Raw genomic sequence first — 288358 nt, 5'->3', positions numbered from 1 at the left:
GGATTGCTATTGCATTCTTGGGCAAAGTGGAGCAGCTCAATGAACAAGACCAGTTTGATTCCTGCCTCCTCTGTTAGGGTGGTGAATCAGTATTGCCAGGCTACAGTAGTCTTGTGTCTGTTGCTGTGATTCCATGGGAAACCATGTAGGAACTGGATGAGATTGAGAACTGGATTATAAATGTAATGAATACTCCTTAGTTAAAAACAAACCCACAAAAATATATTTCCCTTTCAACAACAAACCCTTCATACAGAGTATAGAAAACTGTAACTTTAATCTGCAATACTTCAAAATGACTACTAAAAAGGAAACAATATGTTCTGGAGACATGTCAAGCCAGGCTGGACAGGGCTTTGAGCAACCTGATCTGGGTGAAGATGTCCCTGCTCATGGCAGGGGTTGGACTGGATGAGCTTTGAAGGTCCTTCCAACCCAAACCATTCTATGATTAAGGTATGTTTTCTTGAAGCAAATTTCATATTAAAGATCTGATCAGTAAAGTTGAAAAAATACTCTGTCTTTGGTAATCTGAGAGTAGACAGGGAGCACATGATACACGAATCTCACCTTTGGCAATGGTTTTCCTGGTGAGCCTCATCATGGAGGAAAGTTGAGTCTTCCTACTCTTTTACAAAAGGAACAGTCTGCTTTTCTCCCTCAGAGACTGGTAGAGCACTAGGACAATTTCAGTGCTTAGAAACAATTCTAGTTTACTTCCCAAATATCATATAAGCCATTAACTGTTACTAAAAGAGTAAATTCATAAATACATGAAAATGCCTCGGAATAATAATACAAGTAGGTTGAGAAGCAACTGTTTCATCCTGCCCTTTCGTTTAAACCTCTTCATCAGGTTGTCTTTGTTTTAGAGATGTGAAATGTTAACAGGAAGAATTCAAGTTTTTCATACCATATGCTGTATAAAATTTATTCTTGTAATATGGATATGGTTTTCAATGAAGGGGAAATCATTGCACAGAACAGCAGATAAACAAATACAAGAGGAGATTTAAGCACTGAGAAAGACAAGGAGCAACAAGTTTGTTTGAATGCTGAAGGTTTCTCAGAACCACAAAACTCACAATGGTGCTGAGAAACTTTAGGAATAGGTCAGTGAAAGGAAGATGCCAAATCAACAGCTACAGGCTCAATTTACAATCTGAGCATTAAGTACAGTGATCCTATTTTACCGACCAGGTAGAAGACCAAGGCAGACAATTTTAGGCAGCACTTTTCAAGTCAGAGGAGTGAGCACAATGTTACTCAAGTTACAGCAGCGAGCAAAAGCAATTTTAATGTTTCAACCCAAGTCTGTATCTGCTGGAACAAGAAGTCTCCATTTGACTACAGGTGCTTCATGCAAAAATGACTGTTTCTTCTAGCAGATCCGTATTTCTCAGAATATAGATAACAATTTGAAGTTTTGCCCCATCTTATTCTTCCCACTTTAAAGTGTTTATTGGATTAATTACACCAAAGATGTGTCTGACAAAGCCACTAGTTTGGGGAATTCAGCTCCTTGTTCACAATTTGAATGTTGGAGTGCAATTTCTGATTTATTTCCTGTCTTTATGGAATATATTCTGGGGAAAAAAAATCACAACAGAACTTCAAATGTTTTGGAAGGAATTTAGAAGACTAAAGAAAAAGAAGGGTCTGGAAAGGTGGTCAGTTTGAAAACAGAACAAGTTTCCACAGACTATGAAATAAAGATGAAGACCGTGTAAGGTGGAAGTAGTCACTAATGAGCTGCACTCAGCCAAAAGAGCACTTGAAGAAATAGCAAGATTGCTATTAAAGCAAATCATTAAGGTCTCTTAAGAGACTCTTTAGATGTTATTAAATGGGTTTTGGGTGCTCTAGCTAATACAAGTCGACTCTCTGTTCATGTGATGGCAGCTTAAGGAGGTTTTAAGAGACTTCTTCACCAACCTGAAAAAATTGTTTTTGTCACAAAGAGAGATACAACATATTGCAGAAGAAAAGGACTGTTAGTAAGAAAGGAGCCACAAGAACTGCATTCTTCCTTTAAAAGGCAATCAGGAGTTGGTTTATCCAGAGTTTTAAAAAATGAACTAAGAACAATTTTAGGCCTCTAATTAAAAACAATCTTGATCTTTTATCCTAAAAATCATTCCAGTAACAGTCTTATTGCTTTCATACATTTCAATATCAGCACATTGCTGTGAAAGTAACCACATTCACTGTTTCACTACAGCTTGCTGGCTTCATTGAATATGTCATGCAGATAATGTGCTGTAATATAAATGCATTGGTTTTATTCAAATATAAATGTTAGATAAGTAGAGTAACTGTTGAGGTTACTTAAAGAATGAATTAGAACTTTCAAACTGTTGGTTGTGGCCTTTTGTTTGTAGTTTTTTTTGTTTGGTTTTGGTTTGGTTTTGTTGTTCTTTTTGTTTTAACATCAGAGCAACATGGATGTCAGGAAATATGTTCAGTAAAATCAGAACTGTGGTGATATGGGCACTAGTTTCGAGTGACCAAAAGATGAGGTTGGATTCTGTATCTGACCTTACTCTTATTTGCAATACACAGAGCAGCTCTCTCATTGCCTTTCTATTTATTTATGTTGAGACTGCAGATGTTCAACATATTGTGGACATTTTAAGCTAAAGAGAAAACAGGTTCTTTTCCTATGGAATGTGGAGAGATTAAGACTGACGAAAGGTTCATTAAATAGGTAGATCTTATGAGGGAGGGAGGGAGGGAGGGAGGGAGGGAAGGAAGGAAGGAAGGAAGGAAGGAAGGAAGGAAGGAAGGAAGGAAGAAAAGAAAGAGGAAAGAGGAAGAGGAAGGAAGAGAGAAAGAAAGGAAGAAGGAAGGAAGGAAGGAAGGAAGGAAGGAAGGAAGGAAGGAAGGAAGGGAAAGAAAGAAAGAAAGAAAGAAAGAAAGAAAGAAAGAAAGAAAGAAAGAAAAAGAAAGAAAGAAAGAAAGAAAGAAAGAAAGAAAGAAAGAAAGAAAGAAAGAAAAGAGGAAAGAGGAAGAGGAAGAGGAAGGAAGAGAGAAAGAAAGGAAGAAAGAAGGAAGGAAGGAAGGAAGGAAGGAAGGAAGGAAGGAAAGAAGGAAGGAAGGGAAAGAAAGAAAGAAAGAAAGAAAGAAAGAAAGAAAGAAAGAAAGAAAGAAAGAAAGAAAGAAAGAAAGAAAGAAAGAAAGAAAGAAAGAAAGAAAGGAAGAAAGAAAGAAAGAAAGAGAAAGAAAAAGAAAGAGGAAGGAAGGAAAGAAAGAGTGAGCAGGAGTATTAGACTATGGGCAGATTCTCATTATGACACCTATTACCTTCTTGTCCACTGGAAATGCATTTGTATTAAGTAACATGCCTTTGGCTTCTGGTGAGAGAAACCTAGGGATTACAAACTGTGTAGAATATTTTAGGATTAAGCAAGCCAACAATCTACAGTTTATAAAGTCATTTAAACAAACTTGTATCTAGATTAAACATTTCATCTCATGGAAAGTATTTACAGTGTGTTTTTCCAATGGAGTTTATATGAATTGTATTAGTAGCTTAATCTACTTTTCACAGTATGAGGAACTGACAGGAAGTAAAGTGAAGTCAAAATCAAAATAAGTGCAATTTAGAGTCAGGAGATAATTCCTGCAGTTTAATCCTATATGGAAGTACAGATCCTGGCCCTGGTGAATTAAATGGCAGAACTTCCACTGACTTCAGCAAGGACAGAACTGCTCAGAGAGACCATGCCATTCTGCCAGCGGCAGTTCATACAGATAAGGATTTGGAGACAGGGCAAAAAAAATATCAAGAAAGGAGGTTCCTTTCCCAGAAAAAAAATTGGTGAAATAGTTTTGAAAATGATTTTCTAACACTAATAAAGAAAATGTAATAGACAATTTTATGCTCCTGTCCTTAGACTGTACCTTATACCATGATCAATATAAAAGAAAATTATATTTCCTTGATTACTCATTCAAGCACAAAATGAGTTCTGTTACCTGGAAATTTAAAAGTTTCCTGAGTAATTGAATAGCCTTTGTACACCTTCAATTTTTGATGTTATTGGGTAGTTTATGGTATTTACTAAGATGTTTTAGCCTAATCATTCTTTTGACAGGATAAAATATCACTATTACAGTGGGAACATTCTCCTGACAGAGGAAACCATTTAACAAATTAGATGCTGAATGCAATTTGCTGATCAGCAATGCAGAATATACAATGCATGTGCAAGAAATAGTTTAAATATCAACCAGAAACTAACTATGTAAATTATACAAAAGCATCCTTCATTGTGCTGGCTTTCTCTTTCTTCCAAGACTGCAGAAGGCATTGGTAGAAATAATTTGAATGTCGCAAATACGTTGTATAGAAATCCGTCTACTTCAGAATTATGGGCTCTTCTTTTAGTGCTGAACACACTTGAAAACCAGCAATATACAGTCAGTTCCTCCCGGTACTTCTACAACAGTCATCGACCTGGAGGGGTGGCTGCCAAAGACAGGCTTATGTCTCCCAAAGCATCCTAGGCCAGGTCTGCTGCCTTGGCCTATGAGTCTCCTTGAGGCACGCCAGCCCTGCTGTGGATTCATGTTGGGATTTGTCATTAATGTATTACCCAGCAACAACAGCAGTTGAACAAGTGCCCCAGGAAGATCTGGTTCATGCACCTGCTGAAGTTTCAGTAGTGAACACAGAGGCAAAACAGAGATGGAATAAAGCACTCTTGTGTTTGCATCTCAGCAACTCGCTAAACGCCGTGATCCTCCAGCAGATGCTGTTTGCTTGAAACAGAAACCAGCATGGTAAAGATGCAGCAAGACATAGACTACTGTTATTTCTAGATTTTATTTGTGGTTCCAGGAGACAGGTGACTGTTGTATAGAGACACACAGATAGCTGCCCTGCTCTTGAGTTCTACACCATGAAATGTACTGCAGAGCATAGGAGAGAATAGTTTCCCTCCAGTCTCCTTCTTCTCTGTAAATCTGCTTCAGTTGTCCTAAATGTCATCGCTTTTAAAGCTTTACAGCTACTAGAAGCTCTGTTTAGCATATGCACTTCCAATAGTTAAATGACCTACTGTATTCAAGTTTAACTTCTCAAAAAACTTATGAGCGCTTATAAATATCGATCCCTGTTCAACTTTGCTAAATGGTGCCCCACCAGTGTCATCCTACGAGAGATGTGATGAGAAACTGAGGGGAAAGATCGTGAAATGCAGATCCTTCTGTGCCTTTTCTTCTTGCTGGGAAGATAAAATTTTCCTTTGCTCCCACCTCACATGGACCATCCTTGTGAGGACGGTTGAAGCTTTCATCTGCTTGGTGGTGTGCTCTCCTCCCATGGGACTGCAATTGCATGAAATCATTTTTTGTCAGTGGAATAAGGAAGTGAGGTGAGCTGAGCAGAAGCCTAAAGGTCTTTTCTAATGTAAAACAAGCTGGGATTATGTGCTAAATTCTAAATATACTTGGACAATTAATGGTTGTGGGGCTCTTTTGAGTGTGTTCAGTGCTCACTAGATTGAAATGTTGCCAGCAACCATTCAAAATCCATATATATAACTAGAGATTTTGGAACAAATTTGAAGACACTGCATGTTGGAAGGAGGGAGACAGGAGAAGTAAAGACAGTTTTGTTCTCTAGTTCATGCACCGAGTCACAAACAAATAAATAAATAAAAGCAACTTGCTGAATATCTGTGCCTTTCATCCCTATATTTCTCCTCCTAATCCATTTCTGATGTTTTTCTTTCTTCTTTGGGCAGTGAACCCTGATATTGTCTTCTTGGCAATTTTCCTGTTAGCCCTAGACTGGATCTTGTATCTTGTTTCTTTTGGCTATGTCTTTGTATATACAAACACTTCTGACTTTCTTATCTAAACTTCTTGGAAGAGATGAACTGCCAAATGTTCGCATGTTACAAAGGTTTCACCTGTATGCAATAATTGAATAGGCATTATTTTATGTGTTAAATTTGTTCAGGCATGGACCTCTATTGAGAGGCCTGTTCTGTTCTTTCCTAATTCCTACTATCACTATTACAACAATTCTTCATAATGCTGCCCAAGCAGAGATTGATAAAATAGGAAATTGATCGGTGAAATGTCTCTAATGTACATGAATTTTTTGGCTATCCAAGATAATGTAGCTTTGAGAGATAAAAATGCTGTTTGCGCTCAACTACAGCCACTGTTGCTTGTCTCTAACACCCTCTTTATTACATTCATAACTGAACACAGAAGTAAATGATTTCTGTCTCTGCTGTTCTCAGTGCTCACAATCCTGTGGATTTTGTGAATGTCCATTCCTGTCTTTCTTCCTGCCTCCTGGTTTCGTGTGAGGATCTCTCAGTGCTCTGTACTTCATCTTGTAGATGAGGAAATGGACAGAGTGAGATTAAGGTTAAAATGTCAGGTTTCTCTCAATTTTGGGTGCTGATTTTATGTGTCCAGGCCCTGACCCTTTCAAGTGCACTCTGCATTATTGGACTTCTAGATGGAAACTGCCCTTTGAAAACTTACCATTGTTGCTTCTTGCTTTTCACATCCTTCAAGGCTGGGTAAAAATCTCTGTGAAGCTGATGGGTGTGCTAGTTATTTTCTATTCTGGCTGAAAGAGGGAACAATGATATGCCGCTTGTTTAGCATTAATTGGAACATGAGAAGCTACTTCTGAGACCATTCTGAATGCAAGTACGAGCTGGGAGGTTTTGATCTGCTCGTGGGTGGGTGTGTTTAAAAGTACGCAAGGAAAGAAGCAACTAAAATGACAAATGCTTCTAGTACAAACTTGTGAGAAAAACAAAAATTGCTTGGAGCTTTTTGCGGAGAATATTTCAGGAAGAGTAAAAAGAACTTCTGATTGATGGCTCCCCCTGTTGGAGAAGCAGCAACACGACTGGTGAAGGGACTTGAACATAAGACCTATGGGGAGAGGCTGAGGGAGCTGGGCTTGTTTAGTCTGGAGAAGAGGAGGCTTAGAGGTGAGCTCATCACTCTCTGGAACTACCTGAAGGGCAGTTCTAGCCAGGTGGGGATTGGTCTCTTCTCCCAGGCAGTCAGCAATAGGACAAGGGGGCACAGGCTTAAACTCTGCCAGGGGAAATTTAGGCTGGATATTAGAAAGCAATTCTTTACAGAGAGAGTGGTCAGGCATTGGAATGGCTGCCCAGGGAGGTGGTGGACTCGCTGTCCCTGGAGGTTTTTAAAGTGAGGTTGGACATGGCACTTAGTGCCATGATCTAGTAAACAGACTAGAGTTGGACCAAGGGTTGGACTCGATGATCTCTGAGGTCTTTTCCAACCCAGTCAATTCTGTGATTCTGTGATATGTATTCTGCAAAAAAATAGTCAAAGAGCAGTGACTGCAGACCCCACATCGTATGAAAGCATGGGTTTAGAAGAGAAGTTGACCACAAACACAACAAAATAGTTTAATTAGCATTTAGATTAAAAATTTGAGGCATGTGGTAGTTTGGAAGTCCTGCAGCTGAGCTCACCATGACAATCTTCACTCAGGTGCTCTATGTTTTCTGTATTTAACTCCCTAATGCTGTACTGAGCCACACAGCCTTCTCTCTGAGCTGTGCTCTGGGGCTGAACACAGGAGGAGAGCTGAAAGATGCAGTTCCCTTGTGCATCTGGCCTCACACCTTACTGAGTTAATGGGCTGAAGCATAAGAAACAGGCTACTTCTAGAGGGAAAAAAAGGATAAGTGTTAAAACAAATTACTCCTAAGATTGGATTTTATTCTGCCAAAGTATTTTGTAGTGCTAGGCAATTCTTAAAAATGGAGCGGCCCAGTTGCTTATCTGCTACTCTTTTTCCGCATTACTATCCCCGCTCTAGTAGGGAATGTAAGTCCAGTTCTTCGAGCTTTGAGAAACCAGACAACAGACAGGGCAGAGTTCAACAGAGCAAGCGTGAAACCCCAGCGAGTCACCCAGCTGATTATCCGTGTTGATCCTCTCAACTGGATAGCCAGGCAGCTTTGAGATTATAGCTTTTATTTTTTTGAGGGTTTATTTTTTCAATAGTTCAGACTCTGCTACTTCTCTTTCCCCCACCACATTTGCTTTAGCAAGGTAATGGGTGAAAATAACACATTCTGTGCCAATAGATTGGCAGTAGATTTTCTTTAAACTTCTTTTACATTTAAAGCCTATTTGTATATGAGATGTTGCCCAAATCCCTAGTGATTCTGGATGAAGAGCACTTTTGGAACATACTAGGTCCTCCATTCGTCAAGAGTCGTCCTGGTTGAAAATCTGGAGCTGCTCTCCTGGGAGAATGCAGAAGTCATGTCCCTAGTATGTTCTGTGTCTGTATCAGGGTACCTCAGCTCTAAAGCTTCTCAGTAAAACAGCAATGTGCATAAGATGCTGCTGTTGCAAGATTCCACTGAATACTGTGTTTATATGTTACTATGTGTCTATTATGGAGAGTTGGTTTAAGTTAGAATTCTTCTATTTGTTGGTTTTGTTGAGAAAGTGGTGGCTTTTTTTGTTTATTTGGTTTGATTTTGTCCCACCATGTAAATTTTATTCTGGATTTCTTCTCTGTGCTATGAGATGATGGGAACAAAAGGGCACTTCTTGTGGGAGGGTAGGTGTAGGTCATGGATCGGATGGCTAGAAAGGTAGGAAAGTGATGTGGCCTGAGAAGTGGGAGAAGGCTGGTATAGAGTGAAATTGAAGTGAGTACAGGACCATGCTGTGGGAGAACAACCCACCAGCACAGTGTGGCAACAGGACCTTCCAACCTCCAGAGAATACCCTCATGGTGGTTTTGTGACACCTCAGGCTGTTGATGTCACCCGTCATCCTGCTTGCTTGCTGGATCTTACTTGTAGCTTTACTTTCCCGGGAGGCAGAGGAAGGTTTGCTTGGGGAGCAAGGGGAAGAGGGGTACCTGATGGTTCTCACTGAGTTTGGACGGGGCGCTGACTCCTCCGCAGTGTGGGAGGATGGGGTAAGAGTAGTGCATACAAGACGTGTGGCCTGACTTGAATCTAATTTTATCCTCTAATTTTATCTAGTCAGTGCCCCAGCTGTAACTAGAAGTCCTCCTTGCAGGAAGAAAAGAAATGATCTGGTCTAAGAATTTGCAGTCAGCCAAAGGAACAGTCTTTCCTCCCCATCCCAACTTGCGCAGCCCTGCCTTTCTCTGGGTTTCCCTGTTGTGTGGCCTTTCAAGGAGCAGATTCACCTTACTAGCCCACCAGTGAGGTAAAAAAGAAAGAAAAGAACCCAAACTCCCTCTCTCCTTTTGCTGCAATAGTTTTCTTCACATTTCGCAAGCTGAGGTGACTTCTTCTGGGTCAGGTGAGCTCCAAAGCCAGCACAAGGAGCAGGGAGGGACCACACGAAGCACTGCTGGTGATGGCAGTGAGCAGTCAGACAGAGAAGACCCAATCTGACCTCAGCCAGTAGCTGCTGTCATTGGAGACTGATTACTTTTGAAGGGGAGGCTGAACTAAACTTGCTGCAAAATGAGGTCTGATTCACAAAGCTGTGAATTGAAAAGTTATGTGGGAAGAGTCGCTGCGTTTTTTCTTTGTATCTACTTCTTTGTGGTGACATTGAAAAGAGAAACAGGAGTTTTCACCACTGTTGTGTTCATGGTGGTTTGATTTCTTTTTAAATAAGCTCCTTAAAGGGCAAGTTGTTTTTAAGTGTCTGCATAGATCAAAGAATAAAGCTCAGTTGCTTCAATTGTTGTAAATACTTTAGGAATCTTTCAGCCACTTCAGGTGTCTTTGTAACTGTCTCTCTTCTCTTGTTCTTCTGTTGGCATTATCTTCTGCATCTTGAACTTTGCTTTGCTAGTTAGATTCAGGTTGTCTGCTGAGGAAAGAAACTATATTTCAGTTTGTTTGAGTATATTAGTTCTATTGTAAGAGAGACTCTGAATTGAGTTCAGCTGCTCTTGATGTCTGTTGAAAAACTATTGAAGAGCAGAGGGTGTGACCAATTACATGTCATCTCCATACCAAAGCCACTTCATTAGCGATTGATTGGAGCTGGCAGGCCTTCTCTATCTTGCCCATCTCTTCTTCCCCCTCCCATTGCCTCCTTTCTCAGAAAATCGTAGCAAAAAAAGGAGGAAGCAATCACTTGCAAGCTTAGGTTGAGTAGAACTAATAAACAGGTGTATGATATCAGTCATGCCCTTCATAGCAGTTGTTATATTCTGTAACTGCATGGTTCATGTTTTATGTTAGCTGCCCACTGTATGTAAGGTAGGTAACCATGCTGATTCTTTGTGGCTTCATGGAAGCAGCTTTCTCTGAGGGTTCCCACACTATAATGATTGTATGTCTGGTTTTGTGGGTTTTTTTGCTGTTTGGTTTGTTTGTTTGTTTTCTGAAATTGTCTAGTAGACTAAATGAAGAGGAATTGCTAAGACCCTCCTCAAAAGAAAATTTTGAGTATAACTGTAGAGTAGATGGAAAATGAACCCATTGCCTTTAGCCTTGCATTGCATAGGGAAGAATTCCTTTAGGGAAAAAGTGGCAGATTGGGGCCCGGGAGAGCATAGGAGGTGGGTGAAAAGGAGAAGAGGGAAATAGACATTTACATTCAGGACAGCAAGAATTAAAATCCTCCCCTGTGAGCTGAGCATGGTTGTGTATTGGGAAGGAAGAGCTCAGGCTATGGAAAGGACTTTGTTTCTGTCATCTCTAGAGGACAACTTCTCTGGAAGCAGAAAGGCTTGAGAAACAAGCTCTATTTTTGAATTTTGGGGGAGCAGTCAGTAAGTTGGTAATAATTGGTATTTATAATATTTATTTATAGTAGCTTAATTGCTGCTTCAGGGCATACGAGTCCTAAAGGACATGTTCTACTATAGCAGCATATTCAAGACCAAGAGGTCCGAGGGAAGATACAAGAACATGCTGCAAAACCATGAGCTGTGGCTGAGAGCTCTATCTGGAATGACTTGAATGAGGGTAGAAGGGAGTTTGAGCTGTGGCAGTAGAGGGAATCCTTCAGACTCAGTAGACCCAATCTCCTATTTATTATAGTGATATCTTACACTGTATGTGTAATGTGGAGAATGCTTGTTTTTTTCATGTATGATTTATATAAAAGTCTTGGGTCGATGTTGAGTATCTGGAAACCCAGGTTTCCTACATTCAGAAATGAAATCAAATTCAAAATCACTTTTGTTGAACCTGTATTGGATGGGGTAATTTAGGAGAAGAAAGAATTCTCTCTTGCACAGAATCAAGAGACACAAGTTCCGCGTGCTCAGCCAGTGACTTTCAGCCTTTGACCTCAGTTGCCTGCTGCCAAGACTGCAACTAACTGAAAACAGAATGAAATATTACAGCAATCTTGAATCCTCATGTAAGTTGCAATAATTTAATACTTAACATTTAAAGAAATGGTTTTCTTTAATTCCAGCCTGCCAGACAAGAGACCTGGATAAAAATGGAAAGATAGGAACTCTTTGGAATGCAAGCAAGAATGAATCCTTAGCAGTGTGAATACCATGTGTTTATTGCTTTCTCCCTGCAATGGCAGAGCTGCTTATCACTAAAGGTGAGCTTCAAGAGGGTGGACCTGCAGGACCTGCATTTAGCATTGCATGAAATCTAAATTTGTCACAGCATTCAGATGTGTCCATGCTCAGCTTGAAACTATGAGAGTGAAGGAGAGGGTGTACTGTGGTGGCTGAAAGCTTTATCAGATTTAGAGGTGCTGTGAACCAGGTGGCTACATTTAAAGCTGGTAATTTCTCACAGAAGCTTTTCCGTGTGGAGTGGGAATAAGCCTGCCTTTGTGATACTGATGTTTCATTTTGGCAATAGCTAGGGAATAAAGTGTATGGTGCTGGAGTGGAAGCTGTGGTAACAAATTAAGGTATTCACCCACAGGATATTCACAGGTGATGAGGAGAATATGCCTTTGCCCAAGATAATACAGGGATGGGTAGTTTCCTTCAAATTCTTTCAGGTATAAAATTATTTCCCTTAAAGTTTAGTTCTTTTTATGGATATGTGGTATACTGGGATGAAATTATGTAATTTCACAGCAATTTAATAAAAGGGTTGCAAGATCATGTAACCACTGAAGAACATTGTCCAAAAAGTTTCCCTCTTCAGTTCTGTTCTGGCCCTTTTTCTTCATTCTTCTTTCAGTGTGGTCCTTTAGCTATAACACCTTTAAATTTTGTGGGAGGTGTTAAAAAGGTTATTTGTTAAGTGAATCCTCGAGTTGCTTATATAGTGTGTATCTGCTAGAAAGCCAAGTCATGACTGTGAGACCTGGGGTGTTAAATGCAGTGGGAATGCTGAGAAGAAAACTCGGTGCTTTACTCAGGGAGTATATAGAGAGTATGCACCATACAAATGGCATGGTGAATCCTGTGGTCCCAGGAGCTGCTCAGCCTTGAATAATTTTAGGTAATAATGATATAAGTAACTCTTTGTCTGTTGGACAAGACAAAATTTATCCATGCATCAGTGATGGGCTTGTCCTACTTGGGCTTTACCTACTTGTCAAGTAGGTAAACTTACTTATTTTATTCATTCCAACACTCTTGTCTAAAGGAAATGCTTTTTCAGTCTATTGACACTAATATATTCTTCTTCATGCACTTGTACACACAGGGGAGTGTACAATACTGAGCTACATCTTATCTGGATTATTTTTGTCCTGTGTATTGTCTCAAGGTTCCTTGTAGCTGTTTCCCATGTCTGTTAGACAGGTGCTGCTCCAGCTATAAACTGCTGTAGCTTGGATTCTAATCATCCTTTTCTATGCACGGAAACTCCTATCTTGATGCTCACCCCTCAAAAAAACCTATGAAGAAAATAAATTAATTAAAGGCTGCCTCATTTTATATTGTTTTAGGAAACATTACTATGTACTTTATATATATATGTGCATACACACATGTAAAAGAGAGAGAAGTGAACTTATTTTTCTTTGTCTATTGCCAACTTGTTCCTGATCATTTATCTGGTTACTGTTTATTCCATCTGGCTATCTAGCACATAAAATCTTTAATACAACCTTAATTTGCCTTGATTGAAGGTTTTTGCTTATGTTACCTAAAATACCTGTGCCTCCGAACTGAGAGAAGATATGAATGGAGAGGAAAGATACAATTCACAGGTAACCACTTACTGCTGCTCCTAATGCTTGTTTGGTATTGTCCTTGTTCCCCCTTCCACTCTTAAATCGGCATTTTGTGGACACTTCTGAGAAGGTGCACATGTATTATTCCAATCTCAGTCAGGGCAGTCTCGCAGGAGGAACATGTACATTAGTTCTCAGATATGCCTGTGGCAACACATCTTGAAGTTATTTAAGGTCAAATATCTTGAAGTTAATGAAGATGAAATGAAGAACAGTTTTCTTCTGCAGAAACCAGTGTGCTGTAATGTGACTGTTGATATGGGCTGTTGTAGTTTCTGATGAATTTACCCCCAAAATGGCAGGTGTCTCTTTTGCTAGTTGACTTCCCCCAGATTTCATAGAGAGAAGACAACCATAAGGATCTCTTGGTCCTGCTGATGTCCTCCCAAGTCTAACTTCTGCTGATGGCTATGGGTACTATCTCCTCTGTCCTTCCTGGTTTTGAAAGCTTTTGCCATCCATTTGTGGAATATAAGTGGGTTTTATTTTGCAGTAGAGTCTCTCTTGCCCCTTTAGAAAGGGGCAGGAGGACAGTTGCTAAAAATAGAGGAGCGCTTTGGCAATGGTCAGGTATTTAGAGTAAAGGTACTTTCAGGATCAAGGGCTGGTACAGATGGCTTAGGGCTATACCAGGATGTGAAGGGAAAGCAACCTTTACATATGCAAACAGCTAAGGTGCACTTCTGTAATATGTAGCAGTAAATCTTTACATTCTTATCCCACTATTATTGAGGATGGTAGGTTATGTGATCTTGCCCTTAAACAGTGTTTAAGGGTTACCACAGGCATAAATAGGATTGGATAGATGTGGGTTCAACCCCATTTAAGAACTAACTACCAAAAAGTGCTGCCAGTAGGAACTTAAATCCCCTGTAACTTGAAGAAGGCTCTGTCTGTTAAAACAAAAGGAATTTCAGCTTAAAAAGCAGTGGTGTTTGGACCTACAAAACAGTAATGAGAGGAGATGGGGAGGCTCGACGAAAAGAACATAGAAACAAGGTAGTAAAGGCAAATCTGATGCTGAGTGAAATTGCATTAGCATCAAGTAATGATAGGACTGGCCGAATGGGTGGATAGTAATAGTGCTTTGGTTTGGTCCTGGCTGTGCTTGCAGTGAAGCTTTTGGTAGCGAAGGGGGCAGGACTGCTTCAGCTGCATGGGTTGACAACAGTCATATCTCCTAATTCAGACAAGAAATTTCCAGAGAAAGTGTAGACTTGGAGGTATTTTGGGGTCTAAAATGCAAGAATGAATAACAGGAGATTTTACCCAGGCATGACAGCTTCCCTGAGTAAATTAGGTTAACGCTGTGCAACTAATCAAGCAGTTTGAAAGCAATCCGAATGTATAATTGAGGATTGGACCTTGCTGCATGTCGTCATTTTTTGAAAAATAAATATTAACTCAGTAAAATAAAGATATTACCTTAAATGGCTTCTAACTAATATGCTTTGTTTTTTAAAACATGTAGTTACGTTAAAAAAAGAAATAAAATAAAAATCCCTCCTCGTCTGTGTTTATGCATCTGATGTTTAAAAACAATGCCAAAGTAGTTTATTAATTATGTTGCCCAAAATATCTAAAATGAGTACATTGCTGGTTCAGAGCAAATGTTAATTATGTTTCAGGTTTTCCTGTGACAAAGATAGCAAAAGTTTGATTTAGCTTTTTAAAATCTCAGTATTTGCTTTCCAGAATTGCTGGTTAGTTAGTCATTCATATTTCTGTGCTAAATAGGAGAATGCTTGGCTTATAAAATGATTCAATCATGTAAGAGCTTTAACTGCAGTGAACGGCTAACTCAGAAGCTTGTTATGTCAGAAAGGAGGAGGAGGAACTTCTGTTTAGGTCTTGCCTTCACAGGGAAAGGAAACACTGATAGTATCTGTGTAATCTTGCACTGGTGAGCGGGCATCACGTTGCTTTGAAAATATTCATATTTGAGATCTGATGACTAAGTGGTGGTGGGCACAGCTGCTTTAGAATCAGAGATAAAGGAAAGAAGGAAAACAAATCCAGAATTGCTATGTGAAAACCTTGCTGACATGTAATGCTGTCAGAACGTTTATAAAGAGCAGAAACCTTATTCAGTGTCAATCAGGTACGTGCTGTATTGAATGAAATATTTATTATTTTAAATGTTGCCAGAGCTCTGCAATTGATAGTCTCCAGATTTACGAACAATGACCTCTATAACTGAAATGAGATAGTTAAATTATTGTGAGTTTTTGTTTTGGTTCCAATGCAAATTTGTTCTTAAAGTCTAACAGTTTATGGGGATGGAATGATCTTTCAACAGGTTTGTGTTTTAAAAAGTCTTTGAGGATTCAGAGAAAATTGTGGAAGTTCGCTATATTTAAGGACTTTGGCTTAAGAATCTAATTAGAACAGGATTGCTGCACTAGAAGCAGAAGGGGTGTTTTTGGACATACATTAGGGGTTTGGCTTTTTTTTAAGGTTTTTTGAAAACTGCATAAATGAATATGTTAATAAAAGGTAAAAGCCACATCCTAGCAACATAGTATTTTTTTAGGACCCGATCAAAAGCAAATTGGAGTTACTGGAAGTTTCCCCACTGACTTGACTGGACTTTGGATCTGTCTTTTCAAATTCCAGGTCTCATGCTGATAAATGTTTCGGGTTTTTGTTCTTGCAGTTGCTGTGTCTACCTAGGTAGTTTTCCCATATTCAAGTCAGTGATATAGGTTTACATTCTTTTAATGAGAACTTTAGTTTTGAAAAGGCTCTTCCTAATTAGACAAGAAGATGCAAGCCTGTTTCTTAAATTTGTGTTTGGCAATGCTAAAAGGTATATTTAACAATAACTAAAGGTTGGACAGCATATGCATAAATGTTCATCGAATGCCTCAGGACCTCTGCCTGAATGCTAGTAAAGATTTTTGGCTAGCAATGACAAGAATGATCTAGTCTTTTTATCTCAGAGGTTTTATAAGTGAGGTTTTATTAGAGAAAATAAATTTCAATCTGGAGAGAGGACAGGATAAACAGCAAATTATGCAATTTAGACCTTGGAATGGGTGGCAAATGTGCTGTTTCTTTTTGGGAAAGGGTTCAGCCTTGTCATATGGAGAATGACGCACAATTACTATTTATGTGCAGAGAAAGTTTTGATATGGTTATGAGTTGCATGAGAAACTGCTTTTGAACGTAAAGTCATTTAGGATTTGACTGTGCTGAGTGTAACCACCAATCTGTTTCCTCATCTGTATGCTTGAAATTCCTTGCTCTGTGTTGTCCCCCCAAGAGGGGCAGAAATCTAAGACCAAAGTGTAGTGCCTTTACTGAAGCTACAAATACATTTTGTATTTCTCATTTAAAGCTTTAGAACTTTCATTTGCTGTTTCGTAACTTTATCAAAATTCCTCTTCATGTTTGTGAACAAAGTTTAAGCATAGAATCACCCCTGCATCTGTCCTTGTTTTTGCTTTCCTTTCTTAACTTTCCTATATCTTTTTAAATAAGATGTAACTTAGGTTTTGCAGGCACAGTGACTGTAACACACTGGTAGGGAAAGACGGCTGTAGCGTCTCCTTTCTCAGCCTGGTGACTGTGTATGTGTGAGGGAACAGTTCAGCTTCCTCAGACTTTCAAAGGAAAAATAACAATATAAATCTTAGACCTGAAGGCATGGACTAAATCTGATGCGTCTTTACAGTTGATCTCTTAAGTGCTGTAGATTATGAGAATCAGTTAACAGAGCTTCAAGTATTACTGGAGAAAAAGGAATCACAAAGATTATTCTATTTCCCAGTGAATTTGTTTGTTGGTAACCTGATAAACATAAAATATCACAGGAAGAAAATATGCATAGTTTTAGAAATGATCTTAAAATGTTGCAATTGCAGAATTGCCTTCAGTAAGAGTCAGTCACTGTGTCTGTGATGATATCCTGATAACGAATGGATTAAAATGTATTAATTAAAACTACTACAAAGCCGTGTAAATATATGATCTCTTTAAATGCTCTTAGCTTTAGTTCTTGTTCTTGAATATTGACCTAAAGGTACAAGTAGTAAAGAACTTACAGTGAAAAGGGGTAGTGATCCAGGGGGCTGAATAGAATTTATATCCACTGCTATTGTGCTCGTCTTCAGTTATCTGCAACATGCTTTTGCTAGCAGCAAGAAATATCCACACAGATGAGTTTGCTGGTCCATTCCTCCAGAGATAGGAAATATGAAGCTCAGAGAACAGACATCCCAGAAAAATTGCTCAGATTTCACTTTAATAAGACAAGGAGGACATTCAAATTTTGTCTCGATTAATATATTAGACAAATCTCCACCTCTGTGAATCAACAACAAAAGTCTAACTCAGATGAGACAGGATTTTCCCCACAGTAAAAGGCAGGTTTCCATGATCAGGTTAATGATGAGATAAATCTAGAATGGCTTTTTTTATTTAAGGGGCTAAAACTTACACACAAACTTTTGTTACCTGTGGATGACTTTAAACATCTCTTATCTGGGATTTCATGCAGCATTATGACAGTGAAGAACAGTGTGAAAGGCAAGAATAAGCAATACCTCGCTTTCTGTGTTATTTCAGTCAATTACTGACGATAAGGGAAAAGTTACAGCATAATTACAAATTTGTCAGGCAGTTGTAAGACTCGTAACTCATCAAAATCAGGTATCAAATAACTACATTGCAAAGCCTTTTTTTATTTTTTTTATTTTTTTTTTACAGATGTTAGAATAAAATTGCAGGGGCAAAAATATTCAGTCTTGAATTTTCTGTTAATGTGGAGATGCATAGCAACATGAATAGAGGTGAAATAGTGGTTTACAAAATTCCAATAAGGAAAAAAAATTGCAGCATAGTTCTAGCTGTCGTTTCCCACATATTTGTACATAGATTTTTATTTTTTATCCGATTATAGAAAAGGTTGCTTGTTCAAGTGTTATGACTAAAACCGCAAAAATCTGCTTTGTGCAGTAAACCTAAGTCACCCATGTATTACAGAAGGCAGCTACATATTTACAAAGTGCATTGTTTGAATGGTCAGTAGAGCAAGATGTAAACTGGACACTCTTACAGCCACACAAACGAAGCCGGTCTCTGTGTCTCCCAAAGCACAGTCCAACTCTGAGGCTTTAGTGGCTGCCAGAGTGGTGGGGATGGAAAAGGCATCTTGCATATGGCGTGTTTTTCTTGGTCAGACACAATGGGCTGTCTTGAGAACGATGCTGACAAGTGCTGTTAGTTGAAGATGCTTTGGGCTCATCGCTTAATAGGACTGCTGGTGAAACAGCCTCTTTCATTTTGTAAATTAGTCCTACAACATAAATAATTTGCATAGTAAAGAGTCTGTCTGGAAAAACCACAGTAAATAAGATACTTTTATTTGGGAGAGAAGAGAGTGAAATAAGGGATATTGCACATTGGCCTGACAGGAGAAAATCTGCTGCTTTTTCTCCACTCTTCAGGTCATCTAGATCTGAAAAATATGATTCCTTGACAGTGTGTTTTCAAGGAGGATTTTCTTATGCCACAGGCAACTATGGTTATCACTGTTCCTTCTCAGCCTCATAAAGCAAGAGGTCATTTGAGGACCCTGAGGCATGGGGTGCTCAGGGGAACACACAACTAAAGCATCATGTCTGCTTAGCCAGGAGAAATTAAATTCTGCATTCACTGACATACAGGCCAAACAGAAACTCCCTCCCTGTGATTTGGAGCTATGGGCAGGTCAGCTCCGCAGGTGGTATAGCATGTGCTGCAGAAATAAATCACTTCTTGTCATTTGGGGATGTGTCCTGTTTGTCTACCCACCTGTCTAATCTTGTTGCCTGTAGGTTTCCGGGGAGTCTGGGTTTTAGGGGTAGTTATGACGTTACTGTCCATTGGCCAAGGGACTCTTGATCTCATCGCAGGTTTTTATGGCTAGTGATGGACAGCTGCTGCCAGAGAAGAATCTCTCATCTTTGCTTTCTTCAGAAAGTAAGACAGAGAGTATACCTGAGAAAACAGGAAGTTTCAGTTCCTTCCCTAGTCCTATTGCCTGATTTACCTTTTATTTTTGAAATATTGACCTTTTTCCGCTCCCTTTTCTCTCTTGAATTTCTGTCTGACATGAGTGCATTGCTGCTGGCAGTGCTCTGTGTGTGCCTGCTGTATATCCTCACAGACTTGCCTGGGGGAGCTGCTGTGGGAACAGGGAACAAATACACATAAATAAACAATGGGGTTTTCAGTCCCAAGTTTGTTTATTTCTAATACGGGAGATGCTGAATTGTTATAACACTAAACAGAACTTGACTTGAGTCAAAGAATCGCAGCCCCCTGTGCCAGCTCATGTCTACACCATGCCAGTAGCTAAGAGACAGTTATTCAGTAGCCCTCCAAGCTGTGTAAAAGTCCTACTGGGCAAAAATGAGGCTATTTATCCATTTATATTTGCCCTTTTTGATGCCAGATGATTGAGCGTGGGACTCTGTTTCTCAACGGAGTCATACAAATTGAAGATGTCCCTTAATATAGGCTCTTCTAATAACTAAAAAGTAATGGGGTGGAGGAAGGCTCCTATATGCTCATTCTAGGGCACTGTCATTAAGTGAGGAAACGGTGGCTGAAGGAATTAATTCCTCCTGGATCCAAGGAACTGGTATATTCCCTGCTGTTGGCACGGAGCTATATTCTGTTCATCAATCCAAGAATTAACTTCTCAGAATTAACTTCTTAAGAATTAGCTTAATTAATTAGCGTGTGCTCAGAGACCCAAGTGTGCTTCGGAGATGCTGGATGCAAATGCACATTCCAGCTCCATGAAAATCTGAGTCCCAGGTGTATACCAGCCTGTACCACTCTCCCCTGCTCTTCCTTGCATCAGAGGCAGATGCTTTCTTTTCATAATAAAGTTCTTATTGGACAAAAGTGATATTCCGTGTACTGGCTTCTGCCACAATACTGCTGTGGATAGAAGTGCAATTACAAAATATTCTAATAGATCCTTGTAATTGCTACTTGTGTCATAGTTTTAATAGATGTTTCTTTTCTAATGGAACATGCTGAAATTTTCACACTGAAATTCAAATGTTCTTTTTGATGGAATACGTTTTGAGTGTCCACACTGTACTTTGAAGTAATGACATGGAGGGTAAAGGAGCTGGATTCTCTGTTTGCATTTGTATTCTTGAGCAGCACAGTGGCTTTCCATTTCTCAAGTCAATGAAATATATGTAAGAAATGCAAATCATAAAAAGCTTAAATCCAGTCTGAGGTCTGGTAACACTTAAAGGCTATACAAATTGAAAGGCTAAAAAAGTACTGTAGACAATATTAACTGTACTTTGGAAAAGATTTTCAGATCTCAGTTCAATTGTCTGCATACATTACAGTGAATTAATCCTATTGAAATATATGCAAGACAGCTTTTTTTATGTGCCATGAAGTGTTTAATGCTTTGGACAAGACCCACAGCTCTTACCTTCTTGAACAAAGCTGACACGGTGTCCAGTGTCTGGGATGGTCAGTGCTCCTTTTGATATGCTTCACTCTTTCCAGCACAGGTAAAATGGAATTTCCTCTGCTATGAATGCCTCCAGTAGGGGATGAACATAGTCATTAAAAAGTTCTGGTGGGAAGGGGCATCTGGAAAGCAATTAATCCAACATCATGCTCAAGATCAGGTGAGGTTGATTAGGACCTATTTCAGTCTTCTTTTTTCATGTATCTGCAAAGATGGAGATTTCCCAGCCTTTCTGGGTATCCTGCTCCTGTGCTTAATTCTCGCTGTGGTGAATTTTTTCACGTGTCCAACTGGAATTTCCCTTGCACCGACTTATGACTGTAGTCTCTTGTCCTGGCTTGTACACTTTTTCGGAGAAGAATCTGGCTTTGTTGTCTTTGTAACTCCACGGAGTAGAAGACCACAGTTAGACCCTTCTGCAGCCTTGTGTTCCTCTGGTGGAATGAACCTGTTTCCTGTGGTGCCTCCATGAGTGTCAATATGCATTGAGCTCTGAAATATAGTTATGAATGTTTAGAACAACCTAGAAGTTGTTAGTGTCTTCAGTAGCACAAAGGCAAAGATATGCCAAAGACAGTGCTTATTTTGCTGAAGCGTTTTGAAGTATTCCTGCCTGTGTGCTTTTAATCTGAAATATTTTCTTCAGAAGAGGTTGTGATCTTGTTGAGAACAAGCTATTAATTTTGCAGGAATGAGTACAACACCCAAGATTTGGACAAATAGCTTTATTTTCATTTTGCTTCCCTATCTGTCACCTACTTGTTGCATCTAGTCCTTCTCAGGTAATAATAAACTTGTTTACTTACATGCCTTCTGTTGGAAGTATCCGGCACTGCTGTGTTTAATGGGTAATAAGTTTTTCACAAAACATGAAGCACAAGTGCCATTTGATGCATCAGGAATGACTTTCCTTTAATGATCAGTTTTTGAGAAAATGATTCAGCTCATTGTTGTGGTGAGCTGTGTAAAGTTTAACTTAGCAGAATATTAATAGAACACTTTGCGAGATGACTGAGGGGTTTAGGTTGTGGGGTAGTGGAATGCATGCTTGCTGATTCATCTCTATTAAAATGAAAGGAAGAATGATTGCACTCTAAGCCTAGCAGAGAAAAAGGTTATCTTAATTCTCTATTGCAAAAAAAACGTTGCTCAAATATATGACTTGTCTATAAAATTCTAAGCATATTGTAGTGTATGTTGATGGAATGGTGCCTGAGATCATCCATCACTCTATTGCTTTTTGCAGACTGTTGCATTTTTCCAAGAAAAGGTATTGTATTATATTTCTAAGCAGGCGCTAAAATGTGGTAGCCTGCCCTCTCTACCTAATTTTTCCTCTTTCCAAAACTAAACAAACAAAAAAATATATGTTTCATACAAGACTTAAAAAATATACTTGGTATCAATAATGTGCAATAACTGGCTTTTGAGTTTGTTCAAACAGGTCAGATGGCTTAATTATTTACCCACGTATCTGTTTGACGATGACATCTAAACCAATTTTTGTGCCTGATCTGGTGTGTCTTGCATGGTGACTCTCAGGATACATCGTGTTCAATATGTAGAGCTGCTTAAAGACCAGAAACCTTTTTTTGTTTTGTTTTGTGGAGAACGTTGATAACATCACATTTCCGTTCCTATGTCCCCATGGATGGCAGTGTCATTCTCCGTGTACTTGAGCCAATGGAACTTTTTTCTCTTATGCCAGATGTGAAACCTGCCCTTAGTGACTTACATTTGTGAATGGTAAGTGTTACTCAAGGAACTGGACAAAATGGCTATTTACTTAATAACGTCATTTCAGTTGTTGGGTAACTTGCTAAGCTTTGCTAACTTAGACGGACTGAAACATTTTCAGTCTCCTAGAAGACTGTAGGGTAAAAATAACAGATACCTGTTTTGTTTCTGTGTTTGGTACAGATCTAGCACAGTGCTGATAGATTAGATCTAGATAAGGTACTTCAATATTGAATCACGCTTTTGAAATCTTTCTTCAGAGAATGAGGAGATGTTGGAATGGGAGTTCACTTTACGTAGGAGTTTGCTGTTTAATGCATAGTGCTTAAGGTATGAGGACATTACACCAGGATGGAACAAATTAATTAGCCTGTTGCACTACTTATTGGAATCCTTGGCTTAAATATGGTCATGCTTCCTTCTGAGGTAATGGTGTTAGTAGAGTTTGTTTTCTCTAGCCTTAAATCTTAAGACCTGGTTCCCTGAATCTGCAGTCCTTCAGCTTCACAGCTCTGAGAACTTCACAGGCAGCTTTTAGGGTCTTCTGAGCAATATTGGATGATTTCAGCAGCTCTTTATTTGTGAGGCTCTGGGCTTCCCATTCAAAATTCTCTAGGTATACAAAAATGTGAACAACGTGATCTCATGTAGATCCATAGTCTACTGTGCCTAAGCTGTTTCTACGACCCAAGTTAATAATCTTAAACCACTGCTGTTATTTTTTCACTATATTGCAACCTGCTGAAGACTGTGAGTACAGTTTTCTTTAACCTTCTGGAACCCAGAGTCCCTTCTCTTGTAAATAAGTCATAAGTTGTCTGTTTTTGAGAAAGGCTGTACTGACTTTTCATGCTTCTGTGGACTCCTCCTTCTAAAACAAACTTCACTCTTGCTTCTCGTGACTTCTGTGCTTGTTTGTAAAGACTGTGTGCTGTCATTTGGAGATATGTCCTTCTGCTAAATAGACAGTTGTCCTGCATACTACTCTAGAAGATAACCTCTCCAGAAAAACCAATCCCTAACATTCTGTGATTTTTAAGCTCAGCTGAATTCAGTTCGTGAAATTGTGTATTACCAGCTCAGTGTTCTCTCTGCCTCTATAGCATACGTGCCTATATTTTCCAAACGTCTGAAGGAAACTACACAACCAGCTGCCTGCTGCAAAATAATATAGAAGTACCATACCAGAATGTCTCTAGCTGACTAGAACAGAAATATCACTGTAATGCCTTTCAGGTCCTGCTCTCAGTAGGGTTTGGGGTTACCCTGCACCATGTGCCCTTTGCAGGGAAGCAGAGGGATGCAGTTATTGCCATCAGTGCTTGCTGGACGTTCCAGGTGCTCCTACAGAGTGTTCACACACACCGTGAATACCTGCAGCCTCTGAGATGGCAAATGGTATACAGCTTTATTATATCTACCTGCACAGAAGCTTTACATGCACGTTGATTTCAGTGTACTCACCTGGCCCATTCACAGTAACCAGTGAAAACAGTGTTAAAATAATTTCTTAGTTCCATTATTTGCTGCTTAAAATTTATTTGGGATACATCATAATCTGGGACTGAAAACACCTTTGAGATTTTCAATGTTTTTTTGCAATATAAATTGAAAGATGCTGGGTTTCTCGTAGAGGAGAGCGAAGCATCTGGCTGGGGCAAATGGAGCGTGTGGTTGTGTGAGGAGTGAGGTCAGATTCTCCTGCTTTGGCTGCATCAGAGTTCCAGGACAAGAACTGCTGGACATAAACAGCTGCTGAGATAGCTCATTTTCCTGTTTCCCACAAAGGAAAAAACAGCAGCTGGGACTGAAATGCCCGAGATGATTTAAGTGAGTTCCTGGTTATTTCTACAGATATCTTCAGTTTCATCAACAGAATGCAAACTGGGAAGGAAGGACAGACCTTAAACTATCCATTTTATACAAGAAAACTATTTCTTACATTTTTTGTTAATGCTTCTACTTTCAGTCCTGGCCCTAGAGGAAAAAAATGGCTCAATGCCCCAAGATGGCATAATAGAAATGCCGTTTGGCTGAGAATTTTTGGGACAGGGAGGTTGCTGGTACTTCAGCAAACCTGTGTTTGAATCTTCCTCGTCTTGCTTTGTGGTCACGTGAGGTGAAAAAAGGTAAGAATATTAAGCATCAATACTTTGGCCACCTCTGGAACAGAAAAGCTGTGGGTGAGTTTTTAATTGTCCTGTGATTTTTCATGTGAAGGTCTTATTACAATCTCTAAAAGTACACTACGATATCCGTTCTAGGGGCTGGAACTTATTTTGGAAACAGAATTGTTTTGGATTGCAAGCTATAAGAGGGCTGTGTGTCTGTCTTCAAAGCTGGAATTAATTGCAGATGAAAGTCTCATTAAAGAATAAAAAAGAAATAGGTGTAAATGCTACTGTAGAAGTAAAGCTTCCAGCACAGAGGTTACATCTTAGGAGAATGGTTTTGGTGGGCTTTTATTTTCAGATTTTTTTTTCTCAAATAATTTGGATATACCGAAATCTAACAAAGAGCTTTTACTGTGGGCAAATTAAGCTTTCTGTTTTGATAGCTGATTCAGATAGGAGGAAGAACAAAGAATAGTTCCAATGGGATGGAGAGAGGCAGGAAATTATAAAACTTCCAGACCTTATGAAATGGATCAAGTTCTGTCGCGTCAGCTTTGCAAATACCTGCATTTTGTGACTTCTGCTTTTATAGTGGCTCTGTTCAGAGGTGCTGTATCCAGGGGCCTCTCGGTGATGAAGCTGCACTGCTACTGACATTTGTTACATCTGCTTGGTCTGGAGAGAGGGATGTGCAGTGAAGTTCTGGCTTTGGAGATACGTGTGTGTGTGTGTTCAGAATATCTGCTGGTACATGTTTGTGTTGCTAGAGGGAAGGCTGGAGTAGCACACTACAGCAGGAGCAGGAGGTGGTGAGTTTTTATAAAGAGAATTGATTTTTCAGGGCACTCATTCTGAAGTTGTGACCCATTTTGCCTCTGAGACGAAGCGGTTTTGCCCTGTTTGTAATGAGTTACTTTTGCGAGGATCCATGTTGTCACGTGCAGCTTTGTTTCAGACTTCAAGCCATTTTTTTCTTTTGTTGTTATTATTTTTGAAGGGAGTTTGAACTCAACATGTGTCTTAGCCTTTATTTTTAAGGAAGCTTTACAGAGCTTTCTTTTTCTTAAATTTGTACATTGACTTTAAGTGCATTTGGTGTGGAATCTGTTTCAACAGGATATTTTCTTTAATTTTCTGTTTAGCCAATTCATTTTTTCTTTAATAGAAAAGACTTAGTACAGAACTTTCTTTTTAATTCAACTCTATTTATACCTTACCACCTTAGGATGAATATTTGAACAACAATCTTCAGTCTTGCTTCAAAATGTCTCTGTGTGCATCTTCTCACAAGGACTTCTCTCAGTTGCTGCCACTTCAAGATATTGGATGTAATAAAACAGAAATCAAAAACTCACCTGCTAGTATTGTCTCTCCAGTTCCCAGCTGTAATCAATCCACATTGACAGCAGAACACAGTCCAGTCTATATCCCCTCCTCTTACATGGAGAACAGACATGAATATTCTGCAATGGCTTTCTGCAGCCCTACTATGATGAATTACAACATTACCAGCAATTTTGGTGATTCGGAGAGTGCATCCGTGAGGCAAACGTCGAGCCCCAGTGTGATCTGGTCTGCCCCAGGCCACCTCTCCCCTCTGACACTGCACTGTCAGTCGTCGCTTCTGTATGCCGAGCAGCCAAAGAGTCCGTGGTGTGAAGCAAGACCCATGGAGCCCGTGCTGCCTGTCACCAGGTCAGTACTACTCATTTCTTTAAAACTTTGCTGAAATTTGTTCTTCTAAGTCTTCTTCTAATTGTTCTTCTAAGTATTTTCTTTTTTTTTTTTACATTTGACTTCTATTTGTTGGTGTGTCTGAAAAAAACCAAACTAACAATAAAACCCAAAAAACAAACCTAAAAAACCTTCACCAAACCAGCTCTGGGTTTTGTATTTTTTTAAATGGAACTTCTGAAATAGGATTTTTTTTTTAATAGCTCCTTAAAGAGCTATACACCAACACAAAGCACTACAAATGCCTTCAGTGTAGGAAATGTTTACTATGTATAAATAAAAGTTCGAGGCTCCTAGGTATTACTTTGTGCAACACAAATTCATTTTGTGCTAGCTAATTAAGTCCTTTGAGTGAAAGAATTAAATGTCCATTCCTTTTTCCTTTTCATCCAATGTTGTTTGAATTCCATTTTATCTGTATTTTTTTTAACTGCATCTGATAGTTGTGAAGGCTTTTTGTGAAGTTAGAATTCAAGGGAAATATTTTCTTTGGTTTTAATATTAACAGTATACATCACGTTCAAAAGGGTCCTGCCACTGAAAAGTCTGATACGGTTTCCTGTTGCTGTTCTCAACTGACTTTACAAAGGCATTGTGAACAGCAGGTTCATGGGCTAAATTTTCAGCTTTAAAGAAACTGTATGTGCAAAAACATGTTCCCATTCTGTATGTTTACTCGTATTACAAACCAGAGTGAGTGTGTAGATTGTCAGCTGATTAAATTACTCCATTCACGGGCATGACAGCTGTTGGATGGATAAAAGCTCAGGGCATTGCAGGTGCCGTTCCTGTTTTAGCAGCTGTATGTTTATTCATAGGGCTCCTTATTTAACTTCAGCAGTCATTGTCAGTATGAGAAATAGTGTGTCCTGGCAACAGTTTTAGTTCAATTGTTAATAAAGGATTTGTGCTATTTTTGAGACTACCCACACTCCTTCTGCAATGGGTGTTGACTGTGCAGGGCTAAGGCGTGAGATCTACATCTGCTTCTGGCTTGTGGGCTGTGCAGATCTTCACCCCGCAACCTGGCCGGTCTCTATTTGGAGTTGGCAGTGAGTAGCAGGCAGTTCTGGAGCACAAATCTACTTTAAGTGTAGGAGTGTGGATTGGGAGAGGCTGTTTGGTTAGCGCTTACATACAGAATTCGCCAAGCAGGTCTAATGTGAATAGAGCTAACATCCAAACTCTTCCCGCTTTGGTTAATGTTTCAAGACTTTGACAGCCCTGATGTACGCTGAAGGCTGCTGGAGGTCAGTGTTGGAAGCTCTCCAGGTGATAGGACAGCAGCTGGAATAACCCAAGAGCAGGAGCACCCCATAGAATCATTTTGGTTGGAAGAGACTGTCAAGATCATCAAGTCCAACCATAACCTAACTCTGGCACTAAATCATGTCCCTAAGAACTTCATCTATATGTCTTTTAAACACCTTCAGGGATGGTGACTTAACCACTTCCCTGGGCAGCCTGTTCCAGTGCTTGATAATCCTTTCCATGAAGAAAATTTTCCTAATATCCAATGTAAGCCTCCCCTTCTCCCCTCCATCGGATACTCTGCGATGGACTCTCTACATAGAGAGAAGGGAAGCCAAACCTGCGATACTGGAGTTCAAGTAAATGAGTCTTCTGCCGTTTGTATAGATTCATACAGACTATTGCTCTTGTAGTTGATTACAACCTAACTTAAAGAGGAGAAATGAAATCTGGAGTGTAAATTTATGGATGATCTTTATTGTTCAGCAATGAGTAGCTACTGGGTTGCTTGGTAGCTGGACCTTCTCACTGTTTCATTTGTCTCAGCGTGATGCATTGCAACCCCTCCTTTGTGTGCACAAGCTGTAAAAAAGAAAAAAAATAATAATTTGATATGGAAACACAAAAGGAAAGAGCTGTAATTTCCTTATTGTGGATATCAGTCCTGAAATAAAGCTGTAAAGAAAAAAAACCCCCTTGTTTCCTTTTGCTTTATCCTTTGGTGAGGTCTTGAATTAATGTCAAGAACATTATATTTATTGCCATGGGAACAATGCCTGTGACACTACAGCTTCACAGATTATACCTTGAAGGAAGAGTTCTTGGGATTTAAACTTAAAGGAATAGATCTGGGGGAAGGGAGAGACTAATGTTGTAAAGTGCAAATAATTTTAAACAGCATTGTAGTTTGAGAAAAGGGATTTTGTTTGAAAGATGAGTAAGAAAGAATTACTACGTATTTAGGCATGTTACACAGTTTATTTTACCTTTCAAAATAAAGCTACAGTCTCACAGTGAGAGTTTATTCTCCCTGGGTGTAAATTAGCTAAACTAATGTGGTCCACTTTGATAAAGCTGTAATTTGGATCTCCTTGTAGATCCGCTTAAAATAAGGAGCCTGAATTCTTGGCATTACTTTTCCTCACAAGTAGGTTCGTTAAACGAATACAGAAGAAATTTAACTTTGTTAAATTCAAATGTTATGCAGCATAGTGTTACTTTGCACCAGCAGTTCAACAAAAATTAACTGTATTCCATGTAAAAAAGATGTGAATTTTTGGAGTTCCATTTTTTTTTTGTACAAAAATGACAGTAATTTGGTGATAAAGACTCTGCTATATCTATTTGTATTATAAGTTCTGTACCTAGTGAAGACAATAGAAATAGTATCAATAAATGTTGTTGGTGCAGGTTCACTCAATTTATATTAAAATGGCATGAAGAGAAAAGGAATGTGACCATGTAATTATATTTTTAAGTAATCTGAAATAGATTTCCATCTTCATCTCCTAAATAAAAGGATTTTAATTAAAAAAAAAAAAAAACCATGAGGCTTATTTTCAAAATGAACAGATATATTACTTTTTAAAAAGTACTATGAAACTTTAATGAAGTTGCCAGAGTGATGTTTGTGGAACTTAACTTATCCTTTTTTCTATTATTTTCCATGTCCTTCTGACTAATTGCAGGTGCAACATGTACGTAAAGGTCTTTGGGTGCACAGGCTAGCAATGCTTGCTTAATTAGAAGTTATTTAGTAACATTGTCTTGTTCACTCTGCGCTAATATCATATTTATACATTGCTGAAACTCTGCTCTGAAGCCATAATTATTTGCATTATTCACCTACACTTTTTTATTGTGCTCATTCTGTAGAGCACTTTAGCATATCTTGAAATATTTTTGAGGTAATGGGTTGGCACCTCCATTTTATGATGGAATAGTTACAGAGATCAGGCAAAAATATGTCTTTAAATTTTGACATATCTGTGACATGGTTTTCAGCAGGTTATTCAATGTTTGGAGCATAGCATAACCTGTGCTTTGGCATTATAAACCTTGACAGTTGTGTGGTATTAACAGTTCCAGAAGTCATGGAAGAGAACACATTCTGGGAGAGAAGAGTTTTCTTCTTCCTACATCTTCGGCTTGTATGGGATTGAATTATCTTCAGACACTGAATGAGCCAGTGGCCTGTGGAAGGGAGGGAAGAGATATTAATATAAGAAGTTATAAAATCTGGATAGTTAATTTTCAACTTAATGGATTCTCCTCCCCAGCTCCCCCTTTTTTCTTCTCTTTCTTTTTAAAATGTACAATAGTTTAGGTTCTAAAAACATCTGTCAGACAACAAATGCCATGAGCAAATCTTGCTCGTTTCTAGGTCAAATCCTTGCCACCTGCATTTTTAATAAAAAATTGAATTTGGATTCAAGTTTTCCAGGTGTGACATATGCATCAAACACTCATTGTGGCAAAGCCAGAGGTAATTGGGAGACACGATAGGTATTGAATAACTTAAATAGTCTTGCTAATTCCTTCTCCTGTAGGATAATCATCTTGTCACTGTTGATGATTAGTAGGAAATCAGTGATTTGTTACTTTGACAAAAATCTTTGTTCTTTTTATGAGACATAATATCTCCGTGTAGAAACCATGATCATAGAAAATAGAGGAGTATTAGATGTTGTAAAGCGATAAATCTTTGTTTGTGTGGTTCCTCGGCAGCAGCCAGAGAACATCCCCCATTTTCCTGCATCCTTCAGTGTGGGAGCTTTGTGGGCACCCAGCCAGTTCTTCTGGAGCACCTGGCAGCTCATTTATCTCCCAAGCCTGCTGGAGAGCACCAGAGACCTGAGAGGTGGTTTCTAACCTCACGTGGGGCTGCCCGCTCCCGTTTGCTCTTTGCGCAGAGGCACCGTCTGCTGGTGAGGCTCTCAGGGTGAGGAACGTGCACCTTAAAGCTCTTCACTATTCCCCAGTCCTGTTGTCCTTAGAGACAACAGTATCACACTGTTTGAACCTCCTGCGGCACTACTGCAGCTATCGTAGACGAGCAGATTTGGTGCCTGTTGACCTATCTCGCAGGAGGGATTTGTTCCAGATTGTGGCTCCGTGTGCGAGTTCTCTGCCACAGCCTGCGGAATTCGGGCAGGGCGGCTGTCGTTAAACTTTTAAGCAGGGAAAGAAGAAGTGTTTTAAAAAACACATGTCATGGCCAGAAGGTAAAAAACAACACTCCTCAGCGAGATGTCACAGTGTGTGCTTTTCCTTTATTTTAGTCCATAACATCTCGGTGCTTTAACGAGGGCAATAAAATCACTCTCTACAGCAAATCAATCACTCACTGAGATACTGTCTAGATGACTTTTTTTATTCTCTTCTGACTCTTACAATTGGATCATGATTCCCAAGCAGAGATTTAAAATATACCTCTTCTACCAATGTGAAATACTAAATTAACTTTTTCTTCCAAATACAGGGAAACAGGAAGGAACACCACTTTCTCCTCCTTGTGTTAGCAGCATATTAGGTGTGTGTGATACAATCCCTTCATTCTAAGGGAGAGTTCCTCACACTGGACTTCCCAGCATGTCAGAAGGGGAATTAGTGATTCTACAATGCATTAATGGGGGTATGTGTGTAATCAAAGACCGGGCTCATTGAACATCTAAACACCCTTATGCCCTGCAATATATGAATGAATTAACTATTTTTTTTAAAGCTTATAGTAAATTAATTGTACAACAAATAGCTTAATCTTTCTGTTTTGCAATTTGCTCAAAGAACCGCCTTTTTTCCTTTCCAAATTTTCTACTAGGAAATTGAAGCACGTTCTCCCCAAATACTTAAAACTTGATGATTTCTAGTTGGCATGTGGGTGTGTTTGTCCTTACCTCCTGTCATGAGACCAGCACAAAGTCTACCTTTAATATGTTAGTTAGTACCTCTCTGACAGCAATTTCAGCATGTTTCTACTGTTCTGTTTAAACCTGCTCTCGTTCGTGAACAGGTTTCTTCTGCCCTGGCAGTGTACCCTTGTTCTTTAGAAGTCATAAGCCATGCTGCATGCTGTCTTGTCCCAACTGATATTTCTTTTCTTCCCTAATCCTTCTGGAAGGTGGAATGAGGAACATTCTACAGTTTCTAACTTCTGCCTCTGGGCTCAAGTTTATATCTATAAGCTGACTGTACAGGTTTCCTTTTGTCAAACTGCTGCTGAGAATTTGCATGTGACGCTATTTTCGCTATGCCGAGAAATGATATTGACCATGGAAAATAACACATGCTAAAACCACCAAGAAAATGAGGTCCAGAGAAAAAGTGCACAATGGATGTGCTTCCTATACCTAAAAACCACTTTACTGATAATCTAAGTTCCTTTCCTCTTGCTGTTTGTTTACAGGATCTTGGTGTCAGGAATTGGTTGTTATTTCATAGTTTTATCCTGTTGTAATTTTCATTTTAATCCAGTCACTAAGACTAGTTTCAGGAAGCTGGAACTATTTGCAGCACTTCAGAGATGTGTATATCTTACTAATTTATATGGAGGACTTTTTTAATGTACAAAAGTGTTTTATTATTTTTGTTTCTCCATTCTTCTTGCATTTAGACTTCCTTTTATTTAGCATTAGGATGATAAACGTAGATTGTCACCTTAAACAGAGAACTTTGTCTAACATTGTGAGTTGGTTATGTAGGCTGAGATTCACATCTCAAGATATTTGTCTCCAGTGTCTCATTGAATGAATAAAGCCTTGTTTAAAGGATGAAGTACTTGAGACTAGATGTGTATTGCTCCATCTGGAATTTTACCTTGCTAACACTACAAAGCAACTGCAGCTCTGTTTGTGGTGGTGTTTATCATGTCAGTCTGAGCTATCTGAGTTCACATTTTCCACGCAAAACCTCCCAAAGACAAAGTCCACTTGGTTCACAAATTCATGGACTTGTACATTTCCAATAATTCTTCAAGGTCTATCAGCATCCACATGATTTTCCCAGAGTTCGTGTAAATAACACATCAGCAGTCCGGTTTATGCCTTTGAGTAAAACTTTATAGTCTGTCATCACTGGAAGCTCTGGGATCAGACTATGTGCTTTAAGTAACCTTATCAGAAAAAAAGCTTAACAACAGTGTTTCACACTATCCTGTGTTCAGTAATAAGAAGACTCTGTAGAGAGAGAATAGAAGACAATTGAAAATAATGAAACTCTTTGCAATGTATATATATTTTTTTTTCCCGCTTTTATAACAAATGTTTTTCTTTTCTATCAGAGAAACATTAAAAAGAAAAACTCATGGCAACGACTGTTCAAGCCCCATTGCAAATAATCCTGTCTCAAAAAGGGATGCCCACTTCTGTGCAGTCTGCAGTGATTATGCTTCAGGATACCACTATGGGGTCTGGTCATGTGAAGGCTGCAAAGCGTTCTTTAAAAGGAGTATTCAAGGTAGGAGAATCAGCTTTTGATAACTCTGCTCAAATAAGTTGTTTCCTATGGTCAGTGGCTGCAGCGGTTGATCTAGCGATGAGTAGATTTAAAATCCTGGTGTATGGTGCTGTGTGCTGAAACCAGAGCAAAACATGACTGCTTTATCTTTTGGCTCTTATGTTATCAAGATCTGGAAACATTACAAAGTGAGCAATTGATTTCTTTAGAGAAGAAGTGGAATACATAGTATGACGCAATTGATTTCTTTAGAGAAGAAGTGGAATACATAGTATGGCAAAGGCCTGCAGCAAAGGCCTCGGTGGGGTGGCACTGCAACCTGCGGACCTGATTGCCATTTGTGTCCCGAAGTAGACACAGTAATTGTGAAATTGTTAGAATAAATACAGTCAGAGTAGGTAATTGTCTGGAGACTTTGCTTGCCAGGAGCTATTCTTGACAAGAGTATATTGCCTGGAGCTGTGGAGTCATTGCATATAATATCTACGCAGTCTGTATGATATAAAAACATGATTAGCAAGTATTAGGTACAAACCCGTTTATTGTTATTTCTGAGCTCTCCACCCCCCAGAGCCAATATTGCAGTATTTTTTCACTCTGCCAGGTCTCTCTGTCTCAGATTTCCACTTCAGTTTTTAAATTCTTAAATGTTTGGTATTTAGTTCAAATTTGCTGAGTGGCTACAGTAAATGTAGGTCTCCATGTTTGTTATCACAGCCTATGGGCAGTGACTTATACATCATATTGCAGCTTTGGACCACTTCATTTCTTTAACCTTGGCTCTAGTTATCATGTTTTTTGGCCTCAATTGAATCGACATTGGATACTACATGTGGGTACTAACACAGAAAATCCTGTCATCCTTCAGTCTGTAATGTTCCCTTCCTCTTCTGCACACAAAGCCTTTAGCTATATTGAGATATTTTCTTTTGGATCAATATGGCAGAGTTGGTGTCACCATTAGAATCAAATTTAATTCAAAGCTTGTTTGCCTTTTCAATTTATTTTGCAAGTTCTTCATGGGTGAGTAACAATTTCTATAAACTGGTGCAAGTTCTTTTGATTTCTAAAATAATTGAAGAGAACTTTACATTTGTCATAAATGGAGACTGAATTTGATCTCAAAGTGTTTTCTGTCAGGGAAATTATTTGTCTGTTCTGCATTGCTCACATGTGCTTTGGCCATGAACAAGTTATGCGTTGTGGGCTTTTGTACACCTCAATATACCCTGTCAGGTAACATTTCTAGTTCAAATAAACAGAAGTAAGTTCTTGGAATAAAACTTTATCAAGCACTCAGTTGCAACTGTTGTTATGAAGGATATTACTTATGAAAATAGAAAGCTAGGCCTAACATAGACCAAAATGTTGGGCTAGTATCTAATTAAAATTAAATGGTATGACTGAGCAACTGTGTGTGGTCTCCTCTGCTTGTCCAAATTTGTAGCGTGGACTATTCTTCCCACATTGCTGAACATCTGCCTGGAAGCTAAATTATCCCAAGGCCACTGCAGTTTTAAACCACTTTATACTTCTGTGTGCTTGGGTTATAGTGCAGCAGAGAGCTTCCTCCTCCTTTCCCCCCATGTTGTGTGAAGAGCGATAAACAGTAATTTGTTTTTCAGTCGTATCTGCCAGTAGGAAATGGGACAAACTGTAACCTGATCTCTTCTTTTTAAAATCATCGGTGCAAAAATTCAAGGTTAAAATTATTTTAATTTTGCGAGGAAATAGTCACAATGGTTCAGTTAAATAATTACTCTTGGGGACATGAACTCTTGGACTTGCATAAAGTATAAAAAAAACCCAACAAACCTCTAGTAACTGTATCTTTACCTGACCTATTCTGAAAGTTTGAAAAAATATCTTAAAAAACAACATGAGAGAAAAGACATTAATAAATGTAAATGAGTGAATATTTTTTGCATCCATTGGTAACTACTGCAAGAGAGATTTTGAGTGTTAAACAGGAGATTGTTTGACTGTACTTACACCAAGACCACACTCAAGTCCAGTTGATAGTAATAAACCTTTGGACCAGATTATTGATTAATGAAATGCAATTATGTAAATGGGCTTGGGTGAGGTGAAGTGGGAAAGAGAAGACAGTAGAAGAGGCTATGGTGGAAACTGATGAAAACAAGAGAACCACTTGTCCACAATATCTAAGAGTTATACCTTCTGCTTGTGCTTTTCTTTGTACTCTACAGTATGCGTTATTTTATACTAGTTTTCTTTCTCTCTCGGGCTGTTTTTTTTTATTAACTTTGGTCCAGGGTCAATCCTCCTAAGGTTTCTTCATTCCTGGAACTCACCACATCAGAGAGTTCAGTAAACAGGGATGTAATTTACTTAAAACATTTCAAGATTGTGTGTGTATTGCTGCTTCCCACTCTGCTGAGGAAAAGAAAACATCTACTATCTGCCATCTGCAGAGTCCCAATGTACAGTAAGAAGTTGGAGGTTGGGAGCAAATTTCCACAAGAGCATATGTCCCATTTTCAATAATCACTTGGTTATCTAATACTCATCAGTAAAATCTGGTCTGTGTTGTCTGGTTACATTTTGAGGCCATAGGTTCATGTTTTCCGTGTAGGATAAATATGCATTTTTGCATCAGTTAAATTAATGGAGCTTAGCTATACACATAGTAAAAAATTGAGTTGCTTAAAATAAGAAGGTCCTGATTTGGGAAATGACCAAGAGAGATTGTTGGAGATGTTAAATATTCTCTTCTTACTCTGCTGCAGGACATAATGATTACATCTGCCCAGCTACCAATCAATGCACGATAGACAAAAACAGGCGCAAAAGCTGCCAGGCATGCCGGCTACGGAAATGTTACGAAGTGGGAATGATGAAATGTGGTGAGTTTTGCAGCTCTGTGCTGTTTGCTTGGGTTTTGGTGACTTTCTTTTTCTTTACTCAATTTAGTATCGTGCTTTTTCCTACTTCCCACCCCCTGCCCCTTAATTCTAAAAAGGCACATCAAGCAATTCAGGCAAGATTTAAGCTGGTTTTATAGGAAGGAATGTACCAAATTTTAAAGCAGAAGAAACTTGTCGTTTTCAAATGAAAACCTGTGGGGAGGAGTAAAGCGTATGTTGAGCATGTGAAAACCACGGTACCTCCGCAGAGCTGCAGGAAGGCAGTTCACTCACATGCTGTGTTCTGCAGAATGGGAACCCAAGACCTGCTGCTGCAGCGAACCAAACTGAAATCCCCTCTAATACAGGGTAAATGAGCCTGTGCTGTGCTCTGCTGGTGGGATGCAATCCAAGACCAGCAGGGCCACATCAAAACAGTTAACCCAGTATCCTGCCTCCAGCAATGCCAAGAGTGAATGCCTCAGGAGGAGCCTAAGAGTGAAACTAGCACATAAATGAAACTATTCCTGACAGCTCTTAGCTTCCAAAAGTTAGCAGTTGGGGACTTCTGGTCTAGAAGAGGTTTCTTCCATTTGATAGCTCTTAATATATTAATAGAATGGCAACTTTTCCATTGTTTCTCTTTTTAATCCTGTGAAGTCTTAGCATCTACATCATCCCATAGCAAGGAGTTCTGCAGCTTGACCACCTACCATGGGAAGAACCAGCTCTCTGGCTGCCACGCTTTTTTGTGGGGCTTTGGTGGGGAAGGTGGTGGGTGGGCTGTTCTTTTATTGAACAGGCTGTTTTCAGATGATACCCTCCAGCTTTTTCATCAGAAGTAGTGAACAACCACTGTTTGTCACTTTGCCACTCAGAATTATCCAGCCTTTTCACTTATTCCTGTCTTGTATAATACCTACAGTGATGTGACTTCACTTTAGTTGTACATTTATAAATGGTATTTTAAAGGCTACTTTTAAGAAGAAAATAACTTTAAAGGTATTTTGATATCTAATGTACTTGCACAGTCAGGGTTTCTTGTTGCTTCTTATATATTCCCCAATGTACATGACAGAAACAGGCTCAGAAAACATCACAAAGGAACGTTGGAGTGGAAAGCAGGTCGCTGTGCTTGGTCCTCTGTGATTCGCAGGCGTGCACTTTGGTTCATCCCATTTAGTGCAGATACATATTTCTATTCTATTTCAAGGCTAGACAGTGTTTTCATCCTCCCACTGCTTTGATCTGAAGACTGTTTGCAGAACATAATTTCTTTCATTAGGGATATTCTTTAGAATTCCAGCCTGCATTTATTGCTGGGCAATTAATGCCCATTTGTTCTTGTGGCAACATTATCTTGTAGCTTAGAGGTTTCTTTTTATTGTTAACAGTCTGTTTGTATTTATGGACGACATCATATCCCCTCACAACCTTTGCTTTATTAGACTAAATAAACCAAGAAATCTCCTCTTGCAAAACAGGAAAGTGAATGGAATCTAGAAGCCATCAGCATAGCTTGTCCCTCCATCTGCTCCAGGTAGAAATAATCCATTTTGTACTCGTGTGACCAGAATTGTGGATGGTTGCTCCTATGAACTCTCCTCACTATAGCAGCACTAACACATTTCTCTTTCTGCTGGAGCTTTTCTCTGCATACAACCAAGGATCCGATTTGCCTCTTTTGTAGTTGCCTCACGCAGGCAGTTCATAGTCATTCCAAATCTGTTACGACTGCAGACTCCCTGTTCATTTCTAGCTGATAACTCCCAGATTAGAGCTACAATTTCAATTGTTCCTTCTATTATTTTTGTAATCCTGAAGTACATTTGGTTTCTGTTGCTCAACCCAGCTAGCTCTTTCTATATGAAGCTCCTGTCTTCTTCGGCACTACTGATACATCTCAACTTCATTAGTGTTTTCCATTAATATGGTCTTAACTACCTTCTGGCCTCTGAAGAGGAAAACCTTACACTTGCAAATGAGAATCCTTTTAAACCTTACTTTCTGAATGGTGTCACTGTCTTTTGCTCATCTTTATGACTGAGAATTTTGCTTGAAGTTTTTCCAACAGTGGTTTTTATCAAGCCCCCATTCTGGGGTTGGAGAGTTTTTGTAAAGATTAATTCCACTATGAGATTATAAAGTGGTATTCCACAATACTTAAATGAATCCTTGTGTTCTAATTGCCCAGAAAGTCCTGGTTTGTGATTAGACCACATAGGCACTATGGTATTACAAATAATAAATAATAACATGTACTTAGCCTGTGTTCCTTTTAATTTTGTCACATATTCATAAATATCTTTTTCAACAACAATGAATGTTTATAGGACATCAACAACTGTGCCAGAACAAAAATGACACTTTGAAACTATAACTGTAAAATAACAGAATTTGTTTGGGGTTTTTTTTTTAGTTTATATTTTATTAGTTTTTTAAGTAGCAACAATGAAATTCAGGACTCTTGAGAATTTAATTTCAGAACCTTAACAACTTAACTTGAGGAAAAGGAGTATGAAAATTACTCAGAATTGTCTGAGTTGAGGCACCTGTGAGTAAAGCTGATTCATGGACACATAGTGACAGACATTTAAACCAGACAGATTTTAAGACTATTCCTTGCATGAAACATAAATGCCATTTCCTGCAGACCAAAGTGATTATCTTTCAAATGTTTTCTTGTTAGAGCGATGCTTTAGTGCCAGTTTTTTTACTGTAGAAAACCATAAAAGACTAAGTTTTCGTTTTAATGTAGGGTTTTCCCCATCTCTGCTCCTTTCCCAGGTCACTTAGTGAATGCATTGGTTCACATCTGCTAAAACCTTGGATAGGATAGAATGGTTTGTAAGTGCATTTTTGCTTGTTGGAGAGTTGTTGTCCAGCAGAAGTAATAAAAAAACCTTAATTACCACTTTGTAGTTTACGAAGGCTCCTCATAAAAGCTCTGCACTGTTTGCGCCAAATTTTTAAATCCCCATTTTGTATATTATCAATTGACACCTTGAGAAAAAATACACATATATATCTGTGTGTATCTATAGCATGCATTTCTGTATGTAAATGTGTCTGGGCAGTACATACCACCTTTAAAAGAGTAGGAGGCAGTAGAAAAGTGTTGCTTTGGAGTTTCCCGGTCTGAAATCCTCTTGGATGTCATCACATTCACAAATGTTGAGAAGTCAACCCAGCAAGCACAGGTATTTCAGTGGAGACTAGCTTGGGGGTGCTTTGTATTAAGGTGACAATGGATTTTCTTACAAAATATACCATCGTTGCCAAAAGCACAATGAGAGTCTGAGACACAGTATCTGCAAATTGCTCTGCAGGAAATCTGTGGTGCCTCCTGTTCCAACCAAGAAAGCTGCTGATAAATTTTGGCACTGGAACTACCAGCAATGACAGAAAAATAATTGCAAAGCACTGTCACCAGGAACAAGGAAAACAGAAATACTGCAGTAAACTCTACCCAGAAAACTTGAATAAAACAGATCAGGATAAAAATGATCTTCTCTTGGAGCTTTGTTTAACTTGGGAGCCTGAAAGGGGCTGTGCCATTTGCCAAAGGCGGTGGAGAAGAGGGGAGTTGCTCTATCGCTCAGCTATAGCCACTGTGGGAGCAGCTATGCTCAATCTTTTCTGTTTTGCTTCCTGAGGCTCAAATAGACCTTTCCCCATAAGGAGTTTTCAGTTCCCCTGTAGGGTTAGACTTACCTTTTATTTCATCGGCTCCCTGGACTGCTCCTGTATCTTTTTCCCCGTGTGTCAGTTCTCAACATGCTGAAAATGTTCCAGAGATAAACCTCCTTTAGACCCCCTCCCAGTCCCAAATGAGAAGGCTGCGGGGCCATACTAAAAAGTGATGGAAAGATACTGCCCTTGAATACTGGCATCATTCAGCAAGTTTGCAGAAAGAAAACCAGAGTTCTCTGGAGCTGGTATGGTTCAGGGTTTGTCTCTCTTCTTCCCCCGTGCTTGGCTGCTGTGTTCAGTTTCTAGATAGCACTTTGAAATACTGTAAAATTACTTTTTGCACAGAAAGTAAGTGGGAAAAATGTTTTATGGTATTCTTTGGACACCAGATGTATTAATTGTATTTTAGCTATTATAGAAATTACTGTAATTTCAGCTCATGTTCTTGTGTGTATGGCAGACGGCAGCTTCTTTGTCAGCAGGTCTGTTCTGTGAATACAGGAGTACTCACCAGAACATTTGCGTTTACTTTCAAAGGTGACTGGAGTGCTAATGACTTACTAAGGCATACTTGAGCAAGTTTTAAGCTCCAACACTTACAAAACCTGGTTATAATATATTTAATGGTAGAATCTGCAGTTGCTGCTGAACTGGTTACTTACATAAGCAGTTGCCAGGGTCCAAAATCAATATTGAGAGCCATATGCCATATAACTGCTCACCATATCAGGCAGCAGACTCATCTGCAATTTTCAAAGAACTTACAAAGCAGGAGTTGCTTTAAAAATAAAGGGTTTCACTTCCAAGAATACCTGTTGTGGCTGGTTCATGAGTGAGGGAACAACAGGCTCATTTTAATGAGTTTTTCAATGTGTTTTATTTCTTATGTTCTTGAGATCATTTACCCGTAGGGTCCTGCCATTGGTCCAGCATTCTCAGCTGAACATAGCTATTTTCTTGTGCAAAGAATAGCTTTAAATAAGGAAAGTGCTGTATGAAAAATGAGGGATTTGATCATCTTGTGCACTTCTTCAGTTGTCCAAATTACCTTTGTATGAATGAATATTAGCTATTAAGTATAGTCAGGGAATTTGTGGTAGAGTTGGAAATAGTCCCTAACCTGGGAAGCTGTAAGTATTTTAATGCTGTACCTTTACACAGATTGATCCACATCTCTGTGTCTAGTTAAGCCAAACATCAAATTGGTCTATAATTATTTATATAGTTTTATAAGCACTTACAGATTACTGTTGGATGCTAATAGATGTGCAAGGTAAAATTTCTCAGTCCTGCCTAAAACTTTGGATTTGAATAAAAAGTACATATATTCCTTTATGTATTGAAATGTTGTTTCAGTTGGAAAGGCTGCTACTTTCTGATGTTTCAATTGACTAGAAAGCTTCAATGTTGTTTTCTTCATTGTGTAATCTTACAACGTGCTCTCTCCTTTATTATTTACATTTTTTCAATATAAACAGAATAAATTTTAGTGTAGAAATTAATGGTATCTCTTTTAATCACTGATGAGCTGTGTTTTATGCACACTGCTTAGTGAATCAGCCTTCACCTGCTTTGGCAAAATATAGTGATTAAAAAAATACAAACAATAATTCAGAATCTGTTTGGTTTGGTGTTTTGTTTGTGTGTTTTTCCTACTCTTTCTTTGTCACCAACTATATATATATATTTAGCCTAAGAATATGTCTCCTGCATCTCCCTATGGCTTTTGATTCCTCTGTGCAATTTTTCTTGTTCTGTCCTTCAAGATGCCCATGCTCAATGTGCTTCAGCTTTCTAAATAGTGGAAGTGATGCAAGATGTTTCTTCTTGCTTCAGTTCAGTTCTCTCCTGGTGCTTATGGTCTCTACCACGCACATTCAAAGGGAAATCGGAGTCATGGATCTCTCTGTGGGTAGACCACCCTGACATCTGGGCATTTCCTCACCTGTTTCCAGTTGTACTTGTGTTCCAGAGGTTCAGCACACTGTTTAGACTTTCTTCATGGCAGCTACACGAGAACAGATAACAGTGGGTCTCATCAATAACACTGACAGAGAACTAGAGAATGTTCAGAGTTGTCAGATAAACAATAGATTAATTCCAGAGATTTAAAGGACATGTTCTTCTGCATGCAGAACTCCAAACAGGGAACTTGCTCCTTCTAGTTGCAAATATCTGAATCCACTTCGAGGAAACTCCTGCTGACTAAATGGGATGCAAGGACAGAATGGGTTGCATCCCAGTAAGCCGGGAGCTGAACACCCAGCAGTGAGGCCCGAATGGGCTTTTTACTCTGTATCATGGCCCAGACTTCCAGAAGTCTTTCCTTCCCCCAGTTCACAGCTAAAACTTACAAATAGCTATCTTTATTTACATTGAAAATATCTCATTTATCTGTTTTTTATGTCAATGGGTCGTTTCCCATGGACTTCAAAAGCAAATAAACTTTTAACATTATTTTTTGTTTAGTAGAATAAACAAAAGCTTCAGTTGAAGTCAGTAGGAAAGAAGTTAATGGTGAATGCTCTAGAAATTCTGAAACTTGATGTTCAACATTAGAGCATCCAATCACAGGATCACAGAATGGTTGGGGTTGGAAGGGACCTCTGGAGATCATCCAGTCCAACCCACCTGCTGAAGCAGGTTCACCAGAGCAGATCACACAGGAATGTATCCAGGCAGGTTTTGAATGTCTCCAATATTAAAGGGTTTTTGCCCTTATCCCCAGACATTTGGATTTACATAATGCAACACTGAGAGAAAAATACTTCAATGCAATCATGTGCCTCTTGTGCCAGGCTCAAGAAGAGAACGTTGTGGATATCGGATCCTGCGTCGCCACCGTAATTCAGAAGATCAGGTGCATTGCATTGGCAAAGCTAAGAAATACATTGAGACGGCAACCCGCGTAAAAGAGATCCTGCTCAGCACAGTCAGCCCGGAGCAGTTTGTTTTAATGCTACTCGAAGCAGAGCCTCCCAACGTGTTGGTGAGTCGGCCCAGCAAACCGTTCACGGAGGCCTCCATGATGATGTCCTTGACAAAACTCGCAGACAAAGAGTTGGTTCACATGATTGGTTGGGCCAAAAAAATTCCTGGTAAGAATTTCAATCTTGGTTTGTTTTTTTTTAATTTCATTCAATGGTTTTACCATCAATGTATCGTTCTCTACATTGAAATAATAGCACAGCACAGTAAACGTGTGGTATCAACATCTTAAGCTTTTTATCCTATAAAGTAATGGACAATTTATTGCTCTCAGTAATTCACCTGGATGTATTTTGATTTAGAGAATGACCTAGCCTATAATTTGCTATCTGTCGTTACTCAAATACTTGCTCATTTTGCTAAAAAACATAGTTGGTGTTGCATGTAATTTCTGCCTCATCTACTATAAATACCCGACTAATCTGATTTAGGAGGATTAACTAGACAGCTATAAAAAGAGTTTAAGACCGAATTCTTCCCTTGAATCCTGGTGGAAGGTTTCCAATAACATTGATGAACACTGAAATGTGTCCAAGCATTGAGTGTCTGCAATTGCTTCATTTGACATAGTTACTACACAAGTGGCACGTAGTATCGACACTGGAATAATCGTGCGCTCTCCTTCAAAACAAAAATCAATAAGGGTGCTTTTGGTTGTTGGCAACACAAAGAACGTGCACTGAAGTATGACTACATACATTACTGCCTTGAATGTCTCAAGTGCAACCACAGCATTGTGCTAATGTACCTTTTCACTTCTTGAACACTAGAAACGGTGAGCATTTGCAACTCCTTCTCCATGAAGTGCCCATAATTAAGACAGTCAGAATAAAAGCCGTCAGCATGTGGATAAGATTGTTGGCAAAGTTGTGCAGAAAAACCTGCTGTCTGGTACAGTTTAAGCCTCAGACTGTGGCCTTCTAGTGAGAGCGTAAGGTGACCAACAAATACTAGTGAGCTGAAAGAAGCATTGAATCATTGATAGAAGTTTTGATAGATAGTTGTGTGAGGGAAGGTTCAGATCAGATATTAGGAAAAATTTCTTTGTGGAAAGTCTTGTGAAGCGCTGGAACAGGATGTCCAGGGAAGTGGTGGAGTCACCGTCTCTGGAGATATTTAAAAGATGTATAGATTATGTTCTTAGGGATGTGTTTTAGTGTCAGAGTTAGGTTAAGGTTGAACTTGATGATCCGAAGGGTCTCTTCCAATTGAAATGATTCTATGATTCTGTGTCTAGCAGCATGGGTCTTAATCCTTTGTCCTTCATATATCATGCTCTGCTTACCTCACATGGCTACTGCATCTGGTAGTCCTGACCCCGGGTCTATCAGGACCAAGGAACCAGCACACACGGCTCCTCTCTTGGGTTTTGTGCTGAAGGCAACCAGAGCATGGTGGTGCAGGTCCTGGTCTTGACATGCTTGTGCACTATAAATAACAATTGCTGCTGCTTGAACACACATGGAGGAAGGCAGGACTGTAATCCTTACCTCTAGAAATAAACTGTGGAGACAGTACAGGAAACAATATTGGTGGACAATATTTTGTACAACCCTTAAAGTGAGAATTTAGGCTAAGGGAAGCGTATCCTATTTCAGAACTAGATGGAGGGGCTGAAGGTGTTCCCAGCTCCATCTGCTGGACCACGTCTCCGAGTTGCAGGTTATGGTCTCCACGGCTCTGCCGCTGTGTTGGAGGGTTCAGGTGTGATGGTTTTAGGGTGTGAAAATTCCAGGTCAGCTGCTGAGCTGCTGTGGAGGAGACAATTGCACAGCATCAGCATCTCCAGCCTTGCTGGACTTTTGCAAAGTGATGGTGGTTTTGCTGTTCATGTGGAACTTTTTAACCAGAGAGCCTAAATCCTTGTTTTCGCTGATTTAAGAAACTCTGAAAATAACTGTAAAGTAAGGAACCGTAAAGGGTTAAGTGGTGTCTATTGCTATAATTTCTTGTCTAATCAGAAAAATTTGATTAAAAGGTATCATTTCAGAGGACTCCGTATAGTTATATTAATCTGGTAGGAAATGAATTATGAAGGAAAACCAGGGAAATCTTGGAAAACAACCTCATTTTAAGCAATATTTGATTGGGGTTTCTGAACCAACCCCACTGTTGACATTTATCACTTTTAGTTTACTTTTAACATACGTGAGAAATTAAGACTTTTTCTTGGCAATAAGAGAACTATATGAAGAAAACCCACTGAAGCAATCAAACCCCTTCCAAACAGTTCCTGGGAATGCTGATACTTTATCATGTATGTTTGGTTTTTGTGTTTTGTTTCTTATTTTTTCTGTTCACTTCTGCTACCCAGAACAGAAACAAACACCGTTTTAGAAGAATGCCAAAAATAGATGTGATGTTTAATATCTACCTAATTATCAGTAATATTGCCATATCACATGGCACTTAGAGCATTTACTTCAATATGGATTTATTTACTTTTTTTCCATTGAAATAACTGTGATAACTAAAGCTCAAGATATAGAATTTCAATTTGCAAGAATTCTTGCCTGAATTTTATAATGTAGATCCATGCCTGCTTTCTGGAGGTTGGGTCTTAGGAAAAAAAATACAAGGTTCTTGACCAAGTGAACAGTATCACAGAGTCACAGAATGTCAGGGATTGGAAAGGATCTTGAAAGATGATCCAGTCCAACCTCCCCGCTGGAGCAGGAACACCCAGATGAGGTTACACAGGAAGGTGTCCAGGCAGGTTTGAATGTCTGCAGAGAAGGAGACTCCACAACATCCCTGGGCAGCCTGGTCCAGGCTCTGTCACCCTCACTGAGAAGAAGTTTCTTCTCAAGTTTAAGTAGAATCTTTTGTGTTCCAGTGTGAACCCATTACCCCTTGTCCTATCATTGGTTGTCACCAAGAGCCTGGCTCCATCCTCCTGACACTCACCTTTATATATTTATAAACATTAATGAGGTCACCCCTCAGTCTCCTCTTCTCCAAGCTAAAGAGCCCCAGTAGTTTTACTTTTCGTTAAGCTGAATATTTGTGTTTGTGTGCCTGGGTTAGAAGCCCATTTTCACCTCTAAGTTATTATTGGATATTACTTTGACACTCAGCAAAAGTGAAAGAAAATATTTTTATTTTTCTTTATAGATGCTTATGTTAGCAGTAAGTTTTTGCCTAAATAGGAAAGATAAATATTTATATATTTTTTGGTAGTTAATATTTAATGACATTTTTTCATGAGTTTTACTCTGTGACTGTATTTTTGTCTATACTTTCAGCTTTATGGATTGTATTTTTCATGTTGCTCAGTAAAATAGAAGCTGACACCTGGATATTTTTCCTTCTGAATTCCAAGTATTTTAATTCTGAGTTGTCAGGCGTTAGAAAATAACTTCCATAATTGCTTTTTACTTTGTTGACCTAGTCTAAGAGAGTTCAATGTGGTTCATAGCTTAACCTGTAATGCTAATCAATAGAATGTCATAATATTGAAATTTGGATTTATTATGCAACCTAGTGTGTTGTTGGCCAGGGCTGTGTGTCTTTTGCAAGTTACTACACATCCAGGACAAGTTTTTTCTTGTCTCTCTTAGTAATTTATAATTAAATGATTAGGTATAGAGCATATGATTTGAAGGATGTGTAGTGCAGCCGTAGAAAAATAAGCAGCTTGATGTAGTCTGAACAAATGAAATGGGACTTGTGACACTGTGATGGAAGCTGTGCTGTCCTTGATTGTTAAAGCGTAAGATCGTTAGGAAAAGGAGAAGTATAGTCCTCCTAACAGCTGTGCTTAATGGCCATAAATCATATTGCACATATTGATAATGTGAGTTTAGCAGATGACATCTGGGATAAATCTGGATCTTTCAGGATCTATACATTGAACACTGGGACTTTGTCTGACATCTTGCTCAACTGAGATAGTTTTAAAACCAAATAACTGGTTGTTTATGTTAGAGAAATCAGTGCACTTCGGTGTACATGATTCTTTAAATAAACTTCTGGAATGTCTTTGGGCTGTTTTTTCCCAGGAAACTGCCATGGTCAGTTTATACTATTCACACTTTCATGATTACTTTTCTAAAAGCACTTTCAAAATTATGGGTGCGTGGTAATCTGTTGTTGGCTGTAAATTCTGTAGTAAATTCAGTGACAGAGCAATCCAGGAGGGAAGGCACCACTCCCAGGCTCCTGTTTACCCTTCTTACTAACTAAGGAGCAAAGCTATCAAATTTGAGAAGCAGCACTTTTAGCCACGATGAGAGAGAATGCGCTTTACCCAGTTTATATGAACCCAGGCTGTCACCAACTGTCTCCCAGCCTAGTAGTTTAATAAGGTTAAAATACATGCAGCATTTGTATAAATTACTGATGGAAGACTCTCTGACAGCATGAACATAGTGTGTCTATTTTAAGACCTCAGACAACTGGGAAGAGTGTAGGGAAACCTCGTTTCCCATGGCCAGGCTGCGTAATGTCCTTCCACCGTGCAGAGCAGTAGATGCCAGCCCATCTGGAAACAAAGCGCCTTTGCTAAGAGCCTGTTCTAAAGCAACTCAGCTTTGAAAACTGTGAGCTGAGCTTGGTTTTGCACACAGGTATGATTTGACCACTGAACTGGTCATCATCTGCATTTTACTCCTTGACCGAGAAGTCTGCTTTCCTACTTCTAGTTTGATAATTCACATTTGTGCTGTTTTCTTTGTTTTGTGGGGTTTGTTGATGGTTGTATGGATTTTTGTTGTTTGCTTTTTATTATTATTTGTTTGTTATCTTTTTAATTGTTGGTTTGGTTTGGTTTTTTTTGCATGCGGGTTAATTTTATTTCTTTTTTTATTTGGCTTCTAAGTGTCTGTCTTTCCCCCAGTCCTTTTTCAGGGGAAGGGAAAGGGGAGAGAATGATTCTCTCTCCCTTCTGGCTGTGTTGCAATGCTATCTGATGCCTTGCTATAACTTCTGGAGACAATTAAATGCTGGATCAGGTTTATGCATGATCACATTAATTTTGGTCTTGGTTCTAGGATGCTGTGAGTGGAGGCAATGGAGACACTAATACCTTCACTAACTACCATTGTCCTTTTTTTTCTGGTTTATCTCAGTTTTGGGGTAGGGGTTGGCAGAAAAAGGATGGGCTGGAGTCAACATGACATTTACAAAGGGAATGATGACACGGAGGTATCAAGATGTGGGTTCTTTCACAGTTACCCAACAAACCCAGAAACATGCCTGTCTTATGAGATCAAAAACCCTGCAAGCAACAACCATATGCATTCTGGGCAAAGAACAGGGTATTTTCTTAGGAATCCTTTTCAGTGAAACACAGTAGTCTCCAAGAGATGTGAATTTCCCAAGTGGTTCCCTGGTGCCTCTAAGAGGCTGTGGGACTATTATTGAGAGAGACGGCCAAGCATAAGTGCACGCACTTGAGTTTCACCAGCTGTATGGGAGTAATTGCACTTCAACATCACTCTGCTTTATTTCAAATGTTGTGTGGAAGATTTGGCAACTATAATAACAAATATTTATCTTCCTATTTGAGATGGCTGCATAGTCCTTCTGAGAGCAGTGCTCCTTTTTCTGGCTTTCTTCACAACCCATAATTATTTCTTTTTGTTTCCATGTACTCAGTCTTCTTTACCAAAACAGAGAAAAAAACAGATGGATTTATTTTGTGATATTTTCATCATTTTAGGTTTCATTGATCTCAGCCTCTATGACCAAGTGAGACTCTTGGAGAGCTGCTGGATGGAAGTTTTAATGATTGGTTTGATGTGGAGATCAATTGACCATCCCGGGAAATTAATATTTGCACCAGACCTCGTACTAGACAGGTAGGAGAAATAACCTTCCTGAGAACACTTCACATTAGTGTGTTTGGAGGTGGGTGAATGGTAAGAAGAGGAGGGTTAAGTACAGGAAATGCTATTAATAGTTTATCTAACAATATCATTTACTTGTATTTGTAACAATAATATCTTGAGGTTCCATAGGGGCTTAAGGAATGCGAAGCATAAACACTGTTGTTGAACTTGCCGGTTCCTTAATTCCTGTAGCATGTGACAGTGTGAAGTTTCTCTGTATTTTTCAGCATCTTTTGTTGGCTTTGTTCCTTTTGGTCTGTGTTTCTAGGTGCTGAAACTGTAGATACATCAACAGAATGCACTACATTGTCAATCAGTTTCTTCCAGCTGATAGATTTTTTTCTTTTCCTCTCACCACTCAAAAAAAAGCAGATATAATATCAGGTTGTATTTTAATTATTCTAAGTAGCTTTTCTACCTGTTTTTCTTCCTGCCCATAGCGCAGACTTCAGAAATAGCTATAATAAAGAATATTGTGGCACTAGTCAAAAGGCATTAAAAAAACCCTAGCTTGCTTTTTAATACTGAAAGTATTTTTTTCAAGCTACAGCAGACTGTTTGCATGATTAAAAGTTATTTCTCCATAACATCTTGTACCAGCAGGGAAGAATATGGATTAGTAATGGTCTTTTTCTACAGGACCTTAGAAACATTTGACCTGGGCTTCACATTGGTAGAAAGTCAGGGAAACAATCTATTCACTTGGGTAGGTTTAAAATGCCTCTTAACCTTCTTGACCTGGGGAAATTCAGATCTGTACCAGTTCTGTGGCTTGAGCTCAATAATGCTCATCATCGTAGATATGGAAAGCAAAATGAGTTAGTAAGAGAAATAAATTAAATTTATAAGAGTATGAAAAAAATTATTTGACCATCTAAAATTCAATGCCAGGACACACTGTGTTGTTCAGTGCAATGATAAGAAATTGCTGAAATTGTATGATACATTTAGTTCCTCAGGAGCTGATATGTGCTGGATAGAGTGAGCTTATTTGATGCCTTCATTTCTGCGAGACACGGCAGAGTGGGAGCCAGCAAGCACCCGGGCATGCTCTAATTTTATTTAAGACATGCATATATGAAACTGGTCTGCAACGTGATTGTTTTTACCTTAGCTGAACTTCAGATACATTTCCTACATAATCTTTGCAGACAAGACTTGTGTCTTTGTTTTAAAACAGACAGCTGCCTATCCTTCTCCAAAGCTTAAAATTCTGCTTTGCTATGAGGTACATGGGAAACTGGGCAATATTCAAGCAGCTGGATATTGTTAGTGTTGTCTGCCTGTGCCTGCCTTGCAGCCTGAAGGCTCAGCACCTTCCTCCTGGGATCCAGTAGAGGAGCAAAGTTCTTTAATCCTCCTGCGCTGCTCTGCTTAGGTCTGTCTCATCTTAAAAACAATGCAGAGAAAACAGTCTCATAGTACAGCTAGTATAAGAAGCATCCCTTTGGATATTGTCTCATAGAGCTTAATTGCGTTTTTAGTCCAGTACAATTAAAAAAAAACCCCAACCAACCAAAAAATAACCAACCAAGCCCCCTCCCCCCCCAACAACAAAAACAACAACAAAACCAAACTAACCAAACAAAAAAGCCCTTGATCATAACTTCAGTGGTTTGAAGTTTGCAGCTGCTTTATATTAAACCCATTGAAATGGCTTAGGATTGCTTGGGTTTTTTCTTCAGATCAGAAAATGGGACCGTTTCTAATAGTCCAGATTGATGAAGTTGCATTCAGTAAGCACTTGCAAACATAAAAAGAATCATATCACAAAACCACAACAAATTTTTTTTTACATTTAAATACCTTCAAAGAAAAAGGGTTGTGGGATTGGGGTAGAGGTGGTTTTATTCTTTAAAAATGTCTTTTTGTTCCAATAAGCTTCCTTTAGGGGGTCAATCTTATTCAACAAGTCCTCTGTCAGGTACAAATAGTGATGCTACCAGCTGTGGTATTAACTTCTTATGAAACAAATCTGGAAAATTATTCAAGGAGGTACTGTGTCCTGCAGTAGAATTTCAAAATGATTATCCAGAATTATATTGGCTGTGATGTTAAAACCTCTTACAGAAATATGATCCTACTTACCCGTGGTCAATCCTGCATGCGTTTTAAAGAGAAAATCAGTTTCATAGAGTTGCTTTTATACCAGTGTAATTTTCAATTTAGATTTCATGATTGAACCTTTTGAATTCTCCCAAAGATGAGAGGATAGGCCTTTTACGGCCTCCTTTGTGTCTTGACTTCTATCTGGCTGACTCAGAGTTCCTTAATTCTACTTTTTCGGTAACATTTTAAATGTGTTTCCATAGGGACGAGGGGAAATGCGTAGAGGGAATTTTGGAGATCTTTGATATGCTCCTGGCCATGACCTCGAGGTTCCGAGAGCTGAAGCTGCAGCACAAGGAGTATCTGTGTGTCAAGGCAATGATTCTCCTCAATTCCAGTGAGTCTGAAGTTGATTAAATTGGACTTTTTATTTCGAGGGTGGCTGGGACATCAGCCTATAAAAACGGCAGAATATCACATGAGACAATGATGTCGTTGAAACAGAAGAATAGAAAAAGACTTCTAGCTGTCAAATTGTGAGGATTTGTGCTCAAAAAAACTTCTGAGCTGTATAATTTGTTGGATTTAGGGTCTATGTCCTGTTGTAAGAACTGCATTAAAGACCCAAAGTCTGAAAGCCTCTCACAAGTTGGGGCTCATGGCCCAGGCGGTGGGTATGTCCTTTTCAGTGAGAACGTTTGCTCCTGTCTCTGTGGATCCTGGTCATGTGTCAACTTGCTGAACAGCTTTACAAACCTTAATCCTTAAATCTTAATTCTAGTAAAACTAGTTACTCTACTGCGTAATGATTGATTTGGCTTAAATGTTCCTATTTAACGGTAATTAATTGGTAGAAATTATTGAAAGTACTCAACAGCTCTGCACGATGAATTTCAGGGTAGTCTGTGGTAAAATAATTTTATTCCCCAGAACATTTTGTAATTAATGTTATAAAAGAAATCCAGCAACAAAATAAGTGAGCCATTTACATCTAGTGCCTTCAGCAAGGAGCTGTTGCATAATTCTCAGCCCAATTCTGAAGGGGAGTGTCCAGCTCTTATCCTACATGTTTATAGATGGATACAATTATTGCAACAGACAACAAAAGTTGTTGTTGTTGTTGTTGTTTTTTCTTAAAAAGGAACAACAAATGAACCAAAATACCCAACAAAAAAATATGTTCACCAGTCATATTTTCTTCAGTGCCTTGCCTCTCAAAAAATCTTTCACTTCTCCCTGCTCTCCTTTCTTATCAAAGTTAATGTTTTAATTTTCAGTGTTCTGGAGCTCTGTCCTTCCATAAGTATCTTTGGGAGGATATAATTTTTTTCCCCGTGTCTCTTCTGCTCCATCAATAATGGTATTGTGTGTTTCCAGGCCTTCCTAGTGGTGATTTCTTCTCTTTCCTCTCCGTACTCCCAACCTCATGTTTTTTGCCTTTGCTGACCTTTAAGGTTTCTCAGTGTAGGCAAGTGCTGTATAATGGCACCTTTAGTGAGCTGCAAGGAGACCATGGAAGGCTGGGACTGCCAGTAGTGGTGTCTCTCACCATGTTCTCCTCCCTCCATACAGAACCACAGAATCAACTGGGTTGTAAAAGGCCTCAGAGATTATCAAGTCCAACCCTTGGTCAAACCCCAGTCCATTTACTAGATCATGGCACTAAGGGCCATGTCCAATCTCAGTTTAAAAACCTCCAGGGACGGCGAGTCCACCACCTCCCTGGGCAGCCATTCCAATGCCTGACCACTCTCTCCATAAAGAATTTCTTTCTAATATCCAGCCTAAATTTCCCCTGGCAGAGTTGAAGCCCGTGCCCCCTTGTCCTATTGCTGACTGCCTGGGAGAAGAGACCAATCCCCACCTGGCTAGAACTGCCCTTCAGGTAGTTCTAGAGAGTGATGAGCTCACCTCTAAGCCTCCTCTTCCCCAGACTAAACAACCCCAGCTCCCTCAGCCTCTCCCCATAGGTCTTGTGTTCAAGTCCCTTCACCAGTCTTGTTGCTCTTCTCTGGACCCGCTCCAGCACTTCAATCTCTTTACTGAACTGAGGGGCCCAGAACTGAACACAGTACTCCAGGTGTGGCCTCACCAATGCAGAGTACGAGGGAAGGATCACTGCCCTTGTCCCGCTGACCATGCTATTTTTGATACAGGACAGGATCCCATTGGCCTTCTTGGCCACCTGGGCACACTGATGGCTCATGTTGAGCTTCCTGTACATTAGTACCCCCAGGTCCCTTTCTGTCTGACTGCTCTCCAGCCACTCTGTGCCCAATATGATATACTCAGAGCGAAAAAAAGGTTTTTTCAGCAAGAAGGGATTAGAGCAAGCATAATGCTATAATTCATAATAGTCACTAAACTGCAAGGTAGAGAGTTATTCAAAGGAAAAAAAACACCTGGACAATGGAGAGCATGTCCATTCTCTGGACTGAAGTGTACAGTGTGTTGCCTTGAGAGAATCTGGGAGAATTACTCAATTCGCAAATGATGTGGTCATCAAATTTTGACAAAGGAATGTAAGTTGAAGCTTGGTGTGGCACATTTGTACCATCTCGGGGTGTGGGCATCTTCTCTAATCCTCTTGAAAATATTATGTCAGAAAAAAGTCCAGTCATTGCTTTTTTTTATCTTCCACACGAGCAGAGAGTATTTATTTCTCTTCTCTGGCCAGGCATGTTTCCCTTGTCAGCAGAAGAACCTGAAAGCAACAGGAAACTGCATCACCTGCTGAACATAGTCACCGATGCTCTGGTGTGGGTCATTGCCAAGAGCGGAATCCCCTCGCAGCAGCAGACAACTCGTCTGGCCAATTTGCTGATGCTCCTGTCTCACATCAGACACGCAAGGTAAATTTTACAGAATGTGTATAAGGTGTGAGATGTTCAGCGTTTGTTTATTATAGCAACAAAGCAAGGCTTGAACTCTGGAGCACTCCTGAGGGAATCCTGGTACTGCTTCTCATCTCTGTTCATTGTGAGGCTTTCTTGCCTAGCACAACTAAATTGGCAATGGACTCAAGTGCTTGCTGGCACTCAAAAACCTTGTGTTGACGTTAAAAAGCTGTCTGAACTGTTATTACATTAAATGTGCTCATTATGCCCAAAAAACAATGACAACAACAAAACCAACAAATCACAAGCCACCACAACTCTTCTGTCCAAAGTAAAACCTCTTCCAAAACCAGTATGGGCTTTGGTGGGGCAAATTGTACTTTGGGTTCCATGTTTGTCCCAGGACAAATTTATTGTGTGTCCCAGGAACAACTATGAGGTCTTTTATTTGGAACCACAGCATTTTTGCCAAGTGGCTTGTGCTACAGCTTCTTCTTTCCCCATGAGAAGCAGCTCCTTGGCTCCTGGACAGTTCCTGGACCAACTTGAGCTGTTCCTCTTTGCTTGCGGTACACCAGACTCAAATGCAAGGCCCTGTGAACAGGTGGTTTTATTTTCAGGTTGCTTGCAATTTAAAATTATTACCCGGAGACCAGCTATTCTTAAAGCTGTTTAATGTCTTGGCTATGGAGTATGTGTCCTGGGAAGATGGTCCTGGGACCAGGCAAAGGAAAGATGGGCACATCTCACTTTGTGTAGGGACCCTGGAAGAGGGATGGCCACCTTTGCAGTGAGTTTCTTGGGAGAGCAGGTGGCAGCAGCAGAGACCCAATTGTGCCAAAAAGCAACTTTTAACAACCAGCTTGTGAACTGGGGGCGAGTTTGAAAGCTGGCCCTATAGCACCAGCCAGAGCTGAACCCAACTCATGGCTCTGAAGCACTGCTGTCACCTGGGTTGCCCACTATGGTGTGACACCACATCACAGCATTGCAGGACACCTTGTTCTGGCATGGCATGAATAAACACTGTGATACTTGCAAATTTTTTATATTTTCTTATTAAAACAAGAGCTTTTATGCTGTGCCTGTGTCAGCCTAAGTCTGGAGGCTACTTGTGAGCTGTCTCCTTTACGTTGCTTAGCACTGGTCAGTCAATTATACTTAGTACTGGAAATAATTGATGCTCTCAGTTTTGATTACCAAATGATGCAGGACTCTCAAGAGCTGGCTGTAGGAGGGGGGACATTTCTTCTGTGCCATTAATGTATTTATAACTCTTGAATTGTAGCAGAACCTCATTTTTATGGAAGCATTGCTTCCCTTCCAGCCCAATCAAGCAGGTCATCTATGTGCTGTCTGTCTGCTGCTGTTTCCACTGTGATAAATTTGATGTTGAGCAACCACACTCGTATTTCAACCTCAAAATGTTAAATGCATCTGAAGCATGCATTTGCAACTGCAATGCAACCTGCAACTGCAGTGGCAATAGCCATCTCCTGTTAACCCAGATCACAATATAGCCATGGAGTGTTTTGCATAACAAAGAAAATCACTTTTAAAGCCTGTAGCCATCTGCAGGATCTGACACCGGACACACAGGGAGGAAACACACTGCTTGAAGTCAGCCAGGGTAGTTTGGTCTTCCCACTCCACCAGGCAGGAGAGGCAGGTGGCCACTAGCGCTGCACATTGTAAATTCCCCTTTTGTATAAAGCGTCCACCTCCTGCATTTTCAGCATAAAAAATCCCTGTTTCTCTTTTATTTCAATAGGGTCAGTACATCTGACTTATTTTCTGAAGTCAGTTTGTGTGGTGTAAAACAAACCTTGGTTCTCTAAATAGTAAAACACTCAGCTTTAAAGTATTGGGATGTTGTTACTGTTGATAGTGGTAAGTGATCTCAGGGACTACAGCAGCTAAATCGTCTTAACTCCTAATAACAAAGGATGCTCTTGAAGCCACGAGCGTGTCTTCTTTCTCTGCATTGTCAGACCCAGATCGCTGACTTGTTTTCTGTTCTTCTTTGCAGCAACAAGGGAATGGAGCATCTCCTCAGCATGAAGTGTAAAAATGTGGTCCCGGTGTATGACTTGCTGCTGGAGATGCTGAACGCCCACACTCTGCGAGGGCAAAGGAAGTCCCCGATCACACATCCCGAATTTGGCCCATTCGAACAAATGGAGACTGGAGACAGCCTGCGAGCCGGGGCAGCCCAGTAATTCTGCCGAGACCTGGAAATGTGAAACTTGTTCAAAGCTATGGGGAGAAAAATCAAAGCTACTGTGATGGGACTGCTGAGGTGTGACCGAGTGCGAGGCCTCATCCTGTCTAGATTTGCACATGGGCATCTTGGGAAAGGCCGGTGGGACACACGCCTCTGTCCGTGTTTCTGACATCACAACAGCTGCACTTTCGTAGTGCCTTTTCCAAGACTCTTCAAAAGCACCTTATGAAACTCAGCCTCAGAGCAGTACTGCGAGATGGGAATTGCTGCCTCTCCCAGTTTAGAGGCGGGTGGATTGAGAAGGAGAGATCAATGGCCTGGTTTAAGGTGACAGAGTCGTCTGTGTCAGGTCTAGGAGTGAGCACCTTGGTCTCCTTCTCCTGGACCAAGGCTTTTAAGCCCCGACTAAGCAACCTCCTCTTTCAGAGTGAGATTGTTCAAAAGGTAGAGCAGCATCATTTGGGACTGATCTGCTAACCCGTGTGTGCTGGTCCATGGGGAACACCCGCTCTGCAGCTGGTCTAGATAAAGTGCCGAGATACGTACAGTGTAAAGGAGTTTGTTCTTTTCTCAAATATGCAATGGCTGCGAGGGCCTTCATTTGGAGACCACTCAGAATAGCTTGTAGGGCCCATTCAGAACCTCTTCAGAAATGTTAAATCGAGCTTAAAGTTTGTATTTTGTGAGTCTGTTCTTAACACTCACATAATTATCTGTGTATAACTCTTCAGTGCTTTAAACAATGACCAAACTGCCTGGATATTTCAGTCAATGCTGACCTTTGAAACGTGTTTTTGTCTGTGAGATCAACGTTGTTTTATATATTTATTAACGATGTTAAATCTGTTATCATATTTAGGTACAAGAGGTTGCTCCGTGAGTATTAACTGTTTGCATTTGTATATGATCTGCTAATCAGGGCTTGTGAAATCAGCTACAAACAAACCACTTTCCCTCCTTTTTTGACTCAAGTGTAGAATTACATCCTGTCCACCCAAAACCACTTGCTGCTGTCTTGCAGGGGACAAGGACCTGAGCCTGGACCTGCTTTTCTCAGCTGCCCTCAGGTTTGCTGCTGGTTTGTTTTCGAAGCGCATGGCACCTTCTGCTGTGGTCCTCAAATCTTGTGTAGGGTCCCCCAAAAAGCAGGGTGGGTGATGGCTCCGGCACTTCCTTTGCTTTGCAAGTTGGCTGATTTGTTTGAATTTCACTGAAGATGCAGGTTTAAACCCCAATGTTGTGCTGAGCTCTGCATGTGTTTAAGCTGCAACAGAGTGAAAAAAACCACCAACAAAAAAAACCCAACAAAACCAGAGGCATCACTCTGGCGGATGACCCAGTGAGGAGCAGGATGACACCATTTGTTCTGGCAACTGCCAATGTTGCATTTTGATGTCAGCTAGAACTGCAGTTACTCTAAATAGATATGTTTAAATATGATACATGCACGTGCTGGGCATTTCAGCTACTGTGAAATTAAACTGGGATCACACCAAAAGTCTATTTTGAGCCAGTAAGTCTTTTGGATTAGGGACTTTGATTAGTGTGCCATTTACATATTTTGAATATTAGTCAAACTTTTGATCTTGATGTTTTTTTAAAGCCAAGGACAATATTTTTTATAGGAGGGACATGAAGAGTTTTCAGTGAGTTACACAAATCTATTGTCCTGTTTTGATCTTGTACTACAACAGATGCTGCTGATGGTCTAAATTTTTACTAGCTACCTTTTTATTGTTTTAAAGAAACTGTAATATAGCAGTGCCCTTTGAAATAAGTGTAATATGCACTACAAAGAAGGGAAAAATGTGAGTACAGTTTGGAATTCATTGGTACATTTATTTTGAGGGAAGTTTTGCTGTGAAACAGACGTTTTTCAGTGTTTCTTGGGCTTGATCATATTCCGGCCTCGGTGTCTGTTGTGTTGTTCTTTCTCTGACTTTTCCTTATCCTGTGTAATCTTTTTGTTTAATACGGTTTTTCAAAGAAATGGTTAAAAGTGATTTGTTTTGTTTTTGCTTCAGAAGTGATGAATGTATGTGCAATGTTGAAACAAACCTCTCCGAAAATGGGAAAGAATGGGTGTAAATCGTTAACATTAACTTATAAATGGAAATTTGCTCTGGATTGACTCTGTGAAAGGGCAATGCTGCAGATTTGTGCCACGTGTTGTGTTCCATGTATGCTGTTACTAGCACAGTGCAACTAGGAAAATGGTGTGGTTTTGACAGATACTTTTTGTCTTGTTGAACATAATTTTATTAAAAGTTATTACTGGTGTTTTAAACTGGGCAAAAGCCAATAGCTGTCGACTCTCTGGATTCGTGTAGCTGCGTTCATCTTTGGATAAAGAGAAGGTGCATGTCTAAACCAGCACAGTTTATAAACAGGGAGCTGTGAGATAAAATGAACATGAGGTGTCTTTGTCTCTTCAGAGAGATGTTGGGTTTGTCCCAGGTCGGTGTCGCACAGACTCCAATGGTGCAGACCTGGTGTGGAGCACGTCCATGTCCCTGCCAGGCTGAGCAGAGCAGCTGCTGTGGTTCAGTTGAAGTGTTTGGGGGCTTTTCTAGGTTCAGCATGAAAGAACTAAGGGCTGAGGAGCTATGAGGTGGGGAGGAGAGTGTACTGGTCATTGCTTCCCTTCACCACTCACCTGAACATCAGCATCTGCTGCCGAGCCGGGACCTGCCCAGAGGTGGCTGTTTCTGCTTGAGAAAACGGTGCTGCAGCTATGGGATATTCGCAGAGGTGAGCGAACGTGGTTCATGAAGTTGCCATGGATTTAAAACAAAAAAAAAAAGAGAAAATGAAACAAACTTTTCCTTACATGTATTGTTAAAGCATCCTCTCAAGTCTGCAACTAGAATATTGATTTTATTTTTTTCAAAGGAATGTGATGAATCTTGGAGCACTACAGGTGGGTGAAATGCTTCAGTTCCAGGAATATGCGACCTTTTCCACACCTGTGTCGTCTTGTAAATTACCTGTTTTTAGTGCTGTTGTGTTGCCAGTCAGAGAGGAGAATATTGGGAAAAGTTGTGTTGGAACATTGTCTGCTCTGATGGCTTTGGAGCCTAACTGTATGGAAAACAAGCCTGAGCTTTTCCCATTAAGCTGGACCCAAATTACTTTTCAAAGCTGGCCCAGAGAGCCTGCTTTTGTGCAGCCAAGGCTGTTCCTTTGTCCGAATAATAGAAAATAGTTGTGCCCTGATGAAATAGCTGCTCTTCACCAGGATGTGCTTTAACCCACAGGTATCACAAATGTGGTTGTGATTATGGGTCTATATCGATCTCAGACCAGTGAGCACACGGCAAAGACAGACGGCACTCACTGCTTTCCTCTTCCCCACCCAGACAAGTGTCCGGGGGAGACAGGCTGCTCTTACCTTGAGAGATGAACTTAAAGCATGGATTTGTCTGGCTTTGCCTGAGGTGTCCTGAGGTGAGCATAGCCTAAGGGCCTGTCAGAGGAATTACTGTTTTATAGGGATGAATATGTATTGAATATATATATATCAACATATTCTGTCCAGTTCTTTGGATGGCAGACTATAATCCCTGTTCCTGACTGTTATAAGCAAGGATGGTCACCACCAAGGCAGCTGCTTTTAGTCTCAGCCCAGCTGAATTCTGCACCATTTCTTACAATGGTGCACAGCCCTGTGCTCCCTCCATATACTCGGGGCTGGAAGTCATGGAAATGCCTTTGGTATCATCACCATGCATCTCAGAAAAAATTGTTTTGACAATATGTCCTGTGAGATCCACATTCAGCAAAGCAGTTAAGGATGTGGTTGTCTGTTGTGCTGACCCAGTGCCCAAACCAATACTGAAGAGTGTTGGAAACAGGAATACACAAAGCAAGTGGTTTGCTAAAATATGGAAATGTTATTTACATTCAGTTTTTCAGTGTTTAACTACTGAAGTGTGGTGAGTTAAATGGCACACTGTTTCATAGCTAGGACTTCATTTTAGTTATATGATCTGGACTTGTTTTTTAAACTCTTTCCATCTTCATACATAGGAGTCACCTGCACTCCTCATGCACTGTTGAGTGTCAGCAATTTGAATTTCAGTAAGCACATTAAGGAAAAAATATTGCTATGGCCTAAAAATGCCAACTTCTGCTGGTAGAACCTCAACAGGCAGAACCTGCATTCCTCACAATGTCCCTTACTAAGGAGCTGGCATAGTCATTAACAGTGGTTACCACACATTTCCTACATCTGTTTTCCCCAGAATATGCTGTTCTGACTCCTACTTTGTATGTGGTTTTAGTTCCTCACTGCAAGTTTGTAATGGAAATGGGTTTAGGGCTGAAGTTGGTGCCTTTTAAAGTACTTTATGTATGTTACATTAACACAAAACCTGCCCGATGCCTCCCTTGTGCTCAGCTGCTCTTCAGTTGTGTGGATTTTCAGTTTTGCTCTAGTGTTGTGCATTTCATTCAGCTGTAGATTGTTGTGGCTGAATAAACTGGTATTGTGAAAACTAAAATAAGCTTTTTCAGTTATTTCTTTCCTGTAGCTGAGCTCAGCCTGGTTTCATGAGTATTTAACGTGCATGCTCAGGGTGGCTGTGAGTGTCTCGTCCACCTCCGCAGCAACTCCACAAACGGTAAGTTGACTGACTTCATCAGGTACTTGAGTTCTTCAGACATTTTTCAGCACCAAGTGACTGCAGAAGATGCAGGTTGTGCTCTGGTGGTTCAGGGACTGGCAAATTTAAGGAGAGGAGAAGCAAGGCATGATAAACAAACCGTCCTCTGCCACCTATGCTCTTGGAATTGCTGTTGACTATATGTTGGGTGGATGCAGGCAGAGCTGAAAAGAGATTGAGGCCTCATCTCGCTGCCAAACAGATAAGACTTCAACTCAAACCTGGTTTTGGTCTAGTTCCGCTCCTACGCACAATGCACACACAAAAGCATGCACATGTGTACGTGCTTTCACTATCACTCTTACTCCTTTTTTTCCTTCACTGAATGCTAACAACCCAGAGGCTGACACTAAGAAATTGGTGAGTATATATAATGACTTGTTTAAAGCAGCCTTCAGTGTCAGCCTACAGTGCAGTGGTTATAATCAATTTGAAGTAAAACTATTTAAAATAGGGGTTTTGGGGAAAAAAAATTAAGCTATTTTCCCAGACTTTTTTTTTGTGACATTTTGAGATAATTTCATGAAAGCTCCTCATTTTTATATATTACATCAGCTCAACAATTTGATATAACTGTACATAATGCAAGGAAATTGCAGGCTATGAAATTTTCTTTAGACCTTTTAACATTGTTCAATTTTTTTTCCCCCTGCATAGGTTCTTTAATGGCAGAAGAACTGAATATCATGTCAGCAACTGACTATTAGTTCTTGGCAGAAAGGTTTGCATGGGCATTTGTGACAACTTGGCAATGAAATAATGGTTAGAGTTGGCTGACTTCTAGAGAGACAGATACTTAAATGAGCTCTATCTGAAAGTAATTGCTTTCAAAATACAAAAGGATGGCAGAGGGAGAGAGGAGAGTGTGTCTGTGTGTGGTGAGCAGGATCCATCGTTTATCTCTGGATCCAGCACTACTGGCAAAGCTGCAGCTGTACAATTGGGAGCACAAGTTTGGTTCCAGGGACAGAGGTACCTGGAGTGGTGTGCTCCAGGTTGGGAAGCAACTCACCTCATAAATCCCCCTGCCAGAAGATCATAAATCACAGAAGAGTTTGGGTTGGAAGGGACCTTCCAAGCTCATCCAGTCCAACCCCTGCCATGAGCAGGGACATCTTCACCCAGATCAGGTTGCTCAGAGCCCCATCCAGCCTGGCATGTTCTGAATGGGGTGTACACAGTCAGCAGTGCTGACAACTGTAGAAAAGGTGGGAGAACTATCACAGGCTGATCAGAAATCCCACTTTCTATAGGTAAGCATTACAGAAATTGGCTAATTCCTCAGTGATTTTCACAACACCCAAACACAAAAATTTGTAGTGTTCAACCAAACCCCTTATCACACTGAGCTCTCCCCAATGTGCACTTATCCCTCTGCAATACCACCATAATTCCTGGTCCAGAAAATCAGTTCCAGGGTAGAGAAATATTTCAGCATTTTGAACTAGTTAGTTGGTTCAACTTCGTATCCTTTCTCCAGGAAATTACAGTCAGTTGCAAAGGAAAGAAACTGATGGCCAAACTTCCAAATTTTTAATCTCTTGACCTGACAAGAGAGTGGTTACACTGCTTCTGACATTGCCCTGCTAGCACGCAACAAAGTTGACTTATAGAGGAGCAGATAGGGCTGGTTGCCCCTCACCAGACACACCAATAATCCCTGCAAACATTGGCAAAATTTTAATGACAGTACTCAAACTGTACAACAAAGAAGCAATGGCAATGCTGCCTGTACACAGTGTTTCTCCAGCCACTGCCTAAGTGGCAGATTCATTGTAAAGATGAAGCTTATAAAAATGCACAATTCTCCCCCAAGATACTGTACACTATGCAGCAGGTTAAAAACTGAAAAAAAATCTTTCATTAAAAAAGTCATTACATTACTTGTATACATCATCAGAGATCGTCTACATAATCATGTTCATCTACAAAATATGTGCATTATAAACCATTTCCATGCAATGCAACAACTTCGTATTTCAAAGGTGGTATAAAGAGACAACACAGCAGCCCTAACCACTACAACACTATGTGTGGAACAAAGCAGCAAATGTGCATCCTTTTATTGAATGTGTTAGATGAACAGAACACAATAACAAAGATTCAAGATGTAGATTCTTTTGCTGTTTCTCCCAGGTGACTACAGTACCAAAAGATACAGATAACGTGAAGTGTGTGCAGGAATAATATTAGTGCCTCTTTCAACTGCTTGTTTGTCGTGCTAACCCGAGCCAGACTGCTGTGTTTAAGATGACTGTGATATAGTTTCTGCATCTAATAACTCAGTGTTCAATCACCTTGCAAACTTAAGAGCACTGCACCTATAAAATAGTGTATCTATTGCCTCAAAGTATAAAGTGTCTTGCTTACAGTTTAAAAATCTATAGAAAAAAGTTTGTTTTCCGTACAAAAATGCTGAAGTCCTGTCAAGATATACATTTTGAGATGCGAACTTAATACATTCCCTGCGACAGGGAAAGGAGGTTATAAACGTGAGCACCGCAGAGAGTGTGTTTTGGTATAAGTGAAGATTCACGAGCTGCTTTCTAAGTTGGTGGAGGCCCCTTGGTGTATCGCAGCATGGGGTGGAAAGAACGGGCGAAGTTGTTTGCCTGGGTGCAGTTGTAGTCTTCCTCAGATAACGGAATCATGGAAGCCAGAAATAAAAGCAGTAGGAAGAACAACTGAAAAAGTAAAGCTGCTCGTAATACACGGTAAAAGAAGCAGGGAGACTGAGGAGTCGTTTGAATAGGTTGTGGATGGCAGTCACATCTGAAAAGGAGAAGAAAAAAGGAAAACAAACAGGCACTTTAGAGTTTGAATTAAACAAGTTGTTTTAACTCCCTCTCTAGTGTTCACACTACCCTTCCGAGATACAGGGCTGCGCATCTACAGGGAAACGCACTGCACATGGAAGACTTTAACTGTAACTTGAAAATGTGAAGACTGCTCTGTGCAAAGCCAGCTGTTGGCTTGGATTTACTGTCCTTATTACTGAAGAAGAAACATTTCTCTGTAACAGCTTAGTTCAGTGGTTTTTTGTTCTATTTTCAGATGCAAACTAAGTCTTCCCAGGAGACAAACAAACCATTCTAAACACATGCTGAAGTATCAAGGAAAGCCACCATTCAGACTGGTCAGGGTCTTCTCTGCCGTGGCATTACTGAGCTGTATCCTTTGAACAGACCCTAATGTATCGGGGATGAAGTTCTCCCTTTGTCCTTCTTGGTCTGTTTGTGGCTCTAAGCTGCGAGTTTCTTTGTCCAGGTATTCTGGTGGAATTAAAGGAAGCTTCAAAACTAAAATATTCCCCCCTTTGACACTAAAAGTATTTTCTCACAAGTTACGGTTGCACATCAGTGCAGAGGTCTTGGAGCAGAAGAGGGAAAGAGAACCATGGGCCAAGGTGCAGCTCTAGTTGGTGGAGGAGACACTCCAGGTTGGCAGAAATCACCTCCACCTGCACATCAACCTCTGAGGAACAGCTGCCCAGGTTTCTGCAGGCACTCAGCTCACCTCTGCCATTTTCACTATCCTTCAAGAAACCAGACTAATATGAAATAATACCTTGTGCTGCTGCCGTTTCTGCCATCTGCCGATGTCCTTCTGGTGATCTGTTGAGAGAAACAGCTTTTAGTATCCAGGTTTGACAAACTACAAGGAATTTCTCTTTCTCAGAAAAAATAAGTGCAGACTTTAAAGTCCTGATGTAAATTCGGTAATAAGGTACATGCACACAAAAGGTAAAATGATTACATGTGAGGAAATTTCAGGAACTTTCAGGCTAAATATGTCAAGATATGTTTTATGCTGATAGCAAAATATTAGAAAAATAATACTTGCCGCCTTCACAGCAGGGCTGGATTTCACTGCGCCTGGATTATAGACGCCTGAGTCCAAGACATCTGGAACCATCAGGAATGCTCTGGAACCCTAAAAGGTAACCACACCTTCCTGTTTAAGATGCACATTCAAACTCACAAGTGATGAAGTGCACAGAGCCAGCTTTCACTGCCTCTCTGTAGGGGCACAGCCCTTTGTCTCTTTAGATGTGCAGAACCACTGGTAAACAGACGCTCCAGCTCTCTGGCATAACTAAATGTTTCACTAAGCACAACACAAAGGAATTATGATGGACTGGGCATGTAGAGGCATTGACTTGAAAATCTCACTATCTGATAGCTTTCAGGATGAGCAATGTACTGCTGTGAATTACAGCTCCTATGTGCTTGTTACACACTCCCAGCCTGATACTTGGTGTAGACTGTAGGATAATTCAGGTTGGAAGGGACCTCAGGACCATCCAGTCCAACCTCCTGCTCAAAGCAAGGTCACCTATGAGACCAGACCAAAAGCCTTACTCAAGGGTTTACCCTGTCTGCTCTTCAAACCCCTCAGGGATGGAGACTGTGCAACCTCTCTGGGCAATCTGTTTCTATACTGTACAAGCCTTGTGGTGCTGAAATTTTCTTTACAGCCAGACTTAATTATTCTTCTTTCAGATTGTGAAGGTGGAAGTACTCAAGTTTTAAGTCAGTCTTCTATAAATACCTTTACTCTTAATATGTTATTACTTTTCAGTGAGAAAGACCCATGAACACGTATTTAAACTCTGACTCACCAGATTTCCTTGTATTTTTTTTAAGTCACGTGAAACTTGTTCATTAAGCTGTTTCAGTTCACTTCCAACTACATCTGCAGTTGTGTAATCACTATCTGATTTAAGCAGCAGGTAAGCAGTGAGTTCTTGAAGTGAGTTTACTTTAAGCTGTTGTTCCAGCAGCTCTTTCTCCAGTTGCTTAGAACAAACAAACAACAAAAAAATCAAACAGTGCAATAGACTGTCACTCTCAACTTTAAGGATGTTCTCAAAACAGGAAGAACTCTGGAAGGCTTTGAAGAACAACTCAACCTGCCTGAGAATCTGCAATACATAGGAATGGCTATTACAGCTACATATGAAATGAAGTTCTCTTGAAGAGACTGGTTGTACCTGCTTGAACTAATGTTTAGAAACAGTTCTAGCAGTAATCAATCCATATGGAAAACAGACTAAATCTTGGAAATTGGAAGTCTTACTCCAGCATAAAGGCTGTCCATAAGGAACTTATGATGCGTAATTATGCATAAAATGCCTCATTCAGGCATTAGTCCATTTCAGAAACCATCCACATGCCTGAATACAGCAGGTTCGAGGACAGGCTGCAGACCTCTCGAGAAGTCAACATATTGCTCTTCATTTTGTGGTGAGAACTACTGACTCACAAGAAGAGCTGAGGTGCTGTAGTGAAGACCACACTTACCATGAGCTCCTTCTGGCATGCCAGTACTGTATCGAGGTCAGCATTTGGATCTGTGATTTGTGCTTCGTTCCTTCGGCTGTCAGCATTCGCTAACCACAGGATTAGTTTTTGGCTCTCATCATGGAATTCCTAGAGAAATAAAACATTTGGACATAAGAGAGAAAAAACACTGTTGCAGTGCTTTCACCTGGCTTTGCCTATAAACAAAACAACCAGCCCAGATTAGGCAGAGCCAACAACAGATTCACAATTAGTGAGGCTACAGTAACCTACTCAAGCTATTCCACCTATGTAATAAGAGATATTATTACCCAGTGTAAGGATATTTTCACCAAACCCTTTAGACCAAACAGAGTCAATTTTAAAAGAAAATTAAGTGTGCTGGATTCTGAGCAGCGATTCCACTGATGTGCAGGAATTACCCCTCTGCCCTCTGCCCTCTCCCCTTATCTGCCCCTCAGTAGCTCCCTCAAGAGTAGTTTTAGGTGCTGGCATGTGGTGTGTACCTGGCAACGCAGCAGGGCTTCTCGTAAATCTTTCCTCCAGTGGTCCAGCATGCGAGTCACTTGCTCCCAGTGCAAGTTCACTTTCCGAAGCCTGTTCTGAAGTTCTCTGAACTCCGTGCTATCCGCTTTCTGGAATTCTTTGCTGCTCCGGTTAACAGAAAGCACCACTGCCTTATAGTTATCAAGTGCTTTAAGCATGTCCTGTAAGAAAAAGAGGATTATGAGCTTCTATGAACGATGAAAACCACGTTATTTATTTACAACAAAACTATGCCCCCAAAAGAACCACAGGTATTGGAAAAAGCTGTTTCAATCTGTTGGCTTTTCAGATACTGCTAAGGAACATACTAAGGTAGGTGGCCTTTTAAAAATTATTTTATTTCTTCTTAAAGCAAAAACCTTTACTTCAAAGAAAACAAAGCTGCTTGTGCCTGTGCTTCTCCCTAAGTCACAGGCATTACGGCTTAATCCACATCTGCCCTTCATTCCCCTGAGCTGTCTCTTTCCCTGACATTTGGACAAATGTTCCCATAGGTCATCACATGGTATTTCCCCTTGATTTATAAATGTTCTGTCACCTGAGAATTCTAGAATAATGCTGAAAGGGACATTAGGAGGTCGGCACTCCATCCTCCTGCTCCACGTAGAGCCAACTTCAAACTCAGAGCAGGCTGCTCAGGGCCTCATCCAGCCGAATTTTGAGTATCTTGCAGGACCCAGATTCCCCACCCGTTTGGGTCCCAGGTCCCACACCTGGCCACCCCATTGTGAGAAATTCTTTTTCTTCTCTCTAGTCAGAGTTCTTGTCCTCTGACTAGTTAAGGTCCCCCTGAGTGGCAGCCCTGCCTGCTTTCCTCCCCTCCCTTAAAACCACAGGGGGAAATAATATGGAATTTGCAAAGTCGTGGCTGTATCATCTAACCACCTTTATGTCAAGGCAGAGCCTGCATTTTTAAAGTTTTTTTTAAAAAAGATAAATGCCAAACAATACCTTGTACCCTCAAGAAGTTTACAGTTGGAATCAAGGGTACTCAGCCTTTTTCAAGCTGTGGGGTCTTGCAGTAGAAAAGGAAGATCTGCAGGATGAGTCCTGCAATCAGCACGGCTCAGATTGCTTTTCTTAGCACCTTTGGTAACTGAGAGTGCCAATCTATATATTCTCAAGATCTCCATCCTGCTTGTTGAAAACTGCTGGTCTAAATTACATTTTGCCCAACAAAGAACCCCGTCTCCCTCCTTCAAGCAACAAAGTTTCTTTCAGTATCAGACAATACAAATGGTCCATCACAGGTTTCTAAACACTGGCAAATCAGCTAGACTGGCTTTATCCTTATCCAGAGCAATTGTGATGTCCTGACATCTCATGAAATTCACATCTTAAGAGTGTGCTGGCTCTTTTAGACACCCCTAAAAAGCCGAGCTGTCTGAAAAGGGGATTTACAGCCAGCTGGACTCCTCTTAAGAAAATGCATAAGAGAGAAGAAGGGAAGGTCTGCTCCTTGAAGAGCTCAGACACCCAATTCCAGCCTGAGGGGAAGCATCTCCTGCCATCACCAAACCTTTCCTGGCACTTGGTGCCGAAGCCAGACTGGCTGCTGGGATCAGAGCGGTTCTTACTGGAGTCACACTGGAGTGCAGAGTCATTCTCCTTGGTCTAACGACTCCTCAAGGACATAGAATCACAGAATCATTTCAGTTGGAAGAGACCCTTAGGATCATCGAGTCCAGCCATAACCTAACTCTAGCACTAAACCATGTCCCTAAGAACCTTGTTTACATGTAGGCTTAAGCATACTCTCAACATGCCTAAGAAATCCCTCCTCTGTCCTGCGGAGTATCTTCTTCATGAGCATCATCCTGTGTGTGACGCCAAAATGACCAGAAGCCTCAGGACTTGCGTGACTCCATAGGAGGCTGTTGGCAGAAGGGTGAGCACACTGAGATTTTGTACCTGCACAAGCCTTAGGAACACTTGCTTTCTCAGAGTTCAGCTTTAGGCATTTATTTCCCCAAGTCCTAGGGACTGAGCACTTACATAAATGTAACTACTCCTACATTTATACAGTCCTAAAATTACATTTGGCCCTTTGAAGGCGACTGTGAGGCTCATGTGGCCCCCAGGGAAAATGAGTTTGACACCCTTGCTCTAACTGTTCTACTATTTGGCTGAAGTTAGCAGAAACTGAATTATTTTGTTTCCAATTTTAAACTAATACATTCTATTTGACGAGAAGTCTGCATTTGCAAAGCGAAAAAATGCAAAGGCACATTTTGAAATGATGTATCCTTCAACTATAGAACAAAGGTGCTATTTAGAGCTAAGAATTCTTGCAAATACCATATTGCTAAAAACCACAGCTTTAGAGCAGATCTTTCTCAGTCTCCCTACGACCCTGCCCCACTTTCATTAATTCAATTAAAAAAAAATCAGCTCAGACTTTGTAGCCCGTAGACCCAGCTGATTTTCAATCCCTTTCTCATTTGCATAGAGGAAAATGGCACAAAACAAGGTAAAATATGCCAGTATCACCACTCAGAACACCTGGCCCTCTAAGACGAGGTCTGACCCTCAGCATCTGAGGAGTCTTAGCCTTCATTAGTTACCTTTTTCCTATGCTTGTTTTCTAAAACAAAAGGCCTAAAAAGAGAAGTTTGGGGATGAATGCTTTGAGAGAGAACAAAGTGTCTCTGCAAGAAAGCAGAAAGGGAGAGGTTTTTGTTTGAGCCTGGCTGCCTGTTGTACCCAGGCTATCACCTGCAAATCTCTGCACAGGAAGACAGAAGCACATTGCTTCACTGCCCTCCCCTGTGCTGTACCCACACCAATATTTGTGCTGCGGACAGATCCTAGGAGCACAAAGACAACGACCAAGGGCATGAGCATCTTGAAATTCCACTTCTCAGTAGGCTACTACTTACTTTCAGTTTCTTGACCCTTTGTTCCAATGCCTGCATGCTGGTCGGATGCTTCACTTGGAGCTCATCCAGCTCTTGTTCAGTTTTATCAAGCCAAGCAGAGATGTCATTGAGATCTGAGTTCAGCTGCTGCCACTGCTGCTGTTTCTGTTTCATCAAAAGTGTATCTCTGAGGTCCTGAGCTTGGATGAGCTCCCACCTATCCGTAATGCCTACAAATGATAAAACAAACAACGTTTAAATCTTTGGTAAGGTGAAGAGCTCATAGAACAGACGCAAGGAGTTCTACAAGTCAATTATTTGCCAATTTACTCAAGGCCAAATAATTGCTACAATGTACTGCTGTTATCCAGACACGGTTTTTCCTGAGATTCTGCAGTCCTTCAGTTTCATATTACTGGTCAAGTTCTCCCCATAGTAATGCTACTCAGGGTTTTAATTACATTAATTCAACCAGAATCACAGAGCAAATCTAAGGAGACAGAATTCAGTGAGCCCAGTTGTGATTTGGTAGACACCAAAATTCACCATGGAACAAAGTATGATCCAGCAGTTTGAATTTGGGTTTATGATTCATCAGTTCGTGCTAAAGGAGATGCAGATGCGACCTGTGCAATCACTAACACTGTTTCTGGAAGCACATCTAAGCCCTTCTCAGAGCTTTTCCCATTTATCCCACGTTTGGGACTCAACTCTGGTCCATTTGTGAGACCAGAGACAAACTAAGCTGGTGCATACAGCTGCAATCTTCTTTTTATTACTCGATTCACTTAGGATTGCAGTACAGACGTGTTATTACAATCTCAAGCACCTGAAACCACAAATGGGGTCCTAAAAGGTTAAGAGGAACCAGCTTGTTGGCCTATTCGGAAGAAGGGACCACACTGAAGACAGTGAAGAACAGAATACATTACCAGCTCTGACAAAATGTTTCTGTAAATGGGAACTGTAGCATCTTGTTATATGGAGTACCAATGACTGAGAACATGGACTATAGCAATCTTATCTTAGACAAAGAGACACACTTCTTTGGTTTGAAATCTGATTAAAAGTCTTTGAAGTATTCAGTATCACACAAAAGTGAAATTGTTCCCAATCTTTCCAACCAGCAAAGAGTCTGAAGTATAATATGAGGGATAAAAGAGGGATAAAAACCTCAATTCTGGCAGAAAATGTAAAAGTTTAGAACAGGAAACTCTGGTTAGATAGTACCAGGTGAGAAGGCAGCTCAGTGAATCTTAGCAAAAATATTAATTTAGAGGATAGCAGTTTACTTCTATTTGTTCCAAAGGCAAATGTGGTGCCTTTTTGCCATCTCTGTTTTTAGAATCACAGGATCATTTGGTTGCAAAAGACCTTTAAGATCACTGAGTCAACCATTAACCAAACACTGACAAATCCACCTCTACACTATGTCCCTAAGAACCTCATCTACGCATCTTTAAAACCCTCCAGGGATTGTGACTCCACCACTTCCCTGGGCAGTCTGTTTCAATGCTTGATAACCCTTTCCATGAGGAAATTTCGTCTAAAATCCAATCTAAACCTCCCCTGGCCTAACTTACATTACACATGTATAATACCATCCATGACTCCCTTCTGTCACACATGTATGTGTACACAAAAACTTAGATTACATTTATGGCATGCTCTGCTCCTCCCCAGCTAGACATTGTTACTGCAGTAAACTTTATCCCCTTCCTCTCCAGAAATAGAAACTCTGATATGTAGCCAAATCAGTGGAATAAAACAAACCTGTGTTGTCTGCACAGGGTTCATGTGTCCATCATGCATTTATGTGCCAAGAGTGACGCCATGGAATGGAACAGTTACCATGGCTCAATTGTCAGACAGTGGAATCACAGAAGAATCATAGAATGGTTTGGGTTGGGAGTGACCTTCCAAACTCACCCATGAGCAGGGACATCTTCACCTAGATCAGGCTGCTCAGAGCCCCGTCCAGCCTGGCCAGGAATGTGTCCAGGAATGGGACATCTACCACCTCTCTGGGCAACCTGGGCCAGTGTTTCACCACTCTCATAGTGAAAAACTTCTTCCTTATAGCTCGCCTAAATTTACCCTCTTTTAGCTTAAAATTATTACCCCTTGTCCTGTCACAACAAGCCCTGCTAAAAAGTCTCTCCCCATCTTTCTTATAGGCCCTTTTTAAGTACGGAAAGGCCACAATAAGGTCTCCCCGGAACCTTCTCTTCTCCAGGCTGAACAACCCTAATTCTCTCAGCCTGTTCTCACTGGAGAGGTGCTTCATCACTCTGATCATTTCGGTGGCTCCTCTGGCACCTTTCCAACAGGTTCATGTATTTGCTGTGTTGAGGACCCCAGAGCTGGATGCAGGACTCCAGATGATTCCATAGAATCACAGAATCTCACCAGAGCAGAGTAGAGGGGAAGAATCCCCTCCCTTGACCTGCTGGCCACACTTCTTTTGATGCAGCCCAGGATATGGTTGGCTGTTTGGGCTGTAAGCGCACCTTGTCAGCTCCTGTCTACTTTGCATTCACTGGTACCCCCATGTCTTTCTCCACAGGGCTGCTCTCAATCCCTTAATAGAATTCTCCAGGCTGAACAGACCCTCAGCTTCTCCTCAGAAGAGTTGTGCCCCAGAACCTTCATCAGTTTTGTTGACCTTCTCTGAACTTGCTCTTTGTCTCCCCCAGTCACAGGACAAACACCACAGCACCAAAGCCACTCCTGATGCTCTGTACCTGATGGCTTTTCTGCAGCTGCTATATTCACAAGTTCTTGGTCATCTTGGGGTTCTTCATCACTCATGTTAGCAGACGGATTTTTATCCTTGATGCTGCTGCTGCTTGCAGAGCTGAGCTGCTTCACCTGGAATGACATTTTGGTGGGTAAGCCTTGTCAGTTAACAAGCTGTCAGAGGTCAAGCTTCGTTTGTGTTACTTAGGGGTGGCTGGGCTGCCGCTGAGTTCTTGCATGTCAGATTTAGCATTGGGCTTCTGCATATTTGCTGATGGTTTATACTGGTTCTCTGTACCTTCTTAGTTAACAAACATACACCACAGTGATGCTAATTATTACAAGACAGAACATGGCAAATTAATTGCTTCTGCACTACATGCACCAGAGAGTGTACAATTGCCGAAGCTCTTTGTTGGATTCTTGGCAATATTGACTCTGAGGCTCTAAGAGTGGATTAATGATGATAAAAGCAGCCAGATACCAGTACCATCCTGTGCCTGGAAGAGTGCTGACAACTGGTCCAGATCCACTGAGCCTGGCTGCTGCTGGCAAAGCCACAGCTGGCAACCAGCCACCAAGGCTGAGGTACCAATGAACAATAGCCATTTTTGGCATAATTTTTAGTGCCCAGAAGCAGATTAAATGGTGGGTTGCATGCTAGAAAAGGACCCTTCAAATCGGTCTGCTTGGGAAAGGGAGATATGTCAGTAAGTATGAAGGGAGGGTATTCACACTCCCTCCTTGGGGGGTTAAATTATCTGGGACTTTTCCTACGACAACAGAGGAAGTAACTTCCTCCAGACACTGGCTCTGATCAGGAACCTAACATGATTGTTCTGAATTTATTTAAAGTCGCTTTTCTAGTAAGTGGATAGAGACTCTCACTGGTTACCTGACCCACGAGAAATAATATCTAAATTTGCATAAAGTGAATATTTCTATGCAACTCGTCCTTCATGCTGGAGGCAGGAAGAGGATGGAGTTACAGGGGAACAACAAACAGACTGTGTAGTACAGGTTCAGTGCCCACAGAGCCTCCAACTCACATAGTCTGGCTTATAGGGAGTACTTGTCTCTGGACCAGACAACACATTTCCAACCATCTCTGCCTGGTTGTATCGGTGATTCCTGCAGACGGGGCTACCTGGAGAATGCCAAGGATGAGCTTCTGAAACAGACTTTCCTGAAAGAAATAAAACCATATGCCATGAGTGCAAAATCTCATCTTCACAAGAAAGCTGTTGCTTTGTATTAAGTTAGAAAGCGCTCTGAATAAAATGGCATCAAGTTATGGCATAAAAATGACAGTTTTGCAGCTTTCCTTGCAAAGCATGCACATTTGCAAAACATCAACAGTGTTTCAAAGGTAATGAGATGAGAGTCATGCAGTTATGGGACATTCTGTTTTCTTCTGGAAAATGCTTGAATACAGGTATGAGTATTCAAAAAATAAAATAAAAAGGCTGCACTGTGGTTTTTGGAAAGTTTGCATCTTAACAATACTATCACACATCTGCAACGCACTTCAGGAGGGACAAATATGTCCTGATGTTTGTTCTGGATTTAATGGACAAGACACACATGGTTGTGTCATGCACAAAACACAAAAAATACTTGTAGAGTTGGAACTGTTGCCTTCAGTAATTATGCAATCAAAATTAGAAACAACCAAAAAAGTGATACTACCCAGAGCAAACCACGTAGAAAGTACCAAAAGGCTTTGGATCAATACAATGAAATGCACATTAACCACTAACCACCTTGGCATTTACCAGGCAGAATCTAAATGGTATGCTTTTGAGTGCTTTGTAATGTAGACGTGAATACTGCAGCGTAAGAACACCATGACGGGATGAGACATGGTGTCCACACAAGGCAGGAAGTCAGACATTACGTATGAGAGAGGTTGAGGAATATAGCGTGCAGCACAGGGAGATTGCCATGTTCAGACACATGCATTAGCAGGTGCCTACCAGAAGATCCTTTCAAAGTTTTTGTGGTCATTTTAAGATATGCCTCAGGATTTTCAGTGATTTCTACATCTGAAAAAAGAATAATGTCATTTTCCTCACTATTCAATATTTGCCAACTATTAAAAACAACTGAAACAATGAGGGACAGCAAAGACAAAGAACAAAATAAGCTGTTGGTACTATTCTTATCAAACATTCTGAAAAAGGAAGGTTTCTAAAAACCTTAGGTTTCTGAAAATATCAGCTTGGTTTAGACATTACCATTCCCTTCATCAAGACATCTAAGAGATGAGATTGCTCACACCTATTAATAGCACTTGAAAGCCAACCAACAATGCCACAGGAAGATGCCAATCCCCCTCCCTTCCCACACAGGGACATCCTGTAGTCGTCCTTGTCAAAACAAACAGCTGGTGATTGGTTCTTACCTGACAGAGCACTGTAGTATGTTGCTTCTTCTTCATCTTCATGAGAGGAAGAACCTCCCACATCACCTGTGTGATCCCACTCGAGTGGGATGGAGTCAACGCTGACAGGGGTTTCACAGCCAGATCTTTCATGACCTTGAGTAGGGGGCATAAGGTGGCAAAGGGACTGTGATGAAGAGGGCCCCTCACTGATGGCCTTCTTATGCCAGGGATCATTCTGGATTTCTCTGGAGTCTTCTGGATCTGCCTCATTTTCAGAGGTATCTTTTTCATCATCCAATCCCTAAAAATAAATAACAATTATTGTATATTTATACGACTTACAATAGTTCTGCACTGCTTAATGAGCTAATGATTGAACCATACAGGATAACTGGGGACTGTTTTGTGGTCAGCTGCAGTAATCAAAGACCACGTGGCTAAAACTAAAGGGAAGCATAATTTCTGCCTCCTTCCTCTTTTGCCAAAACAATCCTCACATTAGCAGCTACCACCCTTTCTTCAAGACACTCAACCACCACCATAACATCTCTCTCTAGTTTGCAGGGAGGGATACCCAGTTCCAAATGAAGTAATGAAATGATGCTTTGTTGAGGTGAGCAGCTACTTGTAGATGTTCATGTTACTTCCTCTGCCTGGCTTTTTAATAGATGTTCTTTCTTTTTGAGCCAAAGCAAACTAAGAATCATCTAAATGTTCCCAGTGAGAAGTATAGAGGGTGCTTTTCCTCATTAAGGGGTTCTCACAAGAAAGTGGACAGATGGAGCCTCACAAACAATCCATAAAGAGATATTCTAAGCATGTTATTGAAACTAAAAAAAACAACATTATATTAAAAACACTAAAAAACCTTTTGAAGCCCTCAAACCACTACTATCTAAATATTAACCCTGTGGGCTACCTCCATGCTATTATCCAGATTCTGCAGATGGAGTCCCAACAGGAGCAGTGTGAGAAGACAAGACTGGTGACAAATATTTAGCAAAGCTGACACAACTACTGAGGAGCTCCTGACCTCTTTGAGCTCAAACCACTCAGTCAAGCTGCTAGAGATAAGCAATGAACATCGCAGTTCAAACACCAAAATCAAACCAACTGTTGCTTCTTACAGGATGCCTTGAAGTCAGCCTTTGATGGAACCGAGCAACTCGCCCAAAGACTTCCTGACAGTATCGATGAAGTTCTTCCAATTCATCTTCAATCAAGATAGCATCCAAAGGCTCACTCTTCTGAATCAACTGCTCCCCAAAAACGATTAGCTGGTCAATCTTATTGGTGTTTAGTGTTATTTCCTGCTGGAAACCCTATTTGGAAAATACAAGAAAAATAATTACTTCTGCAACATCCTCTTCTAGTCTAAGCTTTGTCCTTATTTTCCCGCTCACTGCTGTGAAAGAAAAGCAGCAATTGACATTGTTGTCTAATTTCATTTGACAAGTATCTTTTCACTCAAGAGGTCCAGAGGTTTATTTTATTAGCAACCTTATAGTTCCAAACAAAGTGGCACTTTCCACCCACGTGTACATCAATATGACTGCAGTGTCCTGAGCCTGCAGGGGATCATGATACAATAGTTCAGCTAATCAGAGGTTATTTTTCTGTTGGGTATACACAATCTTTTTCTCAGTAGCAAAGAAGTTTATTTGGCTGTTTGGGCCTCCAGCCTACACAACAGCAAATCTACATCCCAAAACAATTAGCAGTACAAGGAGAAAGGAGAAAGGAGCACATAAGCAGGTAGCAAAGACCTAGTAGGTTCTTTAGAATCATTACACATGCTTGTTATCTTATTTCTGTTTCAAAGTCCCAGATAAAAACAGTGCACTCGGAGAAGAGTTCCTACCTTAATGCCAATTCAAAAATATTCTCACCAGAAAAAAACCGCCTGAATTTAGGAACACAGTTTTTACTGTTAACCTGTGTGTGCTCCTTTCCAGGCCAGGTATCACTGTCACTGGAACTCGATATTAAGAGAAAATGGCAGGATAGAACTGAGCTTGAACACTGAATCTGAATTTAAGTACTGTATAGTTTCACCTTGATTCTGAGGATAAGTCTTAACAATTTACTGGTGTCTTAAAACAAATATAGTCCTACAGAGATCTGTTGGCTATTGTGAAGTTCCAGAAAAGCAGACGATTCTGTCAGGAGAGGGCAGCCCAACAGGATCAGCTGGGTTTATTAAACAACTGCTTTACAAGGATACGTACATTTAACTGGCGCATCTTGTCATCAAAGTTACTTTTTGAGAAGTGCTCCACATTTGTCAGCTGGAGGTCCATTTCTGTGAGCCAAACCAGGATACTTTCCCTCATCCCCTCGAACTCATCTCTCCGATTAGTGAAGTGCTGAATAGGAAGAAGGGAGCCAGTGTTATTAGACTTCAGCTACGAAAAATGATGGTCACAGGAGCCCTCAGAAAACCAGTGTTTTGCTTCAAAACTGCTCGTCACCTTAAAGGCCTTCGGGGCACAAATGGCAGCATGCCTTGTATTAAAACTGTCCCCTTCCCATAGTGATGCTGGAACAAAGTGTCCTATGTTAGTACACTATTCATATGGGAGACGGAATAAAACTTCAGCAGTGCGAGGTGCTTCTATAAAGTTACATTCTTGCTTCCACGCTGTATACGTTTTCCCAAATCATTATACCGGTATAACAGCTATTCAGACTCAGGTTTAACATCTAATCTGTTCTAAATTATAGAAGAAAGACAGACAAAGGAAGCAAGCCCTATCTCTAACTAATTAAAACTGTGACATCAAAATCAGTAGGACAATGAAGAAGTTGGATCATGGACAACCACACCAGTGTAATTGATGCATCATATGGTGTGGAAAGCAGGAGGAGTGCCCTGTGCTGCCACTTCCCACAGAAGCTGCTAACAGACCTGCAGCTCGTGGTACCTCAGTCCTCCTTGGCGCATTTAATGTTCAGGGAGGGGATCATGTAACATCCCAAACACAGCACCTCCTACCTACACAGATCAAACTCTATCAATGCACCCATAGCCTCATCCACTGACTTTTGGGATCTAATAGTTTTCCCTGCCAACTGCTTGCAGCACTGCTGTATTTAAAAATTGGGCAGTGACAAGTTTTGCCCAGCACACAGCACAAAATAGCTACCCAGAGAGCAGTTTAACTTGATAAGCAGGACACTCCCCTGAAGTGTCGCAAATACACTCTTCGACAACACTCCTCCACCAGGCAGAGAGCACAGCAGGAGCTGGTGACAGCACCACGGCTCCCCATCACATCTCCGCGTTTAAAGCCTTGTAGGTGAATCATAACTTGGCATCAGTTAGAGCTGTGTTGTAAATTCCAAATTGTATCTGCATTGAGACCCTTTTGTCTCTCTGCCTCTTATCTATGGAAAGGTGCAAATGCATGAATGCACCCACTCATGACAGAATTGGATAAGAGGAAAGCACAATAGAAGCAGTAAGGCCTGCAACACACCTTCCAAAATTTGCACCCATTCTTCCCTTATGGTTTTTAATTACCAAGAACATGTTTATGCCGTGTACTTGGTGACCTTTCCAGAGCTGCTCTCTTACACCAGGGTAACTTAAAACACAAACCAACATGAGAGAATTGCTCCAGTATGTGTTTTGCCCTTGGGTAATTCCTACAGAAACTTTCAAGTGCTTCTCACTCTCACTCCACCATGCACTTACTTTGAGTCTCCTCAGAATAGCAGCAACTCGTTTCTGGAGGTTATCCCAGCGCTGGTTGCCTTCATGGACCATCTGCTTCAACTTGCTGGCAGAGTCCGTGCGGTTCTCACGGGCAAGGCGCCTGTACTGCTTATTGATCAGCTCCAGCTGGGTGAGGCGTTCATGAATTTGCCGTTGGAATGCCTGTAAGGCAAGTGAAAGAACTCAGTTCCCTTGCTGAGATGAGAAAGTATCTGGATGATACTATTCATCAAGAGAGACGATTATGCCCTCCCTTTAAAAACAGACCTTCCAATTGCAAAATTAAATCAAGAGAAGGATGCATATGTAAATAATCTGCTCAGACTTAGCTCCTTAGGAAAAGGATGAAAGAAAAAAATCAACCCGCAAAGGTCTCCTGTCTATAAAAAGTAAATCTTTAACTTACAAGCAGGATCTTGTCAGTTCAGAGCACTGGATTCTCCACATTAAAAAGCACTCTGGAGACATATCAGCTAGGTACCTAGCAACCACATACTGGTCAAATTATTTATGTACTCTATACCACCACGGCTGAACTGATGTTTTTCAGTGATCCAGGCATTTCACACAGACAATAAGTATTTAGCAATCTGATCATCCAGCCCGCTGCTGAGCATTAAAAAATGAAGTTAAAAAATTCACCTCAAATTTCTTCAGCTCTTCCTTTGCATGGGTGTACAAAACCTCTGAAGAATTAGGCTTAGCTGCTGTCAATTCAGATGATTTCAGCCAATCTTCAAAACGAGAATAGTCATCCAAAAACCTCTGCCATAGGCGCCAGGTTTCCTCGATTCTGGGAAGGACATGCAAAAATTCAGAGGTTTCATCAGAAAATAACTATTAATTTTGGATATTTTTTTTTCTTTTTCAAAATTCAGTTTGTGGCAAAAGCCACAGCATTTCTTCAAAACATTGCCACAGGTTTCTTTAGAAGGGGTAAGAAAAAGACACTTACTTCATTCGCCTTTCCATAGACATGGCGCAAATGTTCCTCCACCGTCTGTCCAAACTCCTGGTAGTCTGCTGGATGGAGTCACACTCTGTCTCATTAGCACACGCATCCGAATCGTGTAGCAGGACTTCGCAAATATTAAACACCGATTCCACCCCTGCAGTGTGTTGCTCTATGTCTCGTTGCAGATCCTGCCATTGGCAAAAGAATAGCTTGAGTAGAAGGAAACGCACATGGCTAGACTTCAGACATAGCCTTTCAAAATGCTGCAGAGGATGGGGAAAGAGCAATTTGTGTGTTAGGAAAAGCTTATTTAGCTTTAGAAAACAGACTTGCGAGATGAGCTGTGCAGACGACAGGCTGACAGGGAAGGACAGAACCGTCACACACACAAAAGGATTGCCCAGTTTTGGTTTCGCAGGGAAAGCACCATCTTCTCACTAACAGTCTGGACAATTTTAATGCGAGTTCAAAATCCAAATTGTACACACACCATAAACACATACTTATTAATTTTGACAGTACAAGATGACGGTGTCTCATCTCAGCTTACTGCACTGTAAGCCTTGACAGAGAACTCACAGTTCAGTTCGTGTACTTTAGTGACTTTGTGATGACAGGCTGATATCACCAAACACAGAAACACAGCATACCAGTAGCTGCTGTTACACCACTCTTCTCATTTCCTCGTGGAGAGCTCCTGTTTTGACAGACTATTTTAAAGGGTTTGGCAAAGACTCTATCTAACCTACACTACAAGTTTTTTCTCCAGAGCCTGCATCTCCATCATAGTCTGGACTCTCATTCTGTACTTAAAACTACTCCTAAAGTCAAAAAGGATGTCTTAACTGGTTTTATTTTTTTAATTGAAAAGACAGCTCTGGTACCAATGGTACCAATTGTAAATATTAATGAAATTACCATGTCCACTACATTTCCATTTTTTCAACTGATTTCTGGCTTTCCTAACGAAGGATATAGAGACTTTTACTTGAATAGCACTAGAACAACAAACACAACTGAATATTTTACTGACAACAGTAAGCAGGAACTCTCATTAAATGATATCGTTGATTTTAGTAAACAGATGAAGCAGAATTGGTTTTGCTTTAGACTTATAAAACCAAACCAAAATAAAACAAACAAAACAACCCAAAACAGACACAGCGTGTAGTAAATACAGAAAGAGCTGAAGAAGATATTTCCAGAAGTCAACAAGCTGCAAGGAGTCGAGTACCACCCAGTGATACTTTTCAGTGGTGTTCCATGGTCAAAATTTGGCTTGTGGGATTTGCAGTAACGTACAGCTTTAAGGAATATAGAAGCCAAAATCTCTACATAGATGACAGAATGCCAGAAGCAGACCCAGCATAATTTTTGGCAGCTTCTTAAGGATTCACAGCTGTTTGCTGAGCAAGAGGCAGTGGTGTCTTTTTAATACAGGCTCAGGGTCTGAGAGGAGGCTCTACCCCACTACCGGTAACTGGAAAGACTCTTCTGAATTCATTAAATTACACTGGATTTACATCTGTATTAGTGAAAATGAGAATTTAGACCACTCTGCTCGCAGCATGGTAATGTTGCTAAGATGATCCCATTACTTTTGGTCATGCCTGAGTTCATGGACTAACCCTGGGCAGAATCCTTGCTGTTTTCCCAGCTGTTATTCCAAATGACCTGAATATATTAGGGTGAGACAAAAACAACAAACTGAGTAATGGGGCCAGGAGCATACACTGGGCCAAAAAGGTCCTTTTCCTTCAACTCCAAGCAGCATTGCCCAGAGAGCTTAAACAGGTTACACACTGCTAGACTTCCACATTAGCAAAACAGCTTAGAAATCTTAAAAGTAATGTTATTCACGTTTTAATCTTCATCCTTTAATTGTAGAAACACACCATAAAACATCTCTGTGGATGCACAATGCTTTTAAATGTCATTATTCAAGACTGAACAGGTAAAGCTTTTCCAGTCATGGATGTTAAATACAAGAAAGCCTCTAGGGCATATTTCTCATCATCACTCTGCTCTTGCTGAAAGAATTGTTCAAATAGAACCAGGAAAAGATCTTTTTACTTGTCACATTCAGATAGCTGAAGCCTGAATGCTCACAATAAAAATAAACTAGTTTGGAAACAAATTCCTCTGTGCCTCACGTTCTTCTCTGCCTGGCAATTTCTCACAGCCTTTGAGAATGCAAAATGTTTGGATGGGAGAAAGTATTTCCTTGTTGTTTACGTGACCATTCACAATGGAGATGAAACCATGAGAGGCGCTGGGACAAGGCTCTGGTGATTGAGCCGCCCCCATTCCTGTCACAGGGGAGCTGGCTCTTCCTGCGATGTCTGGGACACGAGTGGATGGAGAGCCACACCAACCAGCAGAGAACACAGCCCTCAGGTCTGGGACACTCAGAGATCCTTCCTTAGAAAGCAGACACCAGAGACAGAGAAGATGGGAAGGATGGGAAGAGCATCCATAGGTGTTCTTAAAGGCAGATGCCATAAAGCTTCCATGCTTGGCTGATTTATTCTTGATGCTGAGCTTTAGGGCAAACACTCGTTTAACACAAAGGCCATACAATAGCCGTGGTCATTCTCTGCCTTCCCAGGGAGGTAGTTTGAACCTGGGCAGACTCATAGCACAGCCCTGAGCAAAGGCTGACTCCATCAGCAGGTCTGTGCTTTGAAGAAGTTCTTTTTCCTTCCCTGGCTGTTGGAGAGAGAAATATACTCCAGGACTATCCGACTCATCTCACACTTCCACTTGGCTGGGACAGCTGGCACGTTTAGCTGTGCTCAATCCTCAAAAAACAGTATAAATCCCTAAGATCCCCCTGGTAAGCCACTGTCTCGGATAAATACCTGCACGCATTCAAACAGCACCCTAGGGTTCTGGGTTGGTTGACGCTTATGCCTCAGCAGATTTCACGCACCACCTCACCCAACCCTGAGGGGATCTTCAGAGCCTGCCTAATGGGTCAGGCCTCAGCCAAAGGTGTCTTTGCACAAGTCCACCTTGCAAAGCTAAAACATCCTTCTGTCATCCAAGCTTGCTGTGTGCTGTCTGCAACGAGGGGAAGCGAACTGAGCTAGAGAGGACAACACATCAAATCACAGCACTGGAAACTGTCACAGCCAGTTTGCAGGAGATCCAGCATTCACGCCTTGTCAGCCTAAGTCATCCTCATGGATTTTGCCCACTGTCATGATGCCTGCTGTATTTAACTGAGCAAGCGAACAAATGTAAAAATGCCTTTGTTTGTATTTGCATGTTTTCTTTGGGTGGAGGGGGGAAGGGTAAAAGAGGGGGTAAGTCAATACAATACTGAAATTACAGCAAGCACATAGAGATTTTTCCATGTAACACATCTTGGCAAGAACATGCCGTGAAAAGCAAACAGTTAGCAGGCCTTGCTAAAGGAAAAAAAAAAAGAGGTGATTTTTAAACCAGGACCAGTTGTAATCAGCAGCATTTTAGCTCATTTACTCTGCCTGCTGCTATATCCCACCTGCTGTTCTGCCAGTCTCTTCTGGATTTCTTGGTCATCACAGATGTCATAAACAACAGGCTTGGAAAGCTCAGACTCAATCCGGGCCAACCAGGTGCGAAGGTTACTCATATTTTTGTCCAATACTTGTATAAAACCAAATGTTTCCTTCAGCTTCTTCACCCTAAGCAAACCAGGAAGAACATTTTGTTACAAAGATCCGCAATCAGTGGAAATGATGTTAGCAGAAGGTGATAGGCACGGCTTTATGAAGCACTTACTATCGCACCAAGCTGTTGCCTGTAAATCAGAGCCATGTTTTAGTCAAAACCTACCTAAATTGGCTCAGCAGGCCTCTGCTCTACAGCTTCAGGGAAGTCTTGTGTGAGTTCTTTAATGAAACTATATGAGCAGAGGGAAGTTTTGTAGCCTCATTCACCTGCTAGTGAGGAGCTTTTCAGTCAGCTCTTGGACCTTTGTCTAAGTGGGAGTTTGTAGCGTAATATGCTGCGATTAAACTAAAATGGGTATCTACGCTGTGATTTTCCTGCTGTGAATTACATTCAGCGTCTTATTTAGCAAACAACAGGTCCACCCTAATCAGCAAGGTACAACTCCAACAACCGAGGCAGAATTTGCCCAGAGCACAGGCCCAACACCCTGGGCTGTCGCTGGATGCCAACGGGAGAAGGTGTAAACAATGGCCACTGTACAACTTAGAGCTCCACGACATTAAAAGCTCTTCTAAACAACACACTGAAATGCAAGGAGATGTGCCAGACTCTGCTGGTGGGTGAAAACATATCCAACAGCTAGAGAAAATTGTGCAGCAGACAAGCAAATGAACCATCCAGACCACTGACTTTTCTTAGAGCTGTTTGTAGCACAGCTCTCAAACTGCAGACAAACTTCTATTTCCAGCCCTTACGGCATATTCTCATGTCAAAACTTATCAGCCCCTCAAATTATCCAAGTAGCGTGTCTATACATTTTGGCAAATTTGTCCCTATGTGTTGGAGGAATAACTGTTAAACTACCTCACTGCTCTCAGTCTTTCCTTGAAATCCTCATTTATTGCAATGCCCAACAAAAATTACTAAAAAGCCCAACACCGGGGTGACATTTATATCTTCTGACTTCAGACTGATATTAGAGCTTGCCAGCTAGACCTTGGAAGTTAATGAGAAAAAGAAATTAATCTAGATCTTGATTTCTATGAGACCCATCTGAAACATTCAGATCACAAGATGAGATGTACCAAAAATCATGTACTTCTCTCCATGAACTGCAACAGTCTACCGTGCAGTACTTTATAGTACTGCAGGTGCTAAAGTCAGGCAGAATCATTCCAACTCTGTCCTAGGGAGAACCCACTTCTTAGCCAGCCCTGCTTCCCTGTGCTGTCCTCCCAGCTGCTTGAGTCCCTCTGATGTCTAGTTCTGCCCTTCTGCCTTGGGATTCATTTTTGGACCTCGCATGTGACGTTTAAAGTGCAAATTTCTGGATTAAACCCAAAGTCACTACCTGGTCTAGAAATTACCCAGATAAACTTCATTATCTAAGTCAAGTGCAGTGCTAAAAGTTAAAGTAGGCATCGTGAAAAGGCCAAAACATTTCTCTTTCATTAGCCACCATATCTGGGAACTGTCACCAGCTAAACAAAACCAGCAGCTGGGACTGGAAGAGCAGCTTGTACAAGGGGATCACTGCATGTCCCAAAATGCAGGGGACTGTTGTGGGGTCTGAGATGAACCCCAATGTACTTGGCAACACCAGTGATGTGCAAGCTAGGAGTCGGGTAGGGTTGAGGAGGGTGAAACCTCATTCTAGGGCAGGCAGGGACAGGTTACACGAATGCAAGAAGTGCCCTGACAGGGTACCTGGATGGACCTGCCCTTCCTTGCAAAAATATTAGGAGTTTCCTGGCCCACTGTCCTACCTGCTGCCAAACTACCTTAGCAAGTTTTAGATGAGAGGGATCAAAACCGCCTCTAACTCAGTGGCTTTTGCAGTTGCCTGTTGCACCATATGATACAATGACAGAAGATATGCTGGAGAGCTAATCCATAACGAATATATCACCCTGTAAGCAACAACCGATCTTATTAGCAACCTTAAAGTATTCAAAGAGGTTATGCATGCCAGTTAGGCACTTGATTTAAGGTAAAACACTTATGGAGGAAATGTGGGAATGATCCTGCTGGATTTGTTCAGTCCTGTTGGTTACTGTGAAGGTACAGAGCATGGCCAGCAGATGTGAGGTCTCATATGGATTAGCAGCACGGGTAAGCACCTTGTCCCAAAAGCACCAGGAAGTACTTTCAGTTCTTCTACAAGAAGGGTGAGAAGAGCACAGTCCTACACTGGGACTACTGGCAGGTATTTAGCAACTCTGCAAAACATAGTATTAGCCTTGACTGGTTGATGCAGCCCTGAAAAACAGCCTGAAGGATCTGGTCCAAGTCCACGGTTCACCTTGTTCCTGGCTTGCACTCACAAAGCCACCAATACTGGTGCAAAGCGGCTGCCTCTGCCCCTTTCCACTGCTGCAGCTGATAGAGAGGAAGCCAGCAGGTGACAGAAGTATTTGGCTGCTCTCACTTTCCTTAACAAGCTCTTTTCAGAGCTCTGCTCCCAAGTTCAACCCTGTATGCAGAAGGCATCTGGCTTCAAAGCAAACAGCTGCTATGTAAATCTTCCTGCTCCTGTTTCTGCTTCTGTTAAGTGGCACCCAGTGTAACTGTGCACCATCTTCTTGTGCTATGCTGGGTAGTAATTTACCTAATTCTTTCTACAGCTTATCCCCAGCTACTGTCCAAACAGTCAATTTGGATCCAGTTGGTTATAATGCTCAGCAGGGCCTGTGGCTCCCCAGGGCATGCGGTCCACTGGAGACAGGTGACTCCGGAACCCTCCTCCCTGGAGGGATAGGACAATATAGACATTGTGTGGAGCACTGAAGGAAGAACTGCTAGAAGAGCCAGGGCTGAGGAAGAGTCTGAGCCAAACATCTATGCTGTTGCATTATTAACTCTGCATAATTTCAAGCTGGTTGAGAGGAAAGCAATGCTCGATCGCTGCACTGTCCCTGAGTGTATCCAGTGGCAATTAATTCTCTGCATATTCAATGATGTTCTCCGCTGGTGCTCTGGAAATGTGCCTCTGGTGACTTGCAAGAGATGCACATGTGGGGACCATCTAATGCCACAGTTGACCTGCTGAGACCATGGCTCGCTGTGCTGCTCAGTGTCATCTCTGCTTCCCTGTACTCCCTTCTCTGTCTGTACCCCTCTGTTTCCCATCCTGAAGTTGCACTACAGAAAAATGCATGGGTTGCAAGACATCTTTCTTCAGTCTGCATATTGAATAACAGGTAGGTGAACATAGCCAAGGAAGTCCAAAGCAAAACCAAGCGATATTAGATTATAAATAAATGTCCCAATGACTGCCAGCACATTCAATAAATTTGAAATCCAACAGTTTTAGAACCCAAGTGGAGTTTTTTGCACCACAAAAACCCCAAAGAATATTATTTTGGCTTAGAAATCACTCAAGCACAGCATGAACATGGTACCGTGAGCTTGTATTTACTTTCCAGCAATTGCTGTTACAGACACACCATTGTAATTATGTAATCTGTTGCATATCCTGGATAGAATATGGCATTTGTCAATCATTTTACCACCTTTAATGCTCTAAGTCATTATCTCAAACTTGAGCTAAGTAGCCAGAGAATAAAAACTTAACAGAAGTTCACATCAGTGCAATATCTAAATAGGAAGGCAGCAGATACACAGCCCAAGGTAAAGGGTCCAGGTCTACACTGATGAAACAGGTTAAATGAAAACAAAAATTGGGGATCCTCCTTGAGCACCCTCAACTTGCACACCAGTCACAGGGTACTGCCTTTTCTCTGGCTACAGCTCAAAGGAAAACGTAAAATAGACTCATTATATCCATAAAAGTCTTACACTTGCAACAACCATTCTCTGATGCATTTCTGCATGCTGCAAGTATTTTTGGAAACTACCTGCTCTTTGCATGAAATAAACTTCATGAACTCTGTTGAGATGCATCCTGAAGGGACTATTTGGAAAGACAGGACTCCTGGGAGCTGGGTGGGGTGCACAGTGCAATCCACTGAGCCTAGGGGCAAAAGCTCCCCCACATCCAGGTGACAAATCACCCCACACACAGTGAATTAACAGGAATAGACCTTCAAGTGCAGCAGAGGAAACGAGCTCCTCCCAGTTACCCAGAGGGTGGAAGAGCCTGTCACCGCTGTTGATTGAATTCTTCCTCTACAAGTGTCACTCTCAAGTTATTTGGTCAAACAGGCAAAATTTACTATTTACTAAATAAAGGCCAACCTACCCATAGTTCACTTCTCAATGAGAACTCATCTGCCACTATTCAACATGGCCCCAGAAAACAAAAAATGGTAATAATAAAAAAAAAATAATCCAACAAATATCACAACTGATCTTAAAAATCTAAACCAAAATCAAAAATCTCTTGTGCAATGGGCCCAGCTTAAAAGACATCCTGATTTAAAAGAGTGCTTAGACACATGCATAAAATGCCTGGGATAAGCCAAACAAAGCCAGTTTCTAAATATCTTAATCTTTACACCAAAATAGAAGTGTCAGAAAAAGAACAAAACTGGTAGATTATCACTAAAATCTGGCTTCAAAAGTGAACAGCAGGACTAACTGACCTGACTTGAGATTGGATTTGGGTCTTAATACCCTCAATGAAGGTGTCAGCGCTGGGTTACAAGAGAAATGCATCAAGCTGTTTCAGGCTGAATCACTGCATAGCCCCACAAAAAGCCAGAATATTTTGTAGTATCTAGCAGCAGAAGGCACTTACAGGTAGAATGAAACGCATTCACACAAATGTAAAGAACGGCAAAACGCCTGTCAATTGTATTGCGTTAGTTGTCAAAATGCTGCGGGGAAAAGGTACAGGGAGCTCAAATAAGGTAATAAATAACATTCAAATTTTAGTGTCTGCAAGAATGAAAAACATCCTGACATATATTCCAAACTCTCCTTCACAAGCCCAAATGTCATCTGAAAAAGATAGCGCATACATTTCTTTTTAAGCGAGGAGGAGCTGAGATGGCCCTGCCAGCTGACAGGATTGTTTACAACCCGGTGAGGCAAATGAGATGCACAGCCCAGGAAACCTTTGTTCAGCCCGTTGCAGGGGGAGAGCTGAGGGACAAAAGACCCATTTGCAGAGGTGATGTCAAAGGCAAATTTTAGGCCTTCGTGTACAAAAGGCAAGGAGGTTTCTCTGAACAGCAGCCGGCCCTGGCGCAGTGATGGGCACCCCCCGAGTCAGGGCTGTGCGAGCGCCGTGCACAGGGCCGGCGGCCAGAGGAACCTTCTCTCGCGTTACCCAAGGGTCGTTGTCGCAGACCTCCACCCTCTCGGGTGCAAACCCTCCCCAAACACACAGCTGATTCTATTAAGTGAGAGGCCCCTGAGCGCTATTTGTCATCCACTTGTCTGCCTGCGGGAGCCACGGGCGCTGCCGTGCCCTTCCCCCTGCCCGAGGCCGCCCGGCTGTGCCGCCGGCTCCCACCAAACCCACCGCCACCAAACCCCGGCCGCTGACCAACATGGCACTTACGGTTCGCAAGAAAAAACCATTCCTCAGCCTGCGAATCCCAAGCTGCGAGGGGGACCCGTCTGCGCGACCACGGCAGGCATGGAAGAGGAAACCCCTCCTCCACAGATGCCCTATTTATTCGCCGATTTAGCATCCGATTTAGCATCCAGCGTGGAGGGGGGGGAGGCTCAGCCGTCCTCTTCTCCGACCCCCCGAGCTGGGGAGCCACTACAGGTCTCCCCTGTTTTAACCCCTACGTTTTGGGTCGGTATTTTACCTGGCAAACGGCCGCATCCCTCTTCAGAACAAAACCACCAGAGCTTTATTCTGACACAAGAGAATTAGCACGCGAAGGAGCACACGCCGAGCGGCTGCCTGCGGCTAGTGACAAAAAGGTTGCAGGCTGGAGGCTTCGGCACTGAAACAGGTAGATGCGGTGCTCATTTCTGGTGCGAAACAGGGAATGCAGCCCCAGCCCCGGATGATTTGCAGCAGAGTCAATTGGAAGCGAACCCGAAAAAACGAGAAAACATACATCCACGCACAGGCACCACGCACACAGATGTATCCTTACTTCCCCTGCGTTCTTCCTTCTTGCCTTTGCCATTATGTCCCAGGTATTTAAGCACGAATTAAATCTCCCACACACTTAACTTGTCCTCTCTAACCTTCCAGTGCAGGCGGAAGGCCGCCAGAGCAAGGAGGACAAAACAACCCCTAATCTTCATTTATGATATCATTCGTTTGTGGAAAAACACGCCGCCATGACTGCTGTATGTTATGAGTGTCAGAGATCACGGAGTGGGGAAAAAAGGCGGAAGTCGGAGAACCTCGGATTAAAAGTCACTCCCCACCCAGCCAATATCAGGGAAAAAAAAAAGAAGTTACGATAATCCCAGCAAAAATGCAAGGAATGTTTTTAAAATTAAAGGTTTTTCAGTATTCAGGTAATCTTCCTCAGAGCTGTATTGGCTTGCCCATTGCCCACATTCAGCACATGGCAAGATAAAAAGAAGACATTGCACATCATGGGAGAGCTTCGGACATTTGCACAGGTAAATCACGCCCAGTCACCTTGACAGTTTAACCTGATCACGGTCCAGGGAGGTTCAAAAATCCATTTGAAATCAATAAGTCTCAGAAAACGAGGAAATAACCCACCCAGCTTGACAGGCAGACACCAGGAACGGTGACAGTGCTCAGAGGACAAGGACTCCCCTTGCATCAGCGGCTCCCCCCGCTCCCGGCACACATTGCATAACCAAAATAAACCCAACCATCCCGCCTGATACGATAATGACTTCTGTCACAGCTTTTGCCCTGAAGAGAAGCATAATCCCTAAAGGAAAAGGAGCCTGGAGAATATGGAAAGCAAGCAGGCACTTTGCAAGTGAGTTTTCAACTGTCCAGATTCTTTTTTTGCACCAAGATAATGACAAGAATGAGGTCTTAGAGCGGTACTGCCACAAATCAACACTATAATTCTGCTGAACATGGCTGTATCATTTACTCAGGGGCCTCCCTGCAGCATACTTTGCTTCCCTTGCCATGCAATACTGTTCTGCAACAATTTCAAAAGACCTTTGAACTTGGGAGTGCACTCACAGTGACTGAGAGCTGCCCGGCCACAGCTGCAACATCAACACGTGGTTCCCAACTGTCTGCCCTGCCAAAGGTTAAGGGACGTGGTGGAAAATAAAATAAACAGATACCAGCTAGGGGGTGGTATGAACTCCCTTGCTCCCCACACCTACCAAGGTGGGACATGCTGCTGCTGGAGCGGCTACCAGGGCAGCCCATGGCAGTGAAGGTGCAGGGAAGAAGGGGTTCACTGGAGCTCCCCAATAAAACCTCCATATAATCCCTGCACAGCACAAGGTGGTGTCCCTGGAGAGCTTCAACACTCTCCTATTTTACTGCAACCTGAGCAGTCTCAGGCTGTTTGGTAATTTCAGGTGGGGTGTGCAGGAAATCAGCTGAAAATAGTTTGAATCACCCAAGTTTGATATGGGAAGGAAGGGGCTGGCTTTGGTTGTGGTAGCTGCAGATTCCTGGACCCTGCAATGAGGGTGGTCAGCTGGTGAACAATGGGAAAGGACCTTGTCACCAAGGATTCACATTTACAAGAATGAGAAGGCACATTTGGCCTTGCTGGCTTCCCTGTCAGTCCATGCTTCCACTCAAAGTCACAGTCATTTGAACCCATTCCTGCTATATACATCAAAAATGTGCCTTTTTCCACAAGGCTGAAAACATGGGCCAGACCCACCAAGGAAGAAAACACATCACAATGTGCCCAAAGCCAGAGCAGCTGAGAAATGGCACCCTTCTTCCACAGCTCAGTGGAAGCGGGACGCCCAGAGGTAGAGAAATAAGCATTTCTTACTGCAGAGACCAGTTTGCAGACCCAAAAACGCTGGAGGCAGCCCCTGATGAAGCTTGCAGTTTTAACGAAGGCTCAAGCATGGTCCAAACGCTTTGTACAACCCCAGGCAGGGCAGACACCCTTCTGAGACACATCAGCCACCGGCACTATGCAAACCGCCAAAGGCAAACGCTTCCCCGCTGGGCTGGGAAGCAAAGAGTTAGTATTGGTGGTGGATGGGCCAGGGACCGAGGGACGTGGCTGTGCACAACACGGTTCCTTGGCAATTCCTGACAGTTAATGCATTGCCAGGGAGTGCTGCTCCAGAACACGTGGGGATGTAGATCCCACTCCACAGGTTTTTGGCTGTGTACTCCCCGCATCTAGCCCGTGTGCACCCTCTCCTCCTGTTTCAGGCCTTCACTTGGGTGCATGTGCAAGAATGCAGTGATTTCTTCTGGCAGAGTGCTGCTATGAGGCTGGTGACAAGAGAACTGAAGCAAGAGATTTTCTGTGTCCATTTTTACAGTCAGCACAACACTCCCTTTCAGCCTGTTAGTATGTTCGTATTCCCCCTCTATCAACAGAAACTTCAGCACAAGAACCTCCCCTGGTAAGAGTATCTTCTGAGCTGAACAGAAATTCATTTGTTCTCCTTTCCAAGAATACTAATATCTTGATGGTTACTTTATCCCATGAAAATTAACATTTTGAGGCTTTTCCAGGTTTGCACCAAGCCACCCTCCGGCTGCAACACACAAAGCAAAGCTTTTGTCACCACACGAGCCAAGCACAGGCATATAATGAAAGCATTAAGTCCTGCAAGTGCAGCCATATGGCAAATCTGAGCTTGTCACCATGAACTAAGAGAATCACTTCAAGGGCTAAATGGAGAGCTCACCTAATTTGCCCATCTGTCCCAGGACGTTTATTGGTTTAAAAAGGTGAAACAAGCTATCAGGAAGAATGTTTTGTATTGATACATTGGCCTGAGACTGGTTTTGTTTCATGTTGCAATCACACAGCCATACACTGCACTACAGAAAAGATAACACATTACTCAGGTTATGGGGTCAGCTATGGAGACATAAGAAACCACAGAACTGAAATTGGCTATAAATAATCTCAATTAGACTCCTTTGTGGATACAGGTTATTTTATACTCTTTAACCACAGGATCACAAAGATTCAGCACCCAGAATGGAGGATTGACTTCAAACACACACCTATTCGATGTAGAAGCTATTCAATGTACATTTTCTCTGCCTACTCAGTATATGGCTCTGTATTCTACTTACTGTCCAATTCTTGGCTTGCCATGAAGACAGAGTGAGATCTGGTCCTTGTCCCTGTGATGCAGAGTCACTGGGGCCAGGGAAGCCGGCCTGTGACCTGTGGTGCACCCGTAAGTGCAAATAGATGGGGATGCTGGTTTTGTGTTTAACAGAAAGTGCTGAAGTTGTAACAATGTTCAAGTGGTCAGAGATTCAGCACCCAAAAACTAAGAAAATTTTCACTTCATTCAACTTGTCGCAGCTACCGATTTGAAAAGCCAAGAGCAAAACCACTTGCTCATTCCATGAAAATAAGTTCCTACAAGTAGCTTTTTCAGGAGTAAGACAAGATTGTCTTCCTACCATGGTTGAAATTAATCCTTTCCCTCCAGGCAGCATTCTCCTCTCTCCATCACCAAACCTTCCAATGCCCTCTGGCCATCCTGCCCTTGAGCTTTTCCTCCATCCTTTTTATCTTTGCCAAGAACTGAAGCAGTGCCAATACAAAGGGCTTTGTCCAGGCCATGGGCAGCAGTTGTGCAGCTCTGCAGTCTCTCCTCACAGCCCCTGGACCATGGCCTATGGGCTCCAACTCCCTGGAGCCAAACCATCCTGCCCATCGAATGGAACTGGTGACAGCAGACATTTGAGATCCTGTGAAGATGTCTGGATTGTGATGACTTCACACAACACGGCCAACACGAATTTTGCCACCACTCTATTTCATATGCTCCTTCAACCTGGCTTAAACATGCTTTTTTTCAAAAAGTTTTAGCAAAACTAAACTGAAAAGGAAGGAGACAGTCTACCAGCATGGGGCATTGCAACCCACGCTCACAGGTCATCTCAACTCCAGCCCAAGGCTCCTTGTTCTGCTCTGCTCCTCCAAAGTCCAATTTGTGTCACACCTGTGATTGGTAGAACTGCTGCCTCCTCCCCGTAGCCTGAGCTTAACAGAGCCTTCCCAAAAGCACATGAGGCACCTACTGTTGAGCACCCCGAAGCATATTTGAGTAAGGTGAAAATTTCAGTTGGCTGAAGTCTAATTTAATTTCTTCAGAATTCAAATGTCAGTGGCAAGGGAGCAGTATAGGAGTGATCTTGAAAGTTGGAAGGTTGTAAACAGGGCAAAAGAAACTCTTAGGACTACACTCAGATTCTGTTGTGAGTGTCTAGTCTGGTAGTTATCTATTAATAATATCTATCACTGAGCAGCCAAGAACAGCTGAGCTGCAATCCAAGCCCAGGCAAGGTGGATTAGGTGAGGGAGGAGATGTGATGCACTGGAGCTGCAATACACTGAACCTTTGTTAGCATCAAGTCCGAGAGGACCAGCAGAGCCCACTGGGCTGCCTGATAACCTTGGACCACCTGCTTACAACCTTGTTTTGTCAAGTCCTCCCAGTTCACTACCCTGGTCCTGAACATGAAGTCTATGGAAATGGCATGTTAACACTGGTATGTTCCAGACCTTTTGGGGTAATAACACAGGAATGGTCATAAAACATCACACCACCCACCCCGGTAGCTGCAATATCCACTTGGATATCCAGTTCTGGAAGCTACATTCATGCTCTAGGCAAATCCGCATTAACGTACCTCAAAGCACCACCACACACTTGTCTGAAGATTTAAGACATCACAGGTAGACAAACAAGTGCTGTGTTGTCACAAACTACTTGAATAAGACTGCCAGATCTCGTATCCCATCAATTCCTTGGCATATTTTCCTAAAAATTAACTAGAAATGTGCTACATTTACCATAATTTTAAAATAGTGCGTTTTAATCTGCATTTAAAAAAATGCTGCAATTCAAAACTAACACACAGCAGAACACAAATTATCATTGGAGTGTTTTAAAAGTTCTGTCTTACTGTAGGATGAGAAAAGAAAAAGTGCTGTTATAAAAGTGAAGCTTTCTTTCCTAAACCAGATCAAACACAAAGACACTGTGAGAAGAACCATTGCAGGAATACCTGCAAAGTGGCAGATCTTAAGAAGGCAGCTTCTGCTTAATCATTCACAGCTCATGTGTCACCATTAATTCAGATCTCATTCCTGATTAAGACCCAGCACAGGTAGAGTTACATTTTCGCAGCATAACCACCTGCTTTATGTGTCCCAAGTGTTAACCGAGCAAGAGAACTGCTGCAGGCCCAGAGAGAGGGGTTACAGGTGAAACAAAACCTTGGGAGAGAAGTTTAGACCAATACTAACTTGGCATTAGCCTTATTATTCCTGGATTACTAATAAACTTGGACAGGCAGTGAAAACAGCCCAGCATCCTCCTCCCAAGCTGTGGTAGAAACTCAGATAACAGTGAAATGGGATCGTCTTAGTAAGGCTAATACTAAAATGGTCATGATGTTCTTAACTCTGTCAAGTATAACAAAGGTGTTTAATCTTCTAAGAGGAAGTCATTGCCTAGACTTTGCAGGTTTTTGTTTTAATTTCAACTAATAGTATTTTCCATTTCACCATCACGCAGAAGCTCCTGAATTCAAAAAATAAACTCATGGTATGGTCTTCCAGTTGTTTTTAGGAAAGAGGCTGAGTAAAGAAATAGCACTAATAGGAAATGTAATTTCATACACTTCTGAATGTGAAAAAGGAACATTATCATTATATAAATCTGACTGTCTACAGAGAAAGGCTGGGAATCTATTCCCAAGTTCTGTGCATTCAGATACAGGGTAAAATAAAAGCTTGTCTTAAAACAGGAGGCTCTCCTAAAGAGCCCAAACACACTCCTACCATACTGCCTTAAAACTTAAGTTCTAATTCAACACATGAAACAGAAAAATCACTCTTCCTTTTACACAGCTCCCATGTTTCAAATTATATTTCATATGAACTCTTAGACCTTGCCCTCTGCCATTAGATAAATTAAGACATTTGGTGTCATAATACAGTAACAAGTCGTAACAAAAAAAGCATTAGCTTCAGTTTAATTTGACTCTCAATAATGAATTTGAACAGAACTGAAAAATCACATTAGTCTGTTTCTGACGGTCAAAGACACGAGCCTCTGACTTTTATGTCATATAAAATACTGAAAATCATTTTCTTACCGTGCTCCAATGACATCAAAGAGATGCTGCCAGCGATCATTGATTTTGTTGAGTTTATCATCTATTTCTGCAACTCTGCTCTTGTTGCTAGCCTTGATTAGCTGATCGCCCATTTGTTTCAAGTGAAGCTTATTTTCACTGAACAGGTTTATTTCTTCCATGCAATCCTGATAAATATACACAAACATTGCTTAATTCCTGAGTAAAACAAAACAAAACAACAAAACCAAAACAAAATTATCTCTTTCTTTTCCCACGTCTGTGATTGAAGTCAGGTTTGGGTTGCAATGGCTGAGGTTTCTACATTAGCATGTAGAACTCTCTCACTTGAACCAAACCAAAACAAAACAAAACCCTCAATGGAAAGGCACTCTCACAACGAAGTCACTATGAAAAAATAAGCAGCTTAAAGACCCTCAAGTGCCAGGAATAAGTACTCCTAAAACCAGCAGTTCGATGTTCTAAATTTGCCTCTGCTTTCCTGATTTAACATAATTTTTCAATCAAGCTACCTCAAAAGAATCCAAATTCATGTCTATGATGGCTTTATTTTGTTGGTTTTCTTATCCAGAGATCTGTATTAGACACCGAGACCTTTAAGCCATGAGATGGAACACTGCAGCAAAATAATGGTCCTATTTAAAATGAAGTTAATACAAAAGCATTAGAAAGCACTAACTGCATTGACTACCAAGGAGAAGGGGCAGAATTAGGTTTTATTTTTCGGTTGCGGTAACTTCTTGTTTGCCTGGCATGAGGCCCACCCATCATTTAATCTTCTCTTTGCTCTCTTACTACAGGTTCTCCAGCTGGTGATGGAGGTGGAGGTGGTGAGAGCAGCGAGTGGCTTCCAGGACACCACTGATCCCAGCGGGGAAAGTTCTGAGCAGTGCTGGATGTGCACGTGTGCCCCACAACCCCGACCCCCCTCCACCGCAACTCACACATCACACTCCATGCCTAAATGCAGCCAGGTGGCATTTCTGGTTTGCGTTATAGAATAGAATAATAGAATAATTGTGATTAGAAGAGACCCTCAAGATCATCAAGTCCAACCATAACTTGGCACTAAACCACGTCCCTAAGAAACTCCTCTCGCATCTTTTAAACACCTCCAGGGATGGTGACTCCACCATTTCCCTGGGCAGACTGTTTCAATGCTTGACAACCCTTTTGTGAAGAAATTTCTCATAATATTCAATCTAAACCTCCTCTGGTGCAAGTTGAGGCCATTTCCTTTTGTCCTATGACTTGCTACTTGAGAGAAGAGACCAAGACCCTCCATGCTCCAACCCCCTTTCAGGTAGTTGCAGACAGCAATAAGGTCTCCCCTGACCCCCGTTTCTCCAGGCTGAACAGCCCCAGTTCCCTCAACCGCTCCTCATAAAACTGGTTCTCTAGACTCCTCACCAGCTTCATTGCCTTATGCTCCAAGTCTGAACACCAAGTAGAAGAACACGAGCTGAGGCTAAAAAAGCTCATCTTCTCACAAAAGCCTGTACTTGCTGTTTTTATATCACATATCGCTTCTAAGAGGCAAGGAAGAAATGAGGAATGGCATCTCTATAACGAGCTATCAGGCTGCAATTGAAGAAAAGTGGCGTTACTACTTACCTTCTGCAATTTGTCTATCATGTCTTCAATGCTAACATCCGCAGTCTGTAACACTTTGCTTTCCATTTGGACCAGCCAGGAGCACAGCTCCTTATTCTTTTCATTGAACACAATCCAGGCGTTGAGCCTGTCCTCGATCTCCTGCTTCCGCAGAGACACCTATGGATAAGCACACACGTTAACTGCTGGCAACATCTTCCTCAGGAAGGAAACCAGCAATTATGAGCCCTTTAATTTCTAGTCTGTGTTTGATCATCTTCCATTTCACAGGAGAACTTAATAAATATCTCTAGCTCTCTTTTCAAAGCCAGCAAGCAGACTGTTACTATTTTGGATAGCAGGGCCAAAAGTTGACTAGCAAACACCAGATTCTCTCCCTCAGAAGCATTAAACTGAGAGCTTTATAAATAATGAGCTTATATAACAATTTAAATATTACTCAGTGAAAACCTGAAAATGCCAAACAAAGAAGGAATATAAAATATATAACTACTACATACTGTTCAGTACAGCCTCATATATAACACAAGAGAAATAACACATAGGTAAGTTCTTATTTTTCTGCAACTGTAAGAGAAACTTTGCAACTACTGACTGCAATTACTTTATCTCTATATCTCTTTACTTTCCATTTGTTCACCAGTTCTTGGAGAACTTCCAAAAAAAAAAATCAGTATCCAGAATCTATCCTTTTTATTGAAAACTATGGATTTTTCCCTCAAAATTACATTTGCCAGGACAGATAAACAAATTATCCAGACAAGGAAATTACAGTCTGATGCTGCCTGATCCAGCAAAGCTAATACCACTGCTCCAGCATGACATAAAGAAGCAAGGTCACTCTTCTACTAGCTAACAGTATTTATTTCTAGCCTAGGGATCATATATGTGTATTCGTATTCATTTGTCTACTTTGATGGATTTCTGTGCTAAGATATATGGGACAGAAGAAGTGAAAAAGGGTACAAGTTCTACTAAAACAAACCAAGACAAACAACTAATCCCTCAGCAATAAACGTTGTGTAAAGAAGACTGAGCACAACATTTTTCTTGCCTCTAAACATCACCCCAGGGCAGGACACATTCCCTCTTCACATCTAACATGCACCTTATATAGTATATGACTCTTCAAAATGCCATTACAGATCTTCCTAGATTAATCTCTAATACTATTTTTTACCTTAGAGTGAAGTTTAAGTGTGTAGTGCAGAAGCAAAACCAGCTCCACCTAACACCAAGATCAAAATAGGAGGCACCAAGTGATCTCCCACTATATTGCTTTTGTCCTTTAAAATTCTGATTATTTCTTTTTTGAGGAGGGAATGGGAAGGTGAAAGTGATTTCTAAATCTTTCATGCTGATCTAAGCAAAGAGATGAGGCCGAAAGCACTGTCTTGGGACACACGGAAACAATCTCTGAAGTTCTCACTGGGAAGAAGTCTTCTGGGGACCACAGGGACCTCAGAAAGCCTCCTTACGAGGGCTCTGCTCTGGGATGCTCCTTCCCACTCTCAGCCTCAGAGCTAAGAGGGCAAATCTCTCACCTTTCCTCCACCACTTGCAGCATCTCCCATGTGCAGAGGCGAGTTAACTTGGTCCATGGAAGAAGAGACTATGCACATCAGCAAAACCATTGTTAAACCCTGCAATGACCCTGACTCCCTTTTTGTGTGGTAAGCACGGGTCAAGGCAGGATTTTAGGAGCAGGAAGCAACTTTGAGCTGGCTAAGCAATACATATCAGGGGTAAAACAGGAAATGAGCCAAAAATTCCCAGACAAGCTTCTAGGAACATGAGCTCTTCAAGCCTTGCTTTGAGCATTTTCTCCTCAGCCCAGCTGCCCCAGTACCAGCTCCAGTTCTGCATCCCCAGCATGATGCAGGAGCAATCTGGCCATTCCCATGGGAGGCTGAAAATACATCAAGGCCCAGGCATCCAACCCCTTCGTTAGGACAGGACACTCACTGATGTGAATAGTTAAATGTTTGACCTACATGTACCTTGCATGGGCAGCTATATAACGCTAATCCCTTGAGCGCATCTGCTCTCTCAGTGTGTTTGTGTCCCTGCCCCGGCCGGCGCAGGCATCTGGCTGCCCCGCTCCCGTGGCCGTGACAGCTGCAGCCGCCTCTCGCTCTCAAAGGCTTTCACCTCTCCGCATTTATACAGCAGATTTCTTTTCACACAATACAGTCCTCTAATTTGCTAGCCAAAACAAAGCAGTTGTGCCAGCAGCAGAACGGATAAAATTCTGCTTTCCTACCCCGGTGCCCAGGGCTGAGCATCCCTGCGGGCTCTCCGGAGACTCATTAGGGCTGTGTAAACATTTCAGTACAGATTCCTCCCGCTACACATTTTTGTGTGCCTAACCCAGTCACATTAACGGCACCCCTTCCTTCTCCCTCAGATAAACTAACCTAAACGCTGTCCCCTCAGGAAATTAAAATAGAAATTTTGAATACAATCTTGAATACAAATTACTATGGGAAATTGCTACTTGGATAGACTGTAGTGGGGTACATGCAAAAGATAGCTTAATTTTCTGGGCTGTTCACAACAGTTCAAACAGCAGGCATCAGCAGTTCACCAGAAAAGGAAAAACAAAGTTCTCTCATTTATAGGCTTAACTACAGATTTCAATTAGGAAAATGCTTCAGGCATTCTGATTTTAAAATAATGGCCTATATTTCTCAGGAGGGGGAAGAGTGTCTCTGGAACTATTTTCAGAGTTCAGAAACAATACAGAGAAAACACTGGTTGTATATTAACTATTCAGTTTAAGGCAAATATATTAAATTCTTCTTTCATGTTGCAATGCAAAAAAAATAAACCCAAATAACTATTTCATCACACCAAAGTTTGTGAAATAAGCGTAGCTGTTCGTTACTCTGGCAATATTCCCACCAGGATTGCTTTACCTTTGCCTGAGTAAGGGTTAGGCACAAAATACTAACTCGCTTCAATACTTCTTTACAAAATGTAAAAGAAAAGCTATTGACTTGTGAGTAAGGAGAGACAAGAGTTTGGCTTGCAGGCATACAGAGCCATCCAGAGTAACTTAAGACCCCCAAGTATTTGACTTCTTCCAATCCTGTTAACAGGGCAAAGTAAACACACATTCAATCTGCATAATAACATAATGAATCAAGTTCATGTGACTTTGCTGGTAAATGTTCCCCAGCAATCTTACAGGCAGCACTAAATCAAGTGGAATATTGCAAGAAGCCACAAAGAATGCAAATGTTTCAAAGTATTTTACTGCTATGGAAAAGTCAGTTCTTAATGTGTTTAAACCCAAGAAGTCAGTAGTTAAACACATTTAAGTTTTCTTTATCAACTCTGCTGGCACGTTTTTAACATCATATTGCAAAGACCTCCCCCTTTCCTTCCCTGCTTCGTGCCCTCGGGCAATTCCCGTGTTTATCCCTCTCTCCCCCTCCTTCCCTTTGGCAGCCCAGAACAAAGCCACCTATTTTAGTAAACAGCTGCATTTTTGCTCTGTGCAGTTCAGGCACTCACTAGTTAAAAAGGTTTTGGTTGCGTGGGTTTGTTTGTGGGGGTTTTTTGCCTTTTTTTTTTTTAAATCTCATCAGTCTGTTTCCAGGAAACAAAGGACAAACTTCACCCCTGGCCAGCTGCACCAGGAGAACCCCCCACCCAAGGCTGCAAGAGTGAGCCTGCTGACCCCCTCCTCGTTTTCTGTTCCATGAACACCTCATTATAAAGCCCCAGAGGATGCGGAACACTTACCCGCAAGCAGAGCTCTTCCCACTGCCTGTGCAAATGTTCAACTTGCTCCTTGAGCACCATCACGTCCTCGCTGAGGATGCAGTGAGCCAGCTCCACCTTAATGGCCCGCAGCTCCTTCATGTTGTGGGCCCAGTCCGCCAGCGACTGCTCCAGCTCCTGCATGGAAGCGCACCCAGCACAAGCCTTGGCACTAAGCTCTGCTTTCCAAACCTGCTGCTTAATCCCCTGCCTGGGCGGTGGGGGAGGAGGGGAATGTGCAGCAGCCTGTGCAGCGCTCCCCGGCTGGACTGGATGGGGTCCCCCCTGAAATCTGGCTCAGTGCCCAACTGGGAGCCCACTGGAGCCCAGAGCTGAGCTGCTTCTCATCAACTGGGGCAGCAGGAACCTCTGAAAGGGCCGAAAGGCTGCCTGACCCCCTGCAGCTCCCCACGCTCCAGGGCAGCGTTTGGAGTTTCACATCCAGGAAGGAACATGCCCACTTCTTTTTTTTTTTTTTAATTATTATTTTGGTCAGGTTGTTTTCCACCTCCATTTGTTGCAATCTCAGGTTATTTACTTAAAAGCTAAAAAAAGAAAATTTGTTCCCCTCTCTAATGAATTATTTCACAGGCGCTTCATTAGATTTCTCAGGAACCTGGAGCTTTTAAACTGCTCATTCACATAAACACATTCTCTCCTGCTTCATGCCCTCAAACCCCCTTTTCCTTTATAACAAGGTCATGCATTTTCCCGATCAGTGTTAAAATTGTCATGTAAAAAGCAGAGACACCACTGCACACACTGGGAAACAGGATATTCCACACAAGGTACTATATGTCCCATTTTGCAAGGTGGTTGCTGGGCAGTGTCATTGGTTCTTCTAACAAAAAAAAGCACCCTCTTCCAGAGCAACCAATTTGTCTCATTTTAAAGGGAAAAAAATTGTATTTGCATCAGAAATGTGTTGAGTCTAAACCCTGCGCATTGTCACAGGTCTTTTGATCCAGTCACTTATCTAAATCATAAAAAAAAATCTGGAGGAAAAAAAACCCAAACAAACCTGAGACTAAAATTCACCTGAGCTCCAAACAAATTACGCCCCATACATGTGCACACATGCATTTATATATCCTAACAACAGTCAAATCCCTGCAATAATGTAGCTAATGACGGACCCTGACACCTCTGTGGCTGAATTTCTCTTACTGGAATAAGAGGCAGGAGCTGTGTGCTGCCATCTCACAAATAATCCAGGGCTACAGCAAGGCCGCTGTCGTGGGAAAGGCAGCCAGCACTCACAAAGAAGATTTCAGACAGCTGATAATGAGTTCAAAGCCTTGGCTTGTTAATAAGCTTATTTGTTCCCACTACATAGGTCAACAATTCACTTCATAAAGGGATGATGAAAGACTGACCAGTCCAGACAGTATGTCTCCTATCCATTGGAGCTGCTTTCCTTGCCATTTAATTTTCCTAGTGCACTATGGGCTGCAAGGGCTTTTGCCACTCCCTTACTCTTAATTTTCCTTCTCTTTAATTATTCTCAGATCCTGCAGGTGTGCACGGTGCTTTGCAGACTCATAAGGTCTCTTGCCTGAGGAGATCCCAGTCCAAAATGGACTGGAAAACAAAAAGCCATTCAGCCATTAGGACAGCAGCCAACTGAGCTGAGACCAGGGAGATTTTTCCTGCTTGTTTGAGGAACTACTTCTTTTAGAAGTTCGGACTGTGAAAAGGGAGCAGAAGCAGGAAAGAGAATCCAAAACACAAGTACTCCTTGTAATCTTCTTGGTTGGCTGGACTTTGACAACTGGCAGCAATCAGGATGGTATAAAGCAGAGAAGTTCAGTGTCACTGAAGGGCAGGTAAGTGGGAAAACTGATTTTAAAGGGATCAGGTGTTGTGCAAAGACTACATCTATTTAAATACAGTATGGCTGTTCAATACCTTAATGTGCTCCTTGGCTTTGTAGAGCTCTTCATGTTCAACTGGAAGTGGATCTTTTACTTTCTCCTTCAGCTCTTGCAGTCTGCTTTTTAATTCCTTGGTTTGCTTTTCACAGCAGTCCCAACTCTGCTCAAGGAGACGCAAGAAAGTTATAAAAGGTTAAGATACTTTATAATGACATATTGAACCATATGGATATGTTACAAAATAGCCTCTTCAACCCACAAAAAGAAATAATCAAGTGCTCTGGTTATTTGGATTTTCTTTTTGATACATAGTACCCCCCACAAGAATTCGGTGTATGGATTTATCGAAGAACCCTCTCTTGTATTTAAGGTTTGCCTTGCAGAGCATTTCTGCTCATTTTGTTTTCTCCAACATGAGAAGCTTTAAGCATAGTTTTTGTGCTGGGGATTGTATCAATGACAGTGTTGAATTTTAAGACACGCTGTCTAGCCATGAAAGCAAATTCATTCCTCTAAGGAAATAAATATAGCCTCCCCTTTTTTTTAGACGTGCAACAACAGGAGGAGCAACAAATCATGTTAACTCCTTCTAAGCTAAATTTTAGCTCCCGAAGCAGGAGAGGGGCTCCACGCCATGGGGAGCATGAGGACAATCAGAGTGGGAACATCCATTGTAGCAACAACTGGATGCCAGCCCCACTTTCCTTTGGAGAAACTGGGGACCACAGTTTGAGCTTCCCACATGCCCTGATGGCAGATGACAGGCACTTCCCTCCAAGCCCCCTGCAGCGAGCAGCAGCTCAGCATTTGCCTTGTTGGTACAGAGCTCAGCACTGGGAACGGCGGGGCAGGGAAGCTCTGTAGACCCAATGCCAGAGAAGCAGGTGCTGCTGCTCCCTGAAGGCATCATCTACCTGGACAGTGCTGCTGAGCTGCATCTTCTTCTTCTCCAGCTGGGCCTGGGTGTCCCCCCAGCTCTGCTGTAACTGGCTGAGCTCCTCCTGGAGAAAAGCGCTGGTCTTGGGATCGGAGACAGTGCGTAACTTCTCTCCGACATCAATGATTAAGGAGTACATGGTTTGCCACCTCTGAAAAATCACTGCCTTACTCTTTAAAAGAAAAAAAAAAAAAGTTTAAGTTGTTCTTAGCAAGTTTCAGAAGCACACTCTTAGCATTTCACTGGGAAAGAAGTGAAAATTCACAAAGGGAGTTACAAGGCACTAGTTTGTTCACATTTATGAAAGAGTCATGAATAGATCTATCTGCTTTTTAGATTTCAGAGAAATCTCATCTTCTGATCTATATAACTCTACAGTGGCTTTTCACAGACTGAATCCATAGAGTCAAAGTGCAGCAGTTACAAAAAGATGGAAATTCAGTTGTCTGAGTTATTCTGAATCAAAAAAAATCAAATTCTGTTAGCACCTCTAGCATCAACAACTAAGACAAATCTTGCAGAGATAACAGCTCTGTTAATTATGACATACTCCAAGTGAAGTAAGCCATCAGTAATAATTTGCCTACAACACAAACCGGTCTACAACAAAGGCAGATATGATCATTGTTTCTTTCTGTAAAACAACAGCAGGAGGGAAGGGCAACTTGGAGTAGGAGGGAGAAGACTTTCTGGCTTTTCACACTAAGGAACATCATGAGCACTAACTTAAAATCTACTGAAAATCATCTTTACACAGCAGGTAAAAATAAAGATGAAAGAAACTGGGCAAGCGTCAGATAGAATACTGATAATGTGTTAATCCATCAACATTAGGTGTGTGGGAACACAATAAATCTTGGACCATGTGAACAATGTTCAATAACGTATTTTTAAAGGTTTTAGATCGCCTTAAGCAACCTTCAAGTTCACTGTTTGCTTTTGCTTTCTTATAGAACGAAAAGGTGCATAATTAATTGGAAAACTAAGATACCTAAAATTAACAAAGGAAAATCTTTTTTTCCACTGCAGTAAAATGCAGAACTCGCTGCCCTGAAGAACTGCTGCCCAGCTCTGTGTGTCCTTGAGTGGTGGCTCCAAGGACAGACCCCCTTGCAAATGCTTTATTATCGTCTCTCCTGGCACCTTCTGCCCATCCCTGTGCATGCAGGACCCAAGTGGCCCGTCTTGCCACATCTGCGCCGGTTTCCTTCAGGCAAACTGCGAGTCCTGCATTCAGCAGCCACGGCGATACGGTGCACACAGACCCAGAGGTACCTGCTGACCAGGGCTCCTGCTGAATGTCCCTGGCACCCTGCAATTCCATGTTCACTTCAGTGGTATTTTTAAAGCATACAAGGCCACTAAATGACAATGTTGACCGGGAAGTTACCGACTATAATAAACTTTCCACAATGTCACTTGTTTTCTCATTTTCTCACCTGTGCTCAGCTTTAAGAGAAAGTGTCAGCAATTTTTTTTTCCCCCAGAAGCATGTGATTTTAAAGCTTTTGACCTTACTGGACAAAACTTGTTTCTGTCTGAGAAAAAATGAAGACTTTAGATTTATGAAAAATAAACAACAGTACCTTGAAATCATGAATTAGATTTCTAAGCTGGTAAAGGCTGTAGCAGTCCTGGCTCTTCACAGGTGCGAGGAAGCTGTTTGTATCAGCAAGAAATCTGCTAAGACTCCGCAGGGAACTCCTGAAGAGCTGCCATTGACTCACAAGTCCATCGATATCTTTCTTCCTCTGCTGAACCATCCGGATAACATTCTGCCACTGCTCTTTCAGCAATGTGAGCTTGGAAATAAACTCTGTTCTGAAGATGACAAGTGTTGAGTGTTAATATATTTTGACCTCGAGGCTATATTTTACAATAATTGTGATGGATTTCCATTTGCAATATTGTGCTTCAATTACAACACCCAACTACACAAAAAGCCCTATGCAGCTTTAAGCTCAGCCCTTCTCTCTGTATTCCATCTTTTAAGCAATCAAAAAAACACTTTTACATGACACGAGAATGGATAATGCTGCGTCTTTCTTGCTGTTGTGGTAGAGCAGCGTATATAGTACAGCAATCACAGAAACAATATGCACTAAACATTTATCTGAAGAAGAAGGTCGTCGATGCAAGTGAGACAAGATCTCAGATTCTCTGCAAAATTGATCTGTGCTTTTAACATCATTGTATACTACAGCAGTGGGACCTAACTGCAAAGTGAAAAGGCTCTGTGTTGTTATTGAACCCATTCAAGCAGTTTTTGGCCCCTCCTACGACATGGTTGGGTGATCCAGCAGATCTAGCTGGAGTGGTTACACCAACTCTGGCAGAGAGGGGTAATGTGCTTGCAGCACAAGCGCCTGAGGCAGTTGAACCTCTGCTCACAAATATTGCTGCTTCTCACTCTACATGATTAAGAGAAAAGTATAAGATGATACTGATAAAGAACAGGTTTAGCTCCCATATGTTTTGTGTGGCCAATGACTCAATGGCCTGTTGTGTGTGCCAGGGGCAACATGAACAGTCTCACACCTCTGCAGTTTAAAAAGTAGAGAGATCTAGGAAGAGAGAAAAGATTCTTCATATGCGTATTCTGTATTACCCTCTGTAAGAGGGTGGCTTCTCTGTCGCAGTTACGGTTTCCACAACTGCAGGGTAGCAGTAGACATGAAGGCCTCCTGTTCAGGAGCAATTACTTTTGTTCGGTAGAGCATCCAGTTACTATCCAAAATGCAGTCTGGCCAGAACATCTGTGTTTCTTTCTCATTGCACCTCCTCACACTTTTGCAAAATGTGCCAGAGGGTTATTTAAAGAGTGAACCCAGTCAAGAATTCAGGTTTATGTCCTCATGACAGCAAAGATTCATACCATCTCCAAATAAGGGAGCATATGCACTGAATTATCAGGATCTTAGGGAGAAAAACAAATAATTACCTTTTCTCTGCTTCTCCGGTTTCCAAGGAGAGTAGAACTTTTGCTATGATAGAATTAAATGTCTGCTGATTTATGGAAATTTCAGTTTGCAGCATCTGAAAATACCATGAGAAGAAAAGTTTTAACTATTCACTGAGCAACTTTTGCTATGAAAGCTGGTTCTGCTCCTCTCAAGTGACAGCTTTTATTTAGTTTTAAATACTGAAAGCTCTATTATTTTCAAGTGCTAGTGTCAAATACATTCTAAAAGATTCCATACTTTTTGGATACCAGGAGGAACTTGCACATATGTGATAGCAGAACCCACCAGGAGCTGTATGTTGCAGGTAATCTGAAGCCTGAAGTTTGCTGGACTCATTCATGAGAAACAAAATCTAGACAGAAACCCATTGGAAAGGTATAAAGTAGCTACACATAAGGGTGAATTTACTCTATCACAAAGAGCAGAAGTTAATTCTATAAATAATTTCATTGCAACGAATGGAGAGGTCTAACTAAATGAGAGAAAATAACTTTCTGTGGACTCTAATGAATATCACTGACGTGCAGGGACTTAACGCCCTGTGGAATTGGCAGCAATACCTCAGGTAGTGTGAAGCTCTGGTCCACTGCAGCAGCACAAAGCTCACCCTAACAGATGTTTAGCATTTACCATTTGATTTTTTTTTCTGTATTTTGGTTGGTTTTCCATCCTCCCACCACTAGGACAAAGTCTACAGAGAGACACTTTGCTTAGAATTGCATCCACATGCTACTGCTCGCATGCAACGTGCCTTCTCCTCTGAAAGGATGCTGTCATGCGTGTGTGAAGCACTGTCTCTAACAAATAGCAAGAGTTTGGAAAAATACCAGTGAAACAGATTTCCACCAAAATTTAACAACTGGTCAAAATTGAAATATGCTGTGAAAATGTTTTGTTTTAAATTCCTTTCTTTTAGAAACTGGTAAGGTTCCTGCCAGATCACCAGCAAACTGCCCAGCTAGTTGCCACATCTTCAGGCGAGTTGCCACAGGTGAGTAACCTCAGGGTTGGAGAAATCCAGAACTTCCATGACACAACACTTGAGGACGAGCTCCTAAAGGTTTGATCCCTGCAAAAAGGGATCCATCCATTTTGGAAGAGGATTTCACATTTCACAGTTTTCCTCTGAATAAGTACAAGGCTGCATTTCAAGAGTGAAATGCTCTGGAAAACTCTGCCCAGATCTACTTTCAAAAGGCATGGTATTTTCTAGAGATTTCCCTCCACCTTCATCACTCAAGAAGATGCTTCAATTTTTAGAGTTAGCTTTACCTCATATATTCTCTGTTGCTCCTGCAGTTCTTCAAACCGTCCTGGAATATTTGTTTTTAAGGCTTCCTTCATTTTTTCTAAGAATTTCATCCAGTTTTCACATTTCTGAAAGAATTTCTTTTCATCATTTTGATCTCCCTCAAGTATACTGTAAAACAAAAGAAGTCATCAGATACTGTTGTGTTGGTGCTTGTTTTTCTGGGTATGTTTGCATATGGTCTAAAGTGGTGGTTAGTAATACTAACATAACAAGGTTTTGCTTGGCACTTTGCTACCTTCTTCCCCTGTGAACATCCAGTTTTTTCTTCAAGTGACTTGGAATACAAATAGCCACTGAATAACCTGGAGTAAATTGAAAGGGCAGGAATTCAACTTGGAAACCCCCTAAGAAAGCTGAGAACAGACTGAAAGACTTCCCGTGCTCTAATTTGGTTTGGATTTTCCTCACAGAAAAGGCAATGGTTATAGTGGTATTTGGTTTGCATTGCAGACCTGCAGTGTTCCAGAGCAGCTGCTGTTTTCTGACTCCACTGCCGAGTCAGGCTCTGCATTTTCTTCAGGGTGAAGTCACTGAGTGGCAGTTTAATGCTTGCTTCATTCAAACTCTCTATGCTGGGAGAAAGTGCAGCAAGCTCCAGTGTGTGATTCTGGAAGTAAAAGAAAAAAATGCAAAAAATTTACAGCCTTTCTTTCCTTTCAAAGCAATAAAGAAGCCTCTTCTGTAGGAAGCATCTGAATGTTATACATCCAAAATGCTAACCCAAAAAACCCCAACACTTCTCTGCTAACTTCAAAGAATATAGGAAACAAAAAAGTCACAATTCCCTTACACAGGGCCTAATTTTCCAACAGTACTGAACAGATACTCAAGAGCTGGTATGTGCAGATTTACTTTGTACCTTATGTTGAGGGAAACAGGGCAGCTCCAGAGCAAAGCTGGGGAAAAAGATCTCCCATCAAGCCCAACAGGGCAGCTCCAGAGCAAAGCTGGGGAAGAAGATCTCCCATCAAGCCCAGATCTACGTGAGCTTCCTCCCCGCCCAGGCAGACATTTGGCCTGCTATGCACACCTAGAGTTTTTATGAAGTTAAATAATCGCTTTTTGTGTTTTGGATGAGATTATAGTTACTCTGGTGGAAGCGCTATAACTATGATACTTAGGACAGAAATTGTTTGAAATAGGCGAGAGCTGGTATCCTACAGACACTTAAATCCTGAGTATGTATCTTGTTGTACTTGGGAATTCAAACATACCAAGAGCAATTCCGAGTTGTCTGTTTCTCCCTCTAGACAGAGACTATCGAAGGTGTCTGTGCAATTCTTGACATGACCCTCCAGCGTTTCCAGGCACTTCTTGAAATCCTCCAGTTGTGAAAGATTGAACTAGAGTGAATATTGCATATTTACATTAATTATGATTTATTATTCAGCCATATATATGTCCAATATACAAAGAAAAAGAACAGTAAGGGGTTATCATCAGGAAAACAAACAGACAAATCCAAATTCCAATGTATCCATAACTCAGCAATTGAACTTTTTTAGTTTGTGGACTGGTTAAGGGGAGAATTTAAGCCAAAGCAGAGAACAAGAAATTTAATCTCTAAATCCTGAGAGACTCCTCTATCTGGACGGAATAGGGGCATCTGTGATACCTTTTTGTAGCCTTGGGCTGTTTGATTTATTGTGAAATTGGAAAGACAGAACTTAGTTTATCAGAGGGAAGGAACTTGTGAAAATGAGCTTCCCTTGAGCTGCACACAGGGGCTGCTCCCATGTGCCCACAGCCCAGGCTGTGCAGGTTGCATCAGCTCTGTGCAGAAAAATAACTAGGGCTGGAATTAAAATTCTTTATTCACGACATTGGTTTCTTTGGGTCAGGGAGAAGAGCAAAAATTAAACCACACATCTCTAAGAACAATGAAACAGCAAAAGAATTATAAGGAATGAATGGCAAAAATTGGTTTGGGGAGAGAGATAGTTCTGTGGTAATACTGCAGGGTTACACCAGAGAAAATGATTACCCAGAAATGAAATTCTTCACAGAGCGAGAAGTTCACAGGGAATATGAGAAAACTGTTATCTTCATAAAGATCTGGCTTCCAGCCATTGCACTGTGCTGGTAAATGGAGTCATAAGTAGAGCTGGCTGAAAATTTCTTGATGAATTTACTTTAGAACAGAACAATTCATTTAAACCAGACTTTTTTCACAGGAACAGATTTGTTTTACGTAAGTAAATGTAGAGCAGTACGTTTGCTTGGAAGTTTTCTCAGTAATACCCGCACAGAGGGGAAGTAAGTCCCACAGCACTCCTGTGAGCAGAGCACCATAGAGGGAAACCTGGATCCAGGTCCCTCCTTACTCTGTCTGAACAGGCATGTAAATCCGGTCTTCAAAATTAACATCAAATTACAACAGTTTTTGCTTGGTTTTGGGTACATTTTGTGCACTCTTATCAAAGCAAACGGAAGCCCTTAGGTTTTTTTCCAAAGCAGAGCTGTGGAAGTTTACAACTTACTTTTAAGTACATGGAATACATTTTCTAACCTGCGGTCATCTGAGGGTCCTGCACTGCCTGACTGTATTAGGTCCACTTACAAAGGCTTGTTAGAGCAACACGAAAAGGTAAGAAGAACGAAACCCTTCCTTCATCTGTCCCTCTGGCTTCATGCATTATTTTTTTTACACAGTTGATCATACTGTCAAGCTTTATTTTACTGAAATTACATTTCAATTCAAGAACGACAGGGTTCTAGTGAACAAGTTACCTCACACTGACAGCTAATTTAATATTAAAAAAAATACCTCAAGTTCATCTAACTTCCTCTGCAACATCTTTTCCAAATAGTGTGCTCTCTGGAGTGGCTGCAGCTTCTCCAACAGAACGGCTTGTGCAGCTGTCCCAGCCTGCTGTTTTATCTGATCAGCCAGCAAAGACATCTGGGCATGGCATCCTGCTATGTTTTGAAGGCCATGCTGTAAATTCTGATGAGAGAAGGGGAAAGAAAAAAAAGAAGTCAGCAAAAGAATCAGATCATCATTCATGTGCCACTTTCATTTAGTATCTTTTGTTGCTGTAACTAAGCTCTTTTTGTTGATCTCCTCCGGGAGCCTAATTCAGCTATGGTGAAAGCTTCACTCTTTTACTCAGAGGATAATGGGAATCGCATCCACTGACTCCAGTGCTGGGAAAGGCACAGTTCGAAGTTCAATGGGACACCAGTGACCTCGGGCAGTGGGGTACTACTGCTACAGAGGAGAGCAGGGAGGGAAATCAGAATATCCCTCTCTACAGAATGGATTTGCACTGGCAGATGGAGAAACTGGGCCATGCTATCAGATAAGAAATGCTATTGTGTTACACACATTCCAGTACTTTGGATCCCTTAGTGACTGAGGACTATGGTTTTGGTTTTAGTTATTCCCCTTTACTACAGAAATGATGCTATAAATTTAAACTCTAAAGGCAGTACAAGAGTAAAGGGAGTAATTTTATATTTGTTCAATGTTTTGAATTGGACAAGGAATAGCATCTTGAAATGTACCTACTTCTAGAACTGTCTATTACTTCTCGCCATGAAACCCACTGGATTTGTCACTGTATATTGTCTTTTCCGTGATTAACGAACAACGACTTGTGATTGACAGCAAAGAACAGACACGTTTCCCTAAAAAGCAAACTAGCTCTTTGTTCCTGACTCCTGTTTTTGGAATAGATCATATTGTAAACTGCCGCTTCAGTCATTTAGTAAAAAATCCAATTTGGTTTCTTACTTTCTACACAGAAATTTAATTTAATGTGGCAACAGAGTTCCATAAAACCATAATCAGGTTCTATAAAACCATAATCTTTCCTACCGGAAAAGATTAGAGTGATTAAAATACAGTTTTGTAATACACATCTATTTTCAAACACACGTAACTCAAATGCCATACCACTGATCCCCATTCTTCTAACTCACCACTTTCAGAAAACACAATAAATTCCGTGTGTCTTACCCACACATGCCAGGACAGGACCTATGGTCATGCCTTGCTTAGTAGATACAAAACACTTCCCCAAAATTTCCAGAAAATGTGTTGCCTTTTTGCTGACATATTGATGAATTAATGCCACAGCCATTAATAGATCAGAAGAAAGTGAAAATGTTTGGGTCTAAGTTTTGCTGCTGTCAGAAATATATGAGCTCTCTTTCCCATAATGTAAAGTTTCTTAATTGGCCACATGCAAAATAGAGCACTTTGGGCTCCTTCCACTGTGGCTAGAGGTTCATAAAGCATGATGAATCACTGCTCTGTCCTAAAATAAGGATTATTATATTTCTTCATTGCAGTCTGAATAAACCAAAAGTGTCGGAACCTAATGACAGCTCTGCTGTCTAGAGAGTCAAATGTACCCTTGTGGTCTCAGCATGAGATCTCATTTGCCTAAAGTCAGAAGCATTTAGAATAATCTAATAAGCTTGGAAATCTGTGAACTTATCAGACCAGACCAAAAAAAGAGTACCAAACCCAAATGAAACCAATTTGAAGACTATAGAGGACCTCAAGATAGTTCTGTGTTCTGGAAAACTGGTCTTTTTTCCCCAGCTATTGTTCTCGTAGATACTATCTCTCTCCCAAGCACTGTCCCATAAAGTAAATAATTTTTGGTTTAATGATTCCTTCCAAAACAGGCTGTGCTGGTTTAACCACAAGACAGACCTGATTCTTTGTATTGACCAGACAGGGGCAGAGATGGAATACGATTGCTCCCTTCTGGTCTCTTCTCATCCTATGCTAACTCTAGTCTGGTTTGGTCTCAGGTTCTGGTCAAAATATTTAAAGGAAATAAAAAGGTGCCTGTTAATGGCAAAATCCCACAGATTGTATGTTTTCCACTGACTGAATTTTGGGGAGGAGAGGGGAAAAAAGTGTTCTTTTGATTTGATTCTCAAAAAATAAATCCTGGTTTGTACCAGGTAACAGAAACATATTAATGTACCTTTATATCCTGTATCCTCTGCTCCAGGATTTCTATCACGTTATCCTCAGGCACTTGAGCATCCAAGAGCTGAGCGCACTGCTCTTTGTGCTGTTCTAACTTGACTGCTGCCTCAGTGCATAAAGTATCAAAGGGCTCCCAAAGCTGTAGGGTTGCTTGTGCTGCCCGCAGTTGATCTGTGATGTCTTCATTTACCGAGTTCCACCTGCCAACACATCAAAGGATAAGAGCATTTTCCTAGTGGATTCTCCTCCAGAATATGATTTGGTGTAGGATTCCTGTGGGAGTTTCTTTGCATTCATACCCATGTTATGGAAAGCCCGCTGACACAGCACCATTTTTGCTCTGTGATCCATCACAAAAAAGGTAGTATCAGCTACTCCTCACACAGGTACCCTTAGACAAGTGAGTCGTATTAATATAGATTTAAAAATCTGACAGTCATTCAAGTCCTGCCTCAGTAACTTTTTTGTGATCTTTTTTTGCACTCTTACCTAGTCTGTGCCTCTGTGCACTTCTGTTCAATAATCTCTGCAAAGGAGGGGGAGCAGTTCTTCTTCAGGTTACTGGCAGCAACCTGGAGCTTCGCCAAACTTTCTTCACTATTCTCCGATTCATCCTGAAGAGACTGCAACATGGATTATTGCAATTAGTTGTGGAGATGAATGACCTAAGTAGAGCTTCCTCTATAGATTAGTAGGAATACGGTAGGCAATAATGCCAAATGTTTGCAGCACAGATTAAAATATTTGTGAAAAATATAACACCTGATCCTAAAAATTAGGAAGGTAAAAGAGATGTGAAATGGTTCAAATTAAAAGAAAAACATTCAGAAGGCCTATTTTAAACTGGTCATTTATTTGCTCTTAAAGAAACAGTGCATTTAACAAATGCACAGCTTTGAACTGAATTAATTAATTCACACCCAAGCCACAACTTTTGGGAAGGGCAATCCTGGACAAAGGTCCAGGGCCATTTATACGCGGAAAGATGCTTTATGCAAATAGCACTTCAATGCAAAATGTGTCTGTAGAGAGGCTGGGACATAGTACCCCAAGGGGAGTGTTTAAATCACAGACTTAAAGACATGGTCCCTTCACTAATTTTCTCCCAGGTCCCCTTCATTTCTGCACCAAGTCCCAGCATTGATGCACAGGCATCTCCTCCTAGGTTATGGCACAGCCTTATGGCAAGACATTTTCCTGGGAAGCGCAAGAGAAGGGGCATATTTCCTTTTAAACAACGAGCAGAGAATCAACATCTTTCACTTGAATGGTGAGTAACCTTTAAGCAAAAACATCGGGAGATGACATTAGGTTTTCCTTTACCAGTTGTATTTTCAGCCAAACTTCCTGCTGTCCATGTGGATTAGACATGGACTGAGGAGACATTAGCATGAAGGATGGTGGTGGAGTGGACACGTCCATCTGGATTCTGTAGGGTAAGGGACCATGAGGACCTGGTGCTTCATATGAGGATGCATGTGCAAAAAACTAAAATGTCAAAGGATCTTTGCAACCTGAAATGGACGCTCTGCTAACCCACAGAAAAGCAGACATGGTTGCAGCTGTACTAATCTCTTGAACTTTGGTACCTAAATTGCACCAAAGTTGAACTTATGCACTAAATAAAGTAAAAAGTCTAAAAAGAGTCTTTAGTGCCTCCAGAGATAAAAAAAATATACATATATTCCACTGAGTTCAACAGCACTAAACTAAAGAGCAAGTTGCTTGGATACATTTTTCTGTCTTTTTTTTTCCAGTGGAGTTTGTTAAAAGGCACGGAAGGAAGGACAGAAATAAGACAACTTCAGTAGTTACCTGGAGAGTTTTGACCTGTTTTTTCAAAGCTTCCAATGACATCACAGAAGGTTTGCACTGGTCTATGCCGTACAAATATCTTGTCGTCATCACGCTGACTTCTGCATAAACTTCATCATACACTCTCCACTGCTCCAGTACTGACTGCATGGAGGTCTTTAGCTCTGAAACCTGCAAACAAACCACATTTGTTACTATTTCTTGGGTAGTCCTGATAAAAATTACCTTTAAATTGATGTAAAAATCTAAGCTCAGTGCTCACTCCGTGATAATCCACAAGAATTTCACAAGTTAGAGTATTTTCCTACTAGGTAAGGTAAGGAACTGCTTCAAACCAAGCAGTTAAACAGTATTTAGAGTAAAGTATAAGAATTTGCTGGAAATAAAAATTTAACCAGAGTTCAAGATAGCATAATTCTGTCAGCCACAACTCCAGAGCACCCAAAAACAAGAGAGTACTGAAATAACGAACTCCTTATTCCTTCCTGCCAAAAATCAACCTGAAGTGGGAGGAAGTTGATCTTCTTAGGAAGGAGATAGTTTGATCCAGAGATCAAGTTTCATTTTAAAGAAAATTGGAATGGAAATTGTTTTGTATGGAAAAGAGGCCACTACAACACTCTGGAGAGCTATCATCGCTTTTATGACATTGTGCTCTAATAATGCAGCCCCACCTGAATCACAGTCTAGGAACTTCACGCTTCTCATATGAAATTAAATCATGGATGCCCTTTTTGTTTTCTGTATCTTTTTTATTATTACAGGCATTTAACCTATATGGGGGCGAGTGTGGTTCCGTTTGCCACATACTCCTAGACATTGCAAACAAAACCCCACAGTCCTCCTTCAGTGTGATTTGTCATTTTTATCCTTGTGCATCAGTTAAGTACATAAGGCATATCCTGGGTTAGAAAAAACATTCATGTAGTTCAATATCTATTTTCAGTCACGCCAGTTCATGATGCTTTGAGAAAAGCATGAAAACTAGGCAAAGAAATAAGCATCTCTCCATGGGACCTGGCAAAACCAGATGCCAGATTCCATTTCTGACTACGCATCCACACAATGGAAGATGAAAACTTTTGTGCACCATAGTTCACCCTAGACAGACTGCATAGATCATTGTATCCTAGTTCCAGGCGCACAGGAGCTGATGGATTAATCATCCCTGTTCTCATTTGAATCATGGTATAGGTGGGAGGAATCTCTAATTGCTTTTTGTAGCCTGTAGCTAATTACTGCCCACACAAGGAAGATGGAAAGACATCGTGCTCATGAAATGTCTCTGGGCCACAGACTCACAGTCTTGAGATCAACCTACGGACAACACGATCACGGTGTCACAGCTCCTCAGACCTATATTTGAAATCCCAGCCTGGCTCTGCTGCGAGCAGTCACTCGTAGGAAGAAAGCTGTACTTGGTGTTTCATTGCACATGCAGATGATGAAGCTATAAGAACATTCTGCAGTTTGTAAGTTTGATGCTTAGAGGTCATGAAAATACTAAAATTAATATGAACCATGGTGACTGTAAGAAGAAAAAAAACATGAGGCTGTCAATCCTATAGATTTATATCCCCAGCTCCACAGTGGAAGGAAAAACTTTCATCATGTACACACACAAAAATTTCTCTGCTTTCTTGCTAAGAAACAGCCACATCATTTCTGTTGAAACTTAAACCAAGCAGCAGCAGACCCACCCTGGACTGACACCTCACGTGGAAGAGTTCAAGCAAAAGAGTTCAGGTTTCATAAGGTTTTAAGGAACAAAAGCAAGGCATTTATAACAAACAGTGTAAGGGAATCTTTACTGTAAACACAATCACTGCATCACATATAATGCTCTTCAGTATATAGTTATTATCACAAATTTAAATCCATTAACGTACTCATATTTTCTGTGCCTAACAATTACATCTACATAAAAAAGATCAGTTCCAAGTATAAAGATAACATAATTATAAATGCAAACTTCTGGGAGTCAATGTGCATGGGAAACCATTCTGCCAGACTCTTCCTGAAGCTACTGGAACCTACATGGGATGTGAACACTGCAAAAGTCATCAAGCTGTGTGGATGAAAGAGCAATTGGGAGATGGAAAAGCTGCAGTGAGAAGAGGGCAGGAGCAGCCAGCTTCCACCAGTGTCCTACAGGGAAGAATGACTATTGGAAGAGAAGCAGATCAAGAAAGAGAGCTTAAGGTTTTCATTTTCAACTTGACAGAAAAATAGTAGTGCTATTTCTTTATTTTCTTAAGCTGCAGATGGGGGGCTGTCCCTCCTCCCCTGTATTCAAACTGCTTCAAGATCAGACTTTTTTTTTCTCTCTCAATCTTGGAAATACATTAATTTACATTAAAGGAAGCCCTTAGGAAGGTTGCAATTAAAAGTTAGGACTACTTTGTCATCCCATTAAGAAGATTAATAACACCAGTGGTTAAGAATATGTAGTGAAGGAAATCTGAACACAAAGAGAGCTTTTACCTGGCTTGCAATGCTGTCCATCATTTCACAGAGCTCAGCTACCCTGACAGACAGGGCTTCTGGGGTTTGTTCCACACCACTATTCAAAGCCAAACTCTGTTTGAGCTCATCAAGAGTTTTGCATTTAGTTGTGAGTTGATTTTCTAGCTCCTAAATGAAAAAAGAAAAGAAAAAAAAGGAGGATAAATATGACCTTCTAATGAGAACATAGAAAAAACCTTCTGTGTGAGGAGCTTAGACAAACCTTCCTTCTTTAAAACCAGTTCTGTATAAGCCATGAAATACCACCACCACTGCTTTACAGGAATTCAGAATGACAGTGGCTGCGTTAGGTTGTCTCCTGCAGGTAAAACTAAAATCAACCCATTCAGTGGCAGCATGAGCACCGGACATCATGCTTGGGAAGGAAATCATCAGGAGCTAATTCCTCAGCCACCATGCAGGTCTTTTGGTACCAGATGCAAAAGCCTTTCTATTAATGCAGCTGAACTTCCTGGGCAGGTTAGCATTTGGTTTCTCCTCTGCTCCAGCAGACAAAGGTAAGATAAGAACTGGTTTTGTAATATGAGAGTCCCTGACATCCTAACAACTTCTCAAAAGTTATTTTCTGCTTGTCCTCTTAGTCAGAGGCTTTCTCCCATGGGAGAAACCCCACTGAAATCAATGAGATGCCTGGGAGAATAACTTCCCACCTAACACAATCAGCAAGATTATAAACTAGTCTTGACATGCTGGGGAAAGCTCAGCAATAATTTCTTCACAACATGAGTAAATGTCCATATACCCAATGGGCTGTAACATTTTCCTATAACACTACACTTAAAAGTCATGACCTTTTTTTCCCCCCACTGACTGTCCCTAAAACATTTGCAAATTTGGACCTTGTTTTTATTGAACAAATCAATTGTAACGAAACATTTTATCCACCTGCATCCTAGCACTGTATCTTGCTGTGAGCAGGTTAATGTTTTAGTCCAAGATACCCTGTGTCTTTCTTCCATTCTGGTCCCACAACACATTTCAGAGTGCTTCAGAGAGCCAAGCAACTCAGTGTGTAACAGAGCACTCTAGGCAATAAAAGCAGCCTACTACAGGAGACATGTAACCATGGCAATGAAAGAACAAATATTCCACATTAAAAAATAGAGAGAGAACACTGTACTGAATGAAAACAGCAGACTGTCAGAGTAATAGGAGCCAATTATTAGCTGGCTGCACCTGTACTAATTTTGAGGGAGCTGCTGCCTAGAAATACACTACAAAACCAAAGGACACCCAGATTACTGAGGCTGGTCTAGAGAGATTACATTCTACGGCAGGAGCAGAGAGAGTTGCTATTTTTCCAAATGGGACTGTGCAGTTTCCACAATGTTTGTACCACAGATCTCTTCAAACTAATGGAATTGGTAGCTCTTGCCATGGCTGTGCTGATCTGAGAACTACTTCTTTTGTAGGCATCTCAGAATAAGATTTACAGTATTGCTGCACAACACTCCAAATACCACAGAACAGCAGCAGATGCTTCTTCAGTATGAGGGAAAAAAAAACATAAAATAGTAACCCACTATTAAAAGTGGCTCTTTATCACCTGAATCTAACAGGCTTTAATTAAAATTTCATTACAGTATTCTTCTAGAAAATGGCAATTTTCTTTACATTATTTTCCTATTAAAATCTGTGCAGCTGTTTAGGCTGAATTCAGCAAATTGCTAAATGTTTTTTACAATAATATCGCACATATAATGCTTTACCTTGCAATCGTCTAACGTGTTCTGTGCAGAGATCAGACTTGCCGGAGTTTGTAAAGATCTCAGCCGATCACTCTGAGCTTCCAGCCAGTTGCGTAGAGTCTGTGCTTTGTTCTCATTTTCAGTAATATCCTCCAAAACGTTTTCCAGGTCTTGTATCTGAAAGTTACAGAACTAGTTTAGCTTACTTAAACCTAGAGGTGGGCAGAAGCAGGGCAGCCCTCCATGTCAAAATTTGAGATTACAATATTCACATTGAAAATACTAGTTAGAGAAAATATTTTTAAAGGAAAAGCTAAGAAGTTTTACTGGTTCTTTAGGATTTGCTCTTTTCCCTGGGAAGGAAACAAGGCAGGGTAGGTTCTGGGGCTGGCAGCCTGCCGACCTGGCAAGTTGGGGGACCCTGGGCTACGTGGACACACTCATACAGAGTCTGAAAACCTCATTCTCCATAAAACCCACCAACAAAGTTACTAATAAGGACCTCAAGTCTCCTATCTTCATTCTTGGCCATGAGGATCTGTTAAATCCTAGAATGCTGCCTCTTGAAAATGGTTAAAGAAACTGAAATTTCATAATGGAAAATTTCAATTGCGCATTAACTGAATTTTCCACTTGAAAATGTTTCTGGAAGACTTTAAAGTCAGAAAAATTGGGGAATTTTCTGTTTGATCATCAGTCTCTGTATCTGGATTCAGGGAGGGCAGCTTATCCCAAAGCCCTGTAAGTTCAGGAAAGAAATTGAGAAAAAAGAATGTGCTGGTAGAGGGATTTGTTCCAGCGGCCTCATGTTTGCATTTTGGTATCTGAACCTTTCCCTGGTCTTTTCCATATCACATGAATCACACCAGCTTTTCTGGGCACTGGGGCACAGAGGAGTGACAACTAATTCTGGACGCATGGATTATTTCCAGTATCACTAGAATGAAGTAATTTTGAGGCACTGTCTGAAACAGATTTTCTACAGAGAAACACAGAAGATGTGCTGGTGTAGTTAGTCTACATGTAGAATTTGCCTGTTAGCTGCTGATCTTCAAAGCACTCCATTGGGAAAGCATATTTAATTACTGCAGAAGGAGGACACGGACACAGAGAAACTCATTTCCACTGACCCAGAAGGGCTGGAGCAGGGCTGGGAACCAATCCCTGATGTGCCTTTTCCAGCAGAGTCATATGTCCCCATCTGAATACGGCTGTCAACACTACTTACTTAATAATTACTTTTTTGGCAAATCCAACTGCTACAACAGGAAAACGGGTGGTAGCTTAATATATCCCTATTCCTCATTCCCATCATATGGCATGTGGAGGGGTTACATTTTGGTGCTGTGTTTGCTGAGCGGGGCCTGGCTATTTGTACCAAGCAGTGTAGCACCTCCTCTTTCCCACAAACCATCCAGCATTTTCTCCATTAAGTTTTAAATGCCTTAACTTTCATGGCATGCAAAGCTTCAACAGATTTCATTAACAGGTTTCCCTGCAGACACTACCCTGAATTCATCCTTTTTCATAGTTTTGTCAATACAGGTCATCTCTGTTGCCATGTCACTAACTGTATTTCCTTCATATGAGGAATCTTATTATTTTCCTTCTGATACAGTCAACTAGGGTAAATCCCAGGCTGTCAACGAAGAGCAGGTTTTGTCTATTTTCCCTCCCTGCAGCTTACAGGAGAATTTAACCTCCCAGACCTTGCTGAAGCATGGATGTCTGCCCACCAACTGATGGCTGATATGCTGCAAGACCACTCCATAGGCTGCCCATGGGAAGAGCACGATGGACAGAGAGCAGAGCTCGGGGAATCCCACTGCGTTCAACAGTGTTCGCAGTCTCATGGAGAGGGACTGCTTGCAAAGTACAAAGCACAAGCATGGTCAATGAGAAAGCAAAGAGAACTCAATCAAACCTTTCTGTTCAGAGACGCCTGCAGCCTGTGCCACCGCAGGTTCATTTCTCCAAGACACTCTGCAAATTCTGTCCTTTCATACCGCTTGCTTTTCACATCACAAGTGCTCATCTGCAAGAGTGACTGGTTAACAAAATCTACAGTCGACTGTTTAAAGTTCATTTCCATCATATATTCCTGGAGGGAGAGGGAAGGAAGAAGAAAAATGTAAAAAAAAATCAGTTTGGCACTTTTAATCCAGTCAGTTCCAATGACGTTTCAAGGCAGAGTCATGGGACATTCACGGCTTTTTCTGAAACATGGCCTAAACCATTTTTCTGAGAGAGACCTGGCTGTAGGAATAATTCTCAATTTTTACCATTCTATATCTGTGTAGCTATTTCCATTCACTGAAGCTTTTGCAGAAAATCACTGTCATTACGTGGGTAGCTAAAGGTAAGGACAGGCTAGTGCCAGAGCAGGGAATATAACCTGGGGTACCAGACCCAGTACTTTATCCATTGGACAATACCATCACACAGCCATGGGCCCAGATTAGGCTGAGACTGAGGCCTTCCCACACTCCTGTGACTCACAGACAAGTGCAGGCAAGAGCTTGTGCTCCTTTACCAAAATATCTGGTATCAGAACAGAATATTAGAATATCTGGGAGGAAAAAGTGTCCTCCAGCACCACTGTCCTTGCCCACAGAGATGAGTGAGAAACTACATGCAAAGTGAGAATGACAGAATCATAAAATCATAGAATCATTGTGGCTGGAAGAAACCCTTGAGATCATCGGGTCCAACCACAACCTAAATATACCACTAAACCATGTCCCTAAGAGCCTTATCTATATGTCTTTTAAACCCCTTCAGGCTTGACAACTCCACCACATCCCTGGGCAGTCTGTCCCAATGCCTGACAACCCTTTTGTGAAGAAATTTTTCCAAATATGCAATCTAAACCTCCCCTGGCATAACTCAAGGCCATTTCTTCTCATCCTACCACTTGCTACTTGAGAGAAGAGATCAACACCCTCTATGCTACAGCCTCCTTTCAGGTAGTTGTAGACAGTGATAGGGTCTCCTCTCAGCCTCCTTTTCTCCAGGTTAAACAGCTCCAGTTCTTTCAACTGCTCCTCATCAGACCTGTGCTCCATACCCTTCACCAGCCTTGTCACCCTCCTCTGAACTCTCTCTAGCACCTCAATGTCTTTTCTGTAGTGAGGAGCCCAAAACTGAACACAGGATTCAAGGTGTTGTCTCACCAGCACTGAGTACAGGGGATGATCACTTCCCTGGTCCTTCTGGTCACACTGCTCTTGATACACACCAGGATGCTGTTGGCCTTTTTGGCCACCTGGGCACACTGCTGGCTCATGTTCAGCTGGCTGTCAACCAACAACCCCAGATCCCTCTCTGCCAGGCACTTTCCAGCCACTCTTCCCCGAGCCTGTAGCGCTGCCTGGGGTTGTTGTGACCCAAGTGCAGGACCTGGCACTTGGCCTTGTTGAACCTCATACAGCTGGCCTCAGCCCAAAGATCCAGCTGGTCCAGATCCCTTTGTAGAGCCTTCCTACCTTTGAGCAGATCAACACTCCCAACCAATTTGGTGTCATCTGCAAACTTACTGCGAGCACTTAATTCCCTCGTCCAGATGACTGACAAAGATTTAAAGAGAACTGGCCCCAATACTGAGCCCTGGATGCCTTTTTATTTCAGAAGGTCTTACGAGAAGAAGGGAGGAAAGGGCTCCTCAACGTATCTGGTAACACCCAGAAAAAGCTACCAGGAAATACCACAGCAGAGGTACTAAAGCCATGGCTGCTTCCCCATAGGAATTCCTGACCCTCATCCCAGCTTTCAGCATACACAACCCCAAATTGCTGACAAGTACACAAGGCACACCTACAAACTGACCTCTAAATACCCAAAGAGTTAAAAAGAGCACCTCACCTACATGTTCCAACTTCCAAACACAACTGATAAAGACTCAAATGTTATGTATCTGCTACACAAAGGCACTTTGAAATAAATGCTTACATTGGCATTGCCTTAGATGCAGTACCAAAGTGCCTGAGAACTGGAGCTGCAGACTGAGAACTGCTGTCCTGCCTGGGCCCGGGGCACCGCTTGGTAGCTCTGCAAGGGCAGAGCAAAGTATGGCTCTGCAGGGATTTGTGCCCTGAGGTTGGGCTCCCTGGCATCTACAGAGGTAAAAGCATGGCTTGAATCCTTCCTGTGCCTGGGGCAATCAGCCTCTGCCACTGGTGCTTTAGCATCTGAACAGAGACAAGAGTCTGCTGCAGCCTCTCCCTCGGCAGGGACGTTCATCTTGTCCCTCTTTCCCAGCATGTTAACTCTTTTGATGAAATATTATATTCAAAAGCCCTGTTCTCTAGTTAAATGGATGCTGGTTATGGAGCTCCATTATGAGGTATTCCTTGTTGAAAAGGCAGACTAAAACACAGCACAAACACAGAGTCTTTCTTCCTAAGGAAGCAAAGCTTTCCTGCTCAACGCATTTTATAATCTAAATGTAAGAGAGAGAGAACAAGCAAGACAGATGGGACAGCATGAGGAAAAGATGATAGCACAGCAGGCAGTAGCTGTATTGCAGGCAGTATTTTTTTCGGCATGGAAGCAAAAGGTTTTTATAAAGGAAGATGTTAAGACACATTTGAGACTGTTTGAGGAACCCTCCTGAGAGCAAGGGGAAGGATATGACAGTGCCTGTAGGCTGTTTTCATCCTTGTTACAGCCAGACACCTTGCAGAAGGCCTGGACTTGCCGCTTCCCATTTACCTTGTACTTCTGAAGGAGGCTTCTGACTTGGGCAGCACTGCATTGTGCATTTATTGGCTCCTCATGTCCCTGCTGTTGTTCCACATGGTCCAGCCAGGTCATTAGTTCAGCAATAGCTTCCCGTGATGAAAGTTTTTCCATCTGAAGCTGGGGGTAAAGCATATAATGAATCCTCTACACTCTGCTTGTTAGAAATATCAAGGAAGATGACAGCTGTATTTTTAGAAAGGCTCAGGCACTATAATTGCAGTTATCAGGGTATGAACTTGAAAGTGAGCCCTGTGCTCCAGGGGGCCATATGACTTAAATTAAGAGAATTTCAAGAATTCAGACATTTGAAATGAAATTCTTTCTAATTGTAACAGACTTTCAGATAAAACTGTAAAGATGAAAGATACATGTAAAACAGCCCAGGAAGAACACTGCAATAATTAAACTGCAGTACAATATTGAGGATATTCTGAAAGCAAGACAGACAGCTAATTAGGAAAGAGGTGCTTTGTGGGCTTTATATAGCAGCTGCCTGAATCCCAGCAGCAACATTTTAAAGTGATTATTTAGCTTGAACTGAGAGACGGCAGCAGAGTTTCTCCTCACCTGGTGAAGTTTTTCTTGGATGGCCGGGAGCTGTATAATCAGTTCTCCCCATTTTTGCTCAAACTTTGCCAGAGATGACCGAAGCGCTGCAGTATCGGCTTGCTTCAAGTGAAAAAGCTGGTTGGCAGTGCTCACCACAGATGACTTCAAGGAGGATTTGTCATCAACTTCCTTAGAGAATGTCTGAAGTTCACAGGAGAAATTTAAGAGAGGGTAAATATTTATGTATCTATTTAAATAAATAAGACAAACTGCATTTTCAGTCACAGGATAAAACATTCAGAAAACCTAAACTCAGCATGTTCTGGCAGCAGGTATGGCCTTTTTCTGTCCAGATTGATACAATGCTGAATATCCCATTTTGCTCCACAGGGACTGAGAATATCTCCATCCCCACTTCACACTTCAGTCCTTGAGTCTCTGGCCAGCTCACACCTACCAGTCCAACCTTCATGATGCTTTGCTTTCCAACTGCACAAGACTTCCTCTGTCATTGTGGCTGAACCTCCTGGCTAGTCACAAGAGGGGAGCACAGGACCAGGTGGGCAGGCAAAGACATGAAATGCAGTTCAGCATGCTTCTCTTCCCTGACTTTGGCTCACCATCTTCATAGCCCCATTGTCTTCACATCTGCTCCCTCCCTGAGCCCATACTCCAGATGCAGATGGTAAGTGGCCCATCAGCTTGGCTGAACTGATGTATTTCATATTTGGCAACAGGAGCACGAGAGAAACCAGGCAATTATGCTGCAGGTGCATAAAAAATCTTGGCTGGGCTGTGATGTGTTGCAGTTGGGAGCTTATTACAAGAGGATTCTATCATGATTTATGCATTCTGGTTGGCCTTGCAATCTGAAGGAACGGTTTTGGTGGCCTCCCATCCTCATGGCACCTCACCCTGAAAATGGGGCACACAGCCATTCAGTGCTATATTATGTAGGCAGCTTCTGGGTCACGGCAAATACAAAAACCATTCAAAAGGGTCATTTTCACTGGAAGTCACAATGTTTTATCTAAACCTGGCAGGAGAAATTACTTACAAACAAGCTGTTGATGTTATCCCTGATGGTGGCAAGATCTTGTGACACACTGAGAGACTGCTCCTTCCAAAAATTCATTCTCTGCTGAGCGGAATCCAGCCATTTCATTAATTCCTCTGAGTCTCTATTGTAGCTACAAGGAGAAAACAAAACACACAAAGATGTATCTCCCAGCTGAGTCTAGAATACATTTGTCACCCTTATAAGCTGTCTTGCTCCCTGTGAGGAGGCATGTGCCATTCTGGCACCTGTCCTGTCACATAACCCTGCAGAAGCACAGTTACAGCATGGATTGATGTGTGACACAGTTCTGTTGGAGGTACATACAAGACTGTTCCTATCAGCTCTTTCAGCTGGTCTGCTCTCCCTGAAAACATCCTCTTTCTGTGTTCTCCCAGCAGTTGCCAGGACAAGCTCACATGGGGGAAAAGAGCTTTGCTGGAGTGTAAAACCACCAGAGGAGACTGTGCACACTGCAGGATGTAAGTGCAGAATACACAGCAGGGGTAAATACCAACAAACACTGGCACACTCTGTCCACGCTCTGGGTCCAGCCAGCCTGAGCTCAGAGCACACAGAGCGGGTGCAGGGAGAGCTGAGTTTGCTCCATCAGCTCCTGGACTGGGCTGTAGAGCCCCAAACCATCTTCACCTGAACTGCCAGGACTGCACTGACAGTTGGCTTGGGCCACGTGAAAGCCTTTGAGCATGCTTGGGTCCTTCCCCTTTGGAGAGTTACACTCACCTGACCAACAGTTTGAGTAATGTTTGAAGTCTGTGTAGTTCATGGCCAACTTTTTTGGTTAAGGACAACCACTGCTCTTCCATCTTCCTAACCTGGCTTCTTATTTCTGGACAGCTCACAGCAGTCAGCAATTTCTTCCCTTCTTTCACCATCTGGTACAGCCTGGCATGCTTTTCGTCAACACTGCTTTTGATTTGCTATCAGAAAATCAGAAGTTTGCAAAACAATATTTGAAAAACTGAAAACACAGGTAGCAAAACATATATCATTTATTCTAACATCTTAACCTCACATTTCCTCTGTCATGTGTTTTATTTTCCAAACAAATGGAACCTGTACTTTACTACATGCAGAAGGGACACAGGTTATTATTATTTTTATTGTTTCCTCTGGATAGATCAAGACAGATATCGACATAATTCCATGCATTATCAGAATGACTCTGTTATGATTCGATGGCCTTTTTTTTGACACATAAGCCTCAGGCTATGGATGAACACTCTCTATCAGATCTGGCTTCATTGTCCAAACATATGACTTTCGCCAGCAGAAAGCTATTGCCCTCCTGTCATTAGATGGGCTTATGGCTCTGTCCTATTTTAAAAATGTTACCAGTACCTTAAAGGAAGTCATTTGGATAATTACTGAATAATGGTAGCAGGGAGGAAGAATAGTGAAGACATTAAGTGGAAGATGCAGCAGTGGTCTGTTTTGCTTAGACATGAATAAAAACAAAGCATCATTTTACCTGTGCTACACTTCACTAGAAGTTCAAAATGACAAAAGAGAAACCACAAAAAAACCACCCTAAACAAACAGGAAGTAGATCAGTCCCAAGGAGAAGGCTGAATTGGGCAATTTTGTGATGTGCAAGTATCTCACTTCTCTCTAGGTAGGAGGAGCTTGTGCAATATTTATTATTAATAGGTATATTTCTCTCACAGGAATTAAGGCCCAGAGAATTTTATTCTGCTCTGTCCTTGAATCTGTGTAGCTCCAGTGCTTGGACTCACTCCAAAAGCATCTTCTAAAGCCTTACTATTTTCTTTCTGATGTCTTTAAAGAAAAATAAAGACTTAAGAGCAAAGAGCTAGTTAAGAACTTTAAAAAACAAAGGAACACAAGCAACTTCACAATCCATGGCTATACAAATATTGCACGTCTCTTGTCATAGTGCAACAGGCATCAAAAGCAGCAGCGGGTTGCTGTAATTGTAAATATCTACTGTTGATTTTCCTCAAAAGCTTTACTGAAGCTCAGAATTTTCTGGCAACATCCAGTGATCTATTTCATGCAGTTAGCTAGATTAAATCACAGTAGTCCTTTTTGCCTTTATAGTCTACAAATCTAAATATCAAACTGGGCTCAATATAGACCTGAAGACTCATTAATTCCAAAATTTCTAATAGAGTGCATCCTCTGAAGACTGAGAAAGGGCAAATCTGTGAGGAACGCAGAGTGCTCTCTGAGGACACACCACTAGTATATTGAACACTATTTCTTCCTAATTTTATAAAACAACCACGAAAGTTTCTTTTATATCCTTATATTTGTATGTATTCAAAACATAGACAAATGTTTCCAACTGGACTTCGTGTTCTGAATAAAGGTGTAGCTCTGCCAACAGAGATGAAGCTGGGAACAAACTAGGAGCCTATTTGCCATTCGACACAAAAGGAATTTTATTCTCTTTGGCCAGATAGAAATTAGGCCATCTCATTCTGAATTCTCAGGATTTTAAAAGGCGCTAGTAAACCTGTAGAATGTTTACCTTCTACCCATTGCAATAGAAGGTAAGCAAGAAGGCTGCAACCAGGGGCTCAGATATTTGAAGGTACTGGGTTGGATTCTCCTCTTCCCCAACTTTTACACCATGGCATGAAAATCTTTGCTGAACTACATAGCAGTGGTTCTGTATTCACCCCAAGGCTCCCTGCTGTTCTTGGGATCCATGTAGCCTGTGCACCATCTTCTCCCAAGTATTTGCATTTGAAGACCAAGTTCTAAAGTAGCTGTAGTCGTTACTCCCACTTAGATCAACTTGTAACCCCTGGCTAAAATTAGCAGCCTGATGCTGTGCTACTGTTTAATGTAACATGGAGGTTTTCAGCACACATCTGCACACAGACAGGGACACAAATAAAACAGTGCTCCGCAAACTAGCTTCTCCTCACGTTCTAACTAATCTTATTGCCGGCTCTACAGATCCACAAAGAAAGGGAGACAGAGGCATAAATACCTGTAGAAGTGCAATCCTCTCCATTAATCTTTCTTCTGTTTCTTCAACCAAATTCACAGAAGGCAACATAGAGGTAAGGGTCTCTAATTCCTTATTGAAAGCTAAGCATTCATCATCAAATTCCACCCATTCCTAAAAGATATATTGCATCATTAATATCACACACATCTATCTCTGCAATTTTACTATTCCAGACTGAGCTTTTGCTTATTGAAACAGAATATGAAAATAGGTGAATAATACGGAAATATTAAAATGAGACATGATTTCACCAGAGATGAATTAACTCATTCATTCTTTAATATCTTCAAGATTTCTTATTTTAAAGTGGTATACTTCATTTTTTTTTTTATTCTCTGGGGGTGTTTAAAAATCAAAGTTTCGGTTTTATTTTAAAGTGATGCTGGTATTTTTGAGCCTTTAAGGGTTCTTCTTTCAGTCCAGGCACTCAGAAATTACCGCAAGAAGTCATAAAGTCCCACCCATGTCAGAGTAATGGGTTGCGCTGTCCATTTTCAGAGGTTTTTAAGCAAAAAGCCAGCTAACTGACACACAAAACAAGTAAGAGATTGTTGCCATCCAATGGAGATAGGAAAGGGCAACTACTAGCCAATGAATAACTCGTGAGGACGGGGTTCCCCTAGAGGCAATTCTTCTCTTATTTCCCTCCAGCTTTTACTCCGGGCTTCTTTTGACTCGTTACCTTTAACAGGGTCTCGAGGTGTATACCATACTGGCAGGCCTTCTCCTCCAGTGACTTAACTTCATCCACCAGCTCTCTCCAGAATTCCTCTTTCTTTTGAAAGACAGAGGGAGCCACTTTCTTGGAAAATGTTTGCATGAAAGCCATGTGGGTCATGAGGTTGTGGAAAAAGTCCTGAAAAAAACCCCAAACAAGTTAATGCTTGCTCTTTTAGAGAGATCACACACCCACAGCAGGAGTATGGAGAAGAGAGAAGACCACTGAGAACAGCAGCCAGTTTCAGGGTCTCTCATAGCTGGAGCCAGGAGACTTCTACCCAAATTCTGCATCACCGCGAGATGGGCAGTTACTGATCATCTTACAGTCAAGAATCAGGGATACGATAGGATATTTTCAGTTGGAAGGGACCTACAATGATCATCTAGTCCAACTGCCTGACCACATTAGGGCTGACCAAAAGTTCAAGTATCTTGTTAAGGGCATTGTCCAAATACCTCAAATACTGAGAGGCTTGGGGCATTGACCACCTCTCTAGGAAGCCCGTTCCAGCGTTTGATCACCGTCCCAGTAAAGAAATGCTTCCTAATGACCAGTCTAAACCACCCCTGGTATAAATGAGTTGCATACACTATTTTCATTTTTATGTTTCTAAACAAAAAGATCTGCATTTATACTTTGAGTTCATATGAAATACAAAGATATTGTAGGAAGATTATGCAAAGAAGAGCTAAACTGTACATAAATTCATATTTTAGCATGAGGTAGCTACCATCAGACAGCCATTATCTAGTTTGTTTCACATGGATGACAGGTGACCCCAAGCACCAAGGGTATTAGCAGTTCTAAGGCCTAAGTAGTAGGCAGAGCACAATTATCCTTTGGCATAACTATAAGGTAACAGTTTGATTTAGTTATGGCTCAGCTGACCTCTTGAGAAACATCTGAATCTCAACGGAACACTTTCCCCTACAAAAAAGCTTTGAGGGTTTAAGATCGCACTCTCCAATCAAGATGTTCTTCACTACCAACTAACATCTAGTGCAAGAATTTCACTTAAGGACTGGACCCCAGCCACAGGTTGTGTGAGCATCCTGATAATTCTTGATAACCAGCATAGGGAAAATGGCCTTTGCAGTTTTCTTTTGCTTTTGTAAATCAATATTTGCACTGGAGATACATTATATGTTTTCCTTTGGAAATAAATCCCTAACATTTTGCTTTGCTAAGACCAATTTGCGAGTGACAGACATTATTCCTATGACTCTGGAGTAGTGGTTTGCAGTGCTTGGCATCCTGAAGCAATTCTTAAGGGAGTTTGATCTACATGGAGCAGTTAAACCAAGGTGTTGACATGACAGAGACATCTTCAAGTCACTAGCATTGGCCAGGGCTTCTTGCAGGTACATTCTCAGCCATCTCCCATCAAGCACGTAACAGCTGGGTACAGGGGGATACTCGGCTGCCAAGGAGGGGATCTAAACTATCCTGTTTTCGGAAAAGGAGCTGTTATAGGTAAGTTTCCTCCACCAGATCATGATGGCACAGAATGCTGAAAGCAAAGGCTCAACTCCTGGGTGCTAGACAGCAATTTCAGGAACTTCACTATGGACTTATTACCAGTAATCAGAAGGATGTGCTTTTCTCACATACCAATGCTCTGAGGTAAGCCAAAGTAGTGTTGGACTGATAAAACTGAAATCCTGATCTTAATTTATCACCAAAACTGTAGTTGAAATAAAAATGTCTCTTCTGTATTTTTTAGTGGGTCCTACTTTGGTCTACTGAAAAGCTTTCCTTGGTTTTCTGCACTGACTCTAGCCCCTCCCCTATGCTATGAGGTAATTATTCTTCTCCAAAACACTGGAGAGAAACCAGTCACAGAAAACAGCACTCCCGCTATGCTGATCTGAACAGTGCTGTGATAAGCATCTTATACCTTGTGATTTTCCAGGTGAGACTGCAAAGCTGCTCTGCTTTTTGTTAGCTGCTTTGGATCTTGTGCAATCTTCTCTCGCCCAATAGCTACCAGCTCTGCAAATCCATGAAGTAAGTCCTCATACTGGCTTTCACTGATGGAAGGAGAGTTCAGCTCCATGTACTTTGCTTTCAGAATCCCCCACATGTCATCCAAAACATCCTACAATGTAAGCAGTTTAGTTATTCATGAAGGACAGAAATTAATCCTACAAACCCGCACGCACATCCCTAGAATGCAAAATAACCATCGGCCTTTCAATGCTAAAAATACCTTGCTTAGAAAAACCAAACCTTGCTGAGTAAGTGGAAGCTGTACTGTGCTCTTACCTCTAATTTATAGGCTTCCTGGATTAAGGTGATAGGTAATTGCAATCTTTCCCCATGGCCTCTCAGTTTTGCTACTTGGTTTTCAAAGTTTTGCAACTCCAAAGCGCATGCATCAGTTTTCTAAGTTAAAGACAAAAGAAGCTATTAGGAAGAGTTCTGTTCCATTAAACTTTAACATTAAACTAGGCTCAGAAAATACCATCTTTTCTTATGAATTAGAAAGACACAGTCAGGGCTGGATTGAGACAGGTTCTCTCTGGAGGAAGGCAAGTTATGTATTTCTGATGTTCCTTTTCTGAGAATGGTTACTTGAGAGAATATATCTAAGGCAGCAGACCCTGCAGTTCTGAGTGTAGCTTTCAGCCTGGCAGAAAGTTATGTCTGTAAACAAGGTTGTTATGAACCTGTAGCAAAAAAGTTTTGAGACACCCTTTTTGCTTCACCAACAATCATATAGATGCCAATGACCACCCTGGGGAGGATATGAAGTATATTAATTTTTAATTCTATGCTAACCCCTATGAAGGTTGAAAAAAATAGCTTAACTGATCAAATGTCATATGATAAAGTACTCATATATGCTGAATGAACTGACATAAATACTGGAGTCCTATTCCCACAAAGAAAGGCTAGCTTTGCATATAAAAAGACATAACGTGTTAAGTTCTCTTTTTCTTCCCTGCTGTTGCGTAGGCTGTATTTGCTCTGAGAGGTTGTGGAGAGACTGGTTCCTCCACTCCAGCTACTCAAAGGACTGGAATTAGGTCTGACTATGGATTAAGGTGTAGTCAAAAAAAAAAGGTAGCAAATACTGAACTCTGTCCTTCCCCTGTTCTTAAAACTTAAGTGAGACTCAAACTTTAGAAAATATGAAACTTAATAGATAGCAGAAAACTGGAAATAATAGCTAATGATGAGAGCTTTTACTCTCCTTTCCTTCAAATGAAATTACCTGAAGCTGTTCAGAAACATTATGTCCACGTATTGCATTCAAGTATTGTTGCAGAGCAGCTTTTTTCTCAGTTAACTGATCATAGAGCAGCCTGGTTTCATTCTGCAAAAGACACAAACATCAGAAGTATATCACATATCAGGAATATAGTAATGACCAGACAAAATTACAAAGCAAACAAAATGGTTATCTCTTACAGCAGAACTTTTTACCTATTTAAAAAAAAAACCAAAATAAGAGCATGTGCCTTAGAACTGGTAATTTAGAGAGAGAAATTCTGTAGTCTGTGTAGTGTAAGAAAGCAGGTTATCCTGTCACAATTATCCTTTGTGGCTGCAAAAATATGCGAAACTTATAGAGAAACAGATTCTTCTCTTCTCTTAAAATGAGAAAATGAGCCCATTACTGGTGACTGATGGAGCTCCATGGATTCTGTGTAAGTAAACATTGCAAGACTAGTCCTGCTACTGTTTGGAGACAACATCCCAATGTTCTTCAAAGGAACTCTCTTATTATTCAGCAATGAAGAGTTAGGCCGACTTGCAGATGATAAGCACACTGGAGTTTTGCTGGACATTGGAAACTGTATTTCAAAGACTAAGCTTTTCTTTTCTTTCTTCAGCCTAAATACCTGATCTGAATATTTTCCAGCAATAGTGAGTAGATTTAGACTGTCAAGAGAATCTGTAGGAAAGTTTCTTATTATCTGCTTTTCAAGAAGAAACAAACAAAAAAGCAGATTTACAAAACTATGGCTTCTGATACTGTGGCAAAAAATCTGAAGGAACAGTAAATACAAAGGGTCAAATCAACCTCCAATACATAGCTAAAAGAAGCTCAGTGCCAGACATGGCACCGAAAGGGAAGAAGCCTGCCCCTCCCTCCTGAGTCCACATAGCCGCAGAATATACAGAATACGAAATATACAAAACCCTCCTTGACTTAATCTGTACACACAGAAACTTGCTTTAGCCTGTAGCTCAATGTGCACAGGATCCCAGGTTACTTCCACCCTTTCTGCATGCAAATTTTCTACCGTGACCAAGGCCTCTAAGGTAGTCAGCACTGCAAACAGCAAAATTAATTTGCCTCTTGAGAGGCCAAGACAAGTTTGTTTAGTACCCAAAAAAAAAAAAGGAAGCCCATTACAGATGGCTCATCTGTAACCCAAATGCATTAACACTGACAAGTCTAACAGATGCTGTGAAACAAGATGTGCATTTGGCAGTGGAGTACCTGGTAATTGCTATTATGATCCAGCCCAGCTTTCATTGAGCTGCTCCTTGAAGCGGTGGCAGCTTGAGTTTGCTCCAGTCGCGCCTGCAAGTTGTTAAAGCACTCACAGAACACATCCGTGCTCCCACCAGCACAGCTAATAGACTTTAGAAGATCATCCTTTTTATCACTCAGATAAGCGTGAAGTTTTTGCAGCTCAACAGAAAGAGTCTAAAGGGTTGAAAGAAACAAAACATGAGTGAAAATGGTCTCTGTCCAAAGACTCTTGCCTGTTGAAGTCAGTAAGACTCAAGTTGATAATTGCTCTTAAAAGCCATAGGTCCAAATCCGTGCAACACCAAATAGTTTGGTGGTGCTATTCCTGAATAATACCAGCAAACCAGAGAGGAAATACCAGGCCATATATATTCTGTTATAACAGAAATCCACTGGGGTTTCTCCTTTCCTGGATGTTCTAGGACAGTTACCTCATAGAGAGCCTGCTGCACAGCTGCCTCTTCGGTGGAGAGAACTGAGGTGTTTAACATCTCCTCCATGTTATTCAAACATCTGCTGATTGCCAGAAGCAGCTCAAACAATTTTCTGTCCAAATTGGAAGAGACTTCCTCTGCCACATTATCCTGGGTAAAAGCAAATCAAAAGTTTTCAGTATTTTAATGCAAGGCACGGTTAAGATTTATTCATTCGTAGAAGGTTAGATGTTCAGTCAGCTAATAATAAAATGGAATTAAGGAAATACTGAGGGACAGACTTGGACAAGACAGGTATATGCATGCAATATTCAGAGCTGCCAAAGCTGAGACAATGACCCTTGACATATTGGGAGTGGTTGTGGTCTTACAGTTCCCTGATCTATGGAATGGGCCCAACACAATTTGTCTTGTCAGCTCCAATACTGCAGTTTCACTGAAATAATTCACAGGCTCCTCGCTTTATACAGTTCGAGGAGTTTTACCCACACTAGCAAATCTTTGGATTCAGGTAGCAGTAATAACGTAACTGAAACTTGAAATGTTTCCTCTCAAAATCCTAAGTTGATTTCTACATTATTGTCCATACCTGACACAAAAGCAACACTACAGTGAACACCATCTGCAATAATATGATTATGGGCTATACCTCCTAGTGCACAAACAGTGCCTTGTATTTTTTGCAATGCTAAGACATGCCATTTCTACCTGTGCATGCACCACGTTTGCTTCTTGGCTTAGGTCTCCCAGTTGGACAGTGTAAGTTTTCAGTTCTTCCACAGTTGGGGTTCCTGCACTAGCGAATGTGCTTCGGGGCAGCATGTTCATCTTTGTTGTAATCTAACATTTGGAAAAAGAACATTGCAATTAGTTGAACAGCTCAAATGAACACAGGGCTACGGGCAACTATATAACAGTCCTCTCAAAAAGCATTAAAGTTTCAATGAATTAATACAAAGTGCCTGGATACCAAGGTTTCATTTTTATTGGCAAAAATTAGTTGGGTAGGCTATGCCCTGATGGGAGATTGACTGAAAAAGGAGCATCTCATTGCCAGGTTTAAGGGCTACAAGTTGTGGTTTGTGTTAAGGCAGTCCTGCTGCTCACTGCAGTGTAAGTCTTGCCTGAAAAACAGCTGACATTCATTTTTTACACGACTGTTATTATTCCATGTAATGCACTAATTTCAGAGAACAGGGAATCTAGTCATTCTAACTGAATGTGAACAGAACTGGTAATAACAGAAAGTATGTGCTATTCAAGTCGCAAAATTCCGCACTCTGTTCAGAATAAATATATAGCGTTCTCTTGTTGCAGTCCAAACTCTGCATTTGACATGAGAGAACACAATGGTGAATGGCAGAACAAAATTTCAGCCAGAGATTTGGGTTGACCGTGAAATTCAGCTGGGAGCTTGCTGGCTAAATGTCTATGAAAGAATGTGAACTACAAGTACACATCTTTTTGCTCCTGCACTCTGCTTAGTAGTCACCACTTCAGATAGTTTATTTACCTCAAAATAAAATTAAAAGACAATCATGAAAACAGCATGCAGTAACTATTTCCTTGGAGATGCTTGCAGAGATTTCAGTTATCTGATGAAAAGACATGATGCAGGAAGATACACCAATTGCGATCTTTACCACAAACAACCGCCCGCAGAAAGTGTTTCACTGAACTTAAACAGACCTGAGGTTCCACAAGCTGGCAGAGAGGAGACTTCATCTTTGATGATAGCTCTTGTTGTAAAAATTGCCATTTATTACCCGTTCGGTCCTTTGGAGCTAAAGTGGGATTAGCCTGTTCGCTCTTTGGATCAGATTCTCCATCGCTGTATTGAGAAAATATTGTTAGAATGGAAAATACTGAAGCAGAATATGAATAATTACATTTGCAAGACTTCTTTTATAAGATTAGTTTCTATTGCTCCTGCCCCCAAACCAGAGTAAAACCAAGTGCAATATCTTTAATCCACGTCTGATACATTTCTTTGGGCTTTTCTTTTCCCTTAAACTCAGTTTTACAAAAATCAGTTACCAGATTCGGTGATGTATTTTGTACCTTGATTCCAATTTCTGAGTCACGCTGTCCTCAAACTGTGGCTGCATTTTTTCCACGCACGACTCAATGAAGTCAATGAGGCTTTTCTGCTCAGCTGTTTTTGCTTTCATATCCTGTGTACAGAGAATAGCGTGAACAGTAAAATCAGTTGTGTGCACTGTATTAATCTGAAATGATGATTGTGCTTTTCCAATCACATTTTATGTTATTTCATTTAGCAAAGAAATTAAGAACACATCTATCAGAATAAAATGCAGTTTATATGTAACCATGAGTTTACCAAACAAAGCATTTGTGAAAATGTATATTTTTATGGGACAGATTTTTTCCTGAGCTAAAGTTTTAAAAGCAAAGCCATCAGTCAGAAACAAATTATGCACATATGGAAATCCAAAGGCCATCAACTGCCATCCTTATACAGAGAAAAAGGCAAAGGAAAATCAGGACTTGCTCAAATATGAGGTTGAGTTCCTTTAGTTAAAAAGAGAGTGAGTTGCAAGTGAAAAGTGAGTAATTTTAGTGGCTCAGGCTGGATAATTTTCTTCAACTCTTTTCTAACAGCATGAAAAGGGCAAAAGCTAATTTTAAATTAGCAAAACAAAAGGTGTTTACAGAGCACAGACCACCAGAGGATTTTTTTTTAATTGTGTTAATGACAACCTTAAAGTCATTGTGAATTAGCCCATGGGAAAACATTCACAAAGCTTTAGCTTCAAATTCATCTTCAAAAGGAATGTCAATATACGGATTCAGATTTCATAATACATCAATGCTTCAAAGACAGGAGATTGGAGGGCTGGGTGATGCCATCTGAATCATTATGATACAAGGCAAGTGGAGGGTACCATCCAGCTTTGTAGAATTACTAGATCTTTTGGACCTGGAATTTTAGGGGTGAGGTCTTTTTCCATCATGACAAAATCCTTCAGGAGAAGGGTGTCTGAAACCTATGCTTGACAGAATGGATCCCACAGCAAAAACCGCAGCGGGTGCTAAATGCAGCTGTCCCCTACACCCACAGGGGATGCGGAGCAGCCGGGCTCCTGGGCAGTAGGAGAATTACCTGTGGGTGCTGGAAACCGTTGTGCCACACGTGCGGCTGTTCAGCAAGAGCAGCCTGGGATGTGCTGGAGCCATCTGAGTGTAGGATGTCAAAGGGCTCTGGGTTGATCCTCTCCCTGTTGTGAATCTGTAAAAGGAGAGTCATTGTGGGAAGGCTTCCAGACAAGACAAGAGGGCAGAACCCGCAGGCACAGTTTGGGTAAATGGCAAAAGTGGAGCTCTCTCAGACTTACCATACATACAATCAGCAGTGCAGGAAACACAGATGCTACTCTTGCAAAGGTTTCTGTCCAGTACAATTTACTGAAAGTCTGATGCATTCTAACCTGCTGCTGAAGTCCTCACATTTCTCTCCCTGACAGTGACAAGGCTTGTTTTGCTTTTCCTGTCAGCAGATTAATTGATGCTAAAGCTCCGTTCTTATTGTTTGACCAAATTATAGGGATGTGAAATTTATGCTAATAAATTTGGTCATGCAGCTGGATTTTCTTATCTGCCGGTGCTCATAGAGATATTTCAACAGGAGCCTTTACCAGCGCTAATCCTCTCCTGGGCCATGCAAGCTCCCTTTTACACTGTGCTTTTACAGAACTGGAGAGACTGTGGCTGCTTTTACACAAACACATCAGGTGTGCTTCTCTGGTCCCTTGTACAGCAGAGTGGGAATTAGCTTTGAAGCTGGGAGTTACTGCCTCAGCCATTGGGAAACTCAGCAAAGAGTGTGCAGCTGTGGTGCAGGAGAGCTGGCAGTCACTGCCCTTGCCATTTATGTATCCTTCAAAGAGAGATGTACTGCTTAAAGGTCTCTCTGCTGTGATACTGTCACAGAGAAATATCATGGAACTTTAAAGGTATTTAAAACAAAACAAAACTTTTTATCCTTTTCCTGTACTCTTTGCAAAATCTTGACCTCTGTCACTGAGCACTTAAAGCAGAAAAGATGTTGTTCAGAGACTCATTAAAAATCCACTACTTGACACAAACTATGAATAACTATACAGCACTATAAAGTAGAATAATAGCAAGACTGACATTTCTGATTGACTTTTCTCCCTTCCTTGCTTCACATGGTGAGCTGTAACTGTTCGTCTGCAGCTACAGCACATTAAAGCACCATGACTCCCTCATTATTGGTCTGCAGAGCATCCATATACTTTACCTGCTCTTCATTGTATGTGTCTTGGAGCATTGTCTGAACTTTTTCCAAATTGCACTTCACTTCATTCAGCTTCAAGGAAAGAGCCTCTGTCTGTTGTTGGTAGTCTGCACTATGTCCACAATCTTCCAGTAAAGAAAGGACCTTCTGTTCGATCTCTGACAACATCACCTAGAAGGGACAGCAGTCAATTATTTATTCTTAGAAGCACAACTCTCCTTTCCTGATAACATTTTGAAGCCAAGGCTCACACTTTCCTGGTCTGAAAAGAACAGAAAGATACAAGCAAAAAGAGAAACAGTTGCAAACTCCCTAGATTTTCTCCAATATAGCTGCTTTTTATTCTGAACGATTAAATAAATTTTATACAAACTTAGTCTTAAAACTGTTTCAAATAACGGCCTCTGCAAGAAATTTTATTAACTCAGATATAGAGTAACAAAAGAGGAGAGCAGAAATGATAAGACTCCATTTAGATGCAACCAAGATGACAACACACTGCAATGAGGAGCAGGCAGTGCACAGATTAACCACATCACCCTTTGGCAGAAATGATGCTGAATTACCAAAACATAGTAACGTTACCATGTGTCAGCCAGGCCATTGTAAACTGTTGGCATCTGGTTTTTGATTCAAACTGCTGTGAATCAAAGTGCATCTCTGCATTACTTTAAACTCATGTTTTTAAGGCCAGTGTGGAGACAGGTACCATGGCACAGCTGCAAAGTAATTACTGCAATAAATTAACTGCTTTACATCATATGTCCGTCTCCAGAGACTGCTTCTGCTTCACGCTGAGTGTATTTTTCTGTGTAGATCTTCGCTAGGTTAGAAAAACCTTCCCTGCCACCAAGTTCACTTCTAAACATGGAACCAAACTGCTAAAAGCCGACAGGAATTCAGCAGCGCTTACAGCTGCCTGAAGGCTGCTTGTTTTTACTGCTCGGAACTGCTCTGTCAAAGCCTGTGCTGACACAAACCCCGAATGGGATCCAGACACAGCCAGCTACTTGGGTGCAATCAGGTTCCTAATTACCAGAGTTCGGCGCCCGAGCCCTCAGCAGAATCACAGCCTAAACCCAGAGGCATTTCTTGGCACGCACTCAGTTCCTATTAAAAAAACCCACCCAACAACAACAAAAGAGCTGGAAATATCTCCTAGTATTTATTTTAAAATGGGGACATTTTGTTATTGGCTCCTTTACGATGAGTGAAGTTCGTTGCTTTAGGTAGACTCAGTGCTTGAAGAAAACTGGTCCACCAGACTGACACTGCGGGGAGCTTCAAAGCATCACGCCTGCAGGTTTTCTTTTAATCTGCATACCACAGAAAAGAGCTGCGTGCCAGGACTCCCTCCCACCCCAGCTTCTCATGCCAGCCCTGTTTTCCTCCACCCATTTTCACCAACAGGTACCACCCACTCATTTCCTTCCACTGCCATCCAGGGCTGCCCTAGAAATACGACAGGAGGTCCAAATATCATCACTGCTCACAGAGGTAAGGGGAAAAGCCCCCATCTTTCTACCTATACTGTCAGCTTATTGCAAGAATTTACAAGCTTGGAAGCTATCTTACACCAGTCTTTTAAATGACTCTGACAAAAATAGGAAGTGAAAATGGCTAAAGACAAAAACAAACAAACCAACCAACCTCAAAACCCCTTTTTTTTTCTAGCTGATCTATCATGCTCGAGACCAATGAAAAATTGCCTTTTAGTAGAGGATTCAAACTATACTGAGCCATGTTTCTCAAAATAATCCAGAGAAAAACAAAGCTTTAAAAATACTCCAGAGTTCCACCTAAATCCCCCAGATGCATAAAGTTCTCAACTCTAAAACCAGATATTTTAACTAAACCCTTGGAAAGCTGCACCTGAAACTGAGACCAAGTGGTTACCTGTTTTCTGCACAGTGTAATGAAGTCAGTTAAGCCAAGAAGCAGTAAGCACAGCTTTTCTGCAGACACACACCCCAGGGAAGGGCAATTTGTTTGGATGGCAGCAGCAAACTGACCGCTCCATCTTACCTGGTAATCAGCAAGCTGTAGTTCCACCATCTGCTGCATTTTGGGGGTCCGGTGGTCTGACCCTAGGGACACTTTAGTTTTGTCTAGCCATTGTTCCAGCTCGGCAACTTGGGCCTGGCACACCTGGAGGATCGTTTCTGGCTCAGGCCTACCGCCATCCACCGCGTCCTCTGCTTTCCCTCGAGAGCCCCAGGTGGCGTTTGGGACAGGAGGCGGCGTGTCGCTCTGAAGCAAAGCACATGAAAGAAACATGGTTATCTATCTAGTTTTCTTCTTTCTTTCTTTTCCCTCCCCTTTCCAGTGGGAAATGTTTAACTTGCACACTCACACCACTCGGCCACCGTGTTCCCAGATTGAAAATTAAAAAAAAAAAAAAGGAAAAGCGAAAAAGAAAGGGAAAGTCGGCAGGCAGGAGATCCGGGATCTGGTGTAACAGGTTTCCAGGCAGGGATGGGATCTGCCCTTGCACAGGTTTACCTGAGCGCACAGGAAGCGGGATGACTCACGGGTAACCAGTGCTCCCCTGAGGAGAGATGTTTTTCTGTGCGACTTAGATGTGAAAGCCGCGTAGTTTAAAGCTGTAAAGCAGGCTGTTGGGCAACGCTTATAAACTACCTGCATGTTTACTTCCAACAGTCAAATATGCTTTATTCAGGCTGTAGGTCACACAGAAAAAAAAACAGTGTATGTCTTGTTTGCCCTGCTTTAAGAAGCAATATCACACACTTCCGTAATAAGAAGTCTAAAGTACTTGGAAATATCAGCAGTTGTTTGGAAGGCTGTACAGGTATATATATACCTCCACACATGCAAATGCTGGTACTTAGAAAGTACATGAAGCAAAACACCATAAGAACAAAACTACCTGTAGATTCCCACGGCTCTAGAGCATATATTCAGGTATTCAAGATGGTCAGTGGCAGTGTGCAAGCACCAAGTTAAAATGAGATTCGGAAGAAAATCAGAGAGCAAAAAAGCATTATTTCAGCTATCAATGTCTTTCATTAATCATTACTGATCTTGTTTGCCTCTGAGATAGTATGGGACAGTGCCATTAAACAGAGAAAGCAAATCTTGAGTATACAGATTCCAGAACAGTCTAAATATGTCTGTTGAGGTATATGTGACTGAAGAAACAAAAAAATACAAGGTTACTTCACCTGAAATTTCCCACATGAATAATACTTCGTATGACTCCCTTTCGTCACACACGTATGTGTACACAAGCATTCAGATTACCCTTATGGCATGCTCTGCCCCTCCCCAGTTAGACATTGTTACTGCAGTAAACTTTATCCCCTTCCTCTCCAGAAATAGAAACTCTGATATGTAGCCAAATCAGTGGAATAAAACAAACCTGTGTTGTCTGCACAGGTATTCATGTGTCCATCATGCATTTGTGTGTGCCAAGAGTGATGCCATGGAATGGAACAGTTACCATGGCTCAATTGTCAGACAGTGGAATCACAGAAGAATCATAGAATGGTTTGGGTTGGGAAAGATCTTCTAAGCTCACCCAGTCCAACCCCTGCCATGAGCAGGGACATCTTCACCCAGCTCAGGTTGCTCAGAGCCCCATCCAGCCTGGCCTTGAACGTCTCCAGGAATGGGACATCTACCACCTCTCTGGGCAACCTGGGCCAGTGTTTCACCACTCACATAGTGAAAAACTTCTTCCTTATAGCTCGCCTAAATTTACCCTCTTTTAGCTTAAAACTGTTACTCCTTGTCCTGTCACAACACGCCCTGCTAAAATGTCTCTCCCCACCTTTCTTATAGGCCTTTTTTAAGTATGGAAAGGCCACAATAAGGTCTTCCCAGAACCTTCTCTTCTCCAGGCTGAACAACCCTAATTCTCTCAGCCGGTTCTTACTGGAGAGGTGCTTCATCCCTCTGATCATTTCTGTGGCTCCTCTGGCACCTTTCCAACAGGTCCATGTCTTTGCTGTGTTGAGGACCCCAGAGCTGGATACAGGACTCCAGATTATTCCATAGAATCACAGAATCTCACCAGAGCACAGAATCACAGAATGTCAGGCATTGGAACGGACCTTGAAAGATCATCTAGTCCAATACCCCTGCTGGAGCAGGAACACCCAGATGAGGTTACACAGGAAGGTGTCCAGGCAGATTTTGAATGTCTTCAGAGAAGAAGACTCCATAACCTCCCTGGGCAGCCTGTTCCAGTGTCTGTCACCCATACTGAGAAGAAGTTTCTTCTCAAATTTAAGTGGAACCTTTTGTGTTCCAGTTTGAACTCATTACCCCTTGTCCTATCATTTGTTGTCACCGATAGGAGCCTGGCTCCATCCTCCTGACACTCACCCTTTATATATCTGTAAACATTAATGAGATCACCCCTCATCTGCTCCTTCCTATGTCACTTCCTGCAACTGGAAGGACAGAAGAAAAAAATTACTTGTCCTCCAGATTCCCTAACAGTCCTAAGGCCCGGAAGTCTCCTTTGATTGCCTGTGGACTACACATTGGAGCTTCATCACCACCCACATGGAATATCAGGAATGGGTAACAGTCTGAGGGCCGTACCAGGCTGGGAAGTTTCCTGATGATGTCCTTAACCCAGCCCCCAGGGAGGCACCAGACCTGCCTAAGAGGAGGGTCTGACCAGCATATTGGGCTCTGTTTCCCTCAGAAGGGAGTTACCTACAACTATAACTCGTCTTTTCTTCCTTGCCCAGTAATTCAATTTTTTTTCTGAATCCTAAATTGTGTTTTAGGCTGCTATAACTGAATTTGGAAGCAGGTATGTTTGCATGGGAGGGACAACATGCCAGAGAGAGGAAATGGTATCATGTAGCAATCACTAAGGTGGAATTATTTAATTTAAGCATGCAATTAATCTCTACATGGAGAACATAAATATAATCGACTGCATAAATCTCTAACATACACACATCTCTAGGGAAAATAAATAGATTTAACATTTATAAAAAGAAATGTCTTCCCATCTCCAAATAGTAATTGATCTTGTAAACAAACCATTTAACAAAAACAAACAAAAAATTCACTCACTACAGGGAGCTGTGTAGCATATGGAAATGTCACAGAGTAGCTAAATACTGAAGTGGAAAAGACGTTGCAAGCAAAAAAGCTGTCTGCTACGGTCTGAGAAAGAAGGCCTTCTCTAAAAAATCCTCTCTAGTTGAGCAAAGGACGACCCTGGCTCACAGCCTGACCGCTCGCTCTCCACAGACCACAGAACCACCATGTCTGGCTCAAGAAACTGCTCCACTGAACTTTCATATCACTGTGTCCAACAGGCTCTGGGTGACACTGACAAAATACAGTGGTGATGCATAGAGGTGCCAGGAGGGTGTATGATGTCTTGTAAGGCTCCTGGAAAGCCAAAAAGTTCAGCTGGAGGTTAAGTCTCTTGAATATAGGTGTCTAAATCCCTATTGGACTCAATGGAGTTTTACTCAGTGCAGCCAGGAGTTTGGCTCAGCCTAACACAGATAAGAAATGTGAGCTCAGCTGAACTGCTCGCTCTGCTTGGCTACTGCAGCAACTCCATCTCTCGCAGCCACAAAGGCAGCTTAGACATGTCCTGCACATTCAGAGACCAACAGCAGCACAGCAGAGAGAAAAATGTATGTCACACATACAATTACATCATCTATAATACATTCACAGGAGGCTACTTTTTAATACCAATATAGAATATCTTATGCTGCTGGCTGGGGTTTTAATAGTTTGTTATGTTTTTTTAAACTATGAATTAAAGGTTAAGTATGATGGAAGGAGTCAGGGCGAATGGGAGACAAAGTGACCTGGGGGCCTGCTCCTGCCCCAGGCAACGACAGCTTCTGTTCTTCCATGTTCTAAACCCAGGAAGAGCTGAGGCTGCTCCGCTCCCAGTCTGCTGCTCCTGACCTTCCCAGAGCATCCAGGTCTCTCTCCATACACTCTCTTGTATATAACCTATAGACTGCTGCCCGCTCCTCCCTTAGCCTGTGCATACCTTCCACAAAGCATGAACACATAGGAGTGTCAATCTCCTTAATTTCTCCTTTAACTGCCACTTAAAAATCCCATAGTTGATGCATGTTTATATCACTTGAACCCCTCCATTCATGCCTGCATAAATACCAGCATCTTATTTCCTGAAAACACTACTTTTTTCCCTTGCAAATTGCATTTCCAATGAGCATATAAAAATGTATTTATTATCACCTAAAGCAGCAATATGAAGAGGCCCACAAAGGGTTGTAGGTATCCTACCCTATCATAAACATTGCAACAAACTCCAGTAGCATAACCATAATGAAACGGGACCTCTGCCCATGAGGTAGGTTATAGAAAGTAGGCTGGTTCAGCCTACCTCAGGCCTTCAAACTCACCGTAGCCTGACTGCCATCACCCGTGCGAGGGCCTTCAGAGCTCTGCAAAGTCTGCAAAGGTGTTCCCTCATCACGTTTACTGTGTGATTGCATTATCTCATCCACATCCTGTAGAGAGAGAGGCAACAGTGGAAGTATTTGTATCATTATTGCTTTACTAGGCTAGAGAAGCCTCAAAGAGCAGCAGCCACTCAACCTATAATGGTCCTGGCCTGAGAGTTTTCAGAGAGAAGTTCTCTTACACCTTCTGTATAACATTGTTATACAGAAACTAACAGTTGAGCTATCACAACATTATTACCATGAAGAGAGCAGAATGCCACCAAAATTGTAGCTGAGTGTCTTAGATGCTGATCTTTTCATGTACCAAGAGAAGCTCTTCCACAAATCATCCCCCAACAAAATGCACATTTTACAGCCGTTCCAGCAATTAATGAAATAAATTGCTGCTACCAAATGTGAATTTCTATCTATAGGGTTTTTGTCAGGCTAGAAAAAATTAATATAGAATCACAGGATAATCTTGGCTTGAAAAGACACTTAATCTCACTGAGTCCAACCAGTATGTGTAACAGGAAAAGAGATTTTAAATGGCAAGTATGATATGGAAGATGGAGGATCTGAATAAGACTGTCATGTCCTGCATTTCCACAGTAATCTTGCTTTGCAGACTTCAGCAATACCTAGGACTTCCGCAGACCTTTTCCACAAAGATGAGTTCCCATGTTCGTGGAGATAAATCTGATTCCATTACCTGAACAATGCCATCTGACAAGGTACCAGAAGACCAGGAGGCTGCACTGTCTTCCTTGTGCCTTTCATCATCTCTTTCTGAAGGCCAGAAGCTCACATCTTGCTCTGTGGCTGCACTTCCCTTTGAAAGCAGCAACAGCTCAGCATTAGCTTGTGAACAGAAGCTCAGATATTCCTTCAGGCAATGCAAAGGACTGTGAAGTACTTTGCTCTCCTTCTGCCTTGTTTATCTATATTGTGTTTTCCAAATCTCCCCTTCTCCCCTTTTCTCTGGCTGTATAGCTCTGCTGCAAGATGAATGGCAGCTGGATGACACTGATAGTTTTCTCTACCAACCTCAGAGTATCCCAATTTTTTTTACACTATTTAAAAACATAAAAAAAAAAAAAAAACCAGGGAAAAAAAAAATCGTCTTTCTCCAGTCTTGTCCCCTAAAAAGTCCTGTATGTAAAGAAAACTGCACCAATGAAGGTGAAGAATCGGAAACCTCAAAACTGAAGTGCTTTGATCAGAGTACTAAGACATCACCTGTAGCCAAGACGTTTGGACTCTTTCACACTGTCTAGCCATGGAGTTTCATCCTTGCCTAGCCTAAGGCAATGCCTCCAATACTCTATCACCTCTTTGCCACATTTCCTTTTGATTATTCTTGCAATGATGTAGCAAAAAGGGTAATTAATATCCATAGCAAGGACTTCAGAGAAACGGAAATTCTTCAAAACTTGGCTGAGGCCACCGTCCCTTCCAGGAGATACAGATGACAGCAGCTGGTCACCACCAGCCCAGGCAGTCTGTGACCTGCTAGGCAAGCTGTGCTCAACAGCATTTCTGCACATTCCTGATTTCATTCATCTTGTTCAATCTGTAGGTTGCAGTACAGTGTGCAGAAAGTTTCATGGATTTTTTTTTTTCCTCTTTTTCCAAAAGCTATTAACTTTGTTATGAAATTTTCCTCCCCTGCAGCTCACCTGGGAATTCACACTCCCCAGATTCAGAGCAATCTGCTGAGCTGTGTCTCCAAGTTTGTCCCATTCCCCCAGAATCTCTCCTATTTTAACTTCATTCCCAATAGTGTGACCATGCCCTTTTTTCCCTAAGCTCAAATACACAAATAATTTTGGTTGTTTCTTTAAAGTTTTCACATTTCAGAGGCTGCCTAATTCTGACTGAACCCAAACCCCACATGTAAACTTTGGCATTTAGACTCATGTTTTTCTACTAAAACTTCCATGAAGTAGGTGTTACTCTACAAGCAATCCCACCAAAGCAGGATCACAGAATGAGGTGCTGTGTAATACTGGTTTAGTAATATTGGTAGGCTGGCTCCAGTGCAATTTCTTCGATTAGTATCCTACAGTGATAATAGATACTTCAATTTGTTCTGAAGTATTTTGGATTTACACATTTTTCATAATTTGTCCTGTAGCAAAATCTTTTATCTTACATAAACAGCTGTGTACATAAGATATACTGAACTCACCTTGCTACGGAATGAAGAGTCTTCTGATTCTTCATCTAAGGAAGGCAGAAGAGACATAATTCCTCTTTTTTTCAACTACAAAAATACACACAGAGAGACAACCCAATTATACGTGACAATAACAGTAAATGACTCTACTGCTTGTAAACCAAAAGAAAGTTACCACTTGTGGTCCACTTTGGGAGAAGCACTGAACATCTGCCACCCTACATTAAAGTAACTGAAAGCTGCAGGTACTAAGCACCTCTGAAAACTGGGACTTTTCTCTATGCTGTAGTATTTCAATATCACAGCTATAATTGCAATAAATTTCATTTTGCTCCACGAAAACAATTTACTGAAAATCCCAGAAAAACTCATTATCAACAACACTACACATCGAGAATTTTGCTGTTGATTGTTTGGTGCAAACTTCATGTTGGATCCGCTTCTCCTAAATATAAGCAGAGGTAAACTTCTCTCCTGCCTTCTCTTAGACACGCATCACACTCAGTCCTTCTGGGAGCATTCAGAAGCACAAAGGGGAGGAGAAGCAGTATTGATTCACAGCTGCAGGGGTGCTCCTCTCTTACACGCCACTCCTCCTGGAGGAAGAAAGGTTATTTACCTTCCCTCTTCAGCTCTCGGTGATCACAACGTGATGCTCCACTTACCTGCTGACCAGAAACATCAGTCCCAATCAAGTCACTGTGTTCCAATACAGAAGCTGTGGGTTCGTCTCTTGATTCAGGCACTTCTTGCTGTAAGCGCTGGTGAAGCTCAGCCATTGAATTCTTCATCCTGGTAAGGATATCTTCCTTTCTTTGGCACAGCTTTATAATTTCTTCTTTTACAGCTTCCATGCCTCCCTAAGGAGCAATAACATCTGTAAACATCTATTTTTTTACTTAACCAAACAGGAATGTAACAGATCATACCAGCAGCACATCTTACTGGGACAGGGGGTATTTGACTTTTTTCCTTTTTCTGGGCATTGGGACAGTTCCCCATTGCCACTGCAGGAGATGTCCAGATATATGCAAAACAGTAGCAGCAGATTCAGCTCAAGACAGCACTTGCCACCTGTAACGCAGAAGCTGGTAGTCTGGAAGGAAACGGGAAAGGCTGGATAACTAACTCTGACTAGGTCCTACATAGCCATGGGAATACTAGTTTCCTTTGGGACAGAGGGAATGCAGCTGGGTGACATTACTCTGTGTGTCACAGTAGGTGATGTTGCTTCCAACTACCTTCTCTGGAAACCTGACACAAAACACTTGGGATAGCCTTGATGAGGGCAAAGACAGCAATGAGGGTAGCTCAAGGTTGAACCTGCTGATTCTGGCCTAAAAGAATGAAACACAAACCATTCAGTGGGTTTTAGTGACGTGGCAAGGGACAAAATTATCCCATGTCTTTGAATGTTATATAGGGAGAAATGGCCCCCAACAGAGTACTGGGTTTGTTCAGCCTGGAGAAGGGAAGTTGAGAGGAAATCTAATCAATGTTTATAAATATCTCAAGGGTGGGTGTCAAGAGGATGGGACCAGACTCCTTTCAGTGGTGCCCAGTGACAGGATGAGGGGCAATGGGCACAGACTGAAGCACAGGAGGTTCCATCTGAATATGAGGAGAAACTTCTTTACTTTGAGGTGCCAGAGCCCTAGAACAGGCTGCCCAGAGAGGCTGTGGAGTCTCCTTCTCTGGAGACATTCAAGACCTGCTTGGACACATTCCTGTGAGATCTGCTCTGGAGAACCTGCTTTAGCAGGTGGGTTGGACTGGATGATCTCCAGAGGTCCCTTCCAACCCCAGCCATTCTGTGATTCTGTAAAAGTATAAGGAAAATACTTAATGTTCTGTAGGGATTAAAAAATAACCCAAGTAACTCTGCACTAACAAAGGGGAAAATAAATCTGTCTTGGTCTCCTCCCTGGCCATGACACTGTTCTAGCTAGTGCTCTGCCCTTAGAGCTTTCTGCTAGTGCCTTTTCTTACCACCCAGTCTCCAGGTGAACAAAGGAAGCACAAGTAACAGAGTAAGACAGGGTGGGGAATAAAATGCACCACTCACTTCATTACTGAAAGTCCTAAAGCTCTTTGAAGCATTGTTGCTTGCTCATAAAACTGAAACATGGCTAAATATCCCATTGCACACTAGGTTCAGTACATCAGAGCAAGCTTTGATGCTAGACTTGAAATAATAACAGTATTGATTCCACACCATGCTCTATCATGGTGTGAATAACGCCATGCAAGTAATAACCTGTGACAGATGAAAGCAGTGAGACTGCTGGTTCTGTCTTGACTACAGCTTCTTCTGTTAATAACATTAGTGTGGCTGCATGACAGGGAAGGTGGAGGTAGGAACCCCAGTGAATTTTCAAAGAACATGGGAACTCTCCTCAGATAAGGTGTTTTTTTCCTTTTGTATACTCAAAAACACAAGGTAAAATCTTCCAAAGGTAGAGGAAAGAAAAAGTCACCTGTGGCATATTTTTATAAATGTCCACTAAGAACAGCATTTCTACTTATTTCATTGTTGGACGATACTTCACAGAGTATGTTTACCAGTTACCAGCCAAAAACCTCCTCAGAAACCAAATCTTTACTAACATCAGTTCATCTGAAGCCCCTCAATAAGATGGGCAATTCCATTGCACACTTCTATTCTTGAAATGCTACAATTGTGAAACAGGTTTTCTTCCAAAAAAAAGAGATTTTAAACAGAAAGCCCTGCATTCAAAGACAAAAACAAGTAAGAATCAGGAAATGAGTCATGCTTAGTACTAGCATCAAGCCACCAACATCCAACCACCTGAAAGCAGAGCAGCTATGTACTTAGGAACCTACTAAGTGATTATAGTTATTAGGCAAGTACAACGTATGTGTATTAACTTTATTGTGACTGCCTGCAAAAAGCTGAGCATTTCAGAGGCACTTTACAAACAGTTATTACACTTAATTAGTAATTTCTTGACTTTCGGAGTGCTGTTCTTAAAACACAACTTATTTTCCATTAAATAATCAATTCATCCATTACAGAAAGCAGCTGACTGCAGAGAGAAAAGCAACGTATGTTTATCAGTTGATAAAAACACAGTGTGGCAGTGAGGACGAGGAAAGGAGTCTAAAGAATCTAATCTTAACCAGAATCACCAAAAGTACCACTGCATGGTCAGTGATCAGAAATGGACTCAGTTCTCCCCTTCGGCACTATCCCAAGCTGTTCCCTCAGCAGCATTAGCAAGATGCTGAGCTATGAGTGCTGTCTATTTTCTCATGAGAAAACTGTCAGCTGCCATGAAAGGAGCACTCTAAATTTCCCTTAGAATTTGATATAGGTACGAATGACACATCCAAGTCAATAAGTAGTATATTATGAAAGATATACCCAGCTGGGAAACTGATATTAATTCTAATATCTCTTGGTATATGTCAACTTACGTATGCATAGTCACACTGTGGCATGCAGTTGCCTGCTTGGCTGTGGTGGGGAGGGGAAACACACTGCTATTTCTCAGTGTTCTGCATCATCATGATCAGTGTTAGTCAGCACAAGTAACAGATGTGAGAGAGAAAACAATGAAACCCACCTCTGGACAATGAGCCTTCTCAGCCAGTGGCTGATCTTCATGTGATATTTCAACCAAGTGGTTCTTTAAGAACTGTTTCAACTTTTCAATCTCTTGCTCACATTCTTCTGTTTTCTTTACAGCTTCCTGTGACATAGTAATCCTCATGAATAATTTTGAAGTAGTACAGAAACAAACTAATCAGTAATGCAACAAACTTGTACTGAAGAGTACTGAAGCCTCTTTTGCAGCTGTAGTTAAATGTAAGAGAAACTGTGTTTGTTTGACTAACTTTGCACAACCCTATCTTCGTTAAGTTTATTACTCAATTGCTAAAGACAAACTAACTGCTCTATCCGTAAGTCAAAGTACGGTGCAGTATTGTGCCTGGGAGCACATCCTTGCTTACTCCATAATAAGGCTATGAATTTGGCTGTAAAATGAAAATGCAGCATGTTCAAACACATTCACTACAATTAAGAATTGGTTGGAAAACAAACAAAAAAAAGAAATTACAGGGTTTCATATCAAGTTAGAAAGCCTACCTGGTTTTTATTGGTGCTCAGGTCTTTACTGCCAGCTAGTTCTGCACTGAGCAAAACTGAACTGTGCTGTACACCAGGCAGACACTGCAGCTCAGAGTATAAGCCAACCACAGTACCTGACAATTTGAATATTTCCTATAAAAATGATAAGTATTTCCACTTTGTGTGAGCTTCCTCTTCTTACATGACTTGCAGGAAAACATATTATGTGTTATAAACAGCCAAATTCACTTCTACTCATTTGACAGTGACAGCAAAATGTCATCAACCCCCACCCCATGCAGAAATCAGCAGTCTCCCCACACACATTGCTTATGTTTGTCAGCCACAGCCTTTCACGATGTTTTAGGTATTTAAGAAATTGATACATCTACAAATCAGAATATTTTGTGAAAACATTCAGTTTGCAGAATGTTTAGTGGCTCTGCATTTTCCAACCCGTGAGCTGAGAACCAAAGAATATCAAAGGATTATTCCTCAGGTGTCTGCAAAAGGTGACAAAGAAAATGCAGCCTATTGTCAACAGGCTTGAACTTACTCTGCCAACAGCAGCATCGGAACAGCCTGACGGGTTGAAAAATCTCTCTGCAAAATGTGCACAGACTCTGCCTTTCAGAGCAGAGTTTCTCCTGCGATGAACAGTAACAGCGCCATTTCTTCAGTCACTTCTTCACAGTAGCACTCCCTCACAGTGAAACGCAAACTAATAAGGTTCTAAATGATTATTTTTTTCTAACAGGTTTTAAAAGGAAGAAAAAACTATTTTCCCCACTTTACAAAAAAAAAAAGGCCAAATTGGAGAGGAAAGTATTTAATTGTGGCCTGTAAACTTAATGCTGTAGCTGAAGAATGAGAGGAAAAACTAGTAGGTCTTCTGTTCAGTTTTAATGAGAAACTAAAAGGGAGATTCTCTTACCCATACCTTCACTTCCACATGAACAGGAGGGTTTATTAATAGGCAAAATGCATCATAATACCTCTATTTCCTTGACTAACTATAGAATATTAATATTTTTTATGTAGACTCTAATTTATTTTGTCACAGGCCAATATGTGAATTGAGCCACTTGCCTGAAAATAACTCATCTATTTGCTGCTTTCCACTGAGGGTCCAAAAAAAAAAAATCTCATTTTATCCTTTTCCTAATATAACATAAATTATGCCATATATGTGGGACTGAATCTCTTCCAAGAAGTGTTGCCTCTCTTTTCAGTTATTTCCTGCTTAACATCTGCTCCTTACTTTTCATATTGTGGTAATGCTAGAAGAAAAGGCCCACCTGCCCGTAGCGCTCGTGCAGGCAGGCATTGTGTTTGGTATGGAAGAGCTTACTAAAAATGAGCACAGTAACTCATCAGATATGCAAATACCGCCACTCTCTTGCACAGAAAACCAGTAGGAGCAGCTGCGGCTTCCAGCTCCTCTTCCTGATGATGTTATTTCGGTAGCGATAGGTGTGGTACTTGACAGGCCATAATAAAAAACAGAGGGCAACACTCCGTACAGATCTAAGTCACCTAAAATCCTGCCCCAAGGCATTTCTGTTACCTATTACAGGTTTTCTTTTTGTTATACTTTTTCAGGTGTTGCACTGAAACTTAATTATACAAGCTAGTAGCACGATATCCTATTGCATCACTGATAGCAAAACAGGAGCAAACACATCCAAACACTAACATTTCAAAACTAATCCTCAAGAAAAAAATAACTATGTATATATTTGTACATGAAGCCTTCCCCCCATTAGTTTTCCTGTCTAACAGCATCCTTACTACCTTTCTAAGGCAGCACTCAAAATGCATCCTTTAACAGCTTTATCCTTTGTTATGCCTTAGCTAGTGCTAGACTTGTATTGTCCTACTGCTGCTTTCAACCCATTCAACAGGACTGCAAAATCCTTTTTGCACAGTTTGATGTCCCAGCTGCCAAGAATTGCAATTTTTCCAATCTGTTTTCTCACAAAGAAATTTCACTCAGCAGATTGTTGGATGCCTGTAAGATAAAGGCAAATGCTGAGCAAAAAAAGGCTACAGCTGTTTCAAAAAGGAGAAAAATCTAAACCTTGACCTAATACTCCATATAAACCAGTTAGAAGCCTCATGATAACACTTCATAATTACAAAGAAGCCTGTTTCTGATGTTTTCAAAGTGTTTTGAAAATTCTCGAGTATTTAACCTGTTAGCTCTCTGAAAAATGTATGGTTTTTTTACCACATCCATTTTTCAGACATAAGAAATTGTATGGACTAAAAAAAAAAAGATTGTAGGGGTCACATGGACCTCACATAGTCATTCCTTCTTTCTGAAACCCAAGTGTGCATTAGTCATGTAGCAGGTCTGAGTTTTCTTTTGGTGTGGTGCCCTTAATTTCACAAACTGAAAATCAAAGATGGACATCCGTGTTCTAGCTGCCACTTGCGTCTGCTTGTCCTCGGAAAATGCTCAGCAGGAAATTACGTGTTTTAAAGCATTCTGCTTTACTGTCATTGGTTTGGAAAATCAAATCAACAAAGATACTGCACTATTTTTCCAGGTGCTGGTGTCATCCTGCTGAGAAATAGATGGGTCACGTGGGAATTCTCATATCTCTGCTGACGTGGGAACACGCGTAACCGAACTCCAGATTGCCTCCAAGTATATGTACCCTGGGCAACGGAGCGTGATGCAAATATCCCTGAATTAAAACCTTCCTGAGCTGGTACAACCACATTGCTCAGTGAAGTGCTGCAGAGATACTATTGCAGGTTTGCAGTCAGCATTGCTGATTCATAACCCTTACTGCCCACGAGTTAACACCCACTGGCCCCCCAGCACTGTCTTCTCCTGCAGCTGTGGGTCATGCCGATGCTGTTACATCACTTCTGTTTCCAAACCTGGTCCAGCCAACAGCATCTCCAAGCCCCCTGTCACATATTCACTTATGCAGACACATCCTTGCATGGGACCTTCTGAGGGCAGGAGCTGGCCTGCCTCAAAACAATTCATTAATCAAGTGACATTGGCAGAAAATGGTCACTTTCCTGGCTCACTGATCTGAGAATATAATCTTGAGGAACAGACTTCCCAGCAATTTCTATCTCATGGCTTTCAACAAAGAACATCCATGTTCAAGATAAGTTTAAGGACTTGAACGTTGCCGATGTGAGCATCTGCATATAACACTGGACTTCAATCACCAGTTGTGCAAACCTGGGTATAAGACACTTAGGCCTTAATTTCTTCTACAATATGCTAAAACACATGGTGTCAGTTTTGACTAAATTGGAAAACTGAAATGGATTTCAAGACTATCCAGTGTGCCTCGTTATAGTATCAAATTACAGAGAAAAAAAACAGAACCAAAAGAATCCCCCAAAAGTTTTACATAGAAGACAAAGTAGGTATACTAAATACCTGTAAAAACAATATTGTCTAGTGATCAAAATTATTATAAAATAAAGATAGTTTAGGTGATAGCAAAGAGAGAAAAAAAAAATCAAATACCTCCAGTAGGTCATTTTGTTCCTTAGTAATTTTTTCTAATTTCTTCAATTCTCTCAAGAGTTGTCTTGCTCTCTGGAAGACGGAGAAAGGTTGCGTTTTCACCCCTGGTAGCTGAAGTAATTCTTCGTAGGACTGTATGCGAACAATGGTCTTCTGCATGGGACCAACGTGGTCAAGTATAACCTATTAGGATAGAGAACAGATGATGGATGTGATACTGAGTACAAAAAAACAACCCCAAAAATGTATACTACTGTCATGATGTGGATAGGTTTTATTTGGTGAGATTCTTATTTAAGAAAGAAGGATATTTTAATCATGGAATAAATAAGTGAAAATCCATGGTGAGGCTGTCTAAAGCAAGAGGAAGATATAACTTACATTTACAATTTTGCTTTTTCTGCATATACATACATAAAGTTTGCACAGCGACAAAGAAAGGGTCACAATCACATTGGTCACTGTTTACTAAGTGTGTCATTTCAAAGTAGCACATTTTTAGCACTAAAGACAGTTAAAAAACTGATGCAAACCCTTTGATGTGACTTTAGCTCACTTTGCTTTTCCTTTTTTGTGATGCAAACCAGTCATGAAATGTCCTATGTTAAAGCTAGGCATTTTATGATGGCCCTATGAATGGTCTTATCAACACAGCTGAAATGATGTACTGCGATGGAAACCAAGAGAAATCTCTGAAGATGGCTTTCCTCTCAAAGACCATATCACAATGGCCCAAGTAGATGCAGTTTACAATCACCTTTATCAGTTTTGGATGAACAGAAATGTGCAGTTTCATACCACAATACATATCTTATGGAAGACTCAGTGATCAACTAAGGAAAAATGGACTCCTAACTTCAGTTCTCCTAAAGAAATATGAAATCCCTCTGAAGCCACATCCAGCTGAGAACTTCAGAAGAAAAAAAAAATAAATACAAAGCACCTCCGGGCCTTTTCATTACTAATATTCTTGCTGAATTCCCTCTCAAGAAGATCTAATATTAAAAGGCACCACTTGGAATAGAGATGCTTATTCTCTTATTCATTCAGCATTTTTTTTTGTTATTAGCGTACTATCCAGGCTTCAATTTAAAATCAGGAAGTAGGTGAATATTATTTTCCAGAACAAATATTACTTAGTTTTTCCATAGAATGTGGCCATTACAAAATCATTATCTGGATAACAGAGCTATGAGAGGTACAACTATATATATATATACACATACTCTCTCTCTCGATATATCTATCTATCTATCTATCTATCTATCTATCTATCTATCCTGAAACTGAACCCATGCTTTTTGCATTTCAGTCACCTAACAATGTGGACTGTATTTGGTAGAAAAGAAAAGACACCATAATGCTTTGCTCAAGCAGAGAACGGAAAACCATTTGGCCAAGGTATCTTCGCGGTGAAGTTCCCGCGTGATGAAATGGTTTTATGGTAAGTCACTCTAGCCTACATTTCCAGAAACATCTGCTAAATTTTGCCTCAATTTTTGGAAAAATAGGCCCTGATTTTCAGACTTTCAGATTACTTACTGTTTGATGCTAAGTACAATGATCTGCAGCAAGTGTCTCTGAAAGTCAAGCCATAAACTTTCCAAAAATGGAGATACTCAAATATGGCAGGTATGTCTGACAACACAAGTTCTGTAGTGGAGCTCTCTATGGGCATGTTCTCACCAGTACTTTAATTTCAAATGGTTTCGTTCAAACCATGATTGTGCTTTTTGAAGAGATCTCCCAAGAGCCTCACCTTAGGTTGTCTTGGACCATGCAAACCGGATTCCTTTCAAATGAAACTAAAGCAGAAGATATGCTCTAGAAGAGCCTCTGAAGACACTCAGCCACTAAAAGATGTCTGTTCTACAGGATCAGCCCAAGGTAAGCCCCCAAGACACATACAACACAGACAGCAGGTCCTCTACACAAAGTGTTGTGCCCTACCAATGTGTTCCTCTTGGATTGCACTGCTTGCTACTTCAGAAACATGTAGCCAAAATCATGACTGAAATAACACTTTCAATCTTTGATCTAAGAGTTAGAATTCGTGTGACAGTAACATTTCCAAGTCATACACTAAAAATTTATTCATGGTGGGTTGCAGTCACAAACCAGCCTTATGCTTTTGAAAGCGTATTTATGCTCATTTATGCGTAAGTATATAGGAGGAAAAGCCTATATAGCAGTTTTCACAGACCTGTCCATGTTTCAGTTGGTCTTTAGGAGAAAATTCTAACAGATCTTCTGATGACAGGATTGTCTTCATTTCGGCCATGTCCTTCTCAAACACTTTCACATGAGATTCAACAGCATCCAGTTCCTAGAGTTTGGGAAGAAAGAATGTTTGTAGATAGTACAAATACCAAAGCCAGCTTGAAATTCTGCCTTTCACTTAAATTTAAAAAGAAATAATACTAATAATACTGAAAAACAAGTGTAGCATGTGCAGGATATGTTAATGGATGTTACCAAGCAAAAGACTAGTTATTGTAAATGATGTATCACCATAACTTCTGGAGGAATTAAGTATCTAAGGTCACCTGGTCTGTTTTAAACCCTGAATATGAAACTAATCCTTAAAAAAAATCACATTATAAATTACCAGTAGTGACAAGACACTTTTCCAGTGATGATAGCTACCAGCATAGGAAATAGGTCTAATTACACTGTTGCAGCTTCCTATATGAGAAGTCCTATGTCAAACGGAAAATGGATCCATATACAATGCAGCTGCTTGTGAACTCTCATGGAGAGAGTCACAGAAAAATTAGGTTGGAAAGGACCTTTGGAGGTGTCTGGTGCCCATCAGAGCAGGTTAATTTGGGGCTTGATCCTGTTGAAATTTAGCTATGTCCTAAAAAAATTCCTTCGTAATACACAGACGGAATTTCCTTCGTTATAATTTGTGACTGATATTGCTAATCTTTCCTCTGCACACTTCAGGAAGAGTCTGGCTCTATCTTTTCTATAGTGTCCCATTATGTAGCAGCAGACAGGAGCAATGTCCACGCTCCCACCCCCAAACCATTTCTTCTCCAGGCTGAACTGACCTGGATTTCCCAGCCTTTCCTCCTACATTCTGTGCTACAGCTCCCTGACCACCTTAGAAGCCTTCCTGGACTCACCCCAGGTTTGTCTGTGTCTTTCTTACACTGGAAAACCTACCCTGTTTCCCCCAAAATAAGACCTACACCCCCAAAAAGGCCTAACATGATTTTTCAGGGTGCTTGAAATATAAGCCCTACTCCAAAAACAAGCCTTAGTTACAGTTCATTAAAAAAGCCAATTTAAATAGTGTCCAGGCAACCATACCTGTAAAAAAGTAAGTTTTGCAGCAAAAATTAACATAAGACCCTGTCTTATTTTCAGGGAAACAAGGTAATACTGAGCACAGCACCACTATTGCTCAGGCAGGCCAGGATGCTCTTGGCCTTCCTGTTGCCAGGCCACACTGATGTGTCATAGTCAACTTGCTGTGCCCCAGAATCACCGGCCCTTTTGGCAAAGCTGCTTTCTATCTGGTCACCCCCCAGCCTGTATCAGTGTTTGGTTATGTTCCCTCCTGGCTGCAGGACTTTGCATTTGCCTCTACTGAACTTCAAGATGCTTCTGTCAGCCCATCTCTGCAGCTTGTCCAGGTGCCTCTGAACCGCAGCCCTGCCCCTCAGCAAGATAAGCCCTGTTCATTTGTCTGCCAACAAGCCCTGCATTTCTCCTCATAAACAAGGAGTTTCATCAATACTCCTGAACTTTACAGCTTAATTAGAGACCAAACACCTTTTGATGGTTTATTTCCAAACAACTAATTTCGTCACTTGGCACACCTACTAAAACCAACACACCTTTTTTCTACACAGGCAACATAAGCTGTATTGCATAACGTATGATGAAGCTCTGATAAAAGGCACTTCTATATCACCCAGACTTACATCAGCCACATTCTGGATCTGTGGAAGGATCTCTGCTATCTCATGCTGTAAAGTCGCCACTTGATCATCTATTTCATTCAGCTGTTGCATTACACGATCTGTTTCAAAGACCGGTGTCAGCTCCTCCAGCTCCAAGTAAAAACTGTGTAGAAGATTTTGCTTTTGCTCTGAGTCTTCCAAAGCCATCTGGAGACAAAATATGAGCTTAGTTTGATCCATCAATGGTGAACATGAAAGTTTCATGGAGGACCAGAAGGAATCAGTTTTAATTTCCTGTATGTCATTGAGCATTGCATATATTCCAAAAAGCTCAGTTCAGACTAAAACACTTCACTCATAAGGGAACCGAACAGCTGCATCCTGCAGGCAGAAAACTGAGAGGCTGATGCCATTATTTAAGGAATCAGTTAGACAAAATAGGTCCACATGAGCTTGACGAAAGGCATGGAGGGGAAAACTGAAAACTCAGAGATGTCTCACCCCCAAAAGAAAGAAAAGTATGAGATCCTGGAGGAGATTCCTCTCCAGCTCGTGTCGTGGTCAGGCTGACCCCAAGTACATGAACAGGACACATCAGACACCCAAAAAGGGTTTTCTGCACACCAGTCTGCAGACCGCAGATGTAACAAAATGCTCCAGAAAATACCTGGCCAGCTCTGCATGATGGGAAGATTCTTCCCATCTCCTGCAGCTAATGGGATGAGTTTTTGGATTAATTAGAGCAAATGTCTTTATGAAGAACAGTAAGAGTCGCAAGAAATACATGGGATCCACTTGCCTCTGTGGTATAGAAAGGAAAGGACTGAATGCACGCCTCAGCACTAATGCAAGCCTTAGGTGCATTGCCGAATTCACTAGTTTCCCAGCCCAGAACACATAAAATACTTCAAATCACCAACACAGGAGACAATAAGCTTTTGTCACAAAAACATTCAAAGATTTTAGAAATCACAATCTCCCCATTGTGGCTACATGCTCTGTAACATATCAGACCACAATAGTCAGCTAATTCTTGTAAAGAACTCTTATTAGTTTTAAGACAAAAATCTATGTCCAGAGCACCATCTTTCTCTCTTGGCATAAGCCAAGAAGTGCCTGTATAGAAAACTCAAATTTCAAATATGAAATTGCCAGAAATTGTCTTGGCATTTGCCTGGCCCTGATCTTCCCTGTAATATTACAAACGTTTGATTCTTAAAAATACCAACCAGAATTACCAGACACAGTAAGAACTGCCTTCCAAACTGCAATTCACTTCAATGTTTCCACCTGTCACACAGACATCAAAATACCATTTTACCCTTTTTGGGTAAAACACACACTACAGATAGTACCAAATATATTCAGGCAGTAAAAGTGATTATAGCCATACAGTACGGTAACAGAAGACAATCACAAATTTTTTGAAGACGGAGGTACTACAGTTCAGCAGTTTGACAAGACAGATATGTCCAGCCTCAAAAAGTATCTATATTTAATGTCAGCTAGAACTATTTTTCACTTTAAGTATTTGCTGAAAACAGTAAATTCTTTTCGTCAGTAAGACTTAAGAATGCAAAATTCTGTCTGTAAAGACCAAGTGGTTCTAACAAGACCATATATCTGCATTAGCACTTACCTGAAGGTCATCAGTATGTTTGCGTAAGCTTTTTGCAGAGTCATGTTGAGCATCCGCTCTCAGCAAGCAGTTGGTGTTTTCTATCCAAACTTTCACATTCTTCAAGAGTTCATCATATTCTTCCATCTTGTTGGCAGCCTAGGGAATGACAGGATTTTACCAAAAGGCACAAACGCATTTCTATTCACTGTATAGGATATATGCATCTACGGACAAGATTAAAAGAAAACTAGATGCACTTCCATCAAGGTCAGTTAAATTAGTATGGTGAAACAAAGCTACGAGAAGCCAACACTCGTACAGCATGCTTTGGACTCTTTACTCATTTCACAGTCTTTGATGATGTTTTATGTAAAGCCTTTATTTTGGTGGCGCTTTTTTGTTTCGTTGGTTGTTTTTGTTTTGTTTTATAAGATGTAACTTAAAAAAAAAATATACACTTTCATGTACCTTGTTTAAAATGGCAGTTCTGCGCTCAGCGAGTTGCGAGACCTGTTGGTACTGCTGATGGGGGGTCACTAAGATATCCATCAGCTCCTGTGCGTGGCAGGAATCCTGCTCCACTATATCATGCACTTCTGCATCTAGTTCATTAAGTTTGTAATGCCAAAGGTCCAGCATATCCCAGATTTGCTGCATGTGGAGAGAGGGGAAATGAAATATAAGGTCAGGCTCAAAGATAACAGCAGTTATTTGTTCTTCACGTGGGTCTGTGGAATTGCAAAGATTTTGGAACTGATATGATGAGAACAGAACACTCTGAGGCTACCGGTGTGATTCACAGTTGAAAAAAGCACATATTTTCCTGTGAGAAAGAATTGGGAAACATTCACAAGCTAAATGCTTGCTTGTGCTTCTACTTCTACAGACATAGAATGAATGGAGGGCCAATTTACGCTCCTGCTAAAACAGACTTTGTAGGAACAACCAAAAATCTTTTAACACCCACCAAATTTTTTGGGAAGATTACCTTCTGAACTTCTTTGGCTTTTGCAATGTTTTCACTCTTCTGTTGCAACATCTTTTCAATAGCTTGAAGGCCGTTGTTGATAGTTTCTGCTTTTCTTTTCAGCACATACTGAGGAGATCTCTGCAAGATTTCGAAACTAACCTGTCAGAGTAAAGAGAGAACAATAGGGGAGATTACAAAGATTTGCTTGTTTTGGTGCACCACCTCCTCAAAAATATTAAAATTATTTTTACGTTTCTCTTCATAAATCACTTAAAAACACAGAAATGGAATTACATTTGCAGGGAGAAGCGTTAACGCGAGTACGTTCAATTTTTGCATGTTGGTCAATAATTTTCTCTCATTTAAAAACAAGTGAAGAAAGGCAACCCCTGAAAAAACAAACCATAAGACACCGCAGCTCCCTGGGTGCTTCAGTTCAGCTGCCCCGTTCTAGTCTGTGACACAGGCTGATTGTGTTACTCCATGGAAAGGGTCACACTTGGATTCATGCTGTAAGAAACCTGGAATGACACCTTTATGTCTCAGCTGGCAGCTATTACTTCCATGTAAGAAATAAGGGAATACGGAAGTGCATCAATATATACAGCAGATTTCTAAATGTAAATGTAGAGTTTTATTATGAAAATAAAAGGCTCTGAGCCCCATAAAGTATGTGGAACTTAATGTGACTCTGCAAAACTCCACAGAAATAAATTAAAACAAAAAATGGTACACTGCGGGTCCTGATTTTCTATGTAAAGAGAAAAATTTTCCATTAAGCTGAAGTTAAGTAATTGCCTGAGCACAGAACTGAGTGACACATTTAAGGTACCAGGTTATGATGGACTAGATGAAGTGCAGGGAGTGAGAAAGTCCTTGCTCTTAGCCCAAAGTGACATCTTTTCTTACTAAACTCTGCTCACTTTTATGGTCAGTCAAGCACCAGGAAACTGTTAAATCATGGTAAATTCTTTGTGTGCTGCAGACATAGGGGTTTTTTGGCATATGCACATTGCACAGCTTCATGCTGCATTGATGCAAAAGATTTCTAGTTTAGTAGTTATTCTGGTTTGAAGCTCCTAATACTTATATTGTTTTCTAAGTGTGAAAAGCAAATGTTATCTAGTTTCCAGGATCAGTTCTTCCACTCTAACATGTAATGTGTGCACTGGCATAACCTTTTATCTTAGTGAATGAAACAGTAAACTGCAAAAAAAGAAACCCCAAAGCATAAATACTTTTTACTTCCCTTCTCCTTCCCTCTCTCATCCGAAACACTGATTCCATCTTGAAACAGAAACCACAAAGTTAACCAAATTAAAACTAACAAGCTGTAATGAATATGTCTCCAAATATTTAATGCAACATAAAACGAATGATCTGACAGACACTAACAAGTAACTGGATTTCAAAATTGTTTTATTAAACTTTCTAATTTTATCAAATTAACGGAGATTTAGCCTTTAAAATTAGCATTAAACCTTATTGTTTCTGAAATAAGAGAACAGAAAGCTTTTTCCTATTTTAAAAGTAACATAAATGAACAAATAACAATAATAATTGCACTGGGTTAAAATCTGACCTCAAACTTACAGTATTACCCCATTTTCCTATAACTTCACTTTCAGTTAACTGTTTATAGCCATTGTAGATTAAAAAAAATATGCAAAAAGCCAAGGCAGTGTTATTTAGTTATTTAAATTCCTTGACTATTTCTAATGGAATGCAACCATGTCTCAAGGGGTGGTAAAAGAACCATGCCACAATATACTACCACCTGTGCAAATTAGATTAAAAAAATCCCGTTTCAAATTCCTCTTTTAACACAGTTTTGAAAATTTCTTCTCAGTTAAGCTATAAAAACTTCCCAATCACCTTTGACTACTAGATCAGTTTGAGAATCGTGCTGGATAGAAGACAGGATCCATATCATACCCGAGGCTTTATTGCGACAGGTTCTGCCCTGTCTTCTTTTAACAGAACACTGCTTACTGCAAAGTTATTCTAAAAGGAGACAGTTAACAGGAGGAATCTCTCCTCATGCATACATTTTCACCAAAAGGAAAACACAAATGAAAATAATCAATGTTTCAAGTTGAAACTCATAGTTACAAGTCTTTAAATATCGCTGTACTTATCGATACATTACAAAAAGGTAAATATGAAAATTACAGTGACAGTTACCTTCTCTTCCAGGCCTTGAAGTACTTTCTTGCAGTCCTCCAGCTGCGTTTCGATCTCTGCAGGAACTATTGTATACATTTCAGAATACTTGATCCGCAGTTTCTCCATGATATCCTTTAGAGTTTGACTTTCTCTATCGACCACAGTCTGAACCTCCTACAAAATTAAGAACAGCTTCAGCAGTTTTACCTAGTTTTTACTGAGTGCATCTACATGTGTGTATACATACATATGTGTGTGTATATACATATACACATACATATTGTGTTCTATATTTCTAACCACAATTATGATTTGGAAAAGTTGTTTTTTGTGATATCAAACCTAATTTGATTACGTCTGCAAGCAGATTAAGCTTTGAGAAACAGGCATTTAATCAAATGATGCTTTTCAATCTTTTTTTCAGAATTAATTAAACTTGATACTACCCCATGTCAGGCAACTGACGCACTGATGTTTATTGACAGGTATAGCAAATCATTTGAAGTGCTCCTATGATTAAATCTTAACCTTTGTGCTCTCCCTTTTGCCAAAAGTGCATTTTCTCTTTGAAAGATGTTTAATAGCCAACGTTCATTCCGTCATTATTATAAACAACACAAAGGCCACAGAAAGCAACAGGTTTCAAGCTGAAGTGTCTGCTTTCAGGCAATTATGCAGAGCAGCAGAGCAGGCTCCTTTCAAAACAGTGGTTTCCAGTTCTGCACAAAGAATGTCGGTTTTATGAGATAAAAGAAACTTGAACAACTGTCTACAGCCTGTGGCCTAGAAATAAAATCTGATCCAAGTCCTCTTGCAGAAAGACTGAAGAAACTCATTTGTTTTGAAGGTTTTCTAGAATTTCAAGTTGGAAAGTTCTGTTTGGTTGCTTTATGGTTCCTTTTTCCCAATGCTCAGCTGTTTGAGAAACTCAAATGTTAACTCAGGTTATTGGGGAAAAAGATCTAAAGCTCCTATCAGGCAATGAAAGACACTAAAATTAACATACTTTGCTTTTTCAGTCCGGGTAATGGTAATCCATTAACTCCTAGTCTTCACTTGGGAATCTTTTCCCTCACACAAACACAGTGCACAGAAGAAATATGTAAAAATATGTAGAAGTCTGAGAATGATTTATTTCTTGTCATCCCACGACAACTGGGTCCAATATTAAAAAACTCAAAACCACAAACAGCTGTGTGCCTCTTTCCACCATAGAGAAGGCCGTTGTTGTCAAATGGCCCAGTTTAAGTTGTGCCAGGATTTGCGGGAGTTTAGAGATTCCCTGACTTGAGTTTGAAAGAATCAGTTACAACATTAGTTACAACATTAGAAACGTATAGACCGGGTTGCTGCAGAGTGCTGGTTGCTGTGGTCTTGATCACATTTTGATTTCTAAAATGCATTTCCCAAGTTAACCTTCTGATGTGGGACATAAAATCTAGAGCATCTGAAGCTGCTTTGGCTGGGTATGCAGAGGAGGATGTAGCGCAGGATGTACATTAAACGTTCCTTCCCAAAAGGCACACAACAGGCTGGGAATCTCCCTCCAATCTGGAAAGGCTCCCATGCCTGATAACTGGACAACATAAAGGGAGAGAAACACAAACTGCTAACATGGCAGGGCCGCTCATTCTGCTGAGACAGAATAATTAAGTCAATGTGCATGTGTGTATACTTTGCAACTAATTTTATTTGGAGAAAGTTCAACATAGAAGAAAACATATTCCAAATATCCCCACACAATAACAAAGCCGTTACCAACCTCAAGTTGTCCTGCCTTGCCACCAGCATCTTGTAACAACACAGATGCAGCATTCTGTAATGCATTTGTCACAGCATTTATTTCTTCAGTGATCTTGTTCCTCTCTCTAATCTCAGCTTGTACAGAATCCTTATGGTCTTGAGTCTTTTCATACAACCTACGAAAGATTTCCAGCAAGAATACATTAACTCTTAGACTCTACACTATGTAGAAGTAGTCAAAGAGCAGGCTTAACATAGATATTTCTAAAATATATATGTAGAACTGCATTTGTCTGTATGTTGGTATTATTTTCTGTAACTAAATCTCTGAGTTTATGCCCTTTATTGTCTCAGTTTACTCAAAAATTAGTCTTCAGATATTGCTAAACAAAGTATATTTGCTAGTTCAAATAAGATAGCATGCATATTTAAACAGCAAACAGAGATCAGGTTCTCAAAGTCATAAGATGCTGGCAGAGCAGAAGACATTCACAAAGATTTCCATGTCAAAAAGCAGGCATGGAGAAGGGCGAGTAAAATCACAGATTTGTAAAAGAAATATGTGAGACAAATTTTAAGTAGTGGCACTCATTTAGAAAGGCAAAATTTGCACTGTTGCAAAAAGCCCAAGGTCTGATTTTCCTAAGAGTGGAAGACCCACATATCTCATTCAAGTTCACAAGAGCTTGGAGCCTCCAAGTTGACCTTCACCCTTTCTGATACCTTCTACATTAGAACACAAATTACAGCCCACACCTGACATGGCCAAGGCTCAGGTCTCCATAACCACTATCTCCCAATGCCAATGCTGGAAACAGCAGGTGGGTGAGATGAGGCATTGGTCTGTCCCAGTAGGGCATTCACTATCTTTTAAGTGCCTTAAAGCTCTTTAATAACAAAAATAAAATGCTGTGCTTATAAGTAGTCCTATGTCATATCTCCAACAGAAATTTCACACCACTTACTTTTTACAGCGATCCTGCATTGCCTTTATCTCACATAAGGCGGGAAGGGCAGCTTCTGCCTCACTGTTTTCAGATGTATTCAGGATGTTTCTTATTCGGTGAAGGAGTAAGAGTAACAGGAGCTGTTGCTGGTTGATGTTTTCCTCAAATGAGCTCACAAAATCTAGTAATTCCACCAGTTCCTCTCTGGTGGCCTTCTCTTTCTCTTTAAGACTTTCTGGCTGTTCTTCCTGGAGCTTATCGAGAATTATTGTTTCTCGTTCCAGCTAAGTAAACAGCACGTCAAAGCATGAGACAAAGTGCTTTTTTATTCCATCACCTTAAGTCACATTGTTCATTTACTTATATGCATGACTAAGTATTGGGAATTACATAGCCAGAGAGCTTGAACCTCTGAGGTGTGCCAAGACATTTGAGTTTGCTCTAACAAAGCACATAAACACACACCGTTGTTCTGTTGTCAGAGAATTTGTACTAGAAATATCCCCATGGTTTTGACTCCAGGTTCAATAAAGGCTGGAGATAACTGGCTGATCAGTGGGTGTGAAATGATGTTCTGCACCGATCTCAGCCCTTTACATGTCATTTTACTGTGGGCCACATCCCTAGTTCATTCCCAAAAACTGTTTGTTGAGCGACTCACCTCCTCATTAATAAATTTCCATTCCTGCTTCAGTTCTTCACAGTTGATTTCCAGCCCTTTTGCTGCCTCAAGCAAACCCAGCCAATTTTCCCACAGCACTGTTACAGTCCTGCCCAGTGCCCTGTCACGTCCCTTGCACAATCTCATCAGCTCTCCAGAGATCTGCCTCAGCTTGACAAGATCATCTTCAGCTGAGTCAATGTTGGAGACTAAAATCTATACAAGAAAAATGAACAAGTAAATAAATAGAACAATACAGTCAGGAGTGTTAATGATGCATTCAGTGACATGATTAGGATCCTCTAATAAAATGGCAATCGCTCCACTGAGTTGTCTAAATATAGTTGTAATGAGAGAACTTTGCTGGCTAAGACTGTAGAGAATGACGGGGTAAATAAAACAAACAAACCAAACAGAAGAACAATGTGCCCAGGCAATTAGGTGGTTGTTCTTTCTGGTTATTTGGAAGGGAAGAGAAATGAGCAGTTTTTACAGATATATAAAATGACAAGCCTGTAACAGGACGAGCACTAAAGAAGAAGGCAGCAAAGAGGTTAATTATAGCAGAGGTCTGGTGGGGAGGCAGCAAGAGAGCCCTGGGTAGGGAAACTGGAAATTCTCTGATTTTCGCTTCTGAGGGAAAGCAAGAGCAATGTTAGAAATTTGATCAGCCCTGGTCCTGCAAAGAGAAGAGGCAACTGAACAGAAATACAACACTATCTTGATCACAGATAACATTTCATTTACACAGCAATAAGATGTACTTGTTTTACATGGTCTATTATAATCTGTGGTGTTCTGTAAAATACATTATGTGGTTTTATAGATACATAAATACAGGATAAAGAGCTTCACTTCTTTCTACTATATCATATGGTGTGCATGGCTGCTACATCACAGTTTTGCATTAGCTTTTCAAGTTCTTCAGAGCTCCTCTTACCTTACTTTCTTCTAAGTGCTCCAAAGCTTCTTTATAAGACATTGGTATTTGAGATAAAGACTGTCTAAGCATCTTTTCCAGTTTGTTAAGATTATCACACACCTTGTCTTTGGTTTTCAGGTAGCTTTTGTATTTTTCAAAGTACCTGTATGAAACAATTTATAGACCAATTAAAACCAACCATAATGTCCACTAGAATAAACAATAAACCTTCTGAACTAGTAGTCCTTACTCTTTTGCTAGTTATCTTCAACTAGCATTTGTTATACACGTCAGGTCCAGTATCTGAGATACTTTAGAGATGCAGGTACAAATGTCCCAGAGGTAAAGAAATATAAGTATGTACATCCATGTATCAGCCATGGAACTGCTCAAAAGAATTGTATGTCTGGATCCAAGTCTCCATTCTCCGCATTCCAAAAAATTAGTTCCTAGTTTGCAGCACACATTCTGTTTGTCCCTATGATGTATAGTCTGTACAATTCCGATTTCTTATTTCTATCTTATCATTTCTATTACCAAAGCCTTTAAAGTTTTGTTTATAAAAGCAGATTTTAAGGTTATGCTCGACAGAACCAGAAGCACTGGATTATGAGCAAGCAATTTAAAAAATCCTTTATCTCCTAAACTTTATCTCTATATATGTATCTGAAGGCCCTACAGATCTCTTCTGTACCTATATTTGAAGGAAGGAAACTATGGCCTGCATCTTGTTTGGTCTTTACTTTCTCAAGCCATCAGAATAGCCTATGAAAGACAAGCATTAGGGGCCCTCTGAAAACTACTATAACCTGCACCAGCACTGGAGACTGTGGAAATGTGCATTCTTCTGATTCTGGCACCATATGACACTCAGTTGAGCCCTATACATACTTTTTGGAATATACTAAAAACGATTGCATTGCAAATTATCAGCAATATGCTTATTGTCTGGTAATTTTCCTTCCATTACAATCACATCTGGGAACAACAGAAGTTCTTAGAGTTCCTTCTGCTGAATTACCTGGTTCTATCAGAGCAGAAAGAACACTGGTTTTATCAGTCCAATTTCTTGCAACAGGAACACAATCTAGGAGGATCTCTTAAACCTACCTCTGTTCATCAGCTTCCCTCCTTCGAGCCTTCTCCCTTAATGTCAAAGCCTTATTGACTAGTTCAGTTAAAGTATTTTCCAGACATATTTTGTCTTCTGGTTTCACAAGATTTTTCAGCTTGGAGTCCAGGTTTTCTATGGTAGCTTTTGCAGAGTCAAACTCTTCTTGTTTCCATTGTGGGGTTCGACAAAACTGCTCTGAGCTACTGAGCTTTGCTGGGGCAGACTTGACTTGAGCTTCACAGTCCTCAAGGAATCCAGCAGCCCTCTGAACAGCCTCGGTATAAAGCTCACCAGTCTTACACGCCTCCTCCAGAGCACTCTGGAAGTGTTAAAAAGACAAAGGAACAATCAAGAAAGGCTGCTGTGCTCCTCTAGATCACCAGATGGTCTTCTCAGGATTTCACACCTGGTTGTCTTTGAGACCAACGCTCCCAGAAGTTGCCTGAGGAAGTGAGGGAGGACACATGGCAAACGCACTCTGCTACCCAGGCAGTCACAGCTCAGCGCTATCCCCTATGGACTGATTGCCCCCAGCCATAGGAACGGGAGTTATGAGGGAACTGCTGATACTGAAAAAGTCCAGAGAGGAGGATGGCAAGACACAAGAGCCATGATATCCCTGATGAACATTGCAGTATATGTCCTGTTCAGACAGGGGAAGCCCACACATTGATGCTTTACTCTATGCCAGGGGATATCTCCACTATGACTTGCATAACTGCTTCTCGCTAAACCCTCTTCTTGTATGGATCTATACACAGAATGATGTGTGGCTTTGCCAGCTCTTGGATTCCCACAGGGTAGAGAAACTTTGGTGTTGTACTTAACACACAATAACCAAGCAGTGAAGATTAAGTATAGCAAACCAGGAAATCCAGTAGCAGGACCATAAGTCCACCAGGGATCCTGAGTCCCTTTCCCTGTTATTAGCTACTACCTCATATTTCCCTGTTTGTACCCACTGATCTCTTGGGCAGTAAGTCAGGACACAGGTCTTCTTGATCGGAACACAGTTCCAGAACCTCTCTGCTGTGAAGGTTACCATTCTTCTGGTTTCTAACATAAATTTATTCACTCTTTCTCCTGTATTAACACTGTCCTTTTCCATCCATTAAGTCTACCTCCAGCCTCGTTATATTTCTCAGCTAGATTTCCCACCTGCCCTCAGCTTACCAGGTTGAGCAAATTCAGTTTTATTAACTGCACTCAACTCTCCTCATCCCTCTAACAGAATCTGTTCCAGTTTCACTGGACCGCTCCTGACAAAGGCATCAAGAATCAGGTCGATCCTCCAGCGATGCTTTATCAATGCCTTATATACTGTGTTAGAGCCTTGGATCCTGGTTGCCTTTCCTCTGCTCAGCCTCCACATTGATCGGACCTGTGCTTTACTCTCCTTGATCATTCCCAGCTGGTAAGCTTTTTCTTTATAGTAGAAAAAAAAAGGCACAACTGCACCAAGCCCCAATATTTCAACACAACCTTCTCCTTCCTCCCCTTTACCTTTCTTTTCTTGTGCTAATCCCCACTACTTGATTATAATCCAACTTAATACAACTAACTTCATTGTCTCCTTAGTTTCTTATCATGATTCCCATCATATCCACCAATGCAGAGATGATGATGGGCCAGTTCAGTTATTAGAACAAAAGGAGGATATAAGTCATGAAAATATAAACACTGCAGTCATAGACATCTAATCTAATTATGGGGGAAAGATGTATGGCTATAGCTTACTTTTATTAAATATACTTACAACACGGGCAGCAATGTCTGTCTTCAGTTGTATTTCATGATCTTGCAGTGTTTCTAATTTTGTTTCTATACCAGCAGTAAGAGATTTTTCTTCTTGGTTTTCCATCTCTTTTTCCATTATACATTTAATAGCAGAAAATTTTGCTTGGATCATATTCTGAATTGCTTCCCATTGCGTCTTTTGGTACTGCATCATTTTTAAGTCTAATAGAAGTGGCTGCTGGAGCTGTAATTGAATATGCTTTATGATGTGGAAGATATATTCTACTTCATTCTGGATATCTTCCTTGTTTACACCCTGGAGACCAGAGACCAAGTTTTTAAGAAACTGATTCAATTCCTCAATATCTTTCTCCAGGGTCTTTATTTCTTGCCTCTTAGATTCTTTCAATGGTGTATCAAAGACCTCATTTTTGTTTATTTGATTTGCTGCCTCCTGGGTTAAGCACAAGATTTGTTGAACTGTCTGACACAGAATCTGTGCAGCTATAAGATTCTCAGCAGGAGAAGAGCTAGAGCTATCATTTATGATGTTAGCTTCTTTTCTTACAGTGGATGTCGCAGTCTGGATTTTATTTAGCAATGTCTGAATCCTATCACATTCCCTAACAACATTATCGAGGCGTATTATCTTCCCTTTAATCTTATTTTTAATTTTAAAAAATTTAGTTTGCAATTCATCCACCTCCCGTGAGTCCCATTCCAGACCTACACAATCAAAGATTTCTTTGTACTTCATTATTTGTGACAAATTTGACTGAAAAGCTAATACTTTTTCTTTCAGTGCTTTGCATTTATCCTTCACTTTCTGATTGGGACCTAATATTTCATCTTCTTCCAGGTTTATTTCACCTAAGTGTAGAACATTAAGATCTTGCTGCAGTGAAGTTACTCCTTCAGCAAACTCTCTGTATACACTTATCTTTTTTTCTACTTCACGAAGTTTACCCTGAATTTGCCTCTGTGTTTTCTTTGCTCTGTTCTTCAGACTTCTTAATTGATCAATCAAAAATAGTTGTTCGGACAGGCTCAGTTCCCCAGCTGTGACCTGACTCTCTTTACAGTGGGATGAGATAAGCCCTTCTATTTCCTGTACGTCCTTTAAAATCTCTTTTAAAAGGTCATGTTGATTGATTAATTCTGACCACGTGCCGGTTTGGTTCATGTCAGGCCTGGCAAGCATCTCAGCATTTCGAAGCTGACAGTGAACCTTCTCTATTTCTGCAATAAGTCTTTGCCTCTCCTCCAGCTGGAGCTCTAGGTGCTGTAATCTTTGAGCTGATTTTAGAACAAGAGCCTTGTATGAATTCTGCAACGCTTCTAAAAGGGAGGTCATATCAGAGATCTCCTCTGGCTTCAAGTTGGGAGCAATGTGCTGGAGATCATGATCCAGTGATACAATTTCAGGCTCTCTATTTAGAACTTCATCTCTCATAAGCTGACAACTTCTGATCTGTGATTTAACATCACTGGGGAAAAGTGCTGCTTTCTGATCAAGAGAAGAGAGGGAATCTTTGACCCATGAGATATTTTCTTTCAGCCTCTTCATCATTTCATGTTTCATGAGAGCAGTACTGGTGATCTGAACATCTTCTTGAGGAGTTTGTTGCATGGATAATGCTTCCAATTTGCTCTGCAAATCATATATAGAGTTCTCCAAAGCTGCCTTCTCTTGATCACTCCAAATTCTTTTCATCTGCAGTTCACTCCTTCTTTTTAATAGAGAAAGGCCATGTTTAATGTCCTGTACCTCTGTGGTCCAAAGCACAGGGCACTTGGCTTTTCCTTCAGCTGAGGAACGTAACTCTGCTTGTAAATACTGTTCTTGTATCAGTCTCTGAATATCCTGTGCTTTATTCATAAGCAAGTTAAATTCATCAATTTCTGCCACAACTTGATCATGTTTCTTTTGCACGGTCTGTTCCATGTGTTGCCACCATTGCTCCAGTCGCCTCATCTGGCTTTCGGTTAACACTTTATCCATACATGTTAAATGCTGAGAGAAACCTTCTTGCTGAGTTTTCAATTGGTTTAAGACATCTCTTTCTTTTCGTAAGGACTCTATACACGCCTTAATTTTCCCCAGAAGAACCGTATTGTTCATAGGACCCCTGCCAAAAAATAAGAGTAGTGTTTAAAATAAAAATTATCCTAAAACATGGACTAGACACATTTTTAAAAGAGAGTTTCACTGTTTAAAAAAATTATTCGCTCACTTTATTCACATGTATCTCCCAATGTTCTCTCGCAAATTTCCAAACGACTGCTGCAGTATTATTATTTCCTGCTTATCCGTACAGCACTAGTTATTTCTATCTATCTCTACAGGAAACGTATATTCTAATCTAAACTCTCTAAAACTGTAGTATATACTAATATAGAATGTCTTATTTCCTAAAAGAATTTAGCCTCCCTTTAAAGTTACAATAAATAAAACTGTAAAAATCCACTATAGTGCTATATCATGTCTAAGGGAATCAATAACATTTTATGGTTATTTCAGATTCACAATGAAGATACAAGCTATAAGAAAAACTTCAAAAAATCCCATTAAATCACAATTAATTTGGAGAAGTTTATGTACACATCTTTTATTTCCAGAAGTATATTGAAATTCACACCTAAAACATATTTAGTAGCTAGATTTCTATTATTTTTTCAATCTCTTTGTTGTAAATTAACATTTTTATAATTTATTTTAAAGATTTTCAAATTGTTGTGCTAGATTATTGTAACCAATCAGCTAGTTCCATGTTTTGAATGGAAATTCATAAAAGGCACTACATATTGGTTACCTCTGAATTGGTACTGTAGATTTATCTATTGCCACAGAATTCTTCCTATCAAATAAGGTTAATTTTCAGAATAATAAGATATTTCCCTCAGAAAAAAAAAAATACAACCAATAAGTCCTTGAAGAAAAATTAGTATTGAAATACTAACTGAAATCTGCCATATTTTTGCAAAATGTATTTTAATACGTTTTTTATATAGGTTTTTAGCACAGCAACCATTTCTTTGGTTTGCCAAAAAAGAGTAGATGTCGCTCAAGGATAGCAGCGAATCACCAGAAATTCTTCTGTTTAAGGCTGGTTAAACTTACAAACCTATGAGACTTCTCTTGCTACGTAATGTGAATTAAATGGATAAAACACCATATTCTTGTCTGAGCATTACTGAAGTATAGCAAGAAATTCAGCCTAGAACCATATTTGTTCTGCAACCTATTAACAGAAACTCACAACTTTACTTACATTTTTATGTTATCTTTCTCTGTCGACAAATTTTTCATTGAGGACTGTGCAGCAGAAAGATTTTTCTGGTACTCGTTAATTAAACAGTACTGTTGTTGCTTCACTGCCTTAAGAGCATCGAGCTCTCGAAGCAGCCTGTCCCAGCAGGGCACCGCGGGCTCGGGGCTTTGCAGCTCTGCTCTGTTTGATCCTGTTGCATCGGGAAACACTTCTTGACTGTCACACAAAGATTTCGCTTTCCATGTTTCCAGTTCAGTTTGCAATTTCTACAATCAAGCCCACCACAGAGATAGGATTAAAAAAGGATCTTAAACACTTCCAGCACAGATCTACAAGCATTCACTTGCTCGGTCACACACAAATGAGCACACAAGCCTGTGCACATCATGGAAGCACACATACAATCACAGGTGTATATACATCTGCACTCCGGAAGAGCAGTACAAAATATGGTATGGACATATTTGCATTAAGGCACAGTGTTCACGGATTACCTGACGAATCATGCAGTCAAACCTTAAATAACACTATATGCAACAGTTTTGTTTTGTTCAAGTGAATCATAATTCTGTAGGTGTGTCACTACATTAACAATGAGTAATGGTTTTGCAATTTCCATACCTCTAGCTCTTTTAGTTGTTCATTTATGAGCACAATATCCAGTTCAGCCACTTCATTTTTCAGCTCATTGACCTTTTGTTCCTCTTCAAAATATTCAGTATTTACTTGCACTCCAGGAAATAGTTCCTTCTGGACAACCACTTCTGCGCGGGTGTCCTACAATGCAAAACAGGATTCTTATTTCTGAAGGTCCTAAACCAACAGGTTTTCTGACTGCAACACTTGGCTTTGCATATTTAAGCCGTGCCTGAATCCTGCTGTGGCTTCCCTCACAACCTCTGTAGGTCAAACAAGACCCAGATATTGGAATCTCCATCACTACCCTCCACCTCTGCAGTCACCATGGCTTGCCAGCACTGCTCAGATAGCTATGAAATCTCTGCCCATCGTTTTAAGTTTGAAACTCTGACATCCCCACCTTCAAATAACATCCTCCCTGCACCCATCTCTGCTACTGAAAAATTCACAGGTCTGTACTGTCTTTTCCCCCTCCTCCTTACACAGTCATGGACCTTTAACCTTTTCTCACATCCACATTCCTGCTGCTCAGCACCTGCCTTGATATACTGCTGGGTCCTTCACCAGGACCATCTCTTCAACTGTTCTTCACAGAGCAGCTCATGCATGAAGCATCTTGGCTGTGACACAAAGCCACAGCTGCTACCACCACAAGTGCTATCTAAGATCAGGGTAAGACGAGAGCATTAAGGGAGCCATGTCTCAACTGGGGTGGGGAGAAAGGGAATGGGGGGCTCCAGAGCCAGTCCCTGCCATGGCCATCATTCCCACATGGACAGAAAGACAAGTCACTTGGATGTGGCCAGATTTAACAGCCCATCAGCTGAGGTCATTGCCCAAGTGGATGCTCTCGGCCAGCCCCAGTTCAAAATCCTCTGAATCACCTTCAGCTACTGCAGACAACAGTATAAATGAAATGTCATAGGCTTATTGGATCACAAGGCGATACCTTAGAAGTCTTTCTGCATTTCCCTTCCCACAGTACCTGTCTATATCTGGTGTAAACTGGGATCTGTTCCGCATATAGACTTCACGGGAGCGAATGCATACAAATATACAGATACGACTACAGTGTGAGCTTCTCCATGGTACCACCACATAAAATGAGCAACAATAAAATATTATTGTTTGATAAACTTACTGGATTGCTACTTCAGATACTATTTACTAGGAAGCAGACAGCTGTCCCTTCAGACATATTACTTGCAAGGTGTAACTGTCATCTGCCTCTCTGTGGGTCATGACCTATCCAAAATATACCTGCTCCCACATATGGGAAACGTAGCCCATTGTAAACATTATTAGAAAAGAATAATTCTATTTATTTGAACTCTTTTGGTTATTTTCAGTCAAGACTGAAGTGGACCACTCGTGAAACAATTAATCAGAGAACTTTTCCACTTTTCTCTGTACACATCTGTAGCGGTTGCATCAATTCAGACATAAGATTTAATCTTAAGTGACTTTGGAGTGCCATAGAACCGAAATAAGCAGAAAAACTCAGCTAAGCTATCACAGAGTGAGGAGGAAATCCACTTTACCAGATTGAAATACAAACACATCAAAACGCACAGAAAAGTAAGTGTCCTGACACAAAGAGGCCCACAGTATAGCCCACAGTCTCAATCCTTTTTTATCCAACACCTTCCTCAGGAAATCAGCAGAACCTACTTCTCCTTCCCTTCACAAGCTACAAATCCATTGAACACAAACACTTAAAGATTAAAATCTTGATCAAGGACCTAGATGAGGGGTTGGAGTGCACCCTCAATAAGTTTGCAGAAGACACCAAATTGGGTGGGAGTGTTGATCTGCTCAGAGGTAGGAAGGCTCTACAGAGGGATCTGGACCGGATGGATAGTTGGGCTGAGACCAATTGTATGAGGTTTAACAAGGTTTAACAAGGCCAAGCGCCGGGTCGTGCACTTGGGTCACAACAACCCCAGGCAGTGCTACAGGCTTGGGGAAGAGTGGCTGGAAAGTGCCTGGTGGAGAAGGATCTGGGATGTTGATCGACAGCTGCTGATCATGAGCCAGTAGTGTGTCCAGGTGGCCAAAAAGGCCAACAGCATCCTGGCTTGTATCAGGAATAGCATGGCCAGCAGGACTAGAGAAGTGATTGTCCCTGTACTCAGCACTGGTGAGGCCGCACCTTGAACATTGTCTTCAGCTTTGGGCCACTCATTACAGGAAAGACATTGAAATGCTGGAGCATGTCCAAAGAAGAGCAATAAAGCTGGTGAAGTGTCTGGAGCACAAGTCTTACGAGGAAAATGGAGTTGTTTAGTCTGGAGAACAGGAGGCTGAGGGAAGACCTTATTGCTGTCCACAACTACCTGAAAGGAGATTGTAGCATGGAGGATGTTGGTCTCTTCTCCCAAGTAGCAAGTGGTAGGATGAGAAGAAATGGCCTTAACTTGTGCCAGGGGAAGTTTAGACTGGATATTAGGAAAAATTTCTTCCCTAGAAGGGTTGTCAGGCATTGGAATAGGCTGCCCAGGGAAGCAGTGGAGTTGCCATCCCTGAGGTAGATGTGGCACTTAGGGACATGGTTTAGTGGTGGACTGTTAGGTTTAGAGTTGGACTTGATGATCTTAAAGGTCTTTTTCCAACCTAAGTGAGTCTATGATGATTATATTGTTCTTTAAATGCTTTTCAATAGTATTCAGTATGATCTTCTCCATAATTTCTCCAGGAACTGTGGTTAGACTAACAGGTCTGTAGTTTCCTGTGTCTGCCCTCACCCCTTCCTTGTAAACTGGAATAACGTTGGCTGGCTTCCAGTCAGCAAGGACCTCTGCAGACTACCAAGACCTTTGAGAGGTTTTGTTGGGGTTCCCAGTTAGAGCAGATGTGCAAGTCCCAGGTAAGACCTGCCAATGGACAAGTCAGCTGTGGACCTGCCTACAGATTTAACTGTGAAGATCAGATCTGGCCCTTCGTTCAATTTAAGAATGTGGTGACCAAGGATCAGCAGTCACAGAGCACTTGTGATAAAACACCCTAATTCTTAAAGAAGAATAGACTTAGGAATATCATTTAATAACATGCCTTGTTATTCTTTCAGCTTGAATTCCTTCTACTTTTACTATTTTATTTATTTTCTTATGGTGGATCACCCTTGGATTTCAGTTTTCTGATCTGCCTACCTTATGATGGCAGAGACTATCACAGCTAACTGTACTAACATGAAGAGAAGTTGTATTGATTAACAATTTAAGGAGAAACTCTAAATATCATAAAATAAATACCAATTTTGCTGGCTCTGAAACCCAATATTGCTCTTTTGAGCAGATCCATTGAAAAATACGATGTCACTAGCACTTTGGATACAGTTGAAAACTACCATGGATACAAAGCAGAACTATACACAATGGTCTTGATTTTGATATGACAGTAATTGCCTCTTCTTTTATAACAGAACTTCAGCTGAAGCCCATGTGGAAACAAAAATTCAATGGCTGACAACTTTAGCTTGAAATGACAGAATGTGGGTTACCTCATGTGCAGAAACTGGGGGATTAGATTCCAAACCATCTTTCTCAGATGCTGCAGATTTTGGGACTCGACTCTTCTGGCACACGCTTTGTTGAACCTGCTCCACATCTTCTCTATATGGCTGATTCTTCACATCACTAGGTTTCTCCTTTTGGTGTAAGAAAGATAAAAGAAACAAGTAATCAAAAAGCTCTAATCAAGCCTGCTGAGTAGTAATTACAGTGCTTGAGATGACAAAGTTACGAAACCCATAATTATAGGTAGATGAGGAAAACCACAACTACATCTCATAATTTATAGTAGGCAAGGTTATGGCCAAGAAAATCATTAAGAAGAAGTAGTCCTGTAATTTTGTTATAAATTTTTAGAAAAATTGCGGATCACAAGAGTTCTTCCTCTGACCTACGCTGTTCATGTTTCATTATTCTAAGCAAGGACCGTGAACTGTGTACCCCCTAGATGCAGTTTTGAATGCATGTTTTTAAAAGTTTAGCTTTTTCCTGAGGCTCCAATCTTATAGCATAGACAGAGAGTCTGTGGTTGGACAGCCAGGCAATTGATTACCAAGCAGGATATTCCTCTGGGCAGCCCAGGGATTTGCTGTATGTACATGCTGAGGTATTTGCTGACTCTAAGTTCTGTCTGAGTTTGTTTATCATCTGAGGACAGATGAAATAAAACAGCCACCTACACAAGATAAAGAATGGCAGATCCCTACACCATGACCATTGGTGCAGAGAACAGCACCGGGGACCTATCCATGCTGTACGGATACCTGAGCTAGCGGCTGTAAGTCAGATAGGATAAGGAACGAAAGTAGCCCACTCGCAATCCAGGATGCACAAATTTACCCCAATTCTCAGCAAGCTCATGAGTGCACATTGTGCTCCATCTTGTCACAAATATGCTGCTTTCAACATCTCACACAGTTCGTTAAAACTGAAAGTCCGAGAAAAGTCTTCTCTATAACACCCCTTCAGAGAGGGTATGACTGCAACAAGACCCCTGTGAGCCTCCTCATCTCCAACAAGAACTGAGCCTCTTCCCACTTGTTTTGGCTCCAGCACCTAAACACTGCTCTAGATTGTTAAAAATTCCCCTTGTATCAGGGTGCACCAAACAGGACACAGCATTTCAAATGCAGCCTCACACATGGAAAGTAAATACATAAATAAGAAATCTAAATAAATGAAAGAAACTCAAGCAAAGTAACAGTATTCAAGCAAAACAGTAAGAAGACTTCACAATACGTCCAGGTGACTTGGAATGCAGTATGGTCAGCAAACCACTAATGAAAAAAAAGTTGCCTCCTTACTAATTTTAAATGTATGAAAAAGGATTCAGAGAATTAACATGTACTAAGCATACAGCACATCAGACCAAAATAGCTCAGTGTAACTTGAGGTTTTTAGTATTTATTTATTAGTAATATCCTCCCCACTGCAGCTAAACTATCTATATATACCCTCAAGTTCAATCACTCTTGTGTAATCTCATGTCTAGTTACCTCTGCCAGATGGGTTTCCGTTCTTGTTTCATCACCTTCAATATCAACACCATCCTGATGCCTTTCCACTTGTGCTTCACCACCCTGAACTGCATTGTCCAGAACATCCTCTTGGACCCTCTCATGTTTGTCTGTACCTGGGCTCTCTTTATCAGCCTCACCCTGATTTGAAAAACACAAAATGTTTACAGTCAGTAAAGTCATCGTCAAAAATCTAAGTTTACTAAGGAATATCACACTCCACAAGCTCTATCTTCAGTTTAACTTAATGAATGAAGGAAAAGGCTGAGGTAACTCAAATTCAGAGTCTCTTGGAAATCCCTGCTCAGATAGTTTGCTGTATCGGGACCTTAACCACTATCAAACAGTTTCAGGATAAACCAAAGAGGAGTAAGAGCTTACATGATTTTGAATACTGTCACAGAAGTTTCTGCTGAGACACATTTGGCCATTCTTAACTATTGATCTGGCTCCTTCTCCAGAAATCCCAGTACAGATCGTTTCCATTCTGATATTTTTATGGTCATCTCTCCCAGCTACTCAATGGTGAGATCAATGAGGGAGCTCTCCAAATCATTCCCTCAGCTTTGTGCATGTGAAGTCATTTACAGTGTGAACATCCTGAAGTCCTCTAAAGATCAGTGGTTCCAGGTCAGTAACCTCTCATTGCCTACTTTGTGTGTGTAGGTGACAAAACCTGTTGAAATCACAGCTATGTTGCAGGTTTTGCATCATGGAGAAAGTGGATCCAAGCCCTGGGCGCTTGTAGAGATCAGACTGATCTCCTGCACACTTCACACGTGCAAGGCTGAGGGGATGTTTTGAAGAATATAATTTATCATTGCTTTCATCAGATAAGGAATTTATATCTCTGTAAGACTACGCATTCTAAGCAATTATATATGCATTTCTAGTGAACAGACAAACACACAGACATGTATCAGAACGTATTTGTGAGGCACCTGAACAGTCTGCTCCAATCTGTTCTCGCGTTGACTGACACCCTGTAATGGGCTGTCTGACAATGCACTGCTTTCCTCCAAAAGTGGATCATTTGGCTTCTCTTTCTCTGACATATTTCCATTTACATCTTGAACCTAAGAGAAATGATACAAAAGAAAACCTGCTTGTGTGACCATAAATACTGTATTTTAACATGAAATATTTGAATGGCAAAAATTATTATCTATGAAAACAAACAGGACAAATATGGTGCTGCAGTTGTAAACAAGTCTTATTGGTTTAAGAGAAGCTCTCAATGTTCTTGGCAGAGGTGTATCTGCAATTTTCTCATCTATACACCTTCTCTCTGACCAAGGATACCTGCTCGAACTACATGCCAGCAAAAGTTATACGCAGGTTGTGTTTAAATGGAAAACAGCAGTTTTCAATAGACATTATTGACTTGTTACGGACTTGTCATAACAAGTTAAGGGAATTCTCTACATGTTTGATTTGTACATATATATTTACATAAGTCTTAATTTCAATTAAATTAAGGATGCAATATACAAAGGGCATTTGAGAGACAGATGCCTCTTTAACCAGTCTTCCACTGTCATTACTGTCAACAAATACACTCACATCATGCATTTCCAAAGGCTCCTTTAACTCCACTGCTGTAGGGCTCTCTTCTGCAGCAACAGGAGTATCAGAAGTGATCTCTATCTCTCTCTTCAGCATTGTATCTGCCTTATCTTCCTTTTTTATTTCATTACCAAACTCATCTTTCAACTCAAGGGTATCACTGAAAATATTTTCATCCCTTTGCTTGACATTTTCAAGTCTTTCTTCCAGACTCCTGTGTTCACTTTCAAGTGTTTCAATCTCATCTTTAATAAACTTCTGTCCTGGTGAAGAGGTGTTTTGTTTGACAGTTTCTGCTAAAACCAAAATCTTCTTTAACATGTCTTCGCATTGACTAAGAGGTCCTTGTTGTTCCTTTAAACACAAAGAAAACATTTTATTGAAAAGTATCTTCTCTCAATATACTTAATGCTAAGATCTAAACTCTATCACTAAAATAATAAATATTTGTTGTGAACAACAAACTGTGCTGAAAAGTACATACAGACCTATTTGTTGCAGAAAGTCAAAAACTAAACCAGTGATTTTAGTCAGCCATTTTTATGAAAAGAGAACATCTGAAGATATGAGCATTACGACAACAATAAAATAACCAGATAGTATGCTGTGAAGTGTGTGGTGATCTTTCTAAGTTCTGAACAAGTGATTGCTTCCCTCTCCTGTTCCCTTTTACTTGTTAGAGGTATAGCAAATTCTGGAGGAAGGGAATTGCAGTGATCCATAGCTGAGCTATAGTTTCAGCTTTTAGCAGTTCTCTACACTCACAGCTACAAGACTGTTACCCATTCTCCCAAAATGCAAAAGAATGCCTAGCTATGCATGAAGGATACTTCTTAAAACTGAACTTGACTCATTGACATTTTCCTAAGCTTTCCACTCTGGCTAACTTAAAGGCACTTACCAACACCAAACTTAATGATCTTTTTACTCCTTATGCCCATGGAAAAAAAATAAATAGATGAACAAACAAACTGAAGCACCCGCGGGTGCTGAGGGAGCTGGCTGAGGTTATTGCTGGATCACTCTCCATCATCTTTGCCAAGTCTTGGAAAACGGGAGAGGTGCCTGAGGACTGGAGGAAAGCAAATGTCACTCCAGTCTTCAAAAAGGGCAAGAAGGAGGACCCAGGTAACTATAGACCAGTCAGCCTCACCTCCATCCCTGGGAAACTGATGGAATGACTTATCCTTGGTGCCATCTCAAGGCATATCAGGGATAAGACGGTGATTAGGGGCAGTCAACGTGGCTTCACCAAGGGGAAGTTGTGCTTGACCAACCGCATTGACTTTTATGAGGACATAACAAGATGGATGGATGATGGCAGAGCGGTGGCCATGGTCTACCTTGACTTCAGTAAGGCATTTGACACAGTCCCACAGCATCTTTACAGCTAAACTGAGGGAGTGCAGTCTGGACTGACTGGGTAGTGAGGTGGACTGCGAACTGGCTGAAGGGAAGAAGCCAGAGAGTCGTGGTCAATGGGGCGGAGTTCAGTTGGAGGCCTGTGTCTAGTGGAGTGCCTCAGGGGTCAGTACTGGGGCCTGTATTATTCAATATATTCATCAATGATTTGGATGAGGGAATAGAATGTACTATCAGCAAGTTTGCTGATGACACGAAGCTGAGAGGAGTGGCTGACACGCCAGAAGGCTGTGCTGCCATCCAGAGACCTGGACAGGCTGGAGAGTTGGGCAGGGAAAAATCTAATGAAATATAACAAGGGCAAGTGTAGAGTCTTGTATCTGCGTAGGACCAAACCCAGGTTCCAGTATAAGTTGGGGAATGACCTATTAGAGAGCAGTGTAGGCAAAACGGACCTGGGGGTCGTGGTGGACAGCAGGATGACCATGAGCCAGCACTGGGCCCTTGTGGCCAGGAAGGCCAATGGCATCCTGGGGTGTATTAAAAGGGGGGTGGTCAATAGGTCAAGAGAGGTTCTCCTGCCCCTCTACTCTGCCCTGGTGAGACCACACCTGGAATATTGTGTCCAGTTCTGGGCCCCTCAGTTCCAGAAGGACAGGGAGAGTCCAGCACAGCACAACAAAGATGGTGAAGGGAGTGGAGCATCTCCCTTATGAGGAAAGGCTGGGAGAGCTGGGGCTCTTTAGCTTGGAGAAGAGGAGACTGAGGGGTGACCTCATTAATTATTACAAATATATAAAGGGTGAGTGTCAGGAGGATGGAGTCAGGCTCTTCTCGGTGACAACCAATGATAGGACAAGGGGTAATGGGTTCAAACTGGAACACAGGAGGTTCCACTTAAATTTGAGAAGAAACTTCTTCTCAGTGAGGGTGACCGAGCACTGTCCCAGGCTGCCCAGGGGGGTTGTGGCGTCTCCTACTCTGGAGACATTCAAAACCCACCTGGACGCCTTCCTCTGTAACCTCACCTGGGTGTTCCTGCTCCAGCAGGGGTATAGGACTAAATGATCTTTCGAGGTCCTTTCCAATCCCTGACATTCTGTGATTCTGTGAAGAAGCCTGTGTGCTTGAGCTAGGACAATTCTACCTTCAGTTCAGCTGGCAGTAAAGGTCCACTCAGTTCATCAAGAGTGGTTTTAGGCCTACAGTTATCTTGATAAAAGTAACATCATATATACTTCATATTTTAGAAATATTTCTTAGTTTTTCAGCTTCACACCATTAGCAGTTCTCTTTTATAAATGTGATGGTCCCTACGAGCCTCCATGGCATGGACCCACTTTCTCCATGATGCAAAATCTGCAACATACCTGTGATTTCAACTGGTTTTGCTCAGCAGATGGTTGTTCCATTGCTCGACCTTCACTATCAGCAAGCTTCTCAGAGGTAGTTTTCAGCTCAGTGCTCAGGCCTCTTACCATATTCTGAAACTGCAGGTGCTCTTGAACGTGACTTTCCAGTGTCTGCACTATGGTCTAGAAAGCAAGGAGTTTCTAGAATTAGTCCACCATTAGCTCAAACAAACAGAACTCATCCACAGACTGTTGCAACTTTTCCAGGACCTCAGCAGCACCAAAAAATTGCTTGTTTCCCATAAACTATTCAGCTAACCACAGATGCACAAAAATATCTTGCTCTCTTCCCAGAACATCAGGGACTCCACCATGAACAAAATCTTCATTAGCAGCAGGAAGCAAAAGATTTTGCATTCCATAAGAATATACTTCTAAAAGGGATGTTTTCTATTCAAAACGGATGAAAGATTTGATGCAGAATGCCACATATGGTGCAAATGCAATTTGCACTAAATTGGCTGGAACCAATAACAAACACAATACAAGCCATTCATGCTTCTAGAAGAAAAAAAAAAGAAAAAAACCCCACAAAACTACCGTGGCTTGGAGATTATAGGAACAAATACTTCCTATTATAGCTATCTGAATCGGTTTATACAGGTAAAAAATGTTCTTCATACACACCTTAGTCTCATTTGTTTAAACATTTATCCCTCTGCAAAGCACAATGTAGTGAAAAACATGAGTTTCTGGTACTCTTTTTTCAACAGTAAGAGAGAAAGTGAGAGAGAGAAGAATTCCCTGCCCTTCTACAGAGGTCCTTCCACCACTCCCAGTTTTACCCATAGGGGAATGACACTACAGGCACACAGTGAGAACCGCAATCAACACCCATCCCAATAATTTTGCAAGGAAACAGAGTGAGGTTCCAACCTGTAGCTGGCTGAGGAGATTATCATGTTGGTGCTTTAATTCCAACCATTCCGCCTCCGTGAAGCAGGGATCCCCAGTGCAACCCTTTAGGTGACCTTCCTGGCTTTCCAATTCATTAAATCGGGAAGTTAAGTCTTCTGCTTTCTGCAGGAGGTTGGCGTAGTTTGTCAGCTGAGCTTGTTTCTCCTGCAAACCAGGCTGAAGGGCAAACCCCATCTCCTGTTGCTGTTTCTCCAGTTCAGTTAGAGCCAGTCTCAGATCTTCTTTGCTTTGCTCATATTGCTCCCTGTTGAACTGAAGTTGCTCTTGAGGGCTAAGAAAAAATATTCCATTTAATAGTACTAAAAATTTGTTTATTCATTACCTAGAAAATGTCAAATTGTGAACAAGTCAACCATTAGAACAAACTGGAGCATACTGAATACTTTTCTTCAGATTTTAAATTACTGATCAGCTTTAGACTGGAATTTTCAAGGTGAGGGAAATGTAAAACACTGAATTTATTATTGCTGAATGGGACACGAATGCAGGACAAGTGAATCTTAAACCTGAATCTATAAGCCCATAGTTTCTAGCATCTGAGATGTGATGCTCATGCTCTGTATTCTTCTGCTTTTTATTACAGCATAAGTTCTGTTTAAAAACTACAACTATTTTCCTTGACAACTTCTTATGACAGCCTCCTGAAAGAGAATGTTCTGCAGAAGATACGCATTGCATTGGTTGCAATGAAGATGGAGAAATGTTTCAGATACAGACAGCAAAACCAGCATATGCAATAAGGGCCATCTTAGCACAATCCAGTGTCTGCTTTCCTGACCTTGACACTGGATTTGTAAGCACTCATGCTGATCTGCAGCAGGTGAATATGTTGCATTTGTCCACAGGAAATACAAAACTATGATCAGTGAGACAAAAGTAACATTTGTACGTTCACATTTAGTGATGGTGCTCAGATATTTTCCAGATGGAACTTAAATGCCAACATTTGAAAACATTATCCCACACAAACAAATCCAAATAAATAAAGTCTGGTGATAATTCTGTAAAGTACAGCAAGATAAACAAGGACAAAAACAAAGCTTAAGTGTTTTGTTTTTTGCCCCTCAAGATTCATACTTTTTGGCAGATGACAAATACAGCACAGCCTCACATATGTTAAGTACTCTTGCTTCAAGTTCCCCATTCCAGCTTCACGCTGCTGCCATTACTGTGTCACATCTATTTTTCACTGGCCTGATCCTGCAAGGTCCTGAGCATCTCTTCAGATGTGCTGAGCACCTCATCTCCTCAACATACTGTGAAGAGGGTGCTCAGCATTCTGATGTGTTGAATCCAATACAGCCAATGCTCTCTCTTTCTGAATGCCACTTGCATTGCTTGTACTGAGTTCACAGTAATAAGAGAAGACAACTGCATATTCTCAAAAACAGTTATTTTTAATAAATCATTGCCTAGACATTTTTTTAAAGTATACAATAGGCCTACTTTAGCTCCCAGTGATCTCAACCGCAAAGTTCCCAGGGGTTTTACTGAAAGTCAGTTCAATGACGTTATGGCAGACAAATATCTTGAAAGTATTTGCGTGTGCAAAATAAGAGCTTCAGTTTGTGTTTACACAACACACCTGGAATCACCTGATGTGTTTAAAGGATCAATTTGGCTCTCAGACACAGTTGCCACAGTGCCAACAACACTGAAGTGCCTTTGCTGACTTAAAAATACCAGCTGTCACAGCCAAGAAAGCCTCTTACAGAATAAACCAGGCTTTAAAAACTCTACTTTAGAAATCACATCTTGCTGGATTTACCCCAAACTCTCTTACAAAGCAGTACGAATCTGTGCAAGGGTAGATCCCCCTTCTGCTGGGGGGCTACGTCTGGGACTCAGAGTTGAGGTCGCATTGCAGCAAAGGGCCACCACAGTGTTCAATCTCTGCATCCTCACACCGCGGTGTTAAATCAGTGCATCCTCACTGCACAGTCTAATAAAACAAGGAGCATTTGGTGCACTGTTTTTTTTTAATTTAAATAAGAGTGGCTGAGATACTTCACTATCAGAAGGGAGTTTGAGGTGAGCTGGACAAACCCCATTAAACTGTCCTGTTACCCCCCTTACGTCTCCTGGCCACAGCCCCTACTTTACTGTGACCTACCCCTCCACAATACTGTAGTAATACAAGCATTTCTGTAGGTATCTTGTTCTGCCCCGAAGGAACACGACTTCAGTGAAACTGGTGCAAGAAGAAGATAAGGAAGTCAATATAGCAGTAAGTGATCCGTACTGCCTCTCAGCAAATCCCACATTACCTTGTACGTTCAGCCGCGAGCCGACAGGTGCTTTCCCACTTGTTCTGGAGCTCAGAAATAGTCTGCTGAACCAGTGGCTTCTTATTTTTCTCATCTCTCAGTAAAGTTTCTCCTAGAGCTACCATCTTCTGTATTTTGGCCCCTCCTGCTTCTCTGAGAGCTGTGATTTCCTGTATTAAACAAGAAGCAAAAGCAGTACATATACAGCTATTTTTGGTTACAAAATAAAAGGTATTACCAATGATTTTTTTTCATACTTTGTACACTGCTGTTCAAGACAAAAGCATTCTCCTTCCAATATATCAAATAACTGATGGATATAATGGATATAATGGATATGATGGATATAATGAATGGATATAATCACAGAATGTGTGAGTTGGAAAGGAACCACAAGGATCATAGAGTCCAACTCCTGTCCCTGCATATGACCAACTCAAAATTTATACCATGATCAGTTTTAGAAAGCCTGGCATAATTAAGCTGATTTATTCATTATTTTCTACATAACAAAACCAATATTGTGCTGACAAATCAAAAAATTCTCCAAATCTTAGGAAGATACATTTGTCACAATACTACTCCTTCCACAGAACGAAACATGTAAATCCCAGCATCCTCATTTGTGGCTACTCGGTTAGGAGGCCTCCTAAGCAGTCAGAAAGGAGACACCATTGAGGCCTGAGAGAACCACCCAGACAATGGAGCAGCCTGATAAACCATGCAAAAACAGACAAAAAAACCAACACCAAACACCCTGCCCACACCAAATAGGCCACAAAACCACAGGCACTCAGCAGTGACAGTATCTTTTATGAAGTACTGACTCATCAAGCAGTCCCCTGATGTTAGCATGAGTTGTGAAGTGGAAAAGGAATACATTTAACATAATACCTTTATCTGATTCATCCTTTCGTCTGATGACAACTCGCTGGCCTGTGAATTCAGGTTATTAATGGCCTCCTCGAGCTTTTTGATCCAGGAAGAAACATCCTGGGCAAGTTCTTCAAAATTTTGTCCTTCCACTGGAAGTCTCTCAGTATTCCCTGCCATTTCACTTACATGTGTTATCAGTGTCTGGTATCTACTAATAAGGTCACTGGCTTCTGAAACGGTTTCATCTGTCAGCCCAGTCTCCCTCAAGGAATTTGCCAACTGAGCCATGGAGTCAAATGGTTTTCTGAAAAGCACAAAAAATTAATAAGCATCTATTTGTTGTAACAACATGGAAAAATCTTCTTTAGAAGAAAATTCTTAGAGAACATGATACCTCTGCATTAATAGTGTTTTATTGAAGTTTTCAAGTTTTGTCGCATCTTTTTTGACCTCTTCTAGTTTTACTTCCTGAGCAGTGAGCCACTCTTCCAAGACTGTGCTGCTTTCTTCAAGACTAAAGAGAGTATAAAGACACAGGTCAAAATGAGAGGCGTTACATGACTAAGACTTGATGACAGCAGTGTTTCGCCAACAAAAAGTAACATAAATATCATGCTCCTGATCATGCTCAAGCGTCATTTTTACTATCTCTTTTTTACACTGAGTCTGATCCAAAGTGTAAAAAAAAATATGAAGCACACAAAACACTCACTACCCTTTATTAAAATACCATCTTTAATAAAAAGCAGGGTTGTTTGCCATTCACTATAGCTGTTTGGTAATGAATCATTTTCTATCACTTGTGATTAAAATGTCAGAAACTACATTAGTTCCCTACCTGCTGAGCTGCTGGAGAGAATCACCAAGTTCCTTTTCCCGTTTCTGGCATTTGGAGATCAATCTCTGCAGTTCTGCCTCTTGATCCCTCACACGGTTGGTAAGGTGGTTAATGCTTGCTTTGGGCAAGTAATTCTTCACTTTATTCAACAACGTTTTAACCTCTTGGATATCTCTGTCTTTGCCTTCAGATGTTAGGAAGTGCTGAATAAGAGCACAAACACAAGATGCATTTGTCAAATTCGCTGTTGTATGATAGGTATTTATGTTACAAGAGTTTTTCAACTCCTGTTATCTCCACCAATATTTTCTACAGCAATTCGAGTTCCTGAAAAGGAATACATGTTAATTCACAGTTTGCTGACTATTTCACTTGTAAATGGGAAAGTTGCTGTTTGTAAAGTAAGGAGAAAGTTAAGTGGATGGTTTGGCCTTTCTTCTCTACAGCACAAATACACAGAAAAGAAAGAGAAAAGTGGCATTCAAATCTAGTGCTGACATCACAGCTGCTGTCCAATTGTCATTGCTTCTTGCAGATGTTGCAGTTTTTCCATCTCTTTTCTGTTGATTCTGCCTGAAAATCTGGCTACTGCAAAGTGAATGTAAATTTTTCATGTTTGAGTCCAATGGAGATCAGAATTTCATTTTACTCTCTACATATTTGAATTTCTGCATCTTTGCACACTGAAATACTTCATCAAAGTCCATGTACTTTCACTCACTGCTGTCCTGTCTCTCACTCGCACAACTATGTCTCAACTTGAACACTGATACTCCACTTTAACAACGTTTTATTTTCATTCCACTTATTATCTTAATGCTTTAAGTTACATGAAATGTTCTTTCAGCCTCAAGTTACAAACTCTCTGTAGGTGAACACATTCCCAAGAATAGTCTCCTGTGTAAAAAAGACAAACTTGAAGAACAATCAGCTATAGAAATGAGAACATTTAAATACTTTACCTTTAGCCTCTGCAGTCTTTCTTCCAGTATCGGTTTTGTTTCTGAGGGGTCAAAGCAGTCCTTCAAAGACAGCTGAGTGCTGCTGAACCAGTCATTAAAATTCTTGCACTGACCTGAAAAAAGATACATTCCAATTTTCTTCATTAATTGTATTCTGTAAAAGAAAACCCTATTCAACATTAATATTTCAAGACAATTTGTAATTAAATTTATCAGTGCTACTGCCAAAGGTTGCTTTTCGCTACAGACCATGTGACAGAAAATGCTGCGGTTCATATTGTTTCTTTTACCTAATATTAACTGACAACAAACATAGCTGTTCACTTGGGAGGGACAGTCTGCTATACATCGCAGCTTCAGTACACAAGACCTGGATTGGCCTACTGACAACTTTTCTCATTTCCAACACAAAAAATATTACTCAAAAACTATTTGGGCCTAATTTGACACCTAATTTGACAATCCTGTGTCTGCCCATAACAAGAATTAACTAATAATTCCTTATTGTAACTAAGATTAAATTAAAAACTACTGGAAAAAATAAAAACATTTGATTTCTGCATTTTATATCGAAATGTTCTGGCATTTGTTCCTGAATTATGCTTTATATTTCTTTTATCTGTTTTTTTTAAATATAAAAATAAAAAACAGAATACTTAGACTCAGATTGAGTGGTTGGTTGGACTCAAAAGCCGTTTTTATCCAAATCTTTATCTTGTTCAGAACCCTGAAGCAGTTTGACATATCAAAGCAGTTTCAGATACCAAACCAAAAATAAATTCAATACACAACCTTTAAGTGATTATGATGATCAATACAAACCTATAAAGCTACATAAATGTGAAATGTGTTTGCTTACGGTCCAAAACACCGATAAAGTGATCTTGAAATACATGTTTCTTCTTATTAAATAAATCAGTGACACATTTAAGCTGCTTATTTAATTCATCCACATCAGGACAATCCGTCTCTTCTTGGAGTAACGTCACGTGGTGTTCTTGTTGCAGAATTTTCTGGTGTATCTCCTGAAGTTTTTAAAAAAGGACAACTGTTAAAAAGAAAAGTCAAAGTGCAAGAAGTACAGAGCTGCTTTAGTACAAAGTAGAGTTCTGCAAAAGGGTTTAGTCCTGCCTATGCGGCAAAAGAATTTCTTAAATCATATTGATGTTAACAAGGCCAACAATATAAGCACTAAACTCTCCTTGAGCAGTGTGTATACATCTGTACACATAAGTATTATCATCTGTACTCATACTCATGTATACTTTGGCATCACACAGAATAGGTATGTGAAGTGCACAGTAATACAGTGCATTCCAGAGCATCTAATACCTAGAAGCTATAGTGCCTTAGCTGCCATAGGCACTATTCCATCCTTTAATACCTTGTTGTGTATGTCAACTCCCTGTGGGTTGAAAGACAACTTAAAGGGAGCTGGGAGAATTAATTAAAAGCTGTATCTTTCTACCAATGCTTGTGATTTCACTCTCCCAAACACTAGTGGTCTAACACCCAGAATGTGCATAATCCACTCGGTGCTCAACAGAAGGTTTAAATCTTCCCAGCCCTGAACCTCCAAGCAGGGCACAACTCTTTTCTCACCTTTCTCCCTGGTGCCAAGATGGCAAGTTGGCTGAAATTGCCTACTGGGAACTCCCCTTGCAGGCAGGCTCAGGTGGCACAAAGACAAGCTCTGTATATTGCTCAGTCTTGGAAAAGATACAACCCAGTACCCCCATTACTGCTTCAAATGGCCTCAAGTTGTGCCAGGGAAGGTTCAGATTGGGTATTAGGAAAAATTTCTTCATGGAAAGGGTTTTCAGGCATTGGAACAGGCTGCCCAGGGCAGTGGTTGCATCACCATCACTCCAGGTCTTTAAAAGATGCTTAGATGAGGTTCTTAAGGACATGGTTTAGTGCTATAGTTAGGTTGTGGTCGGACTTGATGATCCTAAGGGTCTATTCCAATCATAATGACTCTATGATTCTGTTCTGTGATTCTAGCATACCTTGGGCAGTATACTGTTTCTTGCACCTACCATTGACCATTTCCAATAGCTGCAAGGGTTAACTAACCACATCAGGTAACATTCAGTGAAAACAGGCTTTTCTTTCTGGCAGCTTAAGGGGATAGTCAAGCCAGGCTCTTCACCTGAGTTATTCTAGCAGTTTACAACATATACAGATGAAACACTTATGAAACTTGCCCAGGAGAAAAATAATGAACAAAATTATAAAATATGCATAATTTTTGGCATGTTACCTCTAATTTAGTAAAGATCTCTAAGGTGTCAGAAGGAGACAAAGCTTTTAAAAGTGATTCAGTCATTCCAATCTGTGTCTTGGCCAGATCAAGGTCTCCTTTCAGCTCTGCTGTATTCACACTGAGTTCACTGGTCCCCCGCTTTGTTGACAAGAGCTCTTTTATTAGCTCCATTTTTTGCACAACAGCTGATCTGATGACCTTAAAATTGGAAATAAACATATGTAAGAAATTATACTGGATTGATTTCCTAGAATATTAGAACTCCATGACAGACATAAAATGCAATGAAATGATTTGAAGTCTAGACGTTTCAATCACAGTTTGTTCCAGTTTCTTTCCCTCCCACTCCACAAATTAGGAAAAATAGTATTTAAGCCCTGCTTTTCCAAGGAGGAATGATCTCGGTCCATCTTTACTACAAATTAACTTCCTGGTGCTGCTTTACTAACAAATTTATTTGTCAGTCTACTCCAGTGTCTACTATCTAAAGGCCATACAAGTGCTTCAGCTACCAGGAAAAAGAGATTGCCAGCTCTGTTTGTACACACCTGCCTGAAGTGATCCCACTGGGGCAAATTCCCTACACCCATCCAAAAAATAGGCAAGGACAGCAGTGTGGTGGGGAGCTCTGGCTTGGCACTACTCACTAAGGAGCAACAGGTCCTTAACCTTATCCTTAAGGCTTCTGCAGATTTGCTGAGACAGTAACTCAATGGGATCATGGCCACATGGTGAAACACAACCCCAGGGGGCTCAGGGCGTCTGGTGCTCTGGAGGAGCGTAGTGTGCACAGTGCAAGGTCACCAAGTCCTTTCCTAAGCTCCTTAGGTCATCTCACCCAGTGAAACTCCTCTGAGTTCACTGCCTGAGGATAAACACACAAATAGCCAAACCAGGTCAAGCTCAAGGTGCATCTGACAGACACCGGAAGGGGACACTGAGGGAACTGGTAGAGGATTAAGGTACAACACGGCCTCCAACAGTGGAGAAGGGTTTATTCTTTGCTGTGTGAAATTGATTTCTTTGTGATATTCCAAAGGAAAACATCACAGTAACCACCACTCTATGCACATAGCTACACACTACCAGGCTACACTAAGCCATATTCAGGTAAAGCTCAGGATGCTGAGTTGCTGGGATCCCCAAAGGGATGACGAAATCCACTGTGCCTGGTATTTGGCCAGTAGCTAAAAGCCAGATATCACTTACATGGGCCTCTTCCACCAGGCCTGGAAAACAGTTGGATCAGGTCTAAGCCCCTAAAAGGCACATGACTAAGAGAGGCCTTTGTGTTTAAAACGACAGGTTTGGTTCTAACAGCTTGAGAAAGACAATAAACGAAATGTCACTGCCAATAGCCAACAAAATGACTTCAATTCTCTTTGGGCAGATTTCAGTTAAACCAAGAAATGACTGTGGCAAAGACAGTACTAGACTAATGAGTACTGGTGTATTAACTCGAGAAGCTTCTTCGTACCTGTAGCTCCAGTGGAGTTTCATTACTGTTCAGAAGTTCTTCTATCTCAGCCACCGTGTTGTCAAATTTCTGAAGTTTCTGCTCTTGCACTCGTAGGCAGGCCTAAAGGTGGAAAAAACACATCCATAACTGTGTTTCTCCCCACATTAAATCTCCATGTTACTGTTAGAAAATTATATTAGCAATTTTCATTTTAGCAATTTATGAACTTTTTTTTATTAGAGTCAGAAACCCTCTATGTTTCTCAGGCAGAGCAGTTGTTAATGCAAATGTAGCATAAATTTAACAACGTTAATGATTTTACTTCTATATTAAGCCAAGTAAATTTGCAGGAAAATAATCTTAATTTTGTATTTTTTTCTTGCTGCTTCTATTTGAAAGGGTATTCTCAGATGTTATAGACTTAAAGGCAAGAATTGGCATCCCAATGATACATTTGATAGGGATGTGATAAAATACAACACATGCTATAAGCACTTTTTTAATGTAAATCCTTTGTATATGAAAAGACCTCTACTCATTTGAATGGAATTTGGATCAACTCAGTCATGTGAAAGTAAAATACCGGCTTCAACTTATGAAACAGGATATATCTAAAATGGTCACATCATCTCATATTCCCAAATCAATATTCCAAACTTCCCCAGGACAAAGTATTCAAAACCCATTCATGTGACACAGCCCTTAAAAAAGTTCCATTTACATACTGGCTACAGGGAAAAGCAGAACTTTCTCACAGTATTTATACTGAAATTATCTTTAGATATGCACTCAAATAACTCATTACTTTGTTCTTTTGTGACAGGCTTCTTGAAAGCACACACACCGGTGTTCTGCTGGCCGGTCACAGAGGACCCTGGATTTCAACCCTATGTAACATGACACACATTGCAACAGTTGGGTTTTTTTTTGTAATTAACATTAATGTAGAGATGATTCAGGATCAACAACAAAAGAAATAACAATAAATTGATAAATGAGCCTGGCGCCCTCTGTGCTTTAAATCATTTTACAAAAATACCAATGCACTGAGTTCAGTTTTCTCTCCTTTCTATTCTTTTATAGTTGCTCATGGGAAATCTGATTTCTGCCCCCTTGCCCTCTCCTCCCCTTTCTTTTGAGAATTATCCTGTGGCACATGAGCAGCAGAGTCACCTTAGCACAGCCACCCCCAGCACAGCCTTTCCCAGCACCAGCAGAGACACACTGGTCAGGGGCTCGGTCACATCATGCCGGCCTTGAGCAGTTTCCAGGTAACAAAATGGCTCTTAAGATGCAGTTGCCAGCTGGTGCATTTTTACTGGAGCCCTCAGGGACCTGAACTACCCCAGGTAAATTCTAACAACACAATGGTTAAGGCTATAATAATGTGACAAAATACCCGCCTCTGCACAGCACGTGTACTACTGTTTTACTGGGAAGATCTATAAACAAAGAACACCTTGGTTTTTTATTGCTCTGGAAATTTAAAAAAATGAGCAGGGCTAACAACAGCAGTAACGCTGCAAATAAGCATAATAAAAAACAGGGCATTTGTAGCGTATAAACACTGAGAAAAAAAACCTGCCTGCATATTTTCAAACAAGAGGATATGGGTTATATTTATGTCTCAACCTCACTCAAGCAGGAAATCATTTTTATTTAGTTTGCAGCTCCCGGAGCTCCCCAGCATCCAGCCACTATTAAGGCTGCGTTAAGTTACACCGGGGAGCACACCAGGACAAGGATCACAGAGGGAAATCAGCCACCTTGGCAACCTCTTCCTGACCTGTGCATTGCCCAGACATTTCTGAGGCTCTTGCATCTTCATTGATAGGCAATTTCTAACTAGAAAACTAATTGTTAGCCTATACACACTCTCTTTCCTTTCTTCCCCAGGCACAGGAAATATGTCCACCACCGTGCTCCAAACTACAGGCTTTCCACACCTTCTCTTCGCTATATGTTTGTAGAGCACAAAGGAATGAGGGGTCTTTTGTAGTCTAAAGCAGCATTTGCAGTACTGAATTAATTTTAAACAACTTAGTATAAATATATGCTATCTATTCACTAGTTTCCAAAACCTATATACCCAATACATTAAGGAATATCTTCAGCAAAACTACCCATGCAGATACAATTGCAAATGTACAACTTTCTCTGCAGTGCTGATATTTTTATGTGATGGGCATGTTTATAGTTCAAAGTCCATATCACTACAGTATAAGTCATGGGTAAAACATTTCCATTCAACTTACCTTCAACTGCGTAAGCTCCTCTTCAGTCAGACAATGGCCTTCTGCGTTTTTAAGTTCTTCATTTGCCCAAGCGTCAATTGTGCCAGATAAACTAAGAAGTTTGTCCCACAAAGCCTGAGCTCTTCCCAAATTATCACAGTAGTTTTCAGTCTTCTCATTGATCTACCATGAGATTTATATACAGAAAACACACACAGATTTCAAAAATGTTGAGGTATATTCTAAAAGCAAACACAACATAATAAAATCTGAGCAATATGAAACCACCCACAAAAACAACAAGTGTGGCAGGGGAAAAAAAAATCTCATGTGTCTTCACAGTGAACTGGTCACAGAGAAGATATTTAAATCCCTGCCACACATGTCGCCAAACATACCAATCACAACGGCAGCTTGCCAGTTTAAGGCAGGTTTAGGAAGGAGCCTTACTCATTAATGTTTATCTACTCTCAGTAAATACCATCTAATCTCAGTATTGATGCACTGCTTAGATCGACAGTGGCAATCATTTCTTACCAAAAGCAGCAGCATTGTAATTCTCCAGATTGTCTCCAAAGTCTAAATCCACATAAGTTGTTATGGAAGCTTACAGATCCGTGCAGAAAGCACAAGCATTGTCTTTCTGCATTTCCTAGAATTATTTACTGCCAAGGAGTAGCCATGATATAACCTACCTGAAAACTCATAAACATTACACCAATAGACACTCTGCTTTGCTCTAGTAAACACTTGGATTTATCTCTTAAGAATCTTTGCCATATTGCACTTAATTTATTCCAAATATTACACACGCGTCAGAATCAATTACTATAATGCATAACAGATAAGACCACCCTGATAATTTACTTTTTACATACATCCAGCCATCTGTCCACAATAATGTTAGCCTCATTCTCAAACGGGGGCTCCTCAAAGCTTCTCATTTTATTGAGCTGGAATTGCAGGTTTTTGCAGATCTGATTTATTTTGTCTACATCTTCAGAGTGATCATTAAATTCCTCTTTTGCCTCTTCGATCTGTGAAAAAGACCAAACGGATATTTACAATCGTGTTTACTTATGGCTGTTTATTCAACAAAACAATTTTAAACCGATGTGTTGTTCTTTTTAGTTTAGAGAAACAACAGCATTACACAAAATAATCTGTTTTATTTAATACAATGAGACTAGGATTGTATCCTGTGTTGTTATATCCTTGTCATGCTGATAGGAATATTTCTGTGTTAGAAATCCGTATTATTCAGGTTTGGCTGTACAACAGCTGAGCAGGAACTATGGATAATGTATTTCTAAGAGAGCCAAACCCACTGTTTGCTTTAAAAGTTGTAATCATAAGATTCAAGGGTACTGTACATCTATACACAGAACCTCAGTTACAGGAATAAACAATGCACAATGTAATAATCATCTGAGATGCTATTACCATTCTAAAAAATATAACCTGCCATTTTGATCTCCAGGCTTTGAATTACTTTTTTTAAAAAAAAGCTTAAATCCTACTTAAACGTAGCCATTGTCAAATATCCCATTGCCAGAAACTGAAATGTCCCTTTTTCCCCACTTTCTATTTAAACACTAGGCTGCCTCTTTGTGCTTAATTGCAATGTCAATGTTTACAAACAACATGGAAGTTTGCTGGAAAAGAAACACTGACCTCTAGTGTTAGGAGATTTGTTATTAAAAGCTATTATTTCCCAGAGACAAGCATCACATTTTCTCACATGGATACTGCCAGCTGCTGAGATAAGGGGAGGGACAGCAGAGCAGCACTCACAAACCAGAACAAGGCAGAGAATCTTCCTTATTGCGTAGATGAGGTTCTTAGAGACATGGTTTAGAGGTGGACTTGACAGTGTTAGGTTAACAGTTGGACTCAATGATCTTAAAGGTCTTTTCCAACCAAAATGATTCTGTGATTCTAAAATTCTAAATAACAAAACATCAGCACTCAAGGACATGCCTTGTATTATGCCACAGATACTGTGGACTGCAATGCTGAGGGTGGGAGTTGCAAAACTCAAGGTGAGGAGGAAGGGTTGTTAACAGAAAGAGTGGTCTCCATACAAGCAGGGGCCAGGGTACGGCAGGTGATGTCCCCACAGCAGGAGCCCAGGTGATAAAAGGTGCCAGGGGTCTCACTGGTGACACCCAGAAAAGACCCTGCCTCAGCTGGTGACATACAGGGACACCCTCCTGTTCAACCATTTACATTCCTTCTTTAATTTAACCATCCCAGGCACTGCCTGAGGGCAAATGTTCCTGACTGATACGGGTGATGCCTCATCAGAACGCCTAAACGTGAAATGGAGACAGTAAAATGGTCACAATGGACATGCTGCTATTTCCTAATTCATTGGCCATGACAGTTATGTCCAGTGGTTGCACCCATTAAGCCACCAAGAACGTAGCTGGCTGTCAAATTTTTGTCAGAATAAGTAGTAAGCGTTAAGCTAAATGAGAGTGTCTATCAACACCCGCTCATTCTTTCTCATCAGTAAAAGCTACTGCTAATGTTTAACTGCTACCAAAGACAGAATGGAGCAAATGTCGGTTACAGAGGTCAAGGCTCCTATAGAGAAGGTCTGTCTTCTAAGTAGGTTTGTAACACAGGAGAAGTTAGAGCAGAAATACTGAACTATGTTGTTATGGCTTCTAACTGCAATGCAGTTTGGTCACTAAAGTCAGTGTGAGGCAAAGATTGATGCTGCAAAGGTAACCCTCTCAAGGAAATACTGTATCATCAGCCCAATTAAAATCATTTTGGCCTCCAGAAGTCCACATCCCAAGGCGGCACCATGCTGGCGATCCCCAAGCTGTCTCTGAGCACAGTGGCAATGACATACAGCGAGGTACACAAGCTCCAGCTTTGGAAACAGGACAGATCTGCTGTGGTCCAGTCTCTGTGCCATTCTGACACAGCTTCAACAGTGCAAACTCCACAGCCTTGCCTGAGACTCATTGACACAAGCAAGGAGAGGATACAGATCTAAATTCTTGGTTATAAGCTACAGCAATAGCAGAGAAACAAGCAGCCCCAAGGAGCTGCATTATCTATAACATTAATTTTGCTTTAAGTGGTACAATGTTGTTAAGTATCTTAATAGTAACAAATGAATTTGCAATTTTGGTATACATACAAACTGCCCACTGTAAGGTTTTTTAACTAGATAGAAAATACAGAAATATTCTAAAGGGTATGGGTGAATATAGCTGATGTCAACATGTGTTTTGGTAGGATAGGATTTCATCTTTCATACTAGATCATAGTTTTTCTAGCTTTTTTGGTTTGGTTTGGTTTTTTAATCCTTTAAGAAGACCTTAATTCACTAAGCAAAATTAGACATAATCTCAAAATAAAACCAATATATGGTTCTTAAATACATTTTTGGAAGCCAAACTGAAAGCAAGGTCTTAATGTCTGCCCTGAAGGCTGCGTGTGCAAGGGCAACCCTACACCCAAACACTCCCAGGAAAGGCTTTTCTTACCTTTTCAGTAAGTTCTTGTTACTCACCTTTGTTATTAGTCTGTTCAAATTCTCCTTCCCAATATAAGAAGTTTGCTGCGAAAGCACAATCTCCTGTTTCTGGATGATGCTGGTCAGACTAGTTTTGCAGCTTTGATATTGCTTCAAGAGCTCCAGAGCTCTCGCACACTGCTCCTGGCTATTAAAAAGAGATGTATTATTTATGGCTTGAGCATAAAACAGCAGCCTCGACCTCTTGTTTGCTTCCTTCTACTACATTCAGAAACGTGAGGAGTTTGACTACAGTGTTTGGGAGAGAGAAAAGGGGGGTAAATTGTACCAGCCACAAACTCTGCACTACTGTGTGATACCTGCTGTGATATTTGGCCAGTTTTCGGAATCAGAAATACCCTTCAACATCATATGCCTCTGACTCACATTTAATTATGATGTGACCTGAGCAGTTCAGGTTTATATGATACTCTCCACCTGAAAGGTGAGCTCAGACACCAGTAAACTGAAATACAATGTGCAGCAGGTATCACAAGAGCTGGGGTAGTGGACAGTGGGAAATACAGTCTCAGCCCAGCCTGCAGTAAGACACGAAAACAGATTTCTTCATCCAACCCCTGTGCAGGCCAGGAGGATTAACGAGCACTGCGCCAGTCCACGCAAACCATAAAGGCACCTTTAAAAACCATGAGAGAAGGACGGATGCCCTGGGTCATCAATCCTCACCTTTCCCATCACCCTCTCAGGCTTATCAAACCAAGTTCCTTTGGTCTTTTCCTGCATAAAAGACTCTCAGTTTTAACAGCTGTCCTCTGCCATTTGTTTGACTTTTCTTTTTTAAATGTGCTGCCATGAAATTCACAGTAAATATATATCACTCCCACCAGCAGACAGGCTTTTCTTTTGGATACCAATTTTTTTTTTATACCAGTTAAATCCAACACATCACTGCATACCTGCTAAATTATGGGACTGTGATGTCCTAAAAATATATAAAATTCATGAGCTTTGGCTGCAAATTTCTATGTGCAATTCTTGGCTTTATGACAGTTTACAGCATCATAATAGTAACATTTGCTACTGTATCAGTATTTCATTTAAAGTATGGTCTAAGGATTTTTGCTGTTTCATTTTACAAGCAAGCTTCTTACTTGTACAATGCTACTTTAAAATGTAGTTTTTCTCCTTACCATTCAGCAACCAAGAGTTTCGTATCCTCCCATAACCTCTCTGTAACTCTGCACTGTTCATTTGCTTCCTCTGCTTTTTCCTCTTTGATATGTAGGAGCCTATTAGTAATTTCTCTCATAGGTTTCATTTCAACAGCAGCACAGTCCAATTCCTTGTCCAATTCCATTAATGATTTTACCCTTTATTAGAAAAAAAATAAATACAACCTTATATTAAAGTAAGTCTTTGATTATTTTTCCTGGTGTACTTATTGAGTTCCCTAGAAATTCATCCTGAGCTACACATACTGACCATATAAAATAACATCATCAAAACTCTAATTTGATCTTCAGCTCATGTAATTTGACATAGTCCTTAAGAAGAGTTATGCTGACCAAAGCCCTTTGAGAAAGTAATTCAAAATCCTGAGGGCCAGAAGGGTCTGTATGAACGCAGTGAATTATTTTGTATTAAAGATAAGTGCATTGTGGCTACCTTAAAATATGGTCTAAGAAAGCAAGCTGTACCATAACATGAGATTTCACAACCTAAAAAATGGTCACATTTTATAAGCTACTCTCCCCTCCCTTTTTCCCCTCTGCATAAACAGTATTGAATTGTTTATTCATCCCTTGCAAAGCTGCAGAGAGCTCCTTTGAAACAGTATCAGAGACATATAAATCATGTTAGTGGCTTTCTCAGTGTCTGGTAAAATAACACAAGGCTTCCACACCACAGAGTTTCAGATCACTTGGATCAGTGCTCAGCAAGGAGACCCGTCTCCCTGTTTGACAGCTTTCTTAATGAAAACTAAGACCATAAACAATCAATCTCCTATTTTCTCTTCACCGGTGCTGTTTCAAACAAACATATACACAGGAGTTTAAAAGAAAAAATGGAGAAGGCTTCCTTATTTAGGCTGTGGTGGAACAAAAAAACCCATAAGTTCACAACTTCTTTCAGTGCCACACAGATGCTTCAAGATACATTCAGGTTTCAGGGCTCTGCTGCCAAGGGCCCTCTGAGTTCATCGAAATAATGAAATTAAAAGAGCTTTAAAAAAAGAATTCACCTTTGTTGAATAGCTGGAATTGTTGGATCCTTCAAGCCTACTTTGTTAATTCTGTCACGTAGATCCTGAATGTTTTTAAGGAGTTCACTGTTTTTTGTGGAAAAAGTCTTGTACAAGTCTTCTTCCTCTGGAAGTGTCTGTTCACTTGAGGGATCATAAGTTGCATTTAGTTCTTCAGATAAAGTCAGAACAAGGTTTTCACAGGAAGTCTTTCTCCCACATTCAGCATCTTCCAAACAGATATCAACTGTTTTCAAGCGTTCATCCAAACATTTAGCCTCTTCTGCCATATGAGCAATTTCTTGTGCAGCGTCTCTCAATGTTTTTCCCTGTATTTCAGGGTGACCTGAGGAATCTGTGAGACATTTGATGGAAGACTGAATCTTCCTCAGTGAGGCCATAAAAGCTTCCAGATCTTTAAGCACTGTCTCACGGATCTGCATTTTATGGCTCATTTCTTCAAGCTGGTTTTGATAGTAAATCATAATTTTACTTGCAGCTTGCAGATCTATTGGATTAAATTCATCTCTTGCTGAACTATCTAGGTGTTCCAATTGTTTGCACACTTCAATCTGATTTAATATGGATCTTTGTAGTTCCTGAAATTGAGAGAACAACCAACAGTGTTAGCAAGTGAAAGAAAATGTGTATCCTGCATTCAAGTTGAACCTATGATGAAAAAAAAATTATACTTGCAATAAAATAAGTATGTTAAACCAGGTTGGTTAAGAAAACAAGCTTCTTGTTTTCTACTTGGGACTTTGGTGGAGGGAAGGAAAAGAAAAAGATCAAATAAAACGGTATTCCACAAACAGGAAATTTGGTCAGCATTATAGAAAGCTCAAGCCTCTTTACAGCAATCAGGTAAGAAGGATAGAAAGATGATGAGAGTCTGGGGACTGAAATCAGCAGGCTCTGGCAGTGGGAGATCACTCAGAGCACAGGTGGGCACATATTATAGATGTTTGTTACTCTGCCATCTTTTAAATTCTTTATGCTATTCTTCTGGAGGAGACTTACACACAATTCAAAATCTCTTGGTGAGGTCTGCATGCCGTCTGCTTACAGCCCTCAGACATACAGCAGCGTGTCAGTGTTGTGAAACCTCACATGTGCAGAGAGCTGAGAAAAAATGCAGGGCCCTTCTGGCCAAAAAGAGTCATCTTAGGCAGAGAGTGCCCATGCTGTCTGCCCTACAGCTTGCGAGACCTAAACCCTACTTAGCTGGAAAGCCAAGGGCAGAGAAATGACACTTTGAGTTCTGTGTAGCAGTCAGAGTGTTCAGCTCAGAACACACATCAAGAACAAATAATATTCACCCTGCCCAACAGCCAGACCAGAGCCCAGGCATAAGACACTGATAGCAGGTGAACAAGTTATTGCATACATGCAGAGCTCCCAAAACCATCCTGGGCTGTGCTCACAAACCTCAGCACATGTGCCACAAGGCAGCCCAGCTTAGCTCACAAATTACCATCACATTATGTGTATGACTCAACAAAGTTACACAAAGCCAGGTGGGAACGGTGTAAATCTGGATCAAAGGAAAAGTCCTGACTTAAGATGAAATGTTCACGACTATGCTTTTTACAGGAGAGCCTTTAGAGTTTTCGCTGGCTGGCTCTACACGAACAATGACATTTAAAGCAAATGGGGTACAATGCTCTTGTAGACTTTAGAAGGTTTGAGAAGCCTTGTGAGTGGTCCCAAACTTCTGAGTGAAAATCCCATGAAGTTCTCTAATTCCTAGACATACTAAAACCCATTCTGGCTAAGGTGTGGTCTCTGCATTTTCCCTTACCTTTAGTTCCCTATAAGCAAGATCGCTATTCATCAGATTAAACTGCTGGATGTCCTTTTTCTTCAGCTGCTGATCTAATTCACATAGAAGAATGGATTCATTTTCTATTGGCAAAACAATTTCCAAAGCAGTCCTTAAAGAGTTTGTTCTACAAGAAAGGTAACAAAACGTGAACTGGGAGAGCAAGTAAGAAAATACACTCAATGTTTTACAACACAAAAAGCAACAAATATAATGTAATTGACTGTCTAACAGATATAACCTTCCTCCTGAGGTCAAAGGAGTTTTTCCATTCATTAATAAGAAATGCAGTGTGAATCCCAGTGAATTTAACTAAAAGGCTGAAGGAAATAACAGTAAACTTGGGATTGCTGCACAGTGATGTTACAAACATCTGCTCTGTGCTTACTGGAGAGATTCATACTATCTAATGTATGTATGAACCAAGTAATAATTAAGAAAAGCTGTAATGCACACACACTATTCCCTTCACAATACACACATTAGTCACAATGAACTATTCCTTAGCTAATATAATGAAATGTTATTTTTTACCTGGTACTTATAATATCCTGAAGCTCTTTCCATTCTCCTTTTAGTTTGCTTCTCATCTCAGAGATAGCAGCCTGCTGCACTTCATCCACAAGATTTTCTAAGGAAGACGAGATGTTTTCCAATTGTGTCCAATCAGAATTGATTTCACTCTCTATCACCTAAAAGATATGTGGCATTAATTGCACTAATATGATACTGTATTTCTCAATGAATTTGACAATTCATAAAATTACAGTCACAAGAGTCTTTGCAGAAAAGGTAAAAACAACACCTGAAAGTAGGAGTATCTATTGCTGTACGCAATTCTCTACCAACTTTTTATGATAAAAATTTCCATGTCAGATATATGGCTTGGCTATATTTTATAAAAGGTTAAATAAATATGGTTCAACCATTTTTACTACAAGAATGAATGGAAAATAACTTAGATACGTTCAAAAGAACAAAAAACAAATGCAGAACTGAACCAAGTTCTGAGATGCTAGACAAACTTTGTACTCCTTTCAAGCAAAGACTTGAAAAACTGCAACAGTAAATTCTCCAACATTGGTTATGTGCCTTTTGTCATCTTCCTAAGGTTGTCACAAACCTGATCAAGTTGTAAGTCCTGCAACAGTTTCATTCTGCACCTAAACCACTGACATTTAATCGTTCAACTGTGGTGACTCCTCCAGCCTGACCAGAGTCCATCACTCACCACTCCAGTTGACAAAAAAAGCTGCTTTCTGTAGTTATTTTTTCCATCAGGCCTATTTCAGCCTGTAGACCACAAACTGAAAGCCCCCAATTTCTTCTTTCAGTGGAGTTTTGCAAGTGTTGCTGCTAAGGCAGAATACAGTTCTGCTGAATGCTAAACCCTTGATTTCCCTTCTAACAAACTTGGTTGTAAGGATGCTCCTTTTCCCTTGGCAACAGACATAACACAGAGAGGTGAGGACTCTACATAAGAAAATCACAATTTAGGCACCAAGTATGTTTTTAAAAGATGAATACTTACCTGTACTTCAAGCAGCTTATTGTGAAGGCATGAAGTGCCTTTTATTTCATCAGTAAAGCCAGATGCAACTTTATCTCTGCTGATTTGCAAAAGTTCCTCCAGGTTGCTTCTTTGCGTGTTATAGCTAAAAAAACATGCAATCACTTTCAGAGAGAATATCATTTCTAATTTAGTTGAATGTGGCAGGGACTGGGACTTGCTGACCTACAGATTACCATGGAAAATAAGCACAGTCTATTGCAAATGCATATTTTTATCTAAGTGCCAAATGAATGGGCATAAACAAGCAGCAAATAAAAAAAATAGAAACTGCTCATCTGGCTAATTTTCCAGTCTGAATGCCTGCCTGCATTCTCTAAATTCAATTTTGTGAATGTAAAAATGTCAGTTCTTTACAAACTTGATACATTTATTTTCATTTTGCAATATTTGGAGTTATTAGTAAGGCAGATACAGATTTTTCTGTCCTGAGAAAAGAGCAGAAGTTTTCTAACTCTAAGTGTTCTTGCTACAAAATCCTACTGTTTGAGGTATTTAGCTGCTATAGTGCTTCCTTATCAATTACATAGCAGTATTAAGTAAACTGTAGTAGAACAAGAACAGAATTCTGCATAGCAAAAGTGCACCCCATGTTCAATACATTCAATTAATTTATGCATGTCTAGCATAGTATCATCTCAATATATATGCAATTTATCCTTTAAAAATTACCTCTCTAATAACGCTGGTATGGAATAATCACCATCTTCCTCAAATTTCTTTGCACAGCTTTCTCCATTGTGATGTTTCACGTCTGGTTCCAAAACGACGTCTGCAGCAGGTCTTGAGGTCTAATAAAAATACAAAAGGTAACAATGAGCTCTGCATCATGTTTTGTCAATACACGGTGAAGACTAACAGACACCTACAAACTCCTGGAAGGAGCAGTTGCTTCATGCACCCGAAAGGAGACGAGAGATACCACTCATCAATACAAGATCTGTTTAAACTCAGTCACAAACCAAAAGAGCAAATTTTTGAATACTTGTAGCCCAGTCATTCATTCCTTCCAGAGATGTTGGGCCTTCGGCAAGCACTTTCCACTTGTGTGAATCTTTGCTGCAGCTCCACAGACAGCCTTGGGCAACCACAACACACTGTCTTCTACAGCTTTTGTCAGGCTGCTTATACCAGATGCCTTTGCATGCCTCTCACTCTTGATCCCAGGATATATTCTACTCTTCCATTTGAGGCTGGCTGATGTTAAGTTATACAATTCATCCTTGGATTACCCATGAGAGAACATATTTCATGTTTGTATCAGGAATAATATTAGTTGCCTTACAAGAGATCTCCCTTGAAAATAGCCAATTCCTACATACCTTCAAACTTTATGTAAATGCAATGGGTCCCTTCCTTTAAATCACCAGCCTGCTGGCTGGCTGTTGACCTGTCTGCAGCCTGACTTGCATGAATGGAATGGAACCGGCTGCCCAGGGCACTGGAGGATTCACCATCCCTGGAGTTGTTTAAAAGGCATTTAGACGAGTTTCTTAGGGACATGGTTTAGTGCCAGAGTTAGGTTATGGTTGGACTCGATCCTGAGGGTCTCTTCCAACCAAAATGATTCTATGAACCTCTAATGCTTATCCTAAACGAGACATCTTCTGTGGCATCCAAATGATGAACGGCAGTATCTTTTCTCTCAAAAATTATCTCTAAGACGTTCCATGTTCTGGTTTTCCCTATATTTTTCTAAAGCACACGCCTCCAAATCTTCATTATTTTTCCTCTTTGTGTCCTCTGGGTTTTCAGGTCTGACCAGAGGGCTGAGGTCCTACCACAATCAGAATAATAATGGAAACAATGGAAATAATCTGGTTTTCCTTTTGCCAGTGATCTCCCCTAAACTGTTTTGTAACAGTAAGTATGGACTTCTTACCTCCTGTACCGAAAGGATATCAATTTCTTGAGAAGAACTGGGCTTTTCTCCATTCTCAGAAGCAACAATGGAGCTCCTACAGTTTAAAAGAAATTTCAGCTTAAGAACAAATATGAAATACAAAGGGAAAAAAAAGGAATCCTGGCAAATGAATCCACAATACATCATGCTCTCAGTCACCCACTCTTTCTTAGACGAGTGTCCTTTTCCAGCGCGAGACAGCAAGGCTGTGTAAGTATCTGCCACAATTTGTTGAAGCTTTTCTAGCTTTTGTTCACAGTCTGCAGTCAGTGTCTCTATGCCTGGCACAGCTTCTTCTGATAGTCTTCCCAATATTTTAAGGTCTTCTAATGACTTGCTAAGTTCCCTCAGGCTGCCTTCGTGTGAAAAAAAGGCCTAAACAAAGAAAAACAATATAATAAATGCACACTAAGTCATAAAGATATGCAATTATTCTCATACTTTCCTATTTCCATTGTCTTCTTGGACGAGTGCACTTAAAGCTTAAGTTGTCAAACCAGGAGAGAAACATTTATTTTCTCTCGATTATTTTTCAAACAGACCCAGTAAAGAAATAAGGATTTCTGGCAACATGCTCCCCAGCTGCATTCCCAAGACTATACTGACTCTTACTTGATTTTTAAATTCATTATGCTACTACAGTTTTAGTTACTTTTGGTCCCAAGTCTTCTTCATACTGACATCAGAAATACATCTCCCATTGACTACAGAAAAACCAGAAAATTTATTTAGAGTATTCCCCATCAATAATTAGACTTTCTAGGGTGAAGTAAAGATATACTAAAAATCTAACAAAAATATGAGCAGAAGGAATGCACCTGAGAACTCTTCTTTCTCTTTACTCTTGCATATGCAATATTTGCTGAAGATGAACCCATGAGAAGCAAAGCCTCCACTGAATTCAACAAAGACCAAAATTTCATCAGAAAAGCAATTTCTTACCCTTATAGGTGGTAAACTGGCAACATTAATGCATCTCGAAGAGTAGGATGAAGGAAATTACTAGAAGCAATGAAGCATAAAACCCCTTGCTTATGCAATATGTAAGATTCAGCATGACACACTCCTGGCAAGTCTTAGTCTGACTCTGTGGTTGATTTATAGACAGCACAAACATGGGGTAAAGTGCAGCTATTGCACTTTGAGAAGATACTCTCATCTGAAGGCACCTAACACCAGCTATGCAACTGTAACAAATCAGGGGAATCACAGAATATGTAATAATTTCTTATTTTTATACTCTGCACAGCTAAATTCATTTTAATGCTTCAAGGCCTTTTTTTCAATTAAAAAAATATATATATATTAAAAAAACCAAAACATCCATATGAGAGGGAGGTAATTCTTACAGTCTGCAAGGAGCCTAATATCTGCAGTCAGAAGAGGCAAGGAAACAATTTGGGTGGCCCCTTTGTTCTGTATTTACATAACACTGAGTGCAGGGGTCCCATTCCACAAACAGGGGTTGCAATAAAGTACCTAAACAGAAGCAAGAAGGACAGACAAAGCATTCGCAAAGAGAGGCAGGTGAGCAGAAAAGGAGCCTGTCAGGTACCTCATGTTCCTTGAGGAGCCCTTTGGTTCTATCCATACTTAGGAGTTTCTTCTCTTTGCCTAACTGCTTATTGATTTTTTTGCAAGTTGCGTTAAATTTCTTTTTTTCTCTTTCTACTACGAGCTGGACACAGGATATAATTTCATGATGAACTGCCTGCAAAATTCAAAACGCATTATCCCCGTGAGATGGTGAGACAGTATTACAAAGCAAATAGAAACCTCAGAACACACTGTGACAAAAAACTCTTTTTCAAAGATGCCAGGCCTAATGAGAACAGAAAGCAGATTTTCCTTCCCATATTATCTCACCTCCCATCTTTTACGAACATCATTGCTCTTTTCTTCCACTACCAGCTTTTCATCATCAGATGAAACATTTTTCAGTTGTTCAGCTGCTTTCAAAAATTTGTCAAGAACTTTATTGTCCAGAGCATTAACAGCTTCCTGCAAGAGAAGCATCACAATGAAAAATTTGAATAATAAATAATAATAAAATTACATCAGTAGAATACAAAAACCATACATAAAGCATGTATACATGGCATGTATGGGCTGTGATGGCCATTGCATGGGTGAGTATGAGGGCGTTCTCTATCCTTGCATATCTGCAAAAAGGATGCAGACAACATCAGTGTGTGTGCTTTGGAGAAACGCAGATGTTGTTCTTGTAACTCCTCTTCAGGGGCAAATTTGGGACCAAAGAAGAAATATTAAGGTCCCTAAACTCTGCCTCATTTCTAGGGAATACACATGACCATGTGGAGATTCAGTATTTACAATCATGCTCTAAAAACCTGTCCAAGAATCCAGGTGTGTGATTCTTAATGGGAATCTTAATTATTAATTAGGCAAAAAAGATGGCTGTAGTTTAGAACACGATGAGTTCTGATGGGATGATGGAGAAACTTAAATTAAAACAGGGCACTGAATAAACTGCCGTACTGATTTACATTTCTTCATTCAGCCATCTGCCAAGCTAATATATGCTAACAGTGCTAAATGAAAAAGTTGAGAAAAGCATTAATAGCTACAAAAAACCTATTCTGGTATTTTTCTCACTGTGGTTTCTTGGCCTTTTAGATAGTAAATAGTACAAATTCAGCTGATTCAAAAAACAAACCCACCTCATATCTTGAAATACATTCTTCAGGACTTAATTTTTGACTGACAAGTTGTACAGCCTTTGAAATAGAGGCCTCAAGTTCTTTCTGGGATTCTTCAAAATTGAGCAAAGCCTCCTGCTCTGCAGGTCTCGTCTCAGATTTGGGCAAGATGTTGTTCATGTCACCCATGATAGCCTTGGAAGAAAGAGACTCTTTGAAGAACATGCCTGAGTGTCAGTAATTCCATAAAGCTATTGCTTCATAATACCACTCAAGTTTTTCAAGTTGAGATACTGATCTTTGCCTCAGCAAGAGTCTGGGAGACTTGATTCCAATACATAAATGGAGTCATCCTTATCACATAATGCTAAAATTAGAGATGCCTGTGCATATTAAGTACAATAAAAATAAAAAAGGATTACCTCTATTTTGTCTCTGGCTTCTTTAACTCGTGCTTGCAGCCCAGAATGCTGTTGGGATACCGGACTTGAAACATTTTGCGTCAGAGACTGCAATATCTCTTCTGCTGCCACAAGCTGATCTTGGCATGAGGTCCCCCTTGCAGCCAAGCTCTAGTTGAATGAAAAGCATTAGAAGCCTGCATAGTATTTGTGGGGGTTTTTTTTAAAGGAATTGAAAAAAAATGCCAGTCTTGATCATGGATGATCAATATCTGGTCAAGGAAAAAATCTTATATTCCAATTATGGTCAGTGTATTGCACTGCAAAAATCTCTATGTACAGAGAAAGAAATCTGCTGCCATCCACAGGGGATTTTGTTTGCTGAAATAGTCTTTCTGTCAATGTGATACCTCTCATGTCTTTGCCTCAGAGCTAATTAAAAGTATATTTTAAACACGCTCTCCCATCCAAACAGCCTTCTAAATGAAGGTACAAACCACACATTTGGATATGTATCATCTGATCGTGAAGTCATCCAACAGTAAGCACATCTCAAGGCTCAGATTTTCTTGTGGTATTCAGTACCAAAAGGCAGGAAGCAGCTGGGCATTTTGCATGCAAAAGTAGTGTGGTGCATTTGAATATTTATCATGACATGTCGTTATTAGAGCTGCTTTGATCTATGAATATTCAACACATTCTCCTGTTTGAAGTCGTCAATTAGTATTCTTCTAATGATAATTAGTGCTTTATTCTGGATCTCGACCTATTGTACTACAGGTAATAAGCGACCTGTGCTCTTCTGCTCACAGACATGGAGATACAATCCCAGTCACCTTTTTGTGGGCTGTATTTCAGGGTGTCTTTTGTTACTTTCCTGTTTTTAACAAACTGGTGTCACACTGCAAAATGAGACTTATTTTATAAACATATGCCCACAATTACAAAAAGATTAATAGATTCTTTTCATAGGCTCACACTCCTAATTCTGTCAATTTAATACAGTGCAAGAAGGCATAAACCAACAGCAAACTAGCATTAATTCTGGTTCACAGTTATTGCAGTGGATTTAACATCCCACCAAAGATCTCTGTCTAATTTTAGCCCTTAAACAGAAGAATTCCAATGAAACCTCCTTCTGGTGGTCACCTTGCTGCCGTTAGATTATACTGGCCCTGTTGCAGAAATAGCAAAAGACAACATAAGAAAGCACTTCAGCTTCTCCAGTGCAAAGCTTGGCATCTTTGTTCAGTCTCACCTTCCCTGGCAGGTGAAGAAAAGCAATCAGACTTTGTACTGAAGCTGCTGAGTGACATTTATGTATTTCCACCTGCCATCTGCTGGGGGGGGAAACAATGATCCCTGTCAGAGAGACATGGGAAATAATAGAGACTAGTAATAGTAACAAGAAATCATCAGTGCTCATTGTGGATGTTTAGAGCAACTGACTGTAAGCTGAGATGCACAAATTACCCAGCATGCTGCTCAAAATACTTCAAGTATTCCAGATTTTGACAAGTAAGTCTTGGATACAGCCAAGATGTCCCAAACCTCCTCCCTGCACTGCAGGGTAGATGACAGAAAGCACTGTACGACCAGGGGAAATTCTCAACTCAGCACCTTGCAAAGTTTAAGTCTGCTGCAAATGCTGGGCTGGAGAGGGAGTAATTAAGATTACTCGAGAAAGCTGCTGATCAGTGGTACCACCAGCATTTCATTGGCACCTGCCTGTCATCTGGACACAATGATGCTGGAAGATTCATTGATAGCTTATTTGGGACTGATCCTAGGAAATAATATCAAAACATTATCATTGACTTGGCTTTTTACCAGTGTTACAGCACAAAATCCGCATTAACTTCTGCTTCACTGGTGATGGCTCATTTTACCCCAGCAATGAATTTGATCAATAAGTATTTTAAGCAGTGTATTTCCATTTTCACCTGCAAATGTTCCTTTGTCTCAGGTTCCACAGTCCCCTCATGACTGATCTTGCCAAGCAGTTGTCCAGTCTCTGCTGCCCAGCTCTCCACCCCTCCAAGGAGCTCTTCAATTTTCTCCAAATTCCCTGGAAGCTCCCTGGTCTTTTCAGCAGCGTCTGGGTTCTCTTCACCAAGCTATAAACAAAGAGTAGGGTAAGACGATCACACCCTTCATCAGTTCTTGGGTCTCTCCACTACCCTCCTGCAACAACACAGTCACCACTTAGGTTGCTTTCCAGCTTTTGCACCCAACAGGAATTGAAGGAGAAATAAATTGCAAACATATAGGTAAATATATCATGCGAGGCTCAGGTTTTTAAGTCTGAGAGCAGGTGGGACAGGACAACCTGTGCCCATATGGTCCATCCCCCCTCCTGCCAGGGAACAGTCCAAGAGAACGATAGCTGGTGTTGGTCAAATCCACACCAGGGACCATGCTAAGAGTTCAGTGGTACTGCCAGTTACAGGCCAGAGTTCAAGCATTTGCCCTTGCCTTTTTATATATAAAAATAAATATCATCTATATTATAGCCATAATGTTCAAAGTAATGACACAAAATAACTCCTGAACTCCTTAAGCCTTTGTAAGGGTGCAAGAGGCCTCTTTATCGCTGCTTCCTGAACATATGTCCTAAAAACATCTTTTGCTATGGGTTTTTCTATGAAAATCCGCATTTCCCTCACTCTTGGGAACATGTTTCCTTTGATCGTCTTGCATTCTCATTAACCTCATCTACAAAAATGATGTAATTTTTTGGCCACCATTTATTGTCACAGCGGTACCTTTAACGAACGTCAATGAAAGGCTCAACTTAGAAAACTAAGAGCTCTAATAGTCCCAGGCAGAGCGAAAACATCATTCTTGTGAAAGCATTGTACGAAATGTAATATTTGTAACATTAAGCAGGTTGTATAAGAATTTACAAGAGCCTAAAAACCTGCCAAGTGAGCTGGTGTAAAGTTGCACAACATTAGAAATATCTATGCAGCAGTAATTACTTTCTACTAGTTAAGGTAAAGATTATACAATTTAGCAAAGGCTCACAAGCTCTTAAGAAATTGATTATTTCCATCTCTAGAACTGAATAAAGAACTTCATCCTGCAATAAGATTTCCTTTTATAAGTGGTTTTAAATTTTCAGTTAAAAAAAAAAAAAATGAACATTTTCCATTGTGTCATAAAAAGTGTTTAACTCAGTCATAAAGACTTGAGAATGGGATTCTTCCATGAATTTTCTGTTCCTCCTGCTTAAAAACTGGCAACTATGAGTTGACTGAAAAATTTATTAATGTCCAATTAGCAAGCTGATAAGTCTAGAAAATATTATTTTGAAAGCTACATAGGAAGAGAGTCATATGAAACTAATAACTTACAAAGTGTGTCCTCTTGATGAATTTAGCCCACCTCCTATTCAGTTTCTTCAGTTCTTTGGCAATATTTGATCCAACTTGCTCTTTGCTGACTTCGATTAGATAGTTTCCAGCTTCATTTAAGGAACCATGAACTGAATTCCACTTTGCCAGGATCTCAGCAGGGATCTAGACAGAGGCAATGAAATCATTTAAAGCAGAACCCTGCCAACAGTTTATTTCCAAAATGAGGAACAGAGAAGCACCAAGAACAACAACAACCCCGTCATGTACAATGCTTTCCTCCCAGGAGGATTCCAAATATCTCTGTCATTACAAAAAGAAATGCAACCACATACCTCTTTCGGATGCTCATTACGTTTTTCTTCCAGCCAGGTCTTTAGTAAGTGGATATTTTCTGTATAATTACTCCAGGAAGACAGGACTTTCTGTAGGGTGGTATTTACATTGGAAATATAGTCTCTGCACATAGAAATCTTTGACTTCACTGTCTTAAGAAGTTTGCTAATTTCTTGAGGATCTCCAGCTAGGACATCAAATAGAGAATATTACCATACACTTGGAAACAAAAAGGTTATTTTACACAAAACATAAGTGGGAATAAAAACTGGTGAGAGCACATCAGTTCAAAACAGAGGTCTTCCTACCAGTTTCTGTGCACAAACTTACCGAAGTCAGGACTGCTTATGTTTTCGGTTTTCAAGTCTTCGCAGATGTGAGTAGCCGTTTCCAGTAGAGTTTCAAGTCTCTTTTCTTCAATGAAATTCTGCCCAAAATGAAAAGTAGTTGGCATGGGTAACAGTAAGACACATAAACTAGGTAAAAAACGCAGCTTGGGATACATTTTTTTAAATATGAGCCTGTAACCTGCAGGTTAAATGTAATCTGAGAAAAACCCATTCAGCAATTTATCTGCACCCTTTAGTCTGAAATAAACCTGTTCTTTTTTCTGCCCATGCAGAGAGTAACTTAAATAGGAGTATTAATTCCTGAACACCGTTGTCTGAGTCACAGCCCTGCATGAGTCCGGACTGCTTATTTCAAAACGTTACAGCCCTAAGGCAATATTGAGAAATCACATCTAGAACAAGTCAGACAGAATTTAGTCACAAAAATAGTCAAAAGAGTGATGAAAGTGAAAGGTGCATTTCCTTACATGAACAGAAATATTAATATCAACATGCCTAGTTCCTGCCACAAATCAAGTAAGATCCAAACTGAACATGGAAAGGGTGAGAGAGGAAGAAACGGAAGCAGAGGGGGAGACGTGCTTTGAACATATACACAGGGAATGAGGCAGTTGATCCTCAGTCCTTCTGTATCTGAGCTGCATCTCAGCCCAGAGCTCCCCACTCCTACAAACATCCTATCTAGTAGGCTACAAAACAGCCTCTCCTGTAGCCATGACAAACCTGGGCCACCACTCAGCCAGGACTGCACATCATGCAACCAGAAGGAGAGACAGGAACAAGCCTAGAACTCCTAGAGAAAGCTCTATATTCTATCAGCTTGAGAAAACCATGAACCACAACTGTAGAAATAACACGATAATAAGTATTTATGAACCCAACTGAATCAAGAAACTCAGCACAGATTAACTCTTGACTCCCATCTCACCACAGGTTAAGGTTGATACCACTCATAAAAACCGGTATTTTATACAAACTCTTGTTGCCTCCTTCCGCAGGTCTGAGGCTCGTGAAATTTCTATTAATTTAACTAGGGATTTGTTAGTCTGAAAAGCTTATGAGAAAGCCCACAAGGATGCAATTCACAAGGAGTCTCATTAACTGGCGATGAGGCAAAATTATGGCATCACCATTTTCACCTCTCTGCCTCTATTCTTGATGTGGTATTCTTTGTCAGTATTTGGGGTGGGGTAATCCATCCCTTCCTACAAGACTACATGTGGCATTTCAGTAACTTGAGCCCAGAAGCTGAGCTAAGCAGAAAATATCACAAAATAAGACAATTCATATTCACCATGAACCATAAGGAGGTAAGGAAGCTGGGAAAAGAAAGAGGCAACAGCAACAAGCAGCCGAGCCAGCACCCTGGGTAATGGTTGTTTTTGAAGACAGCAACTAATGAGCTACTCCAGAGAGGTCTGTGTGGATTTGAGCTAGGGAAGGGCTGCTACTGCTGGTTCTGTAGTCTAGAAAGAAAGAAATCTTCCCAATAAAGAATAAAAAAGGGCACAGAGAAAATTATAAACAGTCACAGCTCAATCTGTTTCTCCAAACTGAAGAAAGAACTCTCATTCAGAGCAAAACAGGAAGATGTGGTGGGGAAAGAAAGCTTCTATGGAAGTCTATCTATTCTTCTTCGCATAAATCCTGGATCTCCCAAGTCTACCACACTTCTATCAACTATCATAGCACACTTCTATCAACTATCGTAGTATCTTCAGATGAGGACAGACACAAGCTTGAATCAAAGAGAAGTAGGGAAGAATTATTGTCAGGGTGTGATACACATATTCCAACTTACATTCCAACTTTCCAGCAGTGATTCCACAGACTCTTTTGTCCCGTACTTCATGTCCCAGATATTTAGCTTTAACATCACCTCATTGGCAAGAGCTGTGCAGAGTCCACAGTGGTATTCAAGGAAGGTGTTGGAGTTTGTGAAAGGGATATTGCTGAATCTGCAAACAGTGAAATGTTGTAAAAATTATCTCAAAATCATTGGATGTAGAAGGCATTAATGTGTACATTTTTTAGCCTAAAAACTCAGAATTACTTCTATTATATAAAAATACTATTTTGTTACGACAGTAGTAAATTTTAAGATAACAACAAAATTTTAAATAGTAACAACTTTGAGTCAATGTTGACTGCTCAACCTTAAATGCCCACAAAAGGGGCACCTGCTGCCTGTATGTCAAGGCATCTCAGGTTATGGACATAGATTTACTGGTCACTTTTGAAAATATCCTTCAACAGATACACGGGGTTACACAACCTGTACATCTCAGTGATTTTATAAGGTAGAAATTAAAAATTAAAGAATCCCTACCCCCAGAGAAATTTTTACATTCAAAATTTTCATGTTTCCTGCCCCTAGTGGGTGTTTCCTACCTATACCAGCAAAGGGCATGTGAAAAGGTCCTGTTAGTGAGCTCCACTTTGTACACAAAATTAGACATTAATTGGACCATTGAGTAAACCTGCCTGCTTCATTTGACAGTCAATTTGTTGTTAGGTGGAAAATGTGCTTTTTCTGCAGGGCCTGGATAAATTATGTACTTTATTCAGAACACCAGAGCAAGTCAATAGCAAAGCTAGAATACAACACAGTCAAAGTAGAGGAATTTGAGGATCACAACCTTCTTTTCATTTCCTCTAACTTTTCAGGCAAGACTAGTGGCATATTCTTCTCATCTTCATTCTTAAATGATTGGAGGGTGTCCAAGTGAGAATCAAAACAATCCATCAAACGCTGGGGAGAAAAAGACATAGTAAGCCATTTATTATAATTCTAGAGTATTTCATCTGGGAATCTACAAGTCACCTGCCATAAGGGTGAGAGCTATGAAGAACTAGTCAGCACAAGACAATTTTCAAGTGTCTTTACCCATTAAAGTGCAATGAAAGTATTCATCTCATCACCTTCTAAAGTGCATATTTAGTGCAGTACTACCTGATCTATCTTCTCACTGTGCATCTAGATAAATGTAAGGAACATGAATTTACACTACCCATGCTACAAGTTTTTTCTGAACTTACACTATCATCTTTAGGGCAAAAAAAGTGTCGTTGTAACAGTTTGGGGCTATTAAGTTGTTTGTTGTTAGGTATTAGCAAAGACTGACAGCAAAACCAGTTGAATAAACCTATTTTATCAGGCTTGCTTAATACTTCATTTGACTGCTCAATGAACTTCCGTCTAACACCATGTTGACAGCATATCACATTAACCTTCTGATGGCCAGTATCACGTAATTGGCGAATATTTTATGGACACGTTTCAGCACCAAACTCCCTAGGTAAAAATAAGATATAAAACGCATTGCACAGAATATAAGTATATTCATAAGTGGCATATAAAGAAATATGCTAAAAGTTCATTTCTATGGAATAAAACCTGCCACAAAGCATGTTAATGGAAACGGCTGAATCCTAGGGCAGCCCTCAACCCCCAAAATAGTGCACAGATTTTAAACACTTGATTTTGTAACCTTATTACTATTCCAGTCAGACAGTTACAAGCATTGATTGGTAACTTTGTAGATTTTAAGAGAAAGCAAAATTTCCATTGTAAGGCACCACCTTGGCAACAAGATCCCTACATGAGACATACTAAAAGGACCGACTAGAGGAAGGAACAGAATGTCTTTCCATCAGGTAAAGTGGATTTGACAAAAATTAAGTATCTCGGGTTTCTTAAGGAACTTAATTATTTTATCTACATGTTCAATGGGAAAAAAGAAACCTCTAAAGCAAAGACATCTCTATTTCATTCTTAAAAATGGTTTAACTACTTAGGCTGAACAACAAAAATCATAGATCAAATGGTTAAAGACTGGCAAAGTTGTTACCAGTTAAAAAAATATCTCTCATATCAGGAACTGACTAGCAACAGTCCTAAAAAGTGGTGTTATCAAGCCATTCACTAGAACCTCTGTTTCTCATTCTTTCATATTCTCTTCAAGGCCACGTTACAAAAATATCCAACTTCTCCATTGTTCATTTAAAAATCAAGTATAGCATGATGATGACAAACGAAGAATCCAAACATTTACTCTTTTCAGAGTTTTCAAACTCAAGAGGACTTTAAGCTGTTATCAGTGCAAAGATTTCAAGACCAGAATACACAACTTGCATGGTAATGAGGTAGCAAAATACCTCCTGTTGCTTTGAATGGGATTACAGAGTGATTCAGCAAATACTTAACTTCAAACACACAAACTTTGGTGAACTCACTGGAATGTAACCCTGAGCCCAAGTGCTTTCCTGAATAGGTATGCATTAAGTAGAGATTTAAAGATAAGGATGCAATTACCCTCTGTTATTACTTAACAAACAAATAAGTTGCAGGAACCACATAAAAAAAGAATACCATAATTTATTCATTTAGAGAGTACTCAAATTTAATCTCACCCCAGTGAAGTCAGAAACCTTCCTTATAGATCAATGCAGTTATTTAATTAAACTCATCATTGTTCAAAGGTATGTTCAAAAGAGCTTTCAATCTTCAGAAGATAAATATATCCACACCACTTCCCAAAATGTAAAATAGCAACTCCGTAACAAGTGCTTTGCTAGGTCAGACTGAAGCAGAATGTTCATTTGTGATCAGCATACCTTAAATATTACAACTTTTTCTCGGAAAACAAGCATTGCTTTAAACGGGTCCTGCAAATCAGGCAAATCTTCTGCTTGCAGATGTTCTACCTCCTGAAGCCAAGCCTCAATGCTATCCAGAGGGGAGGGCAACATCTGGTCCAGCTTTGCTTTCCATTCATTAATCTTAAAGAGGAAAACAAGTGATTACATTTCTAACTATCATTTTCTTCCCCACCCCCAAGATACTGATATTAGCCCCATAAGCTGATGTTCTAGACATCCCAGAAAAACAAAAACACACCTGACACCATTCAGAAAAGGAGCTTCCAGTGCAGTCAGCTGCAAATCAGCTACGTTTACCTGAGACCCAGGTTTGCTCCCCAGCCTGCAGTCTCTGTAACACTACAGAGAATTTGGCAGTTACTGCCCTTGGCTAGTGACCATCTTGAGGCCCAGCAACAGGGAAATTTATAGTAAACTAGTTACAAAATAGAGAGAACAGAGGGATGCTCTGGACAGCTTTCCCTCATGGGGTTGGCAGGGGAACATCTCTTCCATAAAGAGCAATTACCAGCAAGGCTCAATACATCCCCACTTGCAGCAGAGGGAGACGACACAACTAACCTCATCACAAAGGACTGACTAACCAGACCTCACTGTATCACTATCCATGCCATAGGAAAGCATATATCAACACACTTTTCCCAGCTGCATCATTATCTGAGCCATAATTATGTCCCAAAAGAACCTCTTAAGACAGGGGTGCCAAACTCATTTTCGCCTGGGGCCACAGCAGCCTCGCGGTTGCCTTCAAAGGGACAAATGTAATTTTAAGACTGCATAAATGTAGAAGTAGTTACATTTATACAGTCCTAAAATTACATTCATTCATGTGGTCCCTGGTGAAAATGAGTTTGACATCCCTGTCTGAAGCATATTCTAAAAATTTTGATCAGAAGAGTGCTCAAAAATAATCAGATACAGGCCATTTTTTGCAGACATCTCACAGTCCTGAGGCTCGGGAGGCAGGAAGGTAACACAGACACCTTCTGCCTCTTCTTGGGCACTGTACACCACTCAGTTTGTCTGGACCACAAGTTCAAGGTCAATACTCCTTTTATCAATCCAAATAACAGTATCACCTCCCCACTTTTCCCTGTGCGAGTTCCTGGGGTAGAGTTAGGCTTCTTCATCAAACACGCTCACACTGGTAAGGAGGTGAGCTAGAAATGCCTCTGACCTGTGAGACCAGTTTATCCCACTTCTCTCTTGTCTGCTGCCGGCCTTCGCTCAGCTCAGCTTCACTTCTTTTTGATGACAACACAGGCAGAAAGGGGTTTTTTTCTTGGTTAAATGCTTCCATAAATGACATCATTTCCTAGAGATAAAAAGGAAGAGTGATTCACAGAAGATGACTTCAGATGGAAGCTCATGGAGCCAAGTACTGACTTTGAACACGTCGGTACGACTTCCATTAACTTCAAAGACTGTGATGCACAGAAAGGGAAGAGAGCAGGCAAGAGGCATACTTGTCTCCAGGCAGTGTTTGGGTCTGAAATTATAGGTGCCATTCACTAGCAAAATCTGTATTTAACATCATCTTAGTGCAGTCAGAGCAAGAGAAAGGGAAAATTCTTCCTCTCACAGTCCCCCATGGGCCATTTTATTACAGCTGGCTACAATATAAACCAAAGGAAATTTTACTTCAGGCACAATCTACAACCCATATTTCAACTACGCCTCTACAACATTAGTTGCATAAAACCTACTCTTATGGCAAATGTGACCCTGTAAAGGGCATATGTGCTTGAATCTTGCCCAAGTCTTCCACTACGTCAATTAATTAAAAGACATTTCTTTACACTCTCCAAAAAACTTTGCTCTGCTCAGGAAACAGATATATAAGGCTTGTTTTCTAACAGAAAGTATTTCATCCTAATCCTCCCTTAATCATCTGAGGGCATTTAGCAAATTCATTGTCAGATTTCCAGCTCTTGTTTAAAAGTTTATTTAACACTTCAGTTTAGGCAACGAAGATTAAAAGCTACGTTTCTGGAAATATTTTCAATATTTCTTTTTGCAAAAGCAGTTAAATATAAAATGCAACTTACTTTGTACTTCTGGTAATATGTTTCATCCTCCGTGTTGATCAGCAACTCTGCAAACTTCTTCTCCTGTGCAGCCAACCAGCTCATGGCCTCGCTTACTTTTTCCTGGTAATTAGAGCAGAAAATTTCATTTTTCCATTTTGCAAGCCTTGTTTTTAATTTACATTGTGCCATAAAACAACACACATTGAGCATATGATAAACCCTGTTCAAAGCTATTGAAAAGCAAATAATAATTCCTGGTGACTCTAATGAGTTTTGGGTCAGGCACTATTATAAAGCAAGGTCAAAGTTTTAAACCTGGCATCTGGATACATGAAGGCATCTGGATATATGAAGGCATTTTAAAAGAAAAGCCTGATAGCAATCCTACTGAAAGGAGATTATCAGTATGCAGATATGTGAATAACCAATTAATACATAAACTCTCAAAAGATAATATAGAGAACAGAAAACTTGGTTTTCCAACCAGCGTGATCTGTGAGTGATGACTTCTACCCAGTTTACATGTCAGCTATTAAATTGAAAGCTGGTTGTTATGCACATTTGCAAATCTCTCTGCCTCTACCCCAACATTTACATACAAACTTCAGAGCACACATGAAAACAACCAGGTTTCAAAATGTCCTCTGTAACAGTTAAATGAAAAAAAAAACAAGAAAACTGCACAGCAATTCTAGCTGTATCATCAAAAATCTTTCACGTTTAGTCTTGACTACCACGCAGGAGCATCAGAAGGTTCCAACCAATTTGCCCCAGCAGTAGCTGAATCAGAGGATCTACCCTCTAACTGTTACAGAGTCAGGCAAAGAAAGTACTGATATTCTTGGTATGCATGATGCACACTTATTTAAAAACAACTCAGTGGTAAACCACATAACATATGACATACCTGCATGTCTTCTTCAGACTCGTGCAAATTCCTGGAGTATTGTAAAAACTGAGCCACATAAGTCATGATCGATTTTTCATCTGGGTTCACAATGTCAACATCTACGGGAGCCAATACACCATTTACATAATTACGCAGCCTCTAAGCCTGATCACATAATTACATGCTATACTACAGTTATTAAAACACATTACCATAAACATATTTATTTTGCAGCAGCTCAGTTAACATACCATTGCCAGAAATTAATATGTAATGAACATTTTTTTCCTTGGGAATATTTTAATACAGCACGATGAACCAATGAACAAGTTTTCCCACGAACAGGAAAGCCTCATGTTCTTTTTCTGCATATTGTTCCTGCGTTTGCTGCCAATTCAAAAATCCTACAAATTCTAAGTACAGTCAGTATTATAAAATAAAGAACCTGAGCTCTGAGCATTACAGTAAGGATCAATGTTCCATTTCAACCTTAAGCACAGCCTTACTTCCTGTATTACAAGTCAACACATATAGGATTATATTGATCACACTCCTGACAACAAAGACAAAAAATAGAAGATAATTTACCTTCAGGTTCAAGAAGCCGTGGAATATTCAGCTCCAGTTCTGCAATTCGGAAAGCCTCTTTCAGGTTTTCTTTATTGCTTCTACATTTTGCCTTCTCCAAATCAACTAGACCTGGTCGTAAGGTTTGGATGATGGCTAAAAATGGCAGACCGCTTCGCCAGCTTGACTTGAAGTCAGTCACATTGATAGAGCCGTGTCTGTCCCAAAAATGATTAGAAACAAAATGTCATAGCCTGTTTCCTCAGATGTCCTAAGTACAAACTTAGAAATAAAATATAAATTCAGTAAAATGGGGTATGAACCAAACTTAAGGAGTTATAGAGCACCATGCCGTTGAATTTCTGGAGAAGCTGCGTCAGACAATACAGCCGGTACCACCAAACACTACAATTACATATATTTTTTACTATTTTCACAAAATTACTCAATGTTTTTGTCTTATGTTGCATTCTGAAGATAAAGCCCTGCTGATCCAATATCCTTTCTGAACATCACTTTTGTGTTCAATATCTGTGTGTTCTATGAGACGGAAAAAAACCAAGCAGAGCACTGAAGAGCATGCATGTATTTGTCTGTAAGGGCACCAAGTATTGGAATCACCTCTGGCATTTTAGAAAATCCTAACCTTAAAATGGAGATGTTATTTTTCTCTTATTCAGTTAGTGTCCTTAAAACACCTTCTGTGAAGCAGTGCCTGAACAGTGTTGCAAAGTGTCCAGAGAACTCTGTGAACCATGGTAAATTCTGGGACAGCTCTCCAGAAACAGCTCATGTATTAGGAGAATATTACAGCATGGTAAAAATGTGGGGTTTCAGGTGATCAAAGTTAGTTACAAAACAATAGGCCACGACTTAGAAGATTTGTTCTTTTACCAAAACCTATAGCATTCACTGATAACAAAATGACTCAACGTGATCACAGTTCAGAAAGGATGCTATAAAACAGACAACAATGTTGCTGAAAAAGAAAAACAAGCAAATGAAAAAGGAAGATTAAATGGACAAAGAGCTGGTTTTTACATGCTAATCAAACTTAAAACACAGCTAGAATGGAAACTTCAGTGCCTGAAAACATTCTTTCAGCAGAAAGTGTCTTTATCCCCCGCTAACAACATGGAATATTAGTAGGATATTATTAGAACTTAGGGCAACCACATAGCTGGAGAGAAAGAGTTGCCATTATTGTAAAACATATTTGAAACGTCCTGGCGTGAAGCAGTAGCCCTTGAAGAAAATGTAAAGCCTTTCCCTTGCAAGAAATATCTGTATCTGCTCCAGATTATGTGCTGTGAATATCCCCACTGAAATCAACAGAGCTATCTGTACATCAAGCATAAGAAAATTTCTTGTTAGAACCGGGGACTGGGACCTCTTACATTCACTAGGGTCCTTCTTGGGGATCATGCGGTGTTTTGACAAAAAAAAGACATGAGATGTAGGAATCCCACAAATCCTATATTTTCCATTAAAAAAATTTATTGAAACTTTGTTAACCAGTGCCAACCACAAGGATTAAAACTAGCAGATCATGTAAACATTCCACTAGACTTATCACAAAGAAGCCCCTAAAAGAGCAAAGCCAAACAATTCAATTTACATGGTGGTATTTTATTAGTAGGACTAGCTTCACTCTATTATATTTAAAGGGCTCACGTCAAAACATTTAGGGCCTGATAGATGCTAAAAGTACCAATAACACCACTGGAAATCTAAAGGATTTTCTGCTAAACTGTCACTAAGTTATGTAAAAAATAATAAAACCAAAAAAGAAAAACCAGCAAAACAACAACAAACCACCAGCGGAAAAATATCACGCTGTTCAGAGGAAAGTAGTAAATATAATGTATAACGTATTATTTATAAGTCTTGGATGGAACTTACAGTGAACACTGTTCTTTTGCCCACAGCAAAAGAGCCTTTGTAGCTGACATCTTCCACCGTTCCTTAATTTTAGCACTTTTTTTAGCTGATCGACTCGCCTTTGGAGAAGAATCAACAGCACTTGAAGAATCAAGTGAAGGCTGATTGTAGGTACAAACAAGTGTCCTGGCAAGTTCTTCAATCTATCAGAGATGATGGGATTGTTAATCAGGCTTCAGTGAAAAATTACCAAGAACATCAATGGCAGAAAAACAGAATTAGAGAGACCCAATCACAGCTGTAATTCCCCTGCCACCAAAGATCACATCAGGGGTTTTTATACATTCAAGCTTAACTATTTCATGCTGAATTCCCGTCTTTAGGTCATTTTTTGGCAGGAAACATTCACCTAAAGAATTAAAGTTATACTGTGAGTAACAGCACTGGCACCAAGCAACCTTGTCACTTAATGCACTTTCCTACTCCTCCTAGTAGCAAATGCAGCTGGTGGCAGCTGTGTTTTCTACTGAAAACAATGTCCTGAATTAGGCATGCTCAGAGTTTGCCTCTATATACTCAACAGATCTCAGAGATCTATTGTTGGTTAGAGAAGCTTGGTTTAGGTAAAAATACACTGAATACAGCTATGTGCCGCACAAGAACCTTCAGCACCAAAGTACCTTTGCCAAGAAAAACGCAGGCTACACCTAAAACTGTTGAAGAACTTTGCTTCTTGGCTCTCTCCTGAGCCTCAGTCACCAGTTTACCCCCAGTGCCCATATGTTAATTCACTGCTGGGTTCTTGCTGGAAGACAGTTTGTCTCCATCATCCTCTACATTCCCACGACATGATCAAAGCAAGACCCTGAGCTTTCAAACACCCCTCCTCCCATAACCTAATGTCATGCAAGAAACATGCTCAGTATCTTGCATAAGAAACATCAGTATGACAGCCTTCATGTTATTTCAGGCACCTGCTATTGAAAAAAAACAATAGCAAGAATTACACACTGTGAGCACAGCCAACACTGAAGAGTGGGGCTGCCCCTGGGGGAGATGCATGCGAGCCACTTCGCACTATTTGGAGCTTATTTATTACAGGCCTTATACAGCTAGGCAAAGTTTAGCCTATTTTTTTAACAGGTTACTCAAAAAAAAGAATTCTTGATATCTTTACTTCCTATCATTTGCAGGTAGGTACTGTTCATCAGGCTGTAATGCCACCATTGCATTGGTAAAGCAGCTCAGAGACACGGGCAAGACTCAGTGGTGCGTCTCCTCCCTGAGCCGTCACTTCAGCACGTCAGAAAATAATCTTCTACTTTGCACTAATTCATCTAATTTGGCAGCCACATAAGTCAACACATTTTTGCGCTTTTTCCTCTAATAAAACTCTCTTACATTGCTGAAATACTTACATGAAAATGAAATATAATTGTCCAAATCAAGCCAAGCACAATGGAAGGTTTTCCTTCAATAATGTCAGCAACATGAATATTTATGAGCTTGAGCTAGGGGAAAAAAAAAAGGATCATTGTTAACAAAGAAAATTTTCCACCAGCTAAACTGGCTTTAGTTGTAAGTTTTGAAGTTAATACTCACTGATCTGCTCTTTAAAAATGTCAAAGCATTTTCTATGTTGCTTCTGCACTGGAAGGTATTACATCCTTTTTCCCGTGGCTGTGAAGCAAAAAGAACAGATTACACCCTCAGTGTAAAAATTATTTTTATTTTATATTTTGCTACAGTAAGTCCTACAAAGATTCACAAATTACTTCAGATAAACTTATTTCGGCATGTTTCAGTGTCAATGGTGTAAGAATAAGTTACTCTCAAACAGGTCTATGATTCCAGAGGGACCATTCATATGCTTACAATTAAGCATACCCAGAAATCTTTGCAAGATTTGATGAAGCATTGAGGTAATATTTTTATTACTCTATCTTACCAGATGTTGACCCGAAAGCACTTCCAACAGATCCAAAAGCAAATGTCCTTGCTGTATGTCCTTATATAGGTCTGAGATAACAGAAGGAGGTGTATGCTGCAAAATAAATTTCGGTGCTTGTCAAACCACCTTTTGTCATGTTGAATTCAACAGACTACAAAATATCACTTATTACTCTGTTCAAAAATACTTAGATCCTTTATTTTTTCAATAAATCCTGAATTTAATTGGCCATATTCTTCTTCTTTTAACCCATTATTATGTTTGTATTGCACTCCCCTTTGCCCTGCCTCTGAGTTTTATATGGGCAATTTTACCCCTCATTTCCAAGTATTTACACTTTTCAAGGAGGCATGTGGAGGAAAAACCAACAAACAAAACCCACAACTTTGAAAAAGGGAAAGTTGAGTAGCAGTTAATTCATACTTTGACCTTTTAATCAATGTACCCCAAGTACAAATTTGAATACATGGCTGAATAAACCCTCACTCTTTTCACCCAGTTGTGGACAACTAACCTACCATGAGTTCAGCAGCTTCTGCTCAAGGGGGAACCAAAACAAGATTATTTTTTTTCACCCAAGTAAATCAGAACCCCAGCACATGCTGCACAAGCTGCTGTGAAAGTTTAAAGAGCAGCTACATTACTATGTGGTTTGTCTTAATACTTAGCAGTGACTTAGGTCATTCCATTAAACGCATGTTCTTGGGTTGCATAATAGAATACTACTTACCTAAACACAGTAAAACAAATCATAAATACAGAACCTCATAAAACCCTGAGACGTGTGCCACAATTCAGTACAAGTATGTTTTAGCACATCAGCTAGAAAGATACTGTCACCTGCTTATAAACTGTCTCTTAAAAATGTCTATGCACCATCACCAATACAATGCTACCACACCTATTAAACAAATGCTTTCCAGGAGCTACTTTTCCCTGCCAGTACCTAAACTCTTATATTATATTTGTTTACTCTTAAAAAATTTCATCTCCATACAGCACATCCGAATCAAAAAGGCAAAAAGCATGTCTTTCCTAAAGAATTCCTTTCTTACCTTTGCCAGTATTGAATTTATCCAGCTAGTGAAGGTTTTCTTCTGTGTAAACTCTCGCTGCACTGGGAGAAGAACAAACAAAAAAAGTTTATGGAACAAATTATCTGGTGTTATTTCTTTTTCTCAAAAAGATACATGGCGCTCATCTAAAATCTAAGGTCTGTTCTTCCACATATTAGAACACAAATAAGTATTAGACTTTCTCAAGTCTTATTTTAGAGCTGATATTCTCTTGAATACTTGATACTACAAGGTCCTCTACAACCATCAAGCGTACTTCTACTGGATGCAGCAAAGAGTGGCTAATAAAGGTTTTCTCAAAAGCTTAGCAAATGCAAATCTAACATAACTCCAGCCATTCCTAAACGCTCCTTGAAAGACTCAAGGCCATCATCAGTACAAGATCCACTCTTGAAATTCAGGAAAGTCTATGCATGGGGTTGGGTGATGAGACCAGGAAGGAGGCTGAAGTTAGGTGATAAACACAAATCTGTAGGTGAAGCCACACAATGGGATGTCTTGCTAACTGAAGGGCCGGGGAGAGTTATTAGGTTGTCATCAGGGGATATATCCTCTAATAGCAACACTTTCAGCATTGGACCCTCCCTGGGGTACACAGACCATTGATCCAGCCAAACAGGGGCACAGAGGTTCTTCAAATAGGAGGGAGGAAGAAGGAAGGGCTTGAACTTGTGCCTCAGTAAAAGATGGTGAAATGGGACTCAAAGCGGGACCTGGTCACACAGAGCCCCAGCTCTTCACCCAGGTCCCACAGGCTGGCATGCAGTGATTGCTAACCAGCGGTTGTGAAGGGAGATGGGAAATTGTTTAAGCCCACATTTGAAAAATCGGAATACTTTAATAATTTATCACATCAGAGTACAGGTCGAGACAGGGGAAAGCCTTTCTTCATGGCTTGTGGGCAGCAGAAATGAGGAAAAGGCTAGTTCTCCGGAAAGGTGAAGCAGAGCAGGAGTAGCAGAGGCAGACCAGACCAGCTCCCCAGCTCCATTCCTGTCATGGCCAGTGGATTATGTGATTTCCAAGCCCATGCTCCCTCCCAAAAATACACTCCATTCCCAAGACACCCCACCACCAAAACCATATGTCCTTGCTGATCATCTGTAAACAGATGTGAGTGAACAGCAAGAGGTGTTGGCTCCTGAGTTTATGGCCTTTTGGGCCTCACCACTGCAGAGGTGTTGCTGCTGGTGGCCATCCCAACAGCTTGTGGGAGCAGGCATGAACACAAACTCCTTCTTCTCTCCCTTTCTGCATTAGTTTTGACTGAAAGAGTTGGAGTCGTCTTCCCCAATAAACAGGCCAAAAAGCAGCATTCCCCCCCCCGCAACAAGGAGCCTGCCTGGAGCTGTGAAAGGGCAGTCACCCCCTCCCTCTTCCCCATTTGAACAAAAACCCAAAAGGCCTCATTGGTTTTTAATAGCCCAGACATTACAAAGCACAACAGACTATTAACTGAGGGAGGGCAAGATTATACAGTTAGGAAAGCTGAGGTTTTGGTCATCCAAAGAACCATCTTTGACCTGTGCCATTTGCATGGCCATCCAAGCCCTTTCCCTCTGAGGGCTGAGGTGATGCCAGCCCCTCCATCTACAGCTACGGGCAAGGGGCTTTGGGCACTGGGGTCATGGCAACACAGAGTCCCCAAGCTCCTGCATGTGGGGAAGCAGATGGGATGGGATGCTGGCCCAACATCCTGCCAGGAGGACAGGAGAGGAAAGTATGTGCCCTCCACCATGGCATCAGTGGGTTTTAGAGCAGTGAGCACAGCCCAGGCCTGGAAGGAAATCATAGAATCACAGAATAGTTTGAGTTGGAAGGGACCCTCAAAGGTCATCTAGTCCAACCCAATGCAATAAGCAGGGTATCTTCAACTAGATCATGTTGCTCAGAGTCCAATCCAGCCTGGCCTTGACTGTCTCCAGGGATGGGGCAGAGATGGCAAGCAAGGAGGCTGAGGGGGCACTTGCTGCCCATGTCCCCGCTGGGGTAAATCCTCTTGCCTCATGGGACTGGCAGCAGCAGACCCCGAACAGGCCATCACTTCGCAAGAAGAGACAAATCTGGGAGATGGGGTGGGAGCAGGTGATCTCATCTGCCTCTGAAAGGATGCTCTTGCACAAAAGATTGATACGAAGGCAAGTCTGACATCATAAGGCAAGTGCACAGCTACTCAGCAATAGTTAGGTATGTTTTTGTAGGCTGGGCGGGATGAAATATAACAAAAAAACATCAAGCCCTTGGGGAAAAAAAAACATCCTGACTGCTCTGATCATGACAATGCCATTCAGAAGAAAATGTCCCACACTTTATTTCTCTCTGAGAATCTGGCAAACACAAACCCCAGTCATCCAAGATGGCCCAAAGGGCTTGCCACACAGAGCTTCATCAGCTCATGGAGCGCAGCAAGCAGCTTAAGGATAACGCAGCCTCCAGCTCCTAACCCCACCAATCCAACCCACAAACCTCCTTCTGCTTCACCAGGCGGGCGAGCCGCAAGAAAAACATTCACTCATTATCTGCATCAAGGGCTGGTTTGCATCCTGTAGCCAACATGTCTTTCAACAGTCCTCTAATCTGCAATACTATGATCTTGTCAGAGCATGAAACAGTCGATTTCCCCTGCTTGCTGGATTGTTTTATGCTTCTTTTTAAATATCACCAAGATCATGATGAACAGTAAGATAAGGGCAGTCCTAAAGACATGGACAAAAATGCAGTCTCAGAACTCTATTTTGTTTGGAAGACAGAAAATAAGTGCAAGCATGCCACATAGACCAACCAACATCGCAACACTCACAAGGAGGACATAAATAGCATGGAGATATGGCTTCATGTTAGCACAGGACCCAACCACACCCTCTGGTTGAATACCCATACAGGAGTCGTTCCAGTTACCTAAGGAGCAATTATTGAGTAGCTACACTCAATTTTATCAGGCAGGCAAGGTTGGTATTCCTGGCACTTGAAAAGGGACGGAAAGCAAATATTAACTGCCTGACGCCAGTGACTCTTCCAGCTCTAGCTCTTTCCAAACACAGGCTACTGCTACTGATTTGCAGAACTTGTTTTTGGAGTCGGTTACAGAAAGATGGTTAGGATGAGGATTTTGGTCTTGTTTTGGTTGAATCTCTGCATATTTATGTGAAGAAGCATTATGCAATGTGAGCTACATACTGCAAGTGTTGATTCACGCGGGCAGCTCTCAGGCAAATGTCTCACCTGGCGAAAGTACAAGGTGCTTATTTCACTGCACACACCTAAGCACAACCTACACCCTCCTCGAGCTACAGCCACTGCCTAGTGCAACCCACCAGGCTGCCTTCCAAGAAGCCACAGCCTCAGCTGCAACGTGGCTTATTTTCTTACCCAAATAAATAATAATAATGTAAAAATCTCATTGTCAATCAGTCACAAAACTCCATGCCTGCCACGACTGTAGTGCAGCAGTCACTCTGTTCCCTTCCAGGCCATACAACACACAGCTCAGTACAGATGTGCCTCTGGCACCATGGCAAGCAGTTGTACTGCAATTTTCAGGCTGTGTTTTCCCTCCTGGCTCCCCCCAACTCTCCTGCTCAGAGGCGCTAATGATTTAATCAAGCTCTCAAATTCTTATCTCTACCACGTGGTTAATTAATACGGATTTTTATTTTTATGAGGATGAATGGATTCTTTGTTAGGCCTTTTTATATGACTCTAAGTGACCTTGGTTTTCTCTTGCCCTAGTTTTCAAAATGTCACTGACCCAGAATATGAAGCTATCAGAAAAAACTGATCATTTCCTTTACTTCGGGCCAAAACTCACCGAAGCAAAAAGTGGATCTGAGAGAACAAAATAAAAACCTATTAATCTGAAGACTATATCTATCTATCTGAAGACAATATCTATCACATTTCACCCTGTGTTTTAAAGCTAATCTTCAGAACAACTCTTTAGGGAGCAATAACACATAGAAATAGCCTGTCACATAGGCTGGCCAAGAAATCAATACACACTGTTGGCCAATGACTGTTTTATCCAGCAATGAGCTACTAACAAGTGTAACAAATCAGACTAATCATTAAGCGCTGGAGCATGGGGACATAGCAGGGACAACGTCCATGCCAAAATCTCCCAGAAAGAAGAGGAAGGGAGGGCAGGAGCACTGCCAGCCATGGTTTTACTCTCAGCCTTCATTTAACAGCAATATAGAAAAGTCAGACTTAAAATTAATCTCTTCTGCTGCCTTTCGCGCTTCCCTTCCCACGGTCAGAGACGGCAGCTCGGAGGAAAGCACCATCTCCTCCCTCGGCAGGGAGCTGGGGGAAGCAAACCACAGCAGAACAGATGTAGCCAGTCTGTCAACGCTTATCAAACATCACCGCCAAACAGCAAAGAGGTTTTCTTCTGTTGCAAGGACCAGTGCATCACTGTCAGTGAACCATTTACAACTCTGTGGCTTTCTTCTTTTTTTTTTTTTCAACTTTTTAAAACAATTACTTAAAATTAATGAGCGCAAGCCTGTCTGTCATCTTCCCACCTCTGTTTCACCAGAAGGAATTACCTCTTGTGTATGATATTTTTATAGCTTCCTTTTACCGTTCAGGTCAGCTGAGGCTACGTCTACAGTAGCAAGCAGTGCAGCTCATCAGGAACAGATCAGCAGACAAAAAGTGCTGGTGTTCAGGACGTAGCGTACCCACCACATATATAGAGAAGAAAGGTTGTGTTGGACTAGCGCTAGCCTGAATGTCTGCAGATAACTACAGTACTTTCTTGCAGCATTTATTTCAGTTTCATCCATAATAACTATTTCCACGCTCCCTGACAGCTCAGCAAAACGAACCAAAGCACGGTCAGCAGGGGGAACTGGGAGAGCTCCATCAAGACAGTGCTGATGGTATGGACTAAAACACCAAGCAGGTACACACTATAAATGACAGGACCTATCAGAAGAACCATTAAATACTTGCCAGCCCAGGTAGAGGGTGAGCAATTCACCCCAAGCCCTTTATACAGTCCTTTCCCTCCCAACCAGGATCAGAGTTTCATTTTTTGCAGACAGGAAAGCTGAGGGAAAAAGTTACTTCCAGCATTTACCTTCAGCAACACCATGTTAAGCAACTAAAAACAAACACAGTATTTTTTGTAAAGATTAAGAAGTTTATCCAAAGCCCAATGAAGGTAATGAAAATATTTCTACAGGAATAGATCTTTTCAAATCCAAATATTGTATAAATATCACCTAGTTGACTACCACCAGGCCTGTATAGTGGGAACCTTCTACACTATTCTCTTCAACCTCCTTTTCCTTTTGAAAGCAAATTATCCAATTTACCAAAAGCGCTGCTAACTTGGGAAGCATGTTTACACCGAGTTTTGCCCTCCCGGCTTTCTCAAACACTTTTGCTCTTCTCCTTGCCAGGATCCAGGGGCATCTCAGCTTTAAATCACCCCCGTCTTTACTGCCCCAAGAGCCCATGACGTGAGGCACTGCAGCACTTGAGGGCACAGATAGATTAAATTCTTAAGGGTACTAAGTCATATCATTTAGATATCAACATACTTTTAGAGATAAGGACGTTAAGTGGCTTTTCTAACACTAAAGAAAATCCACAGTGAAGCAGGGCTTTGAACATAAGTGGCCTTCAGTGCCCTGTACAGGTGACTCAGAAGCCATCTACTGATTAGGCATTTTAATGTGTGTTTTTAAACAGTTACATACCTGATAATGCCTTTAACAAATTGAAATTTATCTAGCAGGGAACACATTTATACAACTATACAACCTATTTTTTTCCACTAGGCATGTGAAACAGACAAAAATACCCACGGCTGGGCTTTTTTTAGGCAGTCTCATGTGTCGTTTGCCTCTCCAGTGCCACCAGCCCCGTCACATGCCACGAAGCCACATAGTCAAGGAACTGCAGCCCAGCTCCTTGCCCGGGCAGCAGGCAGCATGAGCAGGGCATAGATTGCAGTGCAGCTCCTATGGGAGCTTTTACATTTGCAAAAGTCACCCTTGAAAAATCATAATAAACATGTAATAGGCTTTTTTGAACATTATGGTTAAAGGGGAAAAAAATGTGTAGCTGTAATAACATATCGAGCCCAACAAATAAGGCATACAGCTAGAAAAAATAACAATTGCTGGGTACGAATTAGTAGTCTTTGTGACCCCTGTGTGAATTAAGCGGGTTTCAAAGAGATATCCTCCTTTACTTGGAGATGAGTACAATCTACTATAAACTGCACAATAAAAATCTATCTGTATGTATCAATATCACCGTATTTTCAATTTCACTTGAAGAGAAATCGTCCATAAGTGATTAGACGTAAGTGCAGGAAAACAGCGTAATTCACTTATAACATTAAACACTCTTCAAAGACAGTCTTAGCAGCCACATTCTTATATGATCATCCATTGAGTTACAGTAATAAACAGTAACATGCACATGGATTAACCAGCAAGAGCCAAAAATTAGGACTCCTACAGTTAATTAAACAGGGAAAGAGTAAGTACATGCCCTAAACTCCAAGAGCTAAAACATACTCTCTTGTGTCTGAATTAACTCAGCAAGCACAGAAAGAAAAGGGAAAACTGAGTTCTGCACAGGCTTGGTGGGAAATACCATACACAGGGTCTGTTTGCCGTCCTGCGGAAGAAAGGGAAAGGATTTGTGCATGGGAGGGAAAGTGGAGGTTGGATCCTCCCCCAGGTAAACAGATTTAGATCCTGAAAGCAAAAAATATTCCTGCTCCAGAGCACCACAAACCCCATTCTGCGGTAACCATCCATCTGCAAGGGGCTGCACATTCCCTCCACTGCGATCCTGCACTCGGGCTCATTGATAAAACGTAGTCATATCTCCACCAGCTATCAAAACATCACCATGAAGCCCTTCACCAGCAAAGGAAGGAACCTCCCTCACTACAAAGACACTGATGTACTGGAGACAGTTCAGAGAAAGGCAACAAAGCTGGTGAAGGGTCTGGAGCACAAGTCTGATGAAGAGCAGTTGAAGGAACTGGGGCCATTCAGCCTGGAGAACAGGAGGCTGAGGGGAGACCTTATCACTGTCTACAACTACCTGAAAGGAGGTTGTAGCATGGAGGGGGTTGGTCTCTTCTCCCAAGTAGCAAGTGATAGGAGGAGAGGAAATGGCCTCAAGTTGCAGCAGGGAAGGTTTGGATTGAATATGGGGAAAGATTTCTTCACAGAAAGGGTTGTCAGGCATTGGAACAGGCTGCTCAGGGCAGTGGTGGAGTCACCATCCCTGGAGGGGTTTAAAAGATGTGCCAATGACGCTCTTAGGGACGTGGTTGAGTGTTAGATTTAGATTATGGTTGGACTCGATGATCTTAACAGTTTCCTCCAACCAAAATGATTCTATGACATGCCTCCTCATTTTAGGCAGCTGAAAACAATTCTGGACCCCAGCTGTGCCTCTTCCATTTACAGAAAGCCGAGCGCCAGGCTAGATGCTTCTACAGGGCCAGCCTGTAATGCAGTGCTAGGAAGGAAGCTGTGGGATGAGGCGTCACAGGACAGGGCTCCTGAATTATTCCTCCTGTGCTCATTGCCAGCCAAGCCCTGAGCTCCTGTCTGCTCCCTCTGTAGCTGCAGCAGAAGTGACTTCAAGTTTCAGAGATGGCCCGTGCACCACAACAGAGCATCTCCCGGGCAAGCATCCTCTGTTCACCAAAACGTTTGCAGCAGGAGAAACTCTTCTCTTAAATATTTCCCCATAAGATATATCCACCATAGGTCCAGTTTCAGGCTTTTTACCTGCACTTTTAGGTGGCCGTGCAAGGACATAAAACAGCTTTGCAGCCACTGTAAGTTGTGCTGCATCAGAAAAGCAGAGAGGTGCTGGAGGACAGGGCACAGATAATGTCGTTACTAATCTGATTTGATTTTATTATAACATCTAGGACAGAGGGAAAGAAAAAAGAACAGAAAAGGAGCCAAAGTCCTGATATCACACAATGTCACAGCAATTTCAATTTTCTTGGCAGGGCAGGAAGGGTTAACTATTACTCTTTTGTTTCTGGCGATCAGTTTGAAAACTGGAAAAGGTTAAAGATCAATATATAAAACTGAAAAGATATCTAGATATCTATAGATATCTATAGATATCTAGATATATAGATATATAGATATATATGGGTTTAAGTTGATCTTGTCCTAATTAACAAGACTAGACAAGTACTCTACATCACTGGATACCTTTAAGGAACAACAGAAGACTGGATCACTAAGAATTTAAATCTGGAATAAAATATGAGCAATCCATTCTGGATCTCACTCGTGCTTTTTTCTTCTGCACCAACTATTCACGCGTGTCTTCTGTTATGTTGTGTATTATACAACACTGGACATACTCCTTGATGCTTTACCTTAACAATTTGAAAATCAAATCACAACCAGTTTTACATCCATTTTTAGTCACCCAAAAAGTAAGCTGCTTTTCTAATAGTTATATGCGGCCATTCCTTGAATCTGAGATTTCTCTAAAACTTCTCCAGGTGAACCTGAAGATCTAAAGTAATCCAAATCGCTGGATGTTTTGCAAATCTCATCTCCAGATTCCTATTATTGAAAAAGCCCTTTTCCTTGAGTGATCCTATTATTCTTATTTGACCTTTGCCACCACAGATCTGCAGGAAGATTTACTAATGGTTTCTATCTGTCATGTCAGGGTGTTTCATCACAATGGTGTCGCCATTTGCTTGTTTGACCCCGAGCAGATGCCACAGTGTCACAGCTCCACACACGGGACATGTCTGTACCATTTGCTGCATCTTTAATCATTACAAAAATTGCCTACGTCACTTCTGAGGGATGTCTCTGGATGTTTTACAACTGTCAAGAAAATACAGCTTGGCCTCAGATTTGCAGTGTGTTCATTTCAGCATAACCCAAGAGCTCCAATTATTACAGCACAGAAATATAATTTGGTCATTTCAATTTTAATAAGCAGGGCTCTTTCACTGAGATATTGACCAAAAAAACCTTAGTGTTATCCAAACATAAACAGCAAGCTGAGTTTTCAGAAAATAGTATGATCATTTCAAAACAAAACCCTATCCCAAAAATCGCACTTAACTTTAATTCAGCACCTTCTGCCTTAAAGCTGGATAGTGTTCTCCAGACCCACTTCATTACAACAACCACCTCGTTCTTCCTACCGAAGGCTGAGTTTGACTGGCACAACAAATGTGTCTGACAAGCTGTGCTTAGTGCAACAGCCAGACCAGCTCCTGTCTGCTCGTTTTCGCTCCCTCTCCTGAAAATGTGATACTGGAGCAAAACGGAAGAAACTTCACCCATAAAGACATTTGGCTTTAAACCACTGTTAACACTCACTCATCAAAACACACGGCTTCAATGAAAATATTAATGCAAATATGGATCGTAAAAGTGACTTGGCAGAATATTCTTTTGCACCGTCTGTTTTAAACATATTTTCTTTCCGCTAAGCACCATATAAATTTCATTGCAAGTGAGCTAAAAGGAAATAGCGGTGTGGGAACACGACTTAGTCAAGCTGTCCTAGAATAACCAGGTTCTAAATACATCAGAAACGGGCTTTCCATCAGTTCTAATCCTGCTGCCTGGACAAGCCCCCTTGGTAGCCAACATTAATATTTTCATGAAGACATTTAGAGGAAAATCAGCCTTCCCAGGAAATTCTTATAGGAGAAAATTCAACACGCCTGTTCAATTCAAGAGCCTGTCTGAGAGGCCACTGATTAATGCTTATTTGTCCAGGTAGCTGCCATTAAAATGAAACAATTAAAAATCAGCAAGTTATAACTCATTGCAAGGAAGGATGAAAGACTCTGACCTGAGAGAAATTTGTTTAGAAGCCACAAAAATTTTCTAGTTGTTTTGGCCACAAGCTATCTTTCTACATGTGCAGGGGGTATAGCAGTAAGCACAGAAAAACAAGTAATAATAAAATAAAATAATAAAAAATAATGATAAAATAATAAAAAATAATAAAATAATAATAAAATAAAAGTACTTTATTTAATAGCCTCATTAAGAGAGCTTAATGCAACCAACTAATTGTTGGCAAATTGAAAACAAGGAAACTAATGAAATGGCATAACTGTTTTCATGTGGGCGATTCCCTTGTAAACAGTTTACAGTAGCATGTATTCCAAATAGCAAAGCAACCAAAAAAGGCAATAGCTCTGAAAATACCACAAGAAAGTACTACGAGAGCTGCTATCTATGATTTAACTCCTGAAGCATCTCTCATAAAACACAGAACCATCTGCAATGAAGCACAGACATGAACTAACTACACTGCTCATAATGCTGGTTTTAACAGGTTTCTCTGAATTTTCTTCAGCTTGTGTACAGTCACACATTTTTGCCAAAAATCTACATTAAAAAGGCACAGAAAGCTACTGTAACTTACCTTGCAGTGATAGATGGAGATCATCTATTTCGGAGGAAGCCTGCTCCTCCGTTGAAGGAGATGACTGTTGTGATGCCATCTTTAATTCTGTGGAGATTTGTTAATCAATTTCCAAACTGAAAGATAAAAAAACAAAAAAAATCAGTACACATTTACATTAAAACTGATTATACCGAAGACGCTCAAGTGTGCAGCGCTGAGATAGGCGTTTGGTTTTGGGTTCTCTTCCCTTGGTAGGCTGTTTCCTTAGCCCATACAGAATAAAGCAATTGTTCTTACTGCGTGAATCCAAGTTTTGGACCCTTGACTGTTCTTTACCAGTGGCCATCAGTAGCGCACAACATGAACCATGGCTCGTCTCGCCATGAAAACAAAAGCACTAGGATCAGGAAAATGCAAACGCAGTTGCTTTCTTTGAGAAAGCAGGTTGACAAAGGCTCCCAGTGCCTTCCGCAGATTATTTGCTGCCAAACCTCAAAGGTTTTCTTTAAATCTTTGTACTTTTCAGATATCTCCTCCTGTCTGGATAATTGTTGCGGAATGGAAACAATTTAGGCAGAATCTGCAAAGATTAAGGTGAAATGAAAAAGTAGCGCTTATCATATGAGAATAATCACAACTGCTCTTTCTGTCTGGTACCTTTGTTACTCCTCATCTCCCATGAAGGAGTTTCTTTTTGCAACTCCTCCATTCTCCTCTCCCTGAATACTTCTCCTATCTCTAATGCAACTTTAGTGAACGATACGTCATATTTCTTCGAAGTCTAACACTGTTTCTGTTTCTGCAGTAGCTATATTGTTCAAATTGCCCCCACAGGAAAATCTGGATACTTAGATACAGACTCATTTTTATTAAGAACTTAAAAGTTAAACAAATTTGAAAAGAAATAAACCTGAAAATTAAATAAGCAATCACCTTAAACAAGCTTTGTCACTTAAATAACTCTAACCTTTCCATAAGAAGTACTAGGATTTACACACCATGTATTAATAACTCATCAACCAAGTATATGTCAAAATAAAGGGCGTGAATAGATGAGTAAGGAAATACAACATTAAAGAACGCCAGATAATTTTTTTACATTCAGTCCCTTGTGCACATGAATCATGAGGCAGCCTTTGTTTACACTACTGTACACTATTTTTCCTCACTCTCGGCCTCCTCACTGCACAGAAAGGACAATATGCATTTAATGAGGAGCTATTCAATATTTTGTTTTCCTCACCCTGAACAATGTGTGTCCTTGTGCTTTATCCAAGAGGTGCTCTGATGACAGGATTAGTAAGTTCCTCACAAGATTTTCTAAGGTACTCATCACTGCCGCATCTGAACACTTCAAAAACATCCATCGATTCACATTTAAAGCATCTACATAAGGTCAGGGGTTACTGCCCACGTTTAGAATCACAGGATAGTTTGGGTTGGGAGGGACATTTAAAGATCATCTAGTCCAATTTCCCAATCATGGGACATCATTTTACCGATGACAAGAAAAGGCAGAGAAAGAATAAAGGGTGAAAAAAGAGTTGCTAATTTGACTCTGGTATTCCAGAGAAATTTATATTAGTTCATATGGCCAAAGCACTGACTCCACCTGCTGCGGTGAGCACGCAGCATTTCTGCAAGTCACCAACAACCTAAAACCAAACCTCAAAGCACCAGACGAAAGGGAGTTCTTGCTGGGGCAGGTAAAGATAAGACCTATCTAGACAACCAGAGAAAAGGAAAAAATATTTTACAAGAGTTTGCCTTGCCGAGCCTAGAAAAAAAGAGGAGGAAAAGGAGTATTTGATCTTTGGCAGGCACGAGAGCAAGATTATGTAGATAAGCCATGCCTTGAGGTTAGGCTCGAAATCAGAAGATGACTTCTAAATACTGGTTCCTAACAAAGCCTCCCAATACAGGCAACAGACATAAGAGCTTTATGTGATTTAAAAATTGTTCAGAAATAGACAATATAAAGTGCTTGCTTTTATTAAAGGACATTTGGATGTCCAACCCTGGAGAGCTCTTCTGTTCCTGAGCTGTAAGTAAGAGTCTCAAGTCAGACAACCACAAAATAACCACACAGTTATCTGCCACTGATCAAAACTGGGGTTTAGGAGCCAGGGAGCATCTTGGAGAAGTGAAAATCCAGTTCTCCTAGCAGCGCTGCCTCAGGAGATGCAATCTTTCCTGGGAAACTCCTTCCTTTTTCTCTCACAATCAAGCAATACAAAACTAACATCTAAGAATGCAAATATATCAGGCGTCCTTAACATCTTTTGGGTATCACTGTATGTCTTGGATTTGATTTTGTGGTCACCACCTTGAAGGCTACTAAGTTTGCAGCAAGACCCAAATGGGGAGTGTGTAAGCAAAATCCAAACCACATCATCAGATCTGGTGCTTTTTCCTCGCGGGACACGGGGTTAGTTAGCTGCATTCCCCCCACCTTCAATTTTCCAGTTGCCAATTGCAGGCTTTCAGAGTTATGTAAGAAATAGTAAGTCCTGGGCAACAGTGAATCCACAGGTGAAATCAATGAGCATACCTGAATTTGGACCCAAGGTTATAACTTGGATTAGGTGTCCATGTAAAGGAAGAAGAATAGGACTAGAAGCACACATATAGACATCCACCATTGCTACATCAGCATAACCTACACGCAAGATGACCCCAACACTACATATGTGTGTATGTTCCTGTGGTTCTGGGGCACGCACTCAACATCAGCGACGCTGCATGCTCTTCTTCTCTTTAACCCAAGTTTATTCTCACTTTTTCATTTTATTTTAAAACAAACACTATTTAAGGGTTTTCTTTCGAAGGCACAAAAGCAGCACACACTCCCCAAGCAGTGCAAACATATATATCTGTTCAATCTTAAAGTATCCAGATTTGAGATGGTTATGTAGGTGAAGCCATGTCATGTTCACCTAACTTGCACGACGCTGAAGTCATTTGGAGCACAGCCCAGAGAAAGGGAACAGGATCCCTCTAGGATAACAAGGAAAGATCCAAAACCTATGAACAACATTGATTGCTAAACAAAACAAAATGGATTTTTAACCTTTCTGTGACTGTCCCGCCTCTGTCCCCATCCCTTGACAGCTACAGCAACCACACAGCACGTTGCACTGCACTTCACATGATGGGACCCCAACCACAGTTCAGATCTCTAAGTATGAAAGTAGTTGAACTTAATAAAACTTTCAGGATTGTAAAGCAGAAAGTGTGTTTAGTTTTAAAGCATGAATTAACTTTATTAAGTTACTTGATTTATTAATTAATTAATTGATATTATGGCACATGATCACAGAACACGTATGAACAAAAAAAGCATATGCCCCTGTTTTCTTCTAAGGGCAAATCAAGGCGTCCTTCACAGAAGGATGGGATTTTTTTAAATGCAGAAAGCTGCTCGACAAATCCACAGTGCAGGTTCCTGCGCTGCCCCAAGAGAAGACTCCACAGCTGCTTTGGAAGGGAGACACACAGACTCTTGGAGGACATACCTGCAAGGATTAATATTCTTTAAAAGGTACAAGGTACAGATTGTCTGAGAAGGGATTACACACGTACAATACGCTAGTTCCTTTGCCTTCCCCCCGCCTCTGAATTTCATTCAAATAAAGCATATTAAGTGTAACTGTATCACACCAACCTCTGAGAAGTCTAAAACCATGAAGTTATTGGTAAGATTGCTCAGCGATGCTTTCTCCAGTGGTAGGAACAATCGTCTTTTCTACTTTATATTTAAGTCCATTATTCTGTTTCGTAACAACTCAACGAACTGCAGAGCTAAACTAAATCCTTCATTTCCATTAAATGCTGGACAACTAGGAAATAAATACCCATAGTGTGGAAAATAAATCAAAGGGTTTCAAACGACACCATGCATTTTCAGAAGGGATAAAACTGAAAGGGAAGAGAATGACCTTGTTCATCCCTCTTTCTGGAGAGTTTCGCATTAACACAGGAAAGCATTAAGTGCTTACACCTGGGGATAACCCATGAAGTATCACAGAGCCAAAGAGACAGTTCCAAGAACTCTTGGACCTTGTTTCCAATGGATTTGTTCCCTGTTGGTTAGCTTAATTGCAGAGAGCTGCTGTGCAAGCTCATCTTTTGTTCACCATGGGAGAAGTCCCACAAGAAAGGTGCATTACGAATGTCCTCCTTGAGAGAAAAGCATTCCATGGTGTTCTCCAAAGGAGCAAATTCTCAACCCCCTGAGCTCAATCTCCAGGTCAAATGCTTCAATCATCAACAAAAGCTTTTCCTGTGACAAGGGCACTCATAAGACTCAAACCCAGGCTTTCCTCTAGTGGGTAGAGTTCTTCCCTTATCTCCCTAGCCGTTCCCACAATGGGCACCTAAAAACATAGGTGGAAATTAGATCAGCATAGTCATGTCACATAACTTCAACTTCCTTGGAATCTTTCTTTCCCAGTTCAGCTGAAATTAGCCAGCAGAGTTAAAACAAATAAACAAAAACAAACAAACAACCTGGGTTTTAACAAACAGACACAGGTACATGGACAGCAAGAAACCTAAGAGCAGGTAGCGGACTGGAAATCTCAAGGAACTAACTTGAAAATAATCATACCCAAGCTTTACTTTCCACTATCATAACAATAAACAACACTAATTTAAATACCGTGTTTCCAGTGAGGCTTAAGTTCCAGTGAGAACTAAGGGATGCTCTTCTTAAGCAGAATCTTTATAAGGACATTCTTGTCTCAGAGGAAAGGGGGGAGAAAAAGTTTCAGAGGGATTTGGAGGATTCATTAACAAGGATTTCATAGCCTTAATGTTACAGTTTGGATTGGGGTGGTTTGCAAACCTTGTCTTCAAGCTGTTCCAAGTATCAAGCACGGTACGATTTCATTGTAAGAAAAAAAAAAATCAGCAGTTATACAGTATGTAAGTACAGTTAAAATGTAAATGTGTATTTCATTAGGCAAGGTCACTTCTATGAAACAGCTGTCCACACTAGGAAGCAAAGTAAAGTACTCAGTGTGATTTCCACACTGTCCCAGGTAAGCCCGTTTGCAGGCTGTGAGTTTACAGTCAACTCCCACATGTCCCCACACTGTGTCGCACAGATGTACCCCCTGAGCCCTCCCCAGGAGCCCACCTTGAAAAATCATGTAGCATGAAATTAGCTCAGGTGTGCACTCCTCAAAGCTGAAAACAGACACCTTGCAAACAAGCCCAGCAAGAGGTGGCTGAATATTATAAACCACTGTTAGTAAATCTCTGCCTCATTGGTTTTGCCTTTGCAGACACATGCCCCATATTTTCCCAATTATGTTGGCTACATGGTTTCCACTAGTGTTGCAATAGGAATTACAGACATCTCTGCATGGCATCTCCAACCGCTTGTTTTTACTTTTCCTTCTTTGAAGCGCCACTGATTATTTATGACCCACTCAGGGATTCAAAAGACTTTCCCTCCGTGGAGGCCTCTGCATGTAAACTGAAGTCTGTTCCTAGCAACAGATTATTATTACTCATGTGTTCAGTCGAGCCAATGCCGTGAACAGAAATGGCAGATTTTTATCTCGGGTGAACTAGTCTAAAGGAAGCAGAGCTCCACAATGCAGACTGACTGAAGACTCTTTTCCTTTCTGGTTATGAACAGAGGTCCCAGTTTATTATACATTCAGAGAGAAGCAGAAACATTCAAAAGTACAAGTCTTGAGCCTCACAAAGTATTATACCAGTAAGCCACCTTCTTTTGTTAAACTGGTTTTCTGTAAATCTGTCACAGCCTCCCTAAAGGCAAACCATTTGGATTCAAATCATGATAATAAGACCTAAAGAATTATCATGGAAAATCCCTTACATCGTTTGGGTTTTTGATTTTTTACAGTACTTTCTTTTCCCCTCACTTCCAATGTACAAATGCCTTTGTTAAGTCAGAGCAGTTCACACAGCACTGAAGTTTGGTGGTCATGCTTTCTCCTCAACACTTCATTTACAACAGTTTCACCATGTTTTTCATCCAGTGATGGGGGTGGGGAGGAAGGTCTGTTTAAGGCATGAATTTTCCAAGACCTTTACACTAAAATACTCTCTTTTCTTAAGGTCCTACTCCAGATTGCAGTTCGACATTTAAAACGCCTGCCAACCTTGCTCTTGTGAATGATCTCAGACTGTATACAAGTCCACAGCTGGAAGGAGATCACACAGCAAACATACTGATCTCCTTCCCTTCAGAGCCGGATCCTCAGGTAGAAAAAATCAGGGCAGCACCATTGATAGATCTGCCTTGACTTCTCCCACTTGAGAATCTGACAACTTCTCTCTGTCTGGTAGAAAAAAAATATTTGCCATAACCCAGTAAGTAATAATGGCACATTCTCTGCACTTTTTCTGGAGGAAGGGCTTCCATTAGGTTTCCATCACTTTGAAGGTGATAGGGAAAAGAGGCTATAGCTTTCTGATCCTACATAATACCTTACCACAGTCAGACAGGTATCAGCCAGTCCTTTAATAAGTGTTACTGGAATATACAGCATTAGAGAGACACTGCACTGCCTGGGATATTGCTGAAACAAGTCTGGCCTTGGGTCTTCCTAAGCTACCGAAAGCTAGAGATGAAGGAATCAAAAAGGGAAAAGTCTGGAAAAGGCTGAACAACTCTGAGCAGAAAGAACCAAGTCCAGCGAGCATTAGACCTGCAAGAGATGCGGAGATGGACACAAAGCTACACCCCACTGCAACACAAATAGTCTCGCCTTAGGTGAACTGACACACTGAAACTATATGCACAAGTAAGGACCCCTCCAAACAGTAAGAGCTGCAAGACCAAGACATCTCTTATTAGTTTATTTATGACAAGCCACAGCAGTACAGTTTTGTTATCCAGGGACTTCCCAGTGATCTATTTATAATTCTTGAAAACGTGCCAGGACAAGTATGAGTATACAAAAGCCACAGCACTTTTTAAGGCCAGCAAACGCTGCTGGTTTGTCTTTGATTTACGCATCAGTAATACTTCCTGTTACAGAAGCACAATGGATCTTCTCATTGCTATAATCAATTTAAAAATGTGGTTAGGAAAGTGTCTTTCTTGACCTTTTCCTTTTTTGGGGGGCATAGTAATATATCAGTCATCCTGGTACAATTACAGTTTGAAAACTACACTAACTCCATGCTGGTTTTCACACACAAAAACACAAATGCTTTTATTAACAGAGCTACGCCTTGTTCACGCAGTCACAAAAGCTGACCAGTGGAGATGCACGATACATTTGTTTGCCCTCAGAACAAGAGCCTGTCTCACATTCACCTACTCCCAAGTGGAAATGCAATGCTGAAGCATACTTACTGAAGTTGGAGAAAACATTTAGTTTTCAACTGGTTTCCAAGTTTTCCCACATCGTTAATAAAAACAAGAACTGCTCAGAACTCAAAATCACAGTTGTTAATGTAAAAAGGGAGAGCAACGAACACCTGGAGGCTCAGAAGGCTGATGCCATCCATGTCCCTTGGTCACCCCAGGGTACACTACTATGCAGAAAGCCAAAAATACAATGGTGACTCCATCGACGTCAAGGGTTGGGACAACAATTGAATATCTGAAACACATAATCCATAAGCATATCCCAGACCAAATCTACCTGTGCCATGCTCGGAAGCCTCTGATTTTGTGCAAAAAGCCACGTCATTTGTACAGTGCATCACCACAGGGCTAGAATGGAAAAAGCTTTTCCAAAGCAGGGGTTGTTCGCACACCCCCCTGCCCGGCACACCAGCAGTGCCGAAGCCCCAAGGCCGCTTCCCGCAGATAACGGGACTGCAGGGAAGGGTTATCGTAAAAACAACACGAGAAGCACACGCTGGCTCAAGATCTGTACCGTACCTTGGAATTACATCCAGTGCATAAACACGACCTCTCCCTCCCCACTCGGTTCACCAGGAAAGCAGGCAACAAGATGAACAATTCCTGTTGTTTCACTCCTACGAGCCCTTCTCCATTATCACGCAAAAGCTTCTCCAATCTTACCCCCTTCCCCTGGCTACCTGGGCTCAGGTGAGGCTGGTAGCCAAGCACAGCCACATGCTGCATGGCCACCTTTTGGCAGAGGGAAAAGTGCAGCATGGCCATAGCAATCCCAGAGCCGTGGGGCATAGACAGACCTTTGGCCTTCAGGCATTTAGTTCCCATCACGAAAGCAAAGAACTGAGCACAGCTCATCACAGCCCTTCCTCAGCAGTTCCTGGCCCAGAGTCAGGTTTTACAACTGAGAAGGGAAGGGGGAAAGAATCTCCTGCAATCAGAGCCAGCTTAACTCTCACGCAGGGGACTGCCTGATCAGGACAAACTGGACAACGCTGCCTATTTAACCAAGCAGGAAGTATTGCAAGAAGTTCGTTCTTTTATTTACAAACGTTTCTTTCTTTCCCCTGGATTGCAACTGCTGTTTCAATAGACACTCACAGCCATTATCACTGGAGCCACTTTACATGGTGTAAAAGGTATTTGAAACAGCAGTATATAAAAACTACACCTGCTTTGTATTAATGATATGATACTAATAAGAATCAGGCTCCTAGTAATATTCTGCCTTTGAAGGAATACAAACGTTTACTTTCCACTGCCTTCCTAATTCCCTTTTTCCCCAAATAAAGGAAACAGTCAGATGGTTAGCAAACATTATTCTACTGAGTGAAGCTCACCTAGGCAATAAAAGGCCTGGAGTTTCTCAATTAAATCATAAGGCTGTTCTTGTTGAGAAATATCTTCCTGAAGAGCAGTTACCTGCTCTTTCAGGAAATTAAGAAAAGGGAAAGGTAGGGATAGCAGTGATCTAAATGCAGGAGTTTTCACTATAGCAGGGACTCATTTTTACAGAGCAAAATCACTGGAAGCGGCAGTGCAATGTTTGCACAACAGATCTCCGCAGACAGAGCCATTGATGGTGTCAGGAAAGGGGAGGAAAGTGAAATGCAATGTGTATTTGGGAACCAAAAGAGAAAGGGCATGTCTCACGCTAAACCTATCTGCTTTGGCAGTATTCCTATAAAGATCACAAACTTGTTTTGATCACTAAATATAGCAGAGAAAAGGAATCTACTGCAAGTAGCTGTCTCTGGCAGCGCTTGCTGTTTCACGCAGGCAGAAGGAGAACACAAAAGAGATTTGTCAAGCAAACGGCAAACGAAGCTTGCCAAAATTTGAAGGGCAAATTACAATTTAAATGATAGGTCCTACCCTGGCAGCTGTGAATTCGTCAGCTGCTCTCTCGAGCGCGTCCCATTGAGGGTACAGCAATGCAAACCACTGCTCTCCTCCTAGCACACCTCTGCTCTGACTGGGAAGGGCTACCTCTCCAAAAAGTGAGGTTTTTTTCAAGTCCATATAATTATTTCAGCTGAAAATTCCCCCTAAAGCGCTAGTCAGGGTCTTATTTGTTTGGTTTTCCACCTCACACACTTCAAGGTTTGTGGGCAAATCAGCCTGTCCATTTGCAAGTCTGTGCCAGTTTTGCACACATGAAAAGGGTCTTTCAATGGTGCTGCTCCCCACACCAACTTTGTGGGACCCTCTGCTATGGTAGAAAACCAGCATTTTGCTGGGACAACTCCGCAGAGCCTCTGCCATGCTCCGCAAAGTAAAGCACTTTTGCTTACTGCTTAAGACAAATAAAACGTCTTTCTTTTTGCTTTCAAATAATTAGTTGCTTTAGGGAAAAAAAAGTACACACACAAACTTAAATCTCTGATTCATAGTATAGTTTCAAGCCTATAGAATAACTTTTTGTGTGCAATGAAAACCAGGCCAAACACTGTTATTCTTACCAGTACTGTTGCCAGAGAGAAGCAAACAGCCAAAATGCACATAGACAACCCAAGACAATAAACTTGGTGTTACACATAACCTGCTAGAATAAACTGTTCCCACTATATAATATTAAAACAAAACAAAACAAAACAACAGTTGCAATTGCAAAACTGAGGACTCCAAATTAGAAATAGCCCAGACTAAAGGATGCCTTCCTTATTTCATGTATTCCCCTTCTGCACATGCAGGACGACAGAGTCTCCTCATCAGTGCCTAAATCACAGAGCTGTCCTGGCTGCTTTTGGTGAAAATCAGGATTTCTTGCAATGGAAACAAAACAGAACAAATGCCCATGAGCCCCGTCCATCTCCGTTGCTGAGAGGCAGCAATATTACTAACACAAAAGTTATGTATAGGCAAGTTCAGTCAAGCAACAGCGAGCGCGAGTTGCGTAAGCAGAGCGGCTGTACCATCGTCCCCAGGGCCCGGCAGCCGCGGCAGGACCACGGCCCAGCGGGTGAGAGGAGCCACAAGCCACATCTGACCGCCCGAGCCAGCCCCAGCCCACCCAGGCGTGTTTCTGCACACGGACGTGTCTCTCAGAGTCACCATCCCGGACAAAATTCTGGCACTGAGCTGTCGTGATTGCCGACGCAAGTCCTTGGAACAGGATGTGCCCCCATTTCCTTACAATCCACGCACTGGCTTTTGGTACAGTAAACTCCTGGACTGGCTTTTTGGAGAAGCTTTGCAAGAAGAAACATGTTCCAAGTAACCTCCAAGATTTTCAAAAGTGAAGCTTTCACTCGCAAATGTTATCCTTAAAGCCATTACAAGTCTACCTACAGACGCAGTAAGGCACAACTGCTCTGCAGGAGCAGTGTTTACTCATACCTAGGTTGCACAAGTATCTGCTTCCTCCCCCGCAGAAACTGCTGAGGTGCCCTGGGCACATAACTGGGAAGAAAATCGAGATTCTTTACTCCCCCAAAACAAAGCCGGCTCTGCTGTTACCTCCCTCTTACAACAACAAGCTCTGCTTTCCCCATCCCAGGGGTATTTCATCACCAACATCCCACCCAGTCCTGCGTAAGAAACAACGCCGCGAACAATCTAACAGATACCTTTTTTTCTTTAAAAACAAGCAAACAACCCTAAACCTGCCAGTGTGCTGTGAAACCACTTGTTACAGTCTAAGAGGTTGATGAAGCAGGATGACAATACTAGGAAATACCTGGAACTGCTCTCCTATGTTTATTTCTGGAGGCTGGCTTTTCTCCCAGCTCTTATTTAATAGTTTGCTCTTTCCCTCCTCTCCCCAGTTGTTCTCTCTGGGATCAAATTGCAATTTGTTTCACTTCTAGGAGTTCACCATGGACCCCCTAAGCAGAACTTCAGGAATCAAATCCTGGCTCAGACAACACATTCTTTCTATTTCACTGCTATCGTATTATTTCTCACATATCAAAAAAAGATAGGAGAATGCTGTGGTATTTGTCTGAAATCAGAAGTGCACAGGATCTGTTTAACACTCAGTACTTGCCTGTACTTCATATCTCTGCTATACAAGCAAATTCCTTCAACAGATTCTCCCCCTAGAAACTCAGCTCATTCAATAAAAGAAGTCTTTCTGCTATAAACTACTTCTTCACACAGGAGGAATTTTATCCTTAACCTCCATGGTCTACCTACACAGATAGTCAGGCTTCTTCCAGAAAAGCTCGTGATTTCTTTTTTCCATTCTGCTAAATAACAACAGTGGCAGTGACACTTCGGGGTAGGCCCGGTCACAGCTCCCTGTGTGGCTCCAAAACAATTTGCATTTAGATACGCATTGCGAGGTTTAAGTATGTCTGCCTAAAGAGTTTCCACACATCATCTGAACACCACTGAGCAATCACACATGTTGTCCAAGGCCACTACAAGCGTGAACTATAGGATGTTTACTCCCAGGTTTAGCCATTTGCGATTGAGAGCACACACACAATCATCCACACCAGCCCAGTGGACACACCATAAATCAGCTATGCCTGAAGTCCAGATTTTTGGAAGAGAAAGGACAGGGAAAGGAGGATGACTGACAGACTATTAAATTTTGCAGAAAGTCTTCACAAAAAGGAAATGAGTACCTACCGGGTGCCGTGTGCCGCCAAGAGCCAGGCAGCCGGTGTTGCCCCCGGGACAGATTGCACAGCAGCCGCAAGGAGCGGGAGCAGGATCGCACCTCTGGCAGCCCGCGGTCATCCTCATCGCCTCCACCTCTGCCACTAACCTGATGTGCGACCTTCAAAAAGCCACCGTGCAAATCCCCTTCAGCCTCTTATAGCAGAAGATTGTCTGGCGCTGTGGGTCCAGCCCAAAGGTTTTCTGAATCCAATGACTGACCAGGGGAGGAGGAAGGCTTTGACCTGGACATTGCTGTCCGCTTTCTTGTAAAGCCCTCCAGGCACACTGCTTTCCACCGCACAACCTACACGGACGCCGAGCCTGGCAGAAATGAGGACACTAGGAGCCCTCCTAGAATCTCTGCTGAGACATGAGACACTTTGGCCGAGATTCAGCTCTCCTGACATTAAACAGCTACGAGAGAGATGCCTCCGAGTGCGTTCATTGTTTGAACTCTGCAGACACAATGGAGAGAAACAGGCACTTTTAGGGCAGTTTGTCCAATGTATTTTTAGATGTCCAATGCAATGTAGATGAATCATGGCCCAAAAGCATTTGCTTCTTTTTAGTGACTACGAAAGGAGTCTGGACAATTGTCTCTCACACAGATAGTTATGCTGTGGTTTGGTAAGATGAATCTCACCCTTTTAAACTGGAGGAAAGGAAGTGAGCAAAGAAGTACCTCCATTGGTTTACATGTAAGTGAAAAAGAGTATCCACACCAGAGACACATTGTGCAAGTGCTCTGTGCTTGTAACCATCATAAACATCTTGTAACTAGACAATGTACAATCACCTTCACCGAGTGGGCTTGGCTTTGCTAGAAGAGCTTCATTTAGTTGTTGAACTTGAAGCTTTCATCAGATACATCTACAACCAAAGCTCCACGTTGCTCACTACACGAGAGCCTCCAAGAAGCAGGACGCGCCTCTGGTGAGGCAGCTTTCATTTCTCTCTCAGCATCATTTAGGTGGTTAGGAACAGCAAAACCCTAGAAGTCTCAGCAATGCAAACTGAACCAAACCCACTCCTGAAGTGTCCTGACAGCCACTTCGTGGCCAGTTGTACATGGGCCATTCTCCGCAGACCAACAAGGCGTGTTGAGCAGCGTATTCATTCCCCTCTCTCTGCCTCACTGTTTCGCTCCATCATTCACTAAGTTCTTGTATTTCCCCTGGCAAACAACAGGTCAAACGATTCAGAAAGCAAAACGTTTTCCTGTGAAACCCACATTTTTCCCTCCTCCCTACACTTCCATGAAAGCAATTACAAGGGCTTTGTTTTCCATCTTAATTGTCACTTCCTTTGATAGGACCTGCAGCCTGAGTTTTAAAGCTCGAGTAACTAATACCGTTCTTTTCTCTTCTTTCCCGTCCCCGGCCACAAACAGTATTGCTTGTATCAGGGTCAGCAGTTCCTTAAAAACCTCTCGAGCCAATCTGTGCGGCTGCATTGTGTAGGGAGTTATCAGCAGGCTGCAGGAAGGTTCAAAAGCAAACATGCCTCCCTACAAGAGACCAGAGACCGAAGTTAAGCCCAGAGACAAAGCTCTGCCCCACTTCCCCTCCTGCCAGGTGATAACAGCCTGTTCTGCACCAGCCCTTTTCCCAGCACAGTTTTCTGCTCCCCTCCTGTCTGCACAGATGAGCTAAACAGAAGTTTAATCCCCATTCCCCCTTCTGCCCCTGTCCTAGCCCTTGAGCATCTCCGCAGAAGCGACTGGCTTCATCTCCTGCTGTGAACGGTGATTTAGGTGATCTATAAAGGTTGTCTTCTTCGTATCCTCAACAACAATGGGACTTGTGAGCAAACCATGAAGGTCAAACAAGCCGGACAGGATTCAGAGACACTGTGTTTAGCCTTCCCATCTCTACTTTGCAATCCCTTCACAGACAAAACACCGCAGACATTGGGGGTCCTTCCCCTCTCAACATTATCCTAAGCCAAAATACATTCATCTTTCACAGCGACCACAGGACACGAGTCAGTCCAGGAAAGGTAGGCAGTCAAATCCATGTCCTATGGGGTAACATACACCATCTTTCTTGATTCATAGCCCAGTAGGTATAATCTCCTGCCCCTCCTGGGGAAGCTGCACGTCTGCACAGGAGGGATTGAGGTGACCACAACCTGTCCCTTAGCATGGACATACCACTTGTATTCCCAGACATATTACTCATATTTGTGCTCCACACCAAGTCAGCCACATTAGCTGACGTAAAAAACTCCCCCAGACCCAAGCCGGGTACCTATCCCCTCCCCACTGAGCACAGCCGGCAAAAATCAGATCAACCTGAACTTCCAACGGCTCCATGGCCACCTGTCTCAGTTCCAGGACTCTTCCACCCACACTGGTCAGGGATGAAATTCAGGCAAGGGAAGATTAAGTGAGAGGTATATGAAATGTCACCTTCTCCTTAATCACAGCTTATGGATCCAATCCCGAAGCGTTACTCATACAGTGCTCCACATGTATAATCCCACCACCTAATCCAACTACTTGTTCAAACAGGCACGTTGCTAGGAGTGGATCGTTGCCATCACTGCCTACTTTTCCAGCATTCCTCCAAGACCACGTCCTCTCCCACATCTAAAAGTCCCATGATGGTTCAAAATAACCGGGGCAAGCGTGGTAGCACACACGGCTCATTCCTTCACCATGAGAAACAACGCAACCCATCGCAACCTGAGAGGTGCTCTCCCACGCTGCCAGATCATATTGGGGAAACACTTCAGTTGTGGTAAGCAACAGATAAGCATCTCTCTGCACATACACAGAGAAAGCATCTCAGCTGGTAGACTTTTAAAACCAGTATTTATTGTGCCCCGGGGAAGAAAATAAATCGAGTAAGTGGGCTGAAAGGCAGAGCTTTGCTAGCAAGAGTTTGGATCATCTCTCTGCATCTCTCCACACAAACCCGGCCATTGAGAGTCCAGATCCAAAACAGAGCCTCAGTTGCTAAGAAAACAGCGCTGCAAACAGATGTCAGGAGATGATTCATGGAGTAAGGGCATATCCCTGTACTACAGATAAACCAAAATGAATGAGGCTCTTTATACCTGATCCTCCAAGCTGTGCTTCTTCATTCTCTCTTCGGGATTTCCTCTTTAATTCATTTCTATATTCAGACGGCGAGAAAACTGAGCAGAGCTGAACTCACTCTTTATGGAATTAATTACTGGTAAAGGGGTTTTACGATGCATATAATGAACTGAGTAAAAGGGCTAAACTGTGGCCCATTTTTCCCCTGAAACAAAGCATTTTTCTCCTGAAACAAGAAGCAACTTTGCCCAAAAACCTATCAGAAGAAATAACATAAAACCCAGTCAAAAACTGCAACGGAACAAAAGTAACAATTTTTTCTTTTGTTATTTTCCCTTATACCATAAAACTTACAATTAACAACTAGGGAGATAAAGCATTTTCAACCTATTAGATCATTAGAGAGTAATGCATGCCACTTCTTGAATTACTTCATTGTGTCTATGGTTAAAATCTTTGCCTGACAAATAAGTGAAAAATAGCTTGCACACTACAGGACTGACTGAGTGCTACTGACACCAATAAAGATCTCATTTATTTTAACAAACTTTTGATCAGATTTTAAGAAAAATATTTCCTTTGCTCCTCTTAAACCATCATGTTCAATTCTTAATAAGTTATGATATTAACAGCCCTTGTAATACAGTTTCCTGAGGTTATTTGCAGAGAACTGTTTAAACAAAGGAACTTTGCTGTATGTTTTTATAGATAACCACATTAAAAAGGCAATTTTCATTCATTACCCTTCATCTTGAAGAAGGGATGAACAAGCATCATTTGTACACTTCTGAATACGTTTGTACAGCATCTCACACAAGGGGGGTCAAAACACTGCCATGGTACACATCAGTACAGGCGACACGCTCCTTGTGGTCATTGCTGTTTATTTTGTCACGGCCCTCTGTCACTGCCCATCCCTCTCTGCTTCACCTCGTCCCCATCACCCTCACCAGCAGGTGCCAGGGCCGCTGTTCCCTGTCACCTCACGCTCATTCCACACCACCCCGTCCCCTCCTGCTACGACATGCCGCATTCTGCTTTGGAAATCAATTATTTAGGCTGCCCTGATTTCAAGGCGAGGTGGCTGTGTGTGTGCCTGTGGGCAGCGTTAGCAGCCACCACCGTGCTCCTTGTCAGAGCCATAAAACCACCCCACAAGTGGCTGAAGCCCATGACTCAGCTACCCAGGCGCCAGAGGCCACGTGTGTCCCTTCTGCAGGTTTTGCATTTCAACCAGAGGTATAAACAGACGCACCCGCCAAGCTACAGTTTTGTTAGCTTGGCCAACAGTCGCAATAACCAGCCAAGATCCTGCACGTGGCACATACGTCTTTGTCTGTCTTGTGATGGGAGATCACGCTGAAATCTTGAAAGCTGAGAGGGAGGAAGAAGAGAGAATGATGGAAAGAGCGGGGACAGAAGAGACAGGACACAAGGCATCCTGAAAGAGGGAAGCAAAGGTGTGAGGAACACACAGTCACTGACCTGACAAAGATTGCGAGAAACTCTCAAACTTGCTCAAAGTTTTTTTCCATACATTTTGAATAACACAAGTTGTGTGCACCTGCTCTATCTCCCAATTCCTCCAGCAGCTCTCAGGCAAAAAAGAGAAGAAAAATTACTCCATTTTGGGGGGACAGGGAGAGGATGGAGGTGAAAGGAGGGCAGCAAGCCCTCCCGTAAATCCACGCACACACAGTACCTGACACAAAGTCAGCACCAAGTTACAGACACCCCACGTGCTGCATCCCATGGGGCACAGTAACACAGATCTCTAATAACTGCCCTAAGTGGAAATCAGAGGCTGGCAAGTGTCCTTGAAAGGTGGGAGGGAGGGAATGCAGGAGGGAGGATGGCACGCAAGGCAGGGATGAGAAAAGAGCCCATGGGAAGCACAGAAAGTGCGAGCCCTCAGCAAGCAATGTTTTATCCAGCGCAGTGGCAGCAACCTGGCAGTGATAACACAGACACTGAATAAATGCCTGTATCTCCCGTGGCCTTCGCAGGAAAGTAGTTACTCCCTTTCCCGAGAACTTTGCCTGAACAAGTATCCCCCATCAGTTTCCAAACACACAACCCAAGAGATAACGACTTTCAAGTGATAACTCACGCAAGACACGGAGTTGCGGGGAAGCGCCGTTTACCTGCACGCACCCTCCTGTGCGCTCCCTTTCCCTGGGCTCTCTCGCTCCCGCCTCAACACAAGCCGCCTCCGGCCACCCGCTGGGGAAAGTGCCGGCAGCGCTGCGGGCCGGACATCGCTGCGGGGCGGGCAGGGCCCGCCGGGGGCGGCAGTTCCCACAAAACGCGGCTCCCGCCGCTGGCCGTGCCCCGCCGCGCTGCCCCCGCTCCGCCGAGCGAACTCCCGCCGCTGCCCCGCAGTTGTGTTTTCACCTCTTCCCCGGCAAAACGGCTGCGAGACGGGGGGAACCCGCTCCGGGAGCAGGGTCTCAACGCGCCCCTCTGTGCAGCGGCGTCCCGCGGGCGGTGCCGAAGGTGAAGCCGGCACCGAGGGAACAAAGGCGGCGGGGAACAAAGAGCGGCAGGTACCGGCGCGGCGGAGCGGAGGGGAGCGGGGCCGGGCGGGGCGGCGGCACCGGTGGGGCCGGGGGTCGGTGCGGCTGGGGCCGGGTCGCGCAGAGCCGCTGCTCCCCGCACAAAGGCGCGGACGGGCCGCGCCGCAACTTCCCGCGGGCGGGTCCCGGCGGGGCAGACTCACCGCGGGTGCAGTCCCGGCATCGGCGGCGGCGGGCGCGGGTGGTGGCGGCGAGGGCGGGCGGGAGGAGGAGGAGGGACCGGCCGCTCCCCGCCCCGGCCGCTGCCAAGCGAGCGAGCGGGCGGGAAGGCAGCGCGGCCCCCGCAGCCCGGCCCGGCCGGCGCTCCGCCTCCCGCCGCCGCGGCGGAAGGGCCCGGCGTGCTGGGGGTGGGGGGCCCTCCCGGAGCGGTCTGTATCCCCCGCAGCTGGGGGACACGCGTGTGATGTCTGCCCGGGGCAGGAGCTGCCGTCGCTTTGCAGTTCCCCGCCAGAACATCCCGAGTGTCTCCGCGACTGTGCATGTTCCGTGGGGTGTCCCAGCGAGAGCAAGGGGACGGTCCCCTGCTCCCCACGCACTCCTGCCCTCACCAGGCTTCATTTTCTTACTTGGTGTTTCCCGTTGTTTTCCCTCTCATCGCTTTTGGAAACAGCCAGCCAAAGGCTGTATCTATCCGTGTGCTTTGGGTGAAGATTTGTTTTGGAAGTGACTAAGAAAACTTGTGTATTGATAAGAAGCACATTCTGATCTGGGAAAATCTGAGGTCACAGGTGATAAAAAGAAATAAAATGCTTTTGTGTTGTCACAGTCCTGCAGCACGCTTGGATAGAAATTAGATCACAAATATAAGGAGACAAACATTGGAGAGCTCTCCGGTTCCTACACAGCCCTACCCAAACTCAGCTCCCTTCACCCCACACACAGATCCCATGTATGAGCCACCTTCCCCTCTCTTTCAGATCCAGGCTTTTTCCTCAGCATCACCTGGCCTTGCCCAGCAGAACTCTGAAAAGGTAAATAGGGAGCAAATTTTGGGCTTGTTTAGAACTTCTAAGAAGGTTTTTGAAAGGGGAAAAGGAAGAACAAGAATTGTTTCATTTGATACTGGTTCGCTTTTGGCTGTAGATTTCACAAAGTGAGAAGATATAAACAATGAGATTGAAATTTGCTTAACACACCCAGAGGTCAGCTGGATATACAAACAAAATGTAACTTCCTAAAAGTCACTTCCTGCCAGTGCCAATACATTGGGCTTCTCCTCAATTTGTGCTGACAAAACATCAATCAACTTAAAAAGTAGAAACAAGCGAGGTCCTGTAGTTGAAGGCTACAAAGCTAAATGTACCTACTTAATCAGCCTTCTCTTTATATCCACAGATGTGTCTAAATAAGCTTTGCCTGACTTGGAGCCCTGATTTTCTGTAAGTAAATTTTTCCAGTCAAAAGTGATTCATGCACCTTTTTGAGTGCTATTTCAGCTGGAGCACAAGAACACAATGACTTGTGATCAGCCCAAGCTGGTTGGTTACGAATTGACTGCCCTGCCTTGACAAACACCTGCTCCAGTTCATGCTGTCCTTGCAACAAATCAACCCGTGAGTGCTCTCTGTGTACTTTTTCACTTGTTGTGTTGAGGATTAGCTAGTGTTTGTACAGTGACACAGTTGTTTTTGATACTGCATGGACACAGCTGAAGGCAAAGGGCTGCATTCAGCCTGGGCTGTAGTTTCCTGAGTTCTGTATTGTGGCTCTATAACACATATCCTCGAAATGAAACAAGCCTTTCTGACTGACTTAACTACTTTTGGCTGCCAGATTTCAGTCTTGGATTTAACTAAGGAGAGGATACAGTATCAACCCCAAGCTCTGTTACTTGAAGAATTATTTCAAACCCCCTCTTGATCACTTTGAGACTCCTCCACATGACATCAAATTCATCAGGAAAAGTCTCATGGAGTCTTGACCTCTTGTGCCCTGGACAACACCATCCTGCATTATCACTCCGTGCTCTTCTTGCTGGCTTAACCCCACTGTGAATCACGCAGCTCCTCGTTCCAGCACACACAGCACTGCAGGCACCTGCCAGGTCTGTCAAACACAAGCACAGGTCCCAGCCCAAGCTGCTTGTTTTCACTTAAATGATGCATTTCATAATTAGCTTGTAAAGCACTTTGAAGATATGACACTGAGTATTATTAATGCTAAATGGTATTATTGGACAAGCATAATGCAAGCAATTAAATAGCAATACCATAAAAAAACAGTGCAGGACACCAAGGTAGAATTAAGTCATACATGCCTACTTCATATCCGAGTCTTCCATTGGGTGATTACTCAGTATAGCCTGACACTCTGAAATTATGCTTTCGTTTCTATTTTTATACACAGCCCTTCCAGCTAGGAACTGCTAAAGCCCTGAGCTCAGACTAATGCTTTGACAGGCACACAGGTGCTGCCAGCGAGGGCAGCAAGCGACTGCTGTGCATCAGTCTTTATGGAAGGAGAGCTGCTGGAAGCTACGTGAGGAGGGTGATACTGCCCACAGGTGTCCAAAGTGAGCTGCCTGGATGGATGCACTGGGCCCTGGGGAAAAGATGGGCAGAGCAGCTCTGCAGGCTACAACCAGCAATGGTGAAGGTAACCGTAGTGGGGATGAGAAGCACTTACAAATCTCATGTGCCTTCTGAACAAGTGTATGATCATTTCAGCAGCATGTCTTGCCCCCACATTCCCACAGCACTCTGAACAGCAAACTCGCAGAGCTGGGTGCTGCAGGATGTCTCTTGTACAAGTTGTCCAAGTATTTCACATTTCACACAGTGAATTTGCCTGTCAGCTAAAGCCTTCATATGAGCTGCATTTTCCTGGAGAACCAGATACGTGTTTTGCTAAACACAGCAATGGAATGCAAAGTTATTGATAAGCATGGATGGACATCTCGTGAGAGGGGCAACGAGAAACAGGTGACCAAGAAACTGACCAACTGTGTATAACATTCCATTCACGTGAATACTTCATATAAAAGTGGGAGATCACAAGGATCTCGTCCCTTTTGCCTTCTTTTCCCTTCTGCTTATGGCTGACATTAGGAGAGGACCTTGCTAGTCGTCCCTGCGAACTGAGGTCTAGTGACAGACTGAATCCAGCTCCAGCTGGCTGCAGAGTCCAGTCCAGGACTTTGGTTGCCGGCTCTGCAGTTGCTGGGACTTCCAAGATTGGTTTTGTATATTTTGTATTGTTTTCTCTATTCTTATTAGTAGCATTAGTAAAACATTTTTAATTTTTCCAACTCTCTTCTCTCTGTCCTTCTTTCCCTTCCGATCACCTGTCCTGAGTGGGAAGGCAGAGAGGGAGAGGCAAAAGGAGGAAGGGGGGGAAGAGGAGGTTAACAATACATCTGCCAGGGTTTTATTGTCACCCCGCAATCTAAACCCTCGACAGTGGGTGAACAGCATGAGGTTCATGGTAGAATATCCCTTCTGTGACGCAGAACTTGCATGACTAGGTTCCAGTATTGGAGGTAGGTGAAGTTCCCCAGCACTGCTGGATAAAGTGTTAACTCTGAAGGATAGTGATGGCTGTGTAAACTCAGTTTGTTTGGATACTCCAAGTCATGTTTGCTCTGTAGTCTGCCAGAGCAAACCTTTGTCCTGGTGACCCTCCTCCTTCCTCTGCATGCAACCCCCTGTGCCGTGCTGGCACGGTGTGCACGCTGGAGCTGCAGCTGGGAATCGGAGGAAGATGATCCCAGAAGGAGAATACTTCATTTTCAGTTGGATTGTTCCCAGGATTTGATTGTGGTGTGGGAGCACAAAGAGGTATGTTAGCACAACTGAGGGGGCAGCAGGATCCAGCACAGAGATGGGAACGCACAGCACAAGCTGGAGCTGGGAACAGGATGATACAGCAAGAGAACAAGGGACTAGCACCGTGCCAGAAACCTCTGCGCCCAGCTGCTCTCTGCTCACCCCGTCCTTTGCTGGAGAGAGGATTGGGCAAGGGGAGAGAGGGGTGAGAGCAGAAACTCACCTTTGGACTTCCCAACCTTCCGCCCTGCTGGCACAGCAATGCTGAGGAAATAAGGCAGTTTTGCAGACATCACGCTCCCTCCGTTGTGCTGCTGCAGCTTTTCGTGTGGTTGTGTCGTCAAACAGAGCAGGAGACGACTTAAAAAAAAGCAGCACCCTCCCCACCTCAGTTATTTTTACCCTGGCTCAGTTCCCAGGAACGATTGACCTCGTCTCCACCGAGGTGCAACTTGAGGAAGAGCGTTGGAGTGGGAAAGTGTAGCCTGAAGCAGGTGAACAGGGGTCTATCTAAATCCACAGTGCCCCTCAAATAATGCCCATGGCCCAATGCCTTGGCGAGAGTTTCTCTTCAGTGATCATGAGCAACTTGTTTGTCAGAATTAAGGAGATCAAAAAAGAGGAAAGAAAGGTTGAATCCATGTAGGCACGCGCAGCATTTGCATACTATTTTCCTCTGCAAAACATAAAAGGAAATCTGACTGTAATCATGTTAGAAATGCTCCTTTTTCCCCTCCCATTTAATCCAAGCATTATGTATGACACTAGCCCCAGCATGTAAGATGGCAATCCAGCAGAGCACTTAGGCGTGGACGCTGCCTTTAACACCTGACTGTTCCTGCTGATGTCAGTGGAAACACTTAGATGGTTAAAGTTGCATATGCTTAAATGCTTTGTTAGGTCATGAGCTAATTTAAGGACAGAGAAGCACAGCTCCAGAAGAGAAAAAAACAGGTTAATAACACCAGGAAATCTGCTGGAATAGGTTAATAATTAGTAAATCCTCCAAGTAAATATCCTCACCTTTTCTTCAGTTCCCTTTTTCCCCTGATTTTGCCTGTGGACTATGGCTCCTGGCTAAAGATAGGACTGAAGACTTCTTAAAGATTAGTGCCTGAACCATTTATCAGGACCCAGGAGCCTTCACCGTGCACTTAAATCTTCCTTATACAGCATTGCATGAGTGAGGTGTTCTGAGGGGGTAGCTGTCATAAGGTAACTGATGCTGAACACAGTTTGGTGTCAACTCCCAAATTTTTCAGAGCAGAGGCGCCAGGCTCCACTCATATGGAGGCACAGCCCAGATTTGTCTCCTGAGGACAGGTACCTGCAATCTGAATTGAGAAGGGCTCGGTTTGCTCCATTTATAATGCAGGCGCTGTGCATGAATAAAGGTTTCCAGTTGAAGTTTTGTCACCTCCCAAAGCACACCAGCTTCTTCGTTACAGGTGCGGTGGGTTTGTTAAGATGGGGGATGTTAACTTCAGGTTCTACCCTAAAAACTAAAATTCAAGGCTCAGCACTCCCCAGCTCTCAACACCAGCTGAGTGGAGTCTTTGGATCACAGGTTTTCACTGAGGTACCTCAGACCTGTCCAAGTCCTGCTCCAGGTATTGGATTGCACTTGAAGCCTTGCATTCCTGATGGGCTTAGTGGGCTTAGCAGACTGTTTTGGGAGTCTGTTAGACATTTAGGAATCCATAAGGCTTTGAACAGATCTCATCATTAAATTCAGGCAAGGTTTTGGGCTCAGAATCCCCTTACCACTTTATCCACTTTTGTCACTCACATTAGTCAGTCTAATAAAAAATACAACCTCTTCTATCCTTAGACTGGTGCACACCAGCTTCTTCGTTACAGTGTGATTGTAAGAGCACTGTAATGAGCCTGCAATCAAGACCACACTGGTCCTATCAGCTTTACCCTCATGCTCCAAGGTTGGCTGCTGCCTCCCAAGCACACCGCATCCCACCTCCAGTTTGGAATCTCAGTTTGGGCTCTATTTTTCAAAAGCTGGGTGGGAGAAACTTGCTAAGAAACCGTATCCAGCCGAACGTAGCAGAAGCTGGAGAAACACAGCGTAGTGGTCAAATGCCAGCTTGGGATTCAGGAACCTGCAGGATGTATTAAGAAATAACAGCAGCTGGGCAAGCAGCTTCTTTGCAAAATAGCTCCAACGAGCCATCTGCGAGCTCCAGGTGCTTGTAAAGCCAAACTGGGCAGCAGAAGGCACCCAAGGGCTTTTTCATTTTTCATTTGGTTGCCCCATCTCACCCCTGAAGCTCTTTCTCTGAGGCTTGGATAAGACCTGCAGTAGTTTCACTTTGAGCAACAACTGTTTAAATCTCTTGGGAGTCTTTCCCTTCCCTGCCACCTCCAGGGAAAGGCCCTTTCTCTCTAGTTGCGGGTCTTGATAGTTCTAGGACACACCTGGGCTGAGGACTGCAGAAACAACATCAGCGCTCGCCTCTCGTTCATATTGTACCAGGGACCCTTCTCACACCTCCACATCAGGACCAGGCACTCCTGGGGCAGCTCTCAAGCAGCAGCGATTTGATTTGCTTCTGCTTCCACTGCAACACCTACATGTCTTGGGTGGCTACAGCCCATTTTCAGCCCTGATTCAATGGAGAACAAAAAAGCTCTCAAGAGAAGGAAGTAGGGCTGAGGCTTCTTTGGAAGAAGGATTTGGTAATCCCAACCAGCACCTTTAAAAATCAGTGCCCTTGGGCCCCAGCCAGCCCTCAGTTCTGTCAACATCTTTACTGCCAACTTTACTAACAGTCACACAAATGTAAATCTAGTGTGAGAAGAGGATTAAGCCCATTCTGGTTTTATGGCCTATGAAATGCCTGCTGCCCCACTGCCACTGTGTAGTGAGCCATAACACAGACAAGGGGAATTCGGGCTGCTCTTGCGTCTTCAGAATTTTAAGGGAAAAAATATAATCCCAGAAGCTTTGGCAGCCAGTGAAGTGTACATGCATACAAGGTTTCTTCTAAGTCAGAAGCTAAAAGCCTGTACCTTGCCAGATGCTGGTTGAAGTACATTATTTTCCCCTGCAAAATAAGATTAGCAACAGCAATTTCCATGCATTCAAGTTCAGGATTTTGTCTGCAAGCGGATTAAAGCTCAGGCAAACATGAGCCTGCCTGGATACGGCCCTACTCCATGTGCTGTTCTCACTTGGGATGGGACCTGTGCGGGGGGCTATTTAGGACTCCCACTAAAATGATTATTTCTTCACTGATGACTCAGTTGGCTGAGATTCGTGAGAAGGACTGAGGGAGATTTGTGGTTTCTAAAAATTTCAGTTAATTATTTGCTCAGGCTGATATATTCCTAAGTGTGTAAAGTCTAGGAGGTCACTTTTTTGTTGGTCTTTGTTGTTTTTGTTTTGTTTGGTTTTTTGTTTTGGTTTTGGTGTTTGTTTGTTGGGTTTTTGTTTTGGCTTGTTTTTTTTCTCTGTAACATTTATCATTGGATTTCAGTTCTTGGGCTGGGAATATGTTTTGTTTCCAGGTTTCTATAATCTTAGGGCATGGCTCAGATCTCTTAGCAGGATCACACTGTAAATACCGTGAAATAATTGTTGTGATTATTAACAGTGTATCTCCACTGAGCTGTCAGCAGAAAAACAGCCGAGTTGAATGCAAGTTCCAATTAAAGATGCAGAATTATGCATACTTATGCACACACCTGAAAAGCAGATGATGTGTAAAATGTACTTCAGGGCAAGAGATACTTTTCATTACCCTTATTCTTCTGCAATTTATCCTCATCTCGAGCTCGCAAGTCTCATTCAGTCCTTACCTGTATAGAGTTGCTGTTGTCTTCAGTGTAAGATTTTCTATGTGACTCTGACTTTTTTGGTTACAGAGGACAGGTAGGGACTACAATGAGATATTGCACTGACCCCTGAAGGCACAACTGACAGTGTTTGCCAAACCGGGAATCCATCTCCCTGGCAGATGCTCATATTTACTCTACTTCTCTGCTTTATCTTTCAGTTTTCCTGGCGAAAATCTCTTGCTGATCAGGAAGAAAAGTGGCACATGGCAGACAGACTGCAGTGACCTCTTGTTTTGGTAGTTAGTGCTGTTTGTTTCGGTGTTGCGGATATATTTAGTAAACTGTCATCTGTTATAATTTGTGTGGGGACAGCTCCCGTGTTTTGAGAAACATTCGCTGTCCTGCATTGCCTGGAGTCCTTAAATTGCTCTTTCCTGTACACACTGATCTATTTTAAAAGCAGTGTTAGGGGACACATCCCCTCCCCTAAACCCACCGTGAGGATCCTAAGCTGCCAAACACTTGTGCAGCAGAATGGCAGGATTTCAGCCAAGTCCTCTTCTCCTGAGCAAACGACTTGTTATTTATTTCTAAATAGTTCTCCCAGAGCCAAGGGAAATGCATGCTAAATAGAACGCTGTTGTGTTTTCTGACTGCATGACAGACTGCCCTTGAAGTGCGGCTCCAGCTCCCCGGCAGTATCATCCTCCTTGCGACAGGCCCAGATATTTTTGGCCATCGAGGCCATGGTGCTGGGTGCTGGAGGACCTTCTGGCAGCATCAAAAGCAGTGCGGCCAGCAGGTCAAGGGAGGTGATTCTGCCCCTCTGCTCTGCTCTGGTGAGACCCTACCTGGAGTTCTGCATCCAGCTCTGGAGCCCTCAGCACAGGACAGACATGGACCGGTTGGAGAGGGTCCAGAGGAGCCACAGAAATGATCCAAGGCTGGAACAGCTCTGCTGGGAGGACAGGCTGAGAGGGCTGTGATTGTTCAGCCTGGAGAAGAGAAGGCTTCAGGAAGACCTTATTGTGACCTTCCAGTGCTTAAAAGGGGCTTGTAAGGAAGATGGGGACAGACTTTTAGCAGGGCTTGTTGTGACAGGACAAGGCATGATGGTTTTAAAGTAAAAGAGGGGAGATTCAGGTTATGCATGAGGAAGAAATTTTTTACAATGAGGGTGGTAAAGTTTTGGAACAGGTTGGCCAGAGAGGTGGTGGATGCCCCAACCCTGGAGACATCCCAGGCCAGGCTGGACGGGGCTCTGAGCAACCTGAGCTGGGTGAAGATGTCCCTGCTCATGGCAGGGGTTGGACTGGATGGGCTTTGAAGGTCCTTCCAACCCAAACTATTCTATGATTATATGATTCTGCTCCGTGGAAGGACATGTACCACCACCACTTCATGTGTGTGCAGCCACCACCCACACAGCACTACCAGTCAGGACCAGGTTTGCTTGCTCGTCCACTGCCTGGCGCTGACTGCAGAGTGACACCTTGCTTGCAATTTGCAGAGGTGTTTTGTCCAAACATTGAGCTGTCAGCAATCAGCAGTCAAAGGAAAATGACAACAAAAAGAGCCCATAGGGCCACAAAGCTGGGGTTAAATCAGTGGGAATCGGTGCAGCGCTGCCGTCATGCCACCCCAGCCCCACAGGCGAGACCCATGACCCCAATCCTCTCCAGACCTCTCCGCAGTCTTGCAGCCTGCTGTCCCCACCCCGGGGATGTTGCATCCCATGGCCGAGCTGTCAGTGTGAGCTCGCCCAGCCAGAGGCAGCCAGTCCCACCTCCCACAGCCAGCGCTGGGCTTCCACAGCCTTGGGGAGCAGCGATAACCCCTGTCCCCTCTGCTGATCACTCCTAAATTGCTCCCGACATGGGCTTGTCCTGCGTCATCACAGTATCATAGTATGTTTGGGATTGGAAGGGACCTCAAAAGATCATCCAGTCCAATCCCCCTGCTGGAGCAGGAACGCCCAGGTGAGGTCGCACAGGAACATGTCCAGGCGGGTTTGAATGTCTCCAGAGAAGGAGACTCCACAACCTCCCTGGGCAGCCTGTTCCAGTGTCTGTCACCCTTAGTTAGAAGAAGTTTTTTCTCAAATGTAAATGGAACCTCTTGTGTTCCAGTTTGATCCCATTACCCCTTGTCCTATCATTGTTTGCCAACGAGAAGAGCCTGGCTCCATCCTCGTGGCACTCACCCTTTATATATTTATAAACATTAATAAGGTCACCCCTCAGTCTCCTCTTCTCCAAACTAAAGAGCCCCAGCTCCCTCAGCCTTTCCTCATAAGGGAGATGCTCCACTCCCTTAATCATCTTTGTTGCCCTACGCTGGACCCTCTCCAGCAGTTCCCTGTCCCTCTGGAACTGAGGGGCCCAGAACTGGACACAATATTCCAGATGTGGTCTCACCAGGGCAGAGTAGAGGGGAAGGAGGACCTTTCTCGATCTACTAACCACCCCCCTTCTAATACACCCCAGGATGCCATTGGCCACAAGGGCACAGTGCTGGCTCATGGTCATCCTGTTGTCCACCAGGACCCCCAGGTCCCTTTCCCCTACACTGCTCTCTAATATGTAATTTCCCAACCTATACTGGAACCTGGGGTTGTTCCTGCCCAGATGCAGGACTCTACACTTGCCCTTGTTAAATTTCATTAGGTTATATTTCATTAGGTTATTCCCCACCCAACTCTCCAGTTTGTCCAGCCTCTGGCATGTCAGCCACTCCTCCCAGCTTGGTGTCATCAGCAAACTTGCTGATAGTGCACTCTATTCCCTCGTCTAAATCGTTAATGAATATATTGAATAATACTGGCCTCAGTACTGACCCCCGAGGCACTCCACTAGACACTGGCCTCCAACTAGACTCCGCACCATTGACTACCATGTCCCAGATCTCTTACTCAGCTACGTACTGCCAAGACTGGGTCAGCTTTGGGCACCAGAGGAAGCTGCTAGACATCTCCCAATGGCCACACAGTGAATCCTTGTCTTGCATTCTGCAAAAATAAATGCTTTTTCCAAATTTTAATTTCTAGAGGATATCTACTGATACATAGGCCAGTGCAATATATTATAATGTATCATGTACTGCTTGCATTGGAAAAATCAAGGTCAAAGAAGTACACCTTGCAAGCACAGCAGAAATTCTGTGATGATTGCAGTTCTTCCAGGAGTTGTTATTATTGGGGTTTGTAGTACATAAAATCCAGAACTCTCCGATGGCAAAGGGACATATCACGGCCACTGGCAGAAGAGGAACCTGTGCACAGCCCTGGAGGTGACAGAAGTAATGGAGTCATTATGGGTACCCATGCAGGAGCTTGTTCCTGCAGGAGGCAGGCAGAGGTTGGACCAGTTCAAGCCTAAGCTGGTTGAACCGATGCTTGAGCCTCCTCAGGGTTTGGTGGGCAAGGAGCAAAATGATCCTGGTGAGTGTCTGGAGGAAGATCAGAGCAAAGGAGTCCCTGGCAGAGAAGAAGCTCATGCAGATGAGAAGGTGCAGGCCAAAGAGCGGGGAAATGTGGGCATGAAGAGTGATGAAGTCCTGGCAGGGCAAGGCCTTGGGTGGAGAGTGGCTAACGCGAGACCTTGCTGCTGCTCTGAGAGGTGTTTCTGTCCTTTGCCACCTCCTCCAGCCAGATGGGCTTCAAAGCTCCTCCACATTGGAACTGGCACTTCTGGGAGCCATAAATTCCAGCTTAAATGAGCCAAAGCAGGTACAGAACACTCTGGAAAAATGCATGTGGTTGGTTTTCAGTTGTCTGGCTGGACCCAGCATGGGGTCCATGGCTGACAGATCAGAGTGGGGGGAGCAGGCAGGGCACAGGCTGCAGCTTCTGGCAGCTCTGCCCCATGGGTCAGCGTGAGCCAGCACTTTGTTTAAGCTGATCTAAATGGGGCAGTCACAGTAGGCTGATCCCATCCCAAACCACCCCAGCTGTGCTCCCTCCTTCTGTTCTACACCAGTTTTGGTGATGAGAGGCCCACAGGGGGAGTCAGCTCAAGTAGCAGATACAACAGAAAGCTACTCAGAAGCCTTTCTTTACCAAGAGAGTAGCCAGACCCTGGAACAGGCTTCCTTGACAGGTGGTAGATGCCCCAAGCCTGTTGGTGTTTAAGACGCATTTGGAAAATGCCTTTAATAAGATGCTTTGACTTTTGGTCAGCCCTGAAGTGGTCAGGCAGTTGGACTAGATGATCATTGTAGGTGCCTTCCAACTGAAAATATTCTATTCTATTCTATTCTATTCTATTCTATTCTATTCTATTCTATTCTATTCTATTCTATTCTATTCTATTCTATTCTATTCTATTCTATCCCACTCCACTCCACTCCACTCCACTCCACTCCACTCCACTCCACTCCACTCCACTCTTTCATGGAGGCACTTTCTGGGATGCTTCTGATCAATCAGATCCACTTACTATACACATCCATCCCATGGTCCTATCATCACTAGGTGTGATGCAAAGGGACTAATCTCAAGCACGTGGTTTTGTGATGTGGCTGAGCCCATTCACCTGCCCACAACCCTCAAAGCACATGGCCGGGTGCCCATTTCCCTCCCCATTGCACTTGTCACCGAGCAGGACTGCAGCGCTGGCACCCAGTGACCACTCAGCCATCTCGCCCTTCAGGGAGCTGAAGCAACCAACAGCTCATTACAAAAAAGTAAAAATAGCTTCTGGCTGGGCTGGTTGGGCGCCCTGACTCACCGTGCCGGTGGGCACTGAAGCGAGGGATTGAGGGGACTGGACTTGCCAGCAGTTTGATGGAGCTGAGCCATACCCAAAAGCTTTCCCCCCCAGCGTGACCTTGCAGCAGCTGGACCACAGCAAGAGCCGCAGTGCCAGCCAGCGGGCAGAGCCCAGTGCTCACAGCCAGATGTGCAGTCACCGTCCTGCCGTGGGGCAGCTTAAGCTTCTGTAGCAAGATGCAGCTCTGGGCTCCAGATGTTTCACCGACCCAGAGTGAAAAGCCAGGTCAAGGTCTCTTCAGGCAATACTAAACAAGCTGCAGGCAGACGTGCATAAGCAGACTGTATTTCTGTAAAAAAACATGACTTTTAGGACAAAACTCAAATCTTGCTAGTGCAAGGAAAGGTAAGCTGGATGTGGGAGAGCATGTGCTTGTTGGAGCAATGAAACAACTCCAGATGGGCCCCCGAGAAAGCTCTGAGTGACACAGAGATGCTGTTATTCCACCGTTACCATGGACTAAAACAAAATGTAAATCTCTCTCCAGTTCATAGTATTACTCCATGCTGTTTTAGTAGCAAAGTTCACTGTGTAATTTGGCTCCGTGCTCTTTATTCACTTCAGGCAAATCCAAAAGTGAAATGGGAATGGGGTAAGAGGCCAGAGCTGAAATGCAAAGAGAAGTTGCTTGTAGCTGATGTTTAGTTCATGCCATTAAACCTTCATTTTCAGTGCTACCAATCTGTCATTTTCATGACAACTTTGAAGATTCATTATAATTATAATGTAAGAAAAAAGCCAAATCCAGAGATGTAGCTGCAAAAGGGTAATTGCCTACCGTGCATTGTATTTAGAAAAGGCAATTAACTGTATATTCCAGGGATGGATTGAAAAGATGAATTTTAACAATGGCAGAGTTCAACAACCAGGAAATCTTAATTTTAAAAATCCATCTGGTATTTTTAATTTTCGTTTTGCATTGGGTCTCTACATTTATTTCGATTTTTAAAGAAAGACTGATTTCAGCAAATGTCAGAATTAAATAGATGTGACTAACCAGTAGGGTACCTGTAGCTTTTACTTATTCAAGTGAGTTTGTATCTTATATGCATTTATTCAGATTCCTAATTATACTATTAGAGATGGTGAATGATGGTTTTCTTCTTTACAAGATTGTTTTCCACTTGGGTAGACTGGATGGAGGTTGGGTTGCAATTAAAAATGAGTAATCAGGTCCTTTAGAATTTATTTTTACTGTACAAAATATCTTAACTGTCCTGAATACATAAGGGAAAAGACGCAGATCTTATGTTTTTTGAAAAATTAAACTTACTGATTTATTAAAGAAAGGAGCGTTTCCTGTAAGAAATCCTCTCTCTGCTCCTGCAGAGCGGGTTTGTCAAAGCCAGGACCTTGGCTCATGGCAGCGCTGGGTCCTGGACCCTCAGACCAGAGACAGACACTGCGACCTTCAGTGATTTACAGCTGCGTTAAACTGAGGCTGCCGTGGGTCATCTTTAATTATAAATACCTTAATAGCCAAGGGAGTAAATACAATTAAGCAACTCCAATGATCTTGGTGGTTTTTTGGAGAGCGGCGCTGGGGTGGTACGTGGGATTCTGGCGACATGTATCAGCACCGTAAACCCTCCTAATGGAGCCAGAAGCATTTCGGTGCAAATCTTCTCCACAAAGTGTTTCATCCAGGTGCTGGCTGGGAGGGGACTTTCCCACCAGCGCGGTGAGGGCCTGTCTAAATGAGGGACCTTCATTAAATGCTTTTAATCAGCCCTCTGTGATTTGCAGAAGCAGCAATGACATCTAGTGGGGAAGCGCATTAGTCACGCTAAGGGGAAATGGCAGCAGGTAATGAGCATTTGGAAGGGAATTTTCCAAGGAGGAATTACCGCCACTCTTGCTAGTGGTTGGAAAGGCCCCCAAAACGGATGTTTTGAATGTCTGCCCCAATGATTTCTAAATGTTACGTGACTCTGAATTTCTGGGTGAGAGCTGATACCCAGCACTGAGAGCAGCCCTGTTGTTCTTCACGCTGTTTTAAGCGTCATGGGGTGAAACCTTCTTGTTCCAGCCTTAAAACTGAAAGGTTAAAGCAGGAGAAGGAAGGGATCTTGCTATTGAGCTTAAATCTACATTTTTCCAGTTTTGTACTACAGAATTAATGTTGCTTGCTTATGTAAACACCCAGGAGGCACATGCTATATATATAGTTCCTCTGCAATCGTACCTGATGTTAGCTGTGAAAACCTGAAAAATTGGAATTTTTATGCCCGTAGTCCATGCCTCTCTGTGCTTTTAAAGGACGGTTTGCCAACAAGTTGGATGAGAAGTTAAAGGAAGGGCTGTTTTCCCCAGAAACCAGAAAAGGCAATAGCCGATTTTATAGTCCTGATAAGAAGAAAGATATGAAAGAGAATTATAAGCCTCCCATGGCTTAGAAATGAATGTGAGCCTAAGGCGGGAGAGCCCACAGCAGACTCCCAGGAAAACCTGCCACCACCAGAGCCAGCGAGGAGAGCCTGAAAAACAAGGAGAAAGCTGTGTGTTCGAGGTTTATTTTGCTGTTTAACTCAAAGTGCATGAGGTCTACCCATAAGCATCCTGTTAGGAAAATGCTACTGCATGTCGGGGCAAAGCTTTTAGACTCTGCAGGTTACATTTCCTCCAAGCTCCAGGTTTCCTGCAGGAATGGGGAGGCAGAAGCGGCTTCCAGGGCTCCCCAGGAGAGGGGCAGCGAGGCAGGGCTGGCCGGACCCACAAACTGTGCAATGAGCACGGCCTGGGAACCTGAGAAAACTCTACTTTTTCACTCTTGAATGATAATAGACCTGTGTCGAGGGTTTAGATTGCGGGGTGACAATAAAACACTGGCAGATGTATTGTTAACCTCCTCTCCTCCCCCCACTTTTCCCTTTTGCCCCTTCCTCTCCCCACTTCCCACTCAGGACAGGCGATCGGGAGGGAAAGGAGGACAGAGAGAAGAGAGTTGGAAAAATTGAAAATGTTTTACTAATAATAATAGAGAAAATAATACAAAATATACAAAACCAATCTTGAAAGTCTCAGCAACTGCAGAGCTGGCACCTGAAGTCCTGGACTGGACTCTGCAGCCAACCGGAGCTGGATTCAGTCTGTCACTAGGCCTCAGTTCGCAGGGACGACTAGCAAGGTCCTCTCCTAATGTCGGCCATAAGCAGAAGGGAAAAGGCAAAAAAGGAAAAGGGACAGGATCCTCATGATCTCCCACTTTTATATGAAGTATTCAAGTGAATGGAATGTTATACTCAGTTGGTCAGTTTCTTGGTCACCTGTTTCTCGTTGCCCCTCTTGTGAGATGTCCATCCATGCTTATCAATAACTTCGCATTCCATTGCTAGGTTTACCAAAATTTGTATCTGGTTCTCCAGGAAAATGCAGCTCATATGAAGCTTTAGCTGACAGGCAAATTCACTAAAAGAGAAACTTGGTTTTTAACAAAACCAGGACAACCTGTAATCAAATAGGCACTATATAGAAAAGAATGCCTAGTTTTGATCAACCTAAGGAAATTTCTTAAAAAGAAGGGACTCCTATGGCTGCAGGGAAAATTTACAAAACATGCCCGGTTTTTTGATAAAGAAAAAAAATTAATCAAGACCTTAAACAAGGAGTTCAAGTTACACAGAAAGATAAAGCATTCCTCAGTTTAGGCCTGTTCATTAAAACCTAATGCTAATAGAGAACTCTGGGATTGTTCAGGATTACTGTAGTGTTGAGCCTAAATCTCAAGGTAAATACTCGACTCATGTTTCCTGCTCTGGGAGTGTATTAAATAGGCAATAAAGCTTCTCCTCAAATAAAGGGTCTTGTGTCTCACAATATCCCGTTCAGCTGCTGCAGGAACCCGCCGGGGTCCCTGCCTGAGCTGCCGAGAGCAGCAGAGCTTGGACGCAGAGGGATTTGGATGCAGAGGGATTTGGATGCAGAGGGATTTGGATGCAGAGGGATGCTGAATCCCCCATCCACCCCCAACAGCCCACAGAAACATAGGACAGCTTTTCCAAAGTTATTTCCACCGCACTAGCTTCTTTTAAAGCAAATTGTCCTCACGAGCGCTTCCCAGTGTCCCAAGTTCTTGCAATTGTAGAACAGTATTTTATCGATTACATTTACATTATTTTACTCATTACATTTCCATGTCTTTTTTTTTTTTTGGCCTTTGCAATTTGGTGCTTTGTTAAAGCTTTATCGGGACCCTAACTTGAAACTTGGCAAAGCCGCTCACAGACAAAGCCAAGATGCAGCTGCTGGGAGAGGACAAAAAGTAATCCCTGCCAGCACGGAGCTGTGTTTGCTCGGAGCAGAGTGAAGTGGAAATAAGTAGAGTAAAGCATGGAAATAGAAACGCAATCAAACACATGATCACATCTGCATCAGGGTGCCTTGTAATATTCTCTTCCAGTCTCAAATGCCACAGACTGAAAACCAGTTCCCAGCATTGCCTCTTTGCCCGGAACAGTATCCGTATTTCAGACTCACCATATAAAATTATGTATTTATTTTCTCTTTTCAAGGTGCAGACAGGCACACCAGTGCTCACCCGAGGGCTTATGAACAAAAAGAGATGTTCAGCGGTATGTTCCTCTGCTTAGCACAGGTATGGAGGGTGATGAAGCTGAGGCCATCTCACAGGGACTTGGTTTAGTGCCAGATTTAGGCTATGGTTGGACTCAATGATCTTAAGGGTCTCTTCCAATCAAAATGATTCTATGATTCTATGATCTTAGGGGTGCCAGCTGATGTGTCAGAGCTCCCATCAGTTTCCACACAACCTTGAGTGTTACTGATCAAACGCCTTCCAGTCCCAGCCCTCGTTCCCATTATCGCTCACCGTGCAAACTCAGCGCTCCTCTTCCCTCCACACAACAGGAGCTGCCCACACAGATAAAACCAAACTCATTGCCGAGACTTGGGAAATCTCCCCTGCTCTCTGCTCAAGGTGACTAAGCAGCAGGACTCCTTTTTCACTTGTTTAACAATGGTGGCTTATTTTTGTCCCCACTGTGTGCCCATAAAGCACAAGCCAGTGCACAAGAAGTAGGGAAGCAATGAAAGTAGAAGCCTTGATTTCCCAGCTGTGTTTTCAGGGTTGTATAGAAAAAGGCAGATATTCAGCCCCCAAGACACAAGCCCCCTCTAACCCATCCTTACTCAAAGCTCACAGTAGTTTATTACGGATCAATAACTTCTTACAGGTTGTCAGGAGAAGGTTTCAAAGCTGTGAGTCCTCATGTCAGATGAGGAATGATGTAAATGGTTGGGGAGATTGCCCTGGGGAAGAAACTTCACTGAAAAAACAGGCAGTGGGATGGTAACAGCTTGATCTAAGAGATTTTGGTTTCTTTTCTCCTCCTTGAGGTAAATAGGAGCCTGTTAGATTTCTACTGGTTGCATTTTTTTGGTGATAGATGCACGAAATGCCTTCAAAGGAGGGAGCTGCACTGAGCAGGGATTTGGGAATCTGGGCATACCATGAAAAGCTGCTGCAGAAATTTCATCAGAGGGTGTTGGCTCATGAGGTCTCCACATTTCTCTTTACAGTCACCAAAGCAAACGGACTGCAAACCAGAGTGACTTCCCTATGTCTTTCAAAGGTCTTTATTAAAGGCTGGAAATGGGAGACAGATGAAGCTGCTTTGTCTGTACAGTCTTACTTCAGGATACCAGCATCATGTGAGATTTCCTGCGTGACGGTGATGCCCACGTGGGTGAGAATTGCTTATAAATCCCACGTTTTTGGGAAGAGCATGAAACAGTTGGACTGAACGTGCCCTCAGTGGCTGAGGATTTCTGGAGAGCAGAGAACCCACTGCATAGCGTGCAGGTTCTAGAGTCGTGCAGGATGTCTTGACCTGTGCTCACAGAGTGAATCCACCAAGACTTTGGCTACTGCACCTCTGGAAATGTTTAGTGAACAGAAAGGATTTAACCAGAGAAATGCAGCAGGTATATGGGAGCCTCAAGTCCATCTATAAATGCCAGCACTTTCAGGCACTCTGACACACCCCCCACATCCATCCCCAAAATTTTCTAATTAACTTTAATCAGCACGGAGAGCCAAAGGCTCATATGTGCCTTCTCACACAGGTTTATCTTTATCGTCATCTGGAAAGCTGACTAATTTACTCCAAGCAATGTGTAATGTTTGTGCACACAAGCTGGGAACACTGCTCCTTACAACCCTACAAATAGGGCACATTTCCAGAATTTCCTTCACAGGTCCCTTTTAATTTTTGCCACAGATTTCTATCCCCCTGGTTTAGGTTTCGCTTTGCCCACACCGTACCTGCCTCAAGGATGCCTAAAAAGTTTACGGTGGCCAAATGCTGCAGGAAGAAGAAAGAAATTAGTGTGTCCTGAGCAACACTCCACAACTTGGAGCAGGTCTCTGTGTGCACAAGCCAGTTGTTGGGTTGGTTGTCCTTGCCCCCAGCTCTGCATCCTGACCACCCTGGCTACCAAGCTCCACGCCAGCTGGGGCAATGCTGGGACCTTTGAATATTTTCCTACTCGTTTAGCTCAGCAGATACAGTACTGTTGGTGCACATTCATAAATGCTGTGATTTGATGCACAGATTTGCACAATTTACGCACTTACTACACGTAGTAAACCTCAGATCTGGTGTGTGCATACAGATGCATTTATCCAATTGAACATTTAGGAGTAATTACTCTAATTGCCTAGCTTGACTTGTTAAGCCTCCCATTCTGAAGCTGGAATTCATTTACCTAAAAATGCTCCATCTTCATAGTCCCCCTCACTCATACTTGTCACTGGTGCAGCTGAGGACTTCGCCATGTCCCCTTTCTCGTGGAACGACAGAGGTTGGTGGTGGCCAGGGCTGCTTCGCCCCCAGAGCCAGACGCAGGTGTCACAGGCAGTCAGGTGTCTCTTCTTGCACAGTCCCACAATTTCTAGCAGAAATATAATGCAGCTGCAGCTTGGCATGTGCCCCCTTCTCCGTCCCTCTGCCCCCACTCAATAACCAGCAGAGGCTGTAGAATCCCACAAGCTCTGGCTACGCAACGTGGGCATCTGCACACGTGTATGAGCTAATCCCTCCGTGTCTGCAAATCTCCTCGATCTGTATGTTCACAGCTGAATCTGCAAATGAGAAAACACCACGGTTCAAGCACAATGCTGCAAAGACCTTGATGATATGAAAACCAAGCCTCTAGCATATGGGTTGTAACTTCACGTTTCAACTATTTAGATAAGAACACGCCACCTATTTTATCGCTCTTTACAAAGGCTCGGGTTTAATCATTGATGTGCCGAAAGGAGATACGCCTTCATTCTTGCAATAGCTCTGTGCTCCTTGTGCTGAGGTGAAGGGTCCTGAAGGAATGGAGCTGTTCTGACCATTCACCAGCTCTTCCTAAGAAGCAACTTTGGCATGACGATCGTGCGCTGTCCTGCTTGGCCTCCCCCAGCAGCCTTTTCCTAAGAGAATTGTTACTTTTGCCAAATTGGATGACTTTCCCAATTCTTTTCCTCAAAAAAGTAACCAGTGTGATCCACAATGGATATACAGCTTTGAACCAATGCTCTTCTTAGCTCTGCAAAGGCATTAAGTTGTGCTTTAAAGCCATGACATAATGAGGATTATTTAAAATAAATAGCACAGATGTTTTATGGGCATTCTTCTCATTCTGGGTTCTGGACAGCTGGACTTCCAGCAACTTTTGCATTTCTTTGGACAGGCGGAAAGAAAAATGGGGTAAACTCACACTCTTTTAATTCTCTGAAACAGCTCTAAAGGAGAATTGATTGTTTACACGGCACATATAAAACAGGCAATGATTCAACATAAAGTTTTGTGGTGTTGCCCTTTGGAAAACTTATTTAATATGTTTGTGGGTTTCCTGCTTGTGTGTAATACACATTCCAGACTCCCAGGAGTAATAACAAATAGCCTTCATGGGATGCCACAGCATGGTGGCCCAGTATGGGAACAAAGCTTTCCCTAGAATTCAGAGGTATCTGCTCCTGCTTGGCACCATTGCTCTTTACCACTAGGTGGCTTTTCCACCCAGTAGTTCGTATCTCTTTCTTCTGAGTCACTACAAGAACAATAAATCTGCTCATAAGGGCAACCATCAAATAGGTGGAAAGAGAAGAAAGCTAAGACATCCTTCAGCAGATGAACTCTTTAATTCCCCATGCTTTTACAGGGAAATCTTTACCCATCCTTTGTCTGTTCATTTAATGTTTTATTTCAAGTTACTTAGTTTACTTCTAGATTTTGAGTAATGTAAGGTATCTGCTCAGATATATTTCTGTATAGCTATGAAACTTTGCAAAGTAGTTCATGTGTCTGATATTATGACGAACATTCTTATCGTTCATCAGAATAAACCAATTAGTAATACAGACAAAAAGGATGTGTACTATTTCATGAAATGCATCATCTCACCATCTTATCAGGAAGAGTAAGTAAATCCAGGTTTGCCTTTTCAGATATTTTACTCCATTTTTTTAACTTAACTTAATCTTTTTAACACCAGATCTAAACACTGCAAATGTCTGGCTCATGATAGTATCTTTATCAAGTAGCACTCAATGTCTCAAATGCTCTTAAAAAAAAAGCCCTGAGGGGGTCACTGAGTAAAGGCAAGGAGTACAGAACAGTATGGGGGGAAGGATGAAGGTCAAAAATACACAGCTGTGTTTAAAAAAAAAGAAAGAAAAGAAGAAATAAACCAGAAAACAGTAAACCACACACCCCCTCAAGTTTTCTCTAAGTGTGGCCATGTTGAGTAGCAAGTATTTTATTGGAAGCACAACACAGCTGAGCCGTCCAGGGACAGACCTGAGAGGTATCAAAAGTTTGGCCGATGAACTCAGGATCTGCATTTCTCATTCACTTCAGACATTTTCTTCCTTTCACATATTTAACTCTTGGTTTCTATTACAAAAATGGCAATATGTTCACTGGAGAGAAACCACAGAGCTTGCTCCTGACAAGTACTGTTCTGTGGTACGAAAAGGTGCATCAGTAGCTCATTCAGGCAGAGCACATGGGATGCACACCCAAATTTTAGGGGCTAATGCTGCAATAATTTTACACACATCAGGTACAGCTTCAAAGAGGAACGTCAGCCATTGTGAAAAGGCTGGAGAAAGCTCCTTTAGAAAACAGCAGAGAGCCTCGTTTGGCCTCGATTACCGTGTAAAAGCTGGTTCCCACCTCCAGATAAGCAGCAAAGATGGACCAGGCTGGCAAGAGGCTGAGAAAAACACACTTGGATCTGCTCTCTGTTGATGCAGCACTACTCAGTCTTGGTTGCTGTGTGCCAATTTGCACCATTTTGATCCATTGCAGCCACCAGCTTTTCACACCAACTGGTTTTCGATACGCAGCTCTCCCAGAGGCACTGAACTAACAGCAGATTTCTGAGGGAAGAGGAGAGTAATAGTTAAATTTACTGGAGCAAACTGGCACTCAGTAAAACAGGGTAGTAACATAGCTGAATAAATAAAGCAATCAGGAATACACAACGGGTTTTTTCATCACACAAATAGCTTTCAAGCAGCCTTTATATAGCATAACTGTCCATGGTATAATCCCCTCAGACCCAAGTGAGCTCTGCCTGAGCCGCCAACTAAAAGCCATGTTATCTCATTAGTCTGGTGCTGATTCAAAGTCAATATACTCTGCTCGCAGGGGGCTTTTCTGCTGGGGTTTGGCATGACACGAACTCAGGCACACAGCTTTTGGTGGGCATGGAGCAGAGGAAAGAGCCGTCTGTGGCATCTCAGTGCACGCCAGGCCGACGTACCCAGACCCACCTGCAATACAACATGGTCTTTAAATTACAGTAATCATAACCAAAAAAACCCAAATTTTTGCTTTGTTATACTTGAGTCCTTTTACCATAATCTGTACCTTTGCTTTGGTCCAGCACAGTTTAAAGCACCTGCACAGTGTGAAGGTAAAATCCTGGTGCCAGCAAGTGCTGCCGTATGTGGCTTCACCAGCTGAACGGCACCGAACAACTCGTAAAGCTCAGGACAACCTCTGATCTCTTGGCTGTCCCTCAAGCTGCATTATCTCTGCAAACATGCCCTTCCCTTAATCTCTGTATAATCTTTTCCCAGATAGAGTAATTAAAAAACGGTAATTAATCACACATGTGGGAGCATAGTGTGGCCGCTTTGTACTAACAACCTGCACAGGCTGCCTTGTAAGAAATAACCAGTGAAGTCTTTTCTTAAGTCCCACCCACGTTCATGCATACAGGCTTCCTCCATCTCTTCATGAAAACAGTACTTATATTAGTAACTGTATGTGGCCCAAAAAAGCAGCTGGAACAAGCAGGCTATAAATGACTATTTATACGAACTTTTAAATGTCAGGTTTTTAAACTATTTAAGCCAAAATATATAAATCAAGCCAGATTTGTTGAACACGTGGCTCAGATTCAGTGACACAGATCATAAAACTCAGCCAGGCTTACATTGCATCTGATGGGAGTTTCAGGATTGCGATTTAAGCTGCTTTCAGGTTTTTTTGCAAGTATTCTGCGTGCCCTGACAAATACATTTTAGTTTCCACAGTCTCAGGAGTCTCCACGCTCCACAACCTCTTCTCCCTGCTTTGAGGGGTTTGGTGCCCGTGTTCAGGCCTCATGCCTGATCCTGCCCTTGCCTCCTTGACTTTCCTTCCTGGCTTAGACATGGTCCCACCTCCTCGCTGTGGCTTTGCCCGGCCACCGCTGGGCTGCAGCTGGTCCCAGCTGCCATCAACAGGACTGCTTTGCTCAGCTGGTCGGGTGCTGCAAAACCGCGTCCCAACAGACACTGAGCTCGTGTTAAGAGAGCCTGACATGCAGCTTTTCCAAGCACTTGTTTCCAAAAATCAAACCAGCTTGTTAAGTTACAGAGAAAACTCATGCATCTTCACTAAAAATCTTGCAGGTCATTGTCATTTAGTTAAACAATAGGATCCACCACTTGGGTGGAGTGCTATTTGCCAGGATTTCACTGAACATGATATGCAACAGCAGCATGATGAACAGCCACTCTTTCTCTCTGGGTACAGAAGTCCTGGTCCCATTTTAGTAAGGCTTTTGTTGAGGGTGGTGATTTTATTGAGCTAAGAAGGTATTCTTACTAAATCTGCACCTGAAATACACCTGTTAGTCACTGCTACACCACGTTTGTCTTGTTCTCTCCATCATTCTTTGGACACAACACAGAGCAAGCTGCTATTAGCGTGAATGCCAGATCTTGGGGATTCAAAGGCTGGAAACTTCTCCAGGGCAGAAGGGTAAGCTCTCTTTGCATACTGGCTAATACACAATAACCTGCGATTCTATCTACAAAGCTTTAATGTTTTAGTTAGGGTTTGTTTAAGATTAGGTTGTATAAACTACATCATATACTTCTTTTCATACTTATCCAAGGTCAAACGACATGTCCTCAAGCAACTGCATCACTCTGGCTTTGTCTCTCCAGTTTCTTAATAAAGTCCAAGTTCACTAGAAAAAATGAAAGAAGAGTCTTGTCCTAGGCAGGATTTACAAGCCATATCCCACAAAGAAATGACTCTACTAAAGAAGGGATTCTGTCTGTTTGTTATGGTCATTGTCAGGACTTTGACAGTGCTTTTCTTCAGCTGGCACTTAAATGGTGAGAAAAATATGGTGAAATATAGTAATATGGCCTTGGTACCACCATATGACCCAAAGTGTGAGCACTCCACCCATGCTGGTAGGATTAAAGAGTAGGACCAAAGCAGTTGTACAGTTTCCAGCTGCAGAAGCTCTGCCAGACACACTATGTACACAAAACCAAAGAGAGTTTCGAGAGTTCTCCTGACTGCACACATGGGTTAAGTGTCCACCAAACAAATGCAGGGGAGAATGCAGATAGAGCTAATGATAACAAGGTGTATTAAAAAAGGTATACATGCACACATATACATCTATATCTAGATATACAGACATGGACAGCAGGACAGCCATAAGGCAAAATCACATTACAAAAAGCGAGCATTTTCAGCCTACAAGAAATAAGGAGAAAATCATCTGATTAGCCAGAAAAACTAAGATGAGGTGAATGTGACAACTCCAACCCCTTCAGGAATAGTGTTTTGTCTTCCTTTATTGTCTGGCTGAGCTTGTTTTGAAAGCCCCGTCATCAGCAGTATGTAGTTTCTAGCATAACAAAGGTGCAAAAATAAACAATCCTTAGAACACTCAGGCTCTTAACTGATGAACCCATATTGCAAGTTCCTCCAGTCATGTTTGGTTATAAACAATTTTTTTTCCTATAATAGAATGATCAAAAAGATATGCAGTCTCCTACCACGTCCAAAATTAGTAACTTCTTCAAAAAATGCCGCTCTTACTATACATCGTATTTTATTGCTTGCTTTTCAGCAGCCACAGCAGATCACGAGGGTGGTATTAGAAGGTGTACAGGCAAATTAGCACAGAGCTCCTGCATCCCAAAGTGATGCTTTAAGCATGGTTGCACCACATCTCTGTGAATCAGCAGTCTTGTGTTCTTGGCCAGCTTCTACCATTTACATACCCTGACTCCAAATCTACAGCTGCTTAACTTGTGTTGCGTTGACTAATCTCACTGAACTCCAGAGGCAGTGGGGCCTCCAATTCCGCGTATCACAGCTCCCAGTACCTGTTGATTCAGATCACCTAATCTGGTGCCCCTGCTCCCTTTTCAGCCAAAGTACTTAAGCTCCATCAATCACCTCCAGTATTTTGTGCAGTTCTGGGCACCACAGTATAAAAAAAGATGTTAAGCTACTAGAGAGTGTCCAGAAGAGGCTATGAAGCTGGTAAAGGGTTTGGAGGGGAAGCTGTCTGAGGAGTGGCTAAAGTCACTTGGTTTGTTCAGCCTGGAGAAGAGGAGACTGAGGGGGAACCTCATGGCGGTTACAGCTTCATCACAAGGGGAGGAGCAGGGCAGGTGCTGAACTCTTCTCTTTAGTGACCAATGACAGAACCTGAGGGAATGGCAGGAAGATGCGGAGGGAGGTTTAGGTTGGACATTAGGAAAAGGTTCTTCACCCAGAGGGTGCTGGACACTGGAACAGGCTCTCCAGGGAGGTGTCACGGCCCCAAGCCTGACAGTGTTCAAGAAGAGACTGGACAACACCCTCAGACACATGATGTGAACTGTGGGGTTGGACTCGATGATCCTTGTGGGTCCCTTCCAACTCAGGACATTCTATGATTCTATGAAATTTGGATCTCCTACAACCCAGTCACCAAACTGTAAGTCATGCACTGTCTTGCTAGATCTCTTTCTAGCCCTCTGCGTTTTACAGCAAACGTTCTAAGCTCAGGAGGGATGGAAGATGCAATGCCATGATTATGTATTACCTGGTAAGTACAGCAGTCTGCGGAGCCATGAGTAGGTTGCATACCATCAGGCCAAGCTGAAACTGAATTTAGATTTTCCACTCCCTAGTTGACTACGTTTATTGAGCTGTTATGGGAAGCAGAAGCTCTGGTGCTTCTCTTCCCTCATCTTTTTCACAGAAACCTGTGGTTTCTCTGTGGACAGTGCAGGACTCGTCGCTACAAGGCTCCAAGCATGCATCGCAGTGGGCTTCTCCGGACATTCAGGTGGAATTCAGGCACGTTTTTGCTTTTGCTGTGCTCCTGAACCAGGGCATGATCCAGCCAAGAGCCTGGCCCTACCTGTCACTGCCACCTGTGCAGTCATGGGCAGCCCAGCTTAGTGACTTGGGGAACCACCAGGACAAATGAGTAGGCAGTAGGAATTTTTACATACCTTCAGGGTCAGACAGCTGCTACAGTAGATTTATAGGTAGTTTTCTTGAATTTGGCCAAATGAATCCACCTGAATCCCATTGCTGGTGCTCAAACTAAAAACTATTGAACCTATCCATCGTGACAATGCACTTCTTTAAGGACTTGGTTGTCTGAGGGCAAGTCATATAACCCTATGTATTTTAACTCATCCAGCTCTAAAATTTTAATTACTTCCCCCATGATGATATTTTAAGGGCTAGTTTACATGTGAGGAAACATCACAGACACCTACATAATTCTGAGCACTTTCTGCATAACTGAGAAAAGCAGCGATGTTCGTGCTACCCTGTGAGCAAGAGCCCACAGAACTACCGGTTATATTCAAAAGACTTGTCATACAGGTTCTGAATTGCCCTGGGATGCCTGGGTTGCCTTACCTGGAAAAGCGTGCAGTGGTAAGGCAAGAAATCAGAGTTCCGAGTATCATCATGTGTGTTGAGCACCTCTGGCCTTTCCCTGAGACCCTTCCCAGAACAGGGAGCTCAAAATATCCCAAAGATGGAAGATCATGGGAAGTGTCTCACTGGCATTTTCAGCAGATCGAAAGGAGAAGGCTCCTGGGGATGTTGTGGATGTTCTCAATTCACCTGCCACAAAAAGGACCGTAGGAAGAGTGAATTAATATTGACTGTCACATTGTCAAAAGGGCTTTGAAAGATCCTTCCCAGGCAAGGGCTCTAACCACCAGGCAGTTACGTAAAAAGTGAGCATCCTATCCTGTATAAAAGTGAGATCTACCCAATTATTTATAAAAATACTCACAACTGACTACCATCAGTAGGTCCTGTATCACATATAATTCAAGGTGTGTCACTCGTTGCCCTGCCTAGAGGTGGGGGATGGGGTTTCAGAGCCACCTTGTTGCACTTGGTTTGCTTTCAGCTACCTCCAAACAGGTCTCTCATCAGCCTGGAGCCTTCCTGGTCTGTCTGTCAAGGTATCTGCCCTTTCCATTGAATAGCAAGGGGAGCATAAGGGCTAAATTTTGGCCTCTAGGTTGTACTTTGAAGGTCAGGAGTTAACATGAAAATACTACAGTGCTTAACATGCTCACACATTTTTTATTGGCTGCAGATCAGATCTTTGTTTTAATATGGATGACCTCATTTGTAATAACAGCTATGGTTACAAATAATGCTCCTGAAACCCAAGAGAATTCAGGATTAGTATTAATTATATTCCCTAAATTTTGGCTTCTTTTCTGCCTCTGAATGGAACATGAACAAATGTTGTCAGAAAGAACCCCAGGGAATCTTTCTCTCCTCCTACTCTAACGATGAGTAACTTGACACACCCTTGAATCGGCTCCATTTCATAATCTTGGTGATTTGGGATTTCCCAAGAAAAAAGTCCAGAACTGATTAAAACATCCATTTGTGCATGCTAATGCAAATTCCCATCTGCTGTATATCTTATACTTTGCATTCTGATTCTGTTATCATACCACATCTCTCTTTCCTACTGACTTATTTGGCACGCACATGCCTTGCCTGGTTTCCTGCGCATGAACTTTTGAGCCTGACGAGAGGACCTGAACACGCCACCTTCCTTCTTCCTTTCATGTCCTAGGATGCCACGTGGTCAGCTCTCTGCTCCTGCTATTCAGGTTGGTTCCCATGATTTCCTTCCCATCGGTAGTAGTGTGGGGTGCATCCTTTTGATGAGTTTGAGTAATCAGAATGGGTCTAGCCTCATAAAAAGGCTTTTTTTCTTTTTAATGAAGCCGTAACTCCTAAGACGTGATCAGCTCATCTCTGACAGGAGTCCTAGACACCCCCCCAACTCCACAAGGCCCTACGGAGAGATTTGTTTTCATCCCTGGGATATGTTCTTTGAACTGGTCCATCAGGGAGCAGGTTTGGCCGCTGGGGAAGCAGGAGCTGGATGCCTGTGCTCTCAACGTGTTCCAACAAGAACCTTCCCACTGCCCAGAGTCCTGGCCCTGCAGCACAGTTGGCTTGTGGACACCGATGTAACTCCCACTCCTGCACACAAAATTCCATCCAGCGGACAATAACTGCAGTTGATGCAAGTCAGCATGAAAGAGCTTATTCTTTTGTTAAAGGATAAATATCTTCAAAGGATCTGCGGAAACTGCAGTGATAAAAAGGCTGCAATTATTGTATAACCATAAAAGTTCAGATGTATGGAAGAAGGAACCCTCTGATTCTGGGCTCTGTGTTGATGAAGAGCTATGCACAAGTTGTATTTGTTTTTTTAAACTATTTTTTGTTTCCTAGCCCTCTTCAGCTGTCTTGCTAGAAATAAAATATAGCTACAAGATAATGCAGCGATGGTATCCAAACAGCTGCATGCACTGGGTCAGTAACTTGTCACTTCCATAGGTAAATGGTGTGGATAATAAAGGACAGCACGGGAAAAAGAAAAAACGTACACTCAGCAGTTCTGAGTCAAAACAGGCAGGTCTACAATTTAATCCCTGGTAGCCGGTGTGAAGAAACACCTTCCAGAAATGACAGTTTCACACCCACAACTAGATATTATTAAGCCAAGCTTTCAAAAAAGCAGGAATCTAAACCTCGTCTTCTTTTTTGGTTTGTTGTTTCTGAAAAAAGAGCAAACAAACCCCACTCACAAAGGAACGAACCTCTCCCCTGCCTTCCCAAATTTAATTGTTTTCAATTCCAGATTCCAGGACTAAGAGGCAAAAAGACCAAGAGTTTGTGGCTGCTTTAGGATTTGTCAGTCCCTTTGAGACACCACAAGAAAAAAAAATCTCAATTTTCTTACCATACAGACAGCAGATTATAAAATTAGAAAATTAAAACTACAGGAGCCTGGGAAAATGGAGGAAATGGAAGTATAATGAAACTGTTACCAAATCTGTACCTCTTTCCCAGTTTAAAAAGGAGGGGGCGGGAAGTACGCATTACACTCCCTCATAGAAATGTTCTGCGGAGTTACAAATTAATGCTTCTAAGATCTTCTCATGCTGCAATTGAGGACGTATAATAATCTACGATAATGTCAAAAATGGAATAATCTAATTTTTAACACAATGGAAATGCTCCTTAAATAATGCCACCTTATCTGAATGATGTTTGAAATGGCAGGTGGCATGGTTAAACATGTGGATTTAAGTTCACAGAAGAATGAAAATCACAGAATCACAGAATGTCAGGGGTTGGAAAGGACCTCAAAAGCTCATCCAGTCCAATCCTCCCACCGGAGCAGGAACATCCAGATGAGGTTACACAGGAAGGTGTCCAGGTGGGTTGGAATGTTTCCAGAGTAGGAGACTCCACAACCTCCCTGGGCAGCCTGGTCCAGTGTCTGCCACCCTCACTGAGAAGTTTCTTCTCAAATTTAAGTGGAACCTCCTGTGTTCCAGTGTGTACCTGTTACCGCTTGTCTGTCATTGGTTGTCACTGAGAAGAGCCTGGTCCATCCTCGTGACACTCACCCTTTATATATCTGTAAACATGAATGAGGTCACCCCTCAGTCTCCTCCAAGCTAAAGAGCCCCAGCTCCCTCAGCCTATAAAAAAAAGACTATAAAAGACTATAACAACTGCATTCCCAGAGTGACTTTACAGAGGAGACCCTATCACTCAGTCTCTTTTATTACTTTTTTCTGTTTTTTTTTAAATTCTTGTGTGTTATAACAAATATTAACATTGTACACCTTGCATCTTCATTCAATTATCACTAAAATTCTGTGCCCCTCCAAGATTATATGCTGATATAGACACATAGAGAGGAAAATAAAAGAAAAACCAATCCAACCAGCTGGGCAAATTTTGTAATGAGGGGCACACTCATCCCTCATCTGAACGAGACAGCAGTACAATACAAAGTACATCTTGTGACATGAGAACATGTGCTGTTGTGCCACCCTGTGCTAAAACAGGGACACACCAAAGCCACCTGATTCCACTCCCTAGGAAATCCAGACCTGTAATCCTGCAGCAAAACATCCTCTGTTTAAATAAAGCCTGTACGTTCTGCTTTTGGTGCTGAAGGTGCTATTGCTAAGTTAATGTTATTTGGGCCCTCACGTTTCAGTTTATCTGGTCTGCCAACGGACCAGGTTTTGGAGGTGACCAGTGTCCTTTCCCTACCACATCCAAATGCTATTACCAATTTAATTCTGTGTGAACAAGGATACTTGCCTAAAGAATCTAACAAATTTACAAAAGCAAATAATGGAGGGAAAATGTTATAAAACCAAACAAAAAGTCACTCTTACACATGAACTTTGAGCATTATCCTGCAGAAATAAATACCTACCCAGGGTAAGCTGAATTCAGGGGATGGCAGAAAGTCATTGAACTCATTTTTTATTGCAGTTGGTAAACTTTTAGCACAGCAATCAGAATACCAACAAGAAATAGACACGAACCAAGCCTTATTCTTTCCGAAGTACTTAACTTTTTCTTTCCCCATGGAGAATAACGTAGTTGTTAGACCTTATCCAAGACAAGCAATACATTGGTTTAGTAAATACATTTTTACTAAAGATGGCTACATTCTTTTAAGTTCTATTGCAAAAGCCATCCCTGGAATTCACAAGTGGTAAATTGCATGGAGATAAGCTATATTTTAATACCTTAAATTGCTTACTAAGAAAGTACAGTGCAGAGCTCAGGAATGACCTAGCACAGCGTAAGTGAGCTGGAAACCCTTCAGCATGTTGTTTCTCCCTCTGCTCTAATGGAACATTCGCATTTCCCCAGCACTTCTGCACCGAGCTACTGCAACAGCTCATACACCAGAACAAATTAAAGCACTCTCTGGGGTTTTTTACTTACAGTAATATGTATTAACTAGAAATAATGAACATTTCCTTATTCTCCCACATATTTTTCAAGACTAAATCTTGTGATAAATATACTCCTGCTTTCTCAAAGCAGGGAACTCAACTCACCAATTTCTTAAAAAATTAAAAATAAACCTAGTACAATTAGTACATTTGATTCATTTGCATTCAAATCTGCCTAAAATGAAGCCTTCCTCTGACTCTAGGCACTTTAACATCATTAATAATATAAAAAACCCTAGTAGAATTAGAATAATTATTTCAACAGGAAACTAGCCTTTTAGACCTCTACAGAGACTCCGTTCCATCTTTCATCATGCTGGGACATAATTTCAATTCTCTTCACTAAATGCTACCAAGCAGATGTCTTTTGCACAAAAAGATGACCAGATTTAAGTTATTTCAGATTATGAGATAGAACAAGTTCTGCAATCCTGGAGAATGTCCTGTCACCTGCTCCTTCAGTTATATTAGGAGAGAGAAAGAGTAGCTGTCAGTGACTCAGATAAACCGGTCTCCGATTGTTTAAAGCTTTACAAGGCAGAACCGGCACCTTAAATACACTCCATAATCAATGGTCATATGAACGGATGCCAAGCAAGATGTTCTGCTTCAAAAAGGGCCTCCTGGTTCTGCTCCCATCACTCAGGCAGGGTGGTGACACCAGCAGCTGTGGGTGTGATGTGTTCTGCACCACATTTGCCATGGATGCTCACAGCTGTCTTGCTCAGATGGCACTTGTGTGGCAAGCCGAAGCATATTCAGAACAGCTTTGCGGACGTCTGCTGCAGATAGTACAAAGAAACACATTTTCTGGAGAAGTTCATTTCCAGGGTGCACTCCTGGAGTGCCCACTGCAATGGTTACTTACTTTAAATGCGCAATGCACACAGCATTAAAGCTACTTCGCTTTTAATGTAATGTAATTTTCACACTAATAGTTCAAAGTAAACAAGTTTCAACCACACACACAAATGCTTTCTGCTTTTTTAAGAGTTAGAACACCAAGCACATACCATAAAGACAAGCCTCGCTTCATCCTTTGTAATCACCGTGATTTATTTTTCCCGTACAGTTATTCAGATCTCATTCCAGAATCCACCATCAAGTTAATTAACAAGTTTCAGTTTGTTCTGTGTTTAAGGGGAGATTGTTTGTGGCTTGACTCTGGGAAAATGCAAAAAAGAAGGCACAACTTGTTTTTCAGCTTTTATCTTTGCATTTTCTGCTCAAGAGCCAGGAAAAAGGGAAGAATGTAAATTAGGAAGCACATATATCTTGCATTATTAGCATCACACATTTCTCCAAAGGCAAAGAAATGTCAGCACACCTTCCATTCTCAAGACAGAAAAATTGATCATGTACCATTTCAGAGGGGTTTTATCATGTTTCTCTGACAAGCCGCTGATATGAAATCTTATTTATGTTTCATTCATCCCTCTTTCAATAATAGCAGCTCCTCCATTGGCAATATAATTGTTTATATTATGGTAATGCCTCAGGTGAGGTTAAGACTGTACAATGGAAACATATGCAACATATAAATATATATAAAATGTACAACATAGGAAATCTTTCAGGATTCATTTTGTGCACTCTGATTCTCTTGGCCTTGAGGCAATTTTACATAATTGATATTCACATTGTGAAATATTTCTTTGAGGATTATTATTCAGACTTTATAAGAAATTTTCTTGCAAATTTCCTTCAGAAATGGAAATGCAGGTAAATTTCTCCAAGTGATCCTAAAACTGTAAATTTAGGAAGCAAAAGGCCAAAACCTTTAGATATTGTCTTACTAACTATATTCTGCAGACAAAAGGTTAATTCAGATCAGCTTTTTTATGGAGCATAAATATTGCAAGGAAAAAAATATTCTAATGCTCATGGTTATTAATGAAATGTCTGCTTCTGGCATTTAAAATCTAAACCATGATGGTCCCACTAGATTAATGTGACACTGTGTATCACGGACCATCAGGTTTCAACCTGTAATCATGCAATAAAATAAAGCATAACTTCTCAGCTAAAAAATATTTTCCAGAAATACATCTAATCTTCAAAAGAAGACATAAAACAATGGAAAATCCTCAGCTTCGCTTGGGAATGTGTTCTGGTGGTTAACTATGTAAAAATGTGTGTGTTATTTCCTATTTGAGTTCGTCTGGCTTTTGCCTCTGGCCATTATCTCTTATTATGCCTTTCTTCACTAGATTAAAGAGCCCTTTAATATCCTGTATTTTCCTCCTGGAATGTTCCTATACACTACAATTGAGCCACCTCCCAAAATAAAGATTTTTTTTTAATAAACTTTTTAAAAAATTCCTTTGTTTATACATTGATTATCCTTTTCTGCCATAGCAGCATACAGGAAAGCCCTTATCTGATTGCTTACTTATTCTCACCCTTAAATCCTTCTCAAAGTCATTACCTTCTCAGGCTGTAGTCTTCTATTCTCCAGTTACAGCCTCCGCACTTGGTTTTCAAGATAGTCAGCTATATATTTGGCTGGATTAAAATTCCTTAAGTTTAAATGGGATGCTTCTACCAACCATTCTGATCAGTGCCCTGTCCTCGTCATTATTTAGGGCTCTATTAATCCCAGAGCTGAATTTTTGCAGCAATAGGTTTAGATCTGCTTCTAGACCACTGCTAAAAATGTAGCACAACATAGTAGGGGAAAGGGACCTGGGGATCCTGGTGGACAACAGGATGACCATGAGCCAGCACTGTGCCCTTGTGGCCAGGAAGGCCAATGGCATCCTGGGATGTATTAGAAGTGGGGTGGTTAGTAGATCAAGAGAGGTCCTCCTTCCCCTCTACTCTGCCCTGGTGAGACCACATCTGGAATATTGTGTCCAGTTCTGGGCCCCTCAGTTCAAGAAGGACAGGGAACTGCTGGAGAGGGTCCAGCGTAGGGCAACCAAGATGATTAAGGGAGTGGAGCACCTCCCTTATGAGGAAAGGCTGAGGGAGCTGGGGCTCTTTAGTTTGGAGAAGAGGAGACTGAGGGGTGACCTTATTAATGTTTATAAATATATAAAGGGTGAGTGCCACGAGGATGGAGCCAGGCTCTTCTCGGTGGCAAACAATGATAGGACAAGGGGCAATGGGATCAAGCTGGAACACAAGAGGTTCCACTTAAATTTGAGAAAAAACTTCTTCTCAGTAAGGGTGACAGACACTGGAACAGGCTGCCCAGGGGGGTTGTGGAGTCTCCTTCTCTGGAGACATTCAAGACCCACCTGGACATGTTTCTGTGCAACCTCACCTAGGCGTTCCTGCTCCAGCAGGGGGATTGTACTAGATGATCTTTTGAGGTCCCTTCCAATCCCAAACATACTGTGATACTGTGATACTGTGGTAACCTACCACTGGAACCTCTTTGGACACCATGTCTTCCACCTAAGTTCTCTAACAGGCTTTTTCTTCTTGACATCTGGCTGCATACTCCATTCTCATGGTTTATTGGCACTGCATTCACCCAGTTTTAATGAGAATATCACACAGCAGTAAGTCCTAGTCAAGAACCTCCTCAAAACAGTAATAATAGCTATTCCTCCTAAAACGCTGTGTAGACTTGTATTGTATTCCTCCATTTCAACTTCTTATTATTTGGATTCCACATCTGATTTTTATTTTGGTTAGGATAGCTATTAAACTAACTACTGTGTTTCCATTAAAGAAGCCCTAGCATGATTTTTCAGAATTTTTGAGGACGCTTGAAATATAAGCCCTCCTCCAAAAATAATCCCTAGTTACAGTTCATAAAAGAGTCAATTTAAATAGTGTCCAGGCAGCCATACATGTAAAAAAAGTAAAATTAATTGGCAACAGAATGCAGCAGGACAGATAGTGTTTGGAAAATTACGATGATGTTCCAGATGATGACATGACTGTATTTGAATAAATGTTGATTTTTGTTCATGAATATTGGTAAATGTAGATTGTTGTACATGGAAAAAGGAAATAGAGTCACAAGAAATACATGATGGAATTCAGGGTTTGGAGTTATGATGATGTTCCAGAATGTGAAGACATGACTATATTTGAATAAATGTTGATTTTTT

At 41.5% G+C, this 288358-nt stretch overlaps 2 protein-coding genes across 2 annotated transcripts; one reads left to right on the top strand and one right to left on the bottom strand.

The window, feature by feature from the left end:
- Window positions 1-25741: 25741 nt before the first annotated feature.
- On the top strand, window positions 25742-55400 carry ESR2 (estrogen receptor 2; the record flags this gene model as incomplete). Its single annotated transcript, XM_080345085.1, has 8 exons — window positions 25742-26172; window positions 32741-32916; window positions 35667-35783; window positions 42275-42574; window positions 48127-48265; window positions 50608-50741; window positions 53022-53196; window positions 55211-55400. The coding sequence occupies 8 exons, from the start codon at window positions 25742-25744 to the stop codon at window positions 55398-55400; spliced, it is 1662 nt and encodes a 553-aa protein (XP_080201211.1).
- A 7215-nt stretch (window positions 55401-62615) lies between these two features.
- SYNE2 (spectrin repeat containing nuclear envelope protein 2) lies at window positions 62616-235893 on the bottom strand (the record flags this gene model as incomplete). Its single annotated transcript, XM_080344595.1, has 117 exons — window positions 62616-62841; window positions 63637-63683; window positions 63913-64002; window positions 64691-64867; window positions 65373-65501; window positions 65879-66079; window positions 68798-69006; window positions 71521-71647; window positions 72565-72701; window positions 73492-73560; window positions 73920-74202; window positions 75029-75223; window positions 76130-76267; window positions 77599-77781; window positions 78262-78412; window positions 78575-78762; window positions 82083-82245; window positions 94392-94558; window positions 96006-96164; window positions 99756-99911; window positions 101682-101807; window positions 102562-102756; window positions 104171-104405; window positions 105526-105620; window positions 106820-106967; window positions 107312-107466; window positions 108074-108202; window positions 109627-109806; window positions 111806-112010; window positions 112300-112433; window positions 113626-113796; window positions 116110-116259; window positions 117861-118016; window positions 119764-119940; window positions 122550-122696; window positions 123147-123329; window positions 124186-124318; window positions 124930-125126; window positions 127169-127300; window positions 127872-128045; window positions 129808-130008; window positions 130176-130295; window positions 131128-131229; window positions 132364-132573; window positions 132831-132983; window positions 133542-133673; window positions 134523-134664; window positions 134895-135007; window positions 135958-136083; window positions 137116-137283; window positions 139138-139362; window positions 143499-143606; window positions 144253-144372; window positions 145732-145806; window positions 146385-146579; window positions 149307-149432; window positions 153315-153497; window positions 155518-155640; window positions 157250-157435; window positions 158868-159005; window positions 159318-159500; window positions 159838-159978; window positions 162004-162159; window positions 163748-163904; window positions 164694-164959; window positions 165337-165552; window positions 166277-166421; window positions 167369-167691; window positions 169129-171238; window positions 172382-172647; window positions 173003-173158; window positions 176520-176666; window positions 178026-178187; window positions 178988-179122; window positions 179610-179966; window positions 182345-182509; window positions 183263-183575; window positions 185572-185741; window positions 186466-186751; window positions 186842-186961; window positions 187286-187488; window positions 188248-188360; window positions 189107-189272; window positions 190511-190711; window positions 191991-192092; window positions 194228-194389; window positions 195085-195243; window positions 197739-197889; window positions 198893-199072; window positions 199945-200543; window positions 201746-201893; window positions 202301-202458; window positions 203298-203421; window positions 204009-204127; window positions 205219-205294; window positions 205403-205614; window positions 206795-206950; window positions 207106-207240; window positions 207921-208094; window positions 208322-208471; window positions 210244-210417; window positions 211657-211821; window positions 211992-212179; window positions 212323-212419; window positions 214144-214300; window positions 214982-215094; window positions 216960-217124; window positions 218182-218319; window positions 219053-219154; window positions 219942-220042; window positions 220512-220708; window positions 222393-222574; window positions 223790-223882; window positions 223974-224051; window positions 224320-224415; window positions 225378-225439; window positions 235815-235893. The coding sequence occupies 117 exons, from the start codon at window positions 235891-235893 to the stop codon at window positions 62616-62618; spliced, it is 21012 nt and encodes a 7003-aa protein (XP_080200721.1).
- Window positions 235894-288358: the final 52465 nt, after the last annotated feature.

This window comes from Nesoenas mayeri (assembly GCF_963082525.1).
Source record: "Nesoenas mayeri genome assembly, chromosome: 5".
Lineage (NCBI taxonomy): Eukaryota > Metazoa > Chordata > Aves > Columbiformes > Columbidae > Nesoenas > Nesoenas mayeri.
The sequence above is the reverse complement of the archived record's forward strand: the minus strand, read 5'-3'. Positions and strand labels throughout refer to the sequence as shown.